Source organism: Pan troglodytes, chromosome 2, assembly GCF_028858775.2.
Source record: "Pan troglodytes isolate AG18354 chromosome 2, NHGRI_mPanTro3-v2.0_pri, whole genome shotgun sequence".
NCBI lineage: Eukaryota > Metazoa > Chordata > Mammalia > Primates > Hominidae > Pan > Pan troglodytes.
In genome coordinates, this window is record NC_086015.1 from 144,661,149 (window position 1) to 144,946,610 (window position 285,462).

The following is a 285,462-nucleotide window of genomic DNA, read 5'->3' on the forward strand; positions in this document are numbered from 1 at the left end:
TGGCTTTGCCAGAGTTGGACCTCTATCCTGACAGCATAAGGCAGTGGGCAAGCAAAGAAGGGGGCTGGGTAGTAAGAGATGAACTCAGAGAGAGTTAACACAATATCCAAGCAAGATGAGAAGCCTTTGGAGGACTTCAGCAGAGAGTGGAAGGATCTGATGTGCTTACAAGGATCACTCTTACTGCGTGTAGTGAATAGACCACAGCCCGGGGCAAGGATGGAGGCAGGGAGATGAGATAGGAGACTGTGGCAGCACAGGCGGGAGATGACAGTGGCTTGGAAGAGGGTGGGAGTAGTGGGGATGGTAAGAAATGGGTCACATTCTGGAGATAGATTTTTAATTTTGTAATGTGGAAATTTTCAAGCCTATGCAGAAGTAGAATAGTTTGGTGAAACCCAGTGTACCCATCATTCAACAATCAACAATTCACAGCCAATGTTGTTTCATCAATACCCTCACCTACTTTCCTTCTCCACTGTATTATTTTGAAGCAGATCATAGACATCATACCATTTCATCTGTAAATATGTCAGTATACATCTCTAAAAAGGTAAACAACATTTTTAATATAACCATATCATTACCATTCCTTAAAAATTAACATTTCCTTAATATCAAGTTCCATTCGTTAAAATTTCTGGTTGTCTCATCATTATATATATATTTTTTACAATTGGAATCAGAATCCAACTAAAGTCCCATACTACAATTAGTTGATATACCTGTCTTATAATCTATAGATTTTCTATTTTTTCTCTTCGCAATTTCATTCCGAAGAAATTCTGTGTTCACAGTCTAGGAAGAAACAAGGCAACTTCTTAGGTTGGGTTATGTTCTTCCGTTAGGAGGTACACTCTGTGTGGCTTAGATATTGGATGTATTTTGAAGACAGATCTGATAGATTTGCTAATGGTGTAGATACCAGGGGTTGAAAAAGAGAGGGATCAAAAATGACACCAAGGTTTGGGCCTGAACAATTAGAAGGATGGTGTTGCCAACAAACTAGATACCTGGGTTGGAAGTTCAGAAGAGGAGACTGACTTGAGGTAAGGATTTGAAAGTTGTATTTTATTCATTCAAAATATATTTGAGGTGGGAGTACAGCACAAGAATGGACAAAACAAATAGTCCCTGGAGCCTGTGACATAGTGGGGAACACAAAAGGCTAAAAAGCTGATTATTTACAACCATACTAAATGCTATGCAGAAGGGCTGCATGGTGCTCTGAGGACATCTAATGGGGGAATGTAACCTAGTTGGGAGGTTCAAGGGAGGCTGTCTTTGAGGAAGTAACTTTTTTTTTTCAGACCTAGACCTGAGGAAGTAACTTTTGAGCTGAGGTCTGAAAGATAAATAAGAGTTGAAAGGAGAAAGAGTTTCTAGGTTGAGGGACTAACAGATATCAAGGGCAGCCTGTGGAGGGAACACAGTTCTTTGGAGGCCAGTGGTGGCCAGAGTACAGACTAGAGGACAGGAGCCATACCATGCAGAACCTTCAAGGTCATGCTAAGAATTTGGATCTTATTCTTAAGATCCAGAAGATCTTAAGAGCATCAGAAAGCCATTGAATTATTTAAAGCAGGTTGGGACAAGAAGAGGTATATTTAATCAGTTTTGTATTACAAAAAAAGTCACTGTGGCTGAAATGTAGACAATGGCTTGGAAGACAGTAGCGGCCAGAAGTAGAGCAGTTAGGAAGCTACTGCAGTTGTGCAGGCTGGAGATTATAGTGGCTTGGATTTGTTAACTGGAAAAACCTTAAACAAGTTAAATGTAACAGAGTTTAATTGAGCAAAGAACCATTTGTGAATTGGGGACCCCTAAGAACCAGAATAGGTTTTAAGAACTCCAGCCTACAGCGTAGTCAGGCAGCATTTATAAGAAGAAAATGGAAGAAGTAAGGTACAGCGGCAGCTTCATGGGCTACAGCTCACTGTTTTGCCTTATGTCAATCAGTCAGCTGTCTGAGATTGACTGAAGCTCAGCTGCTGAACTGACTGAGACTCAGCTGTTAGTTTAGGCATTTAGTTAGTTTACATATTAAGTAAGTTTGCAGTTCATTTTGGGCTTGAGTATGAAGGCATCCTTAGGCCAAATTTAGTTTAGTTTAACTGATGATGTGATTGCAGTGAAGATAGAGAGAAAGGGGAGGATTTGGGAGATGCTTAAGGGAGAGAATCAGCAGGACGTGATGTTTGATGATATATGGGAAGTGAGGGCTAGGGATGGATCAAGGATAGTCTTTGGGTTTTAGAATTGTTGAAGCTAGGAGTGCAAGGTGTCCCGTCCATGAAGCTTGTATAGAGAAGGAAGAATCCAGAAAACACCAATACAAATGACCCCTGACTTCTGAGGTTTCCACTTACAATTTTTTGACTTCATGATTATGCAAAAGCAATACACATTCTGTAGAAACCATATTTTGAGTACCCATACAAGCATTCCATTTTTTACTCAGTACAGTATTCAATAAATTTCATGAGCTATTCTACACTTTATCATAAAATAAGCATTGCATTGGATGAGTTTGCCCAACTGCAGGCTAAAGTAAGAATTTGACCCACATTTAAGGTAGACTAGGCTAAGCTATTTGGTAGATTTTTTTTTTTTTTTTGAGATGGAATCTCGCTCTGTTGCCCAGGCTGGAGTGCAATGGTGCGATCTTGGCTCACTGCAACCTCCACCTCCCGGGTTCAAGTGATTCTCCTGCCTCAGCCTCCGGAGTAGCTGGGATGACAGGCACGTGCTACCATGCCTGGGGAATTTTTGTATTTTTAGTAGAGATGGGTTTCACCATGTTGGCCAGGCTGGTCACGAACCCCTGACCAGGGGGTTAAGGGGCTTGCCCAGGCCAGACAGGACCAACTCTGAGCCTTTTGGTCTCCAAGACACTGTTTTCATCTCCACCTACTTATTCCACATTGACTAAGGTATTTTTTGGAAGAACCTAGAGCTAAAACAATAAAAAATACTGTCCTTTCCTGAAAATGAGTGTTTATTGGCCTGAGACTCTAATACTTTCAGAGACCTAGGTCATTCCTTTTTTTATTCGACATATTCTGTATGGCAACTAGTACTGCCAGGCGCTATTCTAAGCATCTAATGAAGATTAACTCATTTAATCCTCATATCACCCCATGAGGGAAACACTATTATCATTGCCAACAATGTTTAGTTTGGTTATCTTTTTGCTGCACGGTGTCACAAAACAGTGGCTTAAAACAACCATTTATTATTATTTCACATGGTTCTGTGGTTTGACTGGGATCAGCTGGGCAGAGCCTCTCACGCAGTTGCAGTTAGATGGTGATGAGGCTGGAGTCATCTAAAGGCATGACCAGGCTGGCATTAAAGCAGCCACAGCCCACCCAGTTTCAAGGGGTTGAAGGTGTAGACTCTAGTCCTCAGTGGGGGAGTCACAGACACTTACAGGGAGGGAAGGAATTGATGGCAGCCGTCTTCAGAGGTAAGCTACAACGACGGATCACTCCCAGTGAGAAAACCAAGCACAGAGAAGTTAAATTACTTACCAAAGGCCATAAAGCTGGTATGTGAATAAACAGAGTTCATCCCAGGCAGTTGTGTTCCAGAGCCTGCTAGGAGAGGCAAAAGGGATTGCAGCTCAATAGCGCAGCCCGGACTCTCACAGCAGAGTCAGGGTGTGAAGAGCACAGCATTATTCATAGCAGAACTGGAGAGTCCTAGAGTCATCCATCAGGGATCGGTGAAAAGGAAGAAATTCTAAAAATACTAGGAAATGTCAAGGACTGCCTAAACAAGGCTGTTATTATGTTGGGGGGTGAAAATATGATCTCATGTGGCCCAAGGCAAGTGGAAGCCTTCATGCTTTCATTTATCTTTTCAATCAAGAAAAAATGAAAATATGAGTGTTGGGGGGCAGGAGTGGGTGGGGTATGTGTGTGGTATTTTTCCTTATAAATAATTAACATCTGGAACCTTTAGTCAGATACTCAAAGGGGTCATATATGGGAGAAACTAAGGCTTGGACCAGGGAGTTAAAATTTGCAGTGCAGACCAGCTTCAGAAGGTATCTTCAAGCTCCTCTGCTAAACGTCTGGGTCATCGATGACCTTATGCACATTTGCTCCCTCTAATGGAAGGACAAGGAAATGACATGTCTACTTCAGAAAGGTTAGTCACATCACAGGAGTAGTGGGTATCGCCAGAAATAAGCCGACTCACCTCTGGAGTGGTTGGTTTCTCTCTGGAACTCTAGCGACCTGAGACAGTTGGGTAGCTTAGGCCATTTTCAATGTCTAGCTTCTCAGAACTTCTGGGTCAGAAAGGGAGGTTCCACACATTGATTTGGACGTGCTCGACATGTGCGTGAGTGTGGTGAGTGGAAGAGCATCAGGCCATGTCCCAGGTCTTTCCAAATCAGACTCCATTATTTCTGACATTCCTCTTCCTAAAGACCAGAGGTAGGACTTCAGGGCCGCCATTTTCGTCGTCTCTTATCACGATGGGAATCAGCGTTCTCTGCTGCTGCTCCTGCTGAACACGACGACATTCCAGCCACCGGGAACTGCTCGGGACTCAGTATCATTCTCAGACCTAGGCAGGAGGGTTCCGTGCTTGCCCTCCTCCACAGGTGCCCCGCCGCACGGGGCAAAGAGTCTGCAGGGCCAACAGGGATGTGCCCCCCCAATGTCCACGCCATCCCCAGAGACCGCATTCTGGTACCCAGAACCTGAGAATTCCCTGCAGACTTTCAAGGCCTGCTCTGGCCGCTTCCTTGCCAGTGCCACACCCCTGGGGCAGCCAAAGGGCAGCTGTTTGCAGGGGTTGTGGACCGAGTTTGTGATGGAGTTTCAGCGTCCACATGTGTGCCTGAGGCCCCTAGCAGCCTGGGAGGGAGCAGGGTGAGGGGAGGAGGGGATGGGAGAAGATCTGGCCCACCTCTTCCCCTGCTGTCTCGTTCCTGCAGGAAATGCCAGAAACTAGGAATTCCACATTCCAACACGGTCTTCCAGATTGCTGTGAAAGTATATTTGTCAAGGGAGGAGAACAGAATATATTTAATTAAGAACTTGCTAGCCTGCTTTATACCTTTTAAATATTTAGACACATGATATATACGCCTCCATCTGTACACTTGCTCCCCGCCTTGCGAGTGTTGAGGGGGCGGCTGTCATCACTCTCCAAAATGCCTGGCTTCTCATCACGCTGTCTGTGTATACAAGCTCCTGACCATGCTGAAATGTTCATTCCCATCCCTACCCCAGCCCCATCCACAGACGTGATCATTTCTCAATACCTAATTCAAAGGCCCCATCAAAAGCCTCTTCCTTGCAGTGTTGTGTGAGACAGTCCCTCACGCCTCTGCTTGCCTTGACCTCCAGCCCCACCACAGCTCTCTGGATTCAGCCGTTTTCAATTCTGCCTCTGCCAGCTCTGCCGTCAGCCAGCGAGCTCCTCCGCGATGTTCCCAGCATCAGCATGCTGCGGTCAAATGCAAGTCATCTATGAAGTGTGCCGATTCGCCACTCCAGATGACCAACTGCCTCGGTGTGCCTCGCACTGAAGACTCTCCCAAGATGCAAACATTCAGTGCTAAAACTGAGACAGTCCCAGGCAAATGAGGACGATGGGTCACCCTAACGGGGAAGAGCCTCTTCAGAAAGGAAGGGAGCATCAGCAGTCATGGTAGAAGTAGAACTCACTGGCCAATTTCAGTTTCAAACAACTAGTAGGACGTTCTTTCCTGAGCAGTGAGGAAACACCTAGGCCACACAGAAATCTGGCCAGGCTGCACAAGTCTGGCCTGAGAAAATGGAGGGAAGAACCTTGGGACCCAATCTCCAGAGCGCTACTAAAATCCTTCAGTGATTTCACAGTCACTCCTACTTCTCTCATTTCTCTGAAAAACCTCCTGGGAAACCAAGCTCACCATACTGCTTCCAGCTGCCCACACAAGGCATTTGCCTCTCAGAATTTTTGATAGCGTCCACCCTAAAAAACAGTGAGTACAAGTCTTCCACTACATCCTGCCCAGTGTGAAGGAAAGCTACGGGTTTTCCTGCTGAGCCCTTTTCTATGTTTATGGGTGAAAGCACCTGAATTTCCTTTAGAAAAAACCTCTAAACCTCTTATTCATCAGCCCCACCTTCAGACCATATCTGAAATCAGGATCAGGTGACCGGTGGCCACCTGATGGGATTGGGAAGGAAGCATATAAGCCGGTTTCTAGCATGTGTTTTTTTAAATCTCAACACAAGAATGAGGAAACTGAGTCAAGACCTTCTCCATTGCCAGAGATAGAAACCCAGTTGTTCATGATATGGGGAGGATATAGCTGGCTTTAAGCAAAACTGAATTCAAGGGCTCTAGCAAAATGATATCTCTCTCAACCCCTCACTCTCTGTCCCTTTTCTCTCTTACTTTCCTCTGCATTAGCTTCAGTCTCAGACTGGTTCTCCCCAGTTGATAGACAAAGATATCCATCCTGAGTGAAATAAAATTCTCCAAAACAAGTGAAAACACACGCTTCAAAAAAAAAAAAAAAAGTCTTCAAAGGGAGCAGAGATATTTCTAATGATAACCTCTCAAGAGCAGAGTCTGAATCCACAACCAGGACATCTAACATCAGAGTTGACACTCAGAATCTCTACTAATATAGGGTACGCACCTCCTTTCAGGACACATTAAAGAAAAATTTATCAAAATGACCACAAAACACTCTGCATCGAGCTAAGACTAACTGAGCCAGGCACGTACTTTCATCTTTATTCAGAAGAACCTGGAAAGAAGGTCTTGTTTTCACCATTTAATCAATGCAGCAAGTGAAGGCCCAAGTCCAAGGACTCTGCTGCTCTGAGTGATGACAATCCACACAGGAATGACAGCCCCAGTTTACTGACTGGCAGTTCCTCAACCTCAGATATCAACTTACTGGTGCTCAGACTACACTCTCCACGTTGCCCTTCTGCCCTCACTTTGTGTGGTTCCAGGAACACCAGCCTTCACTTCTTCCTGCCTTTACCTGGCCACTCAATGGTTTTTATGCATGAAAGCACACATGTTAGAATAGGTGACCCAACCAGTGTGGACATGTATGAAGATCTGCCTACCTCAAGTTCCAGGAACTCGTATGATTAAGAGAAATGACTACTCTGTAATTGTAGTAGAAAGACAGATAATACATTTTTGTGTACTTGTGTATTATGTATGTATTTTAAAAGCTAATACATGTACACAGAAAAAATAATTTTCAAATACTGCAAAAGGGTACACAGAGAAAAATGGTCTCCCTCCCTCTCTGCCCCCAGGTTTCTCCCTAAAAGTATACACTGTTACCAGATCTTGGGTGTCCTTCCATAGATATCCCATGCATATCTAAGCATATATATATTTTATATATATATAATATATATGTGTGTGTGTGCATTTAAACTTACAAATTTTTTCCTTTCTTTTTCTTGTTGTATATAAATGAGAGCACACTACACATGCCACTCAATACCTTATTTCATTTGTTTAACAATAGATAATGGAAAACTTTCTGTGCTGGGACATATGGATCTCTTTTATTCTTTTAGTGACTGCATAGTATTCCATTGTATGAATTTGTTTAGGCTCCCTCAAATCATGGGACATTGTATGAATGTTTAACCCATTGTCTAATAATTGGCTAGCATTTGTTTCTAATCTTTTGCTTTTGTGTTTACATTTTAGACATATTTTTATAATACAGATATAAACAAAGAGAAAAAAAGTTTTCTGCTTAACTCTTATTTAACCAGAAAATATGATGAACAGAGGCCATACAATATTCTGAGGGTTCTTGGTAGTTGGAATGAAGGTAATTCCAATTCTGAGCTCTCAAGTAAAACTTTTTGGAATTCTTCTGCTGTGTATTAAATGCAAACTAAACAGAAGTTCGTGTCTTAGGGATCTTTAGTTGCTTAAGCAAAGTGTGATGTTGGAAGGAAAAAAGATAGAAACTAAGGGAGGACAAGGAAAAGCTGGAAACAGGAAGCAGAAAACTTCCCTCTCTCCACCTCTTGTCATCTCTGTGTCCCCTGTGTCACCTTTCTTCATTTCTGTCTGTGCTAATCATCAGCCTTCTCTGCCTCTCCCTGCCTGTGGATGGAAGATACTAGCCAGCCCTATAGGACCTCACAGGCAAAGGAATCCACGGCCCTCCTTCCCCACCCCCACTGAAGAGACTGGTTCTCCCATGATCTGATGAGCTCTGGTGAAAGGGACAGAGCCCTATAGTAGAAGATAGCTGCAGGGGCCCCACCCCAAGGACAAACACGGTGATCAGAGAAGGTTGGGTGGGCTGGGAATGGCCATCAAGTGCCACCACGTGGTCCCACAGGGACGAGAGCTTTGTGGACAAGAGCTGCTTAGTCAGTAACTCTGCATGAGGGACCCTCAAAGCCATCACGATGGCTTCAACTTGGCTGTCTAGCTTTCTAGCCTGGAGTATTCCATTATAGATATGTCAGGATGGGTAAGAAAAAGTTCTGCCGAGGCCTTGTCCAACAACAGCATTTCACACTTATTTGTGGGTAAGATGTGGTGTGCTGAATTGAGGAGTAGGATTCATGTATTTGTAAAGGATGCTTCAGCTCCTGTCCTGTACACACACACAAAAGTTTTGAGAGTGTTTTCACATCACCTTGTCAGAATAACACCTTGTAAATATGTTATTCTCAAGAAATGTCATGGATGTGTTTGGGTGACACTTGTTGTTGTTTTTGTTTTCAGACAAGGTCTTACTCTGTCGCCCAGGCTGGAGTGCAGTGGCGCGATCTCAGCTCACTGCAGCCTCGAACGCCCAGGCTCAAGCTATCCTCCCACCCCAGCCTCCTGAGTAGCTGCGATTACAGGTGCGTGCCACCAAACCCAGCTAATTTTTTTAATGTTTTGTAGAGATGGCGTCTCACCATGTTACCCAGGCTGGTCTTGAACTCCTGGGCTCAAGCGATCCACCTGCCTTGGCCTCCTAAAGTGTTAGGATTACAGGTGTGAGTCACTGCGCCCAGCAACCCTTGTTTTGTTCTTTTTGAGAACATATTTTTAAAGAAATATGTTTAGATCTGAAAATGAGTAACGTAAAGAAGCCATATGTGTTTGAGAGAAAGTTCACTGAAGCAAGGGTAAGAATCTGTCTCAACTCCTGACTGCGTAACCCCAGCCCTTAGTGACAGTTTTAGCAGGAAAGCCCAGTCGGCCCTCTCCCTGAGCATCAGTCTTGGGGCATCTCTCTGAAGAACACTACTGAACCACACAGACTCCGAGGGAACTCCTACTCTCTGTGCACACTGGAGAGGAAAATCCTGCCAGCAGAGGTCACTGCCGTACCAGCTGGGAGTCAGCAGCGGGACAGCGTCATCCCAATAAGGCTGTGCCCGCCTCTCCCCTGCCCTCTTCTTAACCTGATGGCTGCTTAGCTCATTGAAGGAGATAAATGGCAGTGTTGCACTAACCAAGTGTGCGTGGGCCATCAGCAGTTTTTTTTTTTCTCAGTAGTAGGCTTTGATATCCCAAACTTAAGGGTGTTTAACATTAATACTCAGAATAAGACACACAGAGAACAGCGGGTTCTGCTTTCACCTTGGATTGTATTTTTCCGTGTTTAGCCCAATCATAAACTTAATCCACCTGCTTCTTGCCTGGATGACTGAGAGGAGACTCCCACCCCAGGACACAAGCCCGTGTGCATACACATGCACATACACACACCCCACACACACAACGTGGCCTGAGGTAACATACATAGATCCTCGTAGAGGAGGAAATGATACCATGATATGGCACCTCAAATATTTATCATTTCTTGATGTTGGGAACATTTCACATCTTCTAGCTATTTAAAAATATACAATGAATTATTGTTAACGATAGTCACCCTACTGTGCTATTGAACACTAGAACTTACTCCTTCTAACTGTATCTTTGTACCCATTATTCAACCTCTCTGATCACCCCTGCTTCCCAGCTGCTGGTAATCATCATTCTACTCTCTACTCCCATGATATCCACCTTTCAAGCTCCCACAAACAAGAGGCATCTATGAGCCACTTGTGGGCCAACAGCTAGCCACAGACAGTACCTATGTATAATGGACTGACTTGCCAGCCCTCTCAAATGGCCACCATCAGAGCAAAGACATGTCACCAGGGCTCATCTACCAATTAAAGGTGGAGGGGAAGAAACTGTAAAATGTGGCAGGAAGCAGTTGGGCACCTACAGACCATTGAATTGCCACATGATGGCATCTACCTCACATAATGGCCAGGGCCAAGAGGCTGCCGGCCTCAGAGGCCAGGTGAAAATAACAACTATAGGAGCCATTAGGATGCTATGGCCTGTCCCCCACCCAAGCACCAGGTAATTGAGCAGCCAGGTCATTGAACCTTACAGCCTTTGGGCAATGGATGTGTGATACGCTTGTTCCCATGCAAACATCTAGGCCATTCTGAATCTTTGTGACCATTCCTGACCCAGAGTGGGACCTAGCAATTGCAAGGCACAAATCTGAAATCTAAGATTAACACAGAGATAATAACTGTCCTATTACATGTTGTCTGCAAAAAACAACACATACTTAAAAGCATCTTATTGGAAATGAAGAGATTCTAGCAGAAGAGGAATGATAAATAGAAATTAATTGGACCATTCCCACTGTTGTGAATTTAAAATGTGTAAAATATTACAAATATTCCCTTTATTCAAAGAAGTGCCTTTCTTCCTTTTAGTGATGGTAAAAGATATTTAGGACATTTTTTTCTTTTGCTACTTTTTGGGTTTTTTTGTTAAAGTGAGACATGCCCACAGTACAGCATGCAAATCTTGCATGCAGCTTAATGAATTTTAACATATGTAAAACGAGTGACAGGCTCTATGGATCTGTGTCCTCATTTGTCAAGTGAATGTTACTGAGACAGCATTTCTTAAGTCTCCTCTTAGAAACTTTCTTCTAAGCCAGCAAAATTCATTCTGCATGTTTTGATGCAATAGCTCCTATATCACTATTGCAGTATGTCTTTTACCCCACACCTAATGCAGTGGCCCTGGCATAATTGGCACTGCATAAATCTTTGTTAGGCTGAGTTATCCAGAACTGTCTCTGATGCTACCTCCAAAAGAGCCTAGCTTTGGGAGGAGAAGGATGTGAACCAAAGAGCCCACAGTCCATGGTCCACAGCAATGCCAGTCATCACAGTGCACACAGAGATCCCATCACCCCCACTGGTAAATGCTCACATAGAGGGGGCTTAATAGATATGGATGGATGGATGGATGGATGGATTTCTGTTCCAAATTCTTCAGGGAGAGAAAAAGAACTAAACAAAAAAGGAAGCGGGTTCTGAGGTTAAAGGACTGTGGTCTTGACAGAAAAGGGGATTCCCTGGCCATCCAGCCTGATGCTGATTGTTCAAATCAATTTCCAGTTCCTCTGTAGTGTAATGACACAATGAAAAGAAATCAGAAATCCTCCGGAGTTCAGCATCTTGCCTGAAGCCATAACTATACCAGAGTGTTGATATCAACTATTGGCTGAAGGTTTTGTTTTATGGCTGATTATGTTAGGTCAGCTGGGAAGAAGTATCTGTATCAGTTAGGAAGCTTCAGTCTGCAATCCACAGAAAAACCACCTTAACAAGGTGTCCCAAAGGAAGCAATTCCAAAGCCCAGCTGTGTCAACAAAGACTCAGGCCTTTATTCACACCTGTCAACTCTGTTTGTAATATCTACCCTCATGGCCAGAAGAAGGCTAAAGCCAGTCAAAGCATCCAACCCTTAAACGAGTCCAAAAGCAAGAAGAAAGTGCAGCATGACAGGACCCTCTCCCTTCCTTATAGACCCTCAGCACTTCACAATAGCCCAATCCCTAGCAAAGAGGAAAGGGATGGCTCCTATGAGGGTTCTCCATTGACAGTGGTGGCATGGTTACTGAATAGCTGTACAGAATCGAGGCTCCATGAGCATGGACAGAGAAGACATGAGTTATGGGTAAACAACAAACATGTTCAACAAACATGGCCGCAGTAGCAGTCCTTGGCAATTATCCAGGCCAATCAAAACCCAACTAAATAAATTACCTTTTAACTTTAAATAACCAATTGCCATAGTAAAATTGGATCATAGGCCTTGACCAGGCAACCAAGGGCTCTGTGTAAAAAACTGGCTTCTGGGGTCAGGCATGGCGGCTCACACCTGTAATCCCAGCACTTTGGGAGGCCAAGATGGGCGGAACACCTGAGGTTGGGAGTCCGAGACCAGCCTGGCTAACATGGTGAAACCCCGTCTCTACTAAAAATACAAAATTAGCCGGGTGTGGTGGTGGGCGCCTGTAATCCCAGCTACTTGGGAGGCTGAGGCAGGAAAATCACTGGAACCCAGGAGGCGGAGGTTGCAATGAGCTGGGATCACGCCACTTCACTCCAGCCTGAGCAACAGATAAGACTCCGTCTCCAAAATAATTAACTAACTAACTAACTAAATAAATAAATGGTTTCTGAAGGCCCTCAGTGACAATGTGGGCCTTCTTGCTCTGTTTACCACAGATTCGCTGCAGCAAATGCAGACACTTGATAAGTGTGCTTGGCCTCTTCCTGGCTAAAGGGCATGGCTTTAGGAGAAAGCAGTTCATTGTGTGGCCTTGCAGAACAGTCATCGTTTGTTCCTTCTCAATGAAACTCTGCAGTCTGGGAACAGAATCGACTAACTTTCAACTTCCCTTGCTAGCTCCACCTCGAGAGCACACCCACGTGAGCCTGGATAAATTGCACTGTGAGGAGGAGTGCGGGGGTGAGCAATGACCCTGGAAGGACCAGAGGTGAGGGGAAAGGGTGATTTCCCAGGAAGTACCAAAAATGTCACCTAAGAGGTTCGTATACTAACAATTGGTCTTTTATTTCCATCCTTTCTCTGTAGTTATAGAGGCAAGACCAAGGCTATCCCTGAATGCCAGGATAGAGAGAGAGAGAGAGAGAGATCAGGGTCTGAGTCTAAGTGTGGTGAAGTGGGCAGGGCCAGAGTGAGTTACACCTGTAGTGATTAACCCACCCCCAGGGCTTGCTCTGGTTCCACAGGGTGCCAGTCTTTCCCCTCCCTCTCATGGTTGGGAGGAGGTCATGGGACCAACTTGGTAAAAAACAGGTGTGTTTGGGGTCATCATTGCTGTCACATGCTCTCCCAGCCTCTTTTCCACCTTCTTCTTTGTTCTGCTTCTACTTCCATCCTTTTGCCGTGACTCTGCATTGGCTGCAGTAGAAGGAGCCATTTCCCCTAAGACCCCTAAGACCAGGGTATGTGTACCACAAGAGGTGCTTGAGATCATTTCAGTGGCACATTTTATAGTTTAATAGGTATGCACTTATTTTACTTCTCTTTACCAAAAAACCGCAAGTTGTGTGGTAGCCATATATACTAGTGTGTTCTCATGCTGCTATAAAGAACTGCCCAAGATTGGGTAATTTATAAAGGAAAGAGTTTGAATTGACTCACAGTTCCACAGGGCTGGGAAGGCCTTAGAAAACTTACAATCATGGCGAAAGGGGAAGCAAACATGTCCTTCCTCACATGGCAGCAGGAAGGAGAAGTGCAGAGCAAAGCAGAGGAACAGCCCCTTATAAAACCATCAGATCTCATGAGAACTTACTATCATGAGAACAGCATGGGGGTAACCGCCCCCATGATTCAATGACCTCCCATCAGGTCCCTCCCACAACATGTGAGGATTATGGGAACTACAATTCAAGATGAGATTTGGGTGGGGACACAGAGCCAAACCATATCACCATAAGAATTCCATTGATTCTTGAGCTCTTCCTCCAGGAGGAGAATGCTGAACTCCCCATAGAGGCTGAGGAAAACAAGACCCAAATGAAAGGGACTTGCCTGGCATCATGGAGCATAAAAACAGTGATTTCAGGATTAAAAACCATGTCTGGGGTTCCAATGCTTTTCTCTCCACACCACTCTTCTGTTAAATACATCTGTTTCATCTGGTGCTCTTTCTATTTTTATATTAACAAAATTTTTCTTGTAAATTAATGGAAATGGCTGCTTTCTAGAGGACAATATAGAGAACTGGTAATTTCTGGATCTAACCTGATTTGTAATGCCACTTGCACCTACAGCTTTTAACAACTCCCTGAATATCTTTCTATTTCCTCATCCAGGAAATTACAGGACATTTCTGACATTTCAATGAGTTTTTAATTAGGGACTTTAAAGGTAATAAGTATCTATTGCCTGGTTTCAAAGGAAGCATAACTGAAATTAAAGTCTAATACACCAAATAAAAAGCTACATCATAGACAAGATAGCACAGCTTACATTTCTTTGTCAATCTGTTTTGTAAATGTCTGCATTTCTCATTGCAGACTCAATGTAACTGAGACATCTAGTGTTCAGTCCTAAGAAAAACAAATTTCCATGAATCTGGGTTTAAGGAATTCACAAAATCCCTTTTATGTTTCCTCTGAGTAAAACTGAATTCTTCTCCCCACCCCCGATCCTGGGAAACCTCTTTATGGCTCTTCCTGGGCTTAGCTCTTTCCCAGGTGAAAATTTTTTTCATATCACAGACGCTTATGAAATGTTTCCCACATTTAGTGTTCTTGTTATTATAACTGTGTTGTGAGTCACATGGATAAAACCCATCCCCTCTGTCCAACCTCACCCTCCTCTAACTTTTAAAGCAATTGTCTCAGATAGAAAATGCCTTTCCTCGGCTGGGCGCGGTGGCTCATGCCTGTAATCCCAGCACTTTGGGAGGCTGAGGCAGTTGGATCACGAGGTCAGGAGATCGAGACCATCCTGACTAACACGGTGAAACCCCGTCTCTCCTAAAAGCACAAAACTATTAGCCGGGCGCGGTGGTGGGCGCCTGTAGTCCCAGCTACTCAGGAGGCTGAGGCAGGAGAATGGCGTGAACCTGGGAGGCAGAGCTTGCAGTGAGCCGAGATCGCGCCACTGCACTCCAGCCTGGGCGACAGAGTGAGACTCCGTCTCAAAAAAAAAAAAAAAAAAAAGAAAAAGAAAATGCCTTTCCTCTTCAATGGGGCTGCATGTAGGTCACACCTTGTTTTCTGGATTTCTAGTAATTAAGAATGTACACATAAACCCAAAATATTTAAATTATTTCATATGAATGTAAATAACATTAATTTCTATCACATAATGAATAATATTTGCATATCAGGATAACTTATAAAGGTGAATTGTATATTAAATATGGCAGCAAAAGCACAAGCAACAAAAAATAGGTGAACTGGACATCACCAAAATTTAAAACTTTATGCTTCAAAGGGCACTATCAAGAAAATGAAGACAACCCACAGAATGGTAGAAAACATTTGAAAATCGTGTATCTGATAAAAGACATATTTAAAATATGTAAAGTACTATTACAACTCAAAAAGACAACCCAATCTATAAATGGGCAAGGAATCTAAATAGACATTTTTGTCCAAATTTTCAATTTGGGGTGATGAGTACAGTAGAAACCCACCCACCATTATACAATATACTCATGTAGCAAACATGCACATTTGTATATTTTTTCAGATATACAAATGGCTAATAAACACATGATGCTCAACATAATAAGCACAAGATGTCCAACATCATTAGCCATTAGGGAACTGCAAATCAAAACCACAATGAACTACTACCTCACACCAACTATAGTGGCTGTAATACAAAAAAAAAGATAAAAACAAGTATGAGGGAAAATATAGAGAAACTGGAACCCCCATGCATTGCTGGTGGAAATGTAAAATGGTGCAGCTGCCTTAGAAACAGTTTGGCAGTTCCTCGAAAGATTAAACAGAGTTACCACATGACCCAGCAATTTCACTCCTGGCTGAAGTGAAATTCACTGAAAACAAATGAAAGCCTATGTCTATACACACACTTGAAGACAAGCATCCTTCATAATAACCAAAAAGTGTAAACAACCCAAATATCCATCAACTGATGAAAAGGTAGATAAAATGTGGCATATCCTCACAATGAAATATCATTTGGCCATAAGAAAAGGCTAATCTGCAGAGACAGAAAGTTGATTATCAGTTGCTTAGGGATAGGATGGGGACGGAATGGGAGGGAGAATGAGTTGGAGGGAAATGGAAAGTGACTCCTAATGGGTATGGAGTTTCTTTGGGGGGGGTGAGGAAAATATTATAAAATTGATTGTGATGAACGTAGTAAAAAACAGTTAAAGTCAGGTGTGGTGGCTCACGCCTGTAATTCCAGCACTTTAGGAGGCCGAGGTGGGTGGATCACCTGAGGTCAGGAGTTCGAGACCAGCTGGCCAACATGATGAAACCCCGTCTCGACTAAAAATACAAAAAATTAGCTGGGCTTGGTGGCAGGCGCCTGTAATCCCAGCTACTTGGGAGGCTGAGACAGGAGAATCACTTGAACTTGGGAGGTGGAGGTTGCAGTGAGCTGAGGTTGCGCCACTGCACTCCAGCTTGGGCAACAAGAGTGAAACTCCGTCTCAAAAAAAAAAATCTTTTTAAAAAAATAAATTAAAAACATTTAATTATATTTTAAAGTATAATGGGTGAATTTTATGGTAGGTGAATTATACCTCAACAAAGCTTTTATTTAAAAGTAGGTTATAAGTAGTAACTTTTTTCCATTAAAAGTTCCATTTACATTTACATAAAAGAGTTAATTTCTTACTTAGTGGTTAGAAGTTCATGATGTTTTCTTTTTTAATTAATTTTTAAAATTTTTGATTCATAGGATACATGTGCATGTTTGTAACATGGGCATATTGCATAATGGTGGGGTTTGGGCCTCTAGTGTACTAGTCACCCTAAATTGAACATTGTCTCCAATAGGTAACCTTTCAACAATCACCCCCTTCCTCCCTTCCCCTTTTTGGAATCCCCAGTGTCTGTTATTTCCATCTTTATGTCCATGTGTATCCATTGCTTAGCTCCCACTTATAAGTGAGAACAGGCAATATTTGATTTTCTGCTTCACTTAGGATAATGGCCTCCAGCTCCATTCATGTTGCTGTATGAAAGGAAATTATTTCTTTTTTTATGGCTGCATATCACATTTTCTGTATCCAATCAACCACTGATGGATACTGCGTTAGTTCCTTGACTTTGCTATGATAAATAATAGTGCTACAATAAACACACAAGTGTGGGTGGTTTTTTTTTTGTATTATTTCTTATGTTTGGGGTAGATTCCCTTAGTGTGATTGCTCTATTTTTAGTTCCTTGAGATTTTTCCATAAAGGTTGAACCAATCTACATTCCTACCATCAGGGTACAAGAGTTCTCTTTTTTCGCATCCATGCCAACATTTGTTGTTTTTGACTTTGTAATAGTATTCTGAATGACGAAAGATGGTATCTCAGTGTGGTTTTTAATTTGCATTTCGTTAATAATTGAGTGATGTTGAGCATTTTTTCATGTGTTTGTTGGCTGCTTATATTTCTTCTTTTAAGAAATGTCTGTTCATGTCCTTTGCCCAGTTTTTAATGGAGTTATTTGTTTTTTTCTTGTTCAATTGTTTGAGTTCCTTGTAGATTCTGTATATTAGTCCTTTGGTGAAGGAATAATTTGCAAATATTTTCTACCATTCTGTAGGTTGTCTGTTTATTCTGTTGATTATTTCAGAAGTATTTTAGCTTAATTAAATCCTATCTGTCTGTTTTCATTTTTATTGCGTTTGCTTTTGAGGTCTTTGTCATAAATTCTTTACCTAGGCTGATATTCAGAAGTGTTTTTCCTAGATTTTCTTCTAGGATTTTAATAGCTTCAGGCTTTACATTTAGGTCTTTAATCCATCTTGAATTAGTTTTTGTATGTGATGAGAGATAGAGGTCCAGTTTCCTTCTTCTGCAGGTGGCTAGCCAATTTTCCCAGAACCATTTATTGAATAAGGGTGTCCTTTCCCTATTGTTTATTTTTGTCAACTTTGTCAAAAATCAGTTGGTTGTAGGTATGTGACTTTATTTCTGGGTCCTCTATTCTGAACCATTGATCAATGTGTCTATTTTTGTACCAGTACCATGCTGTTTTAGTTACTATAGCCTTGTAGTATAATTTGACATCAGGCAATGTAATGCCTCCAGATTTGTTCTTTTTGTTTAGGATTGCTTTGGATATTTGGGCTTTTATTTAGGCTCCTTAAGAACTTTAAGATAGCTTTCTTCTAGTGAGTAGTAACTTTTAAATTGATACATAATAATTGTACATATTTATGGAGTACATGTGATATTTTGATACATGCATACAATGTGTAATGATCAAATCATGGTGAATAAAATACCCATTACCTCAAACATTTATCATTTCTTTGTGTTGGGAACATTTCAAATGTTCTCTTCTAGTTATTTTGAAATATATGATAAATTATTGTTAACTTAGTCATCCTCCTGTGCCATCAAACACTAGAACATATTCCTTCTATCTAACTGTATTTTTGTACCCATTAACCAACCTCTATTCATCCTCTGACCTTCCCAGCCTCTGGCAACCATCACTCTACTCTCCGCCTCCATGAGATCAACTTTTTAAGATCCCGCACGTGAGTGACAGAATGCGGTATTTGTCTTTTTTCACTTTTCTAACCTAGTTATTTCACTTAACATAGCAATCTCTCGTTTCATCCATGCTGCTGCAAGTGACAGGATTTCATTCTTTTTTATGACGGAGTTGTATTTCATTGTGTATATATACCATATTTTCTTTATCCATACATCCATTGATGGACACTTAAATTGATCTCATATCTTAGCTATTGTGAAGAATGCTGCAATAAACATAGGTATGCAGATATCTCTTCAATATACTGATTTCCTTTCTTTTGCATGCATACCTAGCAGTGGGATTGCTAGATCATATCATAGATCTATTTTTAGATCTCAGTGTTTTGAGGAACCTCCACACTGTTTTCCATAGTGACTGTACTGATTTATATTTCCATCTGCAGTGTATGAGTGTTCCTCTTTCTCCACATCCTCACCAGCATCTGTTATTTTTTGTGTTTTTCATAATAGCCATTCTAACTGGGATGAGATGAGATCTCACTGTGGTTTTGATTTGCATTTTCCTGATAATTAGTAATGTTGAGCATTTTTTATATGCCTGTTGGCCATTTGTATGTCTGCTTTTGAGAAATGTCTCTTCAGTTCATTTGCCCATTTTTAAATTGTATTACTTGGTTTTCTTTGTTTTGTTTTTTGCTGTTGAGTTGAGTTCCCTATATATTCTGGTTATTAATCCCTTGTTGAATGGATAGTTTGCAAATATTTTTTCCCAATCTATAGATTGTCTCTTCACTTTGTTGATTGTTTCCTTTGCTATGCAGAAGCTTTTTAGCTTTATGCAATCTTATTTGCCTATTTTTGCTTTAGTTGTCTATGCTTTTGAGGTTTTAACCCAAAAAAATTTGCCCAGACCAATGTCATAAAGCACTTTCCCAATGTTTTCCTCTAGTAGTTTCAAGTCTTACATTTAAGTTTTTAATCCATTTTGATTTGTTTTTTCTATATGGTGAGAAATAGGGGTTTGTTTTTTCTTTTTTCTTTTTTTTTTTTTTTTGACCTCTGAACTTTTTATTGGCCTCCTGCTCCCCAAAGGGCATCCTGCTTCTGCTGTCTTAATGTCTCAGAACTTTGGTGTCATTGGTCTCAGACACCACTTTGCCAACCACTATCTGGCAGATGGTGGTCTTTTGGATGGTTTGCAAGGAGTTGCTACTGTCCAGGGCATCACCAAGATTGACATCCTTGCTGTCTTCCAGCAGGCGGCGGTGGGTGGTGCTCTCAGCCTCCAGCTTGGCCTTGATGTTCAGCAGGGCCTCATACTCCTGGGCCTAACACTGCCCCTCTGCCCGGGTCTGTGCCAGCTCTGACTCCAGATACAGCAGGATCCCATTGAGCTGCTCCATCTGCAGGGCATAGCGGGCCTCCACCTCCTTCAGGCTGTTCTCCAAGCTGGGCTTCAGATTTCTCATCGAGTCCAGGTTGATCTCCAAGGACTGTACTCTATGTCTCAGCTCCCTGAGCATCATCTCAGCAGCTCTAATCTCAGCGGACTGCGTGGTGACTACTGTAGTACCCTCCTCAATCTGCTGAGACCAGTACTTGTCTAGCTTCTCTCGGTTCTTCTGAGCCAGCTCGTCATATTGGGCCCAGATATCTGCCATGATCTTGGTGAGGACCTGAGATTTGGGGGCATCTACCTCCATGGTCAACCCAGAGCTGGCCACCTGGGCTTGTAGGCCTTTTACTTCCTCTTTGTGGTTCTTCTTCATAAAGAGCAGCTCCTTCTTGAGAGCCTCGGTCTCTGTCTACAGTGCAGCTGAGTAACATTGGTGTCAGCAATGACCTTGGGGAGTTCATGGATGTCGCTCTCCACAGACTGGCACATGGCCAGCTCTGTCTCATACTTAACTCGAAAGTCATCAGCAGCAAGACAGACATTGTTGATCTGAAGAACCATAGGAGCATTGTCCACAATATTTGCGAAGATCTGAGCCGTCAGGTCCTTGATGGTCTTAAAGTAATGGCCCCAGTCTCTGATCTGGGGTCCCTTCTTCTCCAGGTGCTCCCGGATTTTGCTCTCCAGCTTCTGGTTCTCTGTCTTCAGGTAGGAGGCCAGGCGGTTGTTCAGGCTTTGCACGGTCTCCTTTTCATTTTAGATGCCTCCCATTCTTACCAGACCCCCGGCCATCCCCACAGCCAGGCCCCTGGACCCCAAGCCACCCCGGAAGCTGATGGAGTGGGACACAGAGATCCAGAAACCAAAGCCCCCCCACAGCTGCATAGACACTGGCCATGCTGCTGACCAGCCAGGTGCTGTAGCTGGGTGCCTGGACAGACCCCAGGGACCAGTAGTTGGTGGAGAAGGTGGACCAAGTGGTGAAGCTCATGCTGTCCAGGGAGGAGAGCGAGAGGACAGGACTCAGGCTTTGCTGATGACCGAGATAGGGGTTTCATCTTTCTGTCTATGAATATCCAGTTTTCCCAGCACCATTTACTGAAGAGACTGTCATTTCTCCATTGAATGTTCTTGGTACTTTTGTCAAAAATTTATTGGCTGTAAATACATGGATTCATTTCTGGGTTCTCTACTGTGTTCCATTGGTCTATGTGTCTGGTTTTATACCAGTACCATGCTGTTTTGTTTACTATAGTTTTGCAGTATATTTTGAAGTCAGGTAATGCGATGCCTCCAGTTTTGTTGTTTTTCACTCAGGACTGCTTTGGCTATTTGAGGCCTTCTGTGGCTTCTTTTGTTTAAAAAAAAAAATTTAAGCTAGTGTTCTTACTGGACTTCTGTGGTTTCATATGAATTTTAGGGTCATTTTTTCTACTTCTGTGAAGAATGTCTTTGGTATTTTGATAGAGATTGCACTGAATCTGTAGATCATTTTTGGTGGTATGGTCATTTTCATAATATAAATTCTTCCAGTCCATGAACAGGGATGTGTTTCCATTTTCTCTGTGACCTCTTCAATTTCTTTCATTCGTGTTTTATGGTTTACCTTATAGAGATCTTTCATCAACTTGGTTAAATTTACTCTTACATTTTTTATAGCTGTTGTAAATGAGACTGATCTCTTGATTTCTTTTTCCACTAGTCTGTTATTGGTGTATAGAAATGATACTGATTTTTGTATGTTAATTTTTTATCCTGCAACTTTACTGAATTTGCTTATCAGTTCTAAGAGTTTTTTGTTTTGTTTTGTTTTGGTGGAACTTTTAGGGTTTTCTATATATAAAATCATGTCATCTGCAAATAGGGACAGTGTGACTTCCTCCTTTCTAATTTAAATGCCCTTTCTTTCTTTCTTTTTCTTATTTGCTCTGTCTAGGAATTCCAGTACTATGTTGAATAAGAGTGGTAAGAATGGGCATTCTTGTCTTGTTCTAGTTCTTAGAGAAGAAATTTTCAGTTTTTCCCCATTCAGTATAATATTAGCTGTGAGTTTGTCATATATGGCCTTTATTGTATTGAGGTACATTTTCTCTATACGTAATTTTTGGAGGGTTTTTTTTTTAATCATGAAGGGATGTTGAATTTTATAAAATGCTTTATCTGCATCTATTGAGATGATTTTTTATACTTCATTCTTTTGACATAATATATCACATTTATAGATTTGCATATGCTAAACTATCCTTGCATCCCTGGAATAAATCCCACTAGATCATGATGAATGATCTTTTTAATGTGCTGTTGGACTCAGTTTACTAGTATTGTGTTGAGGATTTTTGCATCTATGTTCTTTAGGGACATTGTCCTATAGTTTTCTTATATTGTTGTTGTGTTCTTGTCTGGTTTTGGTATCAGGATGAGCTGGCCTCAAAGATGCATTTGGAAGAATTCTCTTCAACTTTCTGGAAAAGTTTTTAAAAAAAGGTATAGTTCTTCTTTAAATATTTGGTAGAATTCAGCAGTGAAATCATCAACTCCTGGACTTTTTTTTGATGGGAGACTTTTAATACTGATTCAATCATGTTACTCACAATTGGTCTATTCAGGTTTTCTGTTTCTTCTTGGTTCAATCTTGGTAGTTTGTACATGTCTAGGAATTTATGCATTTCCATTATGTTTCTCATTTTTTGGTGTACAGTTGTTCACAATAGTCTCTAACAATCTTTTGGACTTCTGTAGTAGCAGTTGTAATGTCTCCTTTTTTTGTTTCTGATTGTATTTGTTTGGGTCTTTTCTCTATTTTTCTCGTTTAGTCTGCCTAATGGTTTGGCAATTTTGTTTATCTTTTCAAAAAAACACCTTTTTTCTTTTGTATTTTTTTGGTCTCAATTATATTTATTTCTGCTCTTATCCTTGTTATTTCTTTTCTCCTACTAATTTTGAAGTTGGCTTCTTCTTGATTTTCTAGTTCCTTGAGATGCATCATTAGGTTGGTTATTTGAAATATTTATACTTTTTTAATGTAAGCATTTATTGTTATAAACTTCTCTCTTAATACTGCTTTTGCTGTATGCCATAGGTTTTAGTATGAGTATTTCTTCTCAATAATCTTCTTAATGGATGTGTTGCCATACCATCACTGTAGAGTGTATTTCTACCACAGATATCTGTGTCTTCAAGTGATCCATGCATGTCGCATAAGGTAATTTATTAATGCGATACTTCAATTCCCTGACTACTTTTGTGAATCAGAAATTTTACTACGATTTACTACATAAGATTTCTTTATCTGAAATGTGGGAAATGGGGTGAAACAAAGCTACTATTTAATAGAGAAAGAGTGAGAAAACAGTAAGTTTAGCTGAGGAAATGAAGCCAAATATAAAAATTTGTTAATGCCAGAGGAGATGCCACAAAATTCAGATGGGACTACATGTTTCTTTGCAAAGGGAAAATGTGATTGTGCAAAAAGCCGAATTTTCTGTTTTATCCAACAGGGGGCACTACATTAGCACCACGCCTCAGCTGCCAGGAACTACCAAGAGCACTTCACGTAACAGCAACTGTAGGATCCTTTATTTATTTGTGTTTGATTGTGGCCTTTAAGAAGCTCATTTTGTTAAAAACAAACAAATATACCTCACACAGACAGTAAAGTGTACTTGATGAAGAGATTCCAATTACTCTTCCTAGAGGTACATTCATGTGTTGATTCGTTTATTGAGTGCTTTTTTTTTTTTTTTTTTTTGAGACGGAGTCTCACTCTGTCGCCCAGGCTGGAGTGCAGTGGCGCAATCTTGGCTCACTGCAAGCTCCGCCTCCCGCGTTCACGCCATTCTCCTGCCTCAGCCTCCCGAGTAGCTGGGACTACAAGTGCCCGCCACCACGCCCGGCTAATTTTTTGTATTTTTAGTAGAGACGGGGCTTTGCTGTGTTAGCCAGGATGGTCTCGATCTCCTGACCTCATGATCCGCCCACCTTGGCCTCCCTAAGTGCTGGGATTACACGCGTGAGCCACCGTGCCTGGCCTATCGAGTGCCTTTTTTATATGTCAGGCACATACTTGGTGCTAGAGATACAATCGTGAGTAAAATAATGAGCCCTGTTCTTATGAACCTCATGGTTTAGTGGAGGAAACAGATATTAATGAGATGCTTATGTTAATGAAATAATCCAAATTGTGGTAAGTGACCCAAAGGAAAAAGGCAAGCCATATTATGATACAGGCACCAAGGTGGAAGGCCTGTACAGATGTGGACTAAGTTCTGTACAGAAGAGACAGAAATTGTCTAAAATGTTCAAATCTACCTTGTGCATATTTATTGGATTTTAAAGAGTGTCTGTGGCTCTCTTAAAAATCAGCTGGTCCCCCATGGCAACCAACAGACACAATAACTAACAGACGTAGAAAAAGTGCCCCATTCATGTCGCACTAGATGTTACACTTCAGCCAAAGTCTGGGATAGGTTCCATGCTTTCTCTCCTGAATGGCTTTCCTTCCTCTCACTTCTCTGCCACAAAATGCAGTAATTCCACCAGAAGCTGCACATAACCTACAACTTAAATTTCCCAAATATGGTTTCCTCTTAGCCAATTCCCTCTTCATGAAACAGACAGAAGCTCTGACTTTCTCAAAGCTGACATTCTAGTCCTCACCCTGTTTGTCACTCAAGGATCTCCAGGACATGCTCCGGCGTCCTTTCGGTCCCACCTCCCATAGGCCCCCATGCAAATCCTGTGGGCAAAGAAGTATACCTACTAGCCTTGGAATGACCTTGTTTATCTCCCTTCTCTGGATCTGTTCCATGCTTTTGCTCCATGCCATCCAGGCATCTGAAGTGGCTTTCTTTCTTGTCAGTAAATGACGCCTTCCTTAAAATAAAATCATCAACTTTTCAGGTATTAAATGAAACACTGACAATACAAATAATGCTTTTACTTTTTTTAAAAGAAACATTTACAATACAAATAATGCTTTGTTTTAAACATCCGTGCTTGGCAAAATAAAAAGTGATACTCCTATGTTAGTCCTCTTAGTAAAAATATTTTACTAATATTTTTACTAATTGCTAATCTTTGAATTGCTAATCTTTTGAACTGTAGATTCAGGGAAGCAGAGCCCTACAAAGAAGTCTCCCTTCGAAGACCCTGGCCTGACTCCATTTGAGAGAGAAAATTGGCCCACATGTGGGAGAACTGTCCTGAGGCTCCTGTGAGGCCAGGCCAAGAAACCTTGAGATGGCCAAGAACCCTTGAGATGGCAAAGAATGCTTTCTCCTGTCTGCTAAGATTGCCCTCAGAGTTCTGGTTTCCTGTCTGAGGACCTACATCTTCTTCCAGCCATTGGCTGGACAGATGTGGTCTACCCACAGGGCTGTGGTCTCAGCCTTGCAAGCCTCTGTGGAACAACCACATTAGAACATGATGTGCATAGGAAAAATTATCAATGTATATAATGGTGATAATATCATTTTGAAGTCCCTCAACTCGCTGCCTTCTTTTACATTTTCTTGTACTTACCTTTCCCCCAATCTTTAGAGGTTTCCAGTTGCCTCAGGGAGGTTTAGGATTGTTACAGTGGGAATGCAAAAAAAAAAAAAAAAAAAGAAGAAGAAGAAGAAGAAGGAGAAAAGAGAAAAAAACAGTTAATTATCAGCTTCTAAATAGGATTTGGGGGCTTTTTGGCCAGGTAGTAGCTTAAAAGCTAGGCTTTATAAGAGAGAGAGAAGACGTTCTAGATTCCATCTCGGAGGTTGTTTTTGTTTGTTTGTTTTGTTTTTTTGAGATGGCATTTCACTCTTGTTGCCCAGGCTGGAGTGTAATGGCACAATCTTGGCTCACTGCAATCTCCGCCTCCTGGGTTCAAGTGATTCTCCTACCTCAGTTCCTGAGTAGCTGAGATTACAGGTGCATGCTACCATGCCCAGCTAATTTTTGTATTTTTAGTAGAGATGGGGTTTCACCATGTTGGCCAGGCTTGTCTCACACTCCTGACCTCAGGTGATCTGCCTGCCTCAGCCTCCCAAAGTGCTGGGATTACAGGCATGAGCCACTGTGCCTGGCCAATCTTGGAGTTTTACACAAGGAAAGACAAGAAGAAAAAGAGGAAACCCCTTCCCCACTATTCATCCCAGGGGACTACCTAGGAAAAGGGAGGTAAGGGAGGCCACATCTAATCTTCCTTTTCCTGATCCTGCCCAAAGTGAGGAGGTTTGTTAAGCAGATAGGGGAAAGGCTGAGGGCTTCGGAGTACTGCATCTTTAGGACCCTGGGAGGAGTTCACCTTATCGGTTGCCTGACACCACTCCAGAAGTGGCTATATCAAAGTTTAACTCAATAGCACAGCATAGCTTGCAGGGAAAGGGGTGAAATATAATTTCCTGAGCTTCCCCCAAGACCAGTATGGACTAGACTGGACCAAGGAGTTCCCACATACTCCAGGGAAGAGGCGTGGAAAGCAGCTGAGGTGGTAGCCACCAGGCTTCCAGGCACCGGCCATCACAAGGGAAAGGTGAATCAGCAGAGAGGCTGGGGAGAGATATTCTAGTGAAGAGCCAGATGGAGGATGTAGGGTCTGAGAGGCAGCCAGAGTGGAGTCTGAGTCATCAGGGAAAACAAGCAGGCGCTGCCAAGCCAGGAGGAACCAAATCACAGGTACTATAGATACAGCCTCAATAGCAGGCCCTCACACAACTCCTAGGATTGAGCCCGTCTCACCCTCAAAAGAAGTATCCAGAAAGTATCCAGACCACCCATCCACAACAGAAATCTGCAAAGATGCAAAAGATACTGCATTGATACAAGGACCCCACCTCTTCTCTGTCTCTATGGGGTCATTCAGCCACAACTCCATCAAAAACTCAGACACCATCTCAAAAAAATAGAAAAAAAGAACGCAGATATCTAAGAGGCTGAGCATTATTTACCTAAATGGATGGACCATTTATATAATGTCTATTTAGGTCGCTGACACCTGTAATTCCAGTACTTTGGGAGGTCAAGGCAGAAGGATTGCTTAAGCCCAGGAATTTGAGACCTGCTTGGGCAACAAAGCAAGACCCCCATCTCGACAAAAAATAAAAATAAAAATAAATGGCTTATACCTATAGTCCCAGCTACTCAGGAGGCCAAGATGGGATGATCCCTTGAGCCCAGGAATTCGAGGTTGCAGTGAGCTATGATCATCCACTGCACTCCAGCCTGGGTGACAGAGTGAGACCGTGTCTCAAAACAAACAAACAAACAAACTGGTGCATCAGAATATTTTCCCCTCTATTCAGTTATTGGAGACTCATAAGGAAGAGAAGAACAATTTTAGAGAAATGAAGATGCTACATCTTCTTTGCACATCTGTGGGTAGGATGAAAAAAATCTGCAACCCTTCACACATACTAGTGTTGCCAGTTTTTCTTGTCCTCCTCCCCACTGCTAAATTTGGTGCTGCTTGGGCTGCTCAGTTCCTCCCATCCACCCACACCCAACTGTAGAGAAGAGCGTGGAGGGTCCAGACCGGATCTTTGGGACTTTCGATGCAAAATTTAAAAAAATAAGAGAGGAATAGAAATGACATAAGCCACATGGGTACATTCTAGGGAGAAAAGAATCAAAGCCAAGCTTTTCTTGCAAGAAGCAACTGAGAGTGGGGGCCATTGATGTGCTCAGAGGCATCAAGTGGGAGCAGGAGGACAGTCAGAGATAGAAAGAGAGAACGGGTGGATGGGAGAGTGTGCTACTCTGGGGAAAGAGGGTGAGGGATCTTGGTTTTGTTGGATATTGGAGAAGATAAGATGAAAAACATTTTGATAAGAACTGCTCCAGCCTGGTGCTGTGACACACACCTATGATGCCAGCTACCTGGGAGGCTGATGCAAGAGAATCCCATAAGCGGGAGTTTGAGACTCACCTAGGCAACATAGCGAAACCCCATCTGAAAAAGAAGAAGAAGAAGTAGAAGAAGAAGAAGAAGAAGAAGAAGAAGAAGAAGAAGAAGAAGAAGAAGAAGAAGAAGAAGAAGAAGAAGAAGAAGAGAAAGAAGAAGAAGAAGAAGAAGAAGAAGAGAAAGAAGAAGAAGAAGAAGGGGAGGAGGAGGAGGAGGAAGAAGAGAAAGAAGAAGAAGGAGAAGAAGAAGAAGAAGATGAGGAGGAGGAGGAGGAGGAAGAGGAAGAGGAGGAGGAAGAAGAAGAAGAAGAACTGCTCTAGATTATATACTTGTATCTCATTTTTTAACAGTAGAATTACTATCAGGACTTTGCTTCTTTGAACTCTACCCACTCAGGCACTGAACAACGCAGACCTCAGCTTTGACAGGTTTACAAACACAATGACCCTGTTAATACAAGAGATGTATTAACATACAGCAGAGATTCTCAACGGGGCGGTGATTTGTCTCCCAGGGGATATTTGGCAGTATCTGTAGACATTTTTGATAGTCACAACTGGAATATGCTGGTGGCATCTAGTGGATAGAGTCTAGGGTGCTGCTAAATGCCCTATAATGCACAGGACATTCCCCAACGAGAAAGAATTACCCATCCTAGCCAAAATGTCAGTAGTGCCACAGTTGGGAAACCCTGAAATAGAGAAATGGAGGAAGGGCAGTTGTTTCCTTACAGCTTCCCTTTCCAATGACAAAATAAAAGACAGCTTTGTTTAATTCGAAACACGTTCTCAAGTGTGTGATATTCATTCTTAATCAGCACTACATACATATAATAATCTCAGCCAAACCATATAAATCAGTTCCCTAAAACCCTTTAAGGTAAAAGAATTCCCATTGAAGAATTCCAGATCCTGTGGAAAAAACGGAGTTGAATAAAGAAGGCTCCAGAAAATTTTGGAAAATCTTTATAAATATTTGTATTTTCAATATGAAATATGAAAATATAATAAAACTAGCACAGCAAATAAAATAGCTATGACATGTAAGACATGCTTATTATGGGTAATCAGGTTACTCTCTATGCTTTGCTCATTCTGAGAGAATCCTCAGAATCTAGCTTATATTCCATCACGCCCCTTGAGAAAGTTTAGCTGAGGTGTTAGTACGTTTGTTTTGCCGCATTGCAGATAAGACATTCACTAAGAAGGATTATTTGGAGTTAAGGGTGCTGGGGACAGTGGTATATTTGGCCTTCCATACAGATGCTCTATAAATGCCTCTGGATTTTTATTTCAATCTCCCTGGCCCCTCTCTCCAACAGCCCTTCCCAGTTCTATCTCTGCACAGACAGCCCAAGAATTCAGTCCTAAGGACCCACCTTACATGGCTTAAAACAACAATACACAAACTAGATGTTTTACATTCTGGTGGCCATGTCGAGTCAATTATTTGATAGGCCATGAGCTTTCATTTGTGGCTGTATATCCAAGTCAGTTTTCCAAAATTCAGTTATATGATTGTAAAATAAGTACCAATGTCTTTAGAACTAGAAAAAATACAATTTATTAAAATATTTTATCTTTATATATGTGATAAGGATTGAGGGGTTCACTCCCTCATTCCATCCCCAATCTTGCCCTCTTTTAGATGAAAGGCAGGAGGCAGTTGCCTAGGAGAGGGCAACCAATAGCCCTGGCCTAGGCAGGTCAATGCAGGCCTCTCTCCTTCCCTTGGACCCTCAACTGTGAGGGCTAGGATACCAGGCCGGGCTGTTCCTGAAGACTCTGAGCCCAAGCAGTGCAGCTTTGGGCCTAGAAATGGGGAGGTAACCCTTCTTGCCAACTTTGCTGAAAATGTGGAAGCCCCGCGGGTTCTGAAGGATAACGCTCTCGGCTTGGGCCTTGATAGTCTCATAGCAGGCATCATAAAGTGGTGAGGGTCCCTTTTTGTGACAGTGGCAGGGGGAGCCAGAGCAGCAGAGGAAGAATATAACAAATCCAGCAACCCCATCATGTTCCCCACACCCTACTCTGCCAATGTAACCCACTGGGCACTCCTGAAAATCAATAATTGGGAAGAGGTTTAATTATTTGGGCAGGTAGAAAGTGGAGACACAATAGAGAACTGTGGATTATTTATGTTAACAGGATTTCATTTGTAGCCACAGACTGACATGCTGCCTGGATATTTGGTCATAATAACAAGTATGAAGACACCTTGCAACTTTGAAATCAGTTTTCCCAGCTTCTACAACCACCCACAAAAAATTGAAGACATTTGTATCTAGCCTACGTTTAGAACACAGATTATGATCGATGAGCTTCTGCTCTCCTTGGCTGTCTCTGACAAAAATGAGCTGCTTGTGACAGATGCAGCCCCAGCCCAGTGTGAGGATTGGAAACCTCAGACCCTGACTCTTTCCCTTTCTCCTTCCTCATCTGACTCCTGAGCTATTGCCTTTTCTCTGCACCTAAGCTTTCTGCAAAGCCCAGACCCAGCCAGCTGGTTCTGTGGTCTGCTCTGATTTCCCTTGTGGATTTTAAATTCAGAATTCTAGGCTCATTTGTTAGCAGCTTCTCTGAACACATTATCTCATTTATTTGCTCATTCATTCATTCGTTCATTTATCAAACATTTAATAAGTGCCTTCTGTGTTCTTCTATATTTTCTATGCGCTAGGGAGGCAAAGACAAAACATTGTCCAGTCTTTGAGATGGTTTCAGACAGGTAAACAAACAGGAATAGTAAATGTGTTATGAGCACTACAATGATTATGTGTATTCTTATATACATGGTACATAATGGCCTAAAGGAAAAAGAGGCCAGTTCTGTGAGACAAAGTCAGGAGGTGAAGATTGGGCATTAAATGTATTGAAATATTTTCATTTGAACTTAGGCACTATTACTGGAAGATAAGTATGTTGATATGGTGAACAGAGTTGGCTGCCTACTCCATGTCTTACTGCTCCCCTTTCTGTGTCACAAGAAAACACTGGTTTGGTTCGGGCTTCAGGTCTCAAGTAGCAATGTACTTTGGGAAGGAGGGTTCATCCCCAGACCCAGGGGTATCAATGTTGCTTAGACTAAGAAAATTATATATTCCTTGTGATTGTAAATGAGCCTTAAGAAGATACCTCATGGTGGTGATTTACAGGAAAGCTACCTGGAAAAGCGTTCCTCCCTAATATTAGGTTGGTGCAAAAGTAACTATGATCTTGCCACTGAAAGTAATGAAAAAGACATTTTAGAAAAAAAAAATACACCTTCCTGCCATTGGATGTTGAGATATTTGGAGGTACAGGAGCCATATTGTGACCATGAGGCAAAAGCCAAAAGAATTGCAAAGAAGCTAACCCAATAAAGTCCTGTTTATGAATGAATACAGAGTAGAAAATGAAACAAGCGAATGGCTGCACAACATTTCCAGTTTTCTTTTTACACTTATTGTTTTGTATGTTTTTATTTGTTTGGTTGGTTTTGAGTTTTGGGGGTTTTTGTTGTTTTTGTTTTTTGATTTGTTTTTTTAATAGATTTGGGGTCTCACTATGTTGCCCAGGCTCGTCTTGAACTCCTGGGCTCAAGTGATCCACCCAACTCGGCCTCTGAAAGTTCTGGGATTATAGGCATGAGTCACCATGCCCAGCCTACACCCATTGTTTTGTTTTATCACTAAAATGACAAGAATGCACTGGAGATGGAATGGATATGGCAAAATAGTTCAAAAGGAGGGGGATTGAGAAATAACTGAAGTCACACTGACCTAAGGGCATCAGCTGTATTGTGCTCAGATATTCAGGCCTTTAAAGTTCTCTTGCAAGAGGTGACAGAATTTGAAAAAAAAAAAATTCTATTTTTAGAGACAGGGTCTCTCTCTGTCACCCAGGCTGGAGTGCACTGGGATGATCATAGCTCACTGCAGCCTCAAATTCCTGAGCTCAAACAATCCTCCCACCTCAGCCTCCTGATTAGCTAGGAGTACAGGCAGGCACGTGCCACCATGCCCAGCTAATTTATTTATTTATATTTGTAGAGACAGAGTCTCACAGTGTTGCCCAGGCTGGTCCTGAACTCCTAGCCTCAGGTGATCCTCCTGTCAAAGTTGGTATTACAACCGACTGTTGGATTACAGGCATGAGCCATCACATCTGGCCTTGAAAATATTTGTACCGAAGGAGTTGGAGATTTTAAGGTAAAAATTTGTCCACATTTTTGTCCACACAGCCTTGTCAATGGCCTTATTTGGTCTTCAAATGAAATGTTGAAAGTATGTTTTCTGAACATTTAAGGTCTCTCCTCACCTTCTACCACTCCAATTTTATTTTTTAAAATGCCAGTTGGATTTAGAGATTTTTTTTTTAATAATGTAATTGAGTGCATAATGCTTAACATCAAACAGTACTCTGATGGGGCAAATGGGGAAACCAAGTCATCAATGATCGAAGGAACTTGCTTTCCCACCAGTCCAGCAGAAACAGTTCTGTCTCATGAGTGTCCAGCCCTATGAAAATGATCTACATTTAAATATTAAAAAGAAAGCACATTTCTCTTCCCCCTACTCGCCAGAAAAAATGTAATAAATAACTCAAGGCCAGGAGACAACCCCTTACAATGCCATGTTATAGGTTGGTGGGTGCTGATTCAAAAATATGCCGTAACAGACAAGTTATGGAATTAGTTTCTAGCTGCAGGTTATAGTCTTCTTATTAAGAGACAATGTAGTTTTCCTACATCATCTGCCATAAAGCAAGCCAATGTATGGGTTGAAATGACTGAATGAGTTTAAAACTGGTGAAGAAATAGGAAAAGACATAGTAGTGAATGGTTGCTCATCAGAACGAAGAGTGGTAGGGATAGAAGGGATGGCCTTTGAACACATTCATTAATAATTTGAGGAAGGAAGTGAAGTTCAAGTTTGTGATGATGCAATATTGTTCCAGTTACTAAACATCATGAAGAAAAGAGAGGAACTCTAGATGAATTTAAAACATAATGCAAGGGCAATAAGGGGAATGAGATGTAACAGCCTTCTTGTAATTATACTGTATGTCTTGTTAGTCTTTAGAAAACTTTATTTTTGGCCGGGCGCGGTGGCTCACGCCTGTAATCCCAGCACTTTAGGAGGCCGAGGCTGGTGGATCACGAGGTCAGGAGATCAAGACCACAGTGAAACCACGTCTCTACTAAAAACACAAAAAAAATTAGCCGGGCGCAGTGGCGGGTGCCTGTAGTCCCAGCTACTAGGAAGGCTGAGGCAGGAGGATGGCATGAACCCGGGAGGCGGAGCTTGCAGTGAGCCGAGATCGCGCCACTGCATTCCAGCCTGGGTAACAGAGCAAGACTCCATCTTAAAAAAAAAAAAAAAAAAAAAAAAAGAAAGAAAGAAAGAAAACTTTACTTTCCAAATATTTTATATTAAGGAAACATTGACATTACCCAAGATCTCTTCAAAGTAGGCAAGTATCAGTAAAAACAGAATAATTAGAAGTGACTTCGGATGAAAAAGCAATGGAGTTTGGGGATTTTAGTGAAACGGTATAAGTCCGAAATCTGCAAAAGGAAGACTGTCTGGAAGAACAAAAAAGTGGAGTGTCCCTTTATGTAAAATTGTTTTCATACCTTTAGTGACCATTTAGTAACAGAGTTATGCACCTGGGGTTAAGCTAGTGAAAAGGAAGGGAAGTTGGAAGATTTTGACACTAATGGACAAAGATATTGATACTTTGTCCATTGGATACGTTTGTCCATTGGATACATTTGTCCATTTGTACATTGATACTTTATCCATGGATACATTTGTCCAAAGGTTCAAATAATTTCTCTGTTTATTGGAGAAAGAAATAGATGGATGAGGCATCGCTTGGCCAAGCAGGAGGAAGGCCAGAATCAGGCTGGTGAGAAAAGGGGCTCAGTGTGGCTGGAGATCAGAGGAGTCAGGTAGGCTGGATCCAGTTCCAACTCTTGGCTGAAGAATTTGAACTTTAGTCATTTCTAGCATTGTTCATTACCTGTAGTGTGCTCTTGCTAGCTGGCTGAAGGGATAAATGAAGCCACTGATGTCCTCTTGAGCAGGCAACTGATAAGCTCCATTTTTTTTGTTAGGAAAGTTAATTTAAGTGGTATGTAGGAGGAATGAGAGGGATGGGGGACTTATTACCAGAGTTCCAGTCAAAAGCATGAGGTCAGTTACTGAGGTAATCCTACTACGTGCTCAGCATTCCACTAGACACTTCACATCCTGCTCCCAATAATTATTTAATCTTAATAACAACCCTTCAAAGAAGAAAGTTTAGCATTTCCACTTTACTGTTAAAGAAACAGGTTCAACCGGGCGCAGTGGCTTACACCCAGCACTTTGGGAGGCTGACGCGGATGGATCACTTGAGCCCAGAAGTTCAAGACCAGCCTGGGCAACATGGCAAAACCCCATCTCTACCAAAAATACAAAAATTAACTGGACATGGTGGCGCACACCTGTAGTCCCAGCTACTTAGGAGGCTGACATGGGAGGATAGCTTGAGCCCAGGAAGTTGAAGCTGCAGTGAGCTGAGATCGTGCCACTGCACTCCAGCCTAGGCAACAGAGCAAGACTGTCAAAAAAAAAAAAAAAAAAAAAAAAAGAAAGAAAGAGAAGAAACAGAAACAGGTTTAGGAAGGTTGAGTAACTTGCCCAAATGTAAAAGGGGTAGAAACAGGCTCTGTGTCTGATTCTAAAAAGGGATGCCTTTAAAAATAAGGGGGAAAAAACCCTGTAACACGTTGATACTCTTTAAATGAGAATAATTTTAACAAGGGCAATGACAGAGAATGGAAAGGAAGGAAGAGATTTCAGCAGAGTCGGAAGGATGTGGCAACTGAAAACAGCATTGGGACAAGGGATAAGAAAAAGTCAAAGTTTCTGGCCTGAATAACAGTATAAGATGTGAACTCAGATTTGGAAAGGGAGACAGGAAATTAAGTTTTGGACTTATGTTTGAAATGACAGCAAAACATTCATATAAGAGGAAGTGGTTCACTTTATCCAACAAGTGTAAAGATCACATGGGGAAATAGAAGTCACCTGCAACACAGGCAGAACTGGAAGCTTCGCTGGCCAGGTCCATGTTAAACTCTGACCATTCTCTGGGGCTGTCCAGCCTTTGCACAGGCGGCGCGTTTGTCTTCAGTTTTCAGGTTTCCCCGTCCTATTTCTTATCTCCCAGTGCCTCTGGCCTTTTCTGTGTCTCCCTCCAGAATGAGCTGGAGCTCTCTTCATCTTGACCTTTGGGTAGTCTCTGAGGTCTGAGGCCATCACTATGTCTGACCCTCAAAAAATATTTGTTGACTGACTGGCTTATTCCTGTTGTTGCCCTGGAAAAGAATTACCCTGCCCGATTAAGTCACAGTTTCTTCCTTCTTAGGGCAGCGTAGTTAACAACCTCAACACCAGGAAATTGTCTTCCTCATCACATACCAGGGTATTATTCATGCAGTTTACTCACTGTAAAGAGTTCCCTTGAAATAAAGCTAACAATTAGTCAAAGATTTACACATTTCCTAGGGTCAGTCAACTTTTTAACAAAGCCAACTTTCAGTAGTGGTGGTGGTGGCGTGGGGGAGCCCTTCTTTGCTTTTTCTGTTCCTGAAATACAAAAGTGATGGTAAATGCTTCAGAATTTCTCTATGAGAGGGTCTCAGGCACTGCACTCACGCTGGAGTTGGGGGTGGCTGGTCCTTTTCTTGAACCAGGTTTTGCAGAGAAGTGGTCCTAGTAAAGAGTATTTGTGTGGGAGGAGTTTGGCTTGCTGGCGGGGAGTATTTGGATAATACTGGAAGAGCCTCAAATGCATCTCTTGCCTCCTTTTGAATAAGATACTTTTGAGGTCCACCCACCTGCCAAATTCCATTCTATTTTCTTCCCACAGGGAGTTTCCCTGATTGGGGAGGGCCTGTATTTCCCGCGAGCGTTAGGAGATGTGCAGGTCTATTCATTGGGGGAGCCCAATTCCTGGGAGGATTTAGGGATCACGGGAGGGCCGGGGCGTTCTCCTGGTGGGGATTTTAAGGCCGCTCAGAGCCACGACTGGGAGCTACCCTTAGCCAGCGCCCCAAGCCGGGAGTACGGTTCTCTGCAGGGTAGCCCGGCTCGGGGGTGGCGAAGGCGGTGAATGGAGACCCGGGTGGGGCGGGGGCGGGGCCGCGGCGGGCGGGGCGGGGCGGGGCGAGTCGGGCCGAGGCCCGGGGGCGGGGCCAGGCGCGCGGCTGGCCTGGGCCTAGGCCGCTGCTGGGCTCCGCCTCGCCCGGCTACGCAGGCGGCAGGGCTGCGGCACGGGCCGGGCGGCACCATGGCGGCGGCGGCGCCTGCTGCTGCGGCGGCTTCTTCCGAGGCGCCAGCGGCGAGTGCAACTGCAGAGCCCGAGGCCGGGGACCAGGACAGTCGCGAGGTTCGAGTGTTGCAGAGCCTGCGGGGCAAGATCTGTAAGCGGGGGCTGGGCTGAGGGGACGCCCTGGCGGCGCTGGGCGCGAGGCTGAGGGGGCGGCGGGTTCGCGGCGGTGGCGGCGCCGAGCTGCGCTGGGATCGCGGGCCCGGGAGGGGGCCTGGGCCGGGCGCGGTTGAGGCTGGAAGGGGGTGTGTTGGGGGGCGGCGTCGCCTCGACGGGGCGGCGTGGGCCGGGGCTGCTGCTCCTCGGAGGGAGTGGGAGCTGGAGATGGGCCTGGGGTGGGAGAGCCCGGGCTGCGCCGGCGTGAGGGGCTCGGTCGTGGGGAGCGGCCTGGACGCGGGGACGCTGGAGTCCGGGGCGCGGCCGGGGGCGCGGTCCGGGGGCGTGAGGAGCTTCCGGCCGCCCTCAGACTCAGGCCTTCGCGCGGCTGCGGGCGCTGGGGAGCGGCCCCGCGGTGGGAGCCGAGCAGTAATTATACGGAGGCGCGGCCCGAGGAGGTGGCGGGCTGGGAAGTGGGGCTGGCCCGAGGGGAGGGGGCTGTTCGTTTCCTGGGCTCGGCGAGCCTGGGAGAGGTTGAAAAAGGCGCCCTGAGCTGCAGGAAACGGGCCGCCCTGGGGCCCGAGTGGCTACCGCGCGGTCTGTTCGCGGGTGAGCGCCCCGGGAGGAGCTCGGCGGGACACCTGTACTTGCCCCACCTCGCTGCGGCCGGGACTTGAATCGAGGGACGGCGTGACAGGCGGGACTAAAGGCAGGATGTAGTGGCTTCCTGTGAGCAGGTCTCAAAACACAATCACCCAGCCCGCACTCAGCCCGCTTAATTCCCTTCCTTCTCATGCGTGTAATTGCTACTCTAGTGAGCGAGCCTACCAGTTGACTAAATACGAAATTTTGCTCAGAGTTGTCCGAGCATTACTGTGGACAGATCATTTGAGTTCTGTCATTTGAACATTTTAGTTTTAAAAGCGACCCTTTGGTGTCAGGTTGCCATTTTTTTTTTCACAGTGGTTTATTTAGATGAAGTGCTTTTTCTTTTCTGTTTGTAAGAGAGATCAATAACATTTATTTTTGCATTTGTCGAAAATTAGCATTATTTTCTTCATGCAGTATTCTCAGATTGGAAACATGCCTAATGTTTCTTATAAATAACCCTCAATTATGAGGGCGTACTTTTCACTTTGAAGAAAATTGACTTGCATTAAAGTGGCTAACAATTCTTTCCTGGGCAGGATGTAAAATTTTCCTCTCCTCTAATACCAGTACTGTTGAGCTCACATTCTCCCACTTTTCCTCTTTTCAGGTGGTTCACGTATTTGGGATTTTATGAAACCTCAGAAGCAGACATGTTAACTTTTCTTATCTTTTTATTCCCTGAGGTAGTCCTGGGGCTCTTAAGAGATTACAGTTCTTAAAACCTGGAAAGTGACACCAGAGAGGTAGATCTTAGTTCCCAAAATTAAAGTTACTTTCTAGGGCATAAAACCTTTTCAGAATTCAGATTAAATTTTATTTATTTTTTCTTTTTTCTGTAACCTTATATTTGAGGGGAAAATTTTATTTTCAACTTTTGCATGTATCTAATTTAACATTTGGGAAAACTGTAAATGGGCCAAAGTTTCTCCCTTTATATGATTTTCCAGATTTTTACCACTTTCTTAGTGCCACTTGATGCTAGGCATTGTCTATTGGAGACTCACTGGTACGTAACTGCAGGTTTTACCATGGAACTACATATACACGTGTCTTGGAATTGAGGGTTAGGGTATCCAGAAGGACTTAGTTGTCCTGTGCTTTTGTCTGCCCCATGCCAAAGACCACTAAGAACAGTTTTGTAAGTGAAACTTGGGTCTACACATTAAAAAAAAAAGAAAAACAAAAAACCACTTTGTTTCTATGGTTTAAAGCAACCCTGGCTTGGAGATTGATCATCCAGCTGCTGGGAATGGTATTATTGCTGTAACCATAGTTGAAGTATTCTATCTGTTATCCTAGTCAGTTTCTTGCTTTTTAAATTGCTTATCTTATAGCTCAGGTTATGGAGTGTCTGCTTTCTAGAAAAAAAAAATGTATTTGTATACTTATATACAGAAGCTCTCTTCCCATTTCTTTGTCCTCCTTTTAAATGATGTAATCCACAGTTGGCTGACATTCAGAACCTTGTGAAGAGATGCTGTTTTCTGTTTCCCTGAAACTAACATGTGGGTTTTGTAGGGTGGGGACTGAGGGGTTGGAAGAGTCATTAGCAGGTGTCAAGGTCACAGAAATGAGACGGTGGTGGTTCTGACAAGATACTAAGCAGCTTGGGGAGGGTGTAACCGTGTCAGCTTTTCTCTTCACCACAGTAGGAAACCTTGGAAGAAAGCCTGATAGTGCCCACTAGGAGATGTGCTGGCAGATTTTATACTACTGATTGAGAGCCTCTTTTCTGGAGAGTTAGAGATCTGTAGGGGCTGAAAATTAGCCTGAAGAAATTTTCTTATTTCTGGACTTGCATAGGACTTTTAGCTGCACATCACCCCAGTGAAAAGTGAGGATGGATTGGTTTATGTATCTTGAATGTTCAAGAGATAATAGTCCATAACCTTCTTTAGGGATTTCATTCCTGTAATTATTTCGCCTTATACTTCACAAGGTGAAATATCTGTCAGTTGGACAGATATTTGTCTATTGGACAAGAGGAAACTTGACAAAAAGTGGTAACCAAAAAGGTGGAGGTCACAAAATAACAACATGAGACCTCAATATATATAAAGGATGAAGCCCCAATACCCCTTTTTTGCTTAAGTGTACTTTTTTTTTTTTTTTTTTTTTTTGCCGGGGGGCTGGGGAGGAGGGAAGAAGGGGCATGCAAATATGTTTCAGGTGTTTTATATGCGCTCAAATGAACCCAGGGAATTCGAGATCCATCTATAAGACAAAATATTGTCAGCAACCCTGGATTTGCTGCAGTTTGCGCTAGGAAACCATGACAGTTCTGAATTGTCTGCTTCCTTAAACTTTTTCAAGAGGTGAGTTTGGTTGTTTGATATCCTAAGGTTGTCATATGAACCCTTGATAAAGGAAATTAGGGGTGTACTCGACTCCATTCTTCGGTCTGCACTCCTGTGTAGCGAGTAGCAAGTATGCTAGAACACCTGAAACACATTTGCATGCTCCCTCCTCCCCTCAAAAAAAAAACAAACAAAAACCGTATTCAAACAGAAAAGAGGGATTGGGGCTTCCTCCTTTATGTATCTTCAGGCTTCATGCTGTTATTTGGTGACCTCCTTTTTGATTAGCACTTGTTAAGTTTCCTCTTATCCAATTACATTAGATTGTAAAAATGTTGCGGAGAGCACCCATGCCACCATATGTGTGGGCTTATCTACTCAAGGAATACCAGATCAATAAGAGAGCCAAATGGGAAAATTTTGTGTGAATTTTCAGATGTGTGGTACAGTGCGAGATCTGTGGGACTATGTGTTCCAAAACTCACTTAGTTTCTCTGGTGTCTTCAGACCAAGAATAGCCTAGGGTTATTTGACAGAGTAGGGAAGATCTATAGGGTATGGTTAAGTGCTTGAGCTTAGAGGCTGGGTGAAGAAGTTAGTTACCTGGGTTTGAATCTTCACCTAATTTCCAACTTTTGTTAATGTCTTTGGGCCTTCATATTCTTATATATAAAATGGGGATAGTAAAAATACCTATCTCACGGGTTGTTATGAGGTTTAAATAAGCCTCCCTCCCTACTCTGCCCCTCCTCATCTCTGCCTGCTCTTTCTCACTCCCCAGGATCTGGGTCATACACCGACCATCTCTTAGGAAGGAGTAAAGTAGGAGATAAAAACTAATCTTTATCTGATGTTCTTGTCCAACGTATACTGGAGTTTCCAGGTGTACAAAGCTGATTAAAATCTGAAGACCTATATTCTTCTTTAAACGTTGTTAATTAATCTTCATATGGCGTTAGCCAGCTCACTTATCTTGAAGCTTACCTTCCGCATCTTTTAAATGGGAATGATGCTTTTCCACTATCCATTGTATACAGGTTGTTCCCTCTGCTTGGGATTGTCTTTCTTCTTTACTCCACCCCATCTTTATGTCAGGAAGCTCCTACTCATCCCTCAAAAGCCTGCTCTATGTGATCTCCTTCCCAAAACCTTCTGAGACACTTCCAGTGCCATCTCTGGCCAGCATCTCTGCTGCTGGGGAATCACAATTCCTTGCTCGTTTCCTTATTATAGCACATTTCATAGAAATCATTTGTTCACTTCTCCTGTTAGATTGTGAGCTCTTTCAAGATAGAATTGATTCTTGTTCATTTTTTAAAAATCATCCCAGTGTCAGCACAATGCCTAGAACAGAATAGGCCTTTAGAATATGCCCTACCTCACAATGTTATCCTGTGGATAATTACTAGATATGAAAGTATTTTATAAATTATATACCTAAAAAAACTAGAAGGTGTTAGTATTAAGAGAAAACTGTATGAGTCTGCATCAGGAAGTTCATCCCTTTCAAAATCACAGTGCCCACTAAGCTTAGGTTTGAATTGATGCCAAAGTTGCCTTGTTAGGAAAAAGATTAAATTTTTCTTAATGCTCTGATTACTTATTATTAGGGCATTTGAATATTGTTACTAATTGGTCCTGGAGCTTGGAAAAGAAAATCTCATAGTCATACTTTACACATTAAGTGTTTTAATTTGACATGACAGGTTTGAATAAAACCGTCTATTTAATTCTGTGAAGTATAAATCAAAACATTTTATTGACTATCCAGTAAAGTTGAGTGGAAGAGATTTAAAAGGGTGTATTCATGCTAAGAGTTCATTTTTATCAGATATTTGAAATGAGATGATGAGTTATTTAGGATGGAGGAAGAATCCATCTTTCAGATGGATAGAAACTGGGGAGAAAAGGGTTCTTTGTAAAAGTTCACAGAGCAGTCTGCTAATCATTTGCTCTGTGGAAGACGGGAGGTAAACCTCAATGAGTTCATAGAGTTGTTTTTTTAAAACTTAGAACTCTTTGAATAGATCCTTAAGTGACTAATATAGCCAGAATAAAACCATCATTTTATCCCTTAATCATAGCTGCTAATCCTATTTCCTTGTTAATGTGCTTTATGAAATTATTTGACAATAATATCAGATTACATGTTTTTGCTACTAATAAAGTTCTATTCTCTTTTGAGAACTGCAAACAAAATGTTGTTGTATAGTCATATATTCATGTAAGTTAAGCTTTTTATGTGTATTAAGACATTTTTATGGCATCTCTTTAGGTTTGTATGTAATTTTAGTTATCAAAAACCCCTATCTAAAGTGATAAACATTAAAAGTTTGTATCAGTACACATACAGAGAACCATAAATGACAAATTTGTTTTCCTGTCATTAATGACAATGACTTTGGGCAAATTCTTTAACCTTGCTGAGCCCGTATTTCCTTACTTGTAAAATTAGAGGTTTGGATGTGGTCTTTAACATCCCTTCTACCATTTTGATTATTGCTTTTTAACTTGAACCATTTGCTTTAAGGCAGTACATCAGATGCTTTATTTTAGTGTTTAAATGTATTTAGTACACTTGTTTTGCATGATTCACTGTTTTAAAAATATTTAAGATTTATTAGATAAGAGCGTTTGAATTCTAAATTTTTTTTCTGTGACTGTTAATTAATTCAGCAGCACATAATACATATCTAAGGGTCTGTTAAGAGACGCTAACCCACTGGACTGAAATGGGCCTAAGCTGTGAATCGGATGAAAGATCCTATTTTATCCTAAAGTCTATACTAAGCAATAGCTGTTTTTAGACATCTGTATTCTTAGACAATTATAGAAATTTAAAGCTGGAAGGTAGAGAACATGAAGGTAGAGAAAATAAAGGTTCTTACCCTTCATTTTACAAATGAAGAATCTAACAGAGACAGCAAGTGTCACACAGTTGATGGCCTGTTCGGCACTGGTCCACTATTATCAAAGTTCTTTCTAGAATGCTATATGTGATTAATTTATTACTATGAATGTTGCAAATGTACTACATTTAATACACAGAGATTATACTACTTATCTGTTTATATATTGAGAGGTGGTAAGATTTTCACTGCGCCGTCTACACACTCTCAACTGTTCCTTCTTAAGAACTTTGTGAAGTGGTTAGGATTAGTGATGAAACTATGGTTATGACCTAGGTGGAGATTGAACCTGGATGTTTAGTTACTTGTGCCATGGTCTACCTCAGCTATTTTCGGTTCTGACTGTCTGTCACCATCACCTGTGAACTAAAAAAATTATGATGCCTAGACTGTACCCCAGACCTACTAAGTCAGAATTTCTGGTTTCAAAAGTTCCATAGGGGGTGATGTTGGGCAGCTAGGATAGTGAATTTCTGCTTTTGGCACAAATAGATTAGCCACAAACCCTACCTAAATGATGGCAACCTGCTGTGCTATCATTTAAAAGGTATCAGTAGAAAGGTTGGTGTAGTTACAGTGAGATTTTAGTTTGTTTGCATATATATTTGATGTATTAATTCTATTTGATTAGATAATATGAACACTTGGTACAAAATTCAAGAGGTACAAAACAGTATATACATTGAAAAGTATTCCTTCCTTTCATTATCTTCTAGCCATTCCCTCCCAAGAAGCAAGCATTACCAATTTGTTATATCCTTTTTGTTGTGTGTTCTTCCAGAAATTAAGCATTTACAAACATAAATTTATGTGCACTAATATATTCCTTCCACCAACATACAAATTATAGCAAAATATATACATTTTTCTGTATCTTGCTTTTTTACACTTAACAACATAGCTTGAAGATTTTTTCACATTCACATAAAGAGAGATCTGCCTTATTTTTTAAACAACTGCATAATATTTCATCATTTGGCTGTACCACAGTTTGTTTAGCCAGTCCCCTGTTAGTTGACACTTAGGTTGTAAACAGTCATTGCTATTACAGACATTACTACAATGAATAACCTTGTAAGCATGTCATTTTTAATATGAGTGTCTTTTTGTAGGATACATTTCTAGATAGATGTTAAATTGATGAATTGAAGGATATGTGCATTTTTATTTTGGAAAGACAATGCTAAACTATAGCAATTTAAGCTCTCACGAGCAATGTATGACTGCCTATTTCTTTATACCCACGTAGGGTGTATTTTAAAACTTCTTAATCTTTACTGGTCTATGAAATAAAAAGAACATTTAATTTGTAGTTTTAATTTGCACTTTTAAATGAGAGTGAGGATTGCTCTGTCACCAGGGCACGATCTTGGCTCACTGCAACCTCCGCCTCCTGGGTTCAAGCGATTCTCCTGCCTCAGCCTCCCGAGTAGCTGGGATTACAGGCATGTGCCACCACGCCCAGCTAATTTTTGTATTTTTGGTAGAGACGGGGTTTCACCATGTTGGCCAGGATGGTCTTGATCTCTTGGTCTCGTGATCTGCCTGCTTCAGCCTCCCAAAGTGCTGGGATTACAGCCGTGAACCACTGCGCCTGGCCCTAATTTTTAAATTTTAAATTTTTCTAAGGCTTGAAATTAAGTTATAGGATCTCTTCATATTTTTAAGAGCCATTTTTTTTGATGTGCTATGTGAACTTGTCTATTTCTTTTGTCCTTTTTTTTTCTGGTGAGTTACAGTCTTCTTGATTTGTGAGAAAATGCTTTATGCTGTAAGGAAGTTAGCTATTATTTTAAAACCTGTGCAAAGATTTAAAAAATCTGTATACTTTGGCTGATGCCTGAATTTATTCTTAAGTTGATTGTGAGATCCAGTGAGGGCAGTCAGTTGTAAGTTTCATCTACATATATAACGTCTGATGGTTGAGAAATTGAGAAAGAACTGCTTGAGGAAAGGTAAGTGAAGACTTATATACAAAAGTTAAAAGACAATAGATTGGGAGAAAATATTTGCAGTGTATCCTTCAGGCAAAGGAAATGTGTATAACACTGAATTCTTTGCCAGGCACTGTTTTAAAGCACTTTATGCGTATTAACTAATTTAATCCTTACAGTAACTCTAAAAATACCATTATTATCCCCATTTTACACATTATGAGGAAACAGATACACAATAGCTAAGCTAAGTAAATTGACCAAGGTTAGATGGCTGGTGAATGGTGGAGCTATCAATCAGACTGGGCAGATTGGCTCTAGAGTCCATCCTGTTAACTCTTAACCTACTATGCTATTATGCCTCTCTATTTATTATGTCCAGATTATATAAATAATTCATACAGACTTAAAAACAAGAGGCCATTAGAAAAATAAAGGATACGAATAGGCATCTCACAGGAAAGGAAATACAAATGTCCAGTAAACATGAAAATATTGGTAAAGTAAAAATTAATCAGGGAAATAAAATTTTAAAACATCAATTTACAAAAAAAGGAAAGTTTATCTCAGTCTTTGGTGAGGGTTTAGGGAAATAAGTATTTTCCTCATTGTTGCTGTGAGTTTAAATTGATAAAGCAATGTTGGAGAGCATTTTGGCTATATCTGTTAAGAATTTAAATGTCTATACACCATGCATTTTTACTTCTACCTATTTGCCCTGCATCAACAGTTGTACATTTAGAGAAGAGGCATATACAGAGATATTCAATGTTGCCTTGTTGGTAAAACAGAATAATTGGAGACGACTTAAATGTACATCGGTAGGAAAATGGATAATATGTTCATACACGTATTCTATAGCAACTAAAAAGAATGAGGTATATCTATGTTATGAAAGGAAAGTACTCCAGGATGTCTTGTTGGGTAAAAACAGCAAGTTGTAGAATAATATGTGTAGTATCCTGTGTATTGTTTTAAATCTCAAAACATTTTACTTTTCTGCATGTAGATGGATAAATACATAAAAAGAGGTCTGAACAGTTGTACAGATAACAGTGATTGCCTCAATGGTGGATAAAGGGAGTTAGCCGGTGCTGGGAAAACTGGCTAGGCATGTGTAGAAAGCTGAAACTGGAACCCTTCCTTACACCTTGTACAAAAATTAATTCAAGATGGATTAAAGACTTAAATGTTAGACCTAAAACCATAAAAACCCTAGAAGAAAACCTAGGCAATACCATTCAGGACATAGGCATGGGCAAGGACTTCATGTCTAAAACATCAAAAGCAATGGCAACAAAAGCCAAAATTGACAAATGGGATCTCATTAAACTAAAGAGCTTCTGCACAGCAAAAAAAAACTACCATCAGAGTGAACAGGCAACCTACAGAATGGGAGAAAAATTTTGCAATCTACTCATCTGACAAAGGGCTAATATCCAGAATCTACAAAGAACTCAAACAAATTTACAAGAAAAAAACAACCCCATCAAAAAGTGGGTGAAGGATATGAACAGACACTTCTCAAAAGAAGACATTTATGCAGCCAACAGACATATGAAATAATGCTTATCATCACTGGCCATCAGAGAAATGCAAATCAAAACCACAATGAGATACTATCTCACACCAGTTAGAATGGCGAACATTAAAAAGTCAGGAAACAACAGGTGCTGGAGAGGATGTGGAGAAATAGGAACACTTTTACACTGTTGGTGGGACTGTAAACTAGTTCAACTATTGTGGAAGTCAGTGTGGCGATTCCTCAGGGATCTAGAACTAGAAATACCATTTGACCCAGCCATCCCATTACTGGGTATATACCCAAAGAATTATAAATCATGCTGCTACAAAGACACATGCACACGTATGTTTATTGCGGCATTATTCACAATAGCAAAGACTTGGAACCAACCCAAATGTCCATCAGTGGTAGACTGGATTAACAAAATGTGGCACATATACACCATGGAATACTATGCAGCCATAAAAATGGATGAATTCATGTCCTTTGTAGGGACATGGATGAAGCTGGAAACCATCATTCTCAGCAAACTATCACAAGGACGAAAAACCAAACACCACATGTTCTCACTCATAGGTGGGAATTGAACAATGAGAACACTTGGACACAGGAAGGGGAACATCACACACCAGGGCCTGTTGTGGGGTGGGGGGAGAGGGGAGGGGGGAGGGATAACATTAGGAGATATACCTAATGTAAATGACGAATTAATGGGTGCAGCACACCAGTATGGCACATGTATACATATGTAACAAACCTGCACATTGTACACATGTACCCTAAAACGTAAAGTATAATAAAAAAAAAAAGAGGGAGTTAGCCTTACCTGTAATGGTTTGATTTCCTATAGGGAGTATATTTATATATTATATTATCAAAAGTAACTATTTATATAAATGAACTTGATACAGTATTAATCTTAAGCTGTGTCAGTCTCTGTTGCTCTACTTTGGAAGACTATCCTATCTGCAAAACAAGAGTAATCAAATGTTAGGTTTTGTAACATTTTGAGTGCTATAGAAGAAATAAAGTCAACTTTTCTGTTAAGTTTTTTTGGTAACTTTTGATATAATTTCAAACTTACAAATTGTAAGAATAGGCTGAGGAGGGTGGATGGCTTGAGCTCAGGAGTTTGAGACCAGCCTGGGCCACATGGCAAAACTCCGTTTCTACAAACGAAAAAAAAAAAAAATGCCAGGCATAGTGGTGTGTGTCTTTAGCCCTAGCTATTAATACTTGGAATGCTGAGGCCAGAGAATCACTTGAGCCCAGGAGGCTGAGGCTGCGGTGAGCTGAGGTCGCACCACTGCACTCCAGCCTGGGTGACAAAGTGAGACCCTGTCTCAAAAAAAAAAAAAAAAAAGTAGGAATAATACAGCAAATTCTTATATACTTTGCCTGTTTGACTAATTGTTAATGTTAGAAAAACTTTTTAAAATTTTAATACATTGTTTCAGAGAAATGTGGTAAAAAGGGTCTGAAAATTTTGGATCCTTTAAAATATGACATTTGTGTGAGTGGTACAGAATTTTAGTTTTGTATTTTACAGTTTTATATAAAATATTCTTGGTAGATGGGGTGAACTAATGTTTATTGAGTATTTACTGGTTTCCAGATGTTGTGTTAGGATACTTTGCAAAGTATTTCATGTAATCCAATTTCATGAAGAAGATTGTTATTCCTATTTTAGAGAAGAAGCAACAGACAGAGGTTATTTGCTCAGGACTGTAAGGGAGCAGAGCCAAGTTTTCAGAAAGTCTTTATGTTACCAAAGCCCACATCCCTTTCTCTACAAAGCTGCCTGTCAGATGATATATTGGAAGGAATTGATGAATACATTTATATTGTCAAGAAGTTGATAATTACTCCTAAATTGGCCATGGTCTAATGTAATGGATATTCAATAAAATTATGATGTTTGAATGCCATAAGAATTTATCTTCTGGCCTGTTTTGGGGGTTCATGAATGTAATTATTTTAGCTGCCTAACTGCTTATGTGGGTTTGTATGTACTTTTGAGTGGTTCTTGGATATGTGTACACACATACATACATACACACCTTTATATGCTCATGGGTGTAACTTCTTTATGTGTCTAGGTGTCTTTTTTTGTGGAGGGGGGGCGAAGATCAATATGAATCCTATTTTGGCCCCCTGGATGCTGTCACCAGAAATAACAGCCATATCCCATATATAGCCTGTCCATGTAGCCCTGAGTTCTGCCAGCACCTGGCTTTTTGCCTTCCTTTTGTTTGTCATACCAGGCTCTCTTGGTCACCTTGGTAGCTTTGCTAAGCTTCTTGTAGCTATAGGTACCATTGGCTTAGCCCAGAAGAGATTCCTGCCATATGTACTTCAGAGTTTGGTTTGCCACTTGAGGAAGGGGTCTGTAGGGAGCTTGTAGATCAGCACACATTCAAAACTGAAACCGGAAGTGGGCAAGGCAAACCACAGGAAGATCCTGCCCGCAACTTGGTGACGTATCTATATAACCCATAGACACTTCCTGGCAATACCTTGTGAAACTTGCCTTTTCGTGTATAGTAGTTTCCTAACTTCTTGTTCTAGACTAAGCTTCAGTGAAAAGTGATTAATATGATAGCAATGTAGATAACTGTATGATAGTTATTGTGCACATGACTTCCATGCAGCAACTAGCCCCTGATTATGTTCTGTAGACTTTATCACTGAGGAATTGCAGTGGTATTTATGCGTTTACTTTGACTTTGTCTTGTCACTAGCCATTGTCTTTCTTATGTGTAATTGTACTTATATATAGTTCAGGTTTATACCCACAAAAACCCTTGTGATATAATACCACTATACAGGATTGCCTTATTTATGTGGAATTGTACTTATATATAGTTCAGGTTTTATAGCCACACACACACACACGAAAAAACAGTTCTTTGCTTCACTGAGTCTCGGCTAGCCACCCAAACTGTGTCATATTCCTAGAGTCCTGTGCCCACTCAAGTGTTTGCTCACTGGTACTACCTCATTTTATCATAGTGCCTTGTTCTTAGGCAGAACCAGATTTCTGGTAGGAGTTATTTAATGTGTTGATTTTTTTTTTTTTTTTTTTTTTTTTGAGACGGAGTCTCCCTCTGTCACCAGGCTGGAGTGCAGTGGTGCGATCTCAGCTCACTGCAACCTCCACCTCCCAGGTTCGACAATTCTCCTGCCTCAGCCTCCCGAATAGCTGGGACTGCAGGTGCACGCCACCACATCCAGCTAATTTTTGTGTTTTTAGTAGAGGCGGCATTTCGCCATGTTAGCCAGGATGGTCTCGATCTCCTGACCCGCCCACCTCGGCCTCCCAAAGTGCTGGGATTACAGGCATGAGCCACCGTGCCTTGCCAATGTGTTGATTTTTTAAAGATTACCAATCGAGTGGGATTATAGACTCTTGGATTATTTTACAGATACAAGTCATTTGCCAGGAGTGAGGAAAATTGCTTGACAACTGAGTTATCTCACCATGTTAATTTATGCTTTGGAAAACTCTGCTTAGTGGTAGATATTCCAGCAGTCACCATATGCCTATTGGTACTATTTCTCATTCTCTGTCTGATTAATATCACAAACGTGTAACTTTCCAGTGGTGTTTTCAAGATGACAATTAAGGAGCCACTAAGGAAGGAAATAACAGCTACATAACTTTTTTCTTTTCAGTAGTTCTTGACAGTCCCCCCTCCTTTTTTTGTTTTTGTTTCTTCATACCCTGCAGCAATCTGATGTACTCTGAAGGGGGTAAATTTGACACTCTTTGGAAGGTCATGTGTGATAAAGACAGTTCTTCTCTTCCTTTCTCCATTCAGAACTGTTAAAGATAAATCAATGGGAGTGTTTTTTTCTTGTGTAAGATTTATTATATACAAAATATTTTTTAAGTGTGTGAAAACTGATTAAATGATAAAGGCTAAGGTAGCATGTTTAAAGCATGGTTTTCTGCTACTTTTCTACTAATCACTTAACCTCTCTGAGCCTCAGCTTCCTTGTCTACAAATTAGGAATAGTAGTTTTACTAATCATATAGCATAGTTGTGAAAAGGTTAAATGACTTGGTATACTGCCTGGCATTTTGTGCTCAGTTAAGTGTTGGTTCTAACATGAGCAGTAGTGATACTCATAAAGTATCTTTTCATAGTTTTCTTAATGGATAACTTATTTGGTAGAAATGTACTGGAGTATTCGTACTTACATGTATATCCAGTTCTTGTAGTGTTCATCAGGTTAAACTGGCAATAAGTGTTAATATCTGAAAGCATTAGAAATCAGTGTTACTCTGTGCTTTTTAAATTTCAAGTGTTGTCTCTCAGATTTTTTTATTTATTTATTTATTTTTTTTGTCTCTCAGATTTTAGAGCTATGGAGAACCTAGAAGATTAACTGGCTAAGGAGTTGCAAACTCAAATATACACAGACCAAGTATAATGCAGTAAAGCCCAGCAGAGATTATTATGATTTAGTAAGATACACCTGTCTGCAGTTTCCACTCAAAATCATTTTGCCAGATTTTGATTATTAAAGAGAAACCAGAAATACAAATTTATTTATTGTTAGCTCTCAGTTTCTAGATGGTCACAAATTATTTTTTAAATTTGGTGCAGGCCAAACAAATCTCTGGCTAGCCAACCTCAGATTTGTATCCTCATTTTAGAGATGTGGAGCTTGAGGTATAAAGGTTGGACGTGTTTCCATGTATTTCCTATAATAGAAATCCATTGATTCTGTAACAAAGGACTCATTTTAAAAAATGACCTCCTCTGTTATACCCAGTTGTTACATTACAGGTTATTTTTGGTCAGGAGCTAATGGCTTGGATGAAGGGAATTGTATATAGATGCTAATTTTTAAGAATGTCTAGCCAAGAAAGGGCACTAATAGTTACTATCCATTGAATATTTACTCTGTCTTAGGCATTGTGCCAAGCGCTTTACCTTAGTTAATACTCACAACAATCTTGAAGCATTATAGTTACCTCTTTTTACATAAGAGGTTGAGAGTAAGGACATACAGATAGTTAAATGCAAAGTTCATGTTGAAACGCAGATGTCTGCCTCTGTAATGCATTCATTTAACTTGCTATACTATACTAGTACTGTATATGTTTTTATAATTATGCATACCTTTTATCATATTGCAAAAATTGAAATTAAACTTTAGAAGAAAATTTCAAAGACCTTATGATATATTACCATTATATAGGATTGTCTTATTTATATGTAGATTGGCACAACAGCATTTTAATTTTACTCTAAACTAGTCAATACCAGAGACTATATCATATTTTTAAATGTGCATTAGATTCATTCTTTCTCACTTTTTTTTGTTGTTGTTGTGAATGTAAATGACAAAATGTGCATATTTTATATCTTTTCATCACCTGAAGTTCTACTGTTCTGTGTAGGTTGATACTTCTATTACTGGTTGAGCATTCCAAATCTCAAAGTCCAAAATTCCAAATGCTCCAGGATGCAAAACTGAGCACCAACATGATTCTCAAAGGAAATACTCATTGGAGCATTTCAGATTTTCAGATTTGGGATGCACAACTGGTAAGTATATATAATGCAAAATTTCAAAATGTAAAAACATTTGAAATCTGAAATACTTCTGGTCCTAAGCATTTCAGATAAGGGATATTCGATCTGTATTAGAACATTATGTCCTGAGTCATTCAAGCCAGTTAATGCCAAATTCTGTGGATTCTGTCTCCATAGTAGCTCTTCTATTTTTTCTTTCCTCCTATCTCCGTTTGTTACCTTAATGTAGGCTCTTCAGACTATCAGAGTACTTTTCCTGAAGTATGAACCACACAGAAACTTTTAGCGACCCTTGTTGCCTACTGAATAAAGTTAAACCTTAGCTTGGCATTTTAGGTTCTCTGTTTGATACTAGCTGTCCTTTATAATCTTTTCCCTCTCATTCCCCCTTCATCTCTCTTTATGCTTTAGTCAGTTTATACTATTCACTGCCTCCTCGATGGTGCTCTTCTTGTTGCCACCCTCCAGAACTTGTTCACGTTATGCCTTCCTCCTGGAATGTTATCCTCCGATCCCCAATTTCTGTATTTTGAAAATATATATCATTCAGAAGAGTTATTGTGAAGATTAAGTAAAATAATATATATGAAGTCAATGAAAAATCTGTGTAATACATATATTAATTTATTCAGTAAGTGGTAGCTATTATTATGATTTGGCTTTCTGTCACCCCAAATAATCCTTAACTTTGGATCATCTTGTCCGGGACCCTGGCTCTTTGCAGTTTTTCTAGGGGATTAATCCCACTGGGACCCATGTTGGCGCCTACCCTTGTACTTCAGGTAACCTTTGAAGCAGACCTGGACCTACTACATCTCTTTCAGATGGGAATAGTTTCTCAGCACAGCTGTATTCAGAAAGACCTTAAGAGTTGAATAGAAAGACTCTAGGCTTTGGAGTTTGATTTATGCCAGATAACCTTACCAGCTATGTAACTGAATTTTTTTTTCTTAATTTATGAAAGGGAATAGTAATGCTTATCTCACAGGGTTGTCGTACCGATCAAATGAAACATTTGAGAAAATATTTAACACTGTCTTGGAGCATCTAACTACTTAATAAATCTTTATCTTCTTTTCTGTCTTATCCCTGTAGTGTCGTCCCCTAGGACATGAAGAAACATACATGCAAACCTTCAGGTATAAATGCATGCACATAATCCTCAAACATCCACATAGGCACATATGTACATACTCACATATGTACATACTCACATACATGAACAGAAGCATATACATCAGAATCTCTACCTTTGATAGTAGCCTGATATTGGAATTTTTGTCCTAGATAAAATTTATATGGTAGGATTTGAATTTACTGTCTGATGACTGTTACATGGAATCATTGATCTTGTACATAGAGAGTTGGCTGTTTTTCCATTTCTGTTAATCTTAACAGTTTTGATTTGATGGTGTTTATCTTTCGCGCTTTAAACTATTTACTTTTTAACAATATCTAAAAGCTGCTGTTTTCTATAGTTACATGTCTCTCCTCTTTTTTCAGGTATTTATGCAGAAGTTACTTTCTGAATGAAGCCTTCCTTGAGCTACCTCATTTCTTGTGGTGCCCATACTTATTAGTATTAGGGCATACATTTTTACTTATTTATCTTATTTGTTGTCGATCTCTCCATGTGTGTTAGCCTAATAAGGACACAGACTTTTTGTCTGTTTTGCTCACTGTCATATCCTAGCAGCTTAGTAGGTACTCAGTAAATATTTGAATGTGTGAACTTCAGCACTGGTTTATTTTCAAAACGTCTCTGTATTAATACAATAAAGATTCTTTAAGTGCTTTTGGTAACTGTATACAGGAGACTTTTTAAAAAATCTTTGGAGTAGTTGACATAAATCAACTTAAATGAAATGGAAAAAAGAAGCTGACATACAATTTTATGGTTTGTGATGTGGTATTGGAACCTCTTTTTTGCCCATGCCAAAGTTATATACACACGCATTGATACTTATTCAGCAGCTGTTTCATTATATATTTTATGCTAAGGATGGTGCTAAGAATTGGTCCCCTTCCTCAAGAAGTTTATAGTTCAGTGAAGAGACAACCAAACTGCTTTTGCTTGGTTGTGTCTCATCTTTACCACCTCAAAACATTAGAGAGCCCTGAGGCTCAGTCTTCAAATTTCTTTTCTATATTTGCTCCCATTGTGATTTTGTATTGTCTCTTGGTTTTGTAAATTTTATGTACTTACTGATGATTCTCAAATTTTTTCTCTATCTAGGACCCTTTGTCCTTGGACAGATTGTCTGCACTTGGATGTATAAGGCATCTCAGATTTAATATTCAATACAGTCTCTTGAATTTGGTCCCCAACAAGAGGCTGTGTCTCTAGAAATAGCATCTCTATTCATCCAGCTGCTCAGACTAAGACTCTTAGAAGTCATTCTTGACTACTCTATTTCTCACACCCTACAGTAAATCCTGTTGGCTCCATCTTCAAAATACATGCCCAAATGACCCATTCTCTCCAGACCCGTGTCTGCTCTGCCCCTCTCCTGACCTGCAAGTTTTCGCTCGTTGAGATTACTACAGTAGCCTCCTATCTAGTCACCTGCTTCTACCTTTCCCCTCTGCATTGATTTTAAAACAAAAAATCTTGCCATTTTTATGCTGAAAATCCTTCAAAACGTTACCATCTGACACACAAAAAAAGCCTAAGACTTTCCAGTGCCTGTAAGACCTTATTTAACCTGCCTCCTCCCATACCCTTACTCCATCTCTTACTATCTCCTCCCTCTCCCCACTTTGCTTATTGCTTTGTAGCCATACTGCCCTCCTTGCCACTCCTCCAGTGTGCCAAACTATCCTGTCTCAGGGCCTTTGCACATTTTATTCTTTCTGCCTGTCCGTCTCCTTCCCCAGATATCTGTATGGCTTATACCCTCAATGACTTCCTTCAGGTATCTGCTTAAATATTTTAATTGAAAAGCCTTCCCTGCTTCCCTATATAAAATAACATTGACCTCCTCCCTGTCTCTACCCTCTGGGCCTGCCATTCCCTAACTCTCTTAACCTGCTTTGTTTTCTTGAATAGCAATAAATATTTATTTCTTCCATGACAATAAATACTATATGCTTATTTAAGAGTTTGTGGTATTTGTCGTCCCTGTATATATTGTACAACAGTTTCGTATGGGCAGAGACCTGTTTTTATTCACTGTTATATCCCCAGCACTTAGAACAGTGCCTCGCGTGTTTAGGCACTTAGTAAATATTTGTTGAGTGAAATGCAACAAGTACAAAACAATATGATCACTGTAGTAGAGATGCAAGGTACAGTAGAAACACATGGGAAAGAGTGACATGACTACCTAGGAATTGAGGAAGACTTTGCAAAGATGCCCTTAAGCAGAGCTCTTTGGAGAGAAAAACAGGTAGGGCATTTCATACAAAGAAAATAGCATTGCAGATACACAGAGGAATGAGAGAACAGTGTGTTCAAGGAACTAAAATATAGTACTGCTACAGCATAATTTGTGGGGGTAAAGATGAACTAGATGAGGTTGAACATGTAGTAGATAGCACCTGATCATGGAGGGATGGAGGTTTTTTGTGCCAGACTAAGGAATTTTAGATTTTGTCCTGTCAAGTGGGCAGTGGTAGATAGTGTGAGCCATTGAAGACTTCTAAGCAAGGGATGTTTTATTTATATTTATTTATACGTATCTCTGTGTTTGTGTGTGTGTGTGTGTGTGTACGTATTAAAAAGGTAACTCTAGCAACATTGTGAAGGTTGAGTATCAAAGCTAAACACAGCATTTTATTTAAGATATGTATGATTTAGGAAGATATGATGTAGAAAAACAATTACTATCACATGTGGGCGAGAGGATATTTCATTTTATATTTGGACAAAATCATGGATGTATAGTGGGAAGATGTTCTTGGCATACTTGCAGTACATTTGTGAAAGAGAAGAAATGCACAATGGAGGATTATTCTGTTTGTCTTTGAAAATCCACCCTTTAAGAAAGAAGACTTTAAAAAATTAGTTAACAGTTATGTTGTAAGTCGTAATGTACACTAAAAAAGTGCTTAAGGAGTACCAGTTATGAATCAACAAGAAAAGATGTTACAGAATAAAATAAATTGTGCTTGAATGTCAACCTCCTTTCTTCATAGAGGAACAGTTGGTTGTCATTGATATACCTCCTGATCTTGATTTATTGTTGAAGGAAATAGTGACAGTTGTACACACAATCAAATCTATACTGTTTGCTGTGGGAACAATGTATCTGCCTTTGTAGGACAAATGTCTGCTTTTGCATATTGCAGGACTCCGCATGCACAGAGTTTTTGAAATGAGGGATGAACTATAAAAACATTTCTTCCTTTCATTCAAATGCAAGTAAAAACCATTTTTATTATTTCAGCTGGCTTGCTTGTGTCATATCTTAGCAATATATTGAATTTCTTGAATACTTTATTCTTATTAATTTAGGGTCAAACTATGATTTGTGAATTTAAGGATAAAATAGAGGCACCCAAAATGGTGCACATGATTTGAATGTTAAGAATTTGGATTTGGCACTCCCAGCCAGGCATGGTAGCTCACGCCTATAATCCCAGCACTTTGGGAGGCCAAGGCAGGCAGATCTCTTGAACCCAGGAGTTCAAGACCAGCCTGGGCAACATGGCAAAACCCTGCCTCTCCATAAAATACAAAGCAAATTAGTCAGGCATGGTGGTATGTGTCTGTAGTCCCAGCTACTCGGGAGGCTGAGGTGACAGAATCACGTGAGTCCAGGAAGGCGAGGCTGCAGTGAGCCATGATTGTGCCACTGCACTCCAGCGTGGGTGACAGAGCGAGATCCTGTCTCAAAAAAAAAAAAAGAAAAGAAAAAGAAAAAAGAATTTGGCATTCCAAATTCATGAAAATATGAACACTGTATTATTGAATATATTTTTAAAATTTTATCCAAATGCTACAGAAGATGAAGAAATATTTTGTGAAGGTAGATACAACTATATATGGAGTTAAGATCCATTTCCCAAGTTAAAGGATTCCCTTTTTAACTGTGCTGCTATTCAACTCACTATCTGATGGAACAATGAAAATAATTTTCAGTGAAAAATTGCTTTGTAATTTCTGAGTCCATGTTTGATCCAGATAGCCACGTGTAGCCGGTGGATTTACCCAACCATGATGACCAGTAACTCAAAGTGGGATTTTCTAATTTGTTGGAAACGAAGGTTAGAAAAGAATTGAGATTAGGTGACAGCATCAACTCTAGTTAGTTTAAGCAGAAAGAGCTTTAATAAAAAAATTTTAAGTGGCTTACAAAATTGTTGACAAGGCTGAAGAAACAGACTCTAGATCTAGAAAAAGCCACGTTGCATCTAGGCCACCAAGAGAGTTATTGCCTCTTTTAGGATCAGAAAGACTTTTGCAGAATTGTGAAACTGTAACTTTTAGATGCCTGTCTTAGAACCTTACCACCTCTGCCATGATCAAGAGTCTACTACTGTTAGGAAATAGCCATTAGCAAGCAGCCACCTTCCTCAGTAAGCCGTTGTTGTTGCTGGCCCTAGAGCCAAGCCCTGCCTACCACAACCTGTACTGCAGAATGGATGCCTTGTGCCTTTCTTAATATTCATGAAATCTGTGACTGAATACTAGGACTTCAACAAATACTGCTGCGAACATGAACATCTCCATGACAATGTTTGCTAGTAAAACAACCCAAACTCAACCTCCCTTCTCTTCTGTCCTTGAAATTTCTAGTGAGTGCATCTGGTTGGTGGAACTTAAATCACATTTACAACTGTAGCCACAAGAGAGGCTGGGAAATGTATTTTTTAACTTTCTCTTCTCTGCAGCACAGGAAGACATACACTGAAGGAGGTTGAAATGGATGTGAACAGTAATCTACCATATTTACTGCAGGTTTAGAACCTGGTTCTCCTTAAGGTTGGCTGTCATTAAACGGGCTATAGATAAGTTGAGAAAGTTTGTAAATAATACCGTCAAACAATGTTGAGAAACTCATTTGTTTCTTTGTATATTTTTATTGTTTTATAATGACTACATTAAAAAAAAAAACTAGAATTTGTCCTTCACCTCTATGATGAATTAAGTGGTCTGTGGATACCGAAAGTTTCCTCACGTTTAAGATGTGGTTAGTGGATAAAAAGCCCAAAAGAGGGAGTATAAGAAAAACCCTCATACAAGGTTACCTGAGCTGAGGAAAGGTTAGTGTTGTCAAATAATGAAGAGTGGTCAAATAAGGTGGGACTGAAAAGCAGTGATACAATATGGGCACTTAATATTAGTGGTTTTTTGGTTTTTTTTTTTCTTTCTTTACTATTGAGACAGGGTCTTGCTCTTTTGTCCCAGGCTGGAGTGCAGTGGCGGCTCACTGCAACTCCCATCCCCTGGGCTCAAGCCATCCTCACACCTCAGTCTCCCAAGTAGCTGGGACCACAGGCATGCACCACCACGCCTGGCTAATTTTTTGTATTTTTAGTAGAGATGAGGTCTCACCATGTTGCCAAGGCTGGTTTCAAAATCCTGTGCTCAAGCAGTTTGCCCACCTTGGCCTCCCAAAGTGTTGGGATTACAGGCATGACCACTGCGCCCAGCCTGTTAGTGTTCTTCAAGGTTCTAAACAAGAAGTAGAGAAGTAGGATAAGAGGGCAAGTTGCAGGTTTAGGCTGTGAGTTGAAGGGAGCACTTGAAAGGAGAGATTATAGAATAAGTTTTCAAGAAATTTGGCAATAGATTTTTTTTTTTTCGTCCAAGGCGCATGCTCATTTATATACCAGAATTGGCTAGAGTTCATGAGGCCCTGAACAAATATCACACACAAGCAAGTACAGTCTTCCAAAGTTCTTCACTTTTGTCTTTTTGTGTAGCTTGATGTAAAATGTGGCTCTTAACATATTCTCTTTATACTTAGAGATATAATAGGCACAACATTACTTTTATTATATCTGTAACCATTACTTCCTTTTTTATTATGTTGTTTATAAAGTGCCAATTAATCACTACTATAGTTTGGAGTTACAGTATCTGACTTAACATATTTGTACAATTGATTGTTGAGCCGGGCATTGATTAGATGAATTAACTTTCAACAAAGTTTATTTGAACTTCAGTCAGTAGTGGATATTTAAGAAGTACAGATTATGATAACTGCTTTTATAGGAAATGATGCTTGGTACATTTTTTCATATGACATAGATCTTACATTTTTATTTATTCTGGATAAATATCTGATAATGTCAGGTTCATTGGATTCTTCAAAATAACCTCATTGTCTCTCTCTTAAGAGGGAGAGGGAAGTAGAATATGTGTAAATTTATATAATGTTGTTTTCTCAAAACTGCACTTATGTGAATGAAACAGAAACATGTTCAGGGACAGTTAGTGTTTCAAATTCTCCCAATTAGATATGGAGCATATTTATTATGGAGCACATTTATTAAGTAGAAAATTATTATGGTCTAATTCCAAATTTTTTATATTTTAGGTCCTATATTGCGACCTAGTTGGACTTTTGTTTAAAAAAAGTCTAAATTATGCAGAAGGGAGACGTCAAAGAAAAAGGAGAGACTGAAGAACAAGAAGGCTGAAAGTAATGAAAATAGAATTGCTAGACAGTGTCCTGGAGGGACAAGAGGGAATGGGGTAGAGAGAGCACAGGTAAATGGATGAGCTTTGGATGAGAAGAGGAATAACTAGTCTTTGGAGGAAGAGGAAAATGGATGAATACCGGTTCAGATATAGATTATTTTTCTTAGTGACCTGGTTTATTTGTAAGGACTAACCCATTTTAGGCAGTTAATTAAATTAATCATTTAAAAGGTGAGATTCCTCAATTCTGACTTGAGATGGACCTAAATTTGTTTATTCTGTTTAAGTAGTAACTTTATTTTTTTAGTGACAGATTTAAGAAGTATCTTACTGGTACTATTCCATTGGTTTTCTTATTTTAATTTTATAAATAATGTGTTTACTGAGTTTTTTTATAGGTGCTTCTTAGGTTTCTAATAGATTTCTCTAAAATATATTGGTTTAAATGGCCTTTAAAGTTGATAAGCAGAAAGATACTTGAGTTTATCTAGTCCAAACCTTCATCAGGAAAGCTGTGATTGAGTGATTTGTCTGAAGTCATACAGCCACTTAGTAGCAGAGTAAGAGAGGAATATTGGTTTTATGGTTCTTGGGGTAATGCTGTTTCCCTTATGCCAACTGATTGCATAAGGGAACTAGTGTACTGATTTCAGCACCCATACTTGTGTATGTCCTTTGAGCTAGAGTATCAAAGGACTTCAAAACTTCAAAACTAGACTTTTTAGGTTATTTAATATTCCTTCAACAAATGTTTCTCAGCTGTCTACCGTATGACAGTCACTGTTTAAGATCTTGAAGATCAACAAGTTCTTGGGCCTCAAGAATGAGGGAACCAAAAAATAAACACTGAATTAAAAGTGAACAGAAATTTAGATAATCATCAGTGCTACCAAAGAAACAAAATGGAGAAATAGAATATGGTAGCAGAACTATGTGCTTTAGATAGAATAGTCAAGGAAGATTTCTCTGAGTTAGTGATATTTGAGCTGAGACTGAATGATAAGGCACTAGCCATTGAAGATATCTAGGAGTGTAGCATTCCAGACAAAAGCCCTAAACTTGAACATGGTGTGGCACAGTTGATGAATGAAAAAAACTAAACACTGACCGGGGTTGGGGGAATGGAAGGAGAAGAGATCAGAGAGACCATTAAGTAGGGCTTTGTAGACTGTGGTATAGAAAGATAATTTTATTCTAAGTGAAATGGTGTGGTATTGGAGGAGGAGAGTGAGTGAGTAACCTAAAGAATATGTTTCAAGTATCACACTGCTTGATGGAGAATGGATTGTAGGAGGGCCAAAAGTGGAAGCAGGGGCACCAGTTAGGCAACTCTCATGTTTGTTCGAATAAAAGATTGTGGTGGCTTGGACTCGGTGATTCTGGTCAAGGCAAAGAGAACTGGTTGGATTTGGAATTTATTTTGGAGGTCTGCTGGATTTGCTAAGAGACTGGGTATGGGAGTTTGGGGAAATAGAGGATGGTGAGAGTAAGAGAGAAAAATGGTAGACTGGGGAAAGGGCACATCTTGGGGAAAGAAATCAGATGGTTTTTCTGGGACTTGTTAAATTTGAAATGCCTACTGGATATCCAAGGAGACAGTTAGATAGTCACATCTAGTGTTTGTTGAGGAGAGGTTAGACCTGGTGTTGCAGATCTGGGAGGCGTTCGCATTAACACCATATACTGCAGAGATGGCAAAGAGAAGGAAGAGAAGGTGGTTTGGAATTGAGGCATTGCATGTTTAGAGGTAGGCAGGGGGAGAAGTCAGCAGAGAGCCAGTGATGTAGGAGAAAAGTCAGAAATACTGTGTTGTGGAAGCCAAGAGAAGAGAGCATTTTAAAGAGGGATATTAATGTTCACTTGGGTTAAATCATGCTGCCTGGCCGGGTATGATGAAAACAGAGAAGTGACCGTTGATTTGGCAATGTGGAAGGCATTAGTGTCCTCAGCTAGAGCAGTTTTAGTGGCATGGTGGGGTCAGAAGCTGATTGGAGAGGGTTGAAGAATGAATGGAATGTAAGAAGAGACAACGACTAGAGATGATGCTTTTAAGAAGTTTTTTTTCCTTTTCTTTTTGTGTGTTTTTTTAAGTTGAGAAATTCCCATCATCGTTTATATGCTGATGGGAATGATCGCTAGAGAGGAAAATTAATGGTGATTTGGGAAAGAAAGATTAATTGTGGAGTAAAGTCCTTGAGGTAGCACCGGTGGAATGGGATAGAGAGCACAAGTAGAGGGATTACCCTTTCATAGGAGTGGGGATGCAATTACGTAATATAAAAAAGGGACCTCAAGCCACTTTACACACAGCCCCTCCCTTCAGTCTTAACAATCTCCTTTAGACCAGCTTGATCTTTCTGTAATCACTAGTGTTTTTTTTTTTCTGTGCCACATTAATATGTTCTTTCAGATTGAAGTCATCCTATATAAGGCTTAGTATGAAGCAGTTGATGATATTTAATAACAATTTTAAATTTTATGCCAACAGGTGAAGCAAAAAATTTATTGCCATATCTTGGACCCCACAAAATGAGAGATTGTTTCTGTACCATAAATTTGGACCAGGAAGAAGTTTATCGTACCCAAGTTGTGGAAAAATCTTTAAGGTTGGTAGAAAAAATTGGTAAATTATAATTTTTACTATATAGATTGGTAAATACTATGCATTTTCCAGATTATAATAATCAAGAAGACAAGATAGAAACAGTGCTTGCTTTCATGTGGCTTTTCATTGCCTCAAAATGTATCTTCCTCTTAATTGTTCCTAATTTTATCTTTGTTTTCTGGAGAAAAGTTTTTTCACATGACAGGCTAAATATTGCCTATTCGTTTGAACTTTTCTCAAAGTACATCTTTATTTTATTTATCTAAAGAATAAGTTACTTAAAGTTCATACAAGTTGCTTAACTTAGTAGCGCATTATCAGGAAATGAATTCTCAGATAGATGTCTCATCTTTGAAAGTGTAATTGCCCTTTGAGAGTATCATATTAAATTCTAATTCATAAAACTGGAATATACCACCTCTGCACCATAGCAATGTGAACATAATTCTAGTGCAGAGTTGTGCTGAGAATCTTGTTCAGAGACAAAAGTCAAAATAAGGAGGCCGGGCGTGGTGGCTCACGCTTGTAATCCCAGCACTTTGGGAGGCACACGCGGGCAGATCACCTGAGGTCAGAATTTCGAGACCAGCTTGGGCAACATGGTGAAACCCCGTCTCTACGAAAAATACAAAAATTAGTTGGGCGTGGTGCTGGGTGTCTGTAATCTCAGCTACTTGGGAGGCTGAGGCAGGAGAATCGCTTGAACCCAGGGGTCGGAGGTTGCAGTGAGCCAAGATTATGCCATTGGACTCTAGCCTGGGCAACAAGAGTGAAACTCCGTCTCAGAAAAAAAAAACAAAAAACAAAAAACAGGGTGTGGGGTATTATTGGAATGAGCATGTGGTGGATGAAATATTGAATGCCGTGCCTTATCTGAATCATATTTTAGGTCAGTTGTATTTTAGGGATCTGTTTTTTTTATGCCTTTAAAAAAATATCTTTCTTTTACATTTGCCTTTGAAGTTTCCCTTTATGTCTTTATTTTCATTTTTTATAACTTTAAATATCTATTGAATTCTTCTTAGAAAAGGTATTGTATAAAACTGAAAATACTTTAGTAGCCCAAAAACATTTCAAGGAGTAAACTTGAAATCTTTAGTCTTAATTCTCATATTGTTCTTATTTGGCTTTAGAATGTCCTTTAAACATAATATTTGAATGTGGATGTGATATATAAAGGAAATTCTGCATTTATAATTGTTTATAAAATAATGCAAAGAGATACATACCTACACATGTCTTGTCTTTCATATCATGTTTTCATATCATATTTGACTAATAGTTCTTTTTGCATTGATTTCTATGTTGAAATTAATTAGAAGGCTCTAGTTACTTTGTGAGACCAACTTTTAAAAGTTTAGTTTGGTTACATTTGAAGGGAAAAATATAGTGACAAAAGTTCACCAGGCATTTTAACAACTAAAAAGCTGAACCAACTGTTTTCTAGACAAGATCAGATATGACTTCTGTAGGAGTATTTTACTTTATGTTTCAGCTTCTCATTTAGTTATGACATCATAAAGATATTTCATAGCGATATTTCTAGAGAATCTTTTTGTTCTTTAAACTTTCTCAGGAAAGAGGTACACTTGACAAAAGAAACTATCATTTCAGAGATTCACGTCTTCATAGAAGAATCATAGAAGGATAAATATATCAAAATGGCATTCTTAAAATGAACTTATAAAAATAAGCTTTGCAACATGAGGATGGGCAAAGATTTCTTGCTTTGAATGCAAGAAGCACCACTAATTATAAAAGATGAAAATGGGTAAATTAGATTTTATCAAACTTAGAGGCTCCTTTTCTTTAAAAGACACTGTCAAGAAAATTAAATGGCAAGCCACACCTGGGAGAAAGTATTCTGACAAAAGACTTGTATCCAGAATTTATTTAAAAACAAAAACCCTGATAACTCAAAAGAAGACCGATGGCTATTTAAAATATGGGGAGAATACTTAAACAGATATTTCAGAAAAGATATGGCCAAGAGCACATGAAAAGGTATTGGACATGGTTAGTCATCAGGAAATCAATTTAAAACCATTTTTGTCACTATAGATTCTAGAACATAATCTGCAGTGATAGAAATCATATCACTGGTTGCCTGTAAGAATATGGTGGGAGTGATTGCAGAGTCACAAGGGAACTTTCTGGGGAGATAAAAATGTTTTGTATCTTGATTATAAGGTAGAGATTACATAGGTGTATACATTTATCATGTTACATTCACTAGAATAGCTAAAGTTAAAGGCTGTCAGTACCAAGATGTGGAACAACTGGAGCATTGCTGTTAGGGGTGTAAAACAGTACAACCACTTTGAAAACAGTTTGACAGTTTCTTGTAAATTACACATTCACCTGCCTTTTAACTCAGCAGTTGCATTCTCAGTAATCAAAAGCATGTGTCTAGAAAAAGCTTTGTATAAGAATGTTCATAGCAGCTTTACTTTTGATAGCCCAAACTGGAAACAACTCAAATAACATCACTAGGAGAATGGATTTGGAATGCAATGGAATACTATGCAGCAATTAAAACAGTTGAACTACTATGTACACAACAACATCGAAAAAATCTCACAGACATTAAGCTGAATGAACAAAGCTGGACATGAGTACATACTATATGATTCTATTTATATGAGATTTTAGAATAGATGTATAGTGATAGAAAACACATCACAGGTTGCGGCAGGTATGATTGGGTAACTGAAGGAGAGGCATAAGAGAACTTTCTGGGGAGATAGCAGTGTCCTGTATTTTGATTGGGGTGGAAGCTACACAGTTGTATAAATTTATCGGAAGTCATCAACCTCTATACTTTAAATTGGATTTTTATTGTTTGTAACTTATAGCTCAATAAAACTGATTTTAAAATACCTTGTTTTAATTTTTTAAAAATATTTTTTAAAGTTGATTTTAAAATTGCGTATTTTAATTTTTTAAAAATAGCTTAATTAAAAAAAAATTTTGAAGTAGACTTTCACATAACATTGGCTGTTTTAGGTATTATGTATTGTAAATAATACAGCTTTACACATTTCTAAGACAAGGATGGTATGAATGACACTATCCTCACCTCTCAAATGGTCCACCTTAGGTGAGCATGACCCCAGGCAGTTACTGTATCTTCTATCCACAGGACTGCTGAAAAGCTATTGGTTCAGAACTCATACTGGCAACTTAGACCCCCTCAGTGTTCAGCTTGGTTTGTATAGAACTTAGTTGAAATTTAGCATTGAGAATTATTTTGGGGCTTTTCAAATTGTTTTCAATGGCATTTTAGTCCATAATTTCATTAACTTTATTGAAAGTGATATTATTTGGCCAGGAACATTAGCTCACTCCTGTAATCCCAGTACTTTGGGAGGCTGAGGCGGGTGGATCACAAGGTCAAGAGATTGAGACCATCCTGGCCAACATGGTGAAACCCCATCTCTACTAAAAATACAAAAATTAGCTGGGCGTGGTGGCATGTGCCTGTAGTCCCAGCTACTCGGGAGGCTGAGGCAGGAGAATTGCTTGAACCTGGGAGCTGGAGGTTGTGGTGAGCTGAGATCACGCCACTGGACTCCAGCCTGGCAACAGAGCAAGACTCTGTCTCAAAAAAAAAAAAAAGTGATATTATCATTCTCAGCAAACAATCGCAAAGACAAAAAAACCAAACACCGCATGTTCTCACTCATAGGTGGGAACTGAACAATGAGAACACTTGGACACAGGAAGGGGAGCATCACACACTGGGGCCTGTTGTGGGGTGGGGGGAGGGGGGAGGGATAGCATTAGGAGATATACCTAATGTAAATGATGAGTTAATGGGCGCAGCACACCAACATGGCACATGTATACATATGTAACAAACCTGCACGTTGTGCACCTGTACGCTAGAACTTAAAGTATAATAAAATATATATATTAAAAAAGAAAGTGATATTATTTGAGTATTTATACAATTATTATTGAAAGTGATATTAATTATTATTTATTTCATATAATTTGAAGTAATGAGCTTTCCTTTTCTTTCTAGCCCATTTTTCAGTGAAGAATTTTACTTTGAGATTCCAAGAACTTTCCAGTATTTGTCTTTCTATGTTTATGATAAGAATGTTTTACAAAGAGATCTCCGTATAGGTATGTACTATTCATAATTATCTTTAATCACAATGTTAATGTTTATATTCATTCGTTCTCTTAGTATAGTTTTGAAAATTGCAGAATAATATATGCTCAACATCTCTGATCTTTTTCTGTAGACTACATGTTCATTTGTGAAATTTCATTTTTAATTTGTATGTTCAGCTTATATGACACTTTCTCAGGGAGGCCTTTGCAGCTCCCCTAGTCACTATGTCATATGTTTTTATAATTCCTGATGGTTCCCTTTCCATGGTACTCATTATACTTATTCATTAGTTGGCTGTTTCATATCTAGGTTCTCTAGTTAAATGTGAAATTTAAAAGGGCAGGGACTCTTTTTTTGTTTTGTTTTTTTTTGACACAGAATCTTGCTCTATCTCCCAGGCTGGACTGCAGTGGTGCGATCTTGGCTCACTGCAACCTCTACTTCCCAGGTTCAAGCGATTTCTCCTGTCTCAGCCTCCTGAGTAGCTGGGATTACAGGCGTGTGCCACCACACCTAGCCAATTTTTGTATTTTTAGTAGAAACAGGGTTTCACCATGTTGGCCAGGCTGATCTTAAACTCCTGCAGGAAATCCACCTGCCTCAGCCTCCCAGAGTGTTAGGATTACAGGCATGAGCCACCACGCCTGGCCGGGCAGGGACTCTTTCTTACGGAGCACCTTACACTTAGTAAGTGTTGGGTAAGTATTTGTTTAGTGGTTCAAATAATGTTTTTATAGAAAGATTGCAGTTTTGATCCTTCCAAAGAACATCTGTTGTTGAGGTTTTTCTAATAGAAGTAATAATTCACTTTAATCTATTTATACATTTTCTTCCTGTCTGTATTAGTGACTGTATTAGTCCATTCTCACACTGCCGTAAAGACATACCTGAGGCTGGGTAATTTATAAAGAATATAGGTTTATTGGCTCACAGTTTTTCAGGCTGTACAGGCTTCTGCTTCTGGAAGACCTCAGGAAACCTACATGAGTGAAAGGCAAAGGGGAAGCAAGCACATCTTCACATGGCTGGCAGGAGAGAGGAGAGTTGGGATGTGCTACACACTTTTACAATAACCAGATCTCATGAGAACTCACTGTCATGAGAGCAGCAAGGGGATGTCTGCCCCCATGATTCAGTCACCTTATGCCAGGCCCCTCCTCCAACAGTGGGATTACAGTTTGCCATGACATTTTCGTGGGGACACAGAGTCAAACCATATCGGTGACCAATAAATATATTTCTCTTTTTTTTTGAGGCGGAGTCTCGCTCTGTCGCCCAGGCTGGAGTTCAGTGGCGCGATCTCAGCTCACTGCAAGCTCCGCCTCCTGGGTTCACGCCATTCTCCTGCCACAGCCTCCCGAATAGCTGGGACTACAGGCTCCCACCACCACGCCCGACTAATTTTTTTGTATTTTTAGTAGAGACAGGGTTTCACCATGTTAGCCAGGGTGGTCTCGATCTCCTGACCTCATGATCTGCCCACCTCGGCCTCCCAAAGTGCTGGGATTACAGGCGTCAGCCACTGCTCCCAGCCAATAAATATATTTCTTAAATAATTGTCAGACTAGAGTGTGATCTGTGGGCATGAACTAGAACAGAGCTAACTGGCCACATATGTGTCACATTCCTGATCTTTGCACCACTATCTTTGTATTTTAATCATAGGCAGAGGTCTAATTTACATTTATTCTCTTTCTTTTTAGTATCCTAAATTTCATCTCCCTTTCCTTTTTTATTTGAAATATGGTCAAGTCTCCTACAGCTTAAAAAATTAAGCATTATTTGGCCAGGTGCAGTGGCTCATGCCTGTAATCCCAGCACTTTGGGAGGCCGAGGTGGGCAGATCACGAGGTCAGGAGTTCAAGACCAGCCTGGCCAATGTGGTGAAACCGTCTCTACTAAAAATACAAAAATTAGCCTGGAGCGGCGGTGCGCACCTGTAGTCCCAGCTACTCAGGAGGCTGAGGCAGAAGAATCGCTTGAATCCGGGAGGCAGAGGTTGCAGTGAGCTGAGGTTGTGCCACTGTGCTCCAGCCTCGGCAACAGAGCGAGACACCATCTCAAAAAAAAAAAAAAAAAAAAAAAATTAAGCGTTGTCTTTGTCCTCTTAACTAACTTCTGATGTTTCCCTGTGTTTGATATTGAACTCCTTAACAAATGGTCTGTGTCAGTCCTCTGCTTGCTACTTATTTCTTTTAAAATCTCTATAATCTAGCTTCTATGTTTTTTTGATAAACCTTTCTTGAAATTTGCCAACATCATTTTAATCAAATAACCTTTAAAACAATATGTTTTTCTGAATTATAAAACTGTTATATATTCTTAGTATCTGGTAGTGATTCTCTACAGAAATAACCACAGTTAATAATTTGGTGTATTTCTTCCATTCTTTATTTCATACATTTGTATTACTACATTTTATTCAGATTTTTTCCTTTTCAATTAATACCATAGTGATCCTTTCCCCATATCATTAATATTTGTCAAAACTATTTGTTACATAATATCCTTTATAGAAAAGTGTTTTATTTTAACCACATCCTTGTTGGTGAACATTTACATTTCCAAATTTTGGGCATCCTCAATGGTGTTGCTATGAACAAATGTCCTTTGGCATAAATTTTTGCATGTCTCTTTTTCCCCAGGATAAATTCCTAGAAGTGAAAATACTGAGTCAAGGGGTATGAACATTTTTATGATTTCCTCTGTAAATTTCTGTATTGCCCCTCTGCCCCACACAGTATCATACTAATATGGACGACATAAATGTTGTACTAATTTACATTTCCTCAAAGATGTCATGGGCATAACCATTTTACCACCCCCTGGCCATTCTTGCATATTATCATTGAAAAAAATTTGCCAATATGATAGGTGAAAAATAACACATTATTATTTTAATGTGTGTTTTCTGATTTTGAAGGAATTTGAGGAATTTTTCATATGTTTATTGGTATTTACATTTTTCTTCTGTGAATTGATTGTTCATTCCTTTGCCTATTTTTCTTTTGGTTGGAGTTCTAACATTTATCCTTAAGCCTTCTTATTTTTAGATATGTTAACTTTTGTCAGCTATATACATACCAAATACTCTGTCTCACAAAAGGCATTTTCTTAGTTTTTATTGTTATCTGCCTCTGTGTCACATTTCACTGTCTTGATTCCTTATTCGGTTTGCTGAAAGTGAAAGAAAAGACATTTTCATGGTGGTGTATTTTTTTAGATGTGTTTCTCCCTCTGATGGCTTCTTATATGCAGACTCTTCTGTTTGTAGCAAACCGTTGATTATAGATCACCCTTGAAGCTGTATCCTCAATTCAGTTTAACATTTACCAAACACTTCTCCGTGGCACACAAAGGTTGGGACTTTTAAGATGAGTAAGACTCGTTGCTCATCAGAGAGGCAGACTTCTAGTCTGATACTAATATATTAATACTAATATATTAGGGTCTGTGCTGGAGATATGAACAGAATACTTAGAATAGTAGAGAGAACAGCTCATTTTATTTGGTAGGGGAATAACAGAGACTACATAGGTAGGAAAAGGAAGAACAATTTCTTTTCTTTTTCTTTTTCTCTCTCTTTTTTTTTTTTTTTTTTTTTTTGAGATGGAGTCTTGCTCTGTTGCCCAGGCTGGAGTGCAGTGACATGATCTCCGTTCACTGCGACCTCCACCTCCTGGGTTCAAGCGATTCTCCTGCCTTAGCCTCCAAGTAGCTGGGATTACAGGCGTGCAACACCACACCCAGCTAATTTTTGTATTTTTAGTAGAGACAGGGTTTCACCATGTCAGCCAGGCTGGTCTCGAACTCCTGACCTCGTGATCTGCCTGCCTTGGCCTCCCAAAGTGCTGGGATTACAGGTGTGAGCCACCGCGCCCCACCAGGAAGAACAGTTTCAAGGTGACAGGGATTGGCAGAAGCAGAGGGGGAAGAATGAATCATGTTTGTGGTGTACCTGCTGGAGGAGGGTGATAGAAGCTGAGGATATAAATTGGGACCAAACTGATGAACCCTAGAAACCATTCTTAATTCCAAAAGCTAAGGAACTTGGACTTTATTCTGTAGACAGTGGTTTTGAACCTTTTGAGAATGTATGTAACTATATATAACTGGAGTGTGTGTGTGTGTGTTATAATATACATGCATTTGTACTGCTAGAAACAGAAGAATCTGCATATTGTATTATATGATATACAGTTATATATAGTTACATACACAGTTATATATATATGCACACACATATATACACATACACTTATATACACAGATATATATACACACACAGTTATATACACACGCAGATATTATATATTCTAATTTAAATATGTAATCTATATACATCGAGTTTGTAGTACTGTTGTAGGCCATAAGAAGTTGTTGATTTGGAATAGGGAGCGGTTAGAGGCAGGAAGACCAACAGGTATGCTGTTATCAAATGAAATGAGTTAGGGCAGTTGCAGTGGAAATACAGATGAGGGAATGTACTTCAGGGGTTTCAAATAGGGCATAGGGACCAAGATGAACAGGAGATGTGAAAAGGAGAAGAGTTTAAAATGGTCTTGTTTGTATGGCTGTCATTAAATTAGGTAAAGAACACAGCAAGAACATTCACTTTTGAGTGAGAAGGGGAGAGGATGACTTTGGTTTCAAACAAGTTAAACTTAGTATTACCGGGGTACATCTTAGTGGACATGTTGGTTGACAGTTGGAAATATAGATCTGAAGCTTAGAGAAAAGAGCTAGAGATGTAGATTTGAGAGTTATTAGCATTAAGTGATAGGTGAAGCCTGTGTTGGAATGAACGAAATTACCTGGGAGTGGATAAGGAGGGTTTCAGGGAAGAAGAGACTTGAAGATAGATAAGGCATATCAGGAAGTAGAAAGAAAGATGGGAGAGATTAATGTCAGAGAAGATAAGGAAACCTTTTAATGTCAGCAACTAGAGAAAGGTGGAGTCAGATAAGGATTGATAGAGGCTACTGGTAATTATTAATAACCTTTGAGAGAATGTATAACTTCGGCCATCATATCTTAAGAAAAATGTTTAGTAATTTTCGTCTCTTTACCTGTTATAATCTTAAGGTAATATTTCTTGAAAAGGCCTCTAAGGCCTTTTAAATAGCAGCATAAAGTTGAGGTTTATGATTTCCAGAAGTTGCCTTTGTTTTTTGTTTATTTTGAAAGTAAAAATCAACTTTAAGTAAAATAATTTCTAGTAAAAATCAGTTGTTTAGGGAGTGGTGTCAGAAAGCTGTAACTGTTGGTGTGATAACTTTTTCTTAAATGTTTATTCTTTCTAAGGGATAAAATTTATACATTTAACAGAAAATTCTTTTTCCTTTTGCATATAGAGTTATTATTAAACACACTACATACCCTTTAAGGTTGGAAGTGGTTGATGGTTTTACTTATACATTTTTAACATTTTTCTAGTTCAGTATCATTTTCTTTTGTCATTAACACACAGGTTTTTTTTTTTTTAATTTTGAGCTATTGGAAGTTGAGTTTTCTTAATTTATAATTTGGAGCCACTCAATTGTAGATTAAACACTGACACAGCATTTTCTGGAAATGAAATTTGAGCTAGAATTTAGAGAATCATCTTTTAAACTTAAGATCTGAGATTCAGTACAAGTTGAGCATAGATAGATTTTAGGGGTTTTTTATTTTTAATTACATGAGTAATGTATGGATTTTTTTTTTGTCATTCATTTCTTTCACATTTATTCTCATTGTACCAGGCAAAGAGAGGAAGGAGTCATGCACCAACACACACAGATTGTGCTGTTTTTCAGTCTTTCTGATAGAATCAGGATCCAGATTCTAACTGTCTTCTAAATCTGGATCAGTCAGTAGAGATGGACCACTGTGGTGGAGGGCCCGGGGCTGCTGAGAGAAAGGCAGGATACATCTGTAGAACTGACCATGGCGGGTTCATGTTCCAGGGCTCCCATCTGGGTACCTGAGCATTTTCCATATAGATCACAGGTGTTGGGGCCCACATCGGCTCCTGAAAGTCTCCGGGAATGCCATAGGCGTGGGGCTGGTGCTCGGGAGGTGCAAGGTCAGCCACATCAGCACAGGGAGGACCTGAGAAGACGCTGATCTTCCATCTGTATCCCAGAATCCTGTGCAGGGCCTCTCCATAAGGACATTGCAAGGGGTGGCACCTTGGCCTCTGGTTGGCCTCATGAATAGTGAAGTATAAGTCCTGCAAGCTTATCAGCATCTGGAGACATTCCTGCCAGCTCTTCTTTATACCTCTGTGCTTGAGATGCGGGGCAATTGCTTTTGATACTGTGTGATACTTCTTCACCCCATACACTTCACGCTCAAGAAATTCCCATTCTTGCAGGAAACTCTGGACTTCCTGGCTACTCCATGGTTTAATTAACTGGACTGAGGGCTTTTCTGGTCCCTGGACTGCTTTTTTTCTGCTTCATTTTCAGGATGTTTCTGGTAGTTTCAGTCTGAAGTATCACTTTCTCCATTTTTATTCCTGAGTTTTCTTCTGGGATGATTCTCACTGAGTCTGCAGGGCCTGTTCCTGGGTTGGCAGAACACTGGCACTTACTCTGCTCTAATGGAACCTAGGAGAGTCAGAAGGAGCCTGAGTGTGGAAATGTGTTTGCTTCTCTCTGTTTCTTATGTATGGATATTTTTATTTTTGTAAAAAAATTTTAAATTATGGCATAGATAATCCCATTTTTTTTTTTTTTTTTTTTGAGACGAAGACTTGCCCTGTTGTCCAGGCTGGAGTGCGTTGGCATGATCTCGGCTCACTGCAACCTCCGCCTCCTGGGTTTAAGCAATTCTGCCTCAGCCTCCTGAGTAGCTGGGATTACAAATACCCGCCCCCACACCTGGCTAATTTTTATATTTTTAGTAGAGACGAGGTTTCGCCATTTGGCCAGGCTGGTCTCAAACTCTTATCCACCTGCCTTAGCCTCCCAAAGTGCTGGAATTGCAGGCGTGAGCCACTGCGCCCAGCCTAAATTACTTTTGACCACTGCCTCCTCCCAGTCCTCTTCCCAGAGGTAATAATTGTTATTAATTCGGGGCATAATTGTTTATATTAGGCATCTTTATATGCTAGGAACTGTTAGTACAAAATGAGAGAAAAAGAAAAACTTTAAGCATATATTTTTATTTCCAATGAGGATTCTAATAATATTGAAATTAAAACATAAATGTTTTACCTCCTATTATGTATTTTTTAGTTATTTTGTTATTCAAGAGCTCAAACAAGTAAACTATGACTATTTTTCTAGAGCTCAAACAAGTAAACTGACTATCTTAGTAGACTCTGGCAGTTCTCCCCGACCCCTCACCCCACCTTGGTTCAGAACCATATAGAAATGAAAGGATTTTACTAGAATGTCAGAGACCTGAATACCAGTCATGACTATGTCACTATCTATCTATGTGATCTTTATTGAGTCATTTTCTTAGGCCTGGTTCATCCATAAAATAAGATTGGGTTTAAAATTGCTAAGGTCTTTTCCAACACTTTGAATTGTAATTTCTGCTGACATTTAGCTTTTAAGCAAAATTTACTGTGTATAAATTGCTTATGGCTACACTTTGGTGTCTGTTTGCACAGGGACTATATCAGTTATCTACTGCTATGTAAGTACTCCAATACTTACTGGCTTAATACAGCAACCGTACATTTACTCATGATCCTATTGTTTGTCAGTTTGAGCTGAACCTAGCTGAGTGGCTCGACTGGTCTCGCCTGGGGCTGATGTGCAGTTATCTGGGAGATTGGGGCTGGCTGGTCTGATTCATATGTCTGATGGTTGTTGCTGACTATTAGCTGGACCTTCCTCACCACATGGTCTCCTAATTGGTTCTAAGAAGGCAAGCCCTAATGCAAAGGTGTGTCACATTTGCTGATGTCCCATTGGTAAAAGCAAGTCACATAATCCAAGAGTCAGTGCTATAGGAGACCACACAATGGTGTAGATAACCAGGAGTTATGGAGGCCATTAATATACCAGTCTACCACAAAGACCAAAATATATCTATCGAAACCTCGTACACTAAGGCTTCGAAGTGCTGCCATTGTCTCTAAATTGCTGCTGTTGACTATTTGCCAGGATTTGTTCAGTCCTCTGGTCCTGTTTCATTTCTCTATAGACAGTAATATTTGTCACTGTTTTTGTTTGTTTGTTTTTTTGAGATGGAGTCTTGCTCTGTTGCCCAGGCTGGAGTGCAGTGGCGTGGCATGATTTCATCTTACTGCAACCTCTGCCTCCTGGGTTCAAGCAATTCTCTTGTCTCAGCCTCCCGAGTAGCTGGGACTACAGGCGCACACTCCCACGCTCGGCTAATTTTTTGTATTTTAGTAGAGATGGGGTTTCACCGTGTTGCCCAGGCTTGTCTCAAACTCCTGAGCTCAGGCAATCCACCCACCTCAGCCTCCCAAAGTGCTAGGATTACACGCGTGAGCCACCATGCCCGGCCTGTCACTGTTTTTATCTCCTCTTTTAGCCATTTCTGCTAGTGCTCAAGTAGGAACAGGACTATCAGGATTTTGCTAATTGGTGAATTGTATCAGGCTGAAATTTCTAAGAATATATTGTATCTAAAAATGGGTCCCAAGGGTAACACAGTATTTACTGATGGCAAGAAAATGCTGCTGAAAAATGGTATTAGAAAGCCAAAAATGCTTTTTTTTATTTAAAGATCAACAAAGGTGGTTTCTGTGCCCACAGTTCCTTCATTTCCTTTTGTGTTTCCTTTCTTTGTCTGATTTTAAGGAACTAATACAGCATCTGGTGTGTATATGTTTGGTTTTAAGCTCTTTCTGTCCGTGAGTTTGTCAGGACAGTGAGGAAATGAAGTACTAACTTTAAATGATTTGTTGGGACGTTTGTTTCTTGTTGACTTTTTTTTTTTTAAGAGTTGGGGGTCTCACTGTGTTGCCCAGGCTGGACTTGAACTCCTGGGCTCAAGCAGTCCTCCTGTCTCAGCTTCCCAGGTACCTGGAACTACAGGCATGCACCACTGCACCCAGATGTGTTTGATTTTTTTTGAAGTTGGTAACTTCATAGCTAGTGAAATAATAAATTAATTTTGTTTAAAATAGTAATCAACAACTGGCCACAGTGGCTCATGTCTATAACCCCAGCACTTTGGGAGGCCAAGGCAGTTGGACTGCTTAAGCTCAAAAGTTCAAGACCAGCCTCGGCAACATGGTGAAAACCCATCTCTACAAAAACTATAAAAAGTAGCCAACTGGGACCAACTGTAAAAATTACTTCTGGCTACTTGGGAGGCTGAAATGGGAGGATCACCTGAGCCCAGGAGATCGAGGCTGCAGTGAGCTGTAATCATGCCACTACACTCCATCCTGGGCAGCAGAGCAAGACTCTGTCTCAAAAAAAAAATAAAAAAAAAATACATAAATAAAAGAAAATAGTAAACACTAAACTAAAACAATCTTTGGGACTATTAGAGGCACAAAAAGGGTTTTTAAGATCATTAAGTTAAAAGTCATTCTAATGCAGAGGAGGCACATCAGATGTAGAGTTTGAGTAATTCACCCAAGATTACACAGCTAATAAGTAACAGAATTGACACTAGGTTATGGAATTAGTGTTTGTGTTGGAAGGAGCACAAACAGGCATGCCTTGGTTTCAAAATCTGGCTGCAGCACCTGTTAGCGGCAAGTTTAAAAATATTGTTTAGCTTTCCTCATCTGTAAGATGGTGATTATACCCTCTACCTCCAAGATTGTTAGGAAAATTAAACAAGAAAATATATAAGAATGTCTCCTACCTGGTAGAGACTCAGTAAATGCTGGCTTTTCTTTCAGTTCAGTGCTCTTTCCACTGTGTCGGGCTGCCTACCTTTTACTGTTAATGCCTGCCAGTTTAGTGATTAAACAACAAATCAGAATCGTGAGGCTTTTTTTTAAATTCTATTTGTGTTTCAGAAACTTGTTCCTTCCTTCCCCATCCTCTCTTCTCCCTCTCCCATACTTCCTTCTCATTTATCCTTCCACCTTTTTTCCTCCTTCATTCTTTGTCTGTCTTCCCCTCTCCCTCTTCCCTGTTTTATTCCCTTGGGCTGATGATGTATATTTCTTTTTATATGTTATATTGCCTAATAAAGTGCTGGACATGTTGTAGGTATCCTGCTACCTATTGACTTCAAATATTTTTCTTAATTTTCCTGTGCCATTCTTATATATCATTTTCTCTAACTTTGTGGGATCATGTACTCTTTCTTCTCTGCTTCTTCAGGCCAACTGGCCTCATGCAACTAGATCTTTACATATCAGAAACTGACATCTTAAAAAGGAGCTTAAGAATAAGAGCTGGCAGTAAAATTACAGATTATTCTCAACTCACAAATGACTTGTTTATGCAGCTAGTCAGAGAAGGGTTTCCCCTCTCATAGGACAAGAAACATTCAACTCTTCAGTGACAGTGAATGTCATGATACTCATGATGCAGAATAGGAGGAAGAGGCTGCTTGCTTTAGAATATATTACCTGTGTGACTAAGAGAGGATTCTCTTTTGGGAAGGCACCTGTGACAGATGAGATGTATTTCCAGTGATCTGAGAGTAGTGAGTCATAAATAGGACAGGTAAATTTCTACTCTAGTTTTTAGCAGCATTGTTAGTTAAATAGAGTTTGGTTAGGGAAGCCTGGAAATCAAATCAGCATTTACAACACAGTGCCGTTGTGATTGTTGAATGAGGGAATGAATTTGTCAAACCAATAAACTCCTAAATAAACTTTGTAGGCAACCGTCTTTTAGAATTTGGGACTTGTTTTAGTGGTGTTTGTATGTATTATATGTATGTACATATGTACATCTATATACATATTCATAAATTGTGTACAAAACTAAAAATTATGGAAATTGTAAAGTAGAAATTTCACCAGAAGTCTACTGATTCGTTTCTGGATGGTAAGTAAACTCTCTTAAAATTCTGTGCCAGATATTATCTGGCCTTTTTCTGGGGAGAGGACATAAAAGATACACAGTTACAAAGATTCTTAAAGGGAGGGTAATGGTTCTCAAAAGGTAAGAGCTTCAGCTATAGGATGTATAGATGTATTTCTGTATGTACATATATATTTTTTGAGTATCAAACTGTTATGCATTGCCTTAACATTTTATTTATGTCTGGTGTGGAATCTGTGGTAATTAGGACTACTTGATAGAATTATGGTAATCATTTGTGGTGTGCAATATTGAATACTTTGTCATAATTTTATATCTTAAGCCATTCCTGGTAATATATGGATTTGCCAGGAATTTGATACAATTCATAGATAAAACATATCCAGAGATTTGGATGATTTGTCTCTTAACCTAAATTCTTCCTGCAGTTTAAGGAACATTTGAGTATTCCAGTTAGTACCTGAATTTTATATTTGGCTTTTAATCTGTGTATTTAATACTATAAGAATTTCTGTTTTCCCATCATTTTTATCTTAAATTTAACCAAAAAAGAACTAAAATACATTATTTCCCTAGTGTCATTTTCCATGTGATTTGAATGAACTATAAATGCTGTATATTCACATAAAGATTTTGATCTTCAATTACATTTTATCCAAAGTATTCAAAAGAAAGTTGGGAAGATATGTATTTGTTATCAGGACCAATTTATTTTAAAATTTTATATGTTTTAACTTCATGTATTCATAGACATATAAAGATGAACTTTCAATAGGCCTCCTTCAATTGTATTTTTTTAATACAGTTACCACTCTTTAATAAAATACAGCTGTGTACTTTACTATTTTCTTTAAAATTAGATGTATCGATTGTCTTTACAGTTTGAATTCCAAGACATGAATGAGAAGCTTATCAAAAACTGTAATGTGGTTACATTCTAAACATAACAGTTTTATTGAGATGTAATTCACATACCATTAAATTCACCCTTTTAAGGTATACATTATATTTGCTTTTCAGTGGTTCAGAAAAAGAATCATTATATACGTTAGAGGGAGAGAAACATTATAAAAGTTAACAGTAGGGGAATGTGAGTAGAAAATATGGAAATTTTTAGTGTACGGTTCTTGTAACTTTTCTCTGTTTGAAATTATTTCAAAATACATCTTTTTTTCTTTTTTCCAGCACTAATGGCTTGGGTGAATTAAAATATTTTTTAAATTAAAAAAAGTGTATGGTGTGGTGGGCGCCTTAATATATTCACAGAGTTGTGTAACTGTCACCACTAATTCCAGAATGAAATTTTAAGCATAGTTTGTGTTTGTTTTCCTGTTCCTTCCTTTTCACTTGATATACAAAAGTTGACGTATCTTGACAGAAAAATTTCTTTACAATTTTCTTAAAGTTTTCAAATGTTGAACTAAAAGACCAAGGTATATCATAAGTACAAGGAAATAAAGTAGAATTAGGGTGTATAAAATGAAAATTCTTACTTGACAAAAGAAAGTGAACTGCTTTTAACTTTATATATCCTTTGTTGAAACTTTTGTGTAGAATCCTGGAATAAATCATTAGTCTTATGCAAAACTGTGTCTACTTCTTAAAACTTGAATTGAGGAAGGAAATGCTTTGTACCAAGATGGCAAATATTTTATTATAAGAACATTTCTGTTTCTTCCTCTCATACTACTTTGTTCATTGTACTGTATCTTCCTCTGAGAGGGTTTAAACTCTTTAGAGAACTGCCTTAATTTTTGTATGTGTTGGAGCAACATAATCAGTGTTTGCAATGTTTTGATAAAAGTAAATTCTTAATAATAAAATTGTTATAATCTCCCATAATTTTCAAGTCAGTTTTCACTGTTGTTAATGATATATGATATTGTTTTTCCTTTTCTCTTAATTGGAATTTATAAACTCTTACTAAATGCAGATACATCTGCTCAAAACTTGTCATTTGTTCTTAGGGTCAAAAAATTGGGAAGATTAGTTTGCACTACCATTGTACCTTGCTTTTTATAATGAGTGTACTCTGGGTAAAAACGTGAATCTGAATAAGTACTAAAAAAATGCAGTTGCCTGTAATACAACTGAGGTTTTATCTAATCCCCTGATTCAAAATGACCCAGACAAATGTCTGCCAAGGGGCAAGGAGAAATGAGACACTTTTTCATTCTTTAGAATGTAGAAAAATGCTTTATAAAAATGGATTTTTATGTCAATAGGTACAAATCATTTTAAAATATTTTCTATAAAGTATTATATAAAACAGTGCTAATGAGTCTTAGGATTATACGAAGCATGTTTTCTTATATTGTTTTACTTATTTTCTGTAGGAAAAGTAGCCATCAAAAAAGAAGACTTGTGTAATCACAGTGGCAAAGAAACTTGGTTTTCATTACAGCCTGTTGACTCCAATTCAGAGGTTCAGGTAAATATTAAGGCTTATGTAATACAAGAGATTGTCACAGGAAATGAGTAAAAAATGAACTAATTAAACTGGTTCATGTAAATAGAGCATATTATACCTTATTTTAAATTCTGGCATCAAATATTATAGACTTTTGGGTAATATAGGACAGGAAGGTAATGGCTTTGTCATGTTGTTTCAAGAATAATGCTCATGTATATGCATATGTGTAGATTTGTGGAGATTAGGGCATTTCTTTCTTACCTTCTGTTTGAGTCACAATAGCAAATTATTATTTTGTCTTTGAGGGGAAAAGTTTTAAGGGAAAATATGTGTTTTATTAACTCTGACTTTGGGGAGAATCCCTGGAAGTCTGATTTTGTCTGTCTTGATTCTCTGTTTACTCTCTAGTAAACTGGACTTGGGGAAATGTTATTCATTTAAACCCTGCCTGAGCCCACTGTGCACAGCCTTCACTCCCACACCCACCCTTTCCTGTTGTTCACCTCGCTTTTTATTTGAAAGAGTATCATTACTCTTTAATCTTTTTCTTTTTTCCAAAATAAGAGACCTTTTTCAGATTCTGAGTAAAGATGTGTGTTTAGCCATGTAGCTGAAGTTTCTATTTGTTTTTAGAAAATCTGAGTTGCTCTGTCTTAGAAATTATTATTTCTAACAAAGGGAATCTTTTTTCTGTAGCCTTATTTATTTATAAAATATGGTAAGGATTGTGAAACCATTTCCCGAGGGCATAATTGCAAGCAGGATTCTTCCTCTCTAAAAGAAGTTTTAATTTGCCACTGTGACTCAGAAGTTTAAGACAAGAAAAAAGTGCTACACCCACACCACAGATAATTTGCAAATAAGTGCCTGTGTCTCCATTTCCTCATAATCTCTCAAGCATTCTCTTTGATTAATTATTAAATTCTCAAAAAATTAAGTACTTATGCACTAACCCCCCTTCTTAACTGCAAAATTTAACATACTTTTCCTGTTTAACCTACTTTGCCATGTTTTAATATTCTTGTCTTTCCTTATGACCATAGCTATTATTCAGATCCCAGTTGTACAGTATTGTAAATGATCCATGTGAGAAGCAATGTGAAGAAGTGGAAAGGGTTTAAATTAAAAGGCAGAAAACCTAGGTCCTAGTTTTTATATGTAGTTACTTAAATGACATTGAATTTCATTTCTATAAAGTGGGAATAAAAGTTGCTGTGTTCGATTCATATGGTTGTGAGAATTAAGTGAAATATCTGTAAGAATAGTTTAAAAGCTGTTAATGCTATACAGATGTAAAATATTGTCTGTTTACCACCAGTCAGTCTGGTGGCTATTTCCCTAATATTCCTTTACCAAAAGGCAGATATGAAAGTTTTAAAGTACCAGTTTTTCTTTTAATAGTTTTAAGAAAAGGCATGATAGGAAAAGGCTTTGAAAATTTAAACTGAAATTTTATGAACCATTACATTTTATAAAACTCATAAATTTTGTGAATTTTATGTAAATTTGCTAAACAATTTAAGAGTTCCAGCTCTCAAAAGGTAAAAATCTATATAGAATATAGAATTCTTGGAGATGGTACTAAAGATTAATACAGAGACACAAGACTTTATTTGATGGTGTGTGTGTGTATATATATGTGTGTATATATATATGCATATGTGTATATATATGCATATGTGTGTATATATATGCATATATATGTATATATATACACACATTACATACACATGGGTATGCATATTTATAGATATACATATATATGCATATATGCATGTATATATACACATTTGAGAGATATATATCTCATCTATGAAACGTGAAAATTGTGGAAGCAGCAGTTACCCAGATATAATATAGTCATTTAAAAATTTTGTACAAGTTATTTTCATGACTGTGAGTTATTAAACTTTACAACTCTTTTGTCTTAAATGATACTTACTTAATAAGATTTGCTCACTATTTAAAACAGATTTTAGAAGGAAAAGTACTTTGTGGGGTGGAAGAGACATACAACACTTTTGGGTTAATATGGTACCATTGAAAATGTTGTTGTCCCACTACTGATAAGGGAATACTAAATTATGAGTCTAGAAAAGATAGAAAATCATCCCATGGTTCATACAAATCCTACTTTGTTAATAAATTTGTTCACTTCCATGAACTTTATAAAATTTTACAAAAATACCATGAAACATAAGAGCAATTAATAGGGAAATAGGTGAAAGCTATGAAACAGATTCCGTTCAACAGGAACTCAGTCTGATAATTACTATTAGTAATTATACCAGTGTATCCTAAGCACAGTACTAAGTACTTAATGTCATTTAACTTTCAGAGTAGCATTATGAGGTAAATAGCATCACCTGCATTTTACAAATAAGGCAAATGAAATTCAGAGGTTAAATGTCTTCTCCAGAGTCACAGAACTACTAAGTAGTGGAGGCTTGATTCCAAAAGAGATCTGTCTGATTCTAAAACTCCTAACCACAGTGCCTTTACTACCTTTCACCATTCTGTACTATTAGTCATTAAAAAAAAATAGATTAGGAGTATCACTTAAGTAACATCTGAGTGTAAGGAACAGAAGCCTGCTCAGATTTGCTCAAAGAAAATGGGAGAGGCCATTGGAAAGCTCCTAAAGAGTTTCTTGGAATGTCATCATAGGAACTTTACATTGCCAGTGTGAGCTAGAAAGTTGTCAGGCATTTGCAGAGGAGATGCATCTTAAGTGGAGGCTAGATTCTTAGAACAACAGACATTAAAATTTGCCTAAGTTCATCTGTAAAATGAGTATACAAAATGAAAAGTTAAAAATTTTTGCGTAAGTTACAATTAATTTTGAAAAGAGTTTAGTTTCTTATAAAATACCCTAAGGTATTTGGGTGGTTTGTTTGTTTTTGGCTGACTACCGCATAAAATAATTGGCTTGCATTCTGGGCCATGGTAAATGAAAACTATATACTGTATCTTTAAACTGTAGACCTCCCCCCTGCCCTGACTCAGTACAGCAATAGATACTGCAAGTGGCACATGGAAACTGAGACCCACTAATCATTTCTTCTATTCCTATGTTCACTGTGCTTATTGAGCATAAGTTCTCACTGTTTAAATATTGTTTTTTTCTTTCCCTTTCATGAAGTGAATAATGTTTTCTCTCAGTCTTTCCCTCTCATTTTAATAACTATTCGCTTTGCAAAATATAAAGGAAAGAAAAAAACACCATTTTGAGATTCCATTGTATTCTTTTTGTATGTATGATGAGACATGTCTCTTCCTCTGCTTCTCTGTAAATCTACTCCAGTCTCTTTTTGAGACCTAAAAGACGCCACACCAATTTTTGAGTCCATGTGACCATACAGCTTCCTCACCTCCAACATCTGACTCAGTTTTCTGCCACAATCTAGAGAGAAAGTTTGGCTAAACTTGGGTCAGATGTCTACTTCAATCTAATTTGATATGGTTGGAGGAAAATTCACTGTAAGGCAGTCCACTTTAGGGCTTTGAGTAGGCATGTTCCCTAAGGAAGGGGTTTGAGTAGAGGAAATGATTGGCATTGCTACCTCAGAGGGAGAGATGCTTGTTTCCTAGTTCTACCACTAATTAGCATTTGTGCCCCAAATAATCGCAAGCCTGTTACCTGAGGATCTTCATCTATGAAATGATGATGTCAGCGCAAAGGATTCCCTTGGTTGTGAAGTTCTAGGGAAATAACATGCAGAAATGTAATTTAGCTTTCCAGTGGAAAGATCCCAATAGTATTAAGATGGGCTTTATGCCAAAACAGTTGAAAAATTGTTTAGAACTATAACCTCTTACCTTGAATTGTCTCCCAGAGATAATTTTTTATTATTGCTGATACTGTTATACTTGTCAATAATGTTAATAGTTTTTTTCAGTTTCATCTTCAGTAGTTCAAAATATTGTTAGTAACATTTCATGAGTGTATTTTTCTACTTTTTTTTTTGTATTTAGATTTTGGCTTGGTTCTACCTTTTGTAATTTTTCCTTCTGGGCTGAACCATTTTTTTCCTCAACCTATTCTAATCTGCCTTCAGACTCTGCAGTGGGTCAGAGAGAGAGCAGAAATGGTTCTTTTTACCAATGACATTGTGTCAATAAGTCTAGTGGACATTTTTCAGTCCTCATCTTACTTGATCTTTGAGCAGCTTTTGATACTGGTGACCACTCCCTCCATTTTGAAGCATTCTCTTCCTTAGTTTCTGATCCTGTTTATGGTCCTAGTTATCATCTATTTCATTTGGTATTCTTTCTCAATATTCTTTGCCACAAATGTGAAGTTAATATGGGTTGTGCTGGTGCCTTCTATAAATCCTCTTTTGGCTTCAGTGAACTACAGCCGTGCTATTACTTATTAGGTCCTGTAACTCACCAGGAGCATTAGGTATTTATCCTTTCTTTATTTCTTAGGCACTGTGATAAAAAGCATACTTTACATATGGTTGATTAAACCAGGCCGGGTATGGTGGCCCACTGTAGTCCCAGCACTTTGAAAGGTTGAGGCAGACAGATTGCTTGAGCCCAGAAGTTTGAGACCAGCTTGGGCAACATAGCAAGACCCCATCTTTGTAGGGGGGGAAAAAAGAGTGATTAAACCAAATCTCCATATGGAGAATTTGCTGCTCTCATTAATTAAGGAGTTTGTTTCACACAACTTGTCCAAGCAGTAAATCCAGATGTGCTATCAACAATGTCCTATATGATGCAATTACTTAGTTAATAGGTCTTTACCAACAAGCATATCTTGAATTTCTGGATCATGCCATAAGTTATTGATTGTTTTATAGGTGTTTTTTTTTTTTAAAGACCTCTGCCTTACCTGTTTAAAAAGACATTTAAAAAGAAATGCAATGATTATAGCTAATAATAAATACATGAGGATTTTTAAAACATGCCCTATTCAAGACATAACAAATGTAAAAACATAATTCATTTTTGCAGGTTGATTTTTTTTAACTTCATTTTAAATTTTTGTATGTGAATTAATAATGAGCCATTCTAGATCATATTAAATACTCCTTTAAGGAGAAAACAACACCTTCATAAAGAACTGCCATTAATATAAGAGATACTAAATAAAATTTGTATTTTGCTTTTTCATCTGATGGGCGATTGTGTCCAAAATTATTTATAGAGGTAATTTCTACGTATTAAAACATCCATCAGAAACTCCGAAGTTGGGATATTTTTCACCTCATGTACAGGCATACCTTCTTTCATTGTACTTCACTGTGTTGTGCTTCACAGATACTGCATTTTTTACAAATTGCAGGTTTGTGACAACCCTGTGTCAAGCAAATCTATCTGCCTCATTTTTCCGACATCATATGCTCACCTCATTTCTCTATGACAGCGTTTTTTAGCAATAACATATTTTTAAATTAAAATATGTATATTGTTATTTAAGACATATTGCACACTTAATAGACTGCAATATAGTATAAATGTAACTTATATACACTAGAAAACCAAAAAATTTTTGTGACTTTCTGTTTAGATATTTGCTTTATTGAAGTGGTCTGGACCCTTAGACAGTATTTCCAAGGTATGCCTGTAAAAACATTTTTTACCAGTTGAAACATACTGAGTTACTTTATATGGAAATGGTTGTTAAAATTTAGTGTTTTGTGATAAAAACAAAATAAAGTTTAGACTTGAGAGGATTTTAAGTGCATGTATTATGTTTTGCTCAAATACCTCTATATTAGTCCATTTTTGTGTTGCTATAAAGGAACATCTAAGGCTGAGTAATTTATAAAGGAAAGAGGTTTATTTTGGCTTACAGTTCTTCTGCAGGCTGTACAGGAAGTATGGTGCTGGCATCTGCTTCTGGTGAGTGCTTCAGGAAGCTTACAATCATGGTGGAAGGTAAACGGGGAGCAGGCATATTACATGATGAGAGAGGGAGCAAGAGACAGAAGGCAGAAGTCCCAGACTCTTAAACAACTAGATCTCACATGAACTAACTAAGCAAGACGCACTTATCACCAAGGGGGTGGCACTCAGCCATTCATGAGGGATCTGCCCCCATGATCTGACACACCTCCCACTAGGCCCCACCTCCAACACTGGGGATCACATTTCATCATGAGATTTGGAGGGACAAACATTCAAGCCATATCAACCTCTGTTCATCTTATTTTCCCAAACTGTATGCAGAAATTTACACAGTATCTTCTATATGGTACCAAGAATATATGTAATACACAATTGAAATAATCACAGATATTTTTGTGTGAAATTTTTGTAAAATTAATTGAAATAAAGTTAGCGTATAAAATACTAAATCTTCAAATAGTACCTGTATTAGCCCATTTTCACGCTGCTGATAAAGACGTATCCAAGACTGGGAAGAAAAAGAGGTTTAATTGGACTTACAGTTCCACATGACTGGGAAGGCGTCAGAATCATGGCAGGAGGTGAAAGGCACTTCTTACATGGCAGTGGCAAAAGAAAATGAGAGAGAAGCAAAAGTGGAAACCCCTGATAAACCCATCAGATCTTATGAGACTTATTCACTATCACGAGAATAGCACAGGAAAGACTGGCCCCCATGATTCAATGACCTCCCCCCGGGTTCCTCCCACAACACATGGGAATTCTGGGAGATACAATTCAAGTTGACATTTGGTGGGGACACAGCCAAACCATATCAGTACCAGAGTAATGTAAGTTCCTCAGAATGCCCCTTAATATAAGATAATGTGATATTATAACTGCGTGTATCAGCCTAACATAATCAGTGCTATGGAAGTCATATAGAGCAATACCTTCCAAGAATTTGGTTTATTTTTTATTAAAGACGTATAATACAGTGCAAGGTATCTGATCTTCCAACATTTTCTGACATACATGAAAAGTATACTGTCATTGAGCTTCCTTTAGGAGATTGAATAATAAGAATGCAGTTGTAGACCAAATCACATTACATGTTTATTATCAAACATAGTACCTTGTTAGATTCTTTTTTTTTTTTGAGATGGAGTTCTGCTGGAGTGCAATGGTGTGATCTCAGTTCGCCACAACCTCTGCCTCCTGGGTTCAAGTGATTCTCCTGCCTCAGCCTCCCGAATAGCTGGGATTACAGGCATGCGCTGCCACACCCGGCTAATTTTGTATTTTTAGTAAAGACGGGGTTTCTCTGTGTTGGTCAGGCTGGTCTCAAACTGCTGACCTCAGGTGATCTGCCTGCCTTGGCCTCCCAAAGTGCTGGGATTACAGGCATGAGCCACTGCGCCCAGCCTCCTTGTTGGATTCTTAATGTTACTTCTTTGTAGGTTCTTTATTTTTCTTATTTGTCCCTAGGAGTTCTTGAATCTGTGGCTTGTCTTCTATCAGTTTTGGAAAATTCCAGGCAATTATCTTATCTCCTTTATTTTTCTGCCCTATTCTTTTTTTCTCTTCTCTGCTGTGACTCCAGTTACATGAATAATAGGCCATTTCACCATGTCTCATATGTCTCCTATGCTTTTTCCCTCTCTGTGCTTCATTGTGGATATTTTCTACTGACCTGTCTGCCATTTCACCAGTCCTCTTTTCAGCTGTGGCTACTCTGCTACTAAATACATTTTCATTTTGGTTTATTGCTTAGTTCTAACTTTTTTATTTCATTCATTTTACAGTTTCCAGGTATCTACTGGATTTTTCATTTTGTTTTATGTCTTTTAAAAAATAGCTATTTTAGGCTGGATGCAGTGGCTCACACCTGTAATCCCAGCACTTTGGGAGGCCAAAGCGGGAAAATTACTTGAGGTCAGAAGTTCAAGACCAGCCTGGCCAACATGGTGAAACCCTGTCTCTACTAAAAATACAAAAATTAGCCGGGCGTGGTGGCACATGCCTGTAATCCCAGCTACTCGGGAGGCTGAGGCAGGAGAATCGCTTGAACCCGGGAGGCAGAGGTTGCAGTGAGCTGAGATCACGCCACTGCACTCTGGCCTGCGTGACAGAGCTAGACTCTGTCTCAAAGAAAAAAAAAGCAATTTTAAATTCTGTCAATTCCAATATCTGCCTCTCTTGTAAGTCCACTGCTTTCCTCATTTTTTCTCTTGGTTTTTGATCTTCTGGCATATTCTGTAATTTTTAATGGAATGCTGGAGAATAAAATATAAAATATATTGGAGATAATTTGAGGGCCTGAATGGTATATTTCCTCTAGAGAAGAAGTATGATTCCCTGCCAGCAACTGCTGTTTCTATCTTGTTGGCCAGAACTACATCATATGGCTATCCCTGATCTCAAGGGAGGCTACAGAATGTCAGTTTGCTGGGCTCATAACTGCCCCATCAAAAAACAAAACACACACACACACACACACACACACACACACACACACACAGACAAACTTGTTTTGCTGCAATTCAAATCTATTAAATGATTACAGATATAAGTAAAACTGAACTTTTGTGTGAAAAGAAACTAAAAAGTATTCTAAAATGTTCACTGATTTGAGTTTCTAAAACTGAAAAGCAGTTTTAAATAATTTAAAACTTTGTTTATTTTTCTTTACTAAGAACAACACAGTAGTAGTAAAAACTTTGAAAATTAAATTGGTAGTATACTTTTAAAATCTGAAAATTAAATTGGTAGTATGAACTTTTAAAATCTAGAGCAAAAAAGCAAAGAAAATCTTCTGAAATTTCACCAACCAAAGGTATCTTCTATCAACATTTTGGTAGATGATCTTGTAATTTTATACATATATGTTTTTTATTTTTATAAGTTAACATTATAGTATGTACCCTATTTTGTGATTTATTTCTTTTGCTAAGTATAGTATGTATTTCCTTGTTAAAGTATATAATGAGTTAGTGTTTTACAGTTTAGAAATTATAATTTCCTTAATTTAACTCATAATGCCTTTTAATTTAGTGTTCCACCCTAACAGTATGTGTTTTGTGTCTGCCTGTTCTGTCCTCACACTTTTCTTGACCTGGTTAATATATAATTATGTTATTGTTGATTAATACCTAAGGAATGTTTTATTTACCAGTCAGTGGGAGTAATGAACATATTAGGTAGGCTCTGACTCAATAATAATGATTTCTGGCAGAATCTCATTAAATATCCTTTTGACTTGCTATAATACTATGATTTTAGTTGTAAACAAAATGATTATCTTTTTCTACTCTATTGTCATAGTTTTTATTTCTTAGAACTGGAATAGATCCTAGACATTTCCTGAGAGACAGTTGTGTTAGCATACGATTTCTGTAATAAAATGTATATATGTTAAAATTGTAAAACTGCAAATTTTTGTGCCGTTGGCTTGGCTCCCTTGCTAGCCAAGTAATACATACATGCTGTCACAACAGAAAATATGATTTCAAAATTCTAGTTGAGTAATATTACAAATTACAGATCATGGACCTTCAAGATCACCCTTGAATAGTAGAGATTGTGAATACTAAATGCAGGAATAATGAAAGACCTAGTTTACAAATTATATATGATTTTATGAATATTTGTGCCTAGATTTTTAGTGGAAGATTTGCTTAATTTAGTGCCAGCTCCACGTAACTGCTGTTAATTTTTCTACCACAGATGTGTTTGCTCCTTTAGACCTTAGCTTTCTCAGGCAGACTTTTGTTTTAAGATCCATCAGTATTTATTGCTCATCTCTTACTATTCATCTAACCCTGAGCTTTGTACCTGGTGGACCTCAGATTCATTCTTGTATAAGTCCCCTTAAAATAGTGAGGGTGTTTCAGGTTAGGTTTCTGTGAAAGAATTTTTGAAAAGGGTTGTTCTAAAGAGGAACAGTGACTAGATAATGAACTTTCCTACCTCTAATGAAATCACTCACGTCATCAGTCCCTAGATATCACTCCCCTGAAATCTCCACATGGCAATGTGGGAATTTGTCTTGTCAGCTGGATGGAGGTAATCCAGTACTGTTTCTTAACCAGTTTAGAATTGCTCATGATTAGCGCAGAATTGCTCATCACCAGCGGCAGGTTAGAAATATCAAGCTCTAGATTATATTGTTCCTAAGCCTTTATTTCTTGAGAAGTTGATTGTTTGAATTCTTTTGAACTTACACTACTTAATTTTTAAAAATTCGTCTATTAATATCTCTTTAAGAAAGTACTCCTTTATTTTCAGCGTCCCATCTTTCCATCAAGACTCTTGGCCATATGTTATCTTTTGTTTATTGTCTTCCCAACTAGATTGTACGCTGCTTGTAAGCAGTGACTTACATCTTTAACATCTATGGATTCCTACCCACTCCCACAGTGCCTTCTGAAACATAGTAGACATTCCATAAATCTTTATTGTTTGATCAAAGTAAGTAGTGACAAATTGAGTTTTATTGGCTGTAACTTAGTTTTTAGTTGTTTTAGAATTGTATGATTTCTCTGTCTTTTAATGATACTGCTTCTGTCCTTAATGCTGGTTTATCTTCTGGAAAAAGCATCCTACATTTTATAATTTGGTTTTATCTCAAAATTTCCTTAAATTTAGGTATTGTCTTTCCTTTTAGTCTATGATAATTAGATATATAAATATTTATTGAATTGGACATAAAATTCTTAAATTTGAATACCATGTTTGACATAAGTATTTGTTTCATATCTTTCAGAACTTTGATCTCTGGTTTTGGTTATTATTCATTTAACAAGTTCTTAGTGTAGGCAAAGCCATGTGCTAGTGGTCAGTGGATAAATACTGTGGTGATTTGAAAAGGCACATACCTTTAATATTTTGTCTGTAAAATAGACTACTCAGTTTGTAATCTTTTTGTCATTATAGGGTAAAGTTCACCTTGAATTAAAACTGAATGAACTGATAACGGAGAATGGAACTGTATGCCAGCAGCTTGTTGTACAGTAAGCATTTTTTTAACCAAAATCAACTAGAAATAATTCTCCATTTTGTATTCTTTTGATTTTAAGCCAACTCCTTATTTTAACTTCAGAAACTTTTTTCAAAAATGAAATTCTGCTATGTCATTCCTTTTGTGAAGTTGATTTTCAATTTAATTTTCTCATAGTCTACTCAGGTTATGGTGAGTCATTAATTTATTCAACTAATATTTATTGAATATGGGTTAAATGATATATATGGGCATTAAGGATAAGGGTGTCTAACTCTCTGGCAGTGGAGAATTGGAAAGCCTTCCCAAAGAAGGTCCTCTAGAAATTGTCATACCACAGAGCAGAGCTTTAGAGACTTTGGAGCTAGAACTAATGCCCACTCAGAGATGACCAGTATTGATTCCCACCTACTTTGAATTCCTTTTTACCTCTTCCACCCTCAAGTCATTTTTTACCACCCAGACTCTAATCTCCTGGCTGTTCTGGAAATCTGTTGTAGCCCAATCCCCTACTCTTTTCCTCCCCTCCAAACCCTTACTCTGTGATATCAATAGACTGCCAGATAACCTTCACTTCTTCTGGGTGTTTTGTCTATTTTTGCATTAGTTGACATCTGAATATCCCACAAAGTACAGCAGTTTCACAGCCTTCTCAGTTAGAGGCTTTGTTTTTCTATCATGTCCACATATTGTAAGGTCAGGGAGTAGAGTAGATATTACTCTCCTATTGCTGCTCCAGACTGTAACTTATTCTCATCAATTGTGAACCCCAGCTCCTTTGAGGTATTCTATCTGTATATAAATATGTCTGTTTGCTACTATATATAATATTTATTTCATTAATTTTTTCTGACCTCTTTGAAAGAAGATTGCATGTGTATGACTCTTAATATATCAGTATGTATTTCCTAAGAATAAGGAATATTATCTTAAATAACTCCAGTACAGTTACCAAATTCAGGAAGTTTAACATTGTTACAATACTTTTTAAAAATCTATAGTTATTTTCTAATATTTTAATCTGCAGTTATTATATTCCACTTTTGTTAACTGTCCCAATGATGTCTATTAAGGCGTTTTTTTCCTTCTAAGAAAGGATCTGCTCCAAGATTATGTTTTATGTTTGGTTGACATGTCTCTTTAATCTCCTTTAACATGGAATAGTTTTTTGCTTTTCTTTGATTGTATTAACATTTTTTAAGAATATAAGCCAGTTTTTTTTTTTTAATGTTTCTCAATTTGGATTTACCTACTAAAAACAGTTCAAGATCTGTTTGCAGCTTTTTCTCCACAGACTGACTCTGTAGACCAACTGAGAGCATATGGTGAAAGTATCTGGATTAGGTCTTCCACTCCTCCCTCCCCTGCTTCAGTTTAATTATAATAGTCATTTGAAATATAGTTAGTTTGGTTGGTTTGGTTTGTTTGCATTCAATTTAAGGGTTTTCTTGTGCCCCTTCCCCCCAATTTAAGTTTTTTCCCCCATCCTTCTAGGCTTAATTTTATTTTTGAATAGAATATTTGCATGATTTCAAAAATCAAAACTATAACAAAAGGCGTTACTCAGAGATGTGTAGTTCAGTTCCCTCTCCCCACACCCAGCTCCAAGCAACCATGATCTGATTTCTGTCCCTACAGTTTTTGCCTTTTCCAAAGTGTTATTTGAACAAAAGTATATGATATGTCTTTTTTGTGTCTGCTGTCTTTCACTTAGCATAATGCTTTTGAGATTCATCCACACTGTACGTATGTCATTTCCTTTTTGGTGTGTTATTTGTTTCTTGCCATAATTTGGTAGATACTGTTATCCTCATTTTGCAGATGACAAAACTGATGCCCATATTGGTTAAATAAGCCTAATTTCACACAGGAAGTGTTGGAGCCTGGCAGTTTGATTTTTTTCCCCCAACTTTAAAATTTTGAAATAATTACAGATTTACAGAAAGTTGTAAGGATAGTACAGAGAGGTCCTGTGTACCCTTCATTCTTTTTCCCTCAGTGGGTACATCTTGCATGACTATAGCACAATACCAAAACCAGGAAATTTACATTGGCATAATGTATGTATATAGTTATAGATCATTTTATCATGTGTGTTGATTTGTGTAACTACCACCACCAAGATACGAAACTCTTCTGTCACCATAAAGATATCCCTCATCCCATAGCTTTATAGTCATAACCACTCCTCTCTTCTAACCCTTGGCAACCTCTAATCTGTCTTTATATCTATAATTTTGTCATTTCAAGAATGTTATGTGAATGGAATCTTATAATATGTGACCTTTTGAGATTGGCTTTTTTTACTCAGATCTATCTGAATGACTGTGTAGTTTTTTGTAGACAGAATATAGTTGGGTCACTTTTTTAAAAAAATCATTTTTGCCAATCTCTGTCTTTTTTTGGTGAGTTTTTTCCATTTATTTTTAATGTAATTATTGAATATTAGGCTTAAATATGCCATTTTTTGTTTGTTTTCTGTTTGTCTCCTATTTTATAGTTTTCTGTTTTCTTTTTCCTGTGGGTTACTTGAACACTTTTTAGAATTCCATTTTGATTTATTTATATTGTGTTTTTAAAAAATCTATAGTCTCTTTGTATAGATTTTTTTTTAGTGGTTGCTCTAGGTATTACATTATACATGCATAACTAATCATAATGTACTGATGTCAACATTTTACCAATTAGAATAAAATGTATATACTTTACCTTTCTTTAAATCCCTTTACCCTCCCCCATTTGTAATATACTTTGTCTTAAATATTTTGTCTACATATATTGAGAACCACATCAAACAATGTTATAATTTTTGCTTCAGCCATCTAACACAGTTGAAAAGAGTTAGAGGAAAAGGAAAGTATAAGTCTGTTGTCTCTACCCACATTTTTGCCCTTTCCATGTTATTTTTTTCCTTTCTGATGTTTCAAGATTCCTTCTGTGATTAAGTGTATAGAGTTTCCTCTTAACATTCTTTTAGAGTAAGTCTCTTGGTGATACATTCTCTTGGTTTTCCTTCATCTCAGAAGATCTTGATTTCCTCTTCATTTGTAAAAGATAATTATACTAGATATAGAATTCTGAGTGGACAGTTCTTTTCTTTCCACATTTGAAAATGTACCACTTCCTTGTGTCCTCGATGGTTTCTGATGTGAAGTTCATTGTCATTCAAATTGTTTTTCCCTATAGGTAACACACCGTTTTTCTCTGGCTTCTTTTAAGGTTGTTCTTTGCCTTTAGATTTCTTTTCTTTTTTTCTTTCTTTCTTTTTTCTTTTTTTTTTTTTTTTTGATATGGAGTCTAGTTCTGTCACTCAGGCTGGAGTGCATTGGTGTGATCTCAGCTCACTGCAACCTCTGCCTCCTGGATTCAAGCGATTCTCATGCCTCAGCCTCCTAAGTAGCTGGAATTACAGGCATGCACCACCATGCCCAGCTAATTTTTACATTTTTAGTAGAAACGGGGTTTCGCCATATTGGCCAGGCTGCTCTCGAACTCCTGGCCTGAAGTGATCCTTCTGCCTTGGCCTCCCAAAGTCCTGGGATTATAGGTGTAAGCCACCACGCCCAGCCTGCCTTTAGATTTCTATATGTTTTAGCTTGATTGTGATGTATCCTGGAATAGATTTCTTTTAGTTTATCCTGTTTGGGGTTCGCTCAGCTTCTTGACTATGTATATTTATGTCTTTTGCCAGATTTGGGGAATTTTCAACCATTATTTCTTCTATTAATTCTTTATTACCTCTGCTATCTTTCTCTTCTTCTTTCAGAACGCCAGTGGCACAAATGTTAGGTCTTTTTTTTTACAGTCCCAGAGGTCCCCCTGAGGCTTTGTCCTTTGCTTTTCCCCCCAGTCTATTTTCCCTCTGTTGTTCAAATTGGGTGATTTCTATTGTTATGTCTTCAAGTTCACTGATTCTTTCCTCTGTCTTCTTCATTCTTCTGTTTAGCTTATCTGTTGAGTTTTTTATTTTGGTTATTTATATTTTTAAGTTCTAAAATTTATATTTGATTCTTCTTTATAACTTTTTTCCTTTGGTGAGAGTTTCTTTTGCTGAGAGTTTCTTGTTTGTTTTTTTGTTTCAAACATATTCATAATTGTTCATTGCATTATTCACAATAGCAAAGACATGGAATCAACTTAAATGGCCATCAATCGCAGACTGGATAAAGAAAATGCAGTACATATATGCCATAGAATACTAGCCGTAAAAAAGAATGAGATCATATCCTTTGCAGGAACATAGGTGGAGCTGGAGGCCATTATCCTTAGCAGACTAATGCAGAAACAGAAAACGAAACCAAATACCGCACGTGCTCACTTATAGTGGGAGCTAAATGATGAGAATGCGTGGACACATAGGGAAGAACAACAGACGTTAGGGCCTACCAGAGGGTGGAGAGTAGGAGGAGGGAGAGGATTAGGAACAATAACTGATGGGTGCTAGCCTTAATACCTAAGTGACAAAATAATCTGTACAACAAACCCTTGTGACACAAGTTTGCCTATATAACAGACCTGCACATGTACCCCTGAACTTAAGTTAAAAAAAAATTGCTCCTTGAATTATTTTTATGATGGCTGCTTTCAGATCCATGTCACATAATCATAACAATCATGTCATCTTGGTGTTAGTGTCTTGTATTAGTCCATTCTCACATTGCTATAAAGAAATACCTGAGACTGGGTAATTTATAAAGAAGTTTAATTCACTCACGGTTCTGCAGGCTGTACAGGAAGCATGGCAGCATCTGCTTCTGGGGAGGCCTCAGGAAGCTTCCAATCATAGCAAACACCAAGCGGGAGCAGGTGTCCTACATGGCAGGAGCAGGAACAGGAGAGAGAGTGGGGAGGTACTACATACTTTTTTTTTTTTTTTTTGAGATGGAGTCTCGCTCTGTCGACCAGGCTGGGGTGCAGTGACATGACCTCCACCTCCTGGGTTCAAGTGATTCTCCTGCCTCAGCCTCCGAGTAGCTGGGATTACAGGTGTGCACCACCACACCTGGCTAATTTTTGTATTTTTAGTAGAGTTGGGGTTTCATCATGTTGGTCAGGCTGGTCTCGAACTCTTGACCTCGTGATGTGCCCACCTCAGCCTCCCAAAGTGCTGGGATTACAGGCATGAGCCACCAAGCCTGGCCCTCTTTTAGTTATTTTTAAATGTATAATAAATTATTGTTGACTGTAGTCACCTTCTTATGCTGTTAAATACGAGATCTTATCCATTATATCTAACTATATTTTTGTACCCTCACTTCCCGTCCCAGCCCCTGGAAAACATTGTTCTACTCTCTATTATCATGAGTTCAATTGTTTGAGTTTTTAGCTCCCACAAGTGAGACCATACGAGGTTTGTCTTTCTGTGCCTGGTTTATTTCACTTAACGTAATGATCTCCAGTTCCATCCCTGTTATTTTGAATGACAGGACCTGATTCTTTTTTGTGACTGAAAAGTACTCCATTATGTATATATACCACATTTTCTTTATCAGTTCGCCTGTTGATGGACACTTAGATTGCTTCCAATTCTTGACTATTGTGAATAGTGCCACAGTAACCATGAGAGCGCAGATACCTCTTCAATGTACTGATTCCCTTTCTTTAGTGGGATTGCTGGATCATATGGTAGCTCTATTTTTAGTTTTTTGAGGAACCTCCAAACTGTTCTCCATAGTGGTTTTATTAATTTACATTGCCACCAGCAGTGTACAAGGGTTCCCTTTTCTCCATATCCTCACCAATATTTGTTACGCATGTCTTTTGGATAAAAGCCATTTTAACTGGAGAAAAATTATAATTTCATTGTAGTTTTGATTTACACTTCTCTGATGATCATGATGCTGAGCACCTTTTCATAAATTTGTTTGCCATTTGTATGTCTTCTTTTGAGAAATATTTATTCAGATCTTTTGCTCATTTTAAAATCAGATTATTATATTCTTTTCCTGTAGAGTTGTTTGACCTCCTTACATATTCTGGTTATTAATCCCTTCTCAGATGGATAGTTAGCAAATATTCTCCCATTCTGTGGGTTGTCTCTTCACTTTGTTGATCATTCCTTTGTTGTGTAGAAGCTTTTTAACTTGGTGTGATCCCATTTGTCTATTTTCGCTTTGGTTGCCTGTGCTTGTGTGCTTGTGGCAACCATTATGCAAGAAATCTTTGTCTAGTCCAATGTCCTGGAGAGTTTCCCAATGTTTTCTTGTAGTAATTTCATAGTCTGTGGTCTAGATTTAAGCCTTTAATCCATTTTTATTTGATTTTTTTAATATGGTGAGAGATATGGGTTTAGTTTCATTCTTCTGCATATGGATATCTATTTTTCCCAGCACCATTTATTGAAGAAACTGTCCTTTCCCCAATGTATGTTCTTGGCACCTTTATTAAAAATGAGTTCACTGTAGATGTACAGATTTGTTTCTAGGTTCTCTGTAATGATCTTTTGGTCTATGTGTCTGTTTTTATGCCAGTACAATGCTGTTTTGATTATTATAGCTCTGTAGTATAATTTGAAATCAGATAATTGTGATTCTTCCAGTTTTGTTCTTTTGCTCAGGATAGCTTTGGTTATTCTGGGTCTTTTGTGGTTTCATATAAATTTTGGGATTTTTTTTTCTATTTCTGTGAAGAATGACATTGGTATTTCAATAGGGATTGCATTGAATCTGTAGATTGCTTTAGGTAGTATGGACATTTTAACAACATTGATTCTTCCAGTCCATGAACTTGGAATATCTTTCCATTTTTGAGTGTCCTCTTCAATTTCCTGCATCAGTGTTTTACAGTTTTCATTATAGATGTCTTTCACTTCTTTGGTTAATTCCTAGCTATTTTGTTTTATTTGTAGCTATTGTGTAAGCAGTATTACTTTCTTGATTTATTTTTCAAATTGTTCACTGTTGGCATACAGAAACCCCACTGATTTTTGTTGTGTTAATTTTGAATCCTGCCAGTTTACTAAATTTGTTTATCAGTTCTAATAGTTTTTTGGTGGAGTCTTTAGGTTTTTTCCAAATAAGATCATATCATCTGCGAACAAGGATAATTTTACTTCTTTCTTTCCAGTTTGGATGCCTTTATTTCTATCTCTTGTCTGATTGCTCTAGCTAGGACTTGAATAACAGTGGTGAAAGTGGGCATCCTTGTCATGTTCCAGATCTTAGAGAAAAGACTTTCAGTTGTTCCCCATTCAGTATGATACTAGCTATGGATATGTACTATATGGCTTTTATTGTGTTGAGGTTTGATCCTTCTGTACCTATTTTTTGAGGGTTTTATTATTATTAAGGACTGTTGAATTTTGTCAAATACTTTTTGGCATCAGTTGAAATGATCATATGGTTCTTGCCCTTCATTCTGTTGATATGACGTGTCACACTGATTAATTTGCACATATTGAACCATCCTTGCATCCTTGAGACAAATCCCACTTGGTCATGATGAATGATCTTTTTAACGTGTTGTTGAATTGGGTTTGCTGATATTTTGTTGAAGATTTTTGCATCAAGGTTCATCAGGGATATTGGCCTGTAGTTTTCTTTTTTTGATGTATCTCTCTCTGGTTTGGTATCAGGGTAACACTGGCTTCATAGGATGAATTTGGAAGTGTTCCCCTCTCTATTTTTTGGACTAGCTGAGTAGGATTGGTATTAGTTCTTCTTGAACTATTTGGTAGAATTCAGCAGTGAAGCCATCAGGTCCCAGGCTTTTCTTTGCTGCTAGACTTTTTATTGTGGCTTCAATTTCATTACTTGTTATTGGTCTCTTCAGGTTTTGGATTTTTTCATGGTTCAATCTTGGTAGGTTGTATATGTCCAGGAATTTATCCATTTCTTCTAGGTTTTTCCATTTATTCTTTTTTTCAAAGTTTCTTAAGCTTTTGCTCTCCATACTCACTGTCTTGTAGCAGCAGAGTTCCAGTGGTAGCTTTATGGAATTTATTGTTGATTTCTCATCCTTATAGATACTCTGAAATTCATGACATTCTCTGTTTTTTAGTATTGCTAAAGGCATGGTTTCACATATGGCTTTCTTTGTGCTTCTTGCTGGACTTTGGTTTTGGGGGAGTAATGTATGGGAAGATTCATATCCTAGTAGTTACTATTATCCTCCAGACCTAGAAAGTCCCCACTACAACATTTTTTGAACTTTAGTGAGACCTCCCTGCCATCCATTGATCTTCACTGTGTTCCTGTTTTCACTTCTTTCTACATCTTTTAACGTGACCTATTGTTGTAGTCATTTTCTCGCAGGTTCCGTAAACTCCCCTATTGTTCTCATCATTCTTATTTATCTGGAAAAACTCTAATTGAAAATGACCTCTTCCTCTGTGTTCAATCTGCACATGAATATAGCTGGAGAAAATCATGTAGGCTGATTTCACTTTAAATTTATCATCACAGGCCTCACATGGGCACTTATATCTGCCCTGGAATTTAACTGTGCTTCTCTAATACAGCTATAAGATTCTCTACCACCACAGCCTGGAAATTGCTTACATCTTCCTGAATCCAAATCTATAAACCTAATTTGCATCCATAATTTTGTCCTTAGAGCAGAGGAGGTACTCCTTTTCTTGACATTGAATTCTTCCATCTGAGCTCTGGATTCCATTTATTTCCTCTACTTAATGAGTTTTGCTCCTTCAGTTATGCCTTCTTTTTCTTGTTTTGTCAGCTTTACCTTCTCTCCTACATGGTTCTCACCACAAATAAACATGGTCTAGTATCTCTATCCTAAAAGGCATGCCTCCCCAGACCTCATCTCTGCCCACCCATACCCCAGTCCTTTTTATCATTCCCATTCCTCTGCTCTCCTTTGAAGGCAGACTTCTCTAGGGAAAAATAGTGGTAGGAGTGTGTATGAGTGTGTGTGTGTGCATATGTGTGTGTGTGTGTGTGTTTGCAATTCTCCAGTCAGCACTCTCCAGTAGATTTTTCTGTGATGTGGAAAATGCTTTGTATCTTCACTGTCCAAAACAGTAGCCACTAGCCATGTGTGGATATTGAAAACTTGAAATACAGCTAATGTGACCAAAGAGCTGAAGTTTAATTTTGTTTAATTTTAATTAAATGTAAATAACCACATGTGGCTAATGACTACAGTATTAGTGCAGCTTCAGTAAAAGAACCTGGACTCCTTTTTAGCAGTAGCTTATTTCAGGACTTGGGCAGGGAAAATATGAGATGAGTCTGGAGCATCTTGGGGTCTCAAAAAGTAAGAAAGTGCTAAAAAAATAATGGGGATATGTAAAAAGGACATTGAAGCCAATGTAAAGGGACTTCAAATTACCAAATCTGGAACAATTTGAGCTTCAGAATAAATAATAATAGTGGATTAAAACTTATAGAATAAAATAAATATAAGCGAATACTGGTACAAATAAACAATTAAAAACTCAAATACTTGGTAGGGAGAAAGGACTGATTTTTCCTATAGTAGAATTCTAATTAATGAATGTAGGAGGAATGATGGAAATGAAAATCAACATTGGCAAACATCACAATAATAAGTGGGTGAGGGGACAATTCAAAAAATCATCTATGGATGCTAAGTGAGCATAAGTATGATGACAAGATGTCTGATAGATGCCACCTTAATTGAGTGATCAAAGTTAACATCACCAATAATGAGACATCCAGTACCTCCCAATAGGATGCATTGAGAAGGACACCAAGATACATAACCTCAACCTAATCATGAGTAAACATCAGACAAACTCAGATTAAGGAATACACTCAAAATAACTGGCCAATACTGGCAAGATCATGGGGCAAAGAAGGAAAACTAATGAACTGTCTCAGGATGGAGAGGAATAAGAAGACATGACAACTAAATGCACTATGGGATCCTGTATTGTGTCCTAGATCAAAAAAGGACATTGGTGAAATTTGAGTAAGGGCTACAGATTTCAGTAATTCTGCTGTGGTTCTACAAAACGTTAACATTTGTTGATGAGTATACAGAAACTATTGTTTTAACAGCTTTTTTGAATATCTGAAATTATTTCAAAATAAGGTTTTTAAAATTGCCTGTACCTTGTGCATTCAACCCAGGTCTGTTTTATGAGTTTCAGATTAATATGTCTACTTTGATGAATCACATTGCAAACTTAACGCATTTAAAACTGAAGTACAGGGAGGCTGAGGCAGGAGAATGGCGTGAAACTGGGAGGCGGAGCTTGCAGGGAGCCGAGATTGTGCCACTGCACTCCAGCCTGGGCGACAGAGTGAGACTCTGTCTCAAAAACTGAAGTACTGATTCTCATGTCTATCCAACTCCTCCCCCAAAGTCTTAGCAAATGTTTAATTCCGCTCAGTATGTTTTTCATCTCTAGATTTTTCCATTTTTATTGTCTTCTGTGTCTGGATGGATCATATGGAATATAATTATAACTTTTAAATGCCTTTGTCTGCTAGTTCTGTCTTCTTTGTCATTTCTGATTCTGTTTCTATTGATTTTTCTTTTCATTATGGATCATAATTTCTTAGTTCCTTGCATTCCTGGTTGTTTTCTGTTGCATGCCAGACATTGTGAAGTTGCTGGATATTTTAATATTTCTATGAATGTACTTGAGCTTTGTTCGGCACTTGGTTAAGTTACTTAGAAACAGTTTAATCCTTTTGTGGTTTACTTTTAACTTTTGTTAAACAGACAAGCACAGTCTTTACTGGAGGGCTTATGTTTTCCTACTATTAAGGCAGTACCCATGAATTACCAGGTTTTCTACTGTGGCTGATGGTACCTCTTGCTAGCCATGTGTGGGTTTTAGGAACTATTGCCTCTATTCTTTTCAAATGGTTCTTTCCCCAGCCTCAGATGATTTCCTCATATATACACGTATCAATACTCAGCTGAATACTCAGTGGGGATTCTTGTAGCTCCCTGGAGGTTTTTCTTTCTCTGTGCAACTTTCTTCCCTTTAGTACTCTGCCCTGGGGGTCCCTAGTCACTTTGACCTCCTCCTGCTGACAGCTTTGTCTCTTCTTCTCAGAGAAACCATTTAGCTGTAAGCTGGGGCAGTTGGAGGGCTCACCTGTCCTTCACTGCTGATTTTGTTCAATTCGTTTTGGGTGGAGAGTAAATCTAGTTCCTGTTACTCCATCTTACCTGGATGTAGAAGTTAAAATTTTCTTTTAGTTTAAAAAAAAATCCAAAGAAAAGAATCAGATCAGTCTTATTCTAAACTGTTTATAATATTTTCTTACCTTTGTAAATTTTAGATACTATATTGTAAATGCTTTATATGTCACATATAAATAAAATATCAAATTCTTTATATTGAGGTTATTTTCAACATTTGTTTTCTGCCCATCCATGATTTATGATATGAAATTGCTTGACTTACAGATTGGAAGAACAGTGCTATGCTAGGTAATTAGAAAAATAATATTTCCAAATATATGTAATGAATAACCTATATTTAATAATATTACTTAAGTTTTGCAGAAAATTCAATTTTTAACTGTTTTATATTTAAAAATTAAGAGTACTGATGATTTCTGTAGGGTGCACTTCTGGTTTATGGGCATCCTTGTTTTGGTTTGTGGGTATTCTTATCCTTTCATAAGTTTTTTATAAGTCAGTACTGCATTTTCCTCTGTTTTTTTTTTATACCTCATAAAATAGAAAATTGGATTTCTGTCATTAAGGTTTCTCATAATTGGTGTTTATGTGAGATAAATGTGGTATTACAAGGACAGTAATATTGTATTTGGGGGCACAGTGGGAATGTAGAAGGGCACTGGACTTCAGTAACAACATTAAAAAGTAGAAGTTGAGTCTTGGCCAGCTTCTTACAAGTTATGCTACCTCTTTGAGCCTTACCTTGTAACTTCCTCACATAACCTGTGAGCCTTACTTCTTTTAAATGGCATAATTCTCTTCTCAAAGGCAGTTGTGAGAATTAGGTGCATTTTGTGAAAGTGCATAGTAAACTGCAAATGCTGTATCAGATATCATTTTGAGGTTTAGCCTGAGAAGGGTAAGTTTTAAGCAGTATGTACAGTGGGAAAATCTGACTGTACCTCAACCCAACATTAAAACCCAGAATTATCTTGGCTTGTGTTTTCTTTGGCTAGTTTCAAAATTTCTTTTTTTTTTATGCTCAGCTATAATAGAAATGAGTCGTATTATCATTTCTGTCTTTACTCTGCAGTATACCAATAGCACTTCACTCACATCTGTGACCTGTGGGTTGTGGAGAGAAATAAGGATGTACTCAACAGCTTGCATCTTTCAACAAAGAATACTTTTCAGCAACACTCATGAGTTTCTCTTAGGCATTAGAAAATGCAGACCCTTAGACATTAAACTAAACTCATAAACTCAGTAATATTTAGTGAGAAAATTGGAGGAACAAATCACTAAAGTTAGATTCTGTGTTCTCTGTAAATGCCAACAACTGTGAGCCATGGAGTAGATTAGATGACCTTGGTTTTTATGGTCTAAAACATTTTCTACAGAATGGTGCTTACTGAGGAGCTGTTTACTGAGAATTGGAATAAAAGGCTACAGAATTGTGTGAGGCTTGCCCTATATTTATGAATCAGATTTTTAAGTGGAAGCCGCAGTTGTTTCCTTGTTTGTCATTCATGCTTTAGCAGAGGATATGATGCCATAGAGCTGGCTTGGTTTGTAGCTTCTCATTTAGGGTTTGCACTGCTTTCTTTTCCTTTTTAGAGGCCACAGCAGTTTTGATGTATTATCAAACCGCAAAATGTACCTTGTTGGGTATTTAGCAGAAGGAAATGTGTTGACTATTACACATCCCTTATCTACAGTGCTTGAGACTGTTTTGAATTTCTTATTCTTATTTTTTTTTTTAGTATTTGCATTATATATACTTGCCCATTAAGCATCCCAAATCCAAAAAGCCCAAATTTGAAATGCTGCAGTGAGCATTTCCTTGGAGCATCATGTCAGTGCTCAGAAAGTTTTGAATTTTGGAGGACTTTGGATTTTTGAATTTGGAATGCTCAGCCTGTGTTTGATAGTTTCATTAGTGATTGTGGCATTCCTGTTTAGTCTCATTTTGAAAATACAGCATAAATTTAAAAATGCATACATATATATGTATGGAATAGGTAGTATATAGCCATACAACTGCAGACACATGGAAAACAATTCTTAACCTTTTGAATGTATTAGTTTGTGTTTAAAGATAATGTTTTATCTTGTTTAACTGGAATCTAATATGTTAAATCTCTTTTATTCTACCTTAGCATCAAGGCATGCCATGGGTTGCCTCTCATAAATGGCCAAAGCTGTGACCCTTATGCAACAGTTTCTCTAGTGGGCCCTTCTAGGTAATGTTTATTGAATTATTATTAGGTTTTAAAGTTTTGATGTTTGATTTAAAAATTTAAAAAGTAAGATTCTATGAGCAAATGATAAATAGCTATTTATAACACACAGTAATAAATGCTTTGAAAGAAAAATCTTTAGTGAGTTCTATTATACACTTGTCAATAACAAAGCCCTCTTTTTACAGACAGAAATTGGTACCCCATTTTAAATCTGCCATGCTCTTAGGCTTTAAGGAACAACTTCAGTTTTATACTATTACAATGTAGTACTTTAAAACATAAACTTGACTTTTCATGCATCAGCATTCCTACTTTTCAAATATCCTGAATTTTATGCATGTAAAATCCTGTTTTAATGAATGCCAGTTCAGAATAACAAGACAATTTATATATTTTTATCTGGAAGGCAGCTCAGGACTGAAAATTGCCTTTTCTACTCATGAAATCTGTCCTCTACAGAGAGAATTCCAACTGTAGAAAAACTGCTGAAGTACTAGAGCATGGCAAAGTGTACCATATCATTGATTTAAATGATTTATAATAATTTGTGAAAAAACCTATAGCACTTTGTAATACGGTGTGTTATATGACTTCATTATGGTTTCTTTAAGGAACTGACACATCTGAAATATGTCTACAACTTGAAGGTGTAGAATCAGGAAGCAAGAAACACAGTATTCCCTCTACACACACATACATGCATACATACATACCCCTTTTCCCCATCCCCAGAATCTCTAGTTATTTTTACTTTGTAGAAAATCACTACTAAGTCACTTTGAAAAATGTATTTATGTATGTATGTAAAGTACCTAGTACCATGCCGGTATTTATTAGGTGCTCAAACAATAGTATGCTATTAGCAGATACTCAGTCATATGACATTAAATGCTATTAGAGAGATTTATTTTTGTGTGTTAAAAATGTTCAATCTAGTGGAGCTATTTTTGTTCTTTTTAAATAATCTCTACCTGACAAATTATTTGGTAACATACAGTTAGAGACAATTTGGCATATGAATTTGTGTTTTAAAAAGTCTGGCCAGGTGCAGGTGGCTCACGCCTGTAATCCCAGCACTTTGGGAGGCCGAGGCGGGTGGATTACCTGAGGTCAGGAGTTCGAGACCAGCCTGACCAACAAGGAGAAACCCCGTCTCTACTAAAAATACAGAATTAGCTGGGTGTGGTGGCTCATGCCTGTAATCCCAGCTACTCGGGAGGCTGAGGCAGGAGAATCGCTTGAACCCTGAGGTGAAGGTTGTGGTGAGCCGAGATTGTGCCATTGCACTCCATCCAGCCTGGGCAACGAGCAAAACTCCATCTCAAAAAACTAAAAAATAAAAAGTCACTGTTGGTTTTGCTATTGTACTGTAGTTGTGTAAGATGTTAACACTGGGAGAGGCTGGGTAAAAACACAAGATTTCCTTATGCGTTTTTTGTGACCTCCTCTGAATCTATAATTAAATTAAAAGATTTTTTTAAGAAGTCTCTATTATACCTGAAGCCCAAGAAGTAAGCTGAGTTAAGAATGTTTTTCAAGTTCCTTGGGTATTTTTCAACATAGATGAAGGTACTCTAAATCTTATTGTCTTCCTTCTATTTATTCTGAGTTGCTTATAGAATAGAATGTGTTTTTAAAACCCCTGAAAAAGGTTGGCAATCTAGTGTGTCCATAGAGAGAATAATACAATCTTGGCACATAGGGGATGCCTAAAGCTTATATATTCTTTGATTTGAGTTTATAAGGACAGTTACTTTTTTCCAAGCAATATTTAAAACTGAATCTTCCCTGAGTCACCTTAACTTTTAAATGGAGGTCAGGCTCCCTGGTTGGAAATAGCATGTTTTATAATTGTGTACTGTTAAGTTCTACAAGGTAAAACTCTACCACATTGGAACAGGAATGACCAAAAGAAGACAAAAGTAAAGAAGAAAACAAGCAATCCGCAGTTTAATGAAATCTTTTATTTTGAGGTAATTTTTTGTTTTACGTAAATGTTAACATTAAATATGTAATATTTAATGCTAGTTGATTTCTTTTTTCAAACCACAGTCATAGTAATCATTTTATCAATTAATGCAGAGAAGCATTTCTCTCCTGAAAGCAGTAGAACCATGGTGTGATGCAATGGATGCCCAATATATAAAATGAATAAAGGCAGAGCTCTAATTTGGGAGCAGGAAGGGCCAGGGCCATACCCACTCCCCAGTCATCCTCACTATCATGCCCTCCTTTGCACCCTCCCTTACCCTACCCAGCTCCCTACCTAACACATAGTGGCCACAGGATTCTTCTGCAGGGTACCCTTTGACAGTCACTAGTGAAGTAAGTGTAATTATCACTCAAGAAATCTGAGTTCCAGTCAAGTTGACTGAAAGAGTCACTAAATGTGACTCAAGTTTCTTATCCTGTGAAAGAATAATCGGAAGGGAAAATAGCAGCACTACCTGACTCAGAGTTTTTGTAAGACCCAAAGCATGTGAGAATCCTTTGAGACCATAAAATACTTTATGATTACAGCCTTATTATTACTTTTTTTTTAAGCCTAATTCATTCTGTGGACGCCTGCTTATCTTCATAGACAGCTTCAGCTGCCTTGAAGTTGTCCCAAATACAGTTTGGACAAAAGCTTTGGAGTGCTTTTCTTTGGAGCATTTGTTAAAGAAATCCTTTTTCATATTATTTGCAAACTACAGAAAAAAAAAATCAAACTCTCAAAAAGATTGTATTCTAATAAAGCATGTTGCAGTTCATATCGACGTGTAGGGAAGGTTTGAAAAAAGGAGTTACATTTTGTGCCTCTTCTTCTGTGTGTATTTTTCTTGGTATTTCACAGTGGAGAGAATAAGGGTACCTCTAGTCATGCCTGATTGCTGTACTTTAATAAAGGAACACAGGCCGAAGAAAATGCCAAAAGTGAAGCAGGAAGAATTGTGGAGGGGGAAGCAAGGGAGAAAAAAAAAACAAAAGAAAAAGTACCAATGTGAGACTTTTCCATTTCCTGGCTAAGGACTTGGTGCAGTTGTTCTACGTTTATTAATGGCGGTTGCATCTAACCTGGAGAAAACAAAGAAGGCAGCAATGTAAAGGGCCGCTGACTAAAGGCACTCACACTCCCCATTAGCCCACATACCTTAAACCTCAGCTGGATGGAATCTACTCTGCTTCATCGATCCTTACAGTCAGCAGATGACCTTTTAAAAGTAGAAGGCCTGACCTGCCTGCTGTAGCAGGAGTACTTGTTAGGCCTTGCAACATTCATTCAGAGGGCCTTTCGTTGGTTATAAAGATAGATACATTTCCATCTCTGTCCTTTAACTAAAGCAAGGAACACAAAGCAGACATATGTATGCATATACACAACAGTAAAATGCAGTAGATATTGGGGAGGTCAGATGAACTCTGCTCCATTAAAGGCTTGAAGAAATATTGGATTTTCTAAGATTGAGGAAAGAGAGTATTAGAGATGACGAACATTTTGAGCAGAGGCACAGAGACAGAAAAGCAGAAAGTTATGTCCAAAGTACAGTGAGTACTGATTTTACTGGGCTTGTGTAAGGAAATAATGGGAACTAAGATTAGAAAGGTAGAGTAGGACCAGCTGATGAAAGGCCTTGAGTGCCTAGTTATGGTGCTTAAGTAAATGATTTTGAGCCTATAAGTTATGAGTAAAACAGTGTTTGGGAAGGAATTAACTATGATCTGAGGTCCAGGTGGCTTAGGGAGAAAGAACAAAGCTGGGGAGACTGTTGTACTTTAGGTGTAAGAAAAATGGGGAGGGGATGGGGTATCTTTCAAGAGAGTGCTATGGAAATAGGAAGAGGCAGATAAAAGAGAGAATGCAAAGGGCAAGGTAACAAATTGGTTATAGAAAAAAAGAGAAAGGAAGTAGTTGAATGCTGCCCCCAAGGTTCCAAATCTGGAAAAATAGAAAAGTAGGGAAGAAGGAAAATAAAAGTGGCTTAGTTTGGAGCATAATTAGCTTGAGGGCTGACATTTTAAATCCTCCAGTAGGGAGTTTATGACTGAAACTTAATATGAGTGATAGTTATTGACCAACACTCAAGGTTTGTTTATATAAACAGCCAAGAAAGCCAAGAGAATAGAGGTATACAATACAGGAGAAAAGTGAAGAAACTAATTTCTGTGACTCAAGTATTTAACTTTCAGCATGTCATTTAATTTCTGTACTTCAGCTTCCTCATTTTTAAGTGAGGGTAATAAATCTAGCCCTGTCCGCCTCTGAGCAGCGTTCTGATGAACAAAGGAGATAATGCATGTGAAAGAACTTTGTACATTGTACAGCACTGTGCAGCTCCAAGTTGTTTTTAGTGCAAAATAAAACATAAAATTTTGAAGAATAATTTATCTATAGATTCTGAAAAAGAAACAAAGACAGCAGCATAAGGTTGCCAAGGTAGTGCCCAGGTAAACTCTATAGAGTGTTTCTGGGAAAGGAGATACAGTTGTATGATCACTAAATTAAATAGGAGATCAAGGGAGGTAAGAACTGAGAATTTCTCGTCAGATTTGGTGATGAAGAGAGATTTTAGGAGAGTGATCTGTGAGGAAGCCAAGATTATAAGGAGTTACTATAGTGAGTGGGTGGTGAGGAAGTACAAGCTGTAAGGCTGGATTACAGTTTTCAGATATTTGTCTGAGAAAGGAAAGAGATAGGAAGACCATAATTTAAGGGGAGAATTTTTCTTAGACTTGAGTGAGATGAACAAGCTGGTATTATTTTGATTTTTTTTTTTTACACTACCTTATTCTTTTCTGCTACTTCCATAGTTGCTTTTATATTCAGCTATTGAGTAAAATATTACTTGGACATTTTCCTCTGCTTTTATCCACAATTGAATATTTTGCAGATGATCATTTTTAAGCTGTAGGAAAAATGTATTTTTAAAAAAAAATTTTTACTAAAATATTTTGTTTACAGGTAACCAGATCCAGTAGTTACACCAGAAAGTCCCAGTTCCAGGTAGAAGAGGAGGACATTGAAAAGCTAGAAATCAGGTATGTGCCTTGGGGTTTTACAGAATTGCTTTTTTGTATACCAAAAGAAAATCCTAGATTCAACCAAAAAAGGTAAACCAACTTTAATAGAATTCTCTATAGCAAGTTGGTTGATGAAACTTAGAGGAATATGCAACTAATTTAAATCCAGATTATCTTTCCAAAGTCTGATTTGTTTGCAGAAATAGTCAAGGTATATTAATTTTATAAACAAAAATGATCTAATTTTCATCTGTTTTATTGTATTGATTTTTAATTTTTCCCAAATTGTTCCTTACATTTCTGGATTATAGTGTAATGGATGGAAAGGAAGTTATATCTCAGCCAATTTAGAAATTTTTTTTTATTCTTCTTAACATATCTGCTGTCTAACAGAAATTTCAGTGAGGTAAGAAGATAATTCAACAGGTGCATGTGTTTGAAGTTTGTGCTGTTTCCTGGGTCTTAAATATCTATGCCCTTTGCGAAGGAAAAATCTTATAAATGCATGTGTAGGTGTGATGTTAACAGTGTGTTCATCTAGATGGTATATTAATCATGTGTTTGGAGTGATCAGGTAATGTATTTTTCTAATTTTTCTATATATATTAATTGGTGGTAATCTAGAGAGAAACTGTAGTCTTATTGTACTTTCTTTCTGTAGTCCTTATTGCTATAGGTTAAAATAAAGCCTCGACTTTCAAACTAAGACAGTTTAAGTGCCTTCTTTCAGACTATTTAAAATTACTTTCTGTGCTTTTTAAATAAAAGCTGCTGTAGTATTTTGCTTCTCTAGTCTGGATAGTGAGGTATGTATATGGTGTTGCTAACATCTTTTAAGCATGTAAAATTAATGCTATAATACAGATCAAAGTAATTTGAAGCTGTTTTGTGGTGTGAACTCTCTTAAACATTGTTTGCAAAACATAAAGCCAGTTTTCAATTTTCAGGATCGACTTGTGGAACAATGGAAACCTAGTCCAAGATGTTTTCCTAGGTGAGATTAAGGTTCCTGTGAACGTATTAAGAACTGATTCCTCTCATCAAGCCTGGTAAGAGCCCAGCATTTTAGTGAACTCCATAGTTTAATTCTCTTTAGTACAGCATATATATGCAAATAAATGCTTACTCTGAACATATTTTAAATTTGCCATGTAATAAGCTAAACGTCATTAATATTGATATGTTCATTAATTCATTGTTGCAGAAGTAAATTGTAAGTTTTATGACTTGACCTGTGGTACTGAGATAAAAGAACTGAATCATCTAGGAATATTTTTCTGTTCAGAAGTGAAGACTTGACTCTTGAGAAAAATGGGAAACATTTGAAACATTACATAAGAGTTGTTCATGTAAGAAAACGCTTGGTCACAAATCAGTGTCTGCATTTCAGAAGTTTTATTAGTGGTCATAGGAACTGTGAGTATTTGAAAGCAAAGGATTTTATTTAGGGGACTCAGTTGTTTATGGGAACTAACCACTGTTCTTCCTTCACCACACCCCATTGAAATGTACTGTAGATGGCCCTAATGTTACTTTTTGAATGTCTAAGGTCTTATGTTGTTGAGCTGGCACATTTTAGGGCTCTTGGTTTTCAATAATGACTATAATATTATTTTAGTTTTCAATGACTCTAATAATAACATTACACTGATGTTAAATTCAAATTAATGTTCAGACATTACATTGAGCTAGTTTCCTTAGCAGAATCAACGTGAAACTATTGTTTTTTTCTGTCTATAGCACTTAAAAGCGTGTGTATCCTTTCAGTATGTTTCCCAGCATCTCTCTTGCTAGATTTTGGTTTCAACTGGATATAAATGAACATGCCTTTCTCATTTGCCTTTTAAGGAGCACTTTTTGGAACTCAGTTTCTGCTGCCTCAAAGAGGAGTGTTTAGGTGTTTCTTATGGATATCAGTTTCATCTGTCCCTAAAAGAGCCTGCCTCTTCTGATTGGCCATCAGACATCTTCATTTTAGAGTCTTATCCTAGAGCAGTTATCACTTGTAGACTGATATGGAGACTCTCAAAATTTTTACTTTATTTTTGCCTCTCTATAGTCCAAGGCAGATCTAAGATTTATTGGTCTTTATGTTGGCATTTTGTGTATTATAGTTTGTAAAATGCATCCACAGAGGGGGAAAAAAATCAAACGTAGTCACTATGAAAAATTGATGAAGATTTGGGACCTGTCATCCTCCCACTACACCATGTCTTCCACCTTCCATCAAATAGCATACATTTTAAAATGAAAATTTCTGAGCTCAGTTTGTCAAGTTTTTAAAATTATGTGCCAGACCACTCAGTACAGAAGAGAAAAACGCGTTGTAGTGCCTCCGGGTCCCTCAAAATGAACTTGAAATGTGCCACATAATCTGTTTTTTAAGTAAGACTGTCTCCAGAGATGCCTTCCAAATTTGGCAAAACTTTGTGCAGCTTCTTTGGCAGTATGTAAGAACATTAACAAACTAATTTTATTTTTATAGATGTTTTTGGCCCATGATATTTTAAAGTAACCTGCCAGAAATATAAGTGCTGAAATTTATATAGCATGAAATAGGAACATCTGGTAATTCATATATAATTCCACAGTTGTAAGGAAACATAAAAATGTGAATGCCATTTCTTTTAAGTTGGAAATAAAACTCTTAACCTCCTCCGTCAATTGTAGAGCCATAGCATCCCCTTGTGGGGTTGTTAGTAACTGCATGAAAACTCAAGAAAAGATTTATTTACCCTCAGGATTTCAGGCAAATTCTTTCTAATCTTGATGTTAAGAGAGTAATCATCAGTAATTTAATTCTGTTGTTTGAAAAGTCTCAAAATAGATATAAACATCTTTTCAGTTTTAATTTTTAAATTTGAAAGTAAGATTCAAATAATAGATAAAATGAATTACTGGGTTTTTCTTTTCAACAGAAGCACTTTATACATGATTTTAGACTAGATGAATATTTGATATGATTTAGCTTTCCAGTTTGTTAATTTTGACACCTTTTGTCCTCAAACTTTTTTTGGGGGGGGGGGGTATTACTTTTTTTGAGACAAAGCCTCACTCTTTTGTCCAAGCTGGAGTGCAGTGGCATGATCTCGGCTCACTGCAACCTCCACCTCCCGGGTTCAAGCGATTCTCCTGCCTCAGCCTCCCAAGTAGCTGGGACTTCAGGCACACACCACCATGCTGAGCTAATTTTTGTATTTTTAGTAGAGACGGGGTTTAACTATGTTGGCCAGGCTGGTCTTGAACTCCTGACCTCGTGATCCACCCACTTCGGCCTCCCAAAGTGCTGGGATTGTGAGCCACTGCGCCCAGCCTTTGGTCTCGCATTTTTAACGTATCTGTTTAATATTTGAATTTAGAAAATATAACAAGTCTCCTGTCTTCAGTTAAAAAAAAAAAAAAAGAAATAGGCCTGGCACGGTGGCTCAAGCCTGTAATCCCAGCACTTTGGGAGGCCAAGGCAGGCAGATCATGAGGTCAGGAGATCGAGACCATCCTGGCTAACACGGTGAAACCCCATCTCTATTAAAAATACAAAAAAGTAGCTGGGCTTGGTAGTGGGCACCTGTAGTCCCAGCTACTCAGGAGGCTGATGCAGGAGAATTGCGTGCACCCGGGAGGCGGAGCTTACAGTAAGCTGAGATCGCACCACTGCACTCCAGCCTGGGAGACAGAGCGAGACTCTGTCTCAAAAAAAGAAAACAAAAAACAACAACAACACACACAAAAAAACAGAAATAACGTTCAACTTTTTTTTTTATACGGAGTCTCGCTCTGTCGCCAGGCTGCAGTGCAGTAGCGCCATCTTGGCCCACTGCAATCTCCACCTCCCGAGTTTAAGCCATTCTCCTGCCTCAGCCTCCTGAGTAGCTGGGATGACAGGCATCCGCCACCACACCCACCTAATTTTTGTATTTTTAGTAGAGACGGGGTTTCACCATGTTCACCAGGCTGGTCTTGATCTCCTGACCTCGTGATCCCCCCGCCTCGGCCTCCCAAAGTGCGGGGATTACAGGCGTGAGCCACCGCACCCGGCCCACGTTCAGTTATTAATAGAACTGCTTCTTTATTCTCTCATTTACATAGCATTATGTACAAATAATTGCACTTTGGGTTTGTCTACCTCAATTTTAATTACACAGACCCTATGGTTAGAATTGTTTAAATGCTGATTTTTTTCTGTTAAGGGACTGTCAAAACTGCTTACTCTTGAGAGCATAAGGATTGCTTTTATGCCTGTGAATGAAAAGTACATGTTTAGAGCAACTGAATGCTACTTTCAGTTAAAAATTTCTCTTTATTTCCTGTTTCTTTTTCTTTCAAACGGAAATATTTCATTCAAAAACTGACATAATATATATGAGTTTTTTGTTTTGTTTTCGCTTAGAAATGCCAGATAGTCCTGAACTATTTAACAAATCTTGAGCCTTTTCTCTTTAGCTCTAATTCATAGAGAATTATTTAATTCACAAGGATCCTTCAGGCAGTTTATTAAATTGAGCTTTTGTAATAATATTTTAAAATAATCACATTTATATAGTTATACAAATAACTATTGATAGTTATTCATATATTTAAGTGGTAATAGTTATACATCACATATATAAATGTTATATGTGTAACATTTACATAGTGATTACTGTGTGCCAGGAACTATTCTAAGTGCTTTACTTATAATAACTTTTTTAGGGCTGTTGTAGGGTTTTAATGTGTTAAGACACTATTAATACTCCTTATTTGACAAATGAGGAAAAAGCACAGAGAAATTTAGCAACTTGTCTAAGGTCACACAGCTGGGATTTGAACCAAACTGTTTGACCCCAAAGTTTGTGCTTTTAACCAGTGTACTGTAAGTTTGAACTTTGGCATATTTCTGAATATATTTAAAACTCAAAAACATTCTTTTAAGCGATTAGCAAAGAATTTGAGTGTCCCTTGCTTATAAAATATTATATAAAAGAGAATCAGAGAGTTCCCTACTCATTTAAAAAATGATCTTTTCAAGGGATAGGTAAAACAACAATATGTTGTGAAGTCTTTTTTTTTTTTTCTCAAGTAGACATAGATGAGATATTTTGTCTATGGGGATTTCTTATCCTGCAAAGAAAATCCAAGGAAACAAGTTTAGAAAGTATGGCAGGAGTGAACCCTTCTGGAGTTCTTAAGCATCCAAAAACAATGTGTGCATAAAAATGAGTAATTGGTATAGCACTACCCTAATTCCTCTACATAGAACAATGCTATGTTAAGACTGTAGGCCTGGTAATTTTCAGTTATATGAGAGTAAAGAGGGATGTCATACCCCTCCCTCAGTTATTTGGAGCTAAAGGAAATAAAGTTGCGCTCTGAGCAAAATTTCTGTAGCAAAAATCAAAACAGAGTTTGTTTTGACTGTAGAGTTTGGAGACACTGTTTAAGATGGATAGGGATGGTCCCGGAGAGGCAGAACCAGTTGTAACTGAGTAAGCAGTAATACAAGTAATGTTACTCTACTGTGCATGGAAAACATTAGTTCAATAGGAGGAAAAGATTCATCTAGAGTAATAAAAAAGGATTCAGAAGAGGTAGGCATGGTACTGCCTATTCAAGCACAATTGAGGGGGTAGGGGATTCTGGTCCAGAAGAATTACTGTTTCCTTGGCAAGGCTATTGTCTTAGCTGAGAGATTCTTAAGGCTGCGTAAAACTCCTTGTCATGCCTCTGTACTCACCACAACGCCTTTTGATAATTTGCCTTTCCAAATAGCCTACCAACAGGTAAAAAAATACAGTGAAAGATATAGATGAAAACCCTATGGTAAATGGTGATAATTGTTGTAACCAAGTGACGAGCACATGGGGGTGGTGGTAAGAAAGGGTGTTCATTATTACTATTATCACTCTTCTCCCTACTTTTGTAAGTGAGCATTTCTATAATAAAATGCATTGGTCACTTAACAATCCAGGTACTTATGCCACTTGACTATATTTCTTTTTCATAAATTTAATAATTGACCTGCTTTTAAGTATATCAGGCTCTGCACTCAGTCATTGCAATTCAGGTGCACCTTATTCTTTTTTTTTTATTTTTTTGAGATGCAGTCTCTCTCTGTCGCCCAGGCTGGAGTGCAGTGGTGCAATCTTGGCTCAGTGCAACCTCCACCTCCTGGGTTCAAGCGATTCTCCTGCCTCAGCCTCCCAAGTAGCTGGGACTACAGGCCTGTGCCACCATGCCTGGCTAATTTTTGTATTTTGGTAGAGATGGGGTTTCACCATGTTGGCCAGCCTGGTCTCGAACTCCTGACCTCAGGTGATCCACCTGCCTTGGCCTCCCAAAGTGCTGGGATTACAGGCGGGAGCCACCACACTTGACCTTCAGGTTCACTTTAGATGTGCTGATAAAACGAGATGTCTGAATTTGCAAGGTTGCCGAACATGCCCTGGATTGTGAAAAATTGACCAAAGTATCAATTGTCAGGATGCTTGGTCATCAACCAGCTAAACTTCCTGATATGGTTTGGCTGTGTCCCCACCCAAATCTCACCTTGAATTGTAATCATCCCCACATGTCAAGAGCAGGGCCAGGTGAAGATAATTGAATCATCAGGTGGTTTCAAACCCCCATACTGTTCTTGTGGCAGTGAATAAGTCTCATGAGATCTGATGGTTTTATAAACGGGAGTTCCCCTGCACAAGCTCTCTTGCCTGCCGCATGTAAGACATCCCTTTACTCTTCTTTGTCTTCTGCCATGATTGCGAGGTCTCCCCAGCCATGTGGAACTATGAGTCAATTAAACCTCTTTCCTTTATAAATTACTCAGCTTTGGGTATGTCTGTATTAGCAGCATAAGGACAGACTAAATACACTTCCCTTAGAGGTACTTAGAGGTACTTCTTAGAGGTACTTCTGAGTTACCTTTGCTAACAGGCTTGTTTCTAATTATTTCATTGACCATATCTTTACATCACTATTTCTTAAATCAGACAGTAGATGTTCTGAAGGTTGATCTTCCTCTTTTGTAGGATAGTGATGTAATTTCTTCTTGTATTAACCATCCCTTCATCCTTTAAATTTGCCTTGGTTAATTCGCTAGTTGTCTTTTCTGTCTTTATCTTATCTTTCTCAAAGCTAATAAATGTTCTATTATAGCCTTCTTCCTTCTATTTTTAAATGAATTAATATATTAGAGGAGGTCATAGCTGATAAATATATAAATTAAGTATTAAAACTACTGTTTCTTTTATAAAAAGCATCTCAGCATTCCAGCTAAGTGAAGGAGGAGTAATAGAGTTATAAAATTATCATTTTGATGATTAATGGCTCTAAGCTGTGATCATCAATGGCTGCTGATATTGCAAAAGGAGAAACAACCAGACATTTGTGCCTCTTGGTAGAACTACACAGCATTATCAATGAAGCATTCTTGCCAGAACATCAAATCTGAATCTAACCAAGCCTCTAGATCTAACTACCAATATAGAGGAAATACAGAGAGGATGAAGGAATATGGTAAATGACATTGTGGAGGTAGAGATAAGAGTTAACACAATTCCAAAGGTGGAAAACTCTATAGGACCAACAGTGAGGAATCTATAAAAGAGACTTAAGAATGCTATTACCAATTCTAATCTATGGACCTTATTTGGATTCGAACAAACTGTAGAAAAACATTTATGATAAGTTTGGGGAAATTTGAATACTAAGTGAATAGTGATGACTTTTTGAAATTATACCTGGAAATTGCTTTAAAATAATAATGCAGGAACAGGATGGGAGAGTGAGTGAAGGTATGGCTGAAACAAGATCAGTCTTTTATTAAAAAAAAATCAGTGTATGTATTTTTAAATTTTGTTTGGCATTGCCTTTAGATAGAGAATAGAGAAGATGGCAGCTTTTTTCTCGTGTTAGTTAGAAACTTCTTTCTAATTGCTTTCAAAAAGTGACCCAAGGCTTCAAAACCAAAGCATTCATTCACTCACTCTCTAGTCAACATCCATGGAATGTCTACTACTAAGCCCATGTGCCCTATGCTGACCTATCTACTGAAAATAAAATCGTGGGTTCAAACAGCAATGCTTAAAAAAATTCAAACTGCTTAAAAATATTGCACCTGTGAATCTGTTTTAGTATTTTTAGGGAATTACTTTACTACTGGGCTTTGTAATTTTAAACTTTAGAAAGGCCTTAGCGCAGGATTTATAAAACTTGAAAACTGTGAGTATAAATAAATAATTCCAGGCCAGGCATGGTGGCTTACACCTGTAATCCCAGCACTTTGGGAGGCTGAGGCAGGTAGATCACCTGAGGTCAGGAGTTCAAGACCAGCCTGGCCAACATAGTGAAACCCTGTCTCTACTAAAAATAACAAAAATTAGCCCAGTGTGGTGGCATGCGCCTGTAGTCCCAGCTACTCGGGAGGCTGAGGCGGGAGAATCGCTTGAACCCAGGAGGCAGAGGTTCAGTGAGCCAAGAGCATGCCATTGCACTCCAGCCTGGGTGACAGAGTGAGACTCCGTCTCAAATAATAATAATAATAATAATTCCAAACATTCTACATTCTTAGATAAAATATGTAATTTATTTCTCAAACAGTATAGGGGAAATATTGACAACATTTAAAATGCATTTTAATGTATTTTTAACCTTTTTAAATGTATTTTTAAAACATTAAAATGCATTCTTAATGTATTTTACATGTATTCACAAAATATAAGAAAATGCAATTTGTGTCATAATTGTGACATGATACCAAAGGAGAGAATCCCTCCCTTTACTGTAGCAAGTGTATACCATAGAGGCAGTGAGTAAGAGAGGAACAGAACAGAGCAGTAACAAGATGAAAATGGAAAGACAAACTCTTCCTCAGTATAAGTAACCAGTGCTATAAATTTGCCGTGCCTAGTATAAATGTTGAACAATTGTATAAACAGAGGTTGAGGATTTTCTGCAAATAATAAAAGAAGTATCAGTGCAGATTATTCTGGGAGAAGAATGGCAAAGAAAATCCACAAAAGCATTTTAGCAGAACTTGGGTAACAGAGGACTGAGAGAATTTCCCAGACCCACAAAGCAAATAAATAATTTTCCCCAGTCTCTTAGTAAGGAGGGTTGAAATTAAATTCAAAATTTTAATGTTTGCTGTTTATTGCTTTCTGAACACAATTATTTTTAAGTTACTTATGGCCTATTAAGCTGTATAGCATTTTCACTTCACAAGACAGTACAATTATTTTTCATTATATTCATAAATACCTCTCTTAAAGAACTCGAGTCCATTCATTGCATGAATATTATGTACCCGTTAAAAAGAACAAACTGGATCTATGAAAAGTAGTTTCAAAGAGTTAACTAGGAAGTGCTTTCAGGTAAAAAAACAAGATACAGGAGAGTAGAATATGATAACATTTTTGTAAACTGACTAATAGGCTCAGAACTCATTTATAAATGTGTATATATGCACACATTTAAAAAAATCTATATAAAATTATATAAGCATGAAGAAAATAGAGAAGGGTCCATAGTAGGTAGTTAACAGGTTCCTAAGAGAAGCGGAGGTGCAGAATGGTAGTGTTTTGAAGATAGGAAAAAAGATAAGAGAAAAACAAAGTTAAAAGAGAAAAAAAAGAAAATGTTCCTTAAAAGAACAAAAGCATTGATTTGATGACATTGTTTATATATGTATGCATCGTTATCTATTTGTCTATGTGTAGTAAGGATTTTTTAATATTAAATAAAGAAGATTCTGGTTCAAAGAGTGATGAAAATAGTAAGTGGCACTCCACACAGATTCTTTCTTGGTTCTTGAAGTTTGAGCTTCACTACAAAAAGAATCTCCATTCAGTTGCTTTTATCTACCCTACAGCGTTTGTTAATAGCAAATCCAAATTTGTAAATTTAATTTGGAGTTATTTCTGAAAATAAATTTCGTGGGCAATATGATGATAAGCCACAGGAAAAAAAATATGCAGATAAATATTTATAAATAAATTCCCTTAATATATTCTAATTGTGATAGTTTCTGCAGCATAATTTAAAATTATGCTATTTTCAGTGTCCAAATAAGGATGTTATCAGTGTTAGTATTGATCATCTGGCTGCACATAGTAACTTAAAATAATTTTGTTTTAGAATGTACTAATAAAAGACATATATAATACAGTTTTTCTGCAGTTTGGTTTCTGGTTATAGTTAAGTAAAGCAAAGATTCACTATTTTATATACAGCGCAAGAAAACGCCTTTTTAAAATAATGAATTATTGAAGAATAAGAATACGTTAAGTTTTTTTCCTGGATGTTTTTAGATATTTTGCTCTAATGGAATAAAGGGGATGAAGTATTTGTAATTGGCATATTATTTTAGATAAATAAATTTTTAAGAGTTTGAACAATTTTTTAACTCCTGGAACTCCTGTGATATCTTGAATGAGTAGCAAACTTTTTTTTTCCAGTCCGAGAAAGATATATTTTGGCTAAAGCCCAGCAATTCTGAAGTTTTAATGTCCAAATTAGTTGAGTTCAATTGTTTTTGCCAACTTAGGCTACTTTAAGAGTAAAAATTGCCTTTCTCTAATCCTGATATAGTCTAGAAAAAAATAGGTATTTACACTAACAACAAATCATAAATTTCAAATTTAGGCAAGCATATTGCTGAGTATCCCCCCAAAAAGGAAATATGAATACTTGATTGTCAATGGTACTTTACAGTTTTTATCAGCCTTCATCCAATTTTGTTTTGTATTTTTTTTTTTTTTTTTTTTTTTTTGAGACGGAGTCTCGCTCTGTTGCCCAGGCTGGAGTGCAGTGGCGCGATCTCGGCTCACTGCAAGCTCCGCCTCCCGGGTTCACGCCATTCTCCTGCCTCAGCCTCCCGAGTAGCTGGGACTACAGGCGCCTGCTACCACGCCCGGCTAATTTTTTGTATTTTTAGTAGAGACAGGGTTTCACCGTGTTAGCCAGGATGGTCTCGATCTCCTGACCTCGTGATCCGCCCGCCTCGGCCTCCCAAAGTGCTGGGATTACAGGCGTGAGCCACCGCGCCCGGCCTGTATTGTTTTTTAATTTTAGATTCAGGGGTACATGTACAGGTTTGTTACATGGGTATATTGTGTAATGCTGAGGTTTAGGCTTATTATCCCTTCACCCAAGTAGTGAACAAAGTACCGGATGGTTTTTTCAATCCCTACCCCCATCTCCCTCCCGACTTTTGGAACCCCCAGTGTCTATTGTTACCATCTTTGTGTTTGTGCATACCCAGTGTTTAGCTCCCACTTACAAGTGAGAACATAGGGTATTTGGTTTTCTGTTTCTACATTAATTCGCATAGGGTAGTGGCCTCCAGCAGCATCCATGTTAGTGCAAAGGACATAATTTTTTTCTTTCTGTGACTGCGAACAAGATTAGTCTTCAGTTGATAATTGTTTAAGCTAGATAATGGGTACATGAGAGTTCAATATTCTCTTCTCTTTTGTTTGTGTTTTTAAATTCCCATGATAAAAAGCTTTTTTTTTTTTTTTTTAACTCTTAGATTTCTGGTTTTGGTCCTGCAAATTTCTCTTAAGTTCAAATTTTTGGAAAAAGAATTTACTTTAAAACAAGGTTACTTATGCATTCTGATATGTCTTATCTACTTTTTTTTTTTTGAGACGAAGTCTTGCTCTGTCATCCAGGCAAGCCCAGACTGGAGTACAGTGGCGGGATCTCAGCTCACTGCAACTCCGCCTCCTGAGTTCAAGTGATTCTCCTGCCTCAGCCTCCCAAGCAGCTGGATTACAGGCACCTGCCACCATGCCGGACTGATTTTTGTATTTTTAGTAAAGACAGGGTTTCACCATGGTGGCCAGGCTGGTCTCGAACTCCTGACCTCAAGTGATCTGCCTGCCTCAGCCTCCCAAAGTGCTGAGATTACAGTCATGAGCCACTGCACCCGGACTGTCTTAATTTTCAGCTAAATGCCTCTTTCTTAAATTTAGTTATTAAAAATTTATTTTTGATAATACATTGGATTTTAAATGTTTACCTTTTATTATCATTTTTTCTAAACCTGCAAGCTAATCAAACTCTTGTTCAACTCCTTTGAGATCTTAATTTCTGTAATATCTATGCTTTTTGTTTCCTGGATAAAAATGTGTTTATAGCTTTGTAATCCAATGTATAACCAATATTAGTTTTCTGAAGATGAGTATCCTGCTACTTATGAAGCTTCCTAACTATAAATACTAAGTTGACTTTTTTGGTTTAGTTTTTTTATAACTTAACTCTTAACTTGCCTCATTGGCTTGAATGCATTTCCATCACATGGAATCCTTATATTTTTACTTTAGGTACTTGCTACAGCCAAGAGACAATGGAAACAAGTCATCCAAAACTGATGACCTGGGGTCTCTTCGATTAAATATATGTTATACAGAAGACTACGTGCTTCCTTCAGAGTACTATGGTCCTTTGAAAACTTTGCTGCTAAAATCACCAGATGTTCAAGTATGTTAAGAATCTTAAGGATATGATTTAACATGAAACGGCTAAAATAATTCTATAAATGATAAGGAAAAGATTTCAAGAGTATCAAGTCTTATTAAAACAGTAAAAATTATATACATACATATATATACACACACATTTTTATTTATCTGAACCAGAGTACTATGATTCCTACATGTGCTCCCACAATCATCTCTGATAAAAAATTTCGAAAATTAAATGTCCTGTATAACAGCTTTAGTGACATTATTTCAGTTACTTTTACAGGCTAGTGATTGAACAGTTAATCATGTTTCCTTGATGTTTGTGCTTGTTTTCTACCTTTCTGTATTTAGCCAATATCTGCCTCAGCTGCTTACATTTTGAGTGAAATATGTCGAGATAAAAATGATGCTGTTTTGCCCCTTGTACGACTGCTGCTGCACCATGATAAACTTGTTCCTTTTGCCACTGCTGTGGCTGAATTAGACTTGAAGGATACACAGTAAGAGTTATATTTTATTAAATGTTAATTACATGTTGTTGAAATTGGACCTTGGTTTGACAGATTGATTTTGTAGTCTGAATTTTTTTGTATTGATCAGCCTTACTGTATAGTAGGCTGAAAAGAAGTACTTAACAAATAACAAAAGGCAGTTAAGCTATCAAACAGTGTTCACCTACCTTAAGGACAACAATTAATGAAGGATGTTTTTCTTTAACTCAGGAAATTTCATTTGTTACTAATCTGCTTCTTAATGTAATGATTCACGTGTCACAAGTTAAAACACCAGAGCAGAAGTGTTTTTTTCTTTACTCATTATGTATCACCCTTATATGCATATGTATGACATTCTAAAAAGCAATCAAGTGACCTCTCATTCACGTCATAGTCTAACACTTGTTTTTTTACACACAGAGACATACATATACTCCACATTTTTGGTTCATAAACATGATTTGCCTTTTTAAAAAAACATATATATATATACACACACACACACACACACACACACACACGTGTATTGAGTTGTTTGTTTGTTTGTTTTTAAGACAGAGACTCGCTTTTTCACCCAGGTTGGAGTGCAGTGGCATGATCTTGGCTCACTGCAGCTTCTGCCTCCTAGGTTCAAGCGATTCTCCTGCCTCAGCCTCCTGAGTAGCTGGGATTACAGGCACTGGCCACCATGCCCAGCTAATTTTTGTATTTTTGGTAGAGATGGGGTTTCACCATGTTGGCCAGGCTAGTCTCACACTCCTGACTTCAAGTGATCCACCTGCTTCGGACCCCCAAAGTGATAGGATAACAGGCATGAGCCATCACACCTGGCCGTTATTTTAATATATTTTTGGTAAGTTTGAAAAACCTAATGGCAGCAAGCTTTTAAATAAATGGTAAAAATTACTAAAATTGTAGGTCACTTATGCCTTCTAGTATGTCTTAATCTATTTCAGCTAAATGCTTCTTTCTTAAATTGGTCAAGTATGTTATATTATTGGTTTCAAAACCTTTGTTTACTACATTTGGTTTCATCTATTTCTATTTCAGAGATGCAAACACAATTTTTAGAGGAAATTCCCTGGCTACCCGATGTCTGGATGAGATGATGAAAATAGTGGGAGGGCACTACCTGAAAGTAACATTAAAACCTATTCTTGATGAGGTACAGAATATATCTCCAACAATGATAGTTTGTGGCCTTATGATAGTTGTCCTTTTATCAAGTGATCTATTGATGGGAAGGATTTATTCATTCATGTGTTACTGAAAAAATAGACTGAATACTTTAGAAGCAAATTATTTACTTCTCTGTCAATGGATTTTTACTCAAAAGGTACAGTATAGTATAATCTACATTATTTCTTTGTTATGGGATTTCTATTTTAGCTAGAGTTTCAAATATATGACAAATACTTTTTGATATCATGTTTTAAGAAAATTGTATATGTTATCCCTGCATAGGACATTTTACGCTTTGCTACAATTTAAATTTCTATGATTAACTTTTATTATCAGAAAAATAAGTTATTTTCATTTTGTCAGACTACTTAGAAAAAAATCATTAACTGAAAAATTTATTTTTCAGATATGTGACTCCTCAAAATCCTGTGAAATCGATCCTATTAAATTGAAAGAGGGAGATAATGTAGAAAATAATAAGGTAAGTCCTTGTTATATTATTTATAATTGCATTAAAATTGGTCTTAATGGTGTACCTTTCTCCCACTTACATTATAATAAAGCCATATAGAGGGAAGCAGTGCTGTTTATTCTTCACATAAGCCTTTATTATTAGCAGCACTTCCAGCTCCTAGGATTAGTTTTTAGAATGTTATTTCCTCAGTGGTTTCACTTTATTTTTGTTCTTGATTGTCTCTTTTTGGCTCTAGTAACAATAGTGAACTTAAGCTATAGCTAGTTGCAGCCCCCGTTCTAGCCATTCCTTTGGGCTCAAACTGATCAGGCTAAGTGACACAGTGACTTTATCAGTCAGTAGTTTCAGTGGCCTCTGAAAAAACAATGATTGTGTTAGGGTCACAAATTTTTATTGCAGTGGATAATAGTGTCACAATGTCCTTGTGCTTGTGTATCCGAGTTATTTTGTGATTTCCTTTTGGATCATTTTATTCCCTCTTGCTTCTTGTGAGGTTTATTCATAGATTCACCTCTTACGCCTAGCAAATCTAAATTTAATTTATTAAATTAAGTCAGTATATAAATTGTCCTTAAACTGAATGAGTTTGGAAAAGGGTAACAGTACTTTAAAAAATGTTAGATAGTGACTGTCTAATAAACCTCATTTTCTTACATTTTTCTTTCGTGAAGGCTATTGAAGATGTGTGAACATCAAAATCTTAATGTTTACCTTTTTAAATCCTGCAGGAGAATCTGCGCTACTATGTAGACAAGTTATTCAATACAATTGTAAAATCAAGTATGAGCTGCCCCACTGTAATGTGTGATATCTTTTATTCTCTAAGGCAGATGGCTACTCAGAGATTTCCTAGTAAGTGCCTTGTTTTACTAAAACATGCCATTTATTTTTCTTTGACTTTTTTGTAGATATTAATTACATGTTTGGTTTGTGTGAGATATTTAAGGTTTTTATTTATTTATTTATTTTTATTTTATTTTATTTTATTTTTTTTTGAGATGGAGTCTTGCTCTGTCACCCTGGCTGGAGTTCAGTGGTGCTATCTTGGCTCACTGCAACCTCCATCTCCCGGGTTCATGCCATTCTCCTGCCTCAGCCTCCCGAGTAGCTGGGACTACAGGCACCCGCCACCATGCCCAGCTAATTTTTTGTATTTTTAGTAGAGACGGGGTTTCACCATGTTAGCCAGGATAGTCTCGATCTCCTGACCTCGTGATCCGCCCGCCTCGGCCTCCCAAAGTTTCTGGGATTACAGGCCTGAGCCACCACGCCCGGCCTAAGGTTTTTAAGTACAACCTTCTTTAGTTTTTCAAAATGATTCTATCTTTCTCATAAGAAATCTGATTTTTCTTGAAATCTCAAAATTCATATTCCATTTTATTTCAGTATAATGCAACTTTATACAAAGAGCAAATCAAAATCACCATTAAAGAAAGGCAAAAATTCAGAACTGTAACATTATATAAGTAAGCACTTATACCAGATGCTTATGAGAGTTAAAAATACCTTTGTTATTTATACCAACTATCTTTTCCAGCTGCATGCATTCAGATAGTGAGAATCTTTAGTTCCATAAAATTGACGAGATTTGACAGTTTGAGAATGCTAATAAGGTTTTGGTGGTGAGAGGTTTTTACAGAAATGGTCTTAGACATTAGAAACCTTTCTGTTGTAACATACATAGAGTTTTAAGGTACATATATCAGTAACTGGCATATTTTAATTTTGAAAAAGTAGCTATGTCAAGGTTTTGCTTAGAAACTTCTCATAAAATTAAGTGTTACTGTCGCTGCTAATACTTAGAATTATTCACATTTTAATATATTTCTGATAAGTAAATAAACTTGCTATAGGTAGCTTTCCAGATCTGTCTATAATGGGAGGTGGTGGGTAGGAGGCTAAAATTAGACAGGTACTTAAATTATCAGTCTTAACCAGCTGTGCAAAACTGTAAGTTTATTGCTGTAACCATCTGAAGAGATTTTGCAGTTTTATGTTCTTTTAAGCATGTGCTCACCCTGTACACACATGTGTGCAGTTAACTGCACTTCTACTAAATTGACCCATTACTAAATTAGTGGGGCTGAGTTGTCTAACATGTAGATAAATTTAGATCTAAATGTCTTTGCTAATTATAGTTGCAAATAAGTAACTAAATCTAATCTTCATAACAAAAATAAGGGGAGCCAGAGGCACACGGAAAGGTGAAATGCTCATTGAAATTATATTTTTAAATAGTTAAATCATGATAATCACATTGACTACTTAGTAACACACACAGTGTTAGCATGTTAGCCTCCATTGTCTCCTATTCTCATCTTCACAAAACCACATGAGGTAGGTACTACTCCCATTAGGTGAGAAACTAAGGTTTAGAGAAGCTGAGTAACTTTACCAAGGTCTATGGTGTGGCCAACAGGCAAGCAGGGCCTCAAACCTGGGCCTAGTCTACTCCAAACTACATGCTGCCATTCACTATACTCTATACTAACTGGTGATCTTGGCCTTAAATCTGTTTTAGCAGTTTAATTCTTCTTTATATAAATGATCTTAAACACTTTATGGGGATTTTTTGGGTTTTGGTTTTGTTTTTGTTTTTGAGACTGAGTTTCACTCTTGTTGCCCAGACTGGAGTGCAATGGCACAATCTCGGCTCACTGCAACTCCGCCTCCCAGGTTTCCAGCCTCCCGAGTTGCTGGGATTACAGACATGTGCCTCCACGCCTGGCTAATTTTGTATTTTTAGTAGAGACGGGGTTTCTCCATGTTGGTCAGGCTGGTGTCAAACTCCTGGCCTCAGATGATCCGCCCACCTCGGCCTCTCAAAGTGCTGGAATTACAGGCGTGGGCCACCGCGCCCGGCTAACACTTTATGTTTTTATATCCATGCAGATGTATCTCTTTAGTTATGTTTTTGTTGACTTAACTATTAATATGGTTATCATATCCTCAGTAGACTATAGTAGTGACAGTTTTGTTGCCATAAGTGTTTCATATTCTCTCGTTTTTGTTGTTCTTACTACCCTAGAAGAATGGGGGAAGAAGGAGGGCAGGGCAGACAGCAGGTAGAAAGCAGATATTATTAAAGAATGACAAATTAAACGACTTGTTAATGGTTACCTACTGAATGACTTAGAAGAGTTAAAACTCGAACCAAACTAAAGATTCTTTCCCTCACCATCTGCTTCACCACCATCTGTCTGTTGGGTAAAGTGTTGACTCCAGTCTGAAACGAAAGTTGTAGGTGAATGATCAAAGCCACCAGTAGTCTTCAGTTCATCTGCATTTTTATTTATGGACTGTTGATAGCTTTTTAAAGTAAACATTTCTGCCTAATTGTTTTTGTTGCATAACTTTTGATATTATCAAGATTTTTGGGGGGGAAATTGAAACAAGAACCTAAAACTGAAAGTAGCCTTGTATCATACTCTTAAGGGATTCAGTGTTACCACTAGGTAGTGCTAGATACTACTTTTATTTCTGTTGTAATTTTAGCAGTCTCTTCTTGCAGGTAAGGAAAGAGGTATTTTTCAAATTAAAATATTTCTGAAAACCTAGCAGCTTTGTCTTTTTTCATATTATTTCTTACTTCTTTTGGATTTTTTTAATCATAGGGGTTTTCTTTTAATTAAGTCATAAATATCACTATCATTTCATCAACTCAGTTCTTACTAGACAAATTATGTTGCTCTCCTAGTTTACATGTCTTTTCTATATTTTTTAATTTATCATCTTTGTTTTTTAATTGTTTTTGTGCATGACATTTCACCATTTTTTTCCTGCAGATGACCCTCATGTTCAGTATTCTGCAGTGAGCAGCTTTGTATTTCTTCGTTTCTTTGCTGTAGCCGTAGTATCACCTCATACTTTTCATTTGCGACCTCATCATCCAGTAAGTGTTCGTTCTTCTGAATGCTTTATTCCATTTTTTAAATTTTTATTAAAATGAAGAAAAGATAAAATAAACCAATTTCACTAGGCTGTATTTTCTTATAACTGATACTTAAATTTACTCAGCATTTTTCTTGGCCATTTCAGTCTTTCAAGTGAGGCTAATAATCCTATTTTTTGTTGTTGTTAAAAGATGTTCTACAAGAGTAATAAAATGTTGTTAATTATTGAAGCTTGGTGATGAGTACAAAGGGGATTTATTATATTTTTTCATCTGCTACTGTGCGTGCTTGTAAATTTCCATAAGATTTTTTTTCATTAGTTACAGGTTTCATTTTGATAAGTTTTTTATTTAAACAAAATCTACTTTCCTGATTTATTAAAATAGGTTAATTTTGCAGATATTTTTAAATTGCACAGAAATTTGAAGAGGCTCTTCTCTAAGAAAGAAGGCTACAAGAGAAATTCCATTTAATTTAGAAACAGCATCTAAGATAGATTTCAGTAGCAATGAAACTGACAGCATATAATTAGAAAATATTAAATAGCAGGTGAACTGGATAAGCATTAACAGTAAAAACAGAAAAAGAAACCAAGAATGCAGTATAGTGAAAGGCGTAGGAACTTTTATTGGAATATAACTTGTTAAATATATCAGTATTTTCACTTTTTATTTAGCTGAGGTAATACTGTAAACATGAGATTTAAAAATTTCTTAAGCATATAATCTTTGTTCTGGAGTCCTATTTAATTACCAAAAATCTAAATCTCCACTGCATAGATTTACATGTTTATTTCTTAATTTTTAAAATTCTTTATTTTTGCTATACTTCTGATTCCTTCTTATATGGTGTAATTTGGCTGATTCTTTAAGCTTTTATGTTCCAAATACTTTATAATCTTATCTAATTGCTCCTAGTTGCTGATTTGTATAACAAATAATAACAATAGTCCATATTTATTTAGTGCTTTGTACTAGGCCTTGTTCTAACTACTTTATGTTTTAACTTATTTGGTCCTCCTAGCAACCTGGTAAGGTAAATTCTGTTATCATCCACATGTGCAGATAAGGAAATCACAATACAGTAACTTTTCCAAGCTCACACAACTGACAAATTATGATTTGATCATACTCAATTTGAACTGGATTTAACTGGGATTCAAAGTCAGTCAGTCTTTATCATCTGTGAGCTTAATCCTATCCCTTCCAACCTCTTAGACAGATGTTCAAGTACCTATAATGTATCATTCCATGCTCAATACTGGAGATGCAGTGATGAGTAAGATACTCTTTGCCCTTAGGAAACTCACAGCCAAGAGGAGTTGCTCAGTAGTGTAGGGAAAACACATGAGTTTTAGAGTTAAACCAGGTTCTGAATACCCATTTCTTCTCTCAACGGCTACATGACATTGACACTCACTTAACTTTGTGAGAACTGAATAGAACCATGTTGCAGTGGCAGCACCACGCCCTTTCTTGCCAAAGGATAAATGGTCTGTGAGTAGCCCCAGCAGAGAGTGGGCCAGTGTCCTTTTGTTCACAGGGCTGTCCATTCTGTGGCTTTGTTACTAAAGCTGCACAGAACTCTGAGGCAGTGAAAGCGTGGTAGCAACATTCTGGACATAAACAGAACACCTACTTCTGAACTTGTGAGTCTGCCTTGTATTCGTACTTGAATTTGCATATTCCTGTAACAGATGTTGGTGGATACTTAGGTTGGTTCTATGACTTTGCTATTGTAAATAGTGCTGCAAGAAACATGAGTGCAGGTGCCAGGACATCTTTAAGAATATTATTTTCTTCAAAGACAGAGAATTGTAGGGACCTTTTATAGATGTAATGAAATCCCAGATGTTACAGCTAAAATGTTTTCTGAATAGCCTTAATTTAGGTGTGTATCTACTTTATAAGTATATTATAAGGATCATATTTCAGATATTCCTTCCTTTCCAGATTACCTTATATTCTGGTCATCTCTTCCCCTTCACATTCATTGCCTATTTTCAATGTGGGGGTTCGGGGGATACTAAAATATCAAGGAATGGGAGCCAAAAATCAAACTAAAGCTTTTCTGTATCTAAATTTTTCTGGATATGTTTTTAGATGCAAGATACTGTTTACTTGAATCCTTAAAACAAATAAAAATGGTCTGTGTTTTGATAGAAACTTACACAAATGTATGGATTGGTGAAAATTCAGCAGGGTATTCATTTAATACCTATTCATTTTGTCATATGTAAATTATATCTCAATTTTTAAAAAAATGAAGGAGCAAAGATTCCTGAGGGAACACCGTTTAGTCAGTTTTATATGCTACTATATATTACTTCTTTCAGATAGACAGGCCTGAAAAACCTCTTGGATAATAGACCCAAATAATCACCCTCTGGTAAGATCCAAAAATAACTAGGTGACTTCACATTTCCTAAGCTGAATTTAGGTCTTTGCTTCCATGGTGAAAAGAGTTAATTGCAAAAGCCATTTAAAGTATTGAATATGTTTAGAGGTGAGCTGAGCACAGAAAATTTGGAACACCTAAAACTGCCATTTTAAGTTATAAGGTAGTAAAGTAGAAGTGACTATTCCAGAAGTGACTATAATTTGCCAGGTAATCCAAGGTGCCATACTGTACAAAACAACTTATATATAATATTGATAAAATTATGGCTTTTGGCTGGTGCCAAAAGGCTCATGCGTGTAATCCCAGCACTTCAGGAGGCCAAGGCGGGCAGATCACCTGAGGTCAAGAGTTCGAGACCAGCCTGGCCAACATGGCAAAACTCTGTTTCTACTGAAAATACAAAAATTAGCCAGGTGTGGTGACAGGCACCTGTAATCCCAGCTACTTAGGAGACTGAGACAGGAGAATCGCTTGAACCCAGAAGGTGGAGGTTACAGTGAGCTGAGGTTACGCCACTACACTCCAGCCTGGGCAACAGAGTGAGACTCCATCTCAGGAAAAAAAAAAATATATATATATATATATGTGTGTGTGTGTGTGTGTGTGTGTGTGTGTGTGTGTGTGTGACTTTTAAAAGCACCACATCTTTAATAATTACTTTGGGAAGAATTGTTAATTATATATGGTTTCTTTAGTCTCTTAATTCCTTAGGCCAGTGAGTTGTACCCAGCCTTAGCTAGATTTTAACTGTGTGTGGTTTGAACGTTTTTGAGTCATTGTTTTACAGCAATGTAGTCCATTTACTCTATTCTACTTTTTTATACAAACTATTTTCTTGAAAACTTAGTAGTTTTGGTCTTTTTTACATTCTTTAGGATGCACAGACAATTAGAACATTAACTCTCATCTCAAAAACTATACAAACTTTGGGAAGCTGGGGGAGTCTGTCCAAAAGCAAGGTAAGTCCTTACATCTTTTATTTTGTTTTTACACTTCTAAATGTTGTTACATCCTATGATCCCTTATCCTTGACTTACCTTCTTCCAAATTAAAAACAAAACATATACACACACACACACACACACACACACACACACACACACACACAATAGCTGTCTTTTAAGTAGATACTCTCTTAGTCACCTGTTAAAGAGGACAGTTTCAGAAGCTGGGCATGGTGACTTGTGTCTTTAATCCCAGGAAGCCGAAGCGGGAAGATGACTTGAGGCCAGGAGTTCAAGGCTGTAGTGCACAATGATGGCACCTATGAATAGCCACTGCACTCCAGTCCCAGCAACATAGCAAGACCCTGTCTCTAGAAGTTTTAAAAAGAAAAAAAGTTTAATGAGAACATTAAAAAAAAAAAGTTCCATGAAAACTGCTAAACAAGACAAGAGAGCCTAGTAAGGAGGTGCAGGACAGTCTGTCTGTCTGCCTGCTTCGGCCATAATCATATGACAGCTTTGAAAGAAGTCTTCCACTCCAAGCCCTGAACTCTCTGAAAATATATAATTGAGTCCTTTTAGGCCTTAATCCTCAGCTTAAAAATACAGTCCATTCTATTCTTAATTCTCTATTTAACACATATAAACCCTGTGTTTGTTTTTTCTTAGTCAAGTTTCAAAGAGACATTCATGTGTGAATTTTTCAAAATGTTTCAAGAAGAAGGATATATTATAGCAGTTAAAAAGGTATGATGGTTTTATTCTGGAATTGTTAATATTTATTTCATATAACATGGGGAAATAACATTTTATATATATGATTATTATCAATCCCCAGTTTAAATAATAATGTTTAAACTGTTCATCAAAAAGGCTTCCTTTTTCTTTTTTCTTCTTCCACAAAGCTGTGCTTTTCAGCTTTGAAAATACCTAAATAAGTTTAACAACAACTACTTTTGCCAGTGCATTTAGAAACACAAATTACAGATGTCTAGGGTTAGGATTTCTCAAAGTGACACTGTTGGCATTTGGGGCCAGATAATTCTTGATTCTGAGGGGCTGGCTTGTGCGTTTCAGGATATTTAGCAGCATGCCTGGCCTCTACCCCTTAGATGCAAGAAGTATGCCTCTGTTTTGACAGCCAAACATGCCTCCAGGTATTGCCAAATGTTCCTTGAGGGACAGAATTGCCTCTGGTTGAGAACCTCTGGTCTCTGGGGGTAAAGGCTTTGTATGGTGCCTGATGTAGAGTGGGCACTTAATTGCCATAGTAAAAAATACATACATTATTGAACATTTAATGAACAATATAAATTTTTGGTAGTAACCTGAGGAAAGTTACTATAAATGTACAAAAACCTGTAGTATATAATATCCTAACACAAGGCCTGCAGCATACAAAAATCACTGTACTCAGAAGTTAAGAATGTTTTGAAAGGATCTTTAATTTCTTGAGTCTTTAGTCCTGAATCATCTAAACAAAATATAGCATTATCGTAAAATGCTGAAAATTTATAAAGAAAAGTTACCTTTGAAGTACTCTATCCCATATAGTCTAGAAGTTAAGAATTAAAAAATAAGGAAAGAAATGAATTACATCTAAACTGGGCCTGAAGAAAGTACTGTATTTTATGTATCACAGTCTTAACTTAATGAATCCAAATTAGCAAAGCCAAATGTTAAAGACTTCATTCAATTTCTGTAGCACAACTAGCAGTTGGTTGCCAGAGTATTTATTTTGTTGAGATACATGTTTGAGCCTTTTTTTATACTTAGGATTCTTACAGAGACTTAGTAAGTGAAAAATGATGATTTAAAAAATTCAAGTCCGTTGGAATATTTTTCATCTGGAATAGTGCCTGTTTAACCAAAATTTTTTTAGGCAACCATTGAAGGCTTTTGAGGAGAAAGTCTTTCAAAAGAATAGGCAAAGAAAAAGCTGCCCTTTTATTTTTCAGACATTGTTGAAACATTTGTGACACTGTAGGCAGACTTTTATTGGCAAGATTATGATGTACTGTCTTTGTTTGAGGGTTGTTTTTCCATGTTTTGTGACTGAGGCTATGGTAGCATCTGATCTTTTTTCCCCTGATATAATCAGAATGTTTAGAGTTGATAATGTCAGTGGAGAAAGGATTTAAGGGTTCCAGGAGTTTAGTCTGTTCCTGATCTGCTCTGAGTCACCCACTCACATTCTAATGGACTGTCGCCATAGTGTGCCTCTGTCTCAGATTTGGTTCTAGATCCCTAAGCTGACATAGGGTATTTTGCCCTAATATCCTAGTTTCCTTTATTATTTAGTAGTTACAACAAGATATGTGCAGTGCTATAAAATGTAAAAGCTTGTGAAGCTCAATTTCTCATTTTATATTGGCACTCTGCCTAGTGACATTTACTATTGATGCAGAAGAAAATAAGAGTGTAACTGAATCATATGCTATTCCCTGCAGAGTTTAGAAAGGATAACCTGGATAGTTCTATAAACAAGGTGACCATATAATTTGATGTCTAAACCAGAACACTTTTAAGAGTGAAAAATACTATTAGTGATTATTCTGGGATGATAGGAATGGTCCTGATAGGGATGGTCCTGAGCAAACTGGGACCTATAGTCACCCTGCCTATAGTCCATCTTAATTACTGGGTTTTCTTTCACTTTATATCTCTGTATTTACCCCATAGTTCCTTAAGAATTATAATAAATAAATTATTGGCTGGGTGCAGTGGCTCATGCCTGTAATCCCAGCACTTTGGGAGGCCGAAGCGGGCGGATCACCTGAGGTCAGGAGTTGGAGACCAGCCTGGCTAACATGGTGAAACCCTGTTTCTACTAAAAATACAAAAAATTAGCCAGGCCTGGTGGCACGTGCCTGTAATCCCACCTACTAGGGAGGCTGAGGCGAGAGAATTGCTCGAACCCAGGAGGTAGAGGTTGCAGTGAGCCGAGATCATGCCATTGCACTCCAGCTTGGGCAACAAGAGCAAAACTCTGTCTCAAAAAAATAAAATAAATTATTATAAATAATAAATATTTGCTAACAAATCAGTGACTTCAGGTATATATTAAGAAATAAAATATTCACATAACTCAGACTCCATTAGTGCATGGTCCATCTGGGAGAATCGATGCTGTGATAGGGCGCTTCTTCAGTTCCCTTGGATACTTGTACCCACATTACCCACATATAATGCAAAAGGAACTCTGTTCTTGTTCTTTCACTTATCAATATTTTCTCCCAGCAAACAGAAGTAAACATTCCATTTCAAAACTCCTTAAGTCTGAGCTCTGGCGGGCAATTGTCAGCCAGTCTTAGGAGAAAATGGCTGTGCCTACAAATTCCACTTTAGAATAGGCACTGGAGCCTCAATACTATCCTTATTGGAATGCGGTTTGTTTTTAAGTCCTAAGCAGAACAACGTAGAGAAGTATAAAGGAAAAAGCAAAGAAATGCAGACCCTCTCTGAGTTTCTGAGTTTGTAATATCCACCTAATGAACTAAATAAATGGATAGCTCATTTAGGGGGCAAAATAGGATTCTTCTTTAAGAACAAGAATTGTTCCTCAAAATCAAAGTAATGGTAGATTAAAAAAAAAAAAAAGAAAAGAAAAGAATTGTTCCAGCCAGGCACGGTGGCTCACACCTGTAATCCCAGCACTTTGGGAGGCCAAGGCAGGTGGATCACAAGATCAGGAGTTCAAGACCAGCCTGGCCAATATGGTTAAACCCTGTCTCTACTAAAAATACAAAAATTAGCCGGGCATGGTGGCAGGCGCCGGTAGTCCCAGTTACTCAGGAGGCTGAGGCAGGAGAATCACTGGAACCTGAGAGGTGGAGGTTGAAGTGAGCCGAGATCGCACCATTGCACTCCAGCCTGGGCAACAGAACAAAACTCCATCACAAAAAAAAAAGAAAAGAAAAGAAAAAGGAATCGTTCCTTGAACTGCTGATTTCCCTTTCCCATGAAGAGACAGCCAAATACTAAAAAGCCCTTGACCAGTCAGGGTAGCATATTTATGAAATTAAATGTTCTTCACTAGCTGAGTCGGTAAAGATGGATACTATAAATTTTCTTGATGGGAAGTTTATGAATGGCGATTAGATTTCGATTATCCCAGATAATCTGTTTACACTTCAGTCATGACTGTGAAATACCATCTCTCAGAGCTAAAGTCAGTTATATATAATAGAAGTTGGCAAACTCTTTTCTGTAAAGGGACAGTGAGAAAATATTTTAGGCTTTGCTGATCACATAAGGTCTCTGCCACTTAGTCTTTGTTTTCACAATCCTTTCACAATCCTAAATGTAACCCTAATTGTTACATTTAGAAATGTAATAGTTAGAGGTTGAGTATCCTTTATCAAAATGGTTGAGACCAGAAGTGTTTTGGATTTTGGATTTTTTTCAAATTTTGAAATACTTTTATTCATTCTCTCTCTCTCCATATATATATATTTTTTAACTGATTGAGCATCCCTAATCTGAAAATCCAAAATTCAAAATCCAGAATGCACCAGCAAGCATTTCCTTTGAATATCCTGTTGGCACTCAGAAAGTTTTGGGTTTTGGAACATTTGGGATTTTTCAGATTAAGGATGTTCAACCTGTATTCTTATGGGCCTTACAAAAACAGGCTACAGGTCAAACGTGGCCCTCAGCCATACTTTGGTGATTCTTAACCTATAATAAAGGTTCACAATCTTATATGTGAAATCATTGGGACCAAAAGTATTTCAGAATTCAGTTGTTCAGAGTTTCAAAAGGTAATCAGTATATACTATATGTAACACCCCCCAGTGGAGCCTAGGGTAGCACCCCACAATCAAATAGATTAATTCTTATAGCACAGTGTATAAATACTTACAGTAAGTAATATAAGTACAGAGTGTAAATAGCCTTATGCCAGTTCAGGTTAAGTTATACCCCTAAATGAGTACTTCAAATCAAAGACAAGATTTAAAAACTTTGTATTCAGAATGTTATGTATTTCAGAATTGCAGTTAAGGAATTATGGATTGAATTATTCCTACAAGGAAATATGTTCTGGGTTTTAAGTAACTTAAGAACAAAGTTTTAGGCTGGGCACGGTGGCTCACACCTGTAATCCCAGCATTTTGGTAGGCTGAGTCAGGCACATCACTTGAGGCCGGGAGTTCAAGACCAGCCTGGCCAACATAGTGTAACCCTGTCTCTACTAAAAATTAAAAAAAAATAGCTGCCCATGGTGGCACATGCCTGTAATCCCAGCTACTTGGGAAGCTGAGGCATGAGAATCACTTGAACCCAGGAGGGAGAGGTTGCAGTGAGCTGAGATTGCACCACTGCACTCCAGCCTGGGCAACAGAGTGAGCCTCTGTCTCCACATAAATAAATAAATAAATAATACTTTTATAATACTTGTCATTTGTAAATTAGGGATTTCCTCTCTAATTAAATATGTGTTTTGTTTTATAAATTACTGTTATGTGTATTCATTAATAATGAAGAACTTCCCATTATAATTAATGACATGTAAGATAAACTGAATTTTTTATAATGTACCTTATCACACAGTGTAATATTTGCCCATTTCCCCATTTAGTTCTTGGATGAAATTTCATCTACTGAAACTAAAGAGTCCAGTGGTACGAGTGAGCCTGTGCACCTGAAAGAAGGGTAATTTAATCAAATTAGACGTGAAAGTCATATATCAGTATAGATATTAAGTAAGTACAAAGAGCGTGGGTCTAAGAATGAGGAGATCTGGCTTTGTGTGCTGTGTTAGAACTGCCAAAATTAGCAGTCAGGTAAGTCGCCTTTGCTGTCCTACAAACTTTATGGCAAAAAAGCATGATTTCCTGTGCATACCGTCCTAGAGGTGTTTTGCAATTATAGTGAGATGATGGGTATTTAGAGTACTTTAAAAAAGTAACAGCACTGTTAGTCTGAATGTAAAGTGTTTATTATAAGTTAAGGGGGGGAACCACTGATTTGACCCTTTTTTGTTCTGTATAGTACAATTTAAAATATTAAATTAATTAAAGACCTTATTCCTTTAGTGTGGCCAAAATAAATGCAACAGTCATGGATAGCAAAAACATTTTTATATATTTAATATAATCTTACACTACTATTCATGTCATTTAAAGTTAAAGGATACTTCTTTGTTTTGGATTAACTTTTAATTTTTATAGCTAAATGTTTACATCTGTTATGTTGGCAGTGAGATGTATAAAAGAGCTCAAGGAAGAACTCGGATTGGAAAAAAGAATTTTAAGAAACGATGGTTCTGCTTAACAAGCAGAGAGCTCACCTACCACAAACAGCCAGGTAGTTGTGTTTATGCTTTATTGTGGGGTTTTTCCTGGTTCTCAGTGAAGGTTTCTTTGCCGCTTATTGTGACTCTAGTGAATCCTTTCAGTAATATTACTGTAGTTTATGGTTTCTCACACTGATACATACGTACCAAGAATGAAAAAATATTTGACAGTAACCCCATGTATATTATGTTTTTCTCACATTTAATTTCTTGAGTTTCTGAAAATGGTGTTCCTTCAGTGTGCTCTGTTTTCTAAAAATCCATAGTAATCCATACTGTTGTTTATCAAAGAGCAACAGCTAAACCTCTTAGAACATGGGAGTTTCTTTAACTCTCAGAGGCAAAATTAGCAAGATTCCATATCGAATAAATGAGACTATTTCTGTCCTTTGCTGGGAAATATCAGCCAAAAATTCCCACAGTTATACCATAGATTGTGATCCCTATACAGTTGTCAAATTCATCCTAGGCTCTTAGCTAAGCTAACCCCAAGGTGGATGACTTAATAATTTGCCCTGTGAGAAGACTCTGTTGCCTTTACAAGTGGGCTATTTGTGTAAATGAAGCCATCTTCCTACAGTGTGATTTGAGAGCTGCAGAGAGAGGCAAAGCTTATCCTTCAGTAGACTGACACAGTCCTTTAAATAAACTACTTTTGAGTTTATTCCGTTGGGTTAATTTTCCACAGAAGGCCAGGTGTGGTGGCTCATGCCTGTAATCCTAGCACTTTGGGAGGCCAAGGTAGGCGGATTACTTGAGGTCAGGAGTTTGAGACCAGTCTGACCAACGTGGCGAAACCCCATCTCTACTAAAAATAGAAAAAAATTAGCTGGGCATGGTGGCGCATGCCTGTAGTCCCAGCTACTCTGGAGGCTGAGGCAGGAGAATCGCTTGAACCCAGGAGGCAGAGGCTGCAGTAAGCTGAGATCGTGCCACTGCACTGTAGCCTGGGTGACAGAGCAAGACTCCATCTCAAAAAAAAAAAAAAAAAAAAAAAAGGAATTATCCACAGAAGGCCATTAGCTTCTGATATTTTAGCAAGAAGAATTTAGTATCTAGATGACAGATCACATCTATATAGTAGAATCCCTTCTGTCCAAAATGATCAGGATCCAGAGATGTTCACTTAACCAAACCAAAAGGTTGGTTAAAGTGAGAATCATTTTAAAATAAACAAAAAGATGCATATAGATCTTAATTTATGTATTTGTTTACCAGCATTTTGGTAGAGAACCAAGATTATTTCTTTGACTATGGACCTGTAGATCAGATTTCCTGTCTTTCTTGTGTAAATATACCCATAATGCATCAGTTTTCAGGATGATTTCTCCAAAGTAAATCTAGAACTTAGATACTTGAAAAGTAATTCAAGCACAAAATCCTCTTAGATTTTCAGGATAGTTACATTAGTCTTTTACAGCTGTCTTACCTCCACATAAATCAGCCTTATTTGTGGAGGTATGCGTCTCCTTCTTAGAGGCTTTTCAAAGCATTTACCTGATTTTCAAATAAGTAATAAACCTCTTGGTAGTGGGCACTTACTTTGTCTCTTTACATAAAGTAAATTATAATTACAACATAGAAAACTAGCATAAATAAGTTTAGCAACAAACCCAATGGATATAATAAGCAAAACAGCCTAACCGATGGAAGTAGAAGGGCGCAGGCTTAACAGAGTACCTGAGCAACCACAAGCGTGTAGCACCCCGTGAGCAACATTCAGTATGTTTAACAGAGGAAATGGAGAGTCTGTTAATCTATCAAATCTGTTAGGTAAAGATCTGTTAAGAGAGCTTCTGCTGTAAATTCTGGAATAATACATCAGACATAGGGTGCTTTAAAGAGGATATAACACAGTTAAGTAGAGTGCTTCAGTGGAGACTCTTGAATAGTAGAGTGATAAGAAAACATTTTTATTTCATAATTTTTCCTTAGGAATGGCTTAACCAGAATGACTACATGTGTCCCAGTATATTAGAAAGATATAAGAAACCAAATGCATTATACTTTTGGGTATATTACCCAGATAATTTGTTACAACATTTACATACTCAAATAACTAAAAGTCAATAGGCTACATACATGCCCTTCCAGATAGCTTTTTATTTTTATTTTTTATTTTTGAGATGGAGTCTCACTCTGTCACCCAGACTGGAGGGCAGTGGCATGATCTTGGCTCACTGCAACCTCTGCCTCCCGGATTCAAGCGATTGTCCTGCCTCAGCCTCCCGAGTAGCTGGGATTACAGGCGCCCGCCATCACACCCAGCGAATTTTTGTATTTTTAGTGGAGACAGGGTTTCACCATGTTGGCCAGGCTGGTCTTGAACTCCTGACCTCGTGACCTGCCCCCTCAGCCTCCTAAAGTGCTGAGATTACAGGCATGAGCCAGCACGCCCGGCCCAGGTAGCATTTTTTAAGCTAAGCATATTTTGAATGTTTTAGAAATTATAACTTACTGAATACTATGTAAATGTTCTCACCTATGCATAGCACTGGGTGCTAATTATGTTTACATTAATAGTACATTTAAATAAAAGTTAAGGTAAATTAGTCATTCTCTATGAATAAATGAGTTCTTTTTTCTTCATTTAAAGCATTTTCTAATCTAAACCAATATTCTGAAGTATTTTTTTGGTTTATAATCTTCTTTAAGAATTAGATAGCTATGGACCCCTTTGTCTAGAAAACTGTACCTACAAACATAGACAAAAAATTTTGCATTTAACTTCAGGGAATTCATAGACACAAAATTTTGCATATAGTATCAGGGAGTTCATAGACCTAAAGTTCATCTGTGATTCTCAAGTTAAGAACCTCTGTTCTGGCCGGGCACGGTGGCTCACGCCCGTGATCCCAACACTTTGGGAGGCTGAGGCAGGCGGATCATGAGGCCAGGAGATCAAGACCATCCTGGCCAACGCGGTGAAACCCCATGTCTACCAAAAATACAAAAATTAGCCAGGCGTGGTGGCGTGCGTCTGTAGTCCCAGCTACTTGGGAGGCTGAGGCAGGAGAATTGCTTGAACCTGGGAGGCAGAGGCTACAGTGAGCCAAGATCGCACCACTGCATTCCAGCCTGAGTAACAGAATGAGACTCTGTCTCCAAAAAAAAAGAAAAAAAAAGAATCTCTGTTCTGTCCACTGATTTTAAAAGGACAAAATTCTCTAGAATGATGAGGCTACTAGAGGTATAAAACAGACGCATTAGAAGCTATGTTGTTGTTAAGCATTAAGAAGTTTAAAATTTTGGAATGACATTGGAGGAATGAGATATGAAGTTTCAAGCTTATTTACCAAAGCCTGCAGTTTTAAGCTTCCATGCTTTTTGTTTTAACTATTTTGATGGATTTTTCCAAAATATATTACATGCTTCCCTGCCTTCTAAAAAAGAGTTCATTGAACGTAAGTTAACATCTTCTAGATGACTTGGGGCTACCATTGATAATATTAATTGTTATATGGATTCTGATTTAGTGATATTTTCAGGGCTGCTTAAAGGTGTGTGCAACTGTTTACTCCAGCTAAATGCATTTACTCCGCAGCTAAATGCCTTGGACTGCTGTGCTTTTTGTGTTCCTATGTTCGCTTTATACAGTTTTTCTGTATCCTTTGTGGTAAGGCTGTGGCCTTAAATTTCTTGTGATGTCTGTGAACCATAATATAACACCTTATTCCCATCCCATCACCCGCCTCTATTTTTTACAGCAGTGTCCTATAAGTGAGGATGCAAGTGCTATGTTTGTTTAAATTATGCCTAAGATTAAAAGGCTTTGAATGAAAATGTCAGGACTTTCTCCTGTAAATAAAATACCTGGGCTTTGCATTCTCTGTTTGGTTGTTGAGCAAATGTTTTGCTTACTTCCAGTTTCCCTGCTGTTTTCTAGATAGCCAAGACTGCTAGTTAATTAGTCTTTTGTTACACTTGCTATGTGACTTTGGTGTCTGAAAGAATACCTCCCAAATTTCCTGTAACATAGACCTAAATCATTGAGTCTTTCACTCTATCTTCCTAATATACAGTAGTATTGTGAATCAAGTATTTCTGTCACTTAGTGTCAAATAATATCCATAGTCTTTTCCCAATTTACTGGAAAATGAATTAATAGAATTTTCTCTGTCTTAACGATTTTTCTTCAATAAGTTTTTAAATTTTTGAGGCCCCTTTAGGCAAGTGCTAACAGGCAATAGTAAGCAACTAATCAGTAGAGTTAAATTAACATGTAGCAAATGAATATTATCAGACACTCAGCCATCAGTCATGATTACCTTGAGAGATTTTTATGGCCCTGTGTACTTACAATTATGATTTTATATTGCTATACTATAATTTAGTCATCTTCTACAAGTAAAAGTTCTCTTAGTTATATGCGGAGATCAAACTAGTTATTGATGTTCCAGCCTCTTTATGTCTCATTCAGCCTCATCTTTTGCAGTATCCATATGTAGTTTCACCAGACTACTTTTTGCAGTGCCTTCTTTACATCTTTTGCATGCTTTTACATTCATGCTTTTGCATATGTACATAAAAATATCTACCTAAAAATTCCTTTATTTTCTTCTTTACCTGTGTAATCTGTTGTCCTTTAAGTCTTAGATCAAGTGTCAGCTCTTTATGGAAGCCATTGTAAGCCTCATATGGCTACCTCGGTGTAGCCATTCCCTTACTGTGTATCTTTAGCTACGTGGCATTACTGTGTGGTCATTACTTTTGTCCATCTCTTCCCCTAGTCTTTAAGATCCTCAGTGGTAAGGACCATATTATTACTAGTGGCATAAAGGCATATAGTAAGTATTCTTCAAAGAACACCATGTCTTCCATATATGCTGTCATCTGAATTACGTTAAGAACTACTTGTCTTTCTAAAATTTCTGCCAGGCATACTAATTCATCTTTGAAATTCTGTTCTGTAGAATTTAATTAGATATTGTCTACTTTGGGGAGACCTGTTATACACATATACATACACACAACTTTCATGTGACATTAAATGCCCTAGCTTATATAGCCAGCCCTACCCTAGCTCATATAGCCAATGGACATTGTAAAAGAAATGTCCATGATATTTTAAACATAAATGTTCAATACACTGAAGTTGACACGGTTTTCACCTACCTGTATTTTCACATACAGGGCTCTGCAGCTTTTTTTTTTTTTTTCTGATAGCTAAAGAACAAAATACATCATTGATTCAATCATGCATTTATTCAACAGGTATTTTATTGAGTGCCTACTATGTACCAGACACTGTTCTAGGCTCTGGAGAGAAAAATAGTAAACAAAACATACCAAAATCCCTGTCCTTATAGATCTTTACTAAGACAATAAACAGTAAAAAAAAGAAAATTATATTTATGTTGGATTATAATAAATCAGATGAACAAAAAAGAAGCAAGGACAAGGAACAGAAAATGATGGGTTCAGTGAGGTGAGTTAAAATATTAAAAGGTCTAACCAGGGAAGGCTTCACTGAGAAAGTGACATTTGAGCAAAGACCTAAATCTAAAGATGGTTGGGGAGTGAACCATGTGGGTATTTGGGATAAAAGTGTCACAGAAATAGCTAACAGCACCCAGAACAAATGCCTTGAAATAGAAGCATGCCTGGAGTGTTAAAGAGATAAGAGAAAGCTCTTGTGGCTGGAAAATTGAAGAAGAGGGTAAGTCATAGGAACTAAGATCAAAAAGATCATAGAAGTGCTAGATTTTATAGGACCTTGTGGGCTTTTACTTTGAGTAAAATGGAAAGACATTGGAGAGGTTTAAGCAGAAGAATGACATTGTTTAACTTATGTCTTAATAGGGTAACTTATGTCTGTGGAGTGTTACATGGAGAATGAATGAAGGGCACAAGGAGAGCAGTTAAGAGACTATTAAAATATTCTAGAGGAGAAAAGAGAATGGCTTGGATCTGTTGGTAGCAGTAGAAATGATAAAAATGGATCACATTCTGAATCTATGTGAAAAATAGTACCCAGAGGAGTTAGATACTGGGAGTGAGAGAAAAAGGCAAGTTAAGGATAATTCCAAGGATTTGGGCATGAAGTTGCCTTTTTAATAATAAAGAACTCTTTTTGAGGAAAAAAAAAAAAGTAAAGAAGGGGAACAGAAAATGATGGAGTCAGTATAAAACTGAACTTGAAAAAAAAAATGTCCTGGTAATGGTAGAAAAAACCAAGAGTCCTGGTAGTGGTAGAGAAGCTTGTATTAGACTAACTCTCATAGATAACAATTATAAACCTTGAGCAGAATATATATAGCAATTCTCTGAAGAATTTGACCCTTGAAAGAAAGGAACCATGCTGGCTAAGATTGATTGATTGAGATGGAGTTTCACTCTTGTTGCCCAGGCTGGAGTGCAGTGGTGCAATCTCAGCTCACTGCAACCTCCACCTCCCAGGTTTAAGTGATTCTTCTGCCTCAGCCTCCTGGGTAGCTGAGATTACAGGCATGCATCGCCATGCCCGGCTAATTTTTTATTTTTAGTAGAGACAGGGTTTCTCCATGTTGGTCAGTCTGGTCTTGAACTCCCAACCTCAGGTGATTCACCCACCTTGGCCTCCCAAAGTGCTGGGATTACAGGCATGAGCCACTGCACCCGGCCTAAGATTTATTTTTATACAGCTTTTCCCCTTGAAAGCACTCCCAGTCTAGCCAGTTTGAGGTGGTGCTAAAATGCAAGCAGAAAACTAAGCTTTATTGGCTTGAGATACCAAAGGATGGAGTTTAGGGCTACCAGAGAGGCTGGAAATTGAGGCATAAAGAGGAGTTCTTCAGTCTGCATGTGAACTCCTCTGAAATATTTAGTTGACTCTTAAACCGCTAATGCAAGAGGGACCTCCAAAGGGGCTAGTGAAAAGCAATAACTGAAAACTTGAAAAAGATGAGCAGAGACTTCAGTTTCTGTCCGCCTCAAAGGAGACAATTTGGAATTTTACTTAGAGAGCTTAGCAAACACTTAAATATTTTCATCAAAATCTCAAAAGAGTGGTGGCGCAATAGTAAAGACTATATTCTAGGATTAAGAATAAACAAAGTATAGTATAAACAAAGTATAAAACCAACCCTCACGATAATCACCAATGATGTAACTTCAAGGGAAGGTAACTGAATCCATAGTTTCTACAATGTTTTATTCATGAAGGCCAGTATGTAATGGAACATTAACAACTCAAGAAGAAACACAGAATTATAATGCATAATCTGGAGAAAAGGCGATCAGTAGAAGTAGACCCCTAGATGATCTACATGTTGGAATTAGCAGACGTGAACTTTAAAGCCTCTATTATAAATATTTCAAGGACTTAGTGGAAAAGTAGTCATCATGAGTAAAGAAATGGGGAATCTCAGCCAAAAAAGAAAATAAAAAGGGAATCAAATGGAAATTCTAGAATTGAAAAGCACAATACCTGACATGAAAAATCTGACAGGCTTAACAACAGATTGGTTCACTGAACTTGAAGATAGATCAGTAGAAATGAACCAATCTAGAACACAGAAAAGACTGGGGGGAAATGAACAAAACCTCAGTGACCCTTTAGTACAATATCAGGTAGTCTAACGTATGCATGGTTGGTGTCCTAGAAGGAGAGTAGAGAAAGAATTGGACAAAAAAAAAAATTTTTTTTTGAAGAAATAATGGCCTAAAATTTCCCAAATTTGATGAAACAGTATCTTATAGATCTGAGAAGCTCAATGAGCTGCAAGCATGATAAATGCAAAGGAAACCGCACTTAGACATAAAATAGTCAAACCAGAGATAAAGAGAAAATCTTGCAAGCAGAGAAACAAAAGACAAGACACACACAGGGGAACAACAGTACAGTTGACAGCTAACTCCTCATAAAAAGCAACTAAAACTGGAGGACAGTGGAATGACCTGTTTAAAATGCTAAAGGAACAAAAGTCTCAACATTCAAGAGAAAATTTTCTTTGAAAATGAAAATATATTTTAAATAAATGAAAGCTGAGAGAGACTCCATTGTGAGCAAGCCTGCACTATAAGAAATGCTAAAGGAAATTCTTCAGGCTGAAAGGAAATAATACCAGATGGAAACTTAGATCTACAAGGAGTAAAGAGCACTGGAAATGGTAAATATGTGGGTAAATGTAAGAATGCCTGGTTTTTTTTTCTCCATTTCTTTAAAAAGCAACTGTTTGATGCAAAATGTATAACATTTAATTATAGGGTTTATAACATATCTGGATATGAAATATATGACAGTAACAGCACAAAGGAAGGGGGTGGAGTAAATTATTCCAAGAGTCTTATATTTTATGTGAAGTGATGCAAGAATAATTTTAAGTAGACTGTGATGAGTTAAGGCTGTATATTATAATATCTAGAACAAAACTTTAGGAAAATACTTGACATAACTAATCCATCCCCTTTCCTCCTCCGAAACAATAAATAAATTAAAATGTGAGGAAGGGAAGAACAGAGGAGCAAAAATCAGATGAGACAGACAGAAAACGAATAACAAAATGATAGCTTAAACCCAGCCATATCAATAATTACTGTAAATGTAAATGAACTACATTACATTGAAAGTCAGAGACTGTCAGACTATATTTTAAAAAGCAAGATCCAATAATATACTTTCTACAATATATCCACGTTAAATATATTATAAAAGCACAGATAGGTTGAAAGTAATTGGGTGGAGAAAGATGATGTAAACAGTAAGCAGTAATCCCAGACCAAGTAGATGTCAAAACAACTTTTACCAAATATGTTTGGGCACATTTTATAATGGCAGAAGGAGCACATAATCCTAAATGTGTACATACCTAATTACAACTTCAGTGTAGTTGGAGAAAAAAACAGAATTGAAATAGGACATCTACAATTCTAGTTGAATTTTTTTCTCTTTTTTTCTTTTTTTTTGAGACAGGGTCTTGCTCTGTCTCCCAAGCTGGAGTGCACAGACATAGCTCACTGCAGCTTTGACCTCCTGGGCTCAAGAGATCCTCCTGCCTCTGCCTTCTGTGTACCTGGGACCACAGGTGGACGCCACCACATCTGGCTGATTTTCTGATTTTTTGTAGCTGCAAGGTCTCACTTTGTTGCCCAGGGTGGTCTCAAACTCCTGGACCCAAGTGATCCTCCTGCCTCGGCCTAGAATTACAGGTATGAGCCACTGCACCTGGCCTGTACTTGAATATTTTAATAGTCTTCTCTCAGCAATTGTTAGAGCAGCTGAGCACAAGGACCAGTTTTCTTACAGAAGTTTGAAATAATACTATCAGTCACCTTGATCTAATTTACATTTATGGGACACTAGGCCAAACAGGTGCAGAATACATATTCTTTTGAAATGTGCATTGGAACATTCAGTAAAATAGGCCACCATATGCTGGGCCTGGAGTCTCAGTAAATATCAAAAGATTGACTTTTTACAAAGTATGTTCTCTGATCACAACAGAATTAATGACAATATGATATCTGGAAGAGCCCCGAATATTTGGAAATTAAATAAAATACTTCTAAGTAACCTATAGATTGAAGAATTCACAAGGAAACTCAAAAATATTTTTAACTTAAATGATAATGAAAATGCAACAAATATATCAAAGTTTGTGGGATACAGCTAAAACAGTATGTAAAGGGAAATTGATTGTTATTTATATTAACAAGTAAAGAAAATCTTTGAGCCTTTATAGGTTAGGCAAAGATTTCTTACATAACTAAATGTATGGTCTATAAAAGAAAATATTTGATAAATTGGATCTCATCAAAATTCAAAAACATTTCAAAAGAGGACCATTAAGAAAATGAAAAGATAAGCAACAGACTGGAAGAATATATTTGCAAAACCCTTATCTAATATACTTGTATCCAGAATTTTCAAAAACCCAATTTAAAAAGAGGACGATAGATATGAACAAACATTTTATCAAAGAGATTATACAAGTGGATAATAAGCATATGAAAAGATGCTCAACATCATTATTAGGGAAATGCAAATTAAAACCACAATGAGATACCATTTCACACCAACTAGAGTGTCTGTAATAAATGAGACAGACAATACCAAATGTTGTTGAGAATGTGGAGAAACAGAAACCCTCATACATTTCCAGTGGGAATGTAAAATAGTCAGGGGCTTTGACAAGCAACTGGGCAAGTTCTCAGAAAGTTAAACATAAAACTACTATACATGTAACCTAGCAATTCCACTGTTGGTTACCTACGCCAAAAGAAATGAAAACATATGCCCACACAAAGAATCGGAGTGAATGTTCAGAGCAGCGTTATTCACAATAGCCAAAAACTAGAAGCAACCTAAATGTCTATCAGCTGGTGAATGGGTAAATAAAATATGATATATATATGCAATAGAACACTATTAGCAATACAGGCTGGGCGTGGTGGCTCACATCTGAAATCCCAGCACTTTGGGAGGCCAAGGTAGGAGGATGACTTGAGCTCAGGGGTTTGAGACCAGCCTGGGCAACATGGTGAAACCCTGTCTCTACAAAAAATAATAATAATAATAAAGAATACTACTAGCAGTAAAAAAGATTGAACTACTGACACATGCTGCATCATGGATGAACCTCAAAAAATTACGCTAAGTGAAAGAAGTCAGAGCCAAGAAATTACGTACTGTATGATTCCATTTATACGAAGTGTCCAGAAAAGACAAAGGTATAGGAACAGAAAGTAGGTTAGTGGCTGCTTGGGACAGGTTGGGAACTAGTCCCAAGTAGCTGATTGGGGTATAAACAGGCATGAGGGATTTTATTGGTAGAATGAAGCTGTTCTAAAATTGATTTATGGTAATGGTTATACCACTCAGTAGAGTTACAAACAAACCTTCATTTGTACACTTAAACTGGATGAATTGATATGTCAAATAGGCTCACCTTAATAAAGCTTTTATTTTTAAAAAAAGAAAGGATAAAATCAATTATATATTTTCAACTTAAACTAGAAAATGAGAAAATAAACCTAAAGTTAATTGAAGAATGGCAAAAATAAAGATGAGAGTACAATCAGTGAAATAAGAAACAAACTAATAGTGAAGCGTAACAAAGCCAAAAGCTTTAATAAAATTGAAAAATGCCTAGAAAGACTGATAAAAGAAAAAAAAAATCAAACACAAAATTACCATGATTAGGAATAAGACTACTACAAATTCTAATGACATTAAAAGACTAACCAGAAACTAATGAGCAACTTTATATCAATAAATTTGACAATTCAGATGAATGGACAAATTTCTTGGAAAACAATCTGCTAAAACAGATGCAAGAAAAAAGTAGAATATCTTAAAAACCCTGTATCTCTGCTTGTGATGAAATGTGTCCTAAAAAAGAATGCCAGGCTTAAATAGCTTTACTGGTAAAGTCGGCCAAACACTTAAGGAAGAAATAACGTCAACCTTACCCACAAAGTCTTTTAGAAAACAGAGGGAAAGAATACTTGCCAAGTCATCTTCTGAAGCCTGCATAACTCTAGTACTAAAACTAAAGATTTTTCAAGAAAAAATACATATAATGAATTAAATCCAGCAGTATATGTAAAGGACAATCCATAATGAAGTGGGGTTTGTCCCAAGTATATAAAGTTGGTTTAATATCTGAGAACTAATCAACATAATTTATCTTATTAACAGACTAAATGTATTTGACAAAATTTAACACCTGTTTGTGATTAAAGAAAATAAAAACTCTGAATGAAGTCTAAAAGATAATCTCCTTAATCTGATCAAAAGTGTATGTAAGAAATTTGTAGTTAAATGAAGGATTATCCCCTTTAATAAATTCTGTTCAATACTGAAGATTTTAGCCAATGCAGTAAGACAAGAAATAAAAGGCATATAGTATTACATTGAAACTCCTGAAGAATCCTCAAAACAGCTACTTGAACAAATAACTGAATTTAATTTAGCAAGGTCTTGGGATAAAGGATAAATATGTACAAATCAATTATATTTCTACAAGTTGCAAACTGTTAGAAAACAAAATTTTAAAAATCATACCCTTTACAGTAGTTCCCCCCCCAAAAAAAACCCTAAAATACTTAGGAATAAATTTAACCAAAGAAGGCTGGGCACGGTGGTTCACGCCTATAATCCTATCACTTTGGGAGGCCAAGGTGGGCAGATCACTTGAGGTCAGGAGTTCAAGACCAGCCTGGCCAACATGCTGAAACTTCGTCTCTACTAAAAAATACCAAAAAATCAGCTGGGCGTCGTGGTGCATGCCTGTAATCCCAGTTACTCGGGAGGCTGAGACAGGAGAATCACTTGAACCCAGGAGGTGGAGGTTGCAGTGAGCCGAGATCGTGCCACTGCACTCCAGCCCCGGCGACAGAGCGAGACTCTGTCTCAATAAATAAATTAATTAAAATAAATTTAACCAAAGAAGTACAACACTTCTACACTGAAACTACAAAACACTCCGGAGATAAGGTAAAGAAAGTCTAAATAAAAAGAGACATGTCATGTTTGTGGATTGAAGATTGAGTTTCTTTGTTTTTTGGGTTTTTTTTTTTTTTTTTTGGTTTATAAAGTGTAATTTTATTTTATGTTACTCTGCTGTTACATAGGGCATAACATTTTCACAAGGCTTTTTTGGGACTACAGTCAATGATTAGCAACACACAATAGTGTTCCAACTCTAACAATCACTAGACAAACAGGACACCCTCTCACGTGCACAGATCTGCATAGAAAAGTACAAAAGTTTTAAATTTAGACTTGTGTACTTTAATTTGTTTCCCCTTTCTAGTGTATTAAGAAATGACATGTGCTTTAATTTGCCAAAAGCAATGTTGTATTCTGGCAGCAACATGCTACTTCTATTGCATAGTAAAGTGAATACCAGAACTACAAAGACAGGAGGTATAAGTGAATTTTTATTGGGAAGGGAGGTTGTCAACTTAAACAGCAGCAAATAAAGAGTGAATAAGGAAACTCCCTGTTGCCACAGATATACATGACCTCCTTATGTGATAAAGGAGGCATTTCAATTTGTGAACCATAGCCAGAGATGGCAAGTGAGTTTTCATTCAGTGTAATACTTCTGGATTCCTACTAAAAAGGAATACATTAAGAGCATGGAAAAATTGCTTATTGAAAGGAAACCCTCGAAGAGTAAGGGAGGGAATGTAGAAATTAAGTTATGTGGAACACTCTTTAAATTGTAATTAACTACATTTTTATATCTTCACAGTAATACAAAACACAGTCACTTGCAGAGCTGTTTCAGATTACTTAAATACCAGATACATTTTTAGTCCTCTACATAAGTGTGTGGAAGTTACTTATGTTTATATGAAATGAAGCTATTAATACTTTTCTACAGCAGTAACTGCACACCAGGAAGGCCAAGACAAACACAAATCAGGGAATGAAGTTTTCCCAAAGCTGCAGTGTGAAAAGACTAAAAACAGTTGATTCCAAACACATGAATCGGTTTCTTTGCTATAGGAAATCCAAGTGGAATAAGGAATGGAGATGTGTAAAAAGGTTTCTTGAAGGAAAGAAGGATGACACCCTGTGTATGTATTTAGTTTTCAGCCCCTTCTACTGCCTCACATTCTTCTCCTGCACTGTCTGATGTCCAAAGTGTTAGGTTGTCTCTAAGCAATTGCATGATGAGGGTTCTGTCTTTATGAGTCTTCATTTGGTGTATCAAGTTCAGCAATGGCCTCATGAAAAGCCATTTTAGCCAGCGTGCAGGCAAGCTCTGGGTTATTAAGAATCTCATAGTAAAATAGAGAAAAGTTAAGAGCAAGCCCCAGGTGTATTGGGTGTGTGGGTTGCATCTCTTTCTTGCTTATATCAAATAGGTAAGCTCCTTGGGAATTATCTATTGTTTGTTTTCAATCATCACCACATGCAACCACATACAACTTCAGCAAGGTACTGGAAGTAATCACCCTTCATTTTCAGATAGAAGACCTTACTCTCTGGATTAGTTGCCTTGGCTATTAAATATTTATCCAACAATTCCAGGACGCTGGTGCAGATGGATCTCAACTCAGACTCCACTTTCTCCCAGTAGTCCTTAATCAGCTGCAGCTTCTTGTCGGAGGTGTCAGTCTTCTGCTCGATGTTCGAGATGAGCCTCCAGGCGGACCTGCAGCCCCCGACCACATTCTCATAGGCCACAGAGAGCAGGTTGTGCTCCTTATTAGACAGCTCAGCGACCTACTTGGTCACAGCCTTCATGCAGGTGGCCATGTCATCGTAGTGCTCTGCCTGCTTGGCCAGCTTGGCCTTCTGGATCAGCTCCCTCTTCTTGGCGGGTGCAGGGCGGAGGGCAAAGAGAGCAAGGGCAAGCGCCGACCCGGAGCAGGAGGAGTCCTTCAGAGCTTCACATCTCCGTGGCCACAATTAAGAGTCCCACCACTTTGATCTGCCTTTTAGATAGGTATTTTTTAAGAAGCCACATCTCCCTGAATTCATCTCGATTTTAACACAATCCCACTCCAAATCCCAGCCAGTTTTTAAAATAAAAATGGACAAGTTGATTCTAGAATTTACATGGATGGAAAAATAAAGGTCTTAACCATAGCCAAAGCAATGTTGAAAGGTAAAACAAAGTTGAGAGCTAATTTAAAGACTTACTGTAAAGCTGCAGTAATCAAGATTGTAGGTTTAGGATAAGAGAGAAAGAGATCAATGGACAGAGCAGAAAGAAACACACACATAAATATGGCCAATTCCGTTTTAACAAAGCTGTCAAGGCAATTCAGTAGGGAAAGAAAAGGCTTTTTAACATATGGTGCAGGAACGACCCTGATAAACATGGAGGGGAAATGAACTTTACCCCACCTCACACAACACAAAATTTAATTCAAGATGATGGGGCCGGGCACAGTGGCTCACACCTGTAACCCTAGCACTTTGAGAGGCTGCGGCAGACAGATTGCCTGATCTCAAGAGTTCAAGACCAGTCTGGGCAATATGGTGAAACCCCGTTTGTATTAAAAATACAAAAATTAGCTGTGCATGGTGGCCCACGGCTGTAATCCCAGCTACTCAGGAAGCTGAGGTCCGAGAATCACTTGAACGCTTGAACTCGGGAGGCAGAAGTTGCTGTGAGCCGAGATGGCATCACTGCGCTCCAGCCTGGGCAACAGAGAGAGACTGTCTCCACTGTCTCCAAAAAAAAAGAAAAAAAAAAGATGATAGAATCATAGACCTCAAAGAAACTGTGGAAAAATATCTTCAAAACCATGATATGCTAGGATTTCTTGTAGAGAACATTAAAAGCACTGAACATTTTTCTTAAATGAATTAGACTTCATTGAAAAGAAAGATGTATTTTCTCCATTATTCATTGTGATTCCTTTTTCTTTTTTTAATATGATGACCATAAAATGTATTACTTGGTGGTTGAAATTTTTCAAGAGCTTGTTGGGGTTTGTTGAATTTTTTGAACCATAAGATAATGTTTTTCACCAAATTTGGGACTTTTTTGACTTATTTCTTCAAATTTCCCCCCTTTTTCTTCTAGGGATCCTCCAATTTATGCTGATAAATTGTCTCATGGATCTCACTGAGACTCAGTTCATTTTTCTTTTATTCTCTTTGGTCTCCAAATTAGATCATTTTTACTTAAGTTCACTGATTTAGCTCATGTGAATTTTTCATTCATCTATTGTACTTTTCAGCTCCAGAATTTCCATTTAGTTCTCTTTGTACTTTAGATCTTTCTGTTGAGAGCCTATATATGTTCAGTCGCTATTAGTATATTTTTATTGAATTATTTCAGCATATTTAGTGTAACTGCTTTGAAGTCTTAGGCTGCTAAATTCAGTATCTGGACCCATTCAGAATCAGTTTTAGTTGGCTGCCTTCTTTCCCAAGTTATGTGTCACACTTTCCTGTTTTTTTGTATGTCTTACTTTCTTATTAAAAGCTAGACATTTTTAAGATCAGCAGTCCCCAACCTTTTTGTCACCAGGGACCAGTTTCATGGAAGACAATTTTTCCACGGACTGGTGGGGGGTCATGTATTTGGGATGAAATTGTTTTACCTCAGATCATCAGGCATTAGATTCTCATAAGGAGTGCACAACCTAGATCCGTTGCATGCTCATTTCACAATAGGATTTGCACTCTTGTGATCTCATGCCACCCTTATCTGACAGGAGGCAGAACTCAGGTGGTAATGCTTGCTTGCCCACCCACTGCTGCTCCTGCTGGGTGGCCCAGTTCCTAACAGGCCACTGACCAGTACCAGTCTATGGTCCAGATTTTGGGGACCCCTCTTTTAGATAGTACACTGTAGTGTGTCTGCATTTGGTTTGTTCTGAATGTTTGCCTAGACTAAAACTGCAGTCTCTCTCTCTTACTTACAGTGTATCTCTCTGTTCAGATGTTTCCCTCTAACCCTAGCTAGCTCCCTAGGGGGCCTCACCTGAACTTGATTAGTTTAGTGGTCAACAAATGAATTGAGCAGGCAGCTCAAATACCTCAAAGGCTTCCACCCTCTGTCATCTGAGCTGTGTGTGGATTAGAGAATACATTCAGAGTCACAGCAAATTGACATCTCCCCAGGCTTTCAGTTTTTGCCAGACTCTGGGGTATTCCACATACATGCCTACGTTAGCAGTCAGGCAGGGATCTGGCAAGTTTATTATCAGGCTTTCATAGCCCTCTTGCTTCCAGATTTCATCCTTAAATGGAATCTGTAACCTCCAGCCAGTAAAACTCTTGTATTTTCATTGCCTAACTTGGGGATAATGGAAACACCCCCAGGTAGGAAGACCATAAATCCACAGTTCTTACCCTATGCAGTTTTTCATGAGTAAACTTATCACCGTTGGTTATTTTCCCATGCCCTGAAGTTGTTTTTAATAATTTGCCCAGTTTTATACACCCATCTTTCTTAAAACTATTATCAAAAATACAGTCATGATAACATTATTTTAGCTGTGTCCCTTGGGGCCAACGTGTAGTTGGACATTCATTTTTATTGTGGTGGTAATGGTATTTTTTTAAATTTAGGCCGGGCACAGTGGTTCAGGCCCGTAATCCCAGTACTTTAGGAGGCCAAGGCGGGTGGATCACCTGAGGTCAGGAGTTCGAGACCAGCCTGGCCAACATGGTGAAACTCCATCTCTACTGAAAATACAAAAATTAGCCAAGTGTGGTAGTGGGCGCCTGTAATCCCAGCTACTCAGGAGGCTGAGGCAGGAGAATCGTTTGATCCCAGGAGGTGGAGATTGCAGTGAGCCGAGATCATGCCATTGTACTCCAGCCTGGGTGACAAGAGCAAAACTCTGTCTCAAAAAAAATAAAAAATAAAATTTAGATATAATTCACATACCATAAAATTCACCCTTTTAAGGTATACAGTTGATTGGTTTTCAAGATATTCATAGTGTTGCGCAATCGCCACTAATTCCAAAGCATTTTCACCACCCAAAAAGAAACCCTATACCCATTAACAGTCACTCCCCATTCCTCCCTTCTCCCAGCCTCTGACAACCACTAATATAATTTCTGTCTCTATAGATTTGCCCATTCTAGACATTTCATATACATGGAATCATATGTAGCCTTTTGTGACTAACGTCTTTCACTCAGCATAATGTTTTGGAGGTTCATTCATGTTGTAGCATGAATCAGTACTTTATTTTCATGGCTGAATCATATTGTCTTTTACAGATAATACCACATTTTGTTTATTCATTCACCAGTTGATGGACATTTAGGTTGTTTTTGGTTTTTGGCTATTATGAACAATGCAGTTGTGAACATTCATTTACAAGTTTTTGTGTGGATGTGTCTTCAGCTCTCATGGTATATACGTAGGAGTGTAATCAGTTAATAGGGTATTTCTGTTTAATTAGGAGGTAATGACAACTTTAAAACCTGATTTCAGCCATTTAGTAGGAAATTTAATGCACTCACATTTATTGTGATTACCATTACTACTACTTTGTTTTGTGTTTTCTATTTACTAGGCTTTTCTGTTTCTTGGGTTTATTTTTCCCTTCCTTTTTATTGGAATAGTTGAGCATATATGGGTGTTTGCACTCTATCTTTCTGTCTCTATCTAGTGAGGAAACTTGACTATCCTATTTTTACTTTTTAAATTGTTAACAAATTAAAACTTAAATGTTTATATTAATGTCTACAGTTGATCCAAGTCTCCATTCAAGCTGGGAAAGAACATTATCATGCTTTCAATTATTCTTTTCCTAGCATCTCCCTAAAGAAGTCATCTGGAATTTTAATACTTGTTTCTCTTGTTTCTTTTACCTTTTTACATTATGTTTTAATGATTTTGCATCCTTGCCTATTAATTTTCCTGATTTCTTTGGCCCAACACTATTTTTTGTATAACACGTCTTTTTCCTGGATTCATTATTATTTTGTGGGAGTACTTAAGGAATTCTTTCAGATAGGCTTTATGGCTGATAAGTTTTCTGAGTCCTTACATGTACAAAAATGTCTTTTACCTGGGGTGTGGGGAGCGGGGAGGGATGGCATTAGGAAATATACCTAATGTAAATGACGAGTTAATGGGTGCAGCACACCAACATGGCACATGTATACATATGTAACAAACCTGCACATTGTGCACATGTACCCTAGAACTTAAAGTATAATAAAAATATATTTATATTAAATAAATAAATAAATTGAACAGGAATTAAAAAAAAAATGTCTTTTCCCCTTACTCTTGAATGAGAGTTCAATGGAGTAAACATACTCCATTGTTTACTAGCTTCCATTGCTGTTGATGAGGATTTTGATGTCACTCTGATTCTCAGTCTTTTGACTCTTCTATCTAAAAACTCTTAGGACTCTCTGTAGCCTTCAAGTTCTAATGTTTTTCTGCCTAGTATTTAGGTGGTTTTCTTTTTTCTTCCATCCTGCTTAGTACTTGGTGGATAACTTTCTATTTGAAGATTTCTGACTTTATCTTGGGGACATTTTTATGTGTAATTTTCTCCTGAATACTCTTATTTGTCAGATATTAAAACTTCTAAATCCATCCACAATGGTACTTAACTATTCTATTTTTGCTTCTTTTTCTTCTTGTACTGTATTTTTGGAAAGACCTCAGTAAAATCTTTCATTTTCACTAACTCACATTGCAGTTCACTCCAGTTAACAGTGAAATTAACCCTAATGATATCATGACAGTATATGTGCCTGGGAGCAATGCCCTTTCTCCACATATGCTGTGTTACAATTTGTCCAGAAATGAATAAATATAGCAACTTTCAGGGTATGTGCATTCTTTGTGTATTCAACAAATCTAAAGATAGAAACTCCTTGAAAAAATTTAAAATTCTCTGACTATAATGCCCCCTGTAAATTAGTACCCAAAGACATAGGTCTCTTCCCCCGCAATTTCTTAAACTCCTGATTTCCTCAGATGTTATCCTCCTTTGTTGCATGTATGTCTCTTCTTCAGAGTGATGAGTTTCCTTAACTGGTGATTTTTTTTTTTTTTTTTTGGTGTTTTACTCATCTTTGTGTTTTGCAGTCCATTTACCTACTTGAGTGTTGAGTAGCTTACTGCCAATGATTATGAAGGAGGGACAGGACAAGCTGCTGAGGGGCAGGAGTGCTGTTGCTTGTCTTCTGGTGTGGGTATTCTCTCCTTCCCTTCTGAGAGTTAGCAGCTACCTGTGACATTGCACTGCTCTGCAGCCCAGTATGCATCCTTGCTGCTTTAGCCTGTGAATATATGCCTCTGTTGACTGCTGCTTAGCACAAACCTGGGAATGGGGAGGGCCTGATTGACCCAGCTGTTCCACATGCATCTCACCGATTAATCATCCTGATGTATGTTTGAGTGCCCCCAACCTTCAGCTGTCTGTGTCCACTGGCTCTGGCTTGAAACTCTTCCTTAACCACTCCTACTTTTGCAGATGTCTTATCGTACATCTGGCTTAGACTATGGCTTCCTTCAGTTACTGCCTCCCTGCCCCACCATTCAACTCCCCACCCCCATAAATATAATCTCATCTGATTCTAGGAGATTGCTGATAGTCTTTCCTTATTATCTCATGCATTTATGATTTATATTTGTTAACTGTAAATGTCATTTCCTCAGAAAGTTTTTTCCTAGCCACCCAATTTAAAGTAATTTCTCACTTTCTATCACATCACCTCAGTTTATTTTCATTGTAGCATTCATCTCTATTTAATATTTATGGTCTTTTGTCTTTCCAGACGTAAATGCATACTCCTTTAGGAGCCTTATATGATCTATTTACAGCTATATCATAAGTGGTTAGAACAGTGCCTGATATATAGTAGACAGTCAGTATATGATAGTTGAATTAAGTGACTTTATCTTTTTTAAAAACATTATATGTCACATTTGCTTGAATTACATAAATGTTAGATTTTATACCAGAAACCAGGCTTATCAAATATTCTATCTTAACATCTCTGTAAGACAAAAAAAAAAACAAACATACCTTTATTAACCAAATAGTTTTCTTTGCCCAAAACTATGCAATTAATTGGTTAAATAATATAAAATGCAAAGTTTCTTAACCTCCAGCACTTCAATCTATATGTCATTCAAGCAAAGCTTGGGGGTGAAATAAAAGCAAAGCTTTGATTTTTCTAAGAACAATATTACAAAATGACCAGAAGTTAGAATTATGTTTGCTTATAGTTTCTATGACTATGTGAGATATAATTTATTCTCAGGTAAATCGTTAAGTTGAAATGCATCATATTCTTATGCCATATTATTATGGAGCTCCTTTAGCAAACTCAAATTTCCTTAATGGAATTTCCAAAGTCTTAGGTTAAGGATTCACTCTACCAGATAAGATTTTTACTTTTTTTCCCTACATCTCTTAAATTTTGTAGCTTTTGATCAGGTGGCTGATCAACCCATATGGGATAATAATGAACAGTTTTTCAGTTTAGAAATATTGTTTTGAGGGTTAATCCCTTCATTAAATTTAGGTTAGAAAAATATAAAAATGCACATAGGTAGTCATAGTCACTGCTTACATAGTAACTCCTCCATGAAAGAAAAGTCCTTGTCTAGGCAAGTTTTGAGTTGGCCTCTTTTGCTGAGTCTGTTATTTTTTCAGTCCCCATATATAAAATTTTGTAACATTCTTACTTTCTACACAGAGATCAAATTTAGTCCCAGATTTTTCCTTGAAAATGTTTTAATATTATATGGCAAAGAAAAGCAGTAGTCACTTTAGAAGACAATCAAAATTCGTCTGTTCCATGAAACAAATATTTATATATATGCCATTTGTAAGTCTTCTGTAGGTTATTTACACTCCTACCATCAAGAGGATGAGCTTAAACCCTACAGAATTAACCTCTCATCTTTATAATTCTGATGGAAATTACTTTAATTTTGTTTTACTTTTTTTATTATTTAGGCAAAGATGCAATCTACACAATTCCAGTAAAAAACATTCTTGCTGTGGAAAAACTGGAAGAGAGCTCTTTCAACAAGAAAAATGTAAGTTATGTAAATAAATATTTAAAGCTTTCTGAACTGCATATATTACTTAAGTATTTGTATTTCGAGGTATTTGGTAATACCTTGTATTTGTATCACCTATTACTTAGATATTTGTATTCAGATTTTCAAGAAGTTGTTTATTGGATTGTTTACCATTAATCATTAATAGTTCATAAATAGCTAGCTGAAACTCTGTCTTAAAATTGTCCTTTATTGTTGATGCCTCATATAGCTTGCCTAGTTTGTTAAGTTAAAGATACTTGTCTCAAGATTTCCCTGTTATACTGCTGTACATGATATTCAAGTCTCTAAGTAATACAGTCCCAAGCTATCTGTCCAGCTTTGTCTTCTGCTCCCATTCAGTGCATACCATACACTTAAGCCAACCAGGATGATTTCCTTGTTCCTAAATATTTTTCTACTGCTTTTTCTTTATGCTTTTTCTTCCATTAACAATTCCCTCCCTTTATTCTTATCTATATGATAGTCTATTCCTTTGGATATGTGTGGCTTCTAAAACTTACATTCTTTTGTACTGCTTAGTACCATGTGACTCAGATTATGCTTGGGACTAACTTGCTTGAAACATAATAATTTCTAAGACATCTTAGCACCAGTTATCTAGCCAAGCAAACTAGATTCCTTTAGGTACTTTTCTTCTGTTTTGTACTGTGTGTTGGTTTTTGGACTCTTGTCACTAACTTTTTATCTTAATTGCCTATGAAGATGTTCCAAGTAATACATACGGAGAAACCACTCTATGTCCAGGCAAATAACTGTGTAGAAGCTAATGAATGGATAGACGTACTCTGCAGGGTGAGCCGATGCAATCAAAACAGGCTCAGTTTTTATCATCCCTCTGTGTATCTAAACGGAAGTTGGCTCTGCTGTCAGGAGACCGGTGAAAACACTCTAGGCTGCAAGCCGTGTACTGCGTAAGTTTCTTTCTGATTATAAAAGCAGTGACACTGTCAAAATTTGATATATCCATGCAATGTTAATATTATTTGTCCATGAAAAGGAATGACATACTGATCCATGCCACAACAAGGATGGGACCTTGAAAAATTATGCTAAGTGAAAGAAGTCAATCATAAAGGCCACGTATTATCTGATAACATTGATATAAAGTGTCTAGAACAGGTAAATTCATAGAAACGCAAAGTAGATTAGTGGTTACAAGGGATAGGAAGGGAGGAATGGGAAGTGCTATTGGATGCAGAGATTCTTTTAGGAGTGAAGAAAATGTTCCAAAATTAATAGTGGTTGCACAAGTTAACAAATTTTAAGGCAATGTTTAAATAGAAGCATGAGCTTGAACCAAGATATCAAGAAAGAAGGGTCCTTAGCATTCTCTTTCTAATTGTATGGAACAACCATTGTATTTCTGTAGACTTAAGTAATAATATATTGTTTTGTGATGAAGCATAGGTTGTGGAAATGATTTTACTTTAAAATTTCCCTCCTTCTGATTAGAGTCACATAACAACCAAAACTCTCCTTGGCCCCACTTTATTTTAACTGTCAAATGAAACTAAATTTCCAGACTTCTTCTGCAAAAGTCTGTGGTTCTATTTTTAGTCTCAAACCATCAGAAGTCCTTGGCATGTTAACAAAATAAAATTTGTATACTATCTTTATTTTTTTATTTTTACCATAGAGGTGTCCCTGCAGACATCCAAATAGATATTGATGAAGACAGAGAAACAGAAAGAATTTATTCCCTTTTTACCCTCAGTTTACTTAAGCTGCAGAAGATGGAAGGTAAATACACAATCTATTTTTATATAACCATAATCTTTCATTACCAATTCCTAAAGTATTGCTTTAGCATTATACAAAAGTTGAAAATACTCATAGATTTACCAAAATGTTATTTATTGAAAGTTGACAAACCCACAGAGAGGCATTTTTCATTGACATTCATGAAGTAAAAATACTGTTTTTGCATGAATGTGATGATCCTAATAAATAAAATGTATATATTTTAGTTATCTCGGCTCTGCCAAGGGAAATCCCCTCAGCATAAGACACTTGAAAAATTCTTATTTGTACTACATATTGCATTTATAGAATTTAGTTGTCTGATCAGAGATTTATTTTCCTGCTCTTTGTAGAGGCTTGTGGAACTATTGCAGTCTATCAAGGACCACAGAAAGAGCCTGATGATTATTCTAACTTTGTAATCGAGGATTCTGTAACAACCTTTAAGACAATTCAGCAAATAAAAAGCATAATTGAGAAGCTGGATGAACCTCATGAAAAATATAGGAAGAAAAGATCCAGTAGTGCAAAATATGGGAGCAAGTGAGTAATTTTTAAGCTATTGTAAACATATTTTTAAACGGAGTTTGAGATTGCCTCTCCTGCCCCTACCTCACACCTCCTGCTCACCCACATCTGTCAACATCCAGCTCAGGGCCATTCTCTGGTGCAAGTTTCCCTGGCCACTCAAACTCAAAGTGCTCTTTGTGTTGTTCAGTTTAGCCATCATTTCACTGTGTTGGTGCTATACTTTATCGACTTTTTAATTTCATATATATGTATATGAAATTATATATGATATATGTATATAAATATATATTTTATATATATTTATATTTATATATAATATATATTATATATTTATATTTATATATAATATAAATTATATATTTATATTTATATATAATATAAATTATATATTTATATTTATATATAATATATATTATATATTTATATTTATATATAAATATATTATATATTTATATTTATATATAATATATATAAATATATTATATTTATATTTATATATAATATATATAAATATATTATATTTATATTTATATATAATATATATAAATATATTATATTTATATTTATATATAATATATATAAATATATTATATTTATATTTATATATAATATATATAAATATATTATATTTATATTTATATATAATATATATAAATATATTATATTTATATTTATATATAATATATATAAATATATTATATTTATATTTATATATAATATATATAAATATATTATATTTATATTTATATATAATATATATAAATATATTATATTTATATTTATATATAATATATATAAATATATTTATATTTATATATAATATATATAAATATATTATATTTATATACAGTACAAATATATTTATAAGCAGTACAAAAGAATATATAAAAATATATATTATATATTTATATTTATATATTATATATTATATATTTATATTTATATATTATATATATAAATATATATATATATTTAGTTTTTGTAGAGACAGGTTCTTGCCCTGTCACACAGGCTGGAGTGCAGTGGTGTGATCATAATTCACTGTAACCTCCAACTCCTGGGCTCAAGCGATCCTCCCATCTCAGCATCTTGAGTAGCTAGGACTACAAGTGTACACCACTGTGCCCAGCTATTTGTTTTATTTTTTGTAAAGACAGGGTCTCGCTATGTTGCCCAGGCTGGTTTTGAATTCCTGACTTCCAGCGATCCTCCTGCCTCGTCTCTCAAAGTGCTGAGGTTACAGATATGAGCCAACACTACCAGCCTGTCACCAGTTTTAATGTTACATTCAATTGTAATTCATTTCTTGAATACTTAGTAGCTCTTCGTTTTGTTTTTGTTTTTACTGATCCTCCTTCTACAGTACATAATAAGAATTCACAAAACTCACCCCCAAAGAAAATAAGCTGTAAAAGTGCTAGAATTATTTTATAGTTGATTTTTTGGACCACTTCAGGTGTAGATGGATACTGCAATGGATAACAACAGCAACAACTCGCATTTATTGGGAACTTACTCTACCAAGGGGCACTGTGCTTATAGTACTTTACAGCTTATGTAGATTGCTTTTAGAAGCAAGTTAATGAAGTCCCAATTGAGGTGGCTTAAACAATAAAACTATTTACTCGTGCAAATTAAGTAGTTAACTTCTACAGTTGGTTAATTCAGCAGCAGCTCAGCACTGTCATCAAGGAACACCTGCCACTCAGCCAACCTCAACAAGGTGATTTCTCTCCTCCTCAAGCTTGTTCCCCCATGGTCACAGATGAGCTGCAATAATTCAGAGCCCCACATTTTTATATGATAGCATCCAGAGGCAGAAAAGGCTGTTTTCTCCGTACTAGGAGAAAGGAACCTTCTCTAGAGTTACCCCCAGCTTTCCCTGAAACACATGGCTACCCAATGTTAGAGCAGAATCAGGGTCTGTTTACAAAGAAGTGGATAGGGAGGGGATGGATCTTGGGCCAGCAAGTAACAGTGTTTGCCACAGTGAACACTCATTGATCCTCAAATCAGCCCAACTTGGTTTTATCCTCATTTTACAGCTAGAGAAACGGAGGCTCAGGGAAGCTAAATGCCTTGCCCAAGGTCACACAGCTGACTAGTCACACTGCTGACTAGGGCTCTGAATCCTGGCCCTACCACTTTAAATGTTCTTTGGAAAATATGTGAATTAATAATTATATTTTTTATTCATGTACAATAAAAATCAATTTGACAAGTATAAATATTTATATGTTCTTCCTAGATAGATGCCTCAATTAGAAAGGTTATTAGAAGCATCCTAATCTGTCTTTTCTGTATTAATGTAATTGATTCTCTTCCAACAGTAGTAATCCAGTTTCCTTGGAGCCCTGGGAAGTTTCCATATGAGATCCCAGACATTCTTTCTTAAATAGTACCTCTCCACTCATACCCATACACACCATATCACTTCCCAGCTTTATTTTTCTCTATTAAAAAATATCAACCTCTGTCGTACTAAATATCTTATTAATTTTATTTACCCTATACCAGAGTGTAAGTTCCATGATGGCAAGGGTTTTCTTGGTCTGTTTTGTTTACTACTTTATCTTTAAGTTCTACACTAGGGTCTAAGATTGAATAGGTGGTCAGTAAGTACTCGTTGAATTAATGAAACAAGATTTGGCATGAGAGATTATGCAGGGAAAATTCTAAATACTTAATGGATTATATATTTGTCACCCTTTAAATTTTTGTATTTCTTAAATTTTGAAAAATGACTTTTTTTCTTCTCTAGGGAAAATCCAATTGTTGGGAAAGCATCTTAGAGTTTAACAGATTGGTTCAGAAGAACTGGAAAATATTATTTTTCTTGGAGCTTTTCAATTCATCATATATTTTGTTCATGGTATTTAAGAATGAGCATCCGCTTCAATGTCATCTGCCTCCACATTGTATTTAATATTTAATAATTGAAATTAATTGTTTGGGAATCCTGGTATTGATGTATTAGTAGAGAATTTAAAGCCCAAGATTCCCTTCATACCTGTGTGACCAAATCCATGTTTCTGCAACTTCTTTTTAATCGAAAGAATCTTCCTAGAAAAGCTTTGTAACAAAGGGAGAACTCCTCCGTAGCAAGAAACCATCTCTTCTTGTAACACTCTGTTCTGTGGACTTGTTTTCACTACCATCAGTGCCTGCTCTATACTGCCAACATTGTGTTTTACTAGAAAATTCCAATTCATGACAGTTTAGAGCTTTTCATTTAGTTCATGTAGACCCTCCCACTTTAAAAAAGAAAAAAAATAAGAAGTGTTTTTCCTTTGGTCCATCAGTCATTACAGGTTCCATTCAAGACAGTGATAGAAACTTTAGAAAACTGCCAGAGCATACTTGAAAGTTGGTAGATCCTTTTGCCTAAAGATGTAAACAAAACTCAAGACAGAAGGAATCAGGGAATATGTGCTATTGTGTGCATCTTGTTTACATTTGGGATCAGTGATGGCAAAAGAAGTAATGAGACCACTGAAATTGTTTTCATTGTTTTAAATACCAGGTACTCATTTTCTTGATTTGAAAGTTTAACATGACTTCTAAGGACATCTCTTCAAAAAGAAAGTAAACAGGGAATGAAGGTGGTGGGAAAATCACTTCACTTCACCCACTATTTCATGTTGTAATAAGGGCCACCATAAGGATGCCCTCCTCATAGTGTTCGGTTCTGATCTTCCTCGAGAACAGTCACTTGGCGCACTTTAATAATCTGGACTGCTCCAGATTTGACTTTAGATACTCCATGGTATCTAGTCTTTATGATCAGTTGAATGATCAGTGTTTAAGTCTAAAAATAATGCTTTCCTGAAGATGTTTATATTTCATTGCTGTTTCCTTATTGCCTGCTAGCCAAATGGAATTTGGGCAAGCAACTCTTTGAAGACTTTTTTACCCTAGAAATTTACTTTTGTCCTAAAAACCCTAACTGTAAATAAGCAGTCGAAGCAAGTTGCCACCTTGAAGTTGAGGGATACACTTTGCTTCATCAGTATTAAAAACCATGGTACTCTTATTTTGTCTTTTTTAATTCAAAACATTTTCTAAATGTGGTACTTTGAACCTTGGAGTATTTACATGTTTCTGTTCAAAACTGTGACTTATTAATGTAAGTCTGCTAGTAGTACTTTTTTTGTCTGAGCATAAGCTATATTTCAAGATATACTTTGCCAATTTTGTTATTGGTGGGTAATCATTTTTAAATTATATTGTTATTAGGTAATTATTTTTAAAGACTACTGGCATACAATCAAAGTTGTTCCATAAAAGAATATAACTGAGCAATGTATTTCTCTAAATGACTTGTAAAAATCAATGAATTATGTTTAAGTCTGCATTATGGTAGGTTATTACTCCCAGCTCATTTTAAAGACAAGTTTGAAAGAGTCCTTTAAATTTTATAAGCTTGTAGATTCCATAAACTACACTGATTTATACATTTGAAAGAATTTAGCCATTTAATAAATTTCTTATTCTCAAATTGCATTTAGATTAAAATTCCTTTTAAGAGTCTCTGAAATGTCTGCCTGCGAAGAACATGTAAACATTGCCAGATACCAGTCATTATTCTTTAGTGGCTTTTTAGTCCTCTGCTTTTTTTTTTTTAAGGCAAAAGAAATATGCATCTAGCATTTCTAATACCAGATCCCCAATTGTGATTGTTTTAAAGATCACGGTATGATCACAGGGACCAAGGCTGTGTGCATATATAACTCTGGATTTGAAAGGAGGAGAGTTCAGCCATCTAGTTCTTTTCTTCACATGACACTTTTAAACAGCCAGTTTGACTGGAATTAACCAACTTGGCACAGCCTAAAAAAGGAGTAATGTGAAATTAAGTTATTTTTCTTTGAAAGTCTTTTGAAATAAGAGACCATGTAAGTAGGACCCTAAGACAACCAAGGAATTTGCTTCCAGGGCCCTCATTCCTCTGCTGTTACTTACAAATGTTTTAATTTTTACTACCTGATATTCTTTCTCTACCTTTTCCACATTTGAAAATATACAAGGCAGCTCACTTCATCCTAAAAACCTAAAAACTCCAGGAAGGAAAGAAAAGGATGATATGGGGAAATTTGCCATAAATGCTGGTTCTGGTTCTTAGTTTAGCCATTTCCATCAGTTGAAATTGTGGTGTGATCTGTTGCTTGTTTCGTTGTTGTTTTGTTTTTGTGTAGCTTTGTTTTTTAATATTCATTTAATAAGATGATGGGCAATAGCAAACATTTTTACTCCCAGGAATATAATTTATCAAATTGAACTATTTTATTTGCCAAAGAAACTTGTTTTTAATATCACGGGTAATGGGTAAGTGTGAAAACTAGGCTTTTTTAAATGAAACAAAAAAAGGTGACGAATAATATGGCTTTTGTTTCTGTTTCTGAAGCCTGATTTCATTTATGCCAGGTTTTGAAAAACAGATCTTTTTCTTAAGTGAAAGCACCTTTAATTTGCTCTAACGGTACATCCTGTAAAGACAGAATTCTGCATAGCCTTTTAGGTGTTTTTACAGTATGTGAAAAATACAAGACTCATTCTAGAGTTAAATTACCAATCTTGGTTGATATTATCTGCTTCCATTTTTATTAATTTGGAAATTAATATGTTGCTAGTAAATATTGGTTTTTACAGTACCCAGTTTGAAAATGTAAGTTATCAAAACTTAATGTAGTGAATTTGTGTAACCATGTTGTATTGTTGAGAACGTATTTTTATTTAAATTTTATTTTCTTATCAAGAGTATTATAAAAATTAACTTTTGTAACTGTCGCTTGGAAATAACTCAAATAAATTACAAGAAGCCTGTCTGTTCTTTGTGAGACTGTATTTTCTTACTGATTTAGTAATTTCTTCTTAAAATTATTATACCTTTCCTATTAGTAAGGGAACTGTGGAAGTGAGAAGTCTCCCGTAAGAATGATGCAATCTGAAAAGTGTTCAGTTTTCTTGCACTTAACTAGGCTGATTTTTGATGGGTGTGTTCTTTTTTTTTTTTTTTTTTTTTTTTTTTTTTTTTTTTTTTTTTTTTGAGACGAAGTCTTGCTCTCCCCAGGCTGGAGTGCAGTGGCACAATCTCGGCTCACTGCAACCTCTGCTTCCTGGGTTCAAGCGATTCTCCTGCCTTAGCCTCCCGAATAGCTGGAACTTCAGGTGTGCACCACCACGCCCAGCTAGTTTTTGTATTTTTAGTAGAGATGGGGTTTCACCATATTGGCCAGGATGGTCTCTATCTCTTGACCTCGTGACCTGCCCACTTCGGCCTCCCAAAGTGCTGGGATTACAGGCGTGAGCCACCGCGCCCAGCCTCTAATGGGCTGTGTTCTTACATGTTCATTCATTCAACAGACTTGTTTTGAGGACCCATGGTGTTCAAAACACCTTGCAGGCTCCTGTCATTCCCTAGAGCCATGTACAACTGTCATGGAGGAATATAATTCACTTGTGTCTAGATAAAGTTTAAAGCTGAGTTTTCCAGACTATGTTTGACTTTTTAAAGAAGAGTAGAAAGAAGAATTCTTTCAGAGCCTATGGTTACTCAGGCCCTGCACTGACCCATGCAGATTAACCTACCCCATAGCTTGACCTTCAGTGCATCATCCTTCAGGATGTTAGAATTTGCCTGTGTTCTGCCATTTTGGTGAGATGCCTGGAGAATATAAAGTGATAGCACCAGAGACCAGGTTAGTGGGTATAACTTGTGCCCTCAACAAGAGAAGCCAGGATCCTCCCTGATTCGTGCCTGAACCCTTTTATAATAGCATCCCTGAAAAACCCTTCTATAAAACAAAGTCCTTGGGCTCCAGAGGAATTTAAGGTTAACAAAGTGCAAAGGATAGGGTTCTGAATCTCTATATTTATTGAAACATTAGAATTCCTCTCATACTAGCCCATGTATAGAATAGAACTTGTGAAAAGCATCAGATTTAGGGTTCTAGTCTACGATAGAAGTAAACTAGGCATTTAAGGGAGAGGGGACCATACTCCTATTTCAAATTGTATGATTCCAAAATGAGAGACACCTAGGGCCAGAGTCCCTTTATTACACAAGAATAAGAAACAAGACATACTTTGGCACTCCTGGTATATGTTTTTCTACTCCAGTGGCAAGTACTGAACTCCTCTGGAAACGTTTCAGAGAATAACCTGTCGTGGGTGCTGACCATATTCAGAGATCTTTGGTCTTAATTCTTCATACATACCTTCACCTGAGGTTTGCTCTTTTGTGGCCAAAAAGTTCATTCTTTGGCTTACCATTTTGCCATTTGACTTCACAGTTTGGGGACACCATTTGCCATCATATTTTGAGCTTATGCCTATTTTTTATATTGACAGCAGAGGTGTGACTTTTTTAATTAAAGTACTATTAAGATTTCATCACTTTTCTGCCTTGTATTTCAAACCTTTTTGTTTTGTACTATTAGGCAAAGGCTTTGTGCTTTTTATTGATCTGCTTTTTGAGATGGAGTTCAGTCTTAGATACATAAATTTTACTCATCAAGAAAGAATTCTGTTGTCTAGAGCAGATAACATTGTTTTCCAAACTTAACATTTTTCTCAACTCCATCCAGAACCAAGAAGACCACACTGCCTGCAGAGTTAAAGGAGCAACCATTATTTTAATGGTTCCCTGTGCACAATGAGGTAAATGATCCCTAGACAGACACCTCAGAATCTGCATCAGAATGTAGTTTTTTTGTTTTTGTTTTTTGAGGTGGAGTCTCGCTCTGTCGCCCAGGCTGGAGTGCAGTGGTGGGATCTTGGCTCACGGCAACCTCCACCTCCCAGGTTCAAGCAATTCTCCTGCCTCAGCCTCCCGAGTAGCTGAGATTGCAGGTGCCCAACACCACGCTTGGCTAATTTTTGTATTTTTAGTAGAGACAGCGTTTCACCATGTTGGCCAGCTGGTCTCAAACTCCTGACCTCAGGTGATCCGCCCACTTTGGCCTCCCAAAGTGCTGGGATTATAGGTGTGAGCCACCTTGCCCAGCCGGAATGTAGTTTGAAAGACATTGTCAATATTATTTTACGTTTGGAAATGCAGAATGTCACCTAATTTTATAATACAAACTACCAAAAACAAAGGTCAACAAAATCATCACTGAGAGAGAGTCATAGATGAGGCCATAATTCTCACCTGGAGACCTTTGGGGCCTGAGGTTTTGGTGTTAATGTGGGACATTTGCTTTTAAAGCTTGGAAAACACTGGAATATAGGCTAAAGTAAATTCCAAATCTTGACCTAAAGTCTTAGTAATAAACTGCCATCAAAATTATGTGTCAGGAGTAAGAATACAGCAAAAATCACTGGTCCCTTACAGCTTGTACTCTGGGAAATTGAAGAAAAGTAAAATATGTCAGATGGTGGTATGGAGCAAAGTAATGTGCAGGAAAGAGACAGGGAGTGCTGAATAGGATGAGGGGTCAAGGAAGGAGATATTTTTCAACAAAGACCTGAAGAAGGTGAGGAAGGAAGTGATGTGGATAGGAAGTGAAGTGATGTGATATGAGGGGAAGATCCTCATAGGAAGAAGAAATAAAATTACACGGTATACTCAAGAACAGCAAGGGGATTGGTGTGGCTGAAGCAGGATGAGTGAGAGGGAATGGGAGACAGGAGACCTGGGTGATGGAGAGGTCAAGTGGCTCAATGACGTGATTCACTTACCTTTTTTGGATTGCTCTGACTGCTATGTTGAGAAACATCTCAAGGAGGCCATAGGAGGAAGAGGGGACAGGGTAGGCCAGTACACTCATCAGGTGAGGGGTGATGGTGATAGTGAGTGCCATGGGTGATGGGAGTGGTCAGGTTCTGGTTATGTTTGATGGTAGAGCCAACAGGATTTACTGACAGGCAGAATGTGGAAGAAAGGAGTGTGGGAAGATCCAGTAGCCTAAGCAACTGGAAGAAAAGGGGTCATTCACTGAGATGGGAAAGACTATAGGAGGAGCAGGATTTTATGTGTTTTATCTATGTCCATGTTAATGACTCCTGGAAGCCAGGTCCACTTAAATCACTTAGTAGCAGCACGTATTTTATCCAGTTTTAGACATTTATCATAACTTCCTCACCAGATTGTAAATGACTCCAAGGATAGGGAAGGGCTTTTATTATACCCTACAACCCTTGCTCTTAGTTGCAAAAAGGCGCAATAAACATTCCATGAAGGAATAACTTACTGTGGCTAATGATGGAACAGCAAGGTCTCGGCTGACAGTGATGACTCAACTAGAAACTACATTTATGATCTTGGTTAAATAACCTCTTTGGGTTTGTGTGTCTTTGCACATGTAAGATTTTAAAGATTATATTGTCTAGAAAAAGTATCGGGCCCCTGCTACGCACTACACACCCTGCTAAACCCAGGGGCCCTAAGATGCTGCCCTCAAGCTGCTCTGGGTCAAGCTAGGGACTGGACCAGAGGGACCTGAGGATTTTTCACAAGTTCAATGCCCAGACAACCCCTAGGGCCCCTCCCACCTCCCAATTATTTGTGTAGATCATTCAATAATTCCTCCAGTGGACTCTTCCTGAGAGGATGTTCCCAGCCTTCCCCAAAAACTCCATGACAATGGACCAATTTAGTAGCATCTTTGACCCTATAGAATGTATTGTCATGCTTCCCGCAGAAGAGTCCTGGTCATTCCTGAGATTTTTGGCTTAACCGATGAAAGAGCCTGATGTGGGAAATGAACCCAGCACCCATTCCGCCAACGTGTATGGACAAAAAGCAGCCTTGACCGGGTGTGGTGGCTCACGCCTGTAATCCCAGCGCTTTGGGAAGCTGAGGCAGGCGGATCACTTGAGGTCAGGAGTTCAAGACCAGCCTGGTCAACATGGTGAAACCCCATCTGTACCAAAAAGTACAAAAATTAGCTGGGCATGGTGGCGCACACCTGTAATCCCAGCTACTCCGTAGGCTGAGGTAGGAGGACTGCTTGAATCCAGGAGGCAGAGGCTACAGTGAGCCAAGATTTTACCCCTGCACTCTAGCCTGGGTTGGACAGAGTAAGACCTTGTCTCCAAAAAAAAAAAAAAAAAAAAAAAAAAAAAGCAGCCTTATGACTCAAATAAGGAGTGGACTGACAGTTGCATTCTGTTGGCACAGAACACATCTTGGATGATAATGGCCCTTCCAGTGTGCGGCATAGATCCAGATATTCTCTCCTCTGGCTGGGCAGCCACTCGTCTACCCCTCCCACTGTTTACAGGGAACATGGAAAAAATTAAAACGTGTGGCCAGTAAGAGTGTAACCATCATTTGGAGACTCAATTGGATTTTTCTGTGTGGTGGTTTAAAAGAAAACAAAACAAAAATGCTACATTTCAAAAACATTTGCAGCAAAAAATAAAGTAAATCATTATCTCAAGCTAATTTTTATAAGTAAATGCTCTACTTGTATCTTGGAAAGTTTGAAAACATTTTATTTTGTTTAAATGCTTAAGGGAATGTAGAGATTTGCTCAGTTATGAGATAGAAATGCTTAAATCTAGTCACTCTATTTGAAACATTTTATCCACATATTGAGAAATATGTGAAAACGTTTACCAACAGACCACTAAAACATAGTAGGGAAGCAAATCATATCACCTGCGTACCCTAAATTCCTAAAGTCTATATAGCAGTCAGTGAAAGTGCCAACATTCAGTTAACCTTTGTTTTTCAGCCACCCTAACAACAGCAAGGGGTGGCGGGGAGGGGGATGGAGTTCACGTTTCCAGTCATAGTTCAAGAGGTGTTTTCTCAAACCAGACCCAGGCTTCCTACAATTTCCTGCAATTCCAATACAACCAGCCCCACAGGGTTGGGGGTGGGAGGAAGAGCTTGTCCTTTGGCCTCCTTTTCACTGGAACCCTTCACTTGTCATCTTAAGATGACAAAATGGCCTGGAGGTGGGGGCTGTGGGGGCTCCTCAGGCACCAAGAGCCATTTACAGAGCCTGGGAAGGCCTGGTCTGCACCAGCCTCTGACCCTACAACACTCCTCAGGGCTTCCAGGGCCACTCTTAGGGCCACATAGGTGGGCTTAGAGGATCAGTGCTATCGTGCCCTCTGCTGAACTAGTGCACATAATAAATTCTAAATAAATGTTATTATTACTACGAGGCCTGAGACAGACACCCAATCTCATAAGAGGTGCCCAAAACACTTAGGTAGCCCTCCTTCAAACCCTTGATGCTAACTCAACCTGTGGGGGTTTTGACTGGGGGTCACACTTTGAGAGCCATTGGCTGCTCCATCTCTTCATGAGACTGGCTCTGCCTGTGACAAAGCAACACCTGGACCACCTTAGAACAGCGGTTCTCAACCAGGGATGGTTTTTGCCCCCAGGGGACATTTGGCAGTATCTCAAAAAAATTTTTTTTTAATTTTTGAGACAGTCTCGCTCTGTCGCCCAGGCTGGAGTGCAGTGGTGCAATCTTGGCTCACTGCAACTTCCGCCTATGAGGTTCCAGTGATTCTCATGCCTCAGCTCCCCAAGTAGCTGCAACTACAGGCATGCCCCACCATGCCCGGCTAATTTTTGTGTGTATTTTTGGTAGGGGTTGAGGGGGTTCACCATGTTGGCCAGGCTGGTCTCGACCCCCTGACCTCACGTGATCCTCTCATCTTGGCCTCCCAAAGTGCTGGGATTACAGGCATGAGCCACCATGCCCAGCCTCAAAAAATTTTTGTTGGTCACAACTAGGAAATTGCTGTTGACATCTAGTGGGTAGAGGCCAGAGATGCTGCTAAGCATCCTACAAGGTACACAACAGACCCCAACCACAAAGAAGTGTCAGGTCTGAAATGTCACTAGTGCCTAGTGTATCCAACAGTTAAGAGCACACAGACCTAAGGGACAGACTGGTGCCACTGGCCAACTAAGCAGCCTTGGCCTTGTTCCCTAAGCTCTGCAAACCCGTCTCCAAGCATCAAATGGGAATGATAATGATATCTGACCTCAGAGTTGGTGTGTGGAACATAAACAGAGTCACACAGCTCAGGTCCTTGAGCACACAAGCAGGTGCTCAGTGAGTGCCAGGCTTTATTTTCGGGTAATCCAAAGCTGTCTGCAAGGGGAACTCCACTTTGCTCTGTCTGAGCTACAGAGACCTTGTTTTCACAGATCAGGGCATCATGACCCCAGGTTCTCCATTTGGCTGTGCCCCTGACTTCTCCTCTCTATTACCTTTGCTCAGTGCTAGGGATACTCATGCAAGCGTGCAGGTGGAAGCCTACCAGGGGCGAGAAGTACACAGAGAAATCTCCACCCTGCTGAGGAAAGCAGCAGCATTACCATGCAAGAGCTCCAGAGAAACCTCTTTTCTCGGAACTGCTGGCTCAGCGGAGCAAAGGTGACTTTGTGGGACTCTGTGCGCGTTGAACCAACCCTAACTAGGATATTAGGAGCCATGCTGGTCCCCTAGTAGGAGGCTCCAGGCCTAATAGTGGGGCCTCAGGAGGAGTGGCCTCCACACCACACCTGAGAGGAGGGAGGTGGGGAAGCTGCTGGGCCTAGGGGATGGACAGCTAAAGGGCTCCCTGAAGAGGAGAGATCAGAGCCCTGCCCGAGGCCCTGGTGGCCAGAAGGGCACAGAATGGGAGGCACGCCGTGATGATGACCCCAGGCCAGAAGGAAATTTCTTTTCTTTCTTAATTTTTATTTTTATTTTTGAGATGGAGCTTTGCTCTGTCACCCAGGCTGGAGTGCAGTAACACCATCTCAGCTCACTGCAAACTTCTACCTCCCGGGTTCAAGCGATTCTCCTGCCTCAGCCTCCTGAGTAGCTGGAACTACAGGCATGCACCACCATGCCAGGCTAATTTTTGTATTTTTAATAGAGACAGGCTGTCACTGATACAGGAGACAGGGAAATACTGGATAGAAGAGGGCAGTTCCCTGGCAAAGGCCCACCCTCAAGCCTGGAAACCTGCAGCCCTAAATGAGGACAGGCATTCCTGTTTTCGCCCCCAAAAGTTGCCTTTTGACCTGCCATGCTCCCCTATCCTGTACCCATATAAACCCCAAACCCCAGGCTCCACAAGCAGATGAGATGAACAGAAGAGCAGAATGGCAGAATGGCCTGGTGGAGAGAAGAGGAGTGTGTGAACACGGAGAAGAGTTCGGCTGGGGACAGTTGGAGAGGAGATTGGCCACTGAATGGCCAAACTCGAGGGGAAGATCATCTTCCCACTCCATCCCCCTTCCAGCTCCCCATCCATCCCACTGAGAGCCACCTCCACCACGCAACAAAACCCCTGCATTCACCATCCTTCAAGTCCACATGCGACCTGATGCTTCCTGGATGCTGGACAAGGACCTGGGTACCAAGAGGGCACTGAAGTTGGTTAAAACTTGAGCCGTCCATGGATGGCAAGGCTAAAAGAGGGCACTGTAACATGCACCCACTTGGGCGTTGGGGGTCGCAGACACCCACCCCTGGGCGCTGCCCTGGGGCTGGAGCCCAGGGGTATTCGCCCCAGCTCCTGCACCTGCCCATCTGCTCCCCCTCCCATAAGGGGTTTGAACGCATATGGCAGCCAAACAGACGAGCCACACTCCTGTCGCACGTCCTGTGTGGAGGGGTCAGGGGACTCTCCCGTTTTCCTCACCATGTTGCCCAGGCTGGTGTCAAACTACTGGACTCAAGCAATCCACCCACCTCAGCCTCCCAAAGTGCTGGGATTACAGGCGTGAGCCAACACCCTTGGCCTCCAGGAGGAAATTTTTTACTGTGTCGAACCAAAAACTGCCTCCTGCAGGCCCTGTCCTTCCCCCAGCCCTCTGTCCCTCCATCCTGCCTCTTGAAGGCAGCCCCACCCAGTTCTGGAACCATCCTGGGGGCAGAAAGGACTTCAGAAGCTCCCACCGCAGCAGCATGTGGGTTCCGCCTGGGCTAGGGTTAACAGATTTAGGAAATAAAACATAGGACACCCAGTTAAGTTTGAATTTCAGAGAAACAACAAATAATTTATTAGTCTAAGTATGTTCCATGCAGTACTTATGTATTTTATCTGGCAGCTCTCCTCTCTCCACACACACAGGACACAGTCCCTCGGGAAAAGGAGCCCCTGGGGAGAGGCACTCTGCCCTTGGCCCCTGTGGCTGCTGGTTCTGAGGGGTGGAAGGTGCCTGCGGGGGGTGCGCCCCTGAGCTCTAAGCAGGATGCAGTCAGCTTATGAGGGACCATCTTCAAGTCTCCAGAAAGTCCTAAGTTCAAGGAAGGGATAAAACTCCAAGCAGGCCCAGGGTAGCCCCAACCTCCCTTTCCCAGCCCTCCCCTGTCCCATGGACCCCTCCTTCCTCCCTCCAGCAGGGCCTCCCCACCCAGCCTCAGTAAGGACTTGGCCCCAAGAGGCCTCTCTCAGGTGACTCACTGGGCACCCAGCCTTTGCTCCATCGGTGGAATCGCACTGGTGCGGATGTGTCTCAGAGCCTGGAAGCTGGAGTCAGGGCCCTAGGCTCCTTTCCTTGCTGTCATGTCTCCTTAGACAAGTCCCTTGCTCACCCAGTCTCCACTCCTTTCGCTGGAAATTGGAGACTAAGGCCTCTGCCTCCCTCAGGAAGTGTGTAGTTGGTGGTAAAGGAGGACACCTGTGTTCGGGGCAGTCATTATTCTTTGGGGCCCTAAATCTAGGTCCATGCAAGGGGTCACCACTACGGCCATCTGCTCTTTCCCATTTGAAAACGTAATAGCGTGAAGAGTAGCTTCGGGACAGGCTCCAGGGACCCTTTAAACTCTTCTAATAGAAAAGATGCGGCCAGGCGCGGTGGCTCATGCCTGTAATCTTAGCACTTTGGGAGGCCGAGGACGGTGGATCACCTGAGGTCAGGAGTTCGAGACCAGTCTGGCCAACATGGTGAAACCCTGTCTCTACTAAAAATACAAAAAAGTAGCTGGGTGCAGTGGCATGTGCCTGTAATCCCAGCTACTCTGGAGGCTGAGGCAGGAGAATCGCTTGAACCTGGGAGGTGGAGGTTGCAGTGAGCCAAGATTGTGCCACTGCACTCCAACCTGGGCTGCAGAGGGAGACTTGGTCTCAATAAAAGAAAAAAGAAAAGAAAGGAGAGGGGAGAGGAGGGGAGGGGAGGGGGGCTCTACCGTGTATAGAAGGATTAGTCACACCTCAGAGTAGAAAGGCCCCCTCCATTCCTTGCAGTTCAAAAACCCTCATTTTTGAATCTTTTCACATTCCAATAATCATATTGGCAGAGCATCTTTGACTCTTTTTCAAATTCCCACATCATCTAAACTTTCATGGCCTTGGGGAGAGAGCCTAGTCCACCCTTCTAGCCTCACCCGGCTCTGCCTCAGTGCACAATTCTGCCAGTATACAGCCCACCCACAGTCCAGATCACCAGGTGCAGGCAAGGTTCAGGTGCCAGACACTGGGGTCAAAGTGGACCAGAGTTCTAGAAGCAGGGATGCGAGCTAACGCAGAGGGCATTCATATGCATTTCATGAGCACTCTCTTACATAATCCTCACAACAGTCCTGACACCGAGGGAGATTCTGCTGCCCAGAGAGGGTAAGTGGCCATCCCAACAAGGAAGGTATGGCCCAGAGCAGTCCAACTCATCAGGCCAGCGGGTGGAAGCCTGAGTGCAAGGCTTAGAAAACTTGAAGGCAGGCTAGCACATGCTCAGTGCCTCTGTGGGAGGCTCAGCTACCACTGAGGAGCAAGGGCAGAGGCACAGGATGCAATGGGGCCGCTGACCAGCCTCCGAATGCAGGGGCCCAGAAGGGAACCTGGAGGACCAGGAATGGGGGAAGCTGGATGAGGAAACAGGAAGCATCATGGCAGGCACCTGTGATGTCTGACCTGCAGCCCACCCCAAAGATGCCACATCTGACACCAGACAGCCCAGGAGTGCGCCCCTCTCGGGTCTGAATGGGCCCAGCAGGAGGTGTGGAGGACAGCCACGTGAGACAGCAGGGGCCCAGCCAGAGCCCAGGGGGACAGGTGTATCACCGGCCCTGGAGCCCTGAAGTTCATCCCTCACATGCCCTGGTGAAATGCTTCCCAGCACCAGACCTAAGCTGGGCCCAGACACAGGGCACTGTGCCAGGATGGGCCCTGAGTCACCCCTGCCCCCCCCAAGCTCAGAAGCCACCTCCACCCTCATTTCCCCACACTCTGCTCTGCTCCTTCCTCAGTGTAGACTCCTGATGAGCCCACTGTCCCTGCACCTCCAGGCCCAGGCCTCAGGCTTACTGGACACTTGTTTCTAACTCTCGTTCACTGACAGAGTTTTCTGCCCAGTCTGCGGATCTGCCCACCCCGGACAGGCAAGGGGGCCAAGGTCAGGCCTCAGACTCCCTCCTCTCTGTGGCTCAGTCCCAAAAACTGACTGGGCTCAGATACTTAAAACTTTAAGGACTTTCTCCCAATATCGTGGATGCTCTGTCCCAAGTTCAGACAGCCACAGAGAATCCAGGATAATCCTCTCCCAGCACAGTCATCCCAGGGAGTGACCACATCTGAGTACCTTCCAGGAAATTGTCAGGTACCAGGCAGATTCTTGACCCTTGAAACAACCCCTTCACCCAGAGCCTGGGAATCAGCCAGAGGGTCCTTTCTCACTCGTCCTCCTTAAACCCCCTATTGCAGTTCAATCCCTGGGAGATGGAGTGTTTCTTCTCAGGCTTCTGCAAATCGGTTTCCCATCTGAGAGTTAACATTTTAGGGAGCTTTGGAAAGAAAGAGAAACATTAGACCAGTGGTTCTCCAAGTGTGGTCCCCAAGACTAGCAGCATCAGCATTACCTGGGCACCTGCTAGAAATGCATCTTTCCAGCCAGGCGCAGTGGCTCACACCTGTAATCTCAGCACTTTGGGAGGCTAAGGCAGATGGATCACAAGGTCAAGAGATCGAGACTATCCTGGCCAACATGGTGAAACCTTGTCTCTACTAAAAATACAAAAAAAAATTAGCTAGGTGTGGTGGCACACGCCTGTAGTCCTAGCTATTCAGGAGGCTGAGGCAGGAGAATCACTTGAACCTGGGAGGCAGAGGTTGCAGTGAGCCGAGATCGTGCCACTGTGCTCCAACCTGGGTGACAGAGCCAGACTCTGTCAAATAAATAAATAAATAAATAAATAAATGCATCTTTCCAGGCCCCAGCACAGATGAGTCAGCCACTGCGGGGTGAGCCTGAGCCATCTGTTTCACAGGCCTTCCAGGTGATTCTGACGGTGACTCAAGTTGGAGAACCCCTGCTTTTAGCACCCTCCAAGCTGATCTGGAAAGGTGATCAGGTGCTGTAGACCTCCCTGACACCTGCTGCCAAAGGGAAACCGGCCACCTGCCTCTGGAGGGCACAGGCAATTCCTGGAAGCACCGGGTCGTCCTGCAAGCCTCCTCTGACTTACTGTAGGTGTTAACACTAAGGGGGAGCCCCGAGCTGAATCCAAGTGGCATGGAGCCACCCAAGATAAAAAATTAAAGTTCTCAAAATATTATTGTTGGGAGTACTTGGGAAGGCTCTAGTGTGGTGCCTTTTACACAAATATTGTGAATCACAATAACTGTGTTTATCTTCTTTTTCCTTCAGCAAATAAGGAAACATCTGTGGGGGTGCTGATATTTATTTATTTTTGAATGAGCATCATAATAGTGGAAATATTTTGTATGTGATTATAGAACCCTGGGGCTAAAGCACTGCCCCTGAGGAGGAGCGAGGAGTTAATTGGTAAATAATGTAGACATTCCCTTCTAATTAAGAAGACTTAAAAGATAAATCCTTGTTTTTTAGGTGACATCGCTTGGGGCATCTCTATAAAATGCAAGGTCAGCCCAGTGGGGAACGAAAGCAGTCCTAGCAGAGTGTGCCTGGCCCAACAATCTCAAATTATACTGCCTTTTCTGGACCTCAGTTTTCCCTTGTTTCTCTGCCTCCTGGAGGAGCTGAGAAACCAGGTGTAGCTCTCTGAACTCAAGCCTCTGATCTTGTCTGGAGCCAGCTCCTTAGGAAGAATCCATCAGTGCAGATCCCCACTGTGGCCGCCATAAACCTCCTGCCTAAGAATCACATTGACCTACATGATTCATGCACTCAGTGCAAGCGAAAAGAAGGTGCTCTGTGTCCTGGGGTGACAGGGCAGAAAAGAAGGACAGCCTCTTAAACACCCACTTAAAGAGAGCTTGATCCTGAGGCTGGATGTGTGCTCCGACTCTGCAAGATAAAGAAATGCATAACAGGCCGGGCCCAGTGGCTCACGCCTGTAATCCTGCACTTTGAGAGGTTGAGGCGGGCGGATCACGAGGTCAGGAGTTCAAGACCAGCTTGGCCAACATGGCGAAACCCTGTCTCTACTAAAAGTAAAAAAATTAGCCAGGCGTGGTGGCGCACGCCTGTAATCCCAGCTACTCAGGAGCCTGAGGCAGAATCGTTGGAACCCGGGAGGCAGAGGTTGCAGTGAGCCAAAATTGCGCCACCGCACTCCAGACTGGGCAACAGAACAAGACTCCATCTCAAAAAAAAAAAAAAAAAAGAAAAGAAAAGAAATGCATAACAGGTACGTGTAACAGGAGGGGTGAATCTCAGCACCATTATTCAGAGTAAAATAATTAATAATTGCTGGACAAAAAAGAGTACTTGCTGTGTGACTTATTTATATAAAATTCTAGAAAGTGAAGACTAATCTATAGTGACCAATAGCAGTGATTGTCTTGGGGGAGGGATTACAAGGGGTCCAAGAAATCTGGGAAGTGAAGGAGATGCTCACTGTCTTAATTGTGATGATGGTTTTGATGGGATTCAGGACTACCAAAATATGGCACTGTAACTGAGGGGTGAAGCCAGCTGGACTTCCTGGGTCGAGTGGGGACTTGGAGAACTTTTCTGTCTAGCTAAAGGATTGTAAACACAGCAATCAGCGCTCTGGGTCTAGCTAAAGATTTGCAAATGCACCAATCAGCGCTCTATAAAAACACACCAATCAGCACTCTGTGTCTAGCTAACAGCTTGTAAACGCACCAATCAGCACTCTGTAAAAACGGGCCAATCAGCACTCCACAAAATGGACCGATCAGCACTCTGTAAAATGGACCAATCAGCAGGATGTGGGCGGGGCCGAATAAGGGAATAAAAGCTGGCCACCCAACTCAGCAGCAGCAGCTAGTTGGGGTTCACTTCCATGCTGTGCAAGCTTTGTTCTTTTGCTCTTCACAGAAAATCTTGCTGCTGCTCACTCTTTGGGTCCGTACTACCTTTATGAGCTATTAACACTCACTGCGAAGGTCTGCAGCTTCACTCCTGAAGTCAGCAAGATCACAAACCCACTGGGAGGAAGAAACTCCGGACACATCTGAACATCTGAAGGAACAAACTCTGGACACAACATCTTTAAGAACTGTAACACTCACCGCGAGGGTCTGTGGCTTCATTCTTGAAGTCAGTGAGACCAAGAACCCACCAGAAGGAATAAATTCCGGACACATAACCACCCAACAGGTTCCCCCTGCCCATTGCCTAGACAGTGCCAATTTATCAAGACAGAGGAATTGTAATAGAGAAAGAGTAATTCACGCAGAGCCAGCTGTGCAGGAGACCAGAGTTTTATTATTACTGAAATCAGTCTCCCCAAGCATTTGGGGATAGGAGTTTTAAGGATAAGTTGGTGGGCTGTGGGCAGCCAGTGACTCAGGAGTGCTGATTGGTTGGATGCGAGAGGAAATCATAGGGAGTCTAAGCTGTCTTCTTGTGCTGAGTCACTTCCTGGGTGGGGGCCAAGAGATTGGATGAGCCAGTTTATCGATCTGGATGGCACCAGCTGATCCATCAAGTGCAGAGACTGCAAAATATTTTAAACAGTGATCTTAGGTTTTACAATAGCGATGTTATCTCCAGGTGCAATTTGGGAAGGGTCAAAATCTTGTAGCCTCCAGCTACATGACTTCTAAACCATAATTTCTAATCTTTGGGCTAGTTCGTTAGTCCTACAAAAGCAGTCTAGTCCCCAGACAAGAAGGGGGTTTGCCTTGGGAAAGGCCTGTTACCATCTTTGTTTTAAACTATAAACTAAGTTCCTCTCGAAGTTAGTTCAGGCTACACCCAGGAATGAACAAGGACAGGTTGAAGGTTAGAAGCAAGTTGGAGTTGGTTAGGTCAGGTCTCTTTCACTGTCTCAGTTACAATTTTGCAATGGCGGTTTCAGTACATTGGCATATTGAATTATGTTAAGCTGAAAGAATTTCAGAAAATAGTCCCATTTCCTTTTCTCCACCCGTCTCTCCTGAAGCAAGTCATTGTAAGGTCAGCTAAGAGAAAGGAAGAATAGACCCAAAGTCAGGCGAGTACGTTTATTGAACCTGCCGGCTGCTCCATCACACTCAGAGGAAGCAGCCCTGAGCTTACAAAGTGAGGAGTTTATACTGGGGAGGGGTGTTTGAAGGGGTTCTTTGGTATGGCCACATTCCGGGGTTGTTTGCTGTTTAATTTTGTCACATATCACTTTGTGACGTTTATGGTAGCAACTAGATGAACAGCAGGAATTTACAGGTGTAGGTAAAGTTTGTTTATGCTTCCCACGACCTCCCCCGTGCGGTCTGGATGGTTTGTAATTGGGGTTTGCTTATCGCAGCAAGCCCTGATAGGTGAAGTCTGCTGGCTTCACCCTGGCGCCTCGTGCCTAGATAAGGGCTTAGAAATGTGAAGGGGCTCAGGGGGAAGGATGGACGGCACAGAGAAGAGTTGCAGAGCATTAGGTGGAGGGGTGGGCAGCATGGAGAGGTTTGGGGGAAGTGTCAGCAGTATCAAGAAGCTGTTGGGGAAGTTTGTCCTTAACAGTCATAAAACCTAGGAGGGATTTTCTGACCTTCCACCAAAGCCGGTCACAAGACACTCACTTGAGAGGTGCCCTTCCTATACTTGGAGGAAAGGAACATCCTTATCTCTGAAATCATGGGGTCACAGAGAAGAATCTGAGCAAACAGGCCTTGCTAAATCCCTCCCAGTTCATCACCAGTAGATCACACCTTTGTTCAATTATATTCCTCCATGACTGTTCACTCTTCATCAAAGTTAGCGTAAAAATATGCAAGTTTAACTGTTTCTTCTGGTCATTTCCTTATGAAGACTCTTGTGTCATGTAAAACTTACATAAAATAAATTGAAGTCCAGGCGTGGTGGCTCATGCCTGTAATTCCAGCACTTTGGGAGGCCAAGGCAGATGGATCACCTGAGGTCAGGAGTTCGAGACCAGCCTAGCCAACATGGTGAAACTCCCGTCTCTACTAAAAATACAAAAATTAGCCAGGCGTGGTGGTACACACTTGTAATCCCAGCTACTCGGGAGGCTGAGGCAGGAGAATCGCTTGAACCCAGAAGGTGGTGGTTGCAGTGAGCTGAGATCGCACCACTGCACTCCAGCCTGGGCAACAAGAGTGAAACTCCACCTCAATAAAATAAATAAATAAATTGATATGCTTTTTTTTCTAGTCTGCCTTTTATTATGGGGCCTCCGCCATGAACCTAAAATGGGTAAAGAAAAAATACTTTTCCTCCCCTACATTTCTATGAGTGGTCCATATGTCAAAACTTATCCAATTGTACACTTAAATATGAACAGTCTATTATATGTCAACAGTGCCTTAAAGCTTAAAAAATAAACAATTCTGTTTATTTGAGAAACTGTTCACATATGTGCTAGAGTTCCTCTTCTCCTGACTGAGTTTGAATCATACAGATTTTTGTGGTGAGCTGTTATCATCAAAAGAGACATAAAAGATATTCCGGGGTGAATGGTGCAGGTGTTTGTATAAGAGGTAGGGAATGAATGTATCTTCTCTGTATCAACGTTAATATTGGTAATCAACAATTTGAGCATTTGTTATCTGCCAGGCTGAGCATTTTACAAACATCATATTATTTAACGCTCACACAACCTTTTGAGTAGATATTATTGGATCCATTTCCCAGAGGAGGAACCTTAGTCTCAGGGACACTAAGTAATTTCCTAAGGGGCTGCGCAGGCAGACCCAGGACTTGAACCAGGTTCACAGATCTGCATTCTAAGATGTTAAACTGTGGCCATTTCTGGATGGCATGATTACAAGTGAAATTTTTTAAATATTTTTTATTTTTATGTATTGCTAAAACTTTCTACAATGAACATGTACTTTTTTTTTTTTTTTTTTTTTTGAGATGGAGTTTCGCTCGTTTCCCAGGCTGGAGTGCAATGGCGCGATCTTGGCTCACTGCAACCTCTGCCTCCAGGGTTCAAGCGATTTTCCTGTCTCAGCCCCCCAAGTAGCTGGGATTACAGGCGCATGCCACCATGCCCGGCTAATTTTTGTATTTTTAGTAGAGATGGGGTTTCATCATATTGGTCAGGCTGGCCTTGAACTCCTGACCTCAGGCGATCTGCCTGCCTTGGCCTCTTAAAGTGCTGGGATTACAGGTGTGAGCCACAGTGCCAGGCCTAACATGCACTATTATTAACCGAAGTATTTTTAAGCCTTTAAGTTATTATAACTACTTTGTAACAATACTTTAAAAATTCTTCTCCAGTAAAGATAATCCATACTGCTTACTGAGCCTAGTAAATGCCACAAGCTTAGTCTGTCATTTTAATCTACAAAGTAAAAAATGGGAAGCTGAGGCTCTGAGTAGGTGAGTTGTATTCCCAAAATGACAAGTGTGGGAGGCAGGATTTCAACTCAGAGCACTCTGGCCCTGGAATTACTTATTGTTAGCATGGCACCAGATACCACCACATCTGACCAAACGCTCTACAGCCATTTTAACACCTCTGAAGTCCCTGTCCAGTGTTGGTCAGGTGTGCACATGTTTAGCATAGCTGAAGTCACTGCGTCTATCTGTCATGGTTCTATTTTTCCCCACATCAGATGGTTTGAGAAATATTTTCCACATTACTTTTGAACTTTTTCCACTTCTCATTGGTTCTTTAGAGGACCATGCAATACTTCATGCTGTTGATGTACTATAATCACTGCTTGGCCGTTCTTAAAGAGTGGTTTGCAATGAGCTTTTCAAGGAGCCAAAAAACTACCTAGTAACTTACATTCCTCTTCAAAAGGAACGGAGAGAGAAGGCGCAAAATATACCTTTATGATTAGAAGCAGGTCAGTCACATTCCAAAACATGACAGGGAAAGGCTCAGAGAAATTAACTTTTTCATCCTCAAGAAGGAAGATTTAGGGAAAAGCTCAAAATATTTCTCCATATTGATGCTTGCGGACCATCAGTCCAAGTATTTCTACTCTTCCATAAAATAGCACATTTTCTTTCACTCACTATGAAACAGATTATCCACCCAACCTCTTCCTTGAGGACTACATGGATTCATTATCTCACCACATGCCAACCCTGGAGCTTCCTCTGACAGTGGGTCAACTTGGACTGACACTTGGAAGCCACAAACTAACACACCAGTGGCCACACAGCTATGAAATCCAGCTAATCTATCTGCCTCCTGCCTGCCTTCTGGGCTGTCAGCTGCTTACTCAATGAAGACATCTGTCACCCACCTCATCTTAGCCATGCCCGTCACCTCATTTGGCCTCCCTGGCATGCAGGCAGTGCTCCAGCATGGCCTTATTCCTTCCATGTTGCCTGCGTCTCCATCACCTCCAGACTCGGCTGAAGCACTTGCCTCAGAAACTAAGATCTGCTTCCGCAGTGGCTGCGCTGAGAGCCAGGTGGCACAATCTAGAAGTGCAGGTGCAAGGGGCTTGAAATTGACCAATAAGAGATAGGAGGCAGAAGGGAGCTGGCAGATAAATTCTTTTCTCTTCCTCTTGACTCTGCTGAGGTACAGTGGTTGCATTTAGCTTGGCCATAAACACAGCTCTGACTGTGATCAGCCCAGGAATGCACCACTTTGCATTTGCTTTTTCTCTTTCTGAGCCTTTTCCCTCACATTGGTTGCCCTGGGCTTGTAGTTCCAACTTGTTTTTAGGGAATACAAGGTATGACACCCATCAGGTCCATTGTTTGATATACTAATTTCCCCAGTGATTCACAAACTTTTACACAGCCTCAAAAGCATGACTCTATGCATAAGAAACAAGTATTTTATGAAATACCCAGGAATGGTGGATCTATCTATTGCTTTTTTTTAGTTTTCCTAAAAGGTATCATATCATTCACTTCATAGGAAAAAACAACAACAAACATATGGCACATGTTAATATTCGATGACAACCACTATAGCAAAAATTACTTTTTAACATTAATTTAGTGCATTCATTACAGTGTCTAAAAAATTTAAATTGATTTAGGACACATTTTGGGAGTAGCTGGTGTATGTCAAGGCTTTTTACCAATTACTGATAGTATAAATATCCTATCTCTAATATATAATGAACTTCTAGAAGTCAATATAAAAACCAAAATAGAAAAAAAGTAAAGAAAAATAAGCAAAGAATATACACAGTAGGTTTACAGAGAGGAAAATGTGGCTTCCTCACACATGGAGAAATGTTGAATTTCACATGGAATTTTTAAAATACAAATTAAAACTACAAAATATCATTTTTTACCTATTAGTTTTGCAAAAATAAAAAGTCTTACACAGTGTGAGCTAGGGTGTGAAGGAATAGTTACTTTTAGGTATTATGTTAGAAATATTTGCCTCCAGGATGAGATCTTGCCACATTAAAAAATAAAAGAAATATTTGCTTACAGAGGGCAATTTAGCAAAATATCGACCAAATTATAAATGTGCACCTCTACTGACTATGCTGTTCCATTCAGACATTTATCCTGTGGATATCCAGATAAGTGTGTGCAAAAAATCATCTGCATAAAGTTATTCTCTGCAGCCTTGTTTGAAATGGCAGAAGACTGTAAACATTCTAAACATCCAGTAGGACTAATTAAAGAAATGTTGTTACATCTATACAGGAGTATAAAAGAATGAGAAAGACTTTTATGTACTAATAAGAAACTAACTCTGAGATTTAATGTTAAGTTAAAAAAAAAAACCAGAAAAGTGAGGAACAGAAGGTTGAGTGTGCTATCACTTGTGTAATCCTGTGTGTATTCTTTATGCATAGAACATCTTTAGAAGGATATTGGATATTTTTTAAATTAACATTGGTTGGAGGTAACTGGGGCATGACAGAAGTGCTTACTTTACATTGTATACCTTTTTGTGCCTTTGAATTTTGAAATATGTGATTATATTACCCATTCTTCTAAAAAATTAAGAGTTTTTAAAAGACAAAAGAAGAAAACAGAAACTTCCCACATAGAGCAATATGGCAGACTGGATGGATATCCTAAAACCCTCTAACAATAAAACACCTAAAATTTTTTTTAAATAGTTTGATTTCTTTATTTGTTTATTCTTTTTTTGAGATGGGGTCAGGCTGGAGTACATTGGTGCAATCTCGGCTCACTGCAACCTCTGCCTCCCAGGTTCAAGTGATTCTCCTGCCTCAGCCTACCGAGTAGCTGGAATTACAGGCACGCACCACCACGCCTGGCTAATTTGTGTATTTTTAGTAGAGACGAGGTTTCACCATGTTGGTCAGGCTGCTCTCAGACTACTGACCTCAGGCTACCTGCTAGCTTCAGCCTCCCAAAGTGCTGGGGTTACAGGCGTACTCCACTGCGCCCAGCCCTTAAAAAATAGTTTTAAATGCATGGCTAAACTGACATGAAATTAAGAGAAATCCTCAGAAGCCAAAACCAAAGAGAAAATACAAAACTAGGAAAGACAAAGCTAAAGCCATTGACTGCCCTAGGGCATCAGGAAGTCCCTGGAGATGAACAGCTTCTGTTTCCAAGGCCCAAGAAGGTGGCTGCAAAATAACACCTAAGGAGCGAGTTGGCACATAGTGTCTCAAATAAAGCTGGGGCCTTAAAGACAACACCCTTAGTGAAGGAGTAATCTAGGGAAAACATCCACTCCACAAAGGGGATAGCAAGAAAACTTGCCAACCATGGCCTTGACTTTGGGTAGTAGGAACGAAAAGGCCCCTCTGAGAAGTCTGAACTCTCCAACTCATTTTATAAAGTTAATATGACCTTGATACCAAAATAGACAAAAGGCTACAGAGAAAGAGCTAATCTTGCTCATGAACATACATGCAAAATCTTTTTTTTTTTTTTTTTTTGAGACAGAGTCTCGCTCTGTCGCCCAGGCTGGAGTGCAGTGGCACGATCTCGGCTCACTGCAAGCTCTGCCTCCCAGGTTCAAGCGATTCTCCTGCCTCAGCCTCCCGAGTAGCTGGGATTACAAGTGCCTGCCACCATGCCCAGCTAATTTTTGTATTTTTGGTAGAGACAGGGTCTCACCATGTTGGCCAGGCTGGTCTTGAACGCCTGACCTCAGGTGATCCACCCGCCTCGGCCTCCCAAAGTGCTGGGATTACAGGCGTGAGCCACCACACCCGGCCCAAAATCTTAAATAGAATATCTGCAAACCAAACCTAGCATTAAATACAAAATGTAATACAACATGACAAAGTTGGGTCTATCTCTGACCAAGGTTTAATATTAGGAAACCTATTAATGCAACTGACCACATGAACAGATTAAAAAAGAAAAATAATATCTCAATAGAGACAGAAAAAGCATTGAATAATGATTAAACAAACCTATAAAAACACTGAGAACTAGATAAAGGATAGTTTTGAAATACTATGGCAAATGTCATACTTAATAGTGAAACAGCTGGGTGCGATGGCCCCCATCTATAATGCACACCTGTAATCTCAGTACTTTGGGAGACTGAGACAGAAGGATCACTTGAGCCCGGGAGTTCAAGATCAGCCTGGGCAACATAGGGAGACCTCATTTCTACAAAAAATTTAAAAGTTAGCTGGGTGTGGTGGCACACACCTGTGGTCCCAGCTACTCAAGAGGCTGAGGTAGGAGGATAGCTTGAGCCTGGAGGTTAAGGCTCCAGTGAGCCAGGTTCATACTATTGCACTCCAGCCTGGGCAACAGACGAGAGTCTGTTTCCAGAAAATAAAAAAAGAAAATGAAATATTAAAAACTGAAAGCTTAAAATATGAAACAATATAAGAATGCCTGCTTTCATAACTCATCATTGTACTAGAGGTCCTAGCTGGTATAAGAAAAGCATAAGAAATAAAAGATGTAAAGATTAGAACAGAAGAAATAATTAAATCAGTTGATAGTTGTAAAAGTTGCAGATACCAAAACGAAACCAGTTTTTGACAAACCCAAACAAATGAGAGTGGGCAAACACTAACAGGGAGAGCTCATGCTTGCATGTCTGAGATAAAGACTGTCTCAAGGACTTTCTGAAATAAGCCCACAAGAAATTCCTTTTTTAGGACTGTAGCAATTCAGACAAGACACTCTCAAAAGAACACCTGCCCAGGCCGGGCGCAGTGGCTCCCACCTGTAATCCCAGCACTTTGGGAGGCCAAGTGGGGAGGATCACTTGAGGTCAGCAGTTTGAGACCAGCCTGGTCAACATGGTGAAACCTCGTCTCTACTAAAAATACAAAAATTAGCCAGGCATGGTGGTCCATGTCTGTAATTCCAGCTACTAGGGAGCCTGAGGCAGGAGAATGGCTTGAACCTGGGAGGCGGAAGTTGCAGTGAGCCGAGATCACACCACTGCACTCCATCCTACGTGACAGAGTGAGATTTTTGTCTAAAACAACAAAAAAACCAAAAGAACAGCAGCCCAGTAACAGCATGAGTAACCAATGAGCCGATGCTGAAAACCAATGAATTCTGTTTTCAAGCAACTTGTGTAAACTTCACTTTTCCCAATAAAAGGTTCCCTTTATCCTCCCCTCTTCAGGTACATATGTGGCTTTCCACAACTGTGCATCTTGGATTTTAATCCTTTTTTCTAATTCCCTAATAAACTCAACATGTTTGGAGATGTTTGTGTCTGATTTTTTTTTTTTTTTTTTTTGAGGCCGAGTCTCACTCTGTTTCCCAAGCTGGAGTGCAATGGCACGATCTCGGCTCCCTGCAACCTCCGCCTCCTGGGTTCAAGCGATTCTCCTGCTTCAGCCTCCCAAGTAGCTGGGATTACAGGCACATGACACCATGCCTGTCATGGCTAATTTTTGTATTTTTAGTAGAGACAGGGTTTCTCCATGTTGACCAGGCTGGTCTTGAATTCCTGACCTCAGATGATCCGCCCACCTCAGCCTCCCAAAGTGCTGGGATTACAGGCGTGAGCCTGTAACCATGCCTGGCCTTGTCTCTGATTTTTTTTTAGGTTGACAGAGTCCATATAAAAACTCAAAGAATTGCTCCAGGTGCAGTGGCTCACGCCCCTAATCCCAGCACTTTGGGAGGCTGAGATGGGTGGATCATCTGAGGTCGGGAGTTCGAGACCAGCCTAATCAATATGGAGAAACCCCGTCTCTACTAAAAATACAAAAATTAGCTGGGCGTGGTGGCGCATGCCTGTAATCCCAGCTACTCTGGAGGCTGAGGCAGGAGAATCGCTTGAACCCGGGAGGTGGAGGTTGCAGTGAGCAGAGATCACTCCATTGCACTCCAGCCTGGGCAACAAGAGAAAAACTCCGTCTCAAAAAAAAAAACAAAAGAAACAAAACTCAAAGAATCTACAGCCAAATTAACAGAATTAATCAGAGATTTGATCAAGACTGATGGGCATAAGATTATATACAAGCATTGATTATGTTTCTGTATACTGGCAACAGTAAAAAAATTTTTTTCTTTTACAAAATATCATATTCAACATTAATAAAACAGTTAATGTACCTAGGAAGAATCTAACGAAAGATGCATAAGGCATTTATGAAAAAAATTTTGGAATATAATGGAAAGATACTGCATTTCTTAATGTAAACTAACTATTCTAGCAAACTTCAAACTCTTAGTGGTGTAGCACAGTAGAAGTGTTTTTCTTTTACTTTTTTGTTTTGAAATGGAGTCTCATTCTGTTATCCAGGCTGGAGTGCAGTGGCGTGATCTCGGCTCACTGCAACCTCCACTTCCCGGGTTCAAGCGATTCTCCTTCCTCACCCTCCCAAATAGCTGGGATTACAGGCGCCTGCCACCACACATGGCTAATTTTTGTATTTTTAGTAGAGACAGGGTTTCACCATGTTGGCCAGGCTGGTCTCAAACTTCTGACCTGAAGTGATTTGCCTGCCTGGGCCTCCCAAAGTGCTGGGATTACAGGCATGAGCCACCACACCCTGCCAGAAGTGTTTTTCTTTCTCTTCCAACAATCGCATGTGGGTGTTCAGTGGGAAGACTTCCACACCATGACGGGGGAACCCAGGTTCTTTCATCTTGCGGCTCCGTCATTCCTTAGGGTCTCAGAATCCTCCTCTTGATCCCCTGCATCCACCTACAGTTGAGGGAAGAAACAGAGCAAGGCAGATCACAAAGGAGGGCCAGGCCTGGAGGGGTTACCTGTCCCTTGCTCTGCCCTCATCCCATTGCCCAAAACTTACCTTGGCCACAACTCACTTTTAGGGAAGCTGGGAAACACAGCCCAGCTGTGAGCTAAAAGAAAGGGGATTGGGCTTGGTGAACCACTGGACAGTTTTCTGTCACAGAGAGATCAGACCTACATAAATGTTTGTTGATAGGATGACTTGAAATTACAAAAGTGTGTCAGGCACAGTGGCTCACAACTGTAATCCCAGCACTTTGGGAGGCTGAGTGGGGGGGTGGGGGGCGGATCACTTGAGCCTGGGAGTTCAAGACCAGCCTGGTCAACATGGTGAAACCCCATCTCTACCAAAAATACAAAAATTAGCCAGGCATGGCGGTGCACACTGGTAATCCCAGCTACATGGGAGGCTGAGGCAGTAGAATCACTTGAAGCCGGGAGGCAGAGGTTGCAGTGAGCCGAGATCACACCACTGCACTCCAGCCTGGGCAATGGAGCCAGACTCTGTATTAAAAATAATAATAATAATAATACAAAGCTGACTTTTTGATTCAATGCAATGCCCACCGAAATTCTAACAGAGCTATTTGCAGAATTTGAACAGCTGATCTTAAAATGCAAGTGAAGAAGGAAAGGGCCGAGAATAGCCAAAATTATCCTGAATGTGGGGAGAAACTACCCTGTCAGGAAAAGGGGCTTGCTTTAAAGCTATAATAATTTAAACAGTGTGGTATTGGTTCAAAAACAGAAAACTATACCAATGGACAGAATTGAAAGCCCATAAACAGAGCCCCACATCTGTGAGGGACACAAAAGTGGGTGAACCACAGATGAGCAAATAAAGAACAGACTTTTCAATGAATGCTGCTGGAATCAATTGAGTGTCCTAATGTCCACATTACTATTACCCAAATTATCCATTAGTTGCTTTTTTTGTTGTTAAATAAACAGGTAAATGTGAATGGTAAAAACTTCAACACTTTTAAAAGAAAATATAGAAGAATGTCTTTAAGACCACACAGAAAAGGATTTTTAAAAAAATAAGTCACAAAAGGCCAGGCGTGGTGGCTCACGCCGGTCATCCCAACATTTTGGGAGGCTGAGGTGGGTGGATAACTTGAGGTCAGAAGTTTGAGACCAGCCTGGCCAACATGGTGAAACCCCGTCTCTACTAAAAATACAAAAATTAGCTGGGCATGGTGGCAGGTGCCTGTAATCCCCACTACTCAGGAGGCTGAGGCAGGAGAATTCCTTGAACCTGGGAGGCAAAGGTTGCAGTGAGCTGAGATCACACCACTGCACTCCAGCCTGGGCAACAGAGCAAGACTCTGTCTCAAAAAAAAATAAAATAAATAAATAAGTCACAAAAATGTCATATGAAAAAAGGAAATGATTGACACAAAAATTAGGAAGTTGAGTTCATCTAAAGAAGACATAAAGAAAATGAAAAGACAGACCAGGTGTGCTGGCTTGCACCTGTAATCCTAGCACACTGGGAGGCCAAGGTGGGTGGATTACTTGAGATCAGGAGCTCGAGACCAGCCTGGCCAACATGGTGAAACCCGGTCTCTACAAAAATACAAAAATTAGCCGGGCATGATAGCATGTGCTTCTAATCCCAGCTGCTAGGGAGGCTGAGGCAGGAGAATTGCTTAAACCCAGGAGGCAGAGGTGGCAGTGGGCTGAGATTGCACCATTGCACTCCAGCCTGGGCTGGAGTAAGATGCCATCTCAAAAAAAGAAAATGAAAAGACAACCCACAGGCTAGGAGAAAATATTCATGACACATACAACTGACGAAGGAGTAGTATCCAAAATATATAAAGAATTGCTACAAATCAATAAGAAAAAGAAAACAACCCTATAGCAAAATGAAATAAAGACAGGAACATATTTTCACTAAGAAAGGAAACCCGAATGACCAATTAAACACATTTAATGATGTTTAGATTCATTAGTAATTGTAGATATGGAAACTACAGGGTGCATTACAATGCAAATTAAAATGACAATAAAATGTTTTCCACTCACTAGAGTGGCAAAATTGTAAAATCTAACAACTGGGGAGCAACAGGAACTCGTTTACACAAGATGTGTACATATGGTGTAACTCTATAAAGAAAAAGAAGGGAATAGGCTGGGCGTGGTGGATCACGCCTGTAATCCCAGTAGGCGATTTGGGAGGCTGAGGTGGGTGGATTACCTCAGGTCAGGAGTTCCAGACTAGCTGGGCCAACATGGCAAACCCTGTACTAAAAATACAAAAAAATTAGCCGGGAGTGGTGGCACATGCCTGTAATCCCAGCTACTCAGGAGGCTGAGGCAGGAGAGTCGCTTGAACCTGGGGGGTGGAGGTTTCAGTGAGCCAAGATCATGCCATTGCACTCCAGCCTGGGTGACAGAGCCAGACTCCAACTCAAAAAAAAACAAAGAAAAAGAAAAAGAAGGGAATAATAAACACCAAATTCAGGATAGGGGTTACCGTAGGAGGGGTGGTATAGAGAGAGAGGGGCACCCAGGAGGGCCTCCCAGTCTCAGTACATAGGCAACGTTGGTTACATAGATGTTTCTATTTTTATTTTGTATACCTTATATGTGTTTAATATAATATTCTATTGTACACATATATGTGTGTTCTATTATGTATATATGAAATATTCTATCATGCATTTATTTATTTATTTGAGAGAGAGCCTGGCTCTGTCACCCAGGCTGGAGTGTAGTGATGCAATCTCAGCTCACTGCAACCTCTGCCTCCTGGGTTCAAGTAATTCTTGTGCTTCAGCCTCCCGAGTAGCTGGAATTACAGGCATGCACCACCACGCCCGGCTAATTTTTGTATTTTTAGTAGAGATGGGGTTTCACCATCTTGACTAGGCTGGTCTCGAATTCCTGGGCTCAAGTGATCCACCCGCCTCAGCCTCCCAAAGTGCTGGGATTACAGGAGAAATATTCCATCATTTTAAAATTAAGTTACTAAAAATAAGATAAAATAAAGATACTATTTTGATTCTGGAAGGGCTTGAAATATTGTCAAGAGAACAGAAAACCAAATCATTCCAATATAATGTAGGTGGGTATAAGATGCCATGGGACCCAAGAGGAGAGACATGCTAATTCTGCCTGAGAAAATTAGAAAGACCCTATGAAAGAGGGGAAACTTTGAGTTGGGTCTTAAATAATGAATAGGAGTTTTCTGGGTCATTCGACATCAGCAGCACTAGATTTACAAAGCATAAGAGAGAGGAGGCCGGCATAAGACAGCATCGTGAGGGATTGCAAGAACTTCAATGCCTTGCTCTCACAGATATATCCATGCCATGTTTTTATTTCTGCTGTTAGGCTGAAGGCAAAATGGTTGGGTCTTTTGTGTTTTTCAAGCCATTTTGCCAGTATGAACACATATAAACTGAAAATTGAATTTCTGAAATAAATGAGATTGTGGTATGGGCATGAAACAGTCATGTAACCATGATCAGCAGAGTCATCTATGGTCAAGGTGATGGAGTGACCCAGCCAGTCAGTCTGCAGGATGTGTGATTGCACACCGTTCTTACCAAGCAAATAGAGGAAGCTCGAGAAGGTATTTGCAGAGCCTCAGAAAAATGCTGTGGTTATTCTGAGTAAACTTAAGCATGGCTTTGAGGGAAAAATAAAATTTTGGATTTTGAGATCTGTCTAAATTTTGGATACTTTATATCTAACCACATTACACTTACAAAAAAAAGCAGCAATTTTTTTCTCATCAAACCTCAAGCTAGCCTTATTAATTATTGAAATGACTAATTTAGAATTCAGCTTTCCTCCACAACCCCTGCTATTCTCTGACAGAAAGAGGAAAAGGGAGAGGAGAGAGGATACATTTCTAGAAGGCAGGTGCCCTGAGAAAAGTAACCGGCCACTGTGGTTGGCCATCTGCACAACCACATAAGTAACTGACCTGCAGAAACATCAGTCCATAAGTAACTGACCTACAGAAACATCAGGGAAAACAGCCTGAGCCAAAGACCTGCAACCGGAATCCATTTAATTTTAGGCCTGTTGCAGTGGCTCACACCTGTAATCCCAGCACTTTGAGAGGCCAAGGTGGGCAGAACATTTGAGGGTCAGGAGTTCAAGAGAAGCCTGGCCAACATGGCCAACTAAAAATACATAAATTAGATGGGTGTGGTGGTGCGCACCTGTAATCCCAACTACTTGGGAGGCTGAGGTGGGAGTATTGCTTGAACCTGGGAGGTGGAGGTTGCAGTGAACGGAGATTGTGCCACTGCACTCCAGCCCGAGACTCTATCTCAAAAAAAAAAAATCCCTTTAATTTAAAAAAGTATCTTCCACTATTGTTAGAAAGTCATCTTACTACTATCCAGATTCTCCAAACATTGTTTTTGTTTGATAAGCCTTCTTCATATACCCTGGGTTTGGCTGAGGGGTTTAGGTGTTTTAATAATATTATTACAATTGACCCAGTAAAGCAGTCAGAATCCATGGAAACTTAAACTGGCTTTAACTTTTAGCTGTTTTGGTCTCTCAGCAGGAATCAGGCAAAGAATCTCAGAGGAGTCTGCTAACCTCTCAAAAGTGACAACTGGGATAAGAATGTCAGAAATCCCTCAACTACCCTAGTTATTGGAGAATGAGGGTATTGTGGTGCATTGACTGCTTTTTATTAAGTAATCTACATTTTGGAAGGCTTTCTGTTGCTTTTTCTTCTATGGTGGTTAATGATTTTGTTAAATCCAAAGAGGTAGTAGCAACTAAGAATGTGGGTTTGGAGTCTGACCAACCTGGTTGGAAGCCAGATTCTATCCCTTTTAGTTTTAGTAGTTTCCCTATCCAAATAAATGGACTATAATTTCTTTTTTCTTTCTTACTTTTTTTTCTAGAGACAGGGTTTCACCATGTTGCCCAGGCTGGACTCAAACTCCTGGGTTCAAATGATCCTGCCACCTCAGCCTTAAATGTACCATAATTTCTTAACCACATAGTTTCTATTTCTTTATATTTATGAATAACACTATATCAAATATCTTCGTATGAAAATGTTGGTTCCCTGTGGCAGACACCATTGGCAGCTTACCCAAAAGAAATTTACCCTCCTTCCTTTGGAATGCTACCCCACTGGTATTCAGGCAGCCATGTGCCTGCTGGGCCTTGAATGGCCTGAGCCCATCATGGAGATCTCACTCCTCTTTGTTAATGATACACACCCAGAAGGTGAAGGGAAGTGTTTACAAGCTTCTGAGAAAGGCATTTTTGAAGAAGGTCTGTTTTGCCCCACTCTCTTCTTTTGTATTTGTCCATTATCATATGAGAATAGGATGCTGTGAGTGCTACCATGAAGGGAGACAACACGTCCCCCCAACTCTGGATGGCAGAGTGGGAAAAGCAAGATCCCAGGTTCTTTGTTATACCATGGGGACACAAAACCACTTCCAGGATTTCTTACTACCTAACTTATATGAGCAAGAAATGTCTGAATGCTGCAGTCACATTAGCTGAGTTTTTTTTTTGTTTGTTTGTTTCTTTTTGACAGAGTTTCGCTCTTGTTGCCCAGGCTGGAGTGCAATGGCGCAACCTTGGCTCACTGCAACCTCTGCCTCCTGGGTTCAAGTGATTCTTCTGTCTCAGCCTCCCCAGTAGCTGGGATTATAGGTGCGTGCCACCACGCCTGGCTATTTTTGGATTTTTAGTAGAGACGGGGTTTCATCATACTGGTCAGGCTGGTCTCGAACTCCTGACCTCAGGCGATCTGCCTGCCTCAGCTTCCCAAAGGGCTGGTATTACAAGCGTGAGCCACCGCGCCTGGCTGAGTTTTCTATCACTGGCAACTGAAAGCATTTGAGCTCTTACGCCTAAATTTAATTTATTTCCTAGAGTACGTTCCCACCTGTGGAACTTGTAGACCTCATCTATACAGGCAAATCTCACTCGAGAAAAGCCTCCATTTATACGCCCATCAGCATATAGGAGACTACCTTCTCACCACAGTCTCTTCAATATTGAGTCACTGAGTATTACAGACTATCATTCTTTAAAAATCACTGCTAATTTGGTAGGCAGAATCTGCTATTTCAAAATTAGTGTTTGCTCATCTGGAGTTGGTGGAGCACAGTGTGATTGGACTTGGCATAAGAGAGCCTCCTGGCGGCCCGCCCAGGCACTGCAGGAAGAGGTGTGGTCGGTATTAGGCTTCCAGAAGCAGTGACAGTGACGGGTAAGGGTCAACAGTGAACTCACATGGGAAGGATCAAGAGCTCTTCCAGGTGAGGCCAGAAATGTGAGGGCAAGGGTGTAAAGCTGGCCTGAGCCGGCAGGAGGTGACCTGGGATCACAGACAAGGGCAGGCCCCAGGGAGGAGTGGCCCTCTGGAAGGCCCCAAAGTCTTGTGTCTTCTCAGCCAGATTGTGTGCCTCTGCTCTGTGTTCCACCCAGACATGATCTTAAAGATGCTCCGTAGCCCCTGAGGATCTTTCTTTCTCTCTCCCTTTTTTTTTTTTTTTTTTTTTTTTGAGACAAGGTCTCACTCTGTTATCCAGGCTGGAGTGCACTGGCACAATCTCAGCTCACTGCAACCTTGACCCCCTCCAGGCTCAAGCCATCCTCCTGCCTCAGCCTCTCGAGTAGTTGCGACTGCAGGCATGCACCACCACACCCGGCTAATTCATGTATTTTTTTTTATAGAGATGAGGTCTCACTATGTTGCCCAGGCTGGTCTGAAACTTCTGAGCTCAAATGATATGCCCAAATGGGCCTCCCCAAGTGCTGGGAGTATAGGTGTGAGCCACCACACCTGGCCAAGTTCTTTCTTGATAAAACCCAAAAAAGAGGATGGGCTTGGTGCTCACGCCTGTAATCCCAGCGCTTGGGGAAGCCGAGGCGGGCAGATCACTTGAGGTCAGGATTTCGAGACCAGCCTGGCCAACATGGTGAAACCCTGTCTCTACTAAAACTACAAAAAATTAGCTGGGCTTGGTGGTAAGTGCCTGTAATCCCAGCTACTCGAGAGGCTGAGGCAGGAGAATTGCTTGAACCCGGGAGGCAGAGTTTGCAGTGAGCCGAGATCGTGCCTCTGCACTCCAGCCTGGGCAACAAAAGCAAAACTCCGTCTGAAAAAAAAAACAAAAAAACAAAAACAAAAACAAAAAAAAACCCAAACAGGAAAATTGAGGAGGCCAAGATGACCTAACTACTGTAAACTGTCTGCTCAAATTTTAAACAGAGCCAAAATTAAATATGGGAATTAAGTTTCCTTACATTGAAACTCAGAAGCAACACTTGTGCCTTTTGTATCAGTCAGAGTTCAGTCAGAAAGACAGAAAACACTCCAGTTATTTCAAACAGAGAAAATTTAATTTGGGAATTTCTTTTCTTTTTTTTTTTTTTTTTTTTTTTTTTTTTGAGATAGAAACTTCCTCTGTCACCCAGCCTGGAATGCAGTGGCTCAATCTCAGCTCAGTGCAACCTCCACCTCCTGGGTTCAAGTGATTCTCCTGCCTCAGCCTCCCAAGTAGCTGGGACTACAGGCATGTGCCACCATGCCTGGCTAATTTTTGTATTTTTAATAGAGATGGGGTTTCACCATGTTGGCCAGGCTGGTCTTGAACTCCTGACCTCAGGTGATCCACCCGTCTCTGCCTCCCAAAGTGCTGGGATTACAGGCGTGAGCCATCGCGCCTGGCCTAATTTGGGGAATTTTCAACAAAATTGTTAGGAGGGCTAGAAGAGCAAAAGGTTGAAGAAAGAATGCTGGAGAAACAAAACAAAACAAAAAAAGAAAGAGTGATAACCAAAGACCAGAAGCTGCTAATATCACCCTGAGTGGGGCTCTGAGACCCTACATCTGCTGCCACAATTTTGGAGCCACCATTGCAATTAGTTCTAAATCCATCAAAGAGATGAAAAGATAAAACCACTGAAAATGTTCTGCTTCTATCTGGGCTTCTAGGGCCTCGGAATGACCCTACTTCTGCTGCCTCAACAGCAACTGCGAGGACCTGCCAACAACTGCCAGGGAATGAAGGCCAGTGTAAGACTCTCCTCCCTTCTCCCTACCCTCTGGTCTCCTGCCTGTCCTTTGATTGGAGGAGCCCACGGATATCCAGTTGGCAAGGGGGCCTGGGAAATGTAGTTTGCAACCTCTCAACCCCAGTAGTTCAGAGTGTACCAGGGCAGGAATGAAGCCAAGAATAAACAGGAAGTAACTTGCACATTATCATATTCAATTCTACAACCTCTATTTTTTGCTCTAAATTGGACTATGTAACTTATTTTTATATTTGATTCTGGGTGAATTTCTCATATGAATCTAACTCCCCTCCATGAGAGTTTTTCATAAAAGTTGACCATGTAAAACAATTTGTGTTGGCCATTCTACACAGAACACAGGAGCTTGGCACTGAACGGCACTGTCTTTTACATATGGCTGCACTGAGGACCCATGTCAGTCAAAGACAGCATTTGAGAGGTTCTGTTTCAAGGTGTACTTTGATAGCCAACATATCTACCTCAAGGAACCTCATTCTAGGGAATGTTTATGGTTTTTCCTCTGACCTGTTTCCTCTCCACCTCTTATCTGGCAATAGCACCCCACACCTTGCAGTAGAAAGACCCAGCCAATTCTTCCTCTTTCAAGAAGTTGGATCTTGAATAGACACAGACACAGATCATGGTGCTGTGGAGTCATCTAATGGCACATAGTTTAGTGCAATGGTACATGCCCAGGTCCCCAGGGGTGACCTGTTTTCTGCCTTTCCCAAGGCCTAGTTGTTCAGCTGTCCCTTAGCAGTGTATTAGTCAGGGTTCTCCAGAGAAACAGAACCACTAGGATGGGGGTGGGTGTGTCTTGAGAGAGAGACAGAAACAGAGAGAGAGAGATTTTGAAGAATTGGCTCGTGCAATCGTAGCAACTGGCAAGTCTGAAATCTGCAGGGCAGGCCTGCCAGCTGGAGACCCAGGGAAGAGCTGAGGTTGCAGTTCAAGTCCACAGGCAGTCCAGAGGCAGAATTCCTTCTTCCTCGAGGGACTTCTCAGTCTTTTCTCCTAAGGTCTTCAACTGACTAGATTAGCGATCACCCACACCATGGAGAGTGATCTGCTTTACTCAAAATCAATTTATTTAAATGCTAATTACATCTAAAAAATGCCTTCCCAGCAACATCTGGACCAGTGTTTGATCAAAAACTGGGTACCATGGCCTAGCCACGTTGACACTAAAATTACTTATCACAAGGATTCTGCCAATACATCCTCTTTTTTTTTTTTTTTTGCCCTAGTTAATTGGAAATATTTTCTGTTGCTTACAACTGCAGAACACGAACTGCTACAGAATGTAATTTGTTTGAACACCAGTCTGTCCAAATTGAACTTTGACCTGACAGGTTGATAATTTGCCTCAGTAAACAGAGATCTGACTGTGAGTAGCGGGGGTTCCCTTTCCTATGGCATCACTTAATTTTTATATGAAAATAAGGCATATGTTAATAATAGCAAAAATACTTTAAAAATAATATATGGCCTACCTCTCACTAGTTCTTGTCTTTACTTGCTATTTTTGGACCTCAGATCTCTGGAAGTTCCTGGGAGATGTTTTTGGGTGTTTCACACAGATCCCCCAGCTAGCCCAGGCAGCTGAAGTGTTGCTCTGCTTTCCTTCTCCTCCCCTGTCATCTGCTGGGCCCAGACACAGCTCTAATTGGTCATCACTGTTAGCACCACTGAGCCACCCTTTCCTCCCGAAGACTGCCACCAGGCCATGTGAGGTCTTGAACTACCCAGGGCCTGCAGGGAGGCTGGGAGCTTGGCTAGGGTACCACACTCCCTTGCTCCCCACTGTCTGCTCTCCCACATCAAACCAACCACAGAGGCATGCTTATTAGTACATGTACACCTCCCCCTTCCGCAGATAAGGCTAGCTCCTTTTTCCTTTAGGAAACCTCCCTGGTCTTCCACATCCAGTCAACTTCAGATAGCCCATGCTGTCAATTCTTCAGATGTGCCCAACAGATCTGAAATTTAGCAATGGTCCCAACAGGGGCTGGGATGAAGCCCCTGCTATAAGAGCAATAGAGCTACAGACCTGTGGCACCTTGGATAATCAAATCAAATTTAAAACATTGGGGCAAACCATTGGTTTGATCTAAATCATCCATACTCTCAGACTTCAAAACAAACCAGGGCTGGGCGCAGTGGCTCACACCTGTAATCTCAGCACTTTAGGAGGCCGAGGTGGGCTGATCATGAGGTCAAGAGTTCGAGACTATCCTGGCCAACATGGTGAAACCCTGTCTCTACTAAAAATACAAAAAAATTAGCTGGGCGTGGTGGCGCGTGCCTGTAGTCCCAGTACTTGCGAGGCTGAGGCAGGAGAATGGCGTGAACCTGGGAGATGGAGGTTGCAGTGAGCTGAGATCTCGCCACTGCACTCCAGCCTGGTGACAGAGCGAGACTCTATCTCAAATAAATAAACAAAAAAAAGAAAACAAAACAAAAAAAGCAAATCCATATGCCCATATGCCTGTTAGCTAGACTTCTTCTCCAACTGGATATAAAATTGAATGGAAGCATTACTCACCTTCATAGATATTTTGGCTGGGAAGGCAGCTCATTAAGTTCACCAAGGAAAGATTAAACTATCTGGGGGAATACAAAGCATTAACAACTACAGAATCTGAAAAGTAACAGGAAGTTCACTAGTTGCAAATATGCGAACTCATATAATAGGAAATACTTTCTGATGCTTGCAACCACAAGACTAATTAATGAATCTGTTCAAACTTAAATTTACTTAACGAGCTGCTACTCTACCTCAAGAAATTATATATTGTATTTGAGAATATACCCATTTTCAGCATATAACACTTAACTATTTGTGGAAATGACTATGTTTTAAAAATAAAACAATTTCATGCATTAACAATACCATAAGGAATTATGTAGAATAGTGAGGACTGAATGACACAAAGAGAATTCAATAATGAGAATGTCATCTTCTCCATTGTGGTGTCTTAGGCTTGTGAGAAAGAAAGCTGTGGGAGTTAAATAAAATGTCTAAAACTAACTTTTTAATTCAGTAATTTTTGTCTGGATTCTAAGCTGAATTTTGAGTCAGCAAAAGCAGGAGCTATTTGTCTCTGCCGTCCCACACAAAGCCCACAGGGAACATACCTTTCTTCTCAGGCTTAGCAAATGTTCTTGTGCACTCAGATTTCTGAATCTGCAGGGCTTTGCACGGCTGCCACAAGGACACTCGCAACATGAGAACTTCAGTGTACAAAGGTGGTGATTGCAAATCTACAATGAAATTCTATTCTTGGATTCCACAAGAATAAAAAAGTCTTTGCTCCTCTTCTGTACCCAGGAAAGGGAACCTAGGAAGACCACTGGAGCGAGGACAATTATGGAACCATGCAACTGGACTTCCAAATTCAATGAATTGCACGCCTGCAAGCTTTCTCCATGGTCCGTAGCCCACATTCACCTCACAAGATGGGGGAAGAGATAAAACACTTGGTTTTCTTAATGCAATGTTGGTGTTTCTTTAAGAAAGTATAGCCTAGAACAGGCTGGGCGCAATGGCTCACACCTGTAATCCTAGCACTTTGGGAGGCCGAGGCAGGCAGATCACTAGGTCAGGAGTTCAAGACCAGCCTGGCCAACATGGTGAAACCCCATCTCTACTGAAAATACAAAAATAAGCTGGGCATGGTGGTGCATTCCTGTAATCCCAGCTACTCGGGAGGCTGAGGCAGGAGAATTGCTTGAACAAGGACCCAGGAGGCGGGGTTTGCAGTGAGCCGAGATCACGCCACTGCACTCCAGCCTGGGCTACAGAACGAGACTCCATCTCAAAAAAAAAAAAAATTAAAAAAAAAAAAGTATAGCCTAGACCTTTATCACAAGCACAAAGTCAAGGCACCCAAAGTCCAAACACTCCTTTACCTCATGGAGACATCCAATCTTCCAGCCCAGAGTCCACAGTGGTTTGGGAGTGGCTCCCCTTTGTCTTGAACTCATCCAACCCAGATTCTCCAGGGACATGGTCTTCACAGGGAAGCCCTTGGGGCTCCACACCTAAGAGCCCTCCAGTTCCTTGGCCCTTTCTCACCTTCTTCCCCAGGGTCCTCTTTGCAGCTTCTCATCTATGTGGACAATCATTCCATTTTCCTCTTGATGGTGTGGGAGGAGGACTGTAGTCCTGGAGATGAGGCATCTACAAGGCAAGCAGGCCTTCATGTTGTAAAAAATGGCCCCCTCTTAGCAGTTTACTGTGTGTGTTGAGCTTAAACTATGTTATTATACTGAAAAAGGGAGGGGGTGCTGAATTGCATTACCAAGGCCATATCTGTTAACTCAACTTCAGTATGCAGCAGGAAAGCAAAATTGCTGGGAACTGGGGAGGATGAAGGGAAGAAAACAGTTCCTTCCTATTCCCAAATATAAAATTGAATAGTCAAATTTATTTGAATAAGATTTAAGTTAATTTGAGTTAATTAATTTGAATAAGAAAAAGTTGTCAACTTCAGCAATCAGACTTTGACCTCATATTTTTGCCCTATTTACCAACAACTACTAAAAGAGGTGCCCGATATTTTGCAGCAGATAGCAAAGTACAATAAGATCTTACTTGAAGAAAAGGCAACAAATTTTATTCTGCCTGGCTCTTCTGGTATGCTACTTCTGCTCTGTGATCTTTTAAGGTGACAGATTTATTAGATTTCTGGATATTATTTCCTTGCAAATACTTGACACAGAGAACTTGGCCATGAGAACAGAAAAGATGGGGAGATAACATTTTTAAAGCAGGCACGCTGGATTTGGAGAGGAGCAGAAAGGACCTCCAAAACAGTTAGGGTGCTCTAGAGACTGAGCCAACAGAATGTGTGTATAGATAGGTTTATCATAAGGAATTGGCTCACATGATTGTGGAGGCTTGGCCAAGTTCAAAATCTGATGGGGCAGGCTGGAGACTCAGAGAAGGGTGGGAATTTGAATCCAAAGGCAGTCTGCAGGCAGAATTCCTTCTTTCTGCGGGGAGGTCAGTCTTTGTTCTAGTAAGGGCGTTAACTGTTGGAAGGAAGTCCTCCCACATGACAGAGGGCAATCTGCTTTACTCAGAATCCACTGATTTAAATGTCAATCTCACCCAAAAAAACATCCACACAGAAACATCTGGAATCATGTTTGACCAAATATCTGGGCACCATGGTCTGGCCAGATTGGCACATAAAATTAACCATCATACTAGGGAAATGGTGATAGGTCCAAGTTCCCAGAAGGAATGGCTCCTCAGGGAACAAAATCCGGGACAATGCTGGGAAGGCATGCACTAGTGGCCCCCAGGATCATGTCTGGTGTTGATGGATTTTCAGTTGGGGTACTGAGGAAGAGCAGTGGTTTCTGTAGCAATCAGAAAGACCAGGTACCAGAGAATCTCAGAACCAGAAGAGATTTTGGAATTTACAGGGCAGAGGTCGTCAGACTTAAGCACGCTTCAGAATCACCTAGAAGCTTTGTTATAACAGATGGCTAGATCTTGTCATACTCAGAGTATCAGAGTAACTGTCCAAAATTTTGCATTTCTAACAGTTTCCCAGGTGTAAGGACAATGGCCGCACTGCAGTCAAGTATAGGCCGAGGTACACAACCGGCATAGCATGACACAGCAGGATTGGAGCACAGGCACACAATCCTGTGTATTAAACCACCACAGCTATGTAGCCATAACATGGGAGGGCTCATCACATGACTCTGAGCCACTGTTGTCTGTGAGGTGCATAAATGCAGCACCGACAGTGTGAAAGAGCTGCTGAACAAAGCCATGTCCCACCTGCCTGTGGTCTCTCGAGTGTTCTTTCAGCTGCCCTCCCCTCATCCACCGACTCCCCTTGGACCTCAGCTTGGGCCGGAACCTGACACCAGGTGATGCTGAGGCTGCTGGTCTTTGGACTACATTTTGAGAACCACGGACCTAGGACCTTGCTATTCCAATTATAGCCCACAGACCAGCAGCATTAGCAGGATCCACGAGCTTCTTAGAAATGCAGGTCTCAGGCCCCACTCTTCACCTACTATACCAGACTCTCACGTTGACAAGATCCCCATGTAACTTGTGTGCCCATTAAAATGTCAGAAACACTGATATTGCAAATGAGAACAATGAGAGTGGTGGAGTACCTTGCTTGACAGTGGAGAGGACTGATTCCTGATTCCTGGTCTCAGCACTCTTCCACACCCCTGTGCCTTTCCACAGCTGCATGTTAGAACCACCTGAGAACAAACACTGTTGCCCCACCCCAAGGATAATGATGTAACTGGTCTGGGGCAGGGTCTCAGGCATGGACATTACTTTTAAACTCCCAGATGGTTCTAATGTAGCACTGGGGTTAAGAAGCACTGATATAGCCCACATTTAAGGCTTAGTTTTGTATCATTACCCCATTCACCTTGCTGAAAAACTATTTGAGATTTGTTTTCAAATGTCTTTCTCCATTGAGTTTTTTATTGGAAAACATTCCTGCCCTTTAGTTAAGAAGTTTATTTGAGATTTTTTTTTTTCCTGATCATATCACTTCTCAGAAACACCTGCAAATGGTTTGCAAGGCCAGTCCTCACTGAGCCCACAACACCTAGTGCCTGTGAATTTCAGATATGCCCAGCCCCAGGAAAACCTCCTCTTCCTTCTAAGCACACCCTAGAAGAAAGCTCTTCCTTAGCCACCTGATGTAAGGGTCTCACCATTTCCTCACTGAAGATTTTGCTTTTTTTGGCGTAGGAACCCTGTCAGGACTGAATGACGACTACAGAAAGAGCAGAAAAGAGAGAGAGCTTCCTTCCCTGGAACTCTGCTGGGGGAAGTGGGCTGGGAAGATGGTGGCTGCCTGTTTAAGGGTCCAAGTCTTCTCCTTTCTCCTCCTGTTGGTGCCAGAAGAAACAGACACATAGATGGAGGACAAGTTATTTGAGGCCAAGGTTGAATGAGTTTCCAAAAATTCCAACTCCTGCCAGGGCTGTGCTCTGTTGCCTGCTCCTGCCCCTCTCATCAATTCCTGACCCTGCTGGAGCCCATAAACAGGGGAGGGGCTTACAGCTCTGGCTTTGGGGTTCTGTTAAATGTCACTGACCAAAGATTCCCAGGATTTCCTTGATCTGCAGTCCAAAAAAAAAAAAAAGACGTTAGATTTACTGGCCTTCCTGCAACAGGAGCAAATGTCCCCAGAGGAACATGGGGACTTCAGGAAGAAGGAGTTGGGAGAGGTTTCTTACAGGATTGGACTCACATGGGGTGACTCTAGGAGGGGAAGAGGAAAGTGGGGGGCAGTCCTAGATTGGATGCTGTCAAGGAGTACGGGCAATTTGTAATCGTATGTGAATTTTATCAAGACTATAGGAGCACTCCAGATGGCCGTCATTGGTGACAGACAGCAGTCATTCAGGTCCATCAGAAGAGGACATTTAGTCACTTTTGTGCTTGGAGAATGGCCTTGTCTGTCTTGCCCCAAACATATTGTTGGGAGGTGGGAGCAATGCTTATGTGCAATTTGGAAGCCACAGTCTGGCAGCCAGCAGGGCCAGTTGTCACCTTTTTAGTATTCAAAACTCAGTGTTCTCCTTGAGAAAATGAAACAAGACTGCAGATTGTTTCCTAATTTCTCTCTTTTTTTTTTTTTTTGAGACAGAGTCTTGCTTTGTTGTCCAGGCTAGAGTGCAATGGTGTGATCTCGGCTCACTGCACACCTCCGTCTCCCAGGTTCAAGTGATTCTTCTGCCTCAGCCTCCCCAGTAGCTGGGATTACAGGCACCCACCACCATGCTTAGCTAATTTTTTGTATTTTTAGTAGAGATGGGGTTTCCCCATGTTTCCCCATGTTGGCCAGGCTGGTCTTGAACTCCTGACCTCGGTGATCTGCCCACCTCAGCCTCCCAAAGTGCTGGGATTACAGGCATGAGCCACCACGCCCAGCTGTGTCCTAATTTCTTACCACTATAATCCCTGTTCTCTTCAGAACAGTTTCTGTAGGTTTCAGAGACAGGTGAACAACACAAATTCACCAATCAAAAATGTGATACTACCACTGCATACTTTCTAAAATTTGGAATGGAGTGTTTGCACATTTCTGAAGATGCATCAGTCAAGGAGTTTATATATCTGTAAATCTTAGAAATCCGAACAGTTTTGCTTTATGAAATGAGAATCCAGGCCAGGTGTGGTGGCTTAGGCCTGTAATCCTAGTACTTTGGGAGACCAAGGTGGGAAGGATCACATGAGGCCAGGAGTTTGAGGCCAGCCTGGGCAACATAGTAAGACCCCATCTCTTAAAAAAAATTTCTGTTTTAAACTTAGCCAGGAGTGGTAATGTGTGCCTGTGGTCCCAACTACCTGGAAGACTGAAATTGCTTAAGCCCATGAGTTCAAGGCTGCAGTGAGCTATGATTGTGCCACTGCATTCCAGCCTGGGTGACAGAGTGAGACCCTGTCTGAAAAACAAACAAACAAACAAAGAAAATACAGAAGAGGGCAACTCAGACTGGTTCAGGGGCTCCATGATGCTACTAAAGACCCAGACTCCTTCCATCATCTGCTCAGCTATCCAAGGTGTGTTTGACATCTAGTGATTACAGAACGGCAGCTTAGTCTTCAGCACCATGACTGTATTCCAAGCAAGAAGAAATGGAGGAACAAAAGACAGAAAGGACAAGCCACCTGGATCTGCCTCCTTGTAAAGAGCCTTCTGGGAAGCCTCTTTCATCAATGTATGCATATGTCTCATTGGCCAACGCTATGTCACATGGTTACCCCATCAACAAGAAAGCCTAGGGAATGTTGTTTTCCTGGCTTGTGGGCCCACATACCAAAACTGAGTTCTGTTAGCAAGGTAGAAGAGGAGAATGGATATTCAGGCACTTTGGCCATGCACCGTCTACTGTGAATCTTCCATTATGGAGAAAGAAGTTCCTAAGTGTGTTAGTCTTATATTGGTGGTACAGCAAATTATTCTACAACATAATGGCTTTATACAACAAGCATTTATTATCTCACACAATTTCTGAGAATCAGGATTCTGGGAGTGGCTTAGCTGGGTGGTTCCAGCTCAGAGTTGCTCATGAGGCTGCAGTGACTTGAAGGCTTCACTGGGCCTGAAGAATCCACTTCCAAAATGACTGTTGGCTGGAGGCCTCAGTTCCTTGTCACATGCACCTTTCCCAGGGCTTCTTGGGCATTTTCACAAAACAGGGGCTGCTTCCTCTCAGAGCCGGTGAGCCAAGAGGAAGAACAAGAAGGATGTCGCGATGCCTTTCTGACCTGGTCACACACTATCACTTCCACCATGTTTTATTCACTAGAAGCCAGTCACTAAGGTCAGCCCACACCCAAGGAAAGCAGAATGAAGCTCCATCTTTTGAAGGGAGGAGTAGATGTATTTGTGGATACATTTAAAACCCCCACATCAGGAGTGGGTCACCCCTGAACTGGTCTGTCCCTTTGACTTCACCTTCCTCCTTTGTCTCTTCTCCCTCCTATTCTCATTTTCTCTCTTTCTTTCTCTTTCTCCTTTCCTTTTCTTCTCTCAGGATTTCTCCCCTCTGGCATACAATCTCCTGTGTATTCAGTAGCACAACAGCCCCTCTCCACCAAAAGCAAAATTCATCTCAAAGGCCTTTTAAGAGTTCCAGTGATGGATTAGCAGGGAGCAAAGGCACCCGGTGGGGTAGGCTGATATTGATTCTGAGTACCTGATCATGTTTTTAAGAACCAAAGAGATTGTGGCACATCCATCTTTCTCTTCTATGTAAATCAAAAACCAAAACAGCACTGCACTGCAAAATATAAATAATGAAGCCCAACAAAGTACTGATTTTTCCCAAAACTATTTTGCTAGCTTTTTGTTTGTTTGTTTGCTTGCAATATGAAATAGCAAGTTCTTTCCTTCTCATTGCTATTGTTTTGTTTCCAACTTTGCTGGAGCCCTGCACACATGCTTGGTTAGCCTCTTAGGTAATTCAGCCCTGGTGAGTCACATCCAAAATTACAACTGTTAAATGAGTTCCAGGCTGCCCCTGATTTACAAATGCTCAATGTGTGAGAAATCCACATAGTACTGATAGGGACAGGAGTCAGCCAAATGCCTAGGGAGATAGGGGTGGGTCCCCAGTGAAACTCCACCTCCAAGCCAAAGAAAGTTTAAAGCCTGAAAGCCAAGCTACATGTCAAATCCATGGACCAGATTGAGAACCCGTCTTTCCGTTTGGCATGCTTTCCTCTAATTGATCCCCACCCTTCACCTATTTTACATATACCCACACTTCCCTAAGGGTTTTCTACACTGTTGTGTGCACGTTTGAGTGGTATCTTCACTTTAAACTTTTTTGCATACTCACAAACCAATCAGCACACACTTGCCATTCTGAGTCCATAAAAGCCCTGATTCAGCCACATTGGGAGAGAAACCCACCCAACTGCTGGCATGGGGGACCACCCCCGCATCTCTTCTCTGCTGAGAGCTGTTCTGTGGCTCAATAAAATTCTTCTCCACCCTCCTCACCCTTTGAATTGTCAGTGTATCCTCATTCTTCTTGGATGTGGGACAAGAGCTCGGAAACCATCGAATGCAGGTACAAGCCATAACACAGGTGGGCCAAGTGGGGAGGGTGCCTCCAGCAGCAGGCTGTGGGCAAGTGAGAGCTGGGAGGCAGGTGAGGCATTGTTGGCTAAGGAGGTCCCCAGTTGGCAAAGTGGCTGAGAAAAATCCTGTGTCAGTACTGATAAACTGGCAACTATCTCACCACTGCACCTGTCATTGCTGTGGCTCTGGCAGCTACCAGCTGCGGTGGCTCAGGGCGCTAGTTATCTCCCAATATCTGTCTTTCCCTTCTTCTGTAAGTAACAAAAGCTCCCATTTTCAGGTGGGCACATGGCTGCCTATAATAAACGTTACATTTCCCAGCCTCCTCTGCAGCTAGGTATGATCTTGTATGGTCATGTCCCTAATCTAGGGGGATGTAAGCACAAGTGTCATGTGCAGTTTCTGGAAGATATCCTTAAAGACGGAGAATGTGCCCTTCTTTTTCCAGCTTTCTTTTCTGAATTTGGGACAAAATGGCTGGAGTTCAACAACCATTCTGGGCTATGAGGTAGAAGTCACACACCAAGGATGGAAGAGTAATAAAGTAAAAGTTGCTTTGGTTCTTTATAATCCTGGAGCTTCTGCAGCAGCTCTGGACTGCTCACTCCTGAACTTCATTTACATGAAAGGGAAGTGACTTTCTGTATTGTTTCAACTGTGTAACTGGGTTTCTGTCACTAGCAGCTGAACCAAATTCTAGTGACATTGTTCCTTTAAGAACTTGCCCACAGTGCATACGAAGGACCCTTCATCTCAGCTCTGATGGGCTGTCTAGCTTCTGCCCCTCACTGTCCCTGTCCTCGGGCTCTGGCCTTCCTGACCATTCCTCTGCTCCCTAAGCATCTGCCCTGAGTCTCAGCGGGTGCCCTGCAGGTGCCCTCTTGCCTACTCTGGAACTCTCCTCCCTCACTGCCCTCCTCTGCTTTTTGTCTTAGGAAGGCAGAAATAGTCATGCACAAAATAGGACCCTTTGAGAAAAGCTATAAGTTCCAGCAGAGAGAGGAAGAGAAGAGGCAAAAATAACAGAGGGGCACAGACTCCTAAGGGCACACTCACTGGAAAGTCATGTTGGACCAAATTCAGGATCCCTCCTGGCCCTTCTTGACCCTCCTCACTTCACTGTGAGCCCAGACTTCCTCCCATTAGAGCCAATTGGGTTTAAAACATACGCTTAGAAAACTACTGCCAGCCCTACAGGAATGAAGGGGTTACTTTCCATTTGCAGTTTACTGTGAATTTGTTTAATCCAACTGTTATTTTTATTCACTTTTTTCCATTAAACAAGTATGCATTAAGCACCTACTCTATATCCTAAGATAGATATAGATAACTTATGTGCCAGATATGGAGGGCAGAAATCCCACACAACTCTCACTGGACTGAAATCAAGGAGTTGGCAGGGCTGTGTTTCCTTACGGAGGCTTTGGGGAGAATTCTTTCTCCACTTTTCCAGCTTCTAGAGGCTGCCCACCTTCCTTGGCTTAAGTCTCCTTACCTCCCCCATTAAAGGCTTCAACAGGTCGCAAAATCCTGCTCATTGCAACTCTCTCTCTCTCTCTCTGATCTTCCTTATCTCTCTCTGAGCTAACCTGAAAGGTTCTCAATGTCACGTTCTCAGACTCCTGTGATTAGACAGGGCCCACCTGGGTAATCAAGGATAACCATTCACTCCAACCTGCACCCTGCTTCGATGTCCATAACTTTAATCCTGTGGAAAGTCGCTTTTGCCATATAAGGTAACATATCCATAAGTTCCCAGGATTACAGCATGCATATCTTTGGGGGATTCTATTCTGCCCACCACATCCTCCCAAGCCTTCCTTTCTACGCCCCCAGACTACTGCCTGAAGCAAGTGGCGCGATCTTGGCTCACTACAACCTCTGCCTGAGGTTCAAACGATTCTCCTACCTCATCCTTCCGAGCAGCTGGGATTACAGGTGCCCGCCACCACGCCCAGCTAATTTTTGTATTTTTAGTAGAGACAGGGTTTCACTATGTTGGCCAGGCTAGTCTGGAACTCCTGACCTCAGGTGATCTGCCCTCCTCGGCCTCCCAAAGTGCTGGGATTACAAACGTGAGCCACCGCGCCCGGCCAGTAAAGCTTCTTAAAATCCTTTTTCCTCCCCATCCAGTCCTGAAAGCTTCAGCTGTTTTGCACCTTTCTCCTTAACATTCCCCAGAAAAACTCCTGTATAGTCCCTGAGCCTCTGCCTTTATCCCTGGGCCCCTTTTCTCCTGGGATTGGGAGGGGGAAGCAGCCGCTCCATGAAGCCCTTCTAGTGGTCAGGAGAGGACTGGGCGGGACGGCGAGAGCGTCCCTGTCGCCTGCAGCTCCTGCTGGGCGATGCGGGGACGCGGCTCCCTGGGAAATCATGTTAGCGGCTCCAGGGCTGGTCCACGGCAGCCTTGGGAGCGGCGGCAACAGGCTGGAGCGTCCACGCTTCGGAGGCCTCTGTCTCCCCAAGATTCCCCACTGATGAACAGGGACGCCGGTTCGCCTTCCTCAACTTCCCCTGTTGCCTGCCAGGCAGCGTCCCTCGCAGCGACGTTGGCTGCGACAAGTTTGACCTGCAGCGAGGACACCAGGATTTCTCAGTTTCTCCAAATCCAAGCCCGAGCCCGAGCCCGAGCCCGAGCCCGAGCTCCGACCAGTCCTGACACTGCTTCCCGCCGCCACCTGCCTCCTCCTCCGGCTCCCGCTGTCTCCCCCGCGCCGGCGCACTGGGTGGCCACAGTCCCTCCAGCCTCCGCCCCTCGCCGCCGTCTCCAGGGCGCCGGACGCCACGCGGGCAGCCGGCCCGGGACGCAGGGAGAGTGAGAGCGAGTGAGTGCGGGCGCCCGGCGGGGCGGGCAGGGGCCGGAGGAGGTTGCCCCAGCTCCAGCAGAAATGCTTGATCCCAGGAGCGAGGCTCCCTGGAGACCATGGTGCCCGCAACCCCCTACTCTCTCCCCTATCCACCCGCACAGCCCCAGGGCGGGGGCGGGGAAGAGTGCACGCAGCTGGGCTTTTCCCGGCCTCAGGGTGAGCAGCTAGGATTCTCTAGGGAAATATATTAAAGGACGGGAGCCTTGGAGAGGGAGCGCAAAGCAGCCCCTCCTTGCAGGCCCTCTCCATCTCCCCTGGGACTCCGAGATGGACCAGGAGCTGTCCAAGCTGGGCGGGCAAGGGACCCAGAGGGGGGCCCTCCGCATCCCCTCGGGACAGAGGGCAGGGTCCGGCCACCTCCACTCTCAGCCCCTCCTCCGGCACCCACGCTGTCCCCACACTGTCTCCAGGACACTGGGGAGGGAGAGTCACTTTCAGAAAAGACAAGTAAAACCTAGCACAGGGCGGGACACATATACCTTAGACCTTCAATAAATATTCATTAATGATTCAATCAATGCTAGCTTTGAAGTACCTAGATATTTGCTAACCTGAGCATTTACTGTATATAAAAATGACATAAATTCTCGTGATAAAACATTAAGTGAAAAACTCAAGATTCAAAAGTGTCTTATTAGAGCATTTGCAGAATCTATGTGGGTAGTTTGTGCATCTGTAAATACTTTAAATGCTGGTGAGGAATAATCCATAATGTGAGCAGTAATACTGTATACTACCTGTCTTAGCTTGGGCTGCCATGACGAAATACCATAGACCGGGTGGTTTAAACCACAGAATTTTCTTACAGTTCTGGAGACTGGAAGTCTGAGATCAAGCTGCCATTGAGGTGGGTTTCATTCAGAGGGCACTCCTCTTGGCCTGCAGTGGGGGTGTCACAATTTCTCTGGGTGCTTTTTTTTTTTTTTTTTTTTTTTTTTTTTTTTTTTTTTTTTGAGAAGGAATCTTGCTCTGTCGCCCAGTCTGGAGTGCAGTGGCGCCATCTCTGCTCACTGCAACCTCCGCCTCCCAGGTCCAAGCGATTCTCCTGCCTCAGGCTCCGGAGTAGCTGGGATTACAGGCGCATGCCACCATGCCCAGCTAATTTTTTGTATTTTTAGTAGAGACTGGGGCTACCGTGCCCGGCCATTCTCTGCGTGCTCTTATGGCCCATGTCTTTGTGCCTGAAACAGTCCTGGGAGTCAGGAGACCCAGTTCTGTTTTCAGCTGAAGTAAGTCCCTTCTTTTCCTTCCTTGAGCCCAGAAGATCAAGGTTACAGTGAGCTGTGATTGCACCACTGCACCAAAAAAAGGTTGACCTTGCCCAATAAACAGTTTTCTGTAGCTGCCAAGTCTAGTTGCTCTGTGGCAGCAGACTGGAGTACAGACTTCTGAGAGGACACCTGGGAGATGGCCGTGAGTGGAGGAGGACTGCTAGAGTTAACAGTGATCCTGGTTTGCCTAGTGCTTTTCTGTTTTTAGCATTCAACATCCTGGATTAGACAATCTGTAAAGTCCCAAGCAGAACTATGATATTGTGATTTTTCCCTTACCCTAGTATCTGAATGTCTCTACATTCCACTGGGTTCATTCCCCTTTCCAGAATGCTTTTCACCCATGATGGGGTCATTTGCTATGTAAAAATAGGATACGAATACAAGTGTGATCTAATTTGAAATTGTAAAATACTTCCAGCTAGTAATTCACATGACATCTAACAGATGTTACTGGCTTTCTCTTGAAATTTTAAATTATCCTACAGTGCCCTGTAAATCTGTGGCAGTGCCCCAAAGCGCCTCAGTGTAGTATGGGAACCATGGCTTGAAAGTGCAAAGCATTACTAGAGATAAACAGGAATATTACATAATAACAAAAGAGTAGACTCCTCAGGAAGATTTATCAGTTCTACATGTATAGACACCTAATAACATAGCTTTAAAATATATAAAACAAATGTTGGCAGAATTAATAGCAAGGATAAATGAATTCACATTCACTCTCTCAGTAACTGGTAGAATATGCATGTGATAAATTCAGTAAAGATAAATGTAGTGGGAAGCCATTGGAGAGATTTAAGTAGAAGAGTCATATGACCTGATTTACATTTCAAAAACATCACTCTGGCCCATAATCCATTTTACAGATGGGGAAATGGAAACTTGAAGAGGCTTCATAATTTATCTAAGGCTACCCAGTGGGTCAAGTGGTAGAGACAAGACTAAAGTCCAGACCCAGTCATCTCCAAATCTACATTCTTAACCACTATGATATATTACTGTCTGGCAAGAATTGTGTCTGTAAAGGGAACTATGCCATTTAAAAATCAGTATGTTCTTGGTAATTTTTAGTAACCAGTATTAATGTTAATTGCATTCCTTTATAACTAAGTTCCAGTGGGCATTGCCCCTATTTTGAAGAATATGGACCCATGAATAGGGAAATTGGAAATTGAACAATTCCTTTCAATGGTCTCCGTTTTGACTCCTTAGTCCCATTTTAAGATAAATGAAGCACTTCAAGATTTTTAGAGAAGGGTATGCAGCAATATTTTCCTAATATTTTTAGTGGAGGAAGCATGTTCTGCTCCTTAAAAAGACACCTGTATGTTGGGTTTCAGGGCAAGTTACTGTTTTCAGAATCCAAGTGAAATCTAACGCTATAAAACAATGCCAAGAGCAAATGAAGGGAAACAAAAATCTAAAGGGGCACCCCTGCCCATCGTTTTGATTCTTCAAAAGTTTCTGAAAACATATGAGAAACACTGTGCACAGTCTCAGACGTCCGTGTGTCCAGCCATCAAAAGTGACCTGAAAAGCAGCATTGACAGTGACCAGGTGCTCAGGAAGGTGAGTGTATGGTCTTGTTTTCTTATTCTTCTCTGAAATGAACTGGCTAGGGTTTACTCCCAAGCCACATGGGTCCTTGGTCCTTGTGTAACCTCCCAAGGGGTTCTTTCTGCCCACCGCACAAATAAAGACCACAGCACTGTAGTAAAAAAGAGTTTGATTGACACCAGGCCAGCCACGCCATGTAAAAGATGAAGTTATTACTCAAATCAAACTCTCCAAAAATTCAGGATTGAGGTTTTTAAGGGTAATTTGGTGGGTAGGGGGTCACAAGGTGGGGAATGCTGGTTTGTCGGGTTGAAGATGAAATCATAGGGAGTTGAAGCTGTCCTCTTGCACTGAGTCAGTTCCTGGGTAGGGTCCACAAGACCAGATGAGCCATCTTATCCATCTGAGTGGCACCAGCTGGTGCTTTGGAACACAGGGTCTGCAAACTGTCTCAAGCACTGATCTCAGGTTTTACAACAGTGACTCCTAAACCATAATTTCTAATCTTGTGGCTAATTTGTTAGTCCTGCAAAGACAGTCTAGTCCCTAGTCAAGAAGGGGATTTGTTTTGGGAAAGGGTTGTTATTGTCTTTGTTTCGAAGTTAATCTATTAACATAAACTAAGTTCCTCCCCAAGTTATTCTGGCCTGTGCCCAGGAATGCGCAAGGACAGTTTGAAGGTTAAAAGCAAGAAGGAGTTGGTTAGGTCAGGTTTCTTTCACTGCCATAATTTTCTCAGTTATAATTTTTGCAAAGGTGGTTTCGCTTGCAAGCCCAGAGCTGGCTGTGTCATCCACTCTGCATTCCTGACTGAGTGGAGTGCAAAGCCTGGCTTGCCTGCTCAGCCCTTCTCCTCCATTCCCCCTTTGACCTACATGGCTGCCCCTCCCATCCCTTCCAGAGGGCCTGTTCTCACACCACTTCCCTGGAAGGGCCACCGGCCCCTCCTCCACATCTGGAAGGCCCAGCTTGAAAGTCAGCACTTTGGTCATCACCGCAGGACCTCTGCTCCCGGCACTCCAGTCACCCCCACTGACCCCTCCAAGTGAGGGCCTCCTTCTCTTGGCTGCCAATGCGTCCCTGCCGTGAGGTCAGACCTGGTCTCGCCCATGCCTCCCCTCCTGAGGCCGGCTCACTTGGAGTGAGACCAGCAATCAGAATTCTGACTCCAAAAGCACTGGGTTTCAGAAAATATTCTGATGTCGTATCTTTTCTAAGATTAAATCTAGGGCTTGGATGTGAGGGGGAAAGAGGAGAGGAGAGGTCAGCATTGAGATGAAATGGGTAACTTGGGAAGTGGGCACCTGACAGATCAGATGGGGGAGCCTGGCACCCCAAACACATCTGGGCCAGGCCCCAACTCTTCCCTTTGTACTCTGAACTTCCAGCTCCCCAACTGGGGCTCCCTCTCTCCTTTCCTTCCCCCAAGCCTCCTTCCACCCAGCACCTCTTCCACTCTGCCATCCCTCATCCGCCTTTCCCAGTCTCTCTAATCTTTACTTTCACAGTGCCTTTGCTGGGGTCCCTGCCATGTCTCCCCGCTCATCCCAATGGAGGACCTTCCCAGAACCAGCCCTTTTGTGGTAAAATTGTTCCTAAGTCATTTTTTTAAAACTCCAGTTCTTATAATCAACCTCTGCTACTTAATTATAAGGGCTAATCGTAACTTGTTCAAACCAGTCCCTTCAGCAATATTCAATTATTTATTTCACTGCAATCACTGTCATAAATACAATTAACATCATGACCCCATGTGTAGGTATCAGCATGCATCAGTACCACCATAAAGGCTGTTTATATTGTGTGGGTTGCTTGGGTAGGGTCTCCATTATGATTCTGAATATTATTAAAATAAAAGTCTCATGAGATAATCATTATTATTTTTACTCCATAAGAGGCACTCAGACAATTTCCCTTCTTTTCTATTTTGTTAAAGAAGAAAAAAGAGGCTGGGTGTGGTGGCTCATGTCTATAGTCCCAGAACTTTGGGAGGCTGAGGTGGGTGGGTTGCTTGAGGCCAGGAGTTTGAGACCAGCCTGGGCAACATGGTGAGACTCGTCTCTACAAAAAATTAAAAAATTAGCCAAGTGTGGTGTCACCCACCTGTAGTCCCAGCTACTTGGGAGGCTGAGGTAGGAGCTTGAGCCTGGGAGCTGGAGGCTGCAGTGAGCTATGATCACCCCACTGTACTCCAGTCTGGGTGACAGAGTGAGACTCTGTAGGAAGAAAGGAAGGAAGGAAGGAAGAGAGGAAGGAAGGAAGGAAGGAGAGGGGAGAGGAGGGGGCAAGGAAGGAAGGAAAGAAGGAAGAAGGAAGGAAGGAAAGGAGGGGAGGGAGGGAGGAAGTAAGGAAGGAAAGGAGAGGGAGGGAGGAAGGGAGGGAGGAAGGAAGGAAGGAAAGAAGGAAGAAGGAAGGAAGGAAAGGAGGGGAGGGAGGGAGGAAGTAAGGAAGGAAAGGAGAGGGAGGGAGGAAGGGAGGGAGGAAGGAAGGAAGGAAAGAAGGAAGAAGGAAGGAAGGAAAGGAGGGGGAGGGAAGAAGGAAGCAAGGAAGGAGGCAATGAAGGAAGGAGGCAAGGAAGGAAGGAAGGAAGGAAGGAAAGGAGAGGGAGTGAGGAAGGGAGGGAGGAAGGGAGGGAGGGAGGAAGGGAGGAAGGAAGGGAGGACGGAGAGTAGAAAGGAAGGAAGGGAGGGAGGAAGGAAGGAAGGAAGGAAGGAGGGAAGGAAGGGCTGGTTGCAACTAATTAGATTGATTTTCTGACCCAATAACACTGGGTAACCTGCTAGAAAAATCTCTGCCCTATAGGACTTTTCGTGGAGCTTTGTACATGGCTGGAACTTTATAAGTTTGTCTTTAATTACCACCTCAATGCACACTTGATCCAAAGTTAATACTACTTTTTTTTTTTTTTTTGAGACAGAGTCTTGCTCTGTCACCCAGGCTGGAGTGCCGTTGCATGTCTTGGCTTACTGGAACCTCCTCCTCCCAGGTTCAAGCAATTCTCTTGCCTCAGCCTCCTGAGTAGCTGGGACTACAGGTGTGCGCCACCATGCCAGGCTAATTTTTCATCATGTTGGTCAGGCTGGTCTTGAACTCCTGACCTCAGGTGATCCGCCCACCTGGGCCACCCAAAGTGCTGGGATTACAGGCATGAGCCACCGTGCCCGGCCCAAAGTTAATACTATTTTAAATATTCTTCTAATGTTGTTGTCTAATAAGAGTATTACTTTTCCACATAGACTTCTCTTTATGACATCCACTGTGATGCTGTTTTTTTCTTACACTCCAGTTTATGCTTGTAAGACCCGATGACTCCCCACCAAGAATCCTACCAGTTTCCTTGGAACCTTTGCTCATGACCATTCAAGATGAGCATTACACACTGGCGAAAGACATCTGCATCTGGGGCCTTCAACTGAGCAACCCAGAGATTGCCAGACTTGTGAGTTATGGTTTTAAAAATATTTCTTCAAACCTTAAAATTGAATATAAGCATATTATATCATGTGTTCCAGCTGTAGTTCATGTGGTTACTGACTGATACGCTACAAGGTTTTCTCTAAAACAAAACAAAAACCAACACTATATTTTAAGTTAAATATTTCAAACATAAAAATGGAGAAAATATTAGAACTGACATCCATGGATCCATGACCCAAATATAATATATTTTTTTAAAGGCACAAAATTTGCAGATATTAACAAATATATTATTACATATGCATGCATGTGTTTATTTGCAAAAATGGAATTACACTGTGTGTATGATTTTGTGACTCACTCTTTTACTCTCATTATGTTGTCAAGATTTCTCCATGTTTATAAATTTCGACTGCTACCATATAATACATAACCTTCATTCTTGAAAGATAGTTTGGCTGGATATATAATTATAGATTAACTTTTTTTTTTTTTTTTTGAGACAGAGTCTCACTCTGTTGCCCAGGCTGAAGTGCAGTGGCATGATCTCACCTCACTGCAACCTCCGCCTCCCAGGTTCAAGCAATTCTCCTGCCTTAGCCTCCCCAGTACCTGGGATTACAGGCACCCACCACCACACTTGGCTAATTTTTGTTGTGGTTTTTTTTTTTTTTTTTTTTTTTTGAGATGGAGCCTTGCTTTGTCACCCAGGTTGGAGTGCAGTGGTGTGATCTCGGCTTACTGCAACCTCTGCCTCCCAGATTCAAGCGATTGTCCTGCTGCAGCCTCCCAGGTAGCTGGGACTACAGGCGTGTGCCACCATGCCTGGCTAATTTTTGTGTTTTTAGTAGGGACGGGGTTTCGCCATGTTGGCCAGGCTCGTCTCGAACTTCTGACCTCAGGTGATCCACCCACCACTCGGCCTCCCAAAGTGCTGGGATTACAGGCATGAGCCACCATGTCCAGCCAATTTTTGTATTTTTAGTAGAGACAGAGTTTCACTATGTTGGCCAGGCTCGTCTCAAACTCCCAACCTCAGGTGATCCACCCACCTCAGCACCTGGCAGATTAACTATTTAAAAAAAAAAAAACAAATTCTATTATTACTAGTGAGAAGTCATATATAGGACTTTACTTCTGAAAAGGGCAAATCAGATAATTCACACCAACCCTTTCACTGAAGACACACACACCAACACACACACACACACACACATACATACATACGTACATACATATTAGGCAACGAATCCAAGAGAGGATGGGAGGAGACCCAGGGAGGAGAACATCACAGAGGCAATTATCTCTACAAGCATTTGATTTGTTAGAAGGCAGCTGAGAAGCTGAGAAACTTAACAGAGCTTTTGACAATCTTTCCAGTGCTAGGAGACACTGACTTTCTGGGGAAGCCCTAATAGACTTTCTTGTGCTTTGATTTGAGACCATGAAGGGCCACAGCCTAGGAACAAAGCCAAACTGCAGGTAGACAGGTCCTCAAGGGACTATAGATTGATTTCTGATAATCTCAAGTCCCGAAATTAGATTGAAGGAGCCTGGACTGCTGGTGCCCTCATGGGTCCAGAAGCATATGAAAATACCCCCTGAAAGACAATTATAATGTCTTATGCCTCAAATTACAAATTATACCTGTAAACAAGTTTGTGGGGTTTTGTTTGTTTGTTTTTGAGACAGAGTTTCACTCCATTGCCCAGGCTGGAGTGCAGTGGCATGATCTTGGCTCATTGCACCCTCCACCTTCCAGGTTCAGGCGATTCCCCTGCCTCGGCCTCCCCAGTAGATGGGACCACAGGCATGTGCCACCAAGCCCGGCTAACTTTTGGATTTTTAGTAGAGACAGGGTTTTGCCATTTTGGCTAGGCTGGTCTCGAACTCCTGACCTCAGGTGATCCATCTGCCATGGCCTCCCAAAGTGCTGGGGTTACAGTCATGAACCACCACGCCCACCCTAAAATCTTAATAAATGGGTTTAACAGCAATTTTGATAGATGTAGAGAGATAATTAGTAAAATAAGGACAGATCAGAAGAAAATATGAAGAAAGAATGAAGCATGAAATAACAAAAGAAAGAAAAGTCAGAAGAAAAGGTAAGAGACATAAGTAGATAAGCTGGTCACTGTGGCTTGTACCTGTAATTCCAGCATTTTGGGAGGCCAAAGTGGGAGTAACACTTGAGGCCATGAGTTTGAGACCTGCCTGAGCAACATAACAGGACCTCCTCTCTAAAAAACAAAACAAACAAACAAAAAATTTAATGAGCCAGATGTGGTGGCACATACCTGTAGTCCCAGCTACTCAGGAAACAGAGACAGGAAGATTGCTTAAGCTCAGGAGGTGGAGGCTACAGTGAGCCATGACCACACCATTGCACTCCAACCTGGACAACAGAGCAAGACCTTGTCTCAAAAAAAAAAAAAAAAAAAAAGAGAGAGACATAGTAGATAAGTGAGATAATCAACATATGTGTAATTGAAGTCCTAGAAGGAGAGGAGAATGAGAATGGGACAAAAGCAATACTTAACTAAACTGATGAAAGACATAAACCACAAATTCAAATAGAGTTATTAATCCCAAGAAGGTTAAACACAAAGAAAATTTAGAAACATCATAATAACACTATTAAAGACCAAAGAGAAAGAGAAAATATTAAAATTAGTCAGTGAAATCACACATTACCTTCAAAGGAGCTGCAATAAAACTGGTATCTGACTTTTCAACAGAAACAATGGAAGTCAGTTACCAATAGAATATCTTCAAAATGCTGGAGGGAAAATGCCAACTAAGAATTCTACGCCCAACAAAAATAGTTTTCAAAAATGGAAGTGAAACAAAGACATTGTCAGACCAACAGAAACTGGAAGAATTTGTCACAAGCAGATCTTCCCTAAAAGACATACTAAAGCACATTCTTCAAAGAAAAATGATCCCAGATAGAAGGTTGGAGGTGCAGGAAGAATCAAAGAGCCATGAAAATGGCTTTCTTATAGAACTTAAGGGGGCTCCAAGATGGCCAAATAGGAACAGCTCCAGTCTACAGTTCCCAGGGTGAGCGACAAAAAAGATGGGTGATTTCTGCATTTCCAACTGAGGCACCGGGTTCATCTCACTGGGGCTTGTCAGACAGTGGGTGCAGGACAGTGGGTGCAGCCCACAGAGCATGAGCCAAAGCAGGGCGAGGCATCGCCTCACCCGGGAAGTGCAAGGGGTCAGGGAATCCCCTTTCCTAACCAAGGGAAGCCGTGACAGACAGCACCTGGAAAATCAGGTCACTCCCACCCTAATACTGCACTTTTCCAATGGTCTTAGCAAACGGCACACCAGGAGATTATATCCTGCACCTGGCTCGGACGGTCCCATGCCCTCAGAACCTTGCTCATTGCTAGCACAGCAGTCTGAGATCCAACTGCAAGGTGGCAATGAGGCTGGGGGAGGGGCATCCGCCACTGCTGAGGCTTGAGTAGGTAAACAAAGCAACCGGGAAGCTCGAACTGGGTGGAGCCAACCGCAGCTCAAGGAGGCCTGCCTGCCTCTGTAGACTTCACCTCTGGCAGCAGGGCATAGCTGAACAAAAGGCAGCAGAAACTTCTGCAGACTTAAACGTCCCTGTCTGACAGCTTTGAAGAGAGTAGTGGCTCTCCCAGCACAGAGTTTGAGATCTGAGAACAGACAGACTGCCTCCTCAAGTGGGTCCCTGACCCCTGAGTAGCCTAACTGGGAGGCACCTCCCAGTAGGGACCAACTGACACCTCATACGGCCTGGTACCCCTCTGAGACAAAGCTTCCAGAGGAACAAACAGACAGCAACATTTGCTGTTCAGCAATATTTGCTGTTCTGCAGCCTCCGCTGCTGATACCCAGGCAAACAGGGTCTGTAGTGGACCTCCAGCAAACTTCAACAGACCTGCAGCTGAGGGTCCTGACTGTTAGAAGGAAAACCAACAAACAGAAAGGACATCCACACCAAAACCCCATCTGTATGTCACCATCATCAAAGACCAAAGGTAGATAAAACCACAAAGATGGGGAGAAACCGGAGCAGAAAAGCTGAAAATTCTAAAAATCAGAGCACCTCTTCTCCTCCAAAGGAATGCAGCTCCTCACTAGCAACAGAACGAAGCTGGATGGAGAATGACTTTGACGAGTTGAGAGAAGAAGGCTTCAGACGATCGGTAATAACAAACTTCTCCGAGCTAAAGGAGGATGTTCGAACCCATCGCAAAGAAGCTAAAAACCTTGAAAAAAGATTAGACAAATGGCTAACTAGAATAAACAGTGTAGAGACCTTAAATGACCAGATGGAGATGAAAACCATGGCACAAGAACTACGTGACACATGCACAAGCTTCAGTAGCCGATTTGATCAACTGGAAGAAAGGGTATCAGTGATTGAAGATCAAATAAATGAAATGAAGCGAGAAGTTCAGAGAAAAACGAGTAAAAAGAAATGAACAAAGCCTCTAAGAAATATAGGACTATGTGAAAAGACCAAATCTATGTCTGATTGGTGTACCTGAAAGTGACGGGGAGAATGGAACCAAGTTGGAAAACACTCTTCAAGATATTACCCAGGAGAACTTCCTCAACCTAGCAAGGCAGGCCAACATTCAAATTCAGGAAATACAGAGAACGCCACAAAGATACTCCTCAAGAAGAGCAACTCCAAGACACATAATTGTCAGATTCACCAAAGTTGAAATGAAGGAAAAAATGTTAAGGACAGCCAGAGAGAAAGGTCAGGTTACCCACAAAGGGAAGCCCATCAGACTGACAGTGGATCTCTTGGCAGAAACTCTACAAGCCAGAAGAGAGTGGGGGCCAATACTCAACATTCTTTTTTTTTTTTTTTGTACTTTAAGTTCTAGGGTACATGTGCACAATGTGCAGGTTTGTTACATATGTATACATGTACCATGTTGGTGTGCTGCACCCATTAACTCATCATTTACATTAGGTATATCTCCTAATGCTATCCCTCCCCGCTCCCTCAACCCCACAACAGGCCCCGGTGTGTGATGTTCCCCTTCCTGTGTCCAAGTGTTCTCATTGTTCAATTCCCACCTATGAGTGAGAACATGCAGTGTTTGGTTTTTTGTCCCTGTGATAAGGAAAGAATTTTCAACCCAGAATTTCATGTCCAGCCAAACTAAGCTTCATAAGTGAAGGAGAAATAAAATCCTTTACAGACAAGCAAATGCTGAGAGATTTTGTCACCACCAGGCCTGCCTTACAAGAGCTCCTGAAGGAAGCACTAAACATGGAAAGGAACAACTGGTACCAGCCACTGCAAAAACATGCCAAATTGTAAAGACCATCGATGCTAGGAAGAATCTGCATCAACTGATGAGCAAAATAACCAGCTAACATCATAATGACAGGATCAAATTCACACATAACAATATTAACCTTAAATGTAAATGGGCTAAATGCTCCAATTAAAAGACATAGACTGGCAAATTGGATAAAGAGTCAAGACCCATCAGTGTGCTGTATTCAGGAGACCCATCTCACATGCAGAGACACACACAGGCTCAAAATAAAGGGATGGAGGAAGATCTACCAAGCAAATGGAAAACAAAACAAAAAAAAAAGCAGGGGTTGCAATCCTAGTCTCTGATAAAACAGACTTTAAACCAACAAAGATCAGAAGAGACAAAGAAGGCCATTACATAATGGTAAAGGGATCAATTCAACGAGAAGAGCTAACTATCCTAAATATATATGCACCCAATACAGAAGCACACAGATTCATAAAGCAAGTCCTTAGAGACCTACAAAGAGACTTACACTCCCACACAATATTAATGGGACTTTAACATCCCACTGTCAACATTAGACAGATCAACGAGACAGAAAGTTAACAAGGATATCCAGGAATTGAACTCAGCTCTGCACCAAGTGGACCTAATAGACATCTACAGAACTCTCCACCCCAAATCAACAGAATATACATTCTTCTCAGCACCACATTGCACTTATTCCAAAATTGACCACATAGTTGGAAGTAAAGCACTCCTCAGCAAATGTAAAAGAACAGAAATTATAACAAACTGTCTCTCAGACCACAGTGCAATCAAACTAGAACTCAGGATTAAGAAACTTACTCAAACCACACAACTACATGGAAACTGAACAACCTGCTCCTGAATGACTACTGAGTACATAACAAAATGAAGGCAGAAATAAAGATGTTCTTTGAAATCAGTGAGAACGAAGACACGACATACCAGAATCTCTGGGACACATTTAAAGCAGTGTGTAGAGGGAAATTTATAGCACTAAATGCCCACAAGAGAAAGCAGGAAAGACCTAAAATTGACATCCTAACATCACAAGTAAAAGAACTAGAGAAGCAAGAGCAAACACATTCAAAAGCTAGCAGAAGGCAAGAAATAACTAAGATCAGAGCAGAACTGAAGGAGATAGAGACACAAAGAACCCTTCAAAAAATCAATGAATCCAGGAGGTGGTTTTTTGAAAAGATCAACAAAATTGATAGACCGCTAGGAAGACTAATAAAGAAGAAAAGACAGAAGAATCAAATAGATGAAATAAAAAATGATAAAAGGGATATCACCACCGATCCCAAAGAAATACAAACTACCATTAGAGAATACCATAAACACCTCTATGCAAATAAACTAGAAAATCTAGAAGAAATGGATAAATTCCTGGACACATACACCCTCCCAAGACTAAACCAGGAAGAAGTTGAATCCCTGAATAGACCAATATCAGGCTCTGAAATTGAGGCAATAATTAATAGCCTACCAACCAAAAAAAGTCCATGACCAGACAGATTCACAGCCAAATTCTACCAGAGGTACAAGGAGGAGCTGGCACCATTCCTTCTGAAACTATTCCAATCAATAGAAAAAGAGGGAATCCTCCCTAACTCATTTTATGAGGCCAGCATCATCCTGATACCAAAGCCTGGCAGAGACACATCAAAAAAAAGAGAGAATTTTAGAGCAATATCCCTGATGAACATCGATGCAAAAATCCTCAATAAAATACTGGCAAACCAAATCCAGCAGCACCTCAGAAAGCTTTTCCACCATGATCAAGTGAGCTTCATCCCTGGGATGCCAGCCTGGTTCAACATACGCAAATCAATAAATGTAATCCAGCATATAAACAGAACCAAAGACAAAAACCACATGATTATCTCAACAGATGCAGAAAAGGCCTCTGACAAAATTCAACAGCCCTTCATGCTAAAAACTCTCAATAAATTAGGTATTGATGGAACGTATCTCAAAATAATAAGAGCTATTTATGACAAACCCACAGCCAATATCATACTGAATGGGCAAAACTGGAAGCATTCCCTTTGAAAACTGGCACAACACAGGGATGCCCTCTCTCACCACTCCTATTCAACATAGTGTTGGAAGTTCTGGCCAGGGCAATCAGGCAGGAGAAAAAAATAAAGGTATTCAATTAGGAAAAGAGGAAGTCAAATTGTCCCTGTTTGCAGATGATGTGATTGTAGATTTAGAAAACCCCATCGTCTCAGCCCAAAATCTCCTTAAGCTGATAAGCAACTTCAGCAAAGTCTCAGGATATAAAATCAATGTGCAAAAATCACAAGCATTCTAATACACCAATGACAGACAAACAGAGAGCCAAATCATGAGTGAACTCCCATTCACAATTGCTTCAAAGAGAATAAAATATCTAGGAATCCATCTTACAAGGGATATGAAGGAACTCTTCAAGGAGAATTACAAACCACTGCTCAACGAAATAAAAGAGGACACAAACAAATGGAAGAACATCCCATGCTCATGGATAGGAAGAATCAATATCATGAAAATGGCCATACTGCCCAAGGTAATTTATAGATTCAATGCCATCCCCATCAAGCTACCAATGACTTTCTTCACAGAATTGGAAAAAAAACTACTTTAAAGTTCATATGGAACCAAAAAAGAGCCCACATTGCCAAGACAATCCTAAGCCAAAATAACAAAGCTGGAGGCATCACGCTACCTGACTTCAAACTATACTACAAGGCTACAGTAACCAAAACAGCATGGTACTGATACCAAAACAGAGATATAGACCAATGGAACAGAACAGAGCCCTCAAAAATAATACCACACATCTACAACCATCTGATCTTTGACAAACCTGACAAAAACAAGAAATGGGGAAAGGATTCCCTATTTAATAAATGGTGCTGGGAAAACTGGCTAGCCATATGCAGAAAGCTGAAACTGGATCCCTTCCTTACACCTTATACAAAAATTAATTCAAGATGGATTAAAGACTTAAATGTTAGACCTAAAACCATAAAAACCCTAGAAGAAAACCTAGGCAATACCATTCAGGACATAGGCGTGGACAAGGACTTCATGACAATGGCAACAAAAGCCAAAATAGACAAATGGGATCTAATTAAACTAAAGAGCTTCTGCACAGCAAAACAAACTACCATCAGAGTGAACAGGCAACCTACAGAATGGGAGAAAATTTTTGCAATCTACCCATCTGACAAAGGGCTAGTATCCAGAATCTACAAAGAACTTAAACAAATTTACAAGAAAAAATCAAACAACCCCATCAAAAAGTGGGTGAAGGATATGAACAGACACTTCTCAAAAGAAGATATTTATGCAGCCAACAGACACATGAAAAAATGCTCATCATCACTGGCCATCAGAGAAATGCAAATCAAAACCACAATGAGATACCATCTCACACCAGTTAGAATGGCGATCATTAAAAAGTCAGGAAACAACAGGTGCTGGAGAGGATGTGGAGAAATAGGAACACTTTTACACTATTGGTGGGACTGTAAACTAGTTCAACCATTGTGGAAGACAGCATGGTGATTCCTCAAGGATCTAGAACTAGAAATATCATTTGAACCAGCCTTCCCATTACTGGGTATATACCCAAAGGATTATAAATCATGCTGCTATAAAGACACATGCACATGTATGTTTATTGTGGCACTATTCACAATAGCAAAGACTTGGAACCAACCCAAATATCCATCAATGATAGACTGGATTAAGAAAAATGTGGCACATATACACCATGGAATACTATGCAGCCATAAAAAATGATGAGTTCATGTCCTTTGAAGGGACATGGATGAACCTGGAAACTATCATTCTGAGCAAACTATCACAAGGACAGAAAACCAAACACTGCATGTTCTCACTCATAGGTAGGAATTAAACAATGAGAACACTTGGACACAGGAAGGGTAACATCACGCACTGGGGCCTGTCGTGCGGTTGGGGGAGGGGGGAGGGATAGCATTAGGAGATATATCTAATGTAAATGATGGGTTAATGGGTGCAGCACACCAACACAGCACATGTATACATATGTAACAAACCTGCACGTTGTGCACATGTACCCTAGAACTTAAAGTATATGTATATATATATAAAAAAAGAACTGACTGTTAATTTTATATGGAGATATAAGTGGTGAAGAATAAGCAAGACAATCTTGAACAGAAGATCACAGTTGGAGAATTTTCTCTAACAAACAGACGTTAAACACTTCTTATAGAGAGCTACAGAAATTAAGATAGTGTAATATTTCTACAAGTATAGGTAAGTAAACCAAGGGAAAGAATAGAAAGGCTGGAAACAGAGTCTTACCTATATGGACATTTAATTATTGACAAAGATGACAATACATAGTATCGAGGAAAAGATGATCTTTTCAATCGATGATAATGAGACCACTGGAGATAAGTGTGGGGGACAAAGAAGTTTGACCCCTACTTCACATCATACCCCCAAATCAATGCTGGCAGATTACAGAGTTGAAAGGCAAAACAATAAAGTTTCTAGAAGGTAATATAAGAAAATATCATCATGACTTTGGAGTGGAGAAACACTTTTTTTAAAGTACACAAAGAGCACTAATCGTAAAAGAAAAGATTGATTAAGTTAGACTCCATTAAAACTAACAAGTTTTGTTCATCAAGTATCACCATTAACAGAGTGAAAATGCAAGCTACAGTACTGGAAAAGATATTTGCTACATATATAATCAAAAAGGATTCTTAGGCAGGATGTATATATAACTCCCACACATCATTAAGAAAAAGACAAATTATCCAATAGAAACATGGTCAAGAAACTTGAATAGGAACTTCACAAAAAAAGAAACCTATCAAAATAGCCAATAAGAATATTAAGAGGTGCTCAACCTCATTAGGAATGAGTGGAATTCAAATAAAAAACATTAAGAGATACCAGTACACATCCACTGAAATAGTGAAAATAAAAGTACATCATCAAGTGTTGGTGAGGAATTGGAGCAACTGGAATTTTTATACACTGTGGTGGGAGTGTGTATTCGCACAGTCACCTTGGAAAACTGTACTGTAGTATCTACTGATTCCAAAGTCTGTGGTCCAGCAGTTCCACTCTAGGTATATATCCAACATGAATGTATGTACATGGGCACCAGGAGACTTAGAGAAAAATGTTCTTGGAAATCAAGAACTAGAAACAACCCAAATTTCCATCAACAATAGAATAAATAAATAAATTGTGGCATATTCATATAGTGAGACACTATGTAGCAATGAAAATGAACTAACTGTAGCTATACAAACATAAAATATGATGACTCTCACCAACATAATGTCTACAAATGAAGAGAGGCATAAACGAATGAATACTGTATGTTTGCATTTATGTAAAGTTCAAAAAACAGGTACAACTATAATGTTTGATTATCACAAAATTATGTTTAGGGAGGAAGGAGGAAGTAGAGAATAGGAAAGGACACTAGTAGTCATTTTCTAGTCTCTTACTTTAAAAAAATCCTTTATTTTATTTCTTTGAATGTGTTGAAGTTATTTTGTATTCTGTCTAATAGTTTCAATAATCTGAATTATTTGGGGCTGATATTGTGATCTCTTGCTTCTACTGGCTCTTACTCATGGTGACACCAATTTGTGTGTTTTGTGATTTCCTTTTTACTGTTAACTCATATTTCCTGGGAAAATGGTTGTGGCAATTTCCTGAGCTCTGGTTTGAAGAGAACTTCCTCTTCAGGGCTTGAATTTGTGTCTGCCATTCACTCCGGGTGCTACCATCCCAGGGTTATATTAAATTAAATTATTGACCTGTGATTTCTTTGAACCATCCAGATGGTTAATTAACGCAGGGTGCAAAACTGTATTAGAGCTAGTTTGTGAGTTCTCAGGAGATATATTTTTTCCTCATATTTATCAGTCTGAGATAGGCAATTTTCCCTAGGGTCCTTTGGGAAAAAAAGAGAGTTAGGTATTTATTTCTAGTTATCCTTACTCTAAAAGAAAAAACCTATGGCCCACTTTGTATTTGGGGCCATAACTTCATGTAGCATTTTCTACTGGACTCCTTGTCTCCAGTGTCTATGACTTTATCTCCTATTCCCTGGACTCCATGATCCATGAAAACCAACTACTGTTTGAGTGATACTCTCAAAGGAAAGCTGGAGTCAGTGCTCTGCATACCCCACTGGGCTCCCACTTTCTCTCATTCATTGATCTTTGGGTATTCCTCACTAAACTGCCAGCCCATCGACACATTTTAAAAAGATATATATATTTTTTTAAATCCTTAGAAGAAAACATAGAGGAAAAGCTTCATCACCTTGGATTTGGCAATTATTTCTTGGAAATGACACCAAAGGCACAGGCAAAAAAAAAGAAAAAGTAGATAAATTTGGCTACATCAAAATGTAAAACTTCCGTACACCAAAGGACGTAATCAATGAAGTGAAGAGGCAAACTTATGGAATGAGAAAAAATAATTGCAAGTTGTATATCTGATAAGGGGTTAACATCTAGAATATATATATATATATAACTATTACAACTTTGCCGGGTGTGGTGGCTCATGAGAGTTCGAGACCAGCCTGGCAACATGGTGAAACCCTATCTCTACAAAAAATTAGCCAGGCATGCTGGCATGTACCTGTAGTCCCAGCTGCTCAGGAGATTGTGGTGGGAGGATTGCCTGAGCCCGGGAGGTGGAGGTTGCAGTGAGCCGAGATCACACCACTGTACTCCAGCCTGTCCTGTCATGGAAAAAAAAAAGAAAAGAAAAAAGAAAAAAAACCTGCTACAGCTCAACAACAAAACAGCAAGCAACCTGATTTTTTTTTTTTTTTTGATATGGTGTCTCGCTGTGTCACCTAGGCTAGAGTGCAATGGTGTGATCCATCTCAGCTGACTGCAACCTCCGCCTCTCAGGTTCAAGCGATTCTCATGCCTCAATCTCTCGAGTAGCTGAGACTACAGGTGCACACCACCATGCCTGGCTAATTTTTTTTTTTTTTTTGTATTTTTAGTAGAGACATGGTTTTACCATGCTGGGCAGCCTGGCCTCAAACTCTTGACCGCAAGCGATCCACCTGCTTTGGCCTCCCAAAGTGCTGGGATTACATGTGTGAGCCATCATGCCTGGCCACAACCGGATTTAAAATAGGCAAGGAATTTAAATAGACATTCATCAAAGAAGATATACAAATGGCCAATACATGCATGAAAAGATGTTCAACATCACTAATCACTAAGGAAATGCAAATCAAAACCACAATGACATGCCAACTTCACTATCAAAAAAACAAACAAAAAAACCACCCAGAAAATAACAAGTTTTGGCAAGGATGTGGAAAAGTTGGAACCTTGGGCACTGTTTGTGGCAATGTAAAATGGTGCAGCCAGTACGGAAAACCGTACGACGGTTCCTCAAAAAATTAAAAATAGAATGACCATATAATCCAGCAATACCACTTGTGAATATATACCCCAAATAATTAAAAACAGGATCTCAAAGAGAGACTTCTATACCCATGTTGACAGCAGCATTATTCATGATAGCCAAAAGTTGGAAGCAACCCAAGTGTCCATCAACAGATGAATGAATAAACAAAATGTGTTGTATACAGACAATGGAATATTATTCAGCCTTAAAAAGGAAGGAAATTCTGACACATGTTGCAGCATGAGATAAACCTTGAGGACATTGTGCTAAGTGAATAAGCCAGTCACAAAATGACAAATACTGTAGAATTCCACTTACGTGATGGACCTAGAGTAGTCAGATTTATACAGAGAGAAAACAGAATGGTGGTTACCAGGGTCTGCGGAAAGAGGAGAATAGGGAGTTATTGTTTAATAAGTAGAGTTTCAGTTTTGTAAGATGAAAAGAGTTCTGGAGATGGATGGTGGTTAGGATTGCACAACAATGTGAATGCTTCATGCCACTGAACTGTATACTAAAAATGGCTAAGGTGGTAAATGTTATGTGCATTTTGCCACAGTTAAGAAATACATTTTTTGGCCAGGCTCAGTGGCTCACGCCTGTAATCCCAGCACTTTGGGAGGCCGAGGTGGGTGGATCACGAGGTCAGGAGATCAAGACCATCCTGGCCAACATGGTGAAACCCTGTCTCTACTAAAAATACAAAAATTAGCTGGGTGTAGTGGTGCGCAACTGTAATCCCAGCTACTCGGGAGGCTGAGGCAGGAGAATCACTTGAACCAGGGAGTTGGAGGTTGCAGTGAGCTGAGATGGTGCCACTGCACCCCAGCTTGACAACAGAGTGAGACTCTGTCTCAAAAAAAAAAAAAAAAGAAAGAAATACATGTATAAGTTACTTTAAATATGTATCCTGCAATTTTAGTTGCTTTTATTCAGAGTGTCAGTCAGGGTACCCAGTCCACTCAAGCTGGAAATAAGATGCTGTCCATGCATGTTAAAAGTGATCCTTAATATTTCCTTAAATGTAGCCCTCTTGCTAATCTGGAGGCTGCTGAGGAATTCTATCTTGGATAGCATGGTCCTTGCCCATGGCAGTACTGGTGCCGAAGGAGTGACGTGTAAACCTCTGATTAGGAGCTTTAGGACCCAGTCAAGAGCCCATTTAGCACAGACTGATGTTAACATAGGCACTGACATGCCACATTGATTGGCTCCTCTGTCAGAAACACAGCTTGCAGAATCCAGTCCAGCACTCAAATGAGGCACCTGTCATTAAAGAGGCCTTGGGCACCAGCTCTGTAGTTAAGGTCACAAGTGCCTTTTTAATCTCTGCCAAGGTATAATTTGGAATCCTATATCTGACCATGTCATTGCCTCAAAAAACTCTGAATTCTCCAAACTCCACCAAAGCTTCTTCTAGGCTTAAATTCTGAAATGAAGGATCCTCAGGTTGTGATGACTCTAATTGCTAAAAGGTGGCCTGTTCACGACATTCTCGTGATTTACATTTTTAAATACCCTCTCCTTTCATTAGGTGGGGATTTATCTGTCATTGGTATCCATTGTTACCACAGGAAATGACCTGGCCTTGGGCCCTCCACACAGGAAACTGTGGGAACCTGGGCTGGCTCCAGTGCTCATGTGTTGGCTCCAATCCAACACTCCAATCCAATACAGTGACTCTTTGTTTTAAAGGGAAACTATTTTATTTTCATGCCACCTTTTCCTTAGATAATTAGAAAGTTATCTTGGGGCAAAAATGTTGAGGTAATTAACATGATGGACTTGAAAGCAACATTTTAAAGCACAGAGCATAGTTGTCATCATTATGTAAGCATTTTTTATATCTTGCATTCTTAGGCTTTGCTTCTGGAATTGAAAGGGCACACCACCTGCCTGTTTACCACCCTAGAAATCATTGATTGCAAGATGGATCTGTGGTCTCTAGAGCGACTTGGGAAGGCTCTGCGGTTCAGTAGTTTGCATTCTCTTGTCCTCGATTACTGCAAGTAAGGCTGGAATTCCTGCAGGGCTCTTACAGCTGTCAGCTGGGGGAAGCAAAGATGGGGAGGGTTGGGGGGGTTGCATGTCCAGTTTCCTTGCACCTTATCAAGGCATGGCTGAAGAGGACCCTCTAAAACCTTAGAGTTAATGTTTCTGAGTAAATATTAGAGTTCTCAAGAAGAGTCACTTTCATTTATTTATTCTTTCAACAGATATTTGTTGAAGGCTAGTTTATGCAAGATATTGTGCTCAGTGCTAAGAAAGATACAAATATAGAAGGCAATGCTGCTGTTCCAGGGTGTCCTTGGTACAGTAGAGAAGAGATGCTCTTAATGCAAGGTAGAAAATCTGAAGACCACAAAAGATGTCCATGTATATTATTTTGGTAGTTTGGACAAGGGAAACCACAATTCCCTAGGTGACGGGTCAATATTCACCAGATGAGGAGGTAGAAAGAAAGGTGTGGTGGGCTGGTCACAGTGGCCCTCACCTGTAATCCCAGCATTCTGAGAGGCTGAGATGGGAGGATCACTTGAGCTGAGGTGGGGGATGAAAGCTGCGGTGAGCCGAGATCATATCACTGCATTCCAGCCTGAGTGACAGAGCAAGACTCTGTCTCAAAAAGAAAACAGAAGAGAGAAAGAAAGAGGAAGGAAGGAGGGGAGGAAGGAAGGAGGGAAGGAAGGAAGAAGGAAAGAAGGAAGGAAGGGAGGGAGGGAGGGAAAGAGGGAGGGAAAGGTGTGGTGTTGGGGAGGAGTGGAGCAAGTCCTTCAGAGCTGGGGTATCAAGCATGTTAAGGGAATGTCCACAAGATGAGAATAATAATAATATTTCCAGCTAATGGTTAATGAGTGTTTATTGTGTGCCAAACACGATGCAGGAATGAGCTCATTTATCCTCCCAACAACCTCATGAGCTATGCACCATTACTATCCCTAGACTGTGGATGAGGTCCACAGACTTGTTCAAGGCTATTCAGTCCCCCGGGGATGGAACCTTGATATGGATTCAGGTTGTCTGAATCAGAGCCCACCTCCGATTCATGACACTAGATTGTCCGGGGTCTATAAGTTGCCATCCACAAACAACTTCAAACTGTGTGTACCATCTGGAGTAAGTCACAGAACCTTTCTGGTCTGTAATGAAATGATCTCCCCCACTCCAGGAGTCTGTGATTCTGTGACTCTTCCCATGCAATTGGGTGGGGCCTTAGACTCAAAAGGCCAGTGGGCTGTGAGGAGAGAGAGGAGATTCGAGCCTGAGAAGTGGTAGCCCAGAGACACAGAACTGGGATCCCGTCAGGGCCCTGGTGGTAAAAGCTGGGGAGAGGGCGTTCTCTGTGGAGGTTCTCAGGGTTTCTGAAATGCTGGGAGGAACGTCAGGCAGGGTCTTGTAACAGGGGGCAGCAGGAGCCCAATGCACACAGGACACCATGCAGTGACTGTAGGATCTGCTTGCGAGTCCCCCAGTTTCCCACACTATTGGGCAGCACCAGCCCCACTGCTAAGAGACCCCTCCAGGCCCCAGCTCCTGGGAGGGGCACCCAGAGACCTGCACTGGTGGGAAGAGAGAAGGAAGAAAGAAGGAATTCTCTTCTTCAGGAGACAACTTGTTGTAATAGTCAGATGACATACTGCCACTGACGCCAGGACACCTAGTGTTGTCAGGGTTGCCTAGCTGGGAATCACCACCCGAGACCTTAACACTGGTAACATTGCAGGATACTGGCCTCTGGGAGGTTGCAGTTCTCTCCTCACTGTCTCCACTGAGGCTGTGAGGTCCATCAGACAGTCCTTCTTTCTCACACAAGCTGCATCCCCATGCCCACCTTGGTAGGTGGCTCAGGGAAGGCCCTCAGTCATTACTTGTTCATGAATTGATACATGTTAAAAGTTATTTCTGTTCATCTTACCCACCTCATTTTAAGGTTCAAGCTTTGACATTCCAAATTCCTTAAAGATGTTGCTTTCCTTCACCAAGCCTCGGTTTCCTGACCCATGGCTTTTACCATTACCTCCCCGCAGAGGCTGTGGTTGAGGCACAAGATTTCACTTTGCAAAGTAAAGCCTGCAATGCAAGAAGAGGGAACAGCCCTGCTGGGAGTCTCTAGGACTCCACCTGTCTCTGCCCTTCTCTGTAGCTCTTCTCTCTGGGGTTTAGAGTTTGTTCTCCATCCGCTGCCTGGATTGGGTAGTTCCAACCATCTTCTGCTCCCTTTACCCAGGAGGCAGACTTCCGGCCCTTTCCCTCATGCCCAGGCTACCCACTATGGCCAACCCAGCCCACCCGCATAGCCAGCCCTGGCCCTGGAAGCTCAAATTAGGGATCAGCAGAAATGCCGCTAATTATCCTGGAAAGGGCTTTACAATTAGTAATCCAGTGAGTGGCACAGGTTTGTTTGTTTTTTTTTGTTTTTGAGATGGAGTCTCACTCTGTCGCCCAGGCTGGAGTGCAGTGGCACGATCTCGGCTCACTGCATGCTCCGCCTACCGGGTTCACACCATTCTCCTGCCCCAGCCTCCTGAGTAGCTGGGACTACAGGCACCCGCCACCACGCCCAGCTAATTTTTTTTGTATTTTTAGTAGAGATGGGGTTTCACCGTGTTAGCCAGGATGGTCTTGATCTCCTGACCTCGTGATCCGCCCACCTCGGCCTCCCAAAGTGTTGGGATTACAGGCATGAGCCACCGTGCCCGGCCCCACAGGTTTTAAAAGCCACTAATTTGGCCGGGCACGGTGGCTCATGCCTGTAATCCCAACACTTTGGAAGGCCGAGGCGGGCAGATCACCTGAGGTCAGGAGTTCGCGACCAGCCTGACCAACACGGTGAAACCCTGTCTCCACCTAATATACAAAAATTAGCCAGGTGTGGTGGCATGTGCCTGTAATCGTTGGTGAATTTCAGAGCAAGACTCTCTCAAAAAAAAAAAAAAAGAAAAAGAAAAAAAGTCACTAATTTGTTTCTATTGTGAAAATTGTCAGATTAAAATGGAGTCACTTGTGTTGAACAACAACAACAAGAAAACCTGACAAACAGAGCCAGGGAAGGCCATGAAAGAAGGGCTCTCATGCATAAATGCCTGGCAACAAGAACTATCACAAAAGACCCTGCAGCAACCACAGCCTTGCACAAGGCCATCATAACCTTACACAAAAAAATACTTCTACAAGGACATCTACCCAGCAACTGTCCAACCTTAGTCTGGTGCCACCCTTGTTATTGATCCTTGTAGTCAAGGATAATTATCTGAAAACAATGATGTAATCCTCCTCACTTTTCATTGAAAGACCTTTGTCTTCCTCTGCCTCCCTGAATATGCGCATAGTTTACCATGGCCTGTGTATTCCCATTCCCATTGCAATTCTGGTTCTGAATAAACAGGCTCCTTTTAGAGAGCTTCTCTGTTATTTAAGTTGACACTGTCATTTCTTTTTAGATTTGGAAATGAAGAACTTGAGAGCATTTTCTCAGGCCTGGAGAACAACCAAAGGCTTCAAGGCCTCAGTCTGCGTTACTGTGGTCTGGGACCTCAGAGCGGGCTAAGGCTGGGTTCGGTCATCAGCCAGAGTGCCATTTGGTGAGACGTGTCCCCCACTGCCCCCTTCTAATCTTGGCTCTATTCTGTCTTGAGTTATACAATCTGTTATAATTCTAATAATCTTTTCTCCGCTCTTGTTATTTTTGCTTGCCTTTTCTTAACCATAAGAGAAGGTCCTTTAGTTGAGTTTGAAAATCAGTGGTGTCATACTGAATGCAGGTGTTTGACCAGCTGACATGGTCACTAGGTCTATTTTTTATGACATGGCCTATTATTAATTAATTAATTATGATTATTCCTTATTATTTTATGACTAGGTATATTATTTCATCAGATGAAAACCTTAAATCCAATTTTTTTTTTTTTTGAGACGGAGTCTTGCTCTGTCACCCAGGCTGGAGTGCAGTAGCACAATCTCAGCTCACTGCAAGCTCCGCCTCCCGGGTTCATGGCATTCTGATGCCTCAGCCTCCCCAGCAGCTGGGACTACAGGTGCCCGCCACCACGCCCGGCTAATTTTTTTGTATTTTTAGTAGAGATGGGGTTTCACCATGTTAGCCAGGATGGTCTCTATCTCCTGACCTTGTGATCCGCCCGCCTTGGGCTCCCAAAGTGCTGGGATTACAGGCGTGAGCCACCGTGCCCAGCCCTTAAATCCAAATTTGAGGAAGTAGAACTAACATAAAATAAACAGTGTGTTCTGCTCCCTTCCCCAGCGAGCTGTTCCTTGATGGCAATTACTTGGAATGTTCCGGAGCACTGGCTCTTCTCAGGCCCATAGCAGGCTTTGCGGAGACACAGGGGAAAGACCAGCCAGCCCCAGGCTCACCAGACGCTGGAAATCCCCCTCAGCGGCTCCAAGGTAAGTGCTGAGGAAGTTGGCACTAAAATCCTGTTGGTGCCACCTAAAAGGAGGACGCTTTGCTCTGTGATTAAAAGTGACCTTCTCAGTGGTCAAGTGTGATTCTTCTTCTTGAATATGTGTGGGAGACAAAATAATGGCTCCCAAAGATGTCTTTGCCCTAATCTTCAGAACCTGTGAATATGTCGCTTCACATGGCAAAAGGGACTCTGCCTGTGTGAGTTAAGGATGAGAGAGGGAGATCATCTTGAATCATCCTCGTGGGTCCAGTGTAATCACGAGGATCATGATAGGAGGGAGGCAGGAGAGTCAGAGAAGATGTGACCATGGAAGCAGAGGTTAGAGTGATGTGAGGAAGGGGCCAGGAGCTGGGGTATGTAGGTGGCCTCTACAAGGTGGAAAAGGCAAGTAAACTAATTTTCCCCAGGGCCTTTAAAGGAATACAGCTCTGCTGACACCTTGACTTTCGCCTTTAAGACCTATTTCAGAGTTCAGACCTCCAGAACTATAGGATCAGAAACTTGTGTTGTTTTAAGGCACTAAGTGTGTGGTCATTTGCAACAGCAGCAATAGAAAACTACTATAGTGTGTTAATCTGATTCTTTAGGTTAAAAGTGAAAGCAACCCAAACAGGATTAAAGACCAGTATGGGTTTATAGGCTGACATAACTGGGACATCCATGGGTACAGCTGTCTTCAGAGATGACCGAATTCAGGGGCTCAAAATTTGCTGCTCTTGACTCTACTTCCCTTCCAAGGGTTGGCCTTTCTCCCTCCGGCTGCAGCCAGGCTTTCTCCAAGCAGGAAAAGACAGCTGATGTGCCTGCCAACAGTCCCAGGGCTACATCATCATGACTGTAATCAAACAGAAAGTGAAAGCTTCGTTCTTCCAATGACTATGTGTCAAATCCCATACGGAGATTCTGATTGACCCTCCTTGGGTCACATACTGACCTCTTGGCCCAATCTCAGGTCAGGGTGAAATGTGATTGGCCGGGATGCATCCCACGCCCATCCTGGAGGGTAGAGCACTGTGACGGGCAGCCCTGCCAGCACCACTGGATTTGCAGTGGGGAATTGGCAGTCCCCCAAAGAGTAGGCAGATGGGAGGACAAATGCAGGACAGACAAGAACAACAGCTGCTTACTCCCCTGTAAATGGCTTTCCATAGCTGACATTTAACTTCAGCCGACAGCCACATATTAGACAGTAGGGTGAGGAGTAGATGGGAAAGAGAGGCTAAATCTGGCAACCCTCTTCCATCCCCATCACGTGTGAACAAGGTTTCTCAGCATTTCAACTATAACAATGAAAAATGGAAATAGAATTGATGCTGAACTCTGCCTCATGCTAGCAGTAATATTCAATGAATACATGAATTCATTATAAAAACAAATAAATAAAACTGCACTATCCATCTCACTGAGCAATGCATTCAAAAAATTTATTTTTCTATGTAATTAGAATCAATTACATACTTCTAAAAATTGATGAAAAACTGGAGAAGAAACTTTTTTTTTTTTTTTGAGACAGGGTTTCACTCCGTCACCCAGGCTGGTGTGCCATGGTGTGATCTTGGCTCACCACAACCTCCGCCTCCCAGGTTCAAGCAATTCTCCTGCCTCAGCTTCCGGAGTAGCTGAGATTATAGGTGCAGGCCACCATCATACCCAGCTAATTTTTGTATTTTTAGCAGAGACAGGGTTTCTCTACACTGGCTGGGCTGGTCTCAAACTCCTGGACAGCAGCGATCCACCCATCTCAGCCTCCCAAAGTTGGGATTACAGCTGTAAGCCACCGCGCCCAGCCTGATCCCAAGAAATTTTGAAATTTGAGTATTTGTACATGTAACATTTTTATTACAAAGAAGTATAACAGGATTAGCTATAAAATCTTTTTTCTTTTTTTTTTTTTTTGAGATGCAGTCTTGCTCTGTCGCCCAGGCTGGAATGCAGTGGCATGATCTCGGCTCACTGCAAGCTCCACCTTCCGGGTTCACACCATTCTCCTGCCTCAGCCTCCCGAGTAGCTGGGACTACAGGCGCCCGCCACCTCGCCAGGCTAATTTTTTGTATTTTTAGTAGAGATGGGGTTTCACCGTGTCAGCCAGGATGGTCTCGAGCTCCTGACCTCGTGATCCACTCACCTCGGCCTCCCAAAGTGCTGGGATTTCAGGCGTGAGCCACCGCACCTGGCCTATAAAATACTTTTTAATACAAGATTTTACAGAATAAATAGAATGGAAATATATGTAAAACACAAGAAGAAAAGGGAATAATGTAAAAATGTCAATTGCTAAAGAAGAGTTTGCTCATGTTTTCTGATGTTGCGATATTCTGGTAAGTGATGGCGAGTATCAAATGGTTTGGTTTATATTCCATTTGATACACTTAAGGGAATGATATAACAGATTTTATTTTTAAATGTCACTATTTGCCATAATCTAAAAATCTCTTTTGAAAATTTAAAAGTGATGATGAACTGGGCCCGGTGGTTCATGCCTGTAATCCCTGCACTTTGGGAGGCTGAGGCAAGTGGATCACCTGAGGCCGGGAGTTCAAGACCAGCCTGATCAACGTGGAGAAACCCCATCTCTACTAAAAGTATAAAATTAGCTGGGTGTGGTGGCTTATGCCTGTAATCCCAGCTACTTGGGAGGCTGAGGCAGGAGAATCACTTGAACCTGGGAGGCAGAGGTTGCGGTGAGCCAAGATCGTGCCATTGCACTCCAGCCTGGGCAACAAGAGCGAAACTCCATCTCAAAAAAAAAAAAAAAAAAAAAAGTGACGTTGAAAATCTTAGATACTAACCTAAAAATGTGCAAGATGGTCCATAAACTTTTTAATATTCCTCTATGTTGTTATGGGAACAAAAATGTTTGAGACCACTACTTTTTGAGGAACAAATGTTTGATCTCCTGTTCTGTGAGCTACTCCCAGGCCTCTCGGTAACTCTTCCTTCTGGCCAGAGTCAGCCACAGGGGCTTTCAGTTGATGACAACCAAAGGGGCCCAAATGCCTTAGGACCCAATGACAAGTTTGTTTTCTTAATCATAATTACTTGTTACAGTGTAGAAATACAATTTTATTTGCTGTTTTTTGTTTTGTTTTGGTTTGTTTTGGTTTGGTTTGAGATGGAGTCTCACTTTGTCACCCAAGCTGGAGTGCAGTCGGGTGATCTCGGCTCACTGCAATCTCCACCTCCTGGGTTCAAGCTATTCTCCGGCCTCAGCTTCCCAAGTAGCTGGGATTATAGGCATAAGCCACCATGCCCGGCTAATTTTTATATTTTTTTTAGTAGAGATGGGCTTTCGCCATGTTGGCCAGGCTGATCTTGAACTCCTGACCTCAAATGATCCACCTGTTTTGGCCTCCCAAAGTGCTGGGATCACAGGCTTGAGCTACTGTGCCTGGCCTAAAATACTTTTTAATACAAGATTTTGCAGAATTAGTAGAATTGAAATATAAGTAATATGTCAATTTTTACATTATTCCCTTTTCTTCTTGTGGGCAGGAAAGGGTGCGGGTGGGCAGGGAGGCCTGTTGGGTGGCTGTTGACCTCTAGGAGAGAGCTGTCTACCCAGGTGAGACAAGGGCAATAGCGGGGAAGGCAGCGAGAAGCAGTCAGACTCTGCATTATCCCACTTCCTAACGGATTGGATGTAGGGTACAAGAGAAAGGAAGAGTCCAGAATGACTCCAGAGTGATATGTTCTAATATGTTGCTTTAAACATGCCAAAAAAGAGTTCCTCCCTGCTACATTCTTACTAATTCCAGGGCTTTGGAGTCACTTTTATAGACGGCAGCTTTGAAATGTAAAGAAGAAGCGACACAAGGCTGGCAGGATGGTTCTTGGGGCTCTACTTGGTTGCATGTTCACCCTGAGACTTTAAGGAAAGAAACACAAAAACCACAGGACCCAGCTGGGTGCAGTGGCTCACACCAGTAATCCCAGCACTTTGGGAGGCCAAGGCAGGCAGATCACTTGAGGTCAGGAGTTTGAGACCAGCCCGGCCAACATGATGAAACCCCGTCTCTACTAAAAATACAAAAAATTAGCCGAGTGGGGTGGTGCACACCTGTAATTCCAGCTACTCTGGAGGTTAAGGTGGGAGGATCACTTGAACCCAGGAGGCGAGGGTGCAGTGAGCCGAGATGGTGCCATTGCACTCCAGCCTGGGCGACAGGGCAAGACTCCATCTCAAAAAAAAAAAAAAAAAACAACACAGGACTGAACTGAAGTGAATGTGATCTTGACAAGAGGCCAGATCATTCTCTTTTGTGAGAAATATCTCTGCCTAAAGTGAACATAAAATAAAGGCCATAACCAACATCAAAGTGTGTCAGAAACCCATTCATTTGACTTTGAACAGGCTACTTTTTAAAAAGTCTTTTTTTTTCAACCAGCCAAACAGAGAGGAAGTTCAACTATGAACCAGATTACAAAATCGTCTGAAGCTGTAACAGTGAAAACTACCTCAGGGAAGAAAAAGAGAAAAAAAGGTATTTTTTCTGTTGTCGTTTCAACTGTTCCTTCCACTTCCCTCATCTTCTAAATCACTTCCTTCTTTCATGAGCTGTGTGTTCCACTACTAAGTAGTTGCACCAAACAGAGAAAAACTCAAGTGGAGAAAAAAGAACACTCAATGTCTTGTGACTTCATGTAAACCAAACACCAAATGGCTTTGCCACGGCCATCAGAGGAATTCATCTTTGACATATTCAACACTCCAAAAAAAAAAAAGAGTAATGGGGCCTCAGCTGGTTTGGGAATATCTCTGCAATGAACAGCCTGTGGAATCTGATCAATTCAGCTCACAGACTTCCATCCTATGATTTTTACTTAGAATCAGCAACTGTGTAATCTAGAAGGAATTTGAAGAAATCAACAACTCCATAACCTCTGAACTGGGTTAGACTATATGAGAAGCTATCTAAGTATTAAAGATGTGCAGCTAAGCATTAGGGACCCAGATTCTATCCCTGACACTTCCACTAATGTCTGGCTCTCAGAATCCTCTTCTGCAAAATGAGAACTTTTCACTCACAGGATCCTAAATTCCACCCCAGCTTTACCATTTTGAAATTCTAAAGAGACAACGCAAGATTATCACTGCGTGGTCATGAACACAGTCTTTGGGAAGCTCCTTGTGGAGGCTAATCTAAATTTGTGTTGTTCTGTTTTAGTCCGTTTTAAATGTTTTTCTCTACCATGAGTCTGGGGGAGGGCAACTGGCCCTTATAATGAAGCTTGTCACCTTTTGGCTTTCTCTTCTTCAATATTCATCTGTTTTTCTGCAGTCTTTTTCTGTCCTGGAAATTATCCTTATAACTCCTCCGTGAAATCTCATTGAATTAGAAAATTACAAATTCTTATGATCCAAAATGTCAAATGAAAATGTAAAGTAAGAAAATTCATCAGACTGGCCAGGTGTGGTGGCTCAAGCCTATAATCCCAGCACTTTGGGAGGCCGAAGCAGGCAGATAACCTGAGGTCAGGAGTTCGAGACCAGCTTGGCCAACATGGTGAAACCCCTTCTCTACTAAAAAAAATACAAAAAAAATTAGCTGGGCATAGTGGCAGGTGCGTGTAATCCCAGTGACTCAGGAGGCTGAGGCAGGAGAATCGCTTGAACCCGGGAGGGAGAGGTTGCAGTGAGCCAAGATTGCACCATTGCACTCCAGCCTGGGTGACAAGAGCAAAACTCTATCTCAAAAAAAAAAAAAAAAGAAAATTCATCAGACTGTCTCTGTTATCTGATATTGGCTAATAAAGGCTATTAATATAGCTTTTCCACTGGGCAGAGCTAGTTTTGGAAAGTCTATTAAAGGAAGGAAAAAAAAGAATCAAGTGAGGTTATCATTTGTTTTTGACAGTGTCTTAGTAAGTTTGGGCTGCTAGAATAGAATACAATAAAGTGAGTGGCTCAAATAGCAAACATTTATTCCCCACAGTTCTGCAGGCTGAGAAGTCCAAGATGAAGGCACTAGAGGATTCAGTGTCTGGAGAGGGCTGCTTCATAGATGGCCATTTTTTTCCAGTGTTCTCTCATGGTGGGAAGAAGGCTAGAGAGCTCCCTGGGATCTCTTTCCTAAAAGTACTGTGAACCCAGGAAATCTGAGACAGGTCTCAGTTAATTTAGAAAGTTTATTTTGCCAACACTTGGGACTCCCCGAGACACAGCCTCAGGAAGTCCAGACCACATGTGCCCAAGGCGATCAGGGCACAGCTTGGTTGTATACATTTAAGGAGACATGAGACATCAATCAATATATGTAAGAAGTGCATTGGTTCGGTCTGAAAAGGCGGGACAAGTTAACTTGAGGCAAAGGCAGGAAGCGGGGAGGGAGCTTCCAGGTCACAGATAGGCAATACACAAACTGTTACATTCTTTTGAGTTTCTGCTTAGCCTTTCCAAAGGAGGCAAATCAGATATGCATCTATCTCAGTGAGCAGAGGAGTGACTTTGAATAGAATGGGAGGCACATTTGCCCTAAGCAGTTTCCAGCTTGAGTTTTCCTTAGCGATTTTGGTGGGCCCAAGATACTTTCCTTTCATAATACAAATCCCCTTCAATGGGGGTTCCACCCTTATGACCTAATTATTTCCCAGAGGCCTACACTTCCTGATTCCATCACATCAGCGTTTAGGGTTTCAGCATATGAATTTTAGGGTGACACAAACATTCAGTCCATAACAGAGTTACCATTTGGGAATATGTTCAGCCAAAAATTCTTCCACAAGAGTTGGGATTCCTGTAAAGATGAGAATAATCAGCATCTCCAGGACAAGTGGCCCTGCACTGGGCTGGATGTCCTCAGACGGGAGAGGAACTCTGGGTCACCAATCCTAACTTGGAATCTAGGCTCAGTATCTTTTACCAGAAAGTGGTAAAAGAACAAAGGAGCGTCTAACTGCATCACACTGTGCAGCTCACTCAGCACTGCAGAAAAACCAACGGGTCAAGATCTGTTTGGGAGTTTCAAGCCCTCTGAAGGCTGGGGTCAGGCCCTGACCACTCATATTTCTTGAGCCTTCCTGATTTTAAAAACAAAAATTAATGAATGGCAAAGAAGGTTAAAATAAATGGCATAATATTTGAAGACTTTATGTTTGATGCAATAACTCTCCTAACACACAAAAAATCCCAGCGAATGCCTGCATAACGTCATTAGGCAACAGTACCAGAAGGTGACTGTGGCCCTTCGTAAATGTGACTCGTCCTATGTGCCACACCCCCAGGGTAGCCCTTGCAGGTGTTAAACCCCCTTAGAAGGTGGATAGTTTGAGAGAAAAGTTAAAAAAAAAAAGCAATACAACTACTCATCCTTCAGCTTTTAAATAACAGCATTGTTGATGCCTGTCCCTGTGAAGAGACCACCAACAGGCTTTGTGTGAGCAATAAAGCTTTTTAATCACCTGGATGCAGGTGGGCTGAGTCTGAAAAGAGAGTCAGCAAAGGGAGATAGGGGTGGGGCAGTTTTATAGGATTTGGGTAGGTAGTGGAAAATTACAGTCAAAGGGGGTTGTTCTCTTGTGGGCAAGGGCGAGGGTCACAAGGTGCTCAGTTGGGGAGCTTCTGAGCCAGGAGTAGGAATTTCACAAGGTAATGTCATCAGTTACAGCAGGAACCGGCCATTTTCACTTCTTAGAAGGAGCATTTGTCATATAGAATGATTGGTGATGGCCTGGATACAGTTTTGTATGAATTGAGAAACTAAACGGAAGACACAAGGTCCAAATAAGAGAGGGAGAAAAACAGGTATTAAAGGATTAAGAATTGGGAGGACCCAGGACATTCAATTAGAGAGTGCCCAAGGGGGTTCAGCATAATTACTTGCTTGGTTGGTGAGTTTTTGGGCTCTATCCTTCAGTTTTTTATGTTGTCATATATCAGGCCAGATTGATTTAGGTAAAAACAACACTCTTCATTTACAAATATGCAGTGTCCTCCTTTTTCAGCAGTGACTAAGTCGAGGCCTATTCCTGTCTTCTTATATTCATAATAAAAAAAACAAAACAAAATAGTATTGAAGTGTTGGTGTCATGAGGGGAACAGGAAGCTGTTCGGTCCTATTTGCAAATTGAATTTTGTGAGTAAGGAAAAGTAGTGTGCATGTGCCTGTCCAATTAGCAGGTAAACACATGTAGGTGGAGGATCCACAGAGGAAGAAGAGACCTTTTGTAAGGCAAAACTGGAAATGTAAAGTGAAAAGATGAGGAGAAAAATTGATCTTGAGGGGCAGAAGCTGGAAGGCTAGCTGCTTCTTTAGTTACCTTATTAGCATAAGTGTTGCCTTGAGCAATGGGATCTGATGCCTTTTGATGGCCCTTGCGGTGAATGACCCTAGCTTCCTTGCAAGTAGAGCAGCTTTAAGAAGAGTTTTTATTAAGGAGGCATTAATGATGAAGGACCCTTGTGTAGTGAGGAAATTTCTTTCTGCCCATATAACAGCATGGTGGTGCAGGATATGGAAGGCATATTTAGAGTCAGTGTAAATATTGACACATAGTCCCTTTGCAAGAGTGAGGGCCTGAGTTAAGGCAATGAGTTCGGCTTGCTGAGAGGTAGTGGAGCGGGGCAGAGCAGTAGCCTCAAGGATAGATGTGGAAGATACTATAGCATAGCCTGCCTTTGCTGGTGAGTGGCGAATGGGCCTGGAAGAACTATCATCAATAAACCAAGTGTGGTCTGGGTGGGGAACAGGAAAGAGGGAAATATGGGGAAATGGGGAGAATGAATCATTTAGTTAGGAAGGCAAAACCGGTATCCAAAGGTGAAAGTACCTAACCATGTGTAGGAAGGAAAGGAGTTGTTTTGTAGAAGGAGTTGGGGTTTGGAAGATTAGCCAGACACGATCAGCAGGGAGAGAACGTGTGTTTTTATGAAGAATTATGCCAAGATAGGTAATGGATGAGGAAGAAATTTGGGCTTGACTGAAGTAATGGGGGCTGTCCCTGAAACCTTGCGGCAGTACAGCCCAGGTAAGTTGCTGAGGCTGATGGGTGTCAGGGTCAGTCCAAGTGAAAGTGAAGAGAGGCTGGGATGAAGGGTGCAAAGGAACAGTAAAGAAAGCATGTTTGAGATTCAAAACAAAATAATGGGTTATGGAGGGGAGGTATTGAGGATAGGAGAGTATATGGGTTTGGCACCATGGAGTGGATAGGCAAGACAATTTGGTTGATAAGGTGCAGATCCTGAACTAACCTGTAAGACTTGTCCAGTTTTTGGACAGGTAAAATGGGGGAATTGTAAGGAGAGTTTATAGGCTTTAGAAACCCATGCTGTAGCAGGCAAGTGATAACAGGCTTTAACCTTTTTAAAGCCTGCTGTGGGATGGGATATTGGCATTGAGTGGGGTAAGGGTGATTAGGTTTTAATGGGATGATAAGGGGTGCATGATTGGTCATCAAGGTAGGTGTAGAGGTATCTTATATTTGTGGATTAAGCTAGGGAGACACAAGGGGAGGCTGCAAAGGAGGCTTTGAACTGGGGAAAAGGGGAGCAATGAGGTGTGGCTGTAGCCCAGGAATAGTGAGGGAAGCAGATAATTTAGGTAAAATGTCTCAACCTGATAAGGGAGCTGGGCAGGTGGGGATAATTAAAAAGAAGTGCATAAAAGAATGCTGTCCAAGTTGGCATCAGAGTTGGGGAGTTTTAAGAGGCTTAGAAGCCTGGCCGTCAATACCCACAACAGTTATGGAGGCAAGGGAAACAGGCCCTTGAAAAGAAGGTAATGTGGAGTGGGTAGCCTCTGTATTAATTAAGAAGGGGACGGACTTACCCTCCACTGTAAGAGCTATCCATGATGGTCCAGGAGGATTTTTAGGTAATCAGGCAGCATCAGTCTTCAGCCACTAAGCCTAGAAGATCTGGGAAGGAGTTAGTCAGAGAGCTTTGGGCCAGAGTTCCAGGGGCTCTGGGAGTGGCTGCCGGGTGAGTTGGACAGTCTGATTTCCAGTGGGGTCCCACACAGATGGGACATGGCTTAGGAGGAATCCCAGGCTGTGGGCATTCCTTGGCCCAGTGGCCAGATTTCCAGCACTTGAAGCAAGATCCTGGGGGAGGAGGTCCTGGAGGAATGCCTGGCCGCTGCAGTTCAGGCATTTTGAAGTTCTTCTGTGCTGGAGATGTGGCTGGGGTTTCTCTCACAGCGGAGGCAAGTAATTGCAACTCTTCTCTATTATTGTACACCTTGAAAGCGAGGTTAATTAAGTCCTGTTATGGGGTTTGAGGGCTGGAATCTAATTTTTAGAGCTTTTTCTAATGTCAAAAGCAGATTGGGTAATAAAATGTATATTGAGAATAAGATGGCCTTTTGGCCCTTCTGGGTCTAGGGCGGTAAAGGGTCCAAGGGCTGTTGCCAAATGGGCCATGAACTGGGCTGGGTTTTTATATTTGATGAAAAAGAGCCTAAATGTTAACTGATTTGGGAGAGGTCGGATAAAGAAAAAGGAGCATTAACCTTGACTATGCCTTCAGCTCCAGCTACCTCTTTAAGAGGAAATTGTTGGGCAGGTCGGGGAGGGCTAGTCATGGAATGAAACTGTAAGCCAGACAGGGTGTGAGGAGGGGTGGTGATAAAAGGATTATAGGGTCAGGGAGTGGAGGCTGAGGAAGAATTGGGACCTGGCTCGGCCTGGCAAGGAGCAGTCTGGGGAGGAGGGAAGAGGTCAGATGGGTCCGTAGAAAAGGAAAATTGAAAAGACTCAGTAACGCTTGGGGTTGGGACTGAAGGGACAGGAGGGAGGGAAAGAAGGAAGATTTGGGATGAGTCGCATTGGCAACAGAGACTAGGGAGGAGCTGACGTATAAAAGAATGCCTGGACATCAGGCACTTCAGACCATTTGCCCATTTTACGACAAGAATTATCTAGATCTTGTAGGATGGAGAAATTGAAAGTGCCATTTTCTAGCTATTTGGAGTCATTGTCAAGTTTGTATTGGAGTCAAGTGGTATTGTAGAAGAAAATAAGGCATTTAGGTTTTAGGTCAGGTGTGAGTTGAAGAGGTTTTAAGTTCTTGAGAACACAGGCTAAGGGAGAAGAAGGAGGAATGGAGGATGGAAGGTTGCCCATAGTGAAGGAGGCAAGCCCAGAGAAAAGAGAGGGTAGAGACACGGAGGGTGGGGGTACTTGCCCCCAGGGGAGGTGGTGCTTTCCACCAAGGTGAAGGATAAAGGCAGGCATCCCCACAGTGATCAGACACCTCTGAAATGTGGGTGAATAATCAAGCAGGCATCCCTGCAGTGATTAAACACCAAGGGAAGACTGTCTTCCAGAGTCGGTGACTGACGCCAGAGTTCACAGCTAAAATGTGTCTCCTCTGTCTCTACCAGAAATGGAAAGGAACTGAAATTAAGGGAAGGGACAGATGGAAGGGTGGTGCCAAAATTGAAAGGAGAAAGAGGTTGAGGGATAGTGAGACAGGTTGGAGAAGAGAATAAAAAGAGGCTGCTTACCCGATTTAAAATTGGTGAGATGTTCCTTGGGCTGGTTGGTCTGAGGACCCGAGGTCGTAGGTGGATCTTTCTCATGGAGCAAAGAGCAGGAGGACAGGGGATTGATCTCCCAAGGGTGGTCCCCTGATCTGAGTCACCAAATGTCATGTGCGTTTGTGTGAAGAGACCACCAACAGGCTTTGTGTGAGCAATAAAGCTTTTTAATCATCTGGGTGCTGGTGGGTTGAGTCTGAAAAGAGAGTCAGTAAAGGGAGTTAGAGGTGGGACAGTTTTATAGGATTTGGGTAGCTTGGGCTCAGAGGCCTGACAAGGCCCAAGTTACAACAGTCCTTTTAGCTACTAATACTCCATTACAGACGGAGGAGGCAGCCCTGAGCTTACAAAATGATGGGTTTATATGGGGGAGAGAAACCCTGGGGTTGTTTGTTGGTTAACTCTGCCACATATCACCTTGTGATGTTTATGGTACCGGAGGGTGTAGGTAAAGTTTGTTTATGCTTTCCATGACCTCCCGCTATGTGGTCCGGATGGTTTGTAACTGGGGTTTGCTTTATAGCAGTAAGACCTGATAGGTAAAGTCTGCTGGCTTCACCGTGGTGCCTAGATAAGGGCTTAGAAATGTAAAAAGGCTTGTGGGGAGGGGATTGGTGTTGGCAATACCAAGAAGCTTTTTTTGGGGCAGTTTGTCTCTAACATTCCAGCCTTTTAATAGGTAATAGAAGAGGGACGCCATTGTCGTTTGGCTACTTCCTGCTGGGAAGGGGTGACGGTTATGGGGAAAGGCTGGACGGTAGGTACTGCTGTTCTTGGAGCTGTTGGTATTCCTGGAGCAGCATCATATTTTATATTGTCCAGCGGGTGAAGGCTCTGATACGGTCCTGTAAAAACTGGGTTAGAAGTCATAGGAGACTTGAACTGAATGCTGGAAAGAGAAGAATGGTTATGGCTGGGCCTAGGAGGGGCGTTAGCCATGGAAACCAGGTACTAAAGGACCAGGAGGGCCATGCTGGCCACTGGGGGACATTTTTCTTAATTTTTTGTGTTCAGTCCTTTAGTCTTTTTACAGCATCTTGTACTAAGCCAGATTGATTAAGATAAAAGCAACACTGTTTATCTAGAAAAAGGTAGAATCCTCCTTTTTTGGCTGTGAGTAGGTTTAAGCCTCTGTGGTTTTGAAGAACTACCACTGCTAAAGAATCTATTTGTGATTGGAGAGTTGTAATGGATTTGGCTATGTCTGCCAAGTTATTTGTGAGGTCTTTGGAAAGGGATTGGTAATAGAAAACGGAGGTGGCTAATCTCGCAATCACAGTTCCAACTTCTGTAGTTATTCCGAGGGCTACTAACAGAGGTGTGAGTTATATAGCATGGCGGTGTCAGATAGGGGTATTAACTGGGATTGGTAGGGGCTGGTCTCCTGGGGCAGTGTTGATTTTTGGACTGAGGAAAACCAGGGTGCAGGTGCCTCTCCAGTTAGAGGGGAGGCAAATATAAGTTGAGGTACCACAGAGGAAAAGTCTGCCTTGGCTTGGTAGACAGAACTTGTTGCATATGCTGAAAAGATGTACTGTTTTGTTATTTTCATGCATCCATACTTCTAGGGTCCCGGCTAGGGCTGCTGCTGTAAGTGGTTGTAAAGGGGTGTTTGGTTTGGGCTGGGAGGCTGTTGGGCTGTTTTTCCCAGTGTGAGAGGAAGCGTTTTGTGTTTACTAAGATTCATGTGGGAGTGTGGCTGGATGTTGGGATAAGGAGACAGTTGCGGGTGGTGGGTGCAGGGATGGTGCATGGAGAGGGGAGCCAAGGGAAGAGGGATAAACAGGGGAGACGTTGGCCATTGCAGTACTCTGAATTCTTGTTAATGAGGTGGGAGGTGTTAAGGGCTGGGGGGCTGGAGAAAGGAAGCCTGTCTTTATTGTTGGCAGCTTTGAGAGTAGTATGTTTGGTGGAAGGTTTGAGTTGTAAGGTATAGTTTCACAGTTTGGAATTTAGGTGACTCAGGGGACTGCCAGAGGGTAGATGTCGTTGGACGCACAGTGATGCTGGATAAGATAAGATTGTGTGGGTTGTTATGGCTCCCAATAAGGGTTTTATTACAGCTGTGGCAGGGGGATAGGTTGGGGATAGGTTGCGTAAGTAGGGATGTAAAGTTGTAACCGCCGGACCAAACTCGCTAGCTAACTGGGGGGAGATTTTTGTTAATGCCTGTATGTTGAGTTTGAGGGGGCTGTTAATGAGGATTTTAGGATGGTAGGTTACTTGGGTGGAAGTTCAGTTATAGGCTGAGGCAGGGATTATATTGTATGTTGTGGAGTGGAGGGATACGCAGAACCAGAAGTCTCTTGCCAGGGAGGAACTGGAGTTTTTTAGTTTCTGTATAGGTGTTTAGGGGTCATAGGTATTGGTTGGGCTGAAAGAAGGGTTGGAGTATTAATTATGGGACAGGTTAGAAAGGCAGAAAGTGAGCAGAAAAGTAAACAGTTTGATTTTGTCCGGAATGAAGCCATAGAGAGAGCCTTGGAGGAAAAGTTCGGTTATCCACTCGAAAAAGGCTTCCAGAGTGTTGTTCCATGGGTGGAACCAGGAAATATTCTGTGAGAGGCGTGAAGGAAGAGAGTGAAGTGGCAGGACAGACAAAAGCAGGGCATCTAGGGAGGATGTGGGAATGCTTGTTTGTTAGCGATTGTGATTTTTGCTATAAGGATAACGATTAGGCAGAAGGCTAAAGTGAGGGAGACTTTTTGGCTGGTATTCCAACTGGAAGGAGTTACACTATATAATTTTACTGTAAACAATAGGGTAAGTAGTATAATAGATGGGGAATGGAGACCTCCTTGAGAAGAGGCGGCAGAGCATATATGTCAGTTTGAAGTTACGTTTTTTAGTGAGGTGAATAGGTGAGGGGAGAAGAAATATGGGTGGAGGAGGAGATATGGGGGACGTGCATTAATATGGAAGGATTGGTGGAGAGATGTCAGGATTCTGTCGGTTTGGCACTGGGATAGGACTAGCTTCTGGTCCTTAACTCTCCAGCCCCCCTGGAGGAAGGCTCCTTGTTGTAGTAATGAGGCGATTTCAGTGGGGGCGTATTGAGGTTGGATTGCAGGGGTAATGAGGAGGAGGGAGGCAGGAGCGGAAAAAAGGGAGGCTTCTTTTGCTGCTTTATCAGCCTTTCTGTACCCTCTTGAGATTTTATCTGTTCCTGTTTGATGTCCCCGACAGTGCATAACTCCCACTTCAGTTAGGAGGTGTGCGGCCTGAAGGAGTTGGTAAATAAGGGGGCCATTAGTGATGGGGGTCCCTTTGGCAGTAAGAAATCCTCTCTCATGCCAGATGGCGGTGTGGGAATGAAGAATGTGATATGCATATTTGGAGTCTGTGTAAATGTTGACTCGTTTGCCTTTGGAGAGGGTTAGGGCTCTGGTGAGAGCTATGAGTTCTGTTTTCTGAGAGGAGGTTCCTGGAGGTAGGGGCTTAGCTTCAATTACTCAGTTAAGGGAAACAACCGCATACCCAACAATTTTCGGAGGGCCAGTGGGCCCAGAAGAGGAGCCATCTATAAATAGCTGGTCATCAGGGTTGGTGAGAGGCTCGGAGGAAATGTTTGGAAAGTGTGGCTGCAGGTGATCTAGGATGTCAGGGTAAGAATGAGTAGGAGGGGAAGAAGACACAGGGAGTAAGGATGCTGCGTTGAGGGGAGCACTGTTGGCAAGACTGAATTTAGGATTTTTGATAAAGAGAGCATGGAGTAATTGTATTTGGGAAGGAGGAAGGGAGCCTAACGCTCAGGGGGAGAGGAGATCCTGTATATTATGAGGACTGTAAACGGTGATATTTTGACTGCATGTTAGTTTTTTGCTTTTTAGAGTTAAAGTGGCCGCTGCTGCTAGCCTTTTAAGACAGGTTGGCCATCCTCCACCTGTGTTGTTTAACCATTTGGAGAGGTAGGCTACAGGGAGCGAAGAAAGGGGGATTTCTTTTTTGTTGTCCTAAGACACCGAGGGCTGTTCCTCAGCTTTTGGCAGTACAGATAGTGAAAGGTTGGGAGATATCAGGTAAGGACAGAGCTGGTGTAGTGACAAGAGCGGTTTGGAGTTTGTGGAAGCTGGGGAGTATGTTATGTGAGGGATTTAGGGGTTTATTGAGAGGGCCTTTGGCCGCTTTATAGAGGGGGCGAACTAGGAAACACAGTTGGGAATCCATATTTTAAAGAAGGCTGCTAATCCTAAGAAGGAAAGGATTTTGCTTTTGGAGGAGGGAGCGGGTAGATGATCTATTAATGCTGCTTGGGCTGGCCTCATAGCCCAGGCCTCAGGGGAAAGTTGAATTTCTAAGTAGGTCACCATGGAGGTGGAGAGTAGCGTGGAGTTTTGAAAGGATGTCTCTGCCTAGGAATGGAGTTGGGCATGAGGGCAGGACTAAGAAAGAGTGAGTGAAGGAAAAGGTGTGCAGGGAGCAGAAGGGTGGTGGGGGGCTCGGGGTTTGGAGACTTGTCCATCAATTCCTGTAACAGAGAGCTGGGAGGACTCAGTGGGTCCTGAAAAATTAGGTAAAGCAGAGTAGGTTGTCCCGGCATTAATTAGAAAAAACATACTAGCCTACCTGCCACCATCAGGGTTACCCTTGACTCGGATGAAGTGATGGTAGTTGCCAGGGTGTCTGTTCCAGGACACCATCAGTCTTCAGCGGCAAGGCCGATGAGATCCAAGTAGCAGGTTTTGGCCAGCTCAGGAAGGGATGGGGGTGGTCCTTGTGGGGGTTGCTCACAGTCCAACTTCCAGTGGGGTCTTTCACAGAGGGGGCACAGCCTGGTGGGCTTACCTGGGTTAGGGCATTGTCTGGACTAGCGGCCTTCACTGCCACACTTGAAACAGGTGCCAGGTGGAGGTGGATTGCTAGGAGGTTTCCGTGTGGAGCTGCGGCCCCATGGGCCTGCAGGGCCCCAGATGACAGAGGTAAGCATTTGAAACTCTGCCTATTTTTGCCTTTTTTTTCCTCATCATGATTGTTAAAGACTTTAAAGGCTAAATTAAGAAGGTGGGGTTTGAGGGCCATTGTCAACCTTCTGAATCTTGCGCTGAATATTGGTGGTTTTGGCTGGGGACTGCCTTTGCACCAGTAGGCTGGGCAGGAGCCTGGTGATATGGTATCAGCATGTGCCTGAGCTAGGGTCCTGATACAGTCCAGGTCTTCTGGGGTGAGGGTGGAAGAGAGGATAACATAGAGGTCATGCCAGGTTAGTTCATAAGACTGGGTAAGGTACTGAAACTCCCTAATATAAGAGGCAGGGTCCTCTGGAAATGAACTCTTTTGTTAATTAGAGAGAGATCAGTGAGGGAAAAGGGAGCACGAATTTTATCAATACCTTCAGCTCTTGCTACTTCCCAGAGAGGAAGCAAGGGAGCTGGTTGCCGAGCATGTTGGGCCTGAGAACGGGTGAGGGGTAGAGACGGAGAGGACTCAGAGTCAGAAGCGGGGTGGTTAGAGAGAGGGAGAGAGAGGGGGAGAGAGGGGTAGAGCTGGAGTGGGGACATATGGTGGAGGATTATGATGCTGTTGGGGAGGGGGAATATCGGCGGGGTCAAAGGAAGAGGAATCATCGGCTGGGGCTGTGGGAGTGGGGGCAGGAGGCGAGTCAGGTTTGGAGAGGGCGAGGAGAATTTGGAAAGCAAAACAGGACTGACAGAGGGAAGGGCGGCTATGGATGGTGAAGAAATCCTGAACATAAGGAATTTCAGACCATTTCCCATTGCAATGGCAAAAGTTGTCTAAGTTTTTGAGCACGTCGGAATAGAAAGTGCCATTTTCGGGACATTAGGAGCCACGGTCCAATTTGTATTAAGGCCATGCAGTATTACAGTAAAAAATAAGCCTTTTAGGGCGGATTTCTGAACGGAGGCCAAGAGCTTTGAGACTGCGGAGGAGACACCTAAGGAGGGTAGTCTTGGAAGGGGTAGACTGAGAGGCTCTCACAGTGAATGGAAGGGGGCTGGGGTAGAGGAAAAAGAGACTGCTGGTGACAAGGATGGCAGGAGAGGGCGTCCCCTTTCCCGTGGAACTTGTCTGGAACAGAGGAGGTAATCGCCAAGTCAGGCGTCCCTGAAACGGAGGAACCAGAGGCACGGAGGCCAGAGGAAACCCTTGGCCCAGCGCTGGGTCTTTTGGAAACAGAGACACGGATGGTCAAGGGTTCCGGGAATGGTAACAGTCTCTTTTTCACTCACCCTGGCGGAGGCTTTGATGGTGGATGAGGTTGCCAGCAATGGGAGATTCTAGGAGAGTCTCTGGGTCTTCGGCAGGTTCAGGAAAGGGGAAGTTGGTTTGGAGAGGGGTGATAGGGGAGAGAGAGAGAGAAAGGGAGAAAGAGAGTCCCAGCCAGCATCTATCCCCTTCCCGGGTTTTGGCACCAGAATGTAAGGTCAGCTGAGAGAAAGGACAAGAGAGAGAGACCCAAGTTCAGGCGAGTAAGTTTATTGAACCTGCTGGCTGCTCCATTACAGACAGAGGAGGCAGCCCTGAGCTTACAAAATGAAGGGTTTATATGGGGGAGAGAGACCCTGGGGTTGTTTGTTGGTCAACTCTGCCACATATCACCTTGTGACGTTTATGGTACCAAGGGTGTAGGTAAAGTTTGTTTGTGCTTTCCGTGACCTCCCCTTGTGCAGTCTGGATGGTTTGTAATTGGGGTTTGCTTTATAGCAGTAAGGCCTGATAGGTAAAGTCTGCTGGCTTCACTGTGCTGCCTAGATAAGGGCTTAGAAATATAAAAAGGTTTGGGGGAAGGGGAGGGATGTTGGCGATACCAAGAAGCTTTTTTGGGGCGGTTTGTCTCTAACACCTCCCTAAATCATTTTATGAAGCCAGTATCACCCAAATACCAAAACCAGGAAAGGACATAACCAAAATAGAAAACTACAGACCAATATCCCTGATGAACATAGGTGCTAAAATCCTTAACAAAATACTAGCTAACTGAATCCAATAACATATCAAAAAGATAATCCACCATGATCAAGTGAGTTTCATACCAGGGATGCAGGGATGGTTTAACATATGCAAGTCAATAAATGTGATACATCACATAAACAGAATTAAAAACAAAAATCACATGATCATCTCAATAGAGGCAGAAAAAGCATTTGACAAAATCCAGCATCGCTTTATGATTAAAACTCTCAGCAAGGTCAGCATACAAGGGACATACGTCAACATAATAAAAGCCATCTATGACAGACCCACAGCTGACCTAATGCTGAATGGGAAAAAGTTGAAAGCATTCCCTCTGAAAACTGGCACAAGAAAAGGATGCCCACTCTCACCATTCCTTTTCAATATAGTACTGGAAGTCCTAGCCAGAGCAATCAGACAAGAGAAAGAAATAAAGGGCATCCAAATTGGTAAAGAGGAAGTTAAACTATCGCTGTTTGCTGATGATATCATTGTTTACCTAGAAAACCCTACAGACTCCTCCAGAAAGCTCCTAGAACTGATAAAAGAATTCAGCAAAGTTTCCAGATACAAAATTAATGTACGCAAATCAGTAGCTCTTCTGTACACCAATAGCTACCAAGCTGAGAATCAAATCAAGAACCCAACCCCTTTTACAATAGCTGTAAAAAAAAATTAAATGCTTAGGAATATACCTAACCAAGGAGGCAAAAGACCTCTACAAGGAAAACTACAAAACACTGCTGAAAGAGATCACAGATGACACAAACAAATGGAAACACATCCCATGCTCATGGATGGGTAGAATCAATATTGTGAAAATGACTACTGCCAAAAGCAATCTACAAATTCAACGCAATTCCCATCAAAATACCATCACAGAATTCGAAAAATCAAGTACAAAATTCATATGGAACCAAAAAGAGCCTGCATAGCCAAAGCAAGGCTAAGCAAAAAGAACAAATCTGGAGGCATCACATTATCTGATTTCTTTTTTCTTTTTTTTTGTGATGGCATCTTGCTCTGTCACCCAGGCTGGAGTGCAGTGGTGTGATCTCGGCTCACCGCAACCTCTGCCTCCTGGGTTCAAGTGATTCTCCTGCCTCAGTCTCCCAAGTAGCTGGGACTACAGGCGCCTGCCACCATGCCCGGCTAATTTTTGTATTTTAGTAAAGATGGAGTTTCACCATGTTTGTCAGGCTGGTCTCAAACTCCTGATCTCAGGTGATCTGCCCGCCTTGGCTTCCCAAAGTGCTGGGATTACAGGCGTGAGCCACAGCACCCGGCCTGATTTCAAACTATACTATAAGGCCATAGCTACCAAAACAGCCCTGACTGGTATAAAATAGACACATAGACCAATGGAACAGAATAGAGAACCCAGAAATAAACTCAAATACTTACAGCCAACTGATCTTCAAGAAAGCAAACAAAAACATAAAGTGGGGAAAGGACACCCTTTTCAACAAATGGTGCTGGGATAATTGGCTAGCCACATGTGGCAGAATGAAACTGCATCCTCATCTCTCACCTTCTACAAAAATCAACTCAAGATGGATTAAGGACTGAAATCTAAGACCTGAAACTATAAAAATTCTAGAAGATAACATTGGGAAAACCTTCTAGACATTGGCTTAGGCAAGGATTTCATAACCAAGAACCCAAAAGCAAAGCAATGAAAACAAAGAGAAATAGCTGGGACTTAATTAAGCTTAAGAGCTTTTGCACGGCAAAAGGGACAGTCAGCAGAGTAAACAAGCAACCCATAGAGTGGGAAAAAATCTTCACAATCTATACATCTGACAAAGAACTAATATCCAGAATCTACAATGAACTCAAACAAATCAACAAGAAAAAAATAAACAATCCCATCAAAAAGTGGGCTAAGAACATGAATAGACATTATCAAAAGAAGATCTACAAATGGCCAACAGACATATGAAAAAATGCTCAACATCAGTAATGATCAGGGAAATGCAGATCAAAACCACAATGCAATACCACCTTACTCCAGCAAGAATGGTAATAATAAAAAAGTAATAGATGTTTGTGTGGATGCAGTGAACAGGGAACACTCCTACACTGCTGGTGGGAATGTAAATGAGTACAATCACTATGGAAAACAGTGTGGAGATTCCTTAAAGAACTAAAAATAGAACTACCATTTGATCCAGTAATCCCACTACTGGGTATCTACCCAGAGGAAAAGAAGTCATTATACGAAAAAGATGCTTGCACACGCATGTTTATAGCAGCACAATTCGCAATTGCAAAAACGTGGAACCAACCCAAATGCCCATCAATTAATGAAGGGATAAAGAAACTGTGGTGTATATATATGATGGAATACTACTCAGCTATAAAAAGGAATGAATTAATGGCATTCACAGCGACCTGGATGAGATTGGAGACTATTATTCTAAGCGAAGTAACTCAGGAATGGAAAACCAAACATCGTATGTTCTCAGTCATAAGTGGGAGCTAAGTATGAGGATGCAAAGGCATAAGAATGACACAATGGGCCGGGCGCGGTGGCTCACCCCTGTAATCCCAGCACTTTGGGAGCCTGAGGGGGACGGATCACCTGAGGTTGGGAGTTCAAGACCAGCCTGACCAACATGGAGAAACCCTGTCTCTACTAAAAATACAAAAAATTAACTGGGCATGGTGGTGCATGCCTGTAATCCCAGCTACTCAGGAGGCTGAGGCAGGAGAATCACTTGAACCCAGGAGGTAGAGGTTTCGGTAAGCCGAGATCGCACCATTGCACTCCAGCGTGGGCAACAAAAGCAAAACTCCATCTCAAAAAAAAAAAAAAAAAAGAATGACACAATGGACTTTGGAGACTTGGCGGAAAGGCTGGGAGGAGGGTGAGGGATAAAAGACTACAAATAGGATTCGGTGTATACTGCTCAGGTGATGGGTGCAGCAAAATCTCACACATCACCACTAAATAACTTACTCATGTAACCAAACACCACCTATTCCCCAATAATCTATGGAAATAAAAAAAATTTTTTTTTCAAAGGAAAGACTTAGGTGAGGAAGGACTTAAGTGAGGAAGAAGGGCCTTAATGCACGCCATGAGCCTACAGGTTTAGGTAGAACAAGAGGATGAGAGGAGGGCGGCCCTTGGCAAGAGGGGAGGGTCATAGTAAGGAAGAATTTGCATGTCAGGTGGAAAGTTTGTACTTAACCTAGTAGACATTGGGAGCCATTAAAGTCTTTTGTTTCCCAAGGAATTCTTTGCCTCAAATCCTTTTGTATCTAATATTATACTTATTTTATAGCTTCCTTTCAGGGCAGACTAGTGTCATGCTTTCCAGAGTTTACAAAGCAAATTCAACAACAGCTTTCCACATTTGACAACTGTTTTTGCTATCATAAAGTGTTTGGGGGGTGAGTTTGATCTTTGGCAGAAGAGTTCTACTTGTTTCAAAGTAAAGATTCAGATTGATCTACATCAGCCTCCTGGGTGACAAGTCCAGATGGTTTCCATTTGGCTCTAACTGGAAACAGTCACACAATTTCCATGCCGGCCTCTTTGTGGACAAGAGGCTTTTGGCCTGCTGCTTGGAAAGTTGTCCCCACAATGCCATCGAGGCAAAGCCTGCATTAGGAAACCTGTGCCTATTATTATTCCTCTCATTTGGAGTGATAAGAACATTTAGAGCAATACAAGAACTTGACAGCTTTACATTGAGCAACCATTTATAAGTTAATAAAGGAAGCAAAATACCTTCTTTCTATGTTTGCAGGAGTTAAAGATTTTTGTCCAAATCAGTCTTGCCTCAGTGCACCCCTGAAGATGAAGAGTTATTAAAACAAGGGTCCTCAAATTTGAGCAGCCTCAGAGGTACCCAGAGGGCTTGTTAAAACACAGATTGCTGGGCGCCACCCCTCAGGTTCTGAGTAAGTAGGTCTGAGTGAAGCTGGACAGTGTGCATTTCTATCCAGTTCCCAGGGTGCTGATGCTGCTGGTCCGAGGATCACACTTTGAGAATCACTGTTTTGGACTTGAAAAAATCAGACTGTCTGCTCCTGATTTATTTTGCACAATGAAGAAAATCAGAGAGCAGACCGAGTCTCTGAGATGCCTCTTCTCTGCCCTGAAAACCACAGAACAGACAAGACTCAGTCCCATTTCCATTCTGGCTTCTCTGTCTTCTTCTGTACTGTCTTGTATACTTTCTTCTTCTATACTGAGGGAAGCCACCTCTGAGCCCCATGGCTCTCTGTACCATGGGGATACAGGAACTAGGAATCGTGGGCCTGGAAGTTGATCGGTGCTCAAGTGGATGATGTCTGGCTTGGTCTATGCCTAGTCACAAACCTGCGAGGTCCACAAAGAGCCAAAAGATAGCTGAAGATTGGAAGTCACTGTAAGGTTGTCAGGAATAGCCACCCTCAGTTTAGATGGTTTCTCTGAGCCCTATTCAGCCAGTGCTGCCTTGTTGCCTCAAGGCCCCCAAAGTTCTTGAAAGACCCAGTGAGGACTTGGGGTATCCTGTGCCTGTTCATTCCCAGCCCAAGCCCCACAGACAACCTCCAGGGCTGTTTCAATTTTGGAGGATTTAGGACAGGGAGAGCCAGTAAGTGACTTAGGCATGTACATGGGGCAAAAATCCAACCATGAAATGGTATGTCCACAAACTTGGGATTGATCAGAACTTTACTACAGTACCATGCCACCCAAGTGGCAAATACACTTTCCCAAATAAGGCATTGTTGCTTATATCATAGCCACAGTCCACAGAAATACCAGTGGCATTAAGGAATGCAAAGACCAAGTTCAAAAGTCAAGATGTAATCTTCAAAACAGCTTTATTAGTTCCAAAACAGGAAGTTACCAGTTATAATCCTGCAATTATTTTATTTGGGGCTTCATCCTGGGGTGACAGCTAAACAATGGAAACCTTTATAGAAAGGTCCCAAGGCCCAAGGTGTGAATCATCAAACACTACATTTTGCCTTCTTAAGTCCTATAATCAAGCAAACAGTTTATGTTCTGGTTTATAAAACTAGGACTTACACAGGAAATTACACACGTTCCTTTTCGATGGAAAGAAGCTATTTTTAACAAGTTGAAAAAATAATTCAACCACTAGGAGAAGGTCTACCAGGGCCTGGCATCCACAGATGAACATTTGAGTAGTGGTTAATCTGATGCCCCCCAGAATGTAGGATGCCTACCTGTTCTGGCGGTCCCAGAAGAGGCCAGCAAGTGAAGGATATGGAGAGCCTCTCTGGGGATGCTGGTTCCATGAAAATTTACACCTGACCTTTGAGTACTGGCCCATTTAGGAAACAGGGCTCTCCTTGGAAGAAATGAGAAGAGGTTTGTCAGCTGTGTTAGGAGAGGAGGTTCCACGCAGTCAGACCACATGAAAAAAGGCTCACAGGAGGAAGGTGCCTGTCGTATTAGGCATCTGGAGGGGTGACTTTTGCCATAGAGCAGTCATTGGGAAAGAGGCTGGAAATGTGACTGAAGAGGCCAGTGGACCCACGTGACTGAAAGCCATGAATGCTGAGTTCAGGAGTTAGATTTTCTCCTGTGTGCAAAGGGGGAGACATGATGGTTTTGAAGCAGGACAGTAGCATAGTGAGAACAAGGTTTTTGAAAAGCATCTTTGGCAGTTTTGCAGAATGTGCTTTAGAGAGAGGAATAGTTAGAGGATAGGAGACTAGTTATGGGCTTTTTTTTTTTTAAGTTCAAATGTATTTTATTTTTAGACAACCTATGTGACATGTTTTTTTTTTTTTTTCTTAAAAAAACAAGGCCTTCACTCCACATAAATCACACTCAAAATAAATGAAGGGCCCATTTATCTTAAGACCTGGTGTTTTGTGGATGGCAAGCAGCAGCCATTTATGATGATAGGTGATATATTCAAAGTAATTGCCAAATCTGTTAATATTTACCCATTTCTAAACCATTGTTAAAGAAAATCATATACAGGGTCACACCATCCTCACGGTAGTTCAGTAGAGCAACCATGCCATCAGGATTCATATTTTCATCAAAAAAGAACTGGTAGTTTTTGAAATTAGCAAGGATGTGCTTGATGTATTCTGCAGTCCTACCATAAAAGGTTTTACTATTTCTGATCTCTCTTCTTCAAGTTCGCCTTTCATTGATTTCCTGTCGTCTTTAATGTACTTCTTTTTTTTTGTTTTCTTCTTGAGATAGGATCTCACTCTGTGGCCCAGGCTGGAGTGCAGTGGTGTGATCATGACTCACTGCAGCCTTGACCTCCTGGCCTCAAGCAATCCACCCACCTCAGCCTGGGACCACAGATGTGACCACCATGGCCAGCTAATTTTTTTTTTTGTACAGACCGGGTCTCTTCATGTTGCTCATGCTGGTCTCAAACTGATAGGCTTAAATGATCCTCTCACCTCAGCCTCCCAAAGTGCTGGAATTACAGGCATGAACCACCTTGCCCCGCTGATGTACTTGTAGGCATCCTTTGTGAAGCTGGTTTCCTGCAAGTGATGGTTCATGACAATATCAACACCAATAGATGACTTTGGGTGCTTTGGATACCTTTGCCCTTGGGGCCTTCAGAGGAGGCATTTCCACCAATGAGCAAGTCATCAGTGTTACCCTCTGTCCTGGTGATTATCTTCTCCTCCACTGTCAGGCATAGTCTATCCACAATCTCCCAGTTCTCATCAATGTCAGAGGGCTTCTCATCGTGTCTGACGAGGTCCACTGAAGGAAGAGGACAACTGCACTAGCTTAGCAGGATTCTGGAGCGGTGTCGGGAGTCAGGGATGAGAGGGGAGTGGTAGGAAAAGCAGGAAGCTTTTACACTGGTTCAGGCAAGAGAAGATAAAGTGAGGCTGCAGTGATAGAAAGATGGAGTCTTGATATATTTAGAAGGAAGAGAATTGACAGGACCTAGTAGCCAGTTCAAAGAGAGTGGTGAGAAAGATTCTCAAGTCCAGGACACCTGGGGAAGCTTGGCAATTGACCAAAGAGAAAATAAGAGGAAGCACAAGGCTGGGTGGGTCCATACTAGATCTGTGGAGTGGCTGCCAGGGAAGGAGTGCCATTGTCCTCCTGATCCTCAGGGAGACAGTGGTAGAAGGAAGGACCCTTGCACATGAAGTTTCTTCACCAGGTTGCTCCCATTTCAGTGTTTCAGTGACGTATGAAATCCAGAGATAATGCTGGCAAGCGAGGCACTAAAACTGTGTCCTACGTGCCTCTACCACCACTATTTCACAATGCTTCCCAGCCGTCCTCACAATGCTTCTAAGAGATGGGTATTATGATCTCTATTTTGCCAGAGGAAATTTAGATTCAGAGAAGCCAAGTGACTTTCCAAGGAGTTTCATAGCATTTTCCGGAGAGGTTTTAAACCTGGAGATTCCGCACATCTCACTACACCACCCTGCCTCTTGGGCACAACCAGGCATAGCTATGCCACTGCTAAATTCTCCCAGACAGAGGGGGTAAATTAAAATGGTCATTGTTGGTGAGCCTGTTTTTGTTTCAAAGTAAAGAAATGTAAGATTAGGTAAAAAAGGGTTACGGTGAATACAGCTGGGGTGTATCAAGTATTACCAAGGCCTGAGCACATACCCACCCTTACTCCAAGGAATTTGTTTTCAACCTAGGGAAAAGAATCCAGTTTTGCTTGAACTTTGGTTAAAGCCCTGGAGCAGGAAGTTCCTGTACTGAGCAATGCCAGCCTTCCTATTATCTAGCAGGGCCACCGTAACTCATTAGAGGTCTAAATTCTGGAGAGTGGTTTTGACTAGCATTTTCCAAACTGGTTATTTTTCATGGGCAGAGATGACATTGTGACCTCTCTTATCATCAGCTGGAGGGAGACTTTGATTGTTTTTCCCATGGGAGTACACATTAGACCAGGCCAATCACAGGCCTGGAAGTCCCTTCCTCTCCAAGGGCACACGTTTGTGCCACACTGGCTAAGTTAGGGATGTAGACTGGCTAAGATGACGTATTTCCTTGCAAAGCTGAGCAGCTGTAAAGGAATTTAGCTTTTGGCTTTCAGCCTCGGCCCTATTGGTCACCACTGCTTTCTATCATGCCAGAAGGAGACAAAAAGAAATGGATGCCACATGTGATCAGTATCCACATCATTCATCATTCTGGGCAGTCAACTTACGTTTTCAAATGCATTTTTCTCTGTGAAGAGATTTTACAAATAGAAAAATCATATTTCATCTTGTTCACGAGTGGTCTCAAGGCATTATTAGAAACACTGTACTTGGAAAAGCACTGAACAGTGAGATAAAGTTTCCATAACATGATTGCAGTTTACACTCTATTAGTCATTGATTCATTGATTCATTGAACAAACATTTATTAAATACCTACCATGTGCCAGATACTATTCTAGTGTGAATAATGTAGCACTGTTATATCATTCATGACAGCTGTCATTTGCTATCATTCCCATGCCTTACTTAGATGTAAGGATGAATGAGATTTAGACAAGTTAGGCTTACCCCTAATAAAACCAAAAGATGGGCCAGTGTTCATCCCTCCAACTGTGTTCTAAAGGAAAATAAATCCTTCCTATTTCCTTTTTTTTTTTTTTTTTTTCAAGACAGAGTCTTGCTCTGTCATCCAGGCTATGCAGTGGTGCAATCTCAGCTCACTGCAACGTTTGCCTCCCAGGTTCAAGCAATTCTCCTGCCTCAGCCTCCCAAGTAGCTGGAACTACCGGCACATGCCCCAACACCCGGCTAATTTTTGCATTTTTAGTAGAGATGGGTTTCACCATGTTGGCCAGGCTGGTCTCAAACTCCTGACCTCAAGTGATCTGCCCTTCTTGGCCTCCCAAAGTGCTGGGATTACAGGCGTGAGCCACCACGCCCAGCCAATCCTGTCTGTTTCATCCAACAACCCAGCAGATTAGATTCATGTCCAAAGAAACCAACCAAATCCTTTTTTTTAAAAGCATACTTTCTACTCTTTTTCCCCAACTGGCAACCTAGGAAGGCCTGATGTCCAAATTTATCTCCTTTTCCTGAAAAGCAAGTTTTCCCTCCAGGCTTGAAAACTTATGCTTGATTATCCTTGACTCTGTTCTCTTCCTTGCTCTAACCACGCTAGTTACCATTCACTTAATGTCAGCTTCATAAGGGCAGGGATTTTTGTCTCTTTTGTTCTCCGTTGGGTCCCTGGCACCTACACCACTGCCTGACACATAATAGGAGCTCGAAAATATTTGTTAAATGCTGAAGGAATTCAAGTCTTGTCTAGCTCCAGGGTTATGCTCTCGATGGTGGACATTGTGGACAAAATTAGTGTATAGTTAAATGATCCTTTAAGATTCCATAATTTGCCCATACATTACAATATCTAGGCATATTATCTCTAAGTCCCACACAGTTTCTTCCCCAGTTTTGGAACAGATCACTTGGTCTTTCTTCAGTTGGGTCCAGATGAAGTAGTTGGTTAGTGTTTAGGGGGCACATATAACTCTAAACACTTGTAGGCCCCCAGAAAAAGGTTTGAACTTGGGACTGCCAATTCCGATTTCCCATCTCACACTTACTGAGTGGATGAACCCTCATTATGCCTGTGATTATTTCTTTTCCTCCATTCCCTTCCTGTATTTTTCTTTGCCAAACTCCTAAACTTGAACTGACATAAATTAAATGTGGACCTGATGCTGTTTCCCAGCACTGACAATAGACTCTACAAAAGCTGTGTCGACTGACAAGCGTGAACCAACCCCAGGAACCCTGAGCCCAGTCATGAATTCTACAAAGGCAGGATGGTTCTTTCTCCTTCAGATTTTCTCTTTTAAAGCTCAAAAAGGTAACAGCTTTTCAGGCTCCTTTAAAGGGCTGAATTCCTTCATAAGAACTGTCACTTCCCCTAGATCAGTGGGCAACTCATTCATCTTCTTCCAGGAAATTTCTAGATACATCATTTTCCTCTTCAAAGTAAAGGCAACAATCTAAATCTTAGATGGAATTTCCTTTCATGCAGAGTAATTTTGGGCTTCTTGTTCTAAAGAAGGAAGGATGTACTGAGTATAAAACGAGGACTTTAAAAATTATATATACAGTATTTCCTTGACTATACTGCAAATGTACCTACTCACACAAGTCCAGTAAAGTACAAGCTAAAAGAATAAAGTCAGCTTAGCTGGTGACAAACAGGGGAACTATTGTCTAAAAATAATAAAATACTTTGATTTTCTTGTAGGAATCAAGAAGAAAATTGAAGGTCTGATGGAAACTGGTCCTTGGTTAGTGAAGTTGCATTTGGCAGATAATGGCATAGATGGAAAAGGAAGAGAAGGAGAAAATGGTTTATTGGAATTCATTCAAACTTTAACATGGTAAGTAGCAAGTTAAGAGGCTTTATTTGTTCACCTTTTAAAACTAAGTGCTTGAATTAAATCATGGGGATAATTATTTAACTGCACCTTTTTAGCAGTTTCCAATGAGGTTTTTCAGCTCTGAGAGCCAAGCAGTGACCCATCTTGGTCTTGGTACCTAACGTGGCAAACAGTTGTGTGTGGACCATAAAGCAGTCTCAAAGACCTCACTAGAAGCCCCATTTTAAGAAGTTGGCAACTGAGGAAAAACAGGAAGTATGACCTCCCAATTTTTCTTTCTTAAAGTCAGGATATAATGTAAAATGTAATCAATGTGACCTGAGGAAGAAGGGCAGCCTACTCAGGAGTGAACACTCTTTTGTGTTTGATTACAAAGTTGTCCCAGCCTCCTCAGGCAGAAGGACACAGCTATTCTCAAAAACTTCTCAAAAACAGGATATTTCCTTGCCTTGTTTGTCTTGAGAATCTTAGGCATTTTCCTGTCCAGGCCTACTGAGTCCACATCCCCAGTGGGCCAAGTAGGATTTGCAGCTACTGTAGAAAAAGCTTGCTGGGTGGAAACAACTCCAAGATATATAGTTTCAGTTAGTCGATAGTGACAGCACCATGGGGACAGTCAAGGGCAACAGAACACAGCCAAGGCTTGAGGCTTGAGAGCTTGATGGATGGCTACTTAGTATTATTATTACTACTTTTATTTTTATTTTTGAGACACGGTCTTACTCTGTCACCCAGGCTGGAGTGCAGTAGTGCGATCTCTGCTCACTGCAACCTCCACCTCCCTAGTTCAAGCAATTCTCCTGCGTCAGCCTCCTGAGTAGCTGGGACTACAGGCGTGCGCCACCACACCCAGCTAATTTTTGTATTTTTAGTAGAGATGGAGTTTCACCATGTTGGCCAGGCTGGTCTCAAACTCCTGACCTCAAGTGATCTGCCCACCTCGGCCTCCCAAAGTGCTGAGATTACAGGCGTGAGCCACTGTACTCAGTCTACTTATTATTTTAGAAGAAAAATATTCCTTCTCTGTCTGGGCATGGTGGCTCACACCTGTAATCCCAGCACTTTGGGAGGCCGAGATGGACAAATTACTTGAGGTCAGGAGTTTGAGACCAGCCTGCCCAACATGGTGAAACTGCATCTCTACTAAAATACAAAACAATTAGCTGGGCATGGTGGCAGACACCTGTAATCCCAGCTACTCAGGAGGCTGAGACAGGAGAATCACTTGATCCCAGGAGGCAGAGGTTGCAGTGAGCCAAGATCGTGTGCACTCCAGCCTGGGCAACAGAATGAGACTTTGTCATGAAAGAAAGAAAGGGAAGGGAAGGGAAGGGGAGGGGAGAGGAGGGGAGGGGAGAGGAGGGGAGGGGAGGGGAGGGAAGGGGAAGGGGAAGGGAAGGGAATCTTCTCTAATATACTTATTCAGGAAGGCTGGGAAGATTTTCAACTTTAATAGCTTCTCTACTTTTCTATAATAATCCTATTAATAAGCTTCATTTCATTGCCCTTTTAATACAATGCTGATTTAATATATTGCTGATATATTATGCTTTTAGTATATTGCTAAAATTTTGTTAAGGATTTTTGCATCTATGCTCATGAAGCATATTAGTCTGTACTTTTTTTTTTTTTTTTTTTTGAGATGGAGTCTCGCTCTGTTGCCTGGGCTGGAGTGCAATGGTATGATCTCGGCTCACTGCAACCTCTGTCTCCGAGTTCAAGGGATTCTCCCACCTCTGCCTCCCAAGTAACTGAGACTACAGGTGCAGATCACCATGCTTGGCTAATTTTTTGTATTTTTAGTAGAGGTGGGGTTTCACCATGTTGGCCAGGCTGGTCTTGAACTCATGATCTCAAGTCATCTGCCCAGCTAGGCGTGAGCTACCACACACAGCTGTACTTTTCTTTTCTCGTAATATCTTTGTCTGGCATTAAGATCAGGGTAATTCTGGCTTTACAGAATGAGCTAATAAGTGTGCCCCTCTCTTCTATTTTATGAAATAATTTGTGTAGCATTGGCATTATCTCACCCTTAAATATTCAGTAGAATTATCAGTGAAAACATCTGGACCTGGAGCTTTCTTTATGGGAAGGTTTTTAACAACAAATTCGATTTTTTTTTTTTTTTGAGACGGAGTCTCTCTCTGTCACCAGGCTGGAATGCAGTGGTGCAATCTCGGCTCACTGCAACCTCCGCCTCCCGGGTTCAAGTAATTCTCCTGCCTCAGGCGTGAGCCACCATGCCTGGTCTAAATTCAATTTCCTTAATAGATATAAGGCTATTCTGGATATTTTATCTTGAGTAAAGCTTTAGTAGTTTGTGTCTTTCAAGAAATTTATTTCATCTAATTTGTCAGATTTATTGACATAAAGTTCTTCATAATATTTTCTTACGATCCTTTTAATGTGTGTAGCATCTATAGTGATGTCTCCTTTTTCATTCTTGATATTGATTACTTGTGTTTTCTCTTCTTCTGATTGGTCTGGTTAGAAATTTATTAATTTTATTGATCTTCTCAAGGAACCACTCTTGATTTTCACTACTGTTTTTCTGTTTTTAACTTTATTGATTTCATCTCTTGTCTTTATTATTTCCTTTATTCTGCTTACCTTGGGTTTAATATGCTCTTCTCTTTCTCAATTATTAAAGTGAAAGCTTAAGTTATTGATTTTAAATCTTTTAATTTTTCTAATATAAATGTTTATATTAGCACTAAGCACTGCTTTTATTGTATCCTACAAATTTCGATATGTTATATTTTCATTTCATTCGGTTCAAAATATTTTCTAGTGTTCCTTTTCATTTGTTCTCTAACCTATGGGTTATTTAGAACAGCTCTGTTTAGTTTCCACATATGTGTATATTTTTTCAGATAGCATTCTGTTTTAATCAAGAGATTAAGAATCTCTTGATTTTTAATTAAGTTCTGCTGTGGTTGGAAAACATACCTGGTGCAATGGCATGATCTCGGCTCACTGCAACCTCCATCTCCCAGGTTCAAGCGATTCTCTCACCTCCACTTCCCAAGTAACTGGGACTACAGGTCCCATGCCTGGTGTGGTCATGTAGTCCCAGCTACTTGAGAGGCTGAGGTGGGAGGATTGCTTGAGCTCAAGAATTTGAGATCAGCCTGGGCAACATAGCAAGATCTCATCTCTAGCGGAAAAAAGGAACACACTTGTTTTATTTCTTTTATGGCCCAGATCTGATCTATCTTGGTAAATGTTCCATGTGCATGAGAAAAGAATGTGTATTCTGCTGTTACTGGATTGAATGTCCCATAAATGTCAATTAGGTCAAGTTGGTTGGGAGTGTTATTGAAGTCTTCTATATATGTACAAATTTTTACATGTTCTATCAATTATTGAGAGAGGGAAAAATTGTGATTTTGTTTATATCTCCTTGTAGTTTAATCAATTTTTGCCTCATGTATTTTGAAGCTCTGTTTTTAGGTACATAAACATTTTTTATTGTTGTGCCTCTTAATGAATTGACACTCATCATTATGAAATGGTCTTCTTTATCCTTGGTAATGCTCCCTACTTTGACTGATATTAATATAGCCACTACAGGTTTTTTTAAATGAATATTTACATAATTTGTCTGTTTTCATCCTTTGGTTTTAACCTATCTGTGTTTTTATATTGAAATTGGGTTTCTTATAGACAGCATACAGCTGAGAGCTTCTTTTTTTATCCATTTGACAATCTTTGTCTTTTAATTGTTTAGACCATTATATTTAATGTGATTATCTTTATGGTTTATTTGGTTTTTAATCTATCATCTTGCCATTTGTTTTCTATTTGTCTCATCTGTTCCTTGTTCCTTTTAAACTGGTTTTCTGTTGCTTTTTAGATTAAGTAATGTTTATAAGTCCATTTTTATATCTTTTATTGGCTCGTGAGCTATACCTCTTGGTCTTTTTTTTTCTAGTGGATGCTCTAGTGTTTACAGCCTTTACCTTTAACTTATTACAGTCTACCTTCAAATAACTTTATACTACTTCACTTATAGTATAAGAATCTTACAACAGTATACTTCCATTCTCTTCCTATCCTTTGTGTTTTTGTAGTCATATATTTTACCTTTACCAGTGTTATAAATCCAAGGATACATTATTATTATGTCTAGTTTAAGCAGTTGTTTTTTTTAATAAGGGGGGAGTTTTTTATGTTTATTCACATATTTACCATTCTGGCATTCTTTAGTCTTTTGGCTATATTCACATTTCTATGTGATATCATATTCTTCTGTCTAAAGGACTTACTTTATACATTTCTTGTAATCCTGGTCTGCTGGTGATGAATTCTCTAAGCCTTTGTATATCTAACAAGTCTATGCTGCCTTCATTTATAAAGTTTTTTTTTTTTTTGGCTGGGTACAAAATATTTGATTGATAGTTAATACTTTTTTTTTTTTTTTGGAGATGGAGTCTTGCTCCTGTTGCACAGGCTGGAGTGCAGTAGCACAATCTCGGCTCACTACAACCTCCACCCCCTGGGTTCAAGTGATTCTCCTTCCTCAGCCTCCCGAGTAGCTGGGATTACAGGCGCCTGCCACCATACCTGGCCAATTTTTGTATTCTTAGTAGAGGCAGGGTTTCACCATGTTGGCCAGGCTGGTCTCAAACTCCTGACCTCAGGTGATCCACCTGTCTTGGCCTCCCAAAGTGCTAGGATTACAGGTGTGAGCCACCGCTCCCAGGAGACAGTTAATACTTTTAAGATGTTGCTCCACTATCTTCTGCTCTTATTGTTTCTGAAGAGACATCATTTTTATCTCTATTCTTTTGTATATAATTTGTTTTTATTCCTCTGTATGCTTTTTTTTCTTCTTCTTCTTCTTTTTTCAGACAGAGTCTCACTGTCACCCAGGCTGGAGTGCAGTGACATGATCTTGGCTCACTGTAACCTCTGCCTCCCTGGTTCAAACAATTTTCATGCCTCAGCCTCCCAACTACCTGGGACTACAGGCTTGCAACCAATATGCCCAACTAAATTTTTTTCGTATTTTTAGTAGAGACGGAGTTTCGCCATGTTGCCCAAGCTAGTCTCAAGCCCCTGGCCTCAAGTGATCCGCCCACCTTAGCCTCCCAAAGTGCTAGGATTACAGGTGTGAGCCACCGTGCCCAGCCTCTGGCTGCTTTTAAGACTTTCTTTTTATCACTGGTTTTCAGCAATTTAAGTATGACATGCTTAGTGTGACTTTCTTCTTTTTTCAGATTGGAGTTTGTTGAACTTCTTAGATCTATGCGTTTGCAGTTTTCATCAAATTTAGAAAATTTTAGACCACTCCTTTTCAAGTATTTTTTTTCTATCACTCCTGTCTTTTATTCTTCTGAAACTCTAATTATATATAGGTTAGGCTACTTGATTTTGTCCCACAGCTAAATGATGTTGTGTTCTTTTTTGGGGTTTTTTTTCGGTCTTTTTGTCCTCTGCATTTCACTTTGGGTAGTTTCTGTTGTTACATCTTCACATATTGTCTACAATGTCTACTATGCTGCAAAGTCCATCCAATGTGTTTTACTTATCTCAGACATTGTACTTTTTAATTTCTGAAAGTTCAATTTAAGTCTTTTTTTTTTTTTTTGAGACAGAGTATCGCTGTGTCACCCAGGCTGTAGTGCAGTGGTGTGATCTCAGCTCACTGCAATCTCCACCACCCAGGTTCAAGCAATTCTCCTGCCTCAGCCTTCCAAATAGCTGGGATTACATGCACTCGCCACCATGCCTGGCTAATTTTTGTATTTTTAGAGACGGGTTTTCACCATGTTGGCCAGGCTGGTCTTGAACTTGAAATATTTTGCACAGATAAATTACAAAGTCACCACCTCTGGCAAATGAATCAGAGGAAGTTCCCCTTCCAGATCCACGCTTTGGAGCCCAGCATTTGGCAAGCAGATCTCTGTTGGATTTCAGCCCCACTTACCCTCTTGGAAGGCACCTTGTGCAGGGCACAAGCACTTAACCATGTGGGTGGCCCTGGTCACAGCTGGCGTGTAGTGAATGCTCCATCAAACCTTAGCTCATGTGAGGCTGCATGGTGTAGTGGTGAGATCCAAAGCCTCTGGAGTCGACCTAGATGTAGAATCGTTGCGTTATGAAGTTTGTCCTCCTCACTTCCTGCCCTCCTTCTGTGGACCCTCTGTTCCACCTCACATCCCTGCTGTCCACTCATTTTGTCTGAAGACACTGCACACAACCAGGCAGTTCAGGAAGCCAAGTCTGGTCAAATCCTGACTAGGCTGACTGTTTCCTCAAGAGCAAGACCTTTGAGAGAGTCTGGCAGGACCATTCAGCTCTGGCCTTGCATTCCAGCTGCTGAATCAGTGGAAAATATATACAATGAGCGAGAAAGTAGCCTCATATTCAATGTGGACCCTAACTGAAATTTCATACCTGCAGCCCATGGTAAGGGCTTGAAATTGTTTTATTGATAGTCATATAACTTCTTTCAGAGCAGAGGCCATGTGTCAAACCTCTCTTAATCCCTGCAGTGCTAGGTACATAATATGCATGTAATAAGTATGCACTCAATATACTATCAGCGGCATTGCATTTGCAAAATGCTTTCATAGAAATGGCTTCATTCTGTTTTCACTACAACCTTACGAAATAGGCAGAACAGGCTTTTTCAGGCCAGTTTTATAGATGAAGGAGGTGAGGGCACATAGCCTGCCGTCATCACATGATCTGACACATGATTTGATAAGGGGTTGAAGCTGACCAGGAGTCCAGGCCTTTGCCCAAATTTCTTATTCACTCATGATGCCAGAGAGTCCCAAAGACCAGTCAGCAGTCCAGTGCAAGGCCTGCACTTTAAGAAATTTCCCATGGTGGCACATGCCTGAATTCTAGCTACTTGGGAGGCTGAGGCACAAGAATTGCTTAAATTGGAAGATGGAGGTTGCAGTGAGCCAAGATTATGCCACTTCTCCCCAGCCTGGGTGACACAGCGAGACCCTGTCTCAAAAAAATTTTTTTTTCAATAGTCCTCAAAGAAATTACAAACGTAATGACAGTACAGTTTACTTTTCATAAAACTAAAGTTATTTGATTTAAAGGGCTATCCTTTGTTTTCAGACTATGCCCTTACTAATTTGATGTAAAAATGTTTGCTCGTTTACAGTGTGGATAGTTGTTATTTCTTGACATACTAAAAGTTGCCAAACCTTTGTCTGTCCCTCTAAACTTTTGGACATTTGCTGGTATGTAAAATCTAAACCAGGAAGTCCTGCATTACATTATATCATACCATATCTTTTGAGTAAATAAACGAATTAAGGATTTAAAGCAACCAAAAATCCTTATTCTACCAACTTACCTAGGAGAAGTATCCGAACTAGAGAGAGTAGATTGGTAAAAATTGGTTTCGGGGTGTCTTTGGTCTCACATTGGGCCAATGCATCATCTTGGGTTTGGGGTTGGGGGAGGGGTTTAAAAAGAGAGATCATTCTCCAAAATAACTGGATTGAGGTTCTTTGAGTAACAATGCTTGACACGATGCCTGTGTGTGTGTGTGTGTGTGTGTGTGTGTGTGATTTTCTTTTGACAGCCTGATCAAATACTCTGCCTACTTAAGGGAAATTGACCTTGGAAACAATGTTCTGGGAGAAATGGCTGCTGCTAACATACTTGAAGCGCTGAGAGCCAGAAAGACAGGTAGAGTGTTTTCAGATTATGTGTTTCCCCTCCACCTGCCCACAGCCACTCACTCCTAAACGCTGTACTACTCACAACTTGCTCCGCTTTTTTCATTTAAGTAACTGGCCCGAACTATGCAATGACCAGGAACACTGTCACAGGCCAGCCATCATTGTGTCAATTTTCCCGGTGATTTGCACAGAGTTCAAGAATTTCTAGGATGTCATATGTAGCCTTCAATCTAAGTAATGCATGTTTTTAAAGGGAAATTTTCTCTATTGCTTTTTTTCTCTCTTGATCCTCTCATCCTTGCCTGTTCTTGAAGAAATGCTTCTCCCACTCTCCATTCTCCTCTCAGCCCAACCTGCAAAGAGGTCTCCAGATATCAATTGGAAAACTCAAGTAACACCCCCCCGTAAGATTTTGATGTGCTTTCTGGATCATCAAACGATGATTAAATTGTGATTGGCATAGGGAGAGCAGTAAGTCTTTTATGATCCTGCAATCCTTTGAAAAGGAGAGAATCACATGTGGAAGGAGTTGGTTCCTATGGCCACTCCTGCCCTCTCCATCGCCAGCATGCATGACTGGAATTAATGACGGCTGCTTGCCCTGCTAATGCAGAGGTGAAGAAATGTCATTTTAAATGAAGCTCAATGGAAGACTTCATAAACAGATTTGAAAATGCAAATTCAACCTTAAGGAAAGTAGAAAGAACTCTTGGTATGTTACTGGGCAGGTCAAGCGGAGAGAATTAAGCAGTCCAAGCATCTGTCTCTACCATTTCCTCAGAATGGTCTTAGAGGCATAGCATAATCATAGATTGCATTTTTCTTTTAATGCTCTAGAGTTTTAGATAGAAGAATTATAATGATATTACTGTATATTGTATTGACATTTTTAAAACTAAAACTCCTACATTTTTAACAGCCAATCAAGTGATTCCATGATGTTTAAGTTATCCCTTTATTTTAGAGAAACAGAATATCTACTTTCTATTCCATTAGAGTTGAATTCAATTTCAGCAGAATTACTCTGTTAAATTTAGTTCAAATATAGCTTTAAGCTTGATAAACTGAAGGCAGGTTAATGCTTTCATTTGTTTTTCCTGGCACTGTAGTAACTTTTTCATTGTACATTGAGGGAGAAGACGTTACAAGTCTGCAGGCAGTCTCGTGACCATGACTATAGTGAATGCTAATGACAATCAGTCTCAGATGACTTGATGGAAAGTGATTATCTCTGAGTATGTATTTGGAGCTGGAAAACATCATGCTTTGCTTAGTAAATGTTTTAATTTGCATAAATGAGAAGATAATTATGAAATATCCACCTGAAAATACAAATACGCATTTAGAAGGCATTAAAAAGTAATTTATAGTTCAAGAAATCTTTTTTTCAAATATAGTAATATGTATCATGAGTAGCATTAATGCATCCCTCTCTTGAGCTGAAATAATTATGGTGTTTCTGATGGAACACTTCAATTGGATTGTTAGTTTGAACACCAAGAAGATTCCTCAAAACAGGGTTAACTGGTTGGGTTTTATAGGAAAAATCTCTTCCCATTCAGCCCTAATGGCATCATTTTAAACATTAAAAGCAATTAGTAGTATAGAACTAATGTTCTTCAATTGATTGTTTCTTAACATTTGCAAGTTAACAAGCTAATTTCTAATTCTAATTCTAATTCGTTCATGAAATCCAAATTAACAGCCTGAGGTCACTTACTTGGCTATCAAGGAGATCTTAATGACCTGCCTTTAATGATGGATGAGGCCCAGTGAAATCTTCCTCAGAAACATTAGCAAGCTCATTTCATTAAAAAAAAAATAGCTAGTGAAACAATAAGCTGTTATCCTGTCTTACTGCTTTTTCACTAATAAGAAAACAGAGTACTGAAGGAACATTTCATTTATTCATTCTTATTTCTTTCAATATATATTTGTTAAATGCCTGTCATGTACCAGGCCCTGTTCTGGGCCTGGTAGGAGGAGAGTCATGAATTCCTGCCTTCATGAGGCATATATATGATTGTATATCTGATGGGGATCATACTTAGAGGAAAAATAAAGCAAATGAGGGGGTAAAGTGTGTGTCAGGGCATGGGGGTTGCCATCTTAGGGTAGCTAGGGAAGGCTTTGCTGAGAAGGGACACTTGAGTAAAGACCTAAAGTAATGATGGAGCAGGCCATGTGAATATCTGAGAGATGAGCATTCTGGCTAGAAGGAACAGCAAGTGCCAAGGCCTTAAGGTAGGAGCCTCCTGGTGTGTTCAGTAAAGCAGCCAGCATGGCTGAATGGAGTGAGCTAGAATGGGAGAGTCAGAGGACAAACAATTTGAGATGCAAGTATGCAGAGCAGAAAGCCTTCTAGACCCTTGTGAGGACTTTTGGGTGTAACTGTTGACATAGAAAGGCTTTTGAGAATGATAAACCTAGAAGTAACCTGATGTAACCCACATTTTAACAGGATTGCTTCAGCTCTATGTTAAAAATAGACTATAGGGGAGGCAAGGGCAGAACAAGGATTCTAGTTAGGGAGTTTTCTCTGGGAAAACTACACAGAGCCTTTCAGCAGACCCAGAACACCCAGCAAGGTGGAAAATGTGGGTTGGGGAGAAGCTACAAAGATGAGAATTAAGGAAAATTGTACACATTGAGCAGTTGAAACTCAGTCCTTACTACCACCCCAGGCTTGTCTGCCCTGCTTCCAGAAGGCTGACAGCCATGTAGAAGATTGGGATATTACTTGAGAAATTGAATAGCCCTAGAAAAAGAAATTCTAGATGCTGACAGCTGGCCATCTCCTCACCATTCAAAGAAGCCTAGCAGGTCAGCAAGCCCTGAACATACATGACAGCTGCCCATCAGCCCTTGTATGTCTTATGCTTCATTGTGAACAGATACCTGAGAACCTCCAGACACTTGAGGCAAGTCTCCAATACGAGAGACCAACCCTGAAACAGAGGGAATGAAGGAACCCTGAAGATACAGAAACAATGCAGAAAACTAAAGAAAAACCAAAAAAAGCTGTAACATTATAGCATTCTGAATGGAAGAAAAGATAAGGCATCCATAAAAAGGGAATGGGGTACTATGAAAAAAGAACAATTAGAAAATAAGAAAAAGTTTTTGGACAGTAAAAAAGATAGACAAAATAAAATATTCTGGGGGGAAAAAAAGGTAGACAGATAAAATCAAGAAAGTCAGCCCTCTGCTCCTCCAGTTTGAGAGACAGCTGCATTTTCTCATACAGCGCCAGCTGCGCCCCTCAGACACCAGGGTGAAGGGTGAAGGCCAAAATAAACAGATGTATCCACAGTGGGCCTTGGTCACCAGGGCTGCTTTTAACTCTGGCAAAGTGGATGTTGTCACCATCAATGACCCCTTCATTGACCACAACTACATGGCCTACATGTTCTAGTATGAGCGTGTTCCAGTATGAACAAGGCCAAGTTCCACATGACCTCCAAGGAGTAAGACCCCTGAACCACCAGTCAGAGCAAAGAGGACGAGAGAGGCCCTCAGCTGCTGGGGAGTCCCTGCTGCACTCAGTCCCCCACCACACTGAGATTCCCCCCTGAAGAGGGAAGGTCTGGGGAGCTCTGCTTTGTTGTGTACCATCAACAAAGTCACCTGTACTCAGCCCCCACCCCACCCCCCCAAAAAGAAAGAAAGCTTCAGAAGTGAAACAAAAGATAAGGAGATGAAAAATTGGTGAGAAAGTATAAGAGACAGAGGATCAACCTACGAACATCGGTGTCTAACTAAGAGTTTTCAGAAAGAGAAAGCAGAGAAAAGTGAAGACAGGGAATTATCAAAGGAATAAATAAAGAACTTTCCCAGAACCAAGGAACATAAATCTGCACGTTGAAAGAGCCCATTGGGTGTCCAGCACAGGGAAATATAAAAAGTATATCATGATGGCATTCAGAACACTAGGAATAAAAAGGGGATCCTAACAGCTAACTAAAAGAAAACAATTTGCATCCAAAGGACTGGGAATTAGAATGACATCAGACTTCGTAACTAGAAGCTAGGGGCAACAAAGTGCTACTGTGACAATTCTATGAGAAGTCTATACCTTCCCAACTTCTAACCATGTATGAGGCCAAAATAAAGATGTTTTCAACATGCAAGCATTCCAAACATGTGCCTCCTCTGAGTCTATTCTTAGGAAACTTCCAAAGAACATGCTTGAGCAAAATGAGAAAATAAACCAGGAAGACAAGCCAGGCGCAGTGGCTCATGCCTGTAATCCCTGCACTTTGGGAGGCTGAGGCAGGCGGATCACTTGAGGTCAGGAGTTCGAGACCAGCCTGGCCAACTTGGCGAAACCCCCCTCTCTACTAAAAATACAAAATTAGCCAGGCATGGTGGTAAACACCTGTAAGCCCAGCTACTCAGGAGGCTGAGGCAGGAGAATCACTTGAACCGAGGAGGCAGAGGTTGCAATGGGCCGAGATCGCACCACTGCACTCCAGCCTGGGCAATAGAATGAGACTGTCTCAAAAAAATAAATAAAAAAAATAAAATAAAATAAACCACAAAAACAAAGAACGCCAAGTTCAGAAATCGGAAGGCCCAATACAGGACAGTAAAAAAGGGAGTCCCAGATGATGGTTGAGGTAAATCCAAATTGGAGCAGAAAAGTAGAAGACTTTGTAAAGGAGAAAGACTTGGTTAAAAACTGAACTTATAGAGCATGTGAAATACTTAAGTATTTTGTCAACTGAGGTCAGGAGTTCAAGACCAGCCTGGCCAACATGATGAAACCCCCATCTCTACTAAAAATACAAAAATAAAAAATAAATACTTAGGTATTTTGAAAGAAATATTGATAAGTATATTTGAAATGACAGAAACCTGTGGGAAAATATTTAGAATAGGTACACAGAAAACTCTGCAAATGAAAAAACAGGCAATTATTAACTTAGACAAAAGATAGATATACAATGAAATATGTACAAAAATATACCAATGAATACACCAAGTGTTGATTTAACTAAAAATTGTGATATATCTTTATTGGGAGGCTTGGTGAGAGGAAGTTACAAAAGTCAATATGTAAAATTTTAAATGGAAATATCAAGAAATAATATAATAAGCACTTTGTTTAAAATCAGGCAGTAAATATCATGAAAAACTGCTGAATAAGTTGAAAGTGGCTGCCTCTGCAGAAGAGAACTTGGGGCCACGTGCAGTGGCCTACACCTGTAATCCCAGCACTTTGGGAGGCCAAGGTGGGAAGATCACTTGAGCCCAGGAGTTCAATACCAGCCTGGGCAACCTAGGGAGACCCCATCTCTACAAGAAGAAGAACAAGAGGAAGAGGAAGAGGAAGGAAGAAGAAGAAGAAGAAGAAGAAGAAGGAGAGGAAGAAGAAGAAGAGAGGGAGGGGGAGGGGAGGGGGAGGGGGAAAGAAGGAAGGAAGGAAAGAAAGAGAAGAAAGAATGAGAGAGAGAAAGAAAGGAAGGAAGGAGGGAAGGAAGGAAGGAGGGAAGGAAGGAAGAAGAAAGAAAAGAAAAGAGAAAAGAAAAGAACAGAAAAGAGAAAAGAAAAGAAAGAAAAGAAATTGGTCTGTTGCCCAGGCTGGAGTCCAGTGGCATGATCTTAGCTCACTGTATCCTTGAACTTCTGGGCTCAAGTGATCGTCCTACCTCAGCCTCCCAAGTAGTTAGGACTACAGGCATGTGCCACCATGCCTGGCTAATTTTAAATTTTTTGTAGAGGTTAGGTCTTGCCATTTTTCCCAGGCTGGTCTTGAACTCCTGAAACCCAAAGTGCTAGGATTGCAGGCATAAGCCACTAGCCACTGCACCCAGCCAAAAATATTTTTAAAGAGAGAATTGAAAAGTGCCTAGCTTTCTCACCATGTAATTTGTTGTTATATAACTCCAGGTCAATACCTAATGCTGGCTTAAATCATCTTAGTTTCCACAAAAGAAGAGGAAGTCTCAAACACTTGGGATATGCTTCATTGAAGAATGAGTAGAATTTTATAAGTGGAAAATAAGTAGAAAGGATGACCGAAAGTGTGGCATCCAGGAAACATAACAGTCTTTTGTGAGCTTAGGCGACACATGAATCCTCTGAGGTCTCAGCTGGCCTCCATTCCACACTCCTGGCCCCATTTCAAATGGTCTGTAGCATATGAAACACCTCACAGCCTGCGCCGTGCATGCCACACTCCCTCCTTGCCTCAGTGGTCAAGACTTTGACCTTTGTTTTCCTACTGAAGACTTTGCCTTCCCGTGCTTTGGACCTGTCCTCTATATTTCTAACTCCGAGCTTTGTTTTTCTCCTTGACCAGGATTTATACCTGTTTCCGATTAAATACTGCATCATATAGAGATAGTGTTTGGCTACAGGTAACAGAACCAGCTACAGTGCCCTACACAGGTGGAAGACGACTGGGCAGGTACAGCTACTGCACCACATCATCAATGTCCCAGATTCCTTCTCTCCTTCTCCACCATCACCTCAGCAAGTGGCCCTTATCCTCATGGCTGCAAGGTGGCTCCCACACCTGTGACCTCTCCTCTCCATTCCAGACGAGAAGAAGGAGAAGAAAGGACAAGGAGGAAGTGCTAGTATCTGATTTCTGGCCCATTCTTTTTTTTTTTTTTTTGAGACAGTTTCGTTCTTGTTGCCCAAGCTGGAGGGCAATGGTGTGATATTGGCTCACTGCAACCTCCGCCTCCTGGGCTCAAGCAATTCTCCTGCCTCCCAAATAGCTGGGATCACAGGCGTGCACCACCATGCCTGGCTAATTTTGTATTTTTAGTAGAGACGGGGTTTCTCCACATTGGTGAGGCTGGTCTCAAACTCCCAGCCACAGGTGATCCGCCCACCTCGGCCTCCCAAAGTGCTGGGATTACTGCGCCCGGCCTCAAGTTGTGACATTCTAAACCACATTGTCTTACACCTCCAGGTTCCTTTCCATATTCATCCACCTTGCCTTCCACTGCTCTTTCCTGTGCCCAGCCTGATTTGACCTCATACTTGTACAAGCATTTTCATACTTCAACCTCAATTTACCCTCTGGAGCTGAAATTCAGTACTATTTTCTAAAGTTCTTGTTTTTCCCCTCAACTGTATTTCTTGTTTTCCCTTCTGCTTTTGGCCTCTCCCTGGAGAAGCCTGGCCTCCAGAAACTGTAGTGTTAGGCACCTCCGGCCTTATAAGCAGGACCTAGCCATATGGCTAAATGAGAAGCAGGAAGGAGGAGAAGGGAGAGTTCCATGGGAAAGAATATGGAGGAGGGGTTGACACAGGCTCTCTAATAACACATTAGGGATTTGAGTCTTTATTTTATAGGAAAACCAGTGAGAACTCTGGGTTTCAAGTGATACAAAACCAATTCAAACTGACTTAAGTACAAAAGCAAATCTGTTGACTCCTCTAAGTCCAGGGTGGTTCTAGCTAAAAGTCCAGCTGAAATCAAGGGTTCACATAACGCCGCCCACCTCCATCTCCTGGGAGTTCTGCTGCTGTGTTGACTTTACCCTCAGGCAGGCTCTTTCCCACATGGGGGCAAGTTGAGCAGCATTAGCCAGAGGGTTACATTCTGCCTGATTAATAATCTCAAGAAGGAGCTCTTCTTTGGACTTTCACTGGAGGACCATGAGTCACATGCACACCTGTTAACCAATCACTGTGCCAGGGAGATGAAATACACTAGACGTCCCTGGGCTATGTGCATACCCTGGAGGGCAGGGGAGTGGAACCCTAAAACAAACTCAAGGTGCTGTTGCAGAAAGAAGCTGAAATGGAAGCTGGGTAGGCGGAAACAAGAGATGTCTACTAAAGAAAGAGGGCCAGTAATGGTATCAGAGCTGGTAATGAGAAGATCAGAATGTTGCTTTCAGATGATTAATCTGGAAGCAGGGTCCAGGATGGGCTTGGGGTTGGGGAAGTTTGGGATTAGGAAAACCAGTTAGGAGGCTACTCTATCATCCAGGTAAAAGACATGACAGTGAGAATGGGAAAGACAGGACAAGTGTAAGAAGTTACTTCAGAGGTAAATTAATTGTCAGCATCACTCGCACCAAGAAGGTATAAGGAAGAGGTATGAGGTCAGAGGAAAGTCACTCGGCTAATAAGAATGTGGGAGAATGCCTCTCTCAGAAGCCTAAGACCCACTCCCTCTAATGTAGTTGTGAGATATCCTACCTATTTATGATTATGTTCTTTCCCCGTGCAGGTAAACTACCGGTCTTAAAAATTACAGTCACTCCCCAGATCTCTTCAGATACCTTCAGCTCAATTTGGAAAAATAGCAAGAAGTCTAACACTATGCGTAAAAAGAAGAAAAAGGTAAGTTCTTGGACGTCTGTGTCAGTGAGGAGCAGCCACCAGGGAGTGCTGTGTGGAGCCTGGGCCCTTGGGGCAGACGGCACCATCAGCTGCAGGTTTTGCATTTGATTATATGAGAATTTAGGTTCTAGGTCATGCTCCCCTAAACCATCATTCCAATCTGATGGATGATGATTGAACCAAGAGACAAGTAAGTAAGAGAACAACAGTATCCTCAAAGATTGGCACAGACTGGGCCTCCCCTCTTTAATTCCCACCCCTACCCAAATCCTAGTTGCTGCTAGCCTATTATGGATCTGAAAAGATAAATTTACTTTTAAATTTACCTAAACTCTTTATGAAGGCTGTGCTACCTCTTAGGAGGTAATGCTTTATATATGTTTATTCTCTACTGTAAGAAGTTGAACTCCCTTTTTTCTGTAATTTATGATTTCCTGTTTATTATTTCACAGACTAAAAACTGAATATAGGTGCTATATTTCCATATGGATGTCATCTATTTCCATGGCCAAGCAGATATGCCTGGATAGATATTGCTTATTCTATAGTAATATTTTTCACTGTAACCAAGTCCCTTTGAAGTTCTCAAATTTGATGATTATTGTATGAAAGTTTAAAGTCATGTGATAATCCTGTCTTGTGATGATCCCATCACACTTGTCATTTTCTAAAATGTGGGTTTCACAAGTAGGCCTTAGTAAAAAAAGACTCAATTCTCTGAGGCTTCATCTCTCCTGCATATGAAATTTATAAGTTGAAGGAATTCATACTTTTATCTAAAAAGGAAAGAATCCTCTTTCATAAATATACCTATAGTTGGGAACAATAAGAATGCTTGGAAATAATAACCACTTCCTAAAAGACACCATCCCTAAAAATGAGGATCCTCCCTAAATGAGGAAACTTTTTTTTTTTAAGACAGGGTCTTGCTCTGTTGCCCAGGCTGGAGTGCAATGGTGCAATCTTGGCTCACTGCAACCTTTGCCTCCTGGGTTCAAGTGATTCTCCTGCCTCAGCCTCCTGAGCAGCTGGGATTATAGGTGTGCACCACCATGCCCAGCTGATTTTTTGTATTATTAGTAGAGACAGGGTTTCACCATGTTGGCCAGGCTGGTGTCGAACTCCTGACCTCAGGTGATCCACCTGCCTTGGCCTCCCAAAGTGCTGGGATTACAGACGTGAGCCACAGCGCCCAGCCAAATGAGGAAACTTTTAATTCCTCTGCCCCACCCTGAAGATGCCACATAGCCCCGTGAGAAATGGAAGAGGTGTGGTTGATTGATATACAGATGACAGTGGGTGAGTTGAGTTTTATATGCCACAACAATTATGGTGCAGGATGAAGAGCATGGCCTAGGCAGTTAGATGAACCAGAAGTCTCTATGGAGGAACTGCCGCTTTCCAGGTACTGAGCCTGGGCAAGTCAGTTCACCTCATGCTCCTCAGTTTCCTCTTGTGTAAGACATAGTTAAGAGTAGCAGGGCTGGGTGCAATGGCTCATGCCTGTAATCCCAGCAATTTGGGAGGCTGAGACAAAAGGATCGCTTGAGGCCAGGACTTCAAGACCAGCCTGAGCAACATAGTGAGACCCCCTATCTCTACAAAAAATTTAAAAATTAGCCAGCTGTGGTGGCATGTGCCCGTAGGCCTCGCTATTTGAGAGGCTGAGGCAGGAGGATTGCTTAAGCCCAGGAGGATAACGCTTCAGTGAGCTATAATTGCACCACTGCACTCCAGTCTGGGTGAGGAAGTGAGACCCTATCTCAAAAAAAAAAAAAAGGGTAGTGCCTATCTCAGCTGGTGAGCATTGAATGAGACCACACATGTCAAGCATTTTAGAACAATGCCTTGTTCATATTATACACTCAAAAATAAATATGAGTGGCTCTTATTATTGCTGCTGTTATTGTGGATGTTAGAATTGAGTGGTGCCAGTTATTTCACCTATGACAACCACACAAGAAACATAGGAAAGAAATGAAAAAAAGAAGACTGAAGACCCCTTCACTTTGAAGTAAAAATAAAAAACGAAAACTTCATTCATTCTATCTACAAATTTAAAAAGTGCTAGCAAGTTTGTGGAATCAAACTAACTGTAGGCTAAGAATGGTATAGTAAATTAGCTCCACTCTCCAGAGTCTTAGGATCTAGCTAAGAAGACAAGATCTTCGGCCAGGCACGGTGGCTCACGCCTGTAATCCCAGCATTTTGGGAGGCCGAGGCGGGTGGATCACCTGAGGTCAAGAGTTCAACACCATCCTGGCCAATATGGTGAATCCCTGTCCCTACTAATAATACAAAAATTAGCCAGGCGTGGTGGCACATGCCTGTAATACCAGCTACTCGGGAGGCTTAGGCAGGAGAATCACTTGAACCCGGGAGGCGGAAGTTGCAGTGAGCTGAGATCACGCCATTGCACTCCAGCCTGGGTGACTATAGCAAAACTCCGTCTCCAAAAAAAAAAAAAAAAAGACAAGATTTTCTTGCATTAAAAGTGAACAACAATAAAGTATATGACTTGGAAAAATATATGTCATTAAGCAGGATAAGAAAGGCCATAGAGTAACAAGATCAATGTAACAAATTTACCAGAACTGATGTATCCAATATGTGAGAGCTCCTGAGAACTGTTCCTGCTTAAAAGAAATGAAAATAGACTGGGTGGGCACTGTGGCTCACGCCTGTAATCCCAGCACTTTGGGAGGCCGAGGTGGGCCGATCACGAGGTCAGGAGATCGAGACCATCTTGGCCAACATGGTGAAACCCCATCTCTACTAAAAATACAAAAACTAGCTGGACGTGGTGGCCCATGCCTGTAATCTCAGCTACTCAGGAGGCTGAGGCAGGAGAATCGCTTGAACCAGGGAGCTGGAAGTTGCAGTGAGCTGAGATCATGCCACTGCACTCTAGCCTGGCAAAAGATTGAGACTCCGTCAAAAAAAAAAAAAAAGAAAAGAAAAGTCAAAAAGACCTTTTTTGAAATTTGCCACACATATCCACTGGGTAGGAGTGTAAAATCAGAATACCCCTTTAGCGGGTCTTTTGGCAGTGTTTATTAAAATGAAAAATACATAGCTTTTGACTTGGCCATTCTACTTTTAGAAATTTGTTTACTGTCACATGTGTGCAAGGAAATATGTATGAGGATGTTCACTGCAGCACTCTTTATTTTACGTGGGAAATAACTAAATTTTTCTCAAAGAGTTTCAGGGGAATAAATCACAGTAAATGTGTGTGGTAGAATACTATGCAGTCATTGAAAGAATAATGTGGATACGTAAGTGCTTATATGGAAAAGTATCCAAGTAACACCATTTTTAAAAACAGGTGAGAGAATAGTATATGTGAAAAATTCATACAAAAATGAATTGACATAGTATAATCCAGCAATTTCACTTGTGTGTATACATCTAAAAGAATTGAATGTAGCGTCATTAAGAGATATTTGAACACCATGTTCAAAGCAGCATCATTTACAATAAATCAATGGTGGAAGTAGCCCAAATGTCCATGGAGAGATGACTGGATAAATTAAATGTGATATATATATAAAATGGAATATTACTCGGCCTTAAAAACGAAGGAAATTCTGACACATGCTATGACATGGATAAACCTTTAAGAATATTATGCTAAGTGAATAAGTCAGTCACAAAAAGACAAATACTGCATGCCTCCACTTAGATACTTACAGTAGTCAAAATCAGAGACAGAAGGTAGAATGGTGGTTGGGAGGACGTGTGAGGAGGGAGTTATTGTTTAATAGGTACAGAGTTTCAGTTTTGCAAGATGAAAAAGTTCTGGAGATTGTTTGCACAACACTGTGAACATACTAAACACTACTGAACTGTACACTTAAAATGGTTAAGACGGTAAGTGTTACGCAAATTTTACCACAATTAAAAAAAATTTTTAAATTGATGCATTGTGTGTCTGCTTGTACACATACAGGAATTTCTGGAGAGTCTATTAATGGTACTTGGGTTTTTATTGTATTCCTGTTTCACTGTTTTTATCATTTGTGAGCTGTCAATTTTTAAAAACTTAAAATTGTTCAATAAATTATGATGAGCTTGTTAAACATCTGTAACAGTGTTCTTTGCTTGCTGTGTGACCTGGTGCCAAAAGTGTAGAAGCACAGTAAATGCTGTGATTTCCTGGGAGGACATGAATATGTGGTGGCAAAGAGTGGCCAGTGAGAACAGAAAGATGAGTACATTTTTTCTAAGCACAGAGGGCAATCCAGCTGAGGAAGGTAGGGGAAGTTCTATCCAATTTCAGAGATGTTAACATGTGAGGAAAAGACCATCCATGGTACACTTGGATGACTGTGCAGACCAATCTCACGAGGATCCTGCAGAGGGGTGCCGGGGATGGCCTTGACAGGTAGGTTGGGGCCATATTGTGGCGGGACTTAAATGAACAATCAGGACATTTAGATTTTGTTCTGATGATAATGTGGAGCTTTGGAACATTTTGAGCAGGAGAGTGTCAGGAGGTAGGAAAATTAACCAGGCATGTTAGATTGAATGGCAGTTAGACTGGGGAGGAAAGGCAGGGAAGAAGTCAGTACACTGTAATCCAGAAGCAGGGTGATGAAGTTAAGCTCCACAATAGGAAATGGAAAGTTTGGTTGATTCTAGAAATTTCTAAAGAAAGAATGAACAGATAATTACGTATGAAGGGCGAGGAAGGGAAAGAGTCAACAGTGACCGTGGTTTCAGACCAGGACAGTTATACCTACGAGAGAATTACAT

General features: G+C 40.3%; 2 protein-coding genes and 3 pseudogenes across 11 annotated transcripts; 2 read left to right on the forward strand and 3 right to left on the reverse strand.

Moving 5' to 3' along the window:
* Positions 1-19,573: 19,573 nt before the first annotated feature.
* LOC470948 (keratin, type I cytoskeletal 18-like) lies at positions 19,574-20,986 on the reverse strand (annotated as a pseudogene).
* Positions 20,987-36,011: 15,025 nt separating this feature from the next.
* On the forward strand, positions 36,012-165,589 carry RASA2 (RAS p21 protein activator 2). Of its 8 annotated transcripts, none has more exons than XM_054682306.2 (25): positions 36,018-36,237; positions 61,184-61,301; positions 65,328-65,431; positions 78,688-78,782; positions 89,538-89,614; positions 102,825-102,908; positions 104,809-104,881; positions 107,851-107,927; positions 108,857-108,958; positions 120,209-120,365; positions 120,701-120,849; positions 121,894-122,008; positions 122,432-122,506; positions 123,229-123,352; positions 126,286-126,392; positions 129,669-129,752; positions 130,407-130,484; positions 135,319-135,392; positions 135,940-136,049; positions 139,428-139,439; positions 157,384-157,466; positions 158,196-158,404; positions 159,130-159,233; positions 159,587-159,776; positions 162,526-165,589. In XM_054682306.2, the coding sequence occupies exons 1-25, from the start codon at positions 36,105-36,107 to the stop codon at positions 162,554-162,556; spliced, it is 2,565 nt and encodes an 854-aa protein (XP_054538281.1). In that variant the 5' UTR covers positions 36,018-36,104; the 3' UTR covers positions 162,557-165,589. The 8 variants fall into 8 exon arrangements, 7 of the variants coding, with proteins under 7 accessions (XP_009444850.1, XP_001160805.1, XP_054538281.1 ...); XM_001160757.7 differs by having other exon boundaries at positions 135,940-136,046; XM_054682308.2 differs by lacking the exon at positions 36,018-36,237 and adding an exon at positions 57,519-58,764.
* LOC129143645 (putative uncharacterized protein MSANTD5) lies at positions 71,272-71,917 on the reverse strand (annotated as a pseudogene).
* LOC104005779 (14-3-3 protein theta-like) lies at positions 149,152-155,905 on the reverse strand (annotated as a pseudogene).
* Positions 165,590-210,465: 44,876 nt separating the features above from the next.
* On the forward strand, positions 210,466-282,675 carry LOC746676 (uncharacterized). 3 transcript variants are annotated; one of them, XM_054682311.2, is made up of 12 exons: positions 210,466-210,548; positions 211,337-211,437; positions 213,205-213,433; positions 216,708-216,860; positions 231,451-231,599; positions 235,032-235,172; positions 235,850-235,995; positions 240,402-240,497; positions 264,601-264,736; positions 272,295-272,401; positions 280,592-280,704; positions 281,157-282,675. In XM_054682311.2, the coding sequence occupies exons 3-12, from the start codon at positions 213,254-213,256 to the stop codon at positions 281,166-281,168; spliced, it is 1,233 nt and encodes a 410-aa protein (XP_054538286.1). In that variant the 5' UTR covers positions 210,466-210,548; positions 211,337-211,437; positions 213,205-213,253; the 3' UTR covers positions 281,169-282,675. The 3 variants fall into 3 exon arrangements, with proteins under 3 accessions (XP_054538286.1, XP_016797572.3, XP_016797571.3); XM_016942083.4 differs by lacking the exon at positions 281,157-282,675 and having other exon boundaries at positions 280,592-280,897; XM_016942082.4 differs by lacking the exons at positions 211,337-211,437; positions 281,157-282,675 and having other exon boundaries at positions 210,477-210,548; positions 280,592-280,897.
* Positions 282,676-285,462: the final 2,787 nt, after the last annotated feature.

Coding starts and splice junctions, on each gene's coding strand:
- RASA2 (XM_054682306.2), top strand. CDS start 36,105: ATGGCGGCGGCGGCGCCTGCTGCTGCGGCGGCTTCTTCCGAGGCGCCA. Junction 65,432..78,687: donor ACAAAGAGATCTCCGTATAG/GTATGTACTATT, acceptor TATTTTCTGTAG/GAAAAGTAGCCATCAAAAAA. Junction 158,405..159,129: donor GGCTGCAAGCCGTGTACTGC/GTAAGTTTCTTT, acceptor TTTTTACCATAG/AGGTGTCCCTGCAGACATCC.
- LOC746676 (XM_016942083.4), top strand. CDS start 213,254: ATGCCAAGAGCAAATGAAGGGAAACAAAAATCTAAAGGGGCACCCCTG. Junction 216,861..231,450: donor ACCCAGAGATTGCCAGACTT/GTGAGTTATGGT, acceptor TTGCATTCTTAG/GCTTTGCTTCTGGAATTGAA. Junction 235,173..235,849: donor ATCAGCCAGAGTGCCATTTG/GTGAGACGTGTC, acceptor TCCCTTCCCCAG/CGAGCTGTTCCTTGATGGCA.